At 38.7% G+C, this 288358-nt stretch overlaps 1 protein-coding gene and 1 pseudogene across 2 annotated transcripts; both read left to right on the top strand.

Annotated features, from left to right (window-relative positions):
- Window positions 1-102570: 102570 nt before the first annotated feature.
- On the top strand, window positions 102571-253292 carry Fam110b (family with sequence similarity 110 member B). Of its 2 annotated transcripts, XM_026408490.2 has the most exons (5): window positions 102571-102801; window positions 143372-143470; window positions 170790-170839; window positions 191610-191697; window positions 250375-253292. In XM_026408490.2, exon 5 carries the CDS (start codon window positions 250721-250723, stop codon window positions 251825-251827), a length of 1107 nt encoding a protein of 368 aa, XP_026264275.1. In that variant the 5' UTR covers window positions 102571-102801; window positions 143372-143470; window positions 170790-170839; window positions 191610-191697; window positions 250375-250720; the 3' UTR covers window positions 251828-253292. The 2 variants fall into 2 exon arrangements, with proteins under 2 accessions (XP_026264275.1, XP_026264276.1); XM_026408491.2 differs by lacking the exons at window positions 102571-102801; window positions 143372-143470; window positions 170790-170839 and adding an exon at window positions 186392-186584.
- LOC113196541 (U2 spliceosomal RNA) lies at window positions 161873-161970 on the top strand (annotated as a pseudogene).
- Window positions 253293-288358: the final 35066 nt, after the last annotated feature.

Genomic DNA, 288358 nt, shown 5'->3' with positions numbered 1-288358 from the left:
CCAAATGAGGATGCTATCTAAGAGGACACAAATTCTAGCCACTAAGAGTAAGTGCTCCCCCAAATAGCATTTGAAGGGTATGGGATTATTCAGACACAAACAAACTGAAAGATTTTTAAGCAAACTGCTTCTTTCAGTTGCACTGGTTGACAATAACAGCACAGGATGCTCACTGCAGGCCTGTTGGTTATGCTATACATTCCAGATAAGAACTGTGATAAGAAGGAAAGGGCTTTTGCTGAGACTATTTATCATTTTTGTGGCATCAGGGAGTCTAGGCTGTGTCAGGTTGGAATGACTCAGGTGACTGTGGTCTCATGCCTCATGTTTCCTTGGGCTAAAGAATTGTGTGACCTCAGTGTATGTGTGTGTGTGTGTGTGTGTGTGTGTGTGTGTGATTTTAAGTCCTTTTTCTAAGGGGTATAGGTCTGTTCCTACCCCAGACCTGAGCTCTTCCACTCTTTAAGAAGCCTAGTTTCTGTTATAGTTTGAGTATTGGTCTTTCTCCAAATTCTTATTTTGCAACCTAATAGCCAATAAGGAAGTGGAACCTTTAGGAAATGATTAAATCATGGGCTCCACCCTAATGAACATGATTAGGCTCCACCCTTATAAAAGAGGTATGGGAGAGCCCCTGTGCCTCTTTTGCCATGGCAGGACAGGCAGAAGTCTCCATCTCTGAAGTGGAGTGCAAGTTCTCACCAGATACTGAGTCTGCCAGCTCTTTGATCTAATGGCATCATATTTTCATATAACCTAAGCACATCCCCCTGTATACTTTAAATCTAGATTATTTTAAATACCTTGTACACTATAAACACTGTGTCCTTTATTTTTCAGTGGGTAATGACAGAAAAATGTGTGTACATGAGTAGTACAGACATGATTTTATTTTACTATTTTCCACCTCTGGTTGGTTGAACATCTCCTTACACTGTGAAAATACCAATTCTTAAGGTCAAAGGCTAATTAACTCATTTGCTCATCACACCCTATCCACACACAGTCTCAGAATAACAAACCAACACTACTATAAAAAATTCATAATTTTCCAAGGGCATCATTCTATCTGAACTTAAGGTGTATCCCACGAGGCATGTATATTCCAATTACTGTGTTGTTAAAAGACATTTCACATAGTTATGCTGTCAAATATACGTGTAGTTAAGTTCATTTGATTCATCTTACTTTTGACTTTTAAAAGTTGTACTTTACAATTTAATTTTCTTTTTAATTATGAAAAAGATTTGCAATGTTTTAGAAACAAATCTATAAAATAGGGCACATCCAAGGAAATCTAGCTTCTATCCCTAACTCCTCCGCTCTATTTCCTCCTTCTCACTTTACATAACCTTAAACTTTCAATATTGAACTTATTACTACATTTTAATATAAATGTGTAAATATATTTATTTCTCTAAAGAGAAATCTTAGATCCCTTTGGATGCTTTGTACACACATTCCTTCATCTTGTTTTTTCATTAAAAAATATATTTCCAAGGTTGATTTAAATCAGTATGTAGAGATATTCCTCATTCTATTTAAAAGATAAACAATGCTCTCTCATCTGATTATGCCACAGATGAGTCAATAAGATCTCCATTAGGTCAAAAGGTAAATACTTATATAATTCTGATATATATTGCCAAATTTTCTTCCATAGGCGTTGTAAAATTTCGCAAGCCTACTGGTTAAGTATGATATTTCCTATTTCCACACAATTTACCAGGAGATTATTTTAATCTTTAATAATTCTGAAATCTAATAAGTGAGAAAATCTGTTCCATTGCAGAATTTTTTTGAGATAATAGTGAAGATTTTTATTATCCAAACAAAAGATCATAACAGAAGAGACAAATAAATTAGCTGTTCTGACAATTTTAGACTTCAGGACTTCTCTATGGGAAGGTCAGCTCCTTCTAAAATTCTAGCCAAAACAGAAATAGCAAGTATCTGAGACAGTGTTCAAGACAAATGTACACAGTGAGAAGAAATAAAAATGTGGTTTCTGTCTCTAAATAAAATACAAAATAGAGCTGGAGACGTGGCTCAGTGGTCAAGTGCCCCTGAGTTCAAAAAAAAAAAAACAAGAAAAGAAAAATGCAGTTTCTAAGATAAGTGTTGCATAAAGATATGAGGCTCATTTTGGTGAAAAATGCTTTTCTTATTTGGAATATTTCCACCTCCTCCCTCCAAAAAGTTAAGCCCTGATCTGGACAAAGAAACTGAAATAATTGACACTAATTCTGCATAAGTTTCAAGTGTATAAATTAATTGCATTTACCATCTTCTTTACTCCAAAAAAATTTTAACAACCCAGGGCAAGGGTTATAGCTCAATGGTAGAGCATTTGCCTGGAATGTACAAGGCCCTGAGCTCAATCCCCAGAATGACGAGAGAGAGAGAGAGAGAGAGAGAGAGAGAGAGAGAGAGAGAGAGAGAGAGAGATATCAATATCAAATCAATAGACTTAATTTTCTCCCTTTAGGAAGTTTCAACCAAATTTGAGTTAAACTAATCTAACTTTAAAGTGCAAGAAAGGCTATGCAAGATTGCAAGATCAGTGTTTGTTCTCTAACATGTAAATAAGAAGCATCCCTCTAACAGCAATAGCCCAAGAGGTACCAAGAAGCATGAAGAACTGGCTATAGGACAAAGCAATTATTTAGGTTGACCAAAAAGCAAGGAGATCACTTTAGGCCTAAAATAGGAGGACCCTGCCCAGTCCGGTTGTTCATTGTACCCAGACCCTAAACAGTTCTTAGTTCCCCCTACCTAACTAGGCAGGAGCACAGCATCAGCAGAGTCAAGAAGGCCACAGTCACCCACACTTGTCAGCAGACACCTCTACACCATGATGTGTCAATGTTTATGCTAAAGGCAGTAAGAAGAAGCCTAGGTTTGGGAATAGCATCAACATTATTTACCTAATAAGCGATGATCAAAATCCTGGTAAATGATATGAAATAGGGTAATAATGTCCCCCAGACATCACTGCTGAGATTTTTTCCCATGTGCTAGGACTTGGACAAGGTAAGACTATAGAGAGGAACCAGAAGAAAAACAGCCTCTGGGCCTCTGCTTAGGGGAAGAGCAAGGGTGTTTCTTGGGTAGACTGGGCTGATGCAGGCCGCTTCTCATTCTTTGTGATTGCTTCACTCTGCAGCTGTAGTTTGGACTCAGAGGTCTCAGTCCAAAGAGAGCCAGCTGCATTCCTCAGGGCCCCAGGTGAGGCAGAACATCATGGAAGAATAGTGTGGCAGAGGGAAGCAGCTCACAGATGATCAGAAAGCACAGCCCATAGCAGTTTTAAGTTGCATTCCCTATTATAAATAATGTTTTGCATACAAAGGCATTTGCATCTTGCTTTTCCCTGAAAGCAGCAATTATACTTTAAGCCCATTGTGTCACTATCATTATTGTTATTGTCTTTTTCTCCCTTTCTAGAAATGTTTGGCTATTAAGGATATTCATATTTTCTTAATATGTTACAAATACTTTTCCAAGCATATTACATTTCTCTTTGTATTCCTTATCTTTCTATTGCTGTGGTTTTGTCTTGTTTTGGAAAGGGATCAATTGTCACAAAATACTAATTTTTAAAAATGTGATCAAATCATCAATGTTTTTCTCTTATCACTTCTGAAGTTTGAGTTATGCTTAGGAAAGTTTTCCTTACTACTCAGTTACAGAGAAATTTTTCTATATTTGTTTTTTAATTGAATGACATTATTTTTTACATGAAATCTCTGATGTATTTGTAATTTATCTGGAGTTCAATGTCATGAATAGATCTTTTTTTCTATAGTATAGCTTTTTAGTAATTCCAATGCCACAGATTAAAATTGCACCTATTACTCATTTATCTGAGACGCTGCCTTTGTTGTGTGATTAAAGTCATTCCTTACACAAATCTGTTACTAGATTTTTCTATTTTGTTTCATTGTTCCATTTCTATGAACCAGTAGCAAACCTCAATTATGAAGGCTAATTTATATACTATCTCAATATTTAGTAGGCAACAACTCAATGTATTGTTCCTCTACAGAATTTTCCAGTTATCCTTGTTTATTTTCTTATAAATAAGGGGGGGATAAAACCTGATGATATTTTTACACAGGTTATATTATATATATAACTCATTTTTAGAATAACTGGTATATTCATGATGTTGAACATTTCTACTCATAAACATAGTATGTCTTTCCACTTATTCAATTTTTTAATCTTTCAAGAGTGTTTTATAATTTTCCTGATAGAGAATTTTGAAATTACTTATTAAGTTATTATGGTATTTTTCTTTTTCTCTTTTTCAATTTAAACAGAGTCTTCTATTTCATTTGTATTTTCAAACTGGTTTTTGTTTGACATGAATAGAGGAAGCTTTTTGTAACATGCTACTTTACATAATTTTCTTGCAAAATTATCTTATTATTTAAAGTAACTATTTCTTTGAGGTTTATCAAATATATAATCATATTATCTGCAAGTAGAAACATTTGTACATTTTTAAATAGTATGCCTATGATTTCCCTAATTTCATTGAGTAATTCCCTTAATATAATTATATTTATATATAAAACATTTCTTCATATATATATATATGAATATATATATTCATATATATATATGAAGAAATATTTCTTCATATATATATATGAAGAAATATTTCTTTAACATAATACTAAATAAAAGACTCATCATTTTCCTGACTTTAACAAAAATTCTTCAATTTTTCATCATCAATTACAATGAAAAGAACTGTAATAACATTACTGGTTATATAAATGGATTGATCCACCTTTGCATTTCTGTAATCAACTTTACTTGGTCAGTTTCTTAATGTATATTGAATTGTATTAGCTGATATCTTAAGATTTTGACACAAATACTAATAGATTACTCTCTAAAGTCATATGGAATCTTTCAGAGTAAAAAAGCTCTTTAAATACTGTTTGTCTGTTATCAATAGGCTGTTTAGACTTCTGTCTTTACAAAATCAATTTTGGTAAGCCACATTTTTCTTTAAGATAATTATTGAGGGCTGGGTTATAACTAAGTGGTAGCTCACTGGCCTAGCATGTGGAAAGATATGGGTTCAATCATCCCCAGGAACAACAAAAAAACAAAAATTCCAAATATTATCAATTTTTAAATTTTTTTCATAAACTTTGCTTTGGCCAATGAAATATTGTAAATGTATCTCAGTTGAGACTTGAGAAGCTCCTATACATTGAGGTTGTCTCCCTTGTTGCTGTTGAAATGTATCTACCATGTAAATAATTTCACCTGCTAGAGAATCAAACCCAGAGGGGGAAAAAAAAAACAAGGTATACAACTTTCAGCCTGCCAACCCTGTGAATGAATGAAAATGTCTTAGATCAAACAGACTCCAACTAACTGCAAAGCCCAATGCAGATCAGCCATGCCAGCCCAAACCAGTCAAGTCACAGGGAAAGAAGTAATTGTTTTAAGCTGCTAAGGAGGGTGGATGTTATGAAGCATAAACTGACTGATTACAGAAAATAACATGAAACTGAATTACAATATTCTACTCTACTATTTAAATAGAGATGTCACTTGAACAAGACTGCCCCAGACAGCCCAGCAAGCACTTCCTGATTAGTATCTATAGCCATACCTGGTCTGGCAAATATTTCCCCTAATCCCCTTAAACCCCTTCCAATCCCTCATCCCCAGAAGTCAACAGAATTTTACCTGGAACAAAACTTCCTTTTTTTGGTGACTCAGACCTCTTTGGGCCACCAATCATGAGACTTCACAATGCTCACGTCCCTTCAGTCTTTGCAAGTTCTTAAGGACTGAATTTTGCTCTCTTAAAATTCAGATACTAAAGTAACCATTACCCATTACTTCAAAATGTGACTGTGTGTTGAGTCTTTAAAGACATAATTAATATAAAATTATATAATTAGAATGAGTCTTAATCCAATATATCTTTTAAGAAGAGGAGATTGGACATAGGCACACCCAGAAAAAAAGAACCTGCTAACCCCTTGATGTTCTCAGTCAAGGGGATTCTCCACAATTGTGAGAAAACAATATCTGATGTTCAAGCACCCAACTATGTTGCTGTGTGGTAGCCTGAGCCAACTATTAGAGAACTAAAAGTCTGCCTTGTGTTGAGGTCAGCACAAACCTGGACATGAATTCCACCCTCAGGGAGCTATATATGCAAGCAACTTCCTTTGTCTACATGTGTAAATAGAAATCACTTATTGAGAAAGATCCAATTACATAAAAGTCTTGTTCAATAAGGAAATGATTGATTGCATATATATATGCTTTTTTGGAAACTGATATTCAAAACACAATAGCAGTAGTAAAAAATACTAATAATAAGAGTAAACAAGCTGATAAAAATAAAACCTGGTTACTAAGAATACACTGTTAGTCCAACTTTGCACTGTAAGCTTTGTGAACATTTTTTTTTTAATTCTCAGAATTCAGTGAAGTGGTTTTCATTAGCCCCATTTTATAGATAGGGAAACTGATTCTCACAGAATAAATAATTTATCTATAGTAGCTCAGTAAGCAGCAAAAGCAGACTTTAACCAAGGGCCTAATTCTACAACATTTATTCTCTTTCCATGGTAGTATACATCTTTTTTCAAAAAAAAGTTTTTTTTCTTCAGTACATTTTTATCAGGAAGAAGAAATGTAAAATAGATTTCATTTAATACAACTGCTTAAATTGGAAATTACTTAAAAGTTTGCCCTAAGAGGAAGGTAGACCTGTAATCAGCATAAGACAAATCATCTTTATCTTTCACAGAAATAACTATAATCAAAGCTGTGCTCATATCTCAGTGATGCTGACCTGCTCTTCAAAGACTTGTATTTCAAATTTGAGCTTGGGCACAATTAGAAGACAAAATGGAAAAATGCTTGCATCTGCATTAGCCAGAATAATTCTCAGATTACCTGCTCTAAATAATTTTGTACTGCAAGAGCACAATCTGTTTTCCCCACATTAAAAAAAGAAAGTTTTAATTTAAAACTTTAAGAGAACGTAAGAATTACTTTCATTTCTTTTTTATTGGCGTGTTATAATTATACATGATGGTGGGACTCATTATAATTATGCATAATAGTAGATATAATATGTGTTTGCTATATTCATACAGGCACATAACATAATTTGGTCAATCTCATTGCCTAGAACCTTCTCCTGCTGTCTGCCCCTCCCTTCCTCTGATGTGCTCACTGTTCTCTACTGATCTCCCTCCTACTATTATAATTATTTTAATTAGCATGTTATAATTATATATATACAGAATTCATTGTGGTATATTGGTCCACGGACATAATATAATTTGGTACATTTCATTCCTCCGTTCTTCCCCATATTGTCTTGCCCTCCGTCCTCCCTCTTGAATCTACGTCCTTTATTCTACTAGCCTCCCTTCTAGTTTCATGAGCTCCCCACTTTTTTATTCCTCTTTCTCTCTCTCCTCTCTTTCCACACATGAGAGAAAACATTCAAACCTTGACTTTCTGAGTTATTTACCTTAGGAGACGTTCTTCAGTTCCATCCATTTACCAACAGATGACGTAATTTCATTCTTCTTTATTACTGGGTAACACTCCATTGTGTGTGTGTATACCACATCTTTTTTGTCTGTTCATCTATCCATGGGCACCTAAGCTGGTTCCCTAACTTGGATATTGTGAATTGTACTTCTATAAATATTGTATACACCGGTATCATTATCACATGCTGATTTCAGTTCTTTTGGATAAATACCAAAAAGGAATGGGAGAGCTGAGTCATATGGTGGGCCCATTCTTAGTCTTTTGAAGAATCTCCATACTGCTTTCCAAAGTGGTTCATCTAAACTATAATAACGTGAGAAATGGTCATGAATGGATTCCAGTTTTTAGAAACATTGAACAGTAATCTAAATATACTATTCATATCAGCATGTTTGAGAGAGAGAGAGTGCATTTGTTTTCCTTGAAATGTTTCTATATTTTCCTTACTTAATCTGAGAGGATTTGTTCTATTTAAGATATGGAACAGAGGTCAGAGTGATACGATGTAAGAGTCACAAGCCTAGACATCTGGGTGGGAACTAGAAGCTGAAGAAGGTAAAGGTAAGATTCTCCCCTCAGAGCCTCCTTCTGCCGCTTCTGCCGGCACCTGACTTAGCGCATTTAGACTAATTATGGACTTCTCCACAACTTTAAGATGACACATTTGTGTTGCATTAAGCTACTAAGTTTATGGTAATTTGTTACAGCAGCAACAGGAAATTAATACAGCTGCAGATTATCTGTAATACAACCTGCAAAACAATCTGCAATACAACCAGATTGGCAAAAATTCAATAGTCAACAGTACTTGTACTGCCTGGAGTAAATAGGGAAACTCACACACTGATAATAGAAGTTCAAAACCAGGCACTTAAGAAAACTTTAGTTAGCAAAGTGAAAATATCTATATACATTCTACCCAACAATTCTCTTCCAAAGAGAATTGTATGTATGTATTCTAGAGAAAATCTTACACAGGTGCACCACGAAAATATGCAGAATAAACTTTATAAAAGCACTGTTTTTAATAGCATGCATAGTAAGCATGCCTCCAAATACTCACTGAGAGTTGATTGTACAGAGCTAATGCTATGGATTCAAAGAGTGGATTGCCATGTCTGAAGAAAGGGAATGTACTCGAGCTATATGCTGATTCCAGATGTGTACCTAATACAGCAGCACATAGAAGACATGGGTGACAAGATTCCATCTAGAAGGATTCAAAACAGACAGGACTAAATTAATGGGTAGGAGTACAACCAATGGGCTAAAAGGCAAAGGAAAGCAATGAGAGGGTGAATGTGAAACAGGCAGAGCAAGGAGACACTTCAAAGTGCTATCATCAGCTATACTGTTGTCTATAACATCTGAATTTGTACAATTTCACTCTTGATAATAAGTAATACTCAGATATAGATATATGATAGCTAAAATCTGTCTTTAAGAGAAAAAATAAAATTGATAGGATTTATCTCTACAGATCTATTTGGTATCCTTTGAAGGATGCAGAGATACAGAATCTAAAATTCTTTACAACCATTACCAACTCCACCTAGAAAGCTATTGCTGTGTTATTGCAATAGTAGGTAACATTTGAAAAATTTTAAGACTTTATTACTAGAAATCACTAGTAATAAGTGTTCATTCTTCACCCTTTTCTTACAAGGTTATTATTAGGCACCCAAGGTTTGGGGTTAATTTTTTGTATCAGTATTTTTGATAATCTAAGAAAAAGTAAATTTGCCATTTTTTTTTATCTTGGGTTTTACATAAGGATTTAACAGTAGTGAGATTCACACTTAAGTGTCAGTTGTACCTACCCATTGCACTTGTTTCAGTTATAATTAAGTTTCTTTCCAAATGCATCACAGGGAAGAATAGCTTATGATTCCTTCACCTGGATTTGTACTATGAGGACATTAGAATCTAAGAAATATTTTTTTAAAAAATCTGATAGATTTGAAGTGGGGAGGCACCCTCTTACTTTTTTAAGAGAGAAAACTTAGTTCCAAAGACGTAGATGGATTCATCAAATAGCAATGTTGTTATGGATGGATGGGTCTGGAGTTTCCATGCTACCTAGAATCCCAGGTCCAGGGCAAGTCCAAGTTGTAGAGGTGACAGAAGATGTAGTCGTGGCTTGATGGAAGTTCCAGAGATAGGCTACACCTTGAATATGACCTTCACTCATGGATGGCCTGATGTCAAACATATTATCCATTCAGCTGAGATCAAAATGGAATGTAGTGAAAGGGGCCATTATTTACTAAGCTTTGCCCTAGATAAGTATTACAAGTTTTAAATTGACTAGCAAGCTTTTATTAAAGCATAAATAAAAAGTAGACAGATGGCACTGAAGCTTTCCTGAAAGGTTTCAAAAGACCATATTCTTTAGAAGAACTGAGACTTCCCCTGGAGCGAAGCAATAGGTTAGTAGGCTCCAGAGAGAATAAATAAAATGGTCTGATGTTCATTTCTCATTCTTAGTAAAATATTGATGGAGTACCACTGTCAAAATCTACTTGGCAAACAGCACAGTATACCTTAAATTGCAACCCTTTATATTTCTGGACATGAGCAACATGATCTTTCAAAATGTTCCAAAAAAAAATAAGTGTAGAAAAAACTGAAAGAATATTGAATCCTGGTTCATAATTTGACAATAAAGCAATCAATAGCACATTGAAAGAAATGTTGTGTATGTTACACGATCTAGCAAAGGCCAATGAGCCTTCTGACAATCCTTACATATGCACCATTTCTGCTCTCTTTCCATTTCCATTAATTTCAGAAATGTCTTTGTGTTTGTAGTTTTACAAACCATGATTAAATATTCTGAGCATTTTATTTCTAACATTCATAAGCTTGAGCTTTGCCAGTTTAAATCCAATAGCTATAGATAATCCAGTCATAATATGCATCTTTATCAAATATATAAAAAGTATTCATTTGGGATGTTAGTAAATAAAAAGATTTTATATTTATATTCAATGCAAAATATTTTACAGCAGTAGTATGGAAACACTCATGAACATGTTTTGTTTTTCGTTTTTCATATACAATACTCCTTTCAGAGCTAAGCTTTAGTTTATAATGTTCTTATTTCCAAAAGACATAGTAAAAGTCTGATAAAGCTTTCAGTAGGAAATTAAGGTTTCTGTTCTCTTTCAATTTCTTGTACTTTACCAATTACACTAATGAAGCATATAAACCCAGGAAGACAAATCCATCTAAGTTTAATAAAACATTTGAATTTGTTTTGTAAGTTTTAATTGTATTCATATTTTATAATAGTAAAATTTTTTCAATTCATAGAAATATTACAAAAACAATGTTACAGAGTTCCCACTACCTTCCACCCAGTTTCCCCTATTGGTAACCTACTAGTATGGCACATACATTATAATTCATAAGTCAATATTGCTACATTATTATTAACTAAAATCCACACACAATTCAGATTTTCTCCATTTTTACCTAATATTTGTTTTCAGTTCCAGGATCCTATCCAGGTCACCACACTGTATCTGTTGTGTCTCCTTAGTCTTTTCTTGGCTCTGATAGTTTCTCAAAGTTTCCTTGCTCTTAATGACCTTCACAGTTTAGAGAAGTACTGGTCAGAAATTTGGTGGGTTACTCTTCAAATGGCCTTTGTCTGAGGTTTTCCCCTTGACTAGACAGGGGTTATGTTTTGAGGAGGAAGATCACAGAGATAAATTCCATTTTTCCCACATTGCATTCCAGTGTAAACACCATCAGCATGATTCGTCCCTGGCGATGTTGAACTTGAACACGCGGCTGAAGCAGTGTTTGTCAGGCTACTCCCTACACAGTTATTGTAGTGTTTTCCCCTTTCCATACTGTGCTTTTAAAGGAAGTCACCAGGGGTGAGCTCAGTGGTAAAGCCTTTGTCTAGCAAGGGCTCTGGGTTCGATTTTTAACCCTGTAAAAAATAAAATAGAATATAAGAAAACTACCAGGTACGGCCCACATATTAAGCCTATGGACTAACACTCCACCTCCTTCAAGGCAAAGGATCTATATTGTCATTTTGAATTCTTCATGTGAGATTTGCTTATGGTCTCCCATCTATTTACTATTTTATGTAAACATGGACTAATATATATTTACTATGGATCATAGTCCAATATTACTTAACTTTATCGCTCAAATTCTCATTTTGATCAACAGGAGCTCTATCATTAGCACTTTATTATTTTCTGGTGCTATAGGTGTTCTTGGGTCATGTTGTTTATTTTCTGCCCAAATTCTTGAATCAGCCATTACTACAAGGAGTCCTATTATTCCAAAATTGTATTAGAAACCAAGATTTGAGAACTAGGTGTGCTTCTTACTTTGAGGGTATCATTGCATTCCAGTTGACAGGGCAAGAAATTATTTGTGTGCACTGATGTGTGAAGATACATGTATAGATCAGTGTTTCTATAATCAATCACGTGTATCTATATTAAGATAAACATGAATTCACACTGATTTCTCTAAATCCTACTCATTATACCGTGGATCATTCTATCCTCCTTTTACATAACGAGACTTTCCACTCCAACAATGAGAAATTCACTTCCGAGCATTTGTCATTCATTTATTTAATTGTTCACTTCCAGCAATGAACATCTGTAGCAGTATCAGAATTGTTCATCTATATCCCCACAGGAAACACCTTTATCAACTGCAGTATCATACTTACATATGGCTTCTTTTACCTTGAGTCTTACAGACTTATTTCTAAGGCTATTTAAGTCACTTGCCCCCTCCATGCATGTGCACTCACCATTGGCTTTATTTTTTAAAGAAAATGGAAGAGGGAAATAAATAACCAGTAAATATTGACACTTTGATGTTTCCACTTACCAATTAGAAAAATGAAACAGGAATTAAGAATTCCTCACACAGGTCACAGTTCTAATATTTTATGTGTAAAAAAGTCTTTGAGAACAAGAATTGGGCAGGACTGGAAGAGGACTATTTTCTTATACTTCAAAGAGAAATGTTGGAACACAAAAGTTCAGGATATTGATTTTATTTAAGCTGAACTCCCCAGCTGTCACTTTGTGTCAACAGACCAGCCACACAAAAGCAGGGCATGAGACAAGAGATTTTTTTTTTTTTTTTAATGCTTAGGGAGAAGGTGTTTTACAAGACTTCTGTGGACTCCCCAGGATAGACAGCACATCAGAGTAATTTATCTTTTGCATTCAATAAAGTTCACAATCAAATAGATACTTTTAACAAATAGATCTATTTTATCAAATAGATGCTTTGAATTATTGTAAAATCATAGCTTAAAGCTTCTGTAACTACCAAATTTGGGGAGATAATTTATTTGCAAATTTGAGTATCAAAGTAATCTAAAAATTTAAGCATGGTTTTGATTAGAAATAAAGATTCTTACTACTTAAAAGTAAAGACAGATAATGGTGGGCTAATTCTTACCATCTCTAATTAGTGGGTGCCTGCCTCGGGCTTTGTAGCTTTTATTTTAAATAGTACTTTCTCAAAATTAATTTTTTAAAAAAACTGTATGATGTCTAATGACCTGAAACCTATTTTAAGGAAAGATGAATAAATTAGTCATTTATGTCGCTGAATATACTTATCATGATTCTGAAGGAATGAATATGTTGAATATATTAATTATGTAATGTATGTTGTCCTAGCTCAAGGTAGAACACTAAAAAATAACAACAAAATTGAATTTTGAAGAGACCCTACTTTCCTCACTAAATGTTATATGATCAAGATTTTTTTTTTAACTATCTTGGAGTTTTTCCAGTTGGAGAATCTGTAAGACTTGAAAGCTGACTTCTTTATTGGAAGTTCTTTGGAAGTGCTACAATTGACTCCAGAAAAAAACCTTCTGCCTTCATCCCTAGTCTTCAAATTTCATTTACTTCTCTTTTTATGCGCAGAAGGAGCTAAAGAAACAAAACTGCTTTGCTACGTTTAACACTGAACAATTGGCAGTTCAAGAGGCTTTAAGCTATGATTTCACATCTATTTCTAATTCAGAAAATCATTGAACTAATTGATTTCTGTTGAAATTCAACACCTTATCTCATAGACACAGTGGCCTATCAACTACTCGAAAGTGATAAACTTAGTCCTTGTCTATATTTATTTTGTCAGATAATAAATATGGCTTTAAATATAGCTTTGGTGCTGAACTCTAGGTGATGGGGAGATGCTGCTAATCATCATCAGAATCATCAGAAAAGACTCTGATAACACCTGGATGATCAAAGGAGAAGGGTGCAGCAGTCAACTGTCAATGCCTGGCACCAGGAAAGAAAGAAGAGTGGCAAATATATGTGTATTTACCTTTTTCTACTATATAATACTGACTGTAAAACAATTAACCACTAAACATTAAAGAATCAAAATAATAAAACTATGTTATTTTATATAATAATCTTTTGTCTTCAGTGAAACTGGTTCCATATTTGTGCTCGGGCCATGGAGACTTTTCCTACTCCTGATGATAACCCAGGACTATCAAACATGTTAATGACATAATGCCACATATGATACAATTTTTCTAATTAATTCTTCTTGAAATCCACATTACTGGATTTTGAACTCCATGAGTCATCTCCTTTTTAAAAATAATTTTTATTTGTTCTTTTTAGTTATACATAGTGTATTTTAACATATTATATACATACATGGAGTACAACCCATTCCTATTAGGATCCCCTTCCTGTGGTTGTACACTATGTGGAGTTACACTGGTTGTGAACTCATATGTGAGCATAGGAAAGTTATGTCCAATTCATTCTACTGTCTTTTCCTATTCCCATCCTCCGCTCCCTTTCCGTCATTTCCCTTTGTCTAATCCAATGAACTTCTATTCTTCCCTCCCCAACCCCATTGTGTGTCAACATCCACCTATCAGAGAGAACATTTGGCCTTTGGTTTGGGGGGACTGGCTTATTTCACCTAGCATGAGAGTCTCTACTCATAAGTCATCTCTTAACTCCTTACAATGCCATAATTCAAAATTTTAAATGAATTTTGAATAAATTCAAAATTTAAAAATTTTGAATAAATTTAAAATAAATGCAGGGTTACACAGCACGGAACTCATCCCGTTTGTATGGAGACATGGCTTCCTGTGCTCCTAATAAGGAAATCCAAAGTCCTTTTGATGATCTCCTGTTCCTCAGTGTTCTGAACTGGACCACTTCTCCCACTGTCTGTCTGCCTCTCAACAATTGAACCCGTCATAACTCAAGCAGGGGCTTCTCAGATTAAGCCAAATCTTCTCAAGACTTTGTACATTTACTGCCACTGCCACCACCACTTCCTTACCTGAGGCATTAGTACAGCCCACTTAATCATACATTCAGTTCTGCTACAATGTCATTTCCTTGGGGAGGATTATGCTAAAGCAATCACCCCATCTTCCTCTATCCTCTTCCTCTCTTTTATTTTCCTCTAGGATTTATCACATATTCATATTATATTGCATTCTCATATATAGTCATCCCTCAGTATTCGTGAGGGATTATTTCCAGAATGCCCCTCAGATACTAAAAGCTGAGAATGTTCAATTTCTGTTCATAAAATGATGCAGTATTTGCATATAACCTACACAATCCCCTGTATGCTTTAATTCACCAGTAGATTACTTGTAATACACAATATGATATAAATATGACATAAATAGTTCTTATACCTTATTGTTAATGTAATGATGATGAGGGGGAAAGTCTGTACATTTCAGTAGAATTGCAATATTTTCTTAACATCTTCAATTTGTGGTGGTTTGAATCTACAGGTATAGAATTTGCACATATAAAGGGCTATTTTATCTCTCTACTACTAAAATAGAATAGGGCAAGAAATATATTTTTGTTGTTGTTGTTCACTGATGGAGTCCTACACCTAGAAAACTAAATAGCATGTAGTATTTGCTCAATTGATGGATAAACTGATTAATAAAACACCACTGCAAGTATTTTCCCTTAGTGTTGAAACCTTGAATCAGAATCTATTTATATTAAAATTTTCATTGAATTATTTCCTTAAATCTAAGATTCCAGCTTTACTTCCAATTGCTATCTTTATAATTGTACATGGACACTACCTCTGGATCCTACACACAGATCCTGCACAACCTGCACTCAGCCCCAATTCCCCGATACACAGCTGCAACAACCACCTGCATGGCCAACACCCTACTAGATCATCAAAGTTGGATGGTGACTCATGTGCAACTGCTTATATCAACTGGGTTTAGTGATTTCACTTAAATTATTTTGCAGCAAATCCCTCTTTACGCATACACACACAATATGGAATCCTAAATGTGTGTGTGTGTGTTATATGTTACAAAGAAATCACTTTGACTCAATCATATAAGAAAAGTCTCATCTTCCTTTCCCAAGGCAACATCTAAGGCACTTCTCCATGACCTTGAACTCTCAGTGTCCCCACTGGCCTCTCCCAGCAGTTATTTACTGAGCCTAGGTGTCTGCACACAATGTTCTGTTCACCTGCTGTTCACAGCAACAACTTGGGTAGTTCACACTTTTTATTCTTAAGGCTTAAATCATTGAACAGTTAATTCAAAGCCTGTTGTCAGGTTTGACAGGGACGCTGTGAACAATGTTTGACTGAACTGAGCATTTCACCTGCAGAATACTGAGCACTCCCCTTTTCTCCAACTGATATAGTACAGTGTGTGTGCCTCTTAATAAAAATATAATTATTTTCACTAAGAACTACATATGTTATAAATTTATTTGTGCTTGAAATAGAAATTCTTTAGATTTAATAAGCCCTCAGGATGCAACTGATTGCATTATATTAGCAATGTTTAAATATTCATGAAAATATTATCATACTGTTTGCAACTTTTTCTACTGAAATAGAATAATAATCATTAATAATCCATTTTCACCTTTTGAAAGTACATCAAACAGTAAGTTTGCAAAGTCAGAAAGTGCATGTTTAATTAAGAGCCCAAGAAAACCACTGCAATGTTGATCCAGCAGTAGAAAACATGCAGATCTAAATGGGCTGAAATTATGGTGGTTTCAGAAGTTAAAACCTGCATAATAGATAAGGGACATGTGGCATGTGGCATGAAGGGACTATAAGAAAGCATGAGAGGGAAGTAGCATCATTCCTTAACTGAAAATGTTTAAACTAATGTAATTTCACATGCCCATCTTCCAGGTCTTCCAACTAATTTAAAAAATAACACTTAATTTTAATCTCTAATTTTCAGGTAGATATCATGAAGGGAGAGAACCTGAGTGCTACGTCCAAAGTCCTCCCTCCTCCAAATTTTTCCCAACTCTTATCTCCTACTCATAATATAGAAATAGGCTACTCTTTGAATTTTATCCATTGTGCTCTGTCCTACTAACTTACGAGGTAGTTTTTAGATCTTCCACATGTACAACCATCTAATAAGGGAGCTACTACAACTCTTCCACAAGCCCAGGTTGTTGAACTCTGTCATGTCCACTTTGCTTCTTTGCCATACATCCAGTTTTCACTTAAGAGATTTGCTGAGCTGGAAATGGTATTAGATATGAGAGGTTCTAAGGTGCAGCCATAAGGTCTATCTAATCCATGGATTACAGGACAAATAATTCAGTTAATAGTAGTTGCTATGGCTGGGATCAGGGTCCACTTGATTCCAAATCTATGGAACTATCAGGAGATGGTGGAACTTTTAAGAGGTGAGGCCTCCTGAGAAGGCTTGGTATCAAGTGAGTGCCCTTGAAGAGAATATTAGGGCCTCAATTCCCTTTTACCTTTCTCTTTGCTTCCCAGCTAGTGAATGTGCTTCCTCTACCACATACTCCCACCATGATGTACTGCCTCACCACAGACCCAAAAGCAATAGGGATAACCGACCATGGACTGAAATCTCTAAACTGTGGACCAAAATAAACCTTTTCTCTTTATAAGTTGATTATCACAGGTGCTTTGATACAACAATGGAAAGCTATCACAGTAACTTATAAATCTCTTTACCACTTCATGAAGGAAAATAACTGCAGCAAAATAACCGGGGGGGGGGGGGGTGATGCGCAACTTGTGTACATTGATACAGCAGGAGTGGGAGCCGTTTATTGTAGGACAGGAAGGGTATTTATACATTCCACACAGCTTATCTTAATTAACATAAACTAGATACAGCAGTCAACCAATAAGGAATCTCTACACTTAATGGCTCGCTGGCATTACTTCACAAACCACTCCCTCTGGCAAAATGCCAGGCACCATCCTGACTTGTTTACAGACTCTAACACTTGCCAGGTGCCATCCTGACTTGTTTACAGACCCTAACATTTCCCCCTTTTGTTTAATTTAAATAATGACCATAGTGGTTTTTACACAAACACCATAAATAATCTGCTACAAGCAGAAGCGGTGGATACAAAATGCCACAATACCAAGCCAATTGATGGCTCCATGCAAGAAGCCCTTGGAAAAATTATACCAGCAATGACACCATTAACAAAGATACCGAGTTACAATTTGTTGTAGATTACAGTTTGTTGTCTCAGTCCAGGTAAAGCAGTGTCTCAATAGATTAACTCACAGTCCAGGTAAATCACAGTCCAGGTAAGTTCTGCAGGAAGCTAGCTTAAATCACAGTCCAGGTAAGTTCTGCAGGCAGCTAGCTTGATCCGAAGTCTCGTCCGGTTCTCAGCTGAATTCTCATCTGGTTTTTAGTAACACTGGAAATTCTTCCACCCTCGTTGTCACAGGTACTGGGATGAAGGCAGGAACTCCAGCAATGATGCTAAAGAAAATCCTGTAGTATTCCAGTAGGCGCTAAGAAAACAACCTTCTGAACAATTTAGTACATTATCTCAAGGTTTTTTTACATTTGAAATAAGACTTAATAGTGCCCACTACTCATTAGCTTCCAGGTGTCGGAGAACCATTGTAGTTACTGGCCTTGGAAATGATTAAACTTCAGGGACACGGGCCATCTTCTGCCTGCAGCGTCCTGGGCAGCCCCAGGGAGAGTCCGGGAGTGTTCCAGACTCAAACTGCCATTGGGCACAGGGAGCAAGAGTCTATAAGACTGTGCTTCTGGGTCAGGTCTGGATTTGGGCTCTCCAAGTGGTGTCCTGCTCCCTGAGAGGGGGGCGGGGAAGAGCCCGCTGCTGCTGCTTGGAAAGTCCTTGCTGCGCCATGACCGAATCGCGCATGTGGCTGCTGCCAAGTGGATTCATGCACCCTCTGGTAACGAAAAGTATTTAGTAATAGCCTTTTGCTGCAACGTTTTTCCTGATAATCCTTCCTCCTCTGAACTTTCTTTTTCTTTCTGACTAGAGTTCCTGGGCTTCCATCAACACATGCCCTAACTATTCTTGGTTCCACTGGGGTGTCTCCTTCCCTTAGTAATTTACTTAACACCCCTTTTACATTTTCGTCACAAAGACAATACAACATTTCAAGACAAAATAAGACACAAACATACTGTATCAATCTTCTCCATTTTCTCAAAATGGCCATTTTTCCTCTCGCCCTATCTGCCTAGGAACGAGCAGATTTGCTCCCGTCCTATCTAGGGACGGGCAGTTTTTTTTTTTTTTTTCATCACTTACCCCTGAGTGTCCCGGGGCTCCCCGTACGGGCCACCATCTGCCGCAGTCTGGCTGCAGCAAAATAACCTGGGGGTGACGCGCAACTTGTGTAGATTGATACAGCAGGAGTGGGAACCGTTTATTGTAGGACAGGAGGGGTATTTATACATTCCACACAGCTTATCTTAATTAACATAAACTAGATACAGCAGTCAACCAATAAGAAATCTGCACACTTAATGGCTCGATGGCGTCACTTCACAAACCACTCCCTCTGGCAAAATGCCAGGCGCCATCCAGACTTGTTTACAGACTCTAACATTTGCCAGGCACCATCCTGACTTGTTTACAGACCCTAACAAGTGAAGTCAGTCACTCTCCAACTGGTTTAATTGGGATACAAATGGCCTTTATTCTTCATGGAAGATGGATCAGACCTCAGACTCACCTCACACAGTTTTGTATTTAGGGTTATTTGCAGTTCAAATGATGGAATTTTTCATACAGGTTGAGACCTCTCATTAATGAGACAAGCATTACAACTAGGCTGTAGAGGGGGTTGTCAAGACAAAGATGGTATGCTACGGGAGCCCTAAAAAATCCAGCTTCTCAAAGAATATTTCCATCATCTCGCTTCCTTCTCTTCAGTCTTAGAGTATCTCAAGGATTGACAACCTACACATCAACCAGAATGCAAAGGCAACTTCAATATTGAAAATAAAAGGGCCAGGACTTTAAGGCCCTCTTCTCTCTTCAAACACCAGAAAATGACAAGAAATAGGAGGGACTATATAATAGAGGCTATCATTGAGGACACAAGTAAGCCTCTGTCACAAAAACAGAAATGCAAATGAAGAAAATTGTCACCTGCAGTGAAAACTTGAACCTTGAGCAGAACAATGATGAAGAAGTCACCCCAAGCAGATCTGGGAAAGGACCCTCATCTCCAAGGCAGTCAGCACCACAGGATCAGAGACTGGATGCAAATTTCCAACACATAGCCAATGAAACTGTAAAAGATGCTTGCCAATACTTTAACATGCAAATCAAAAATTGTCACCTCTGAGACTGGCAAAAAAAAAGTTTAATAATCAAGTACCCAGTGTGATGAAAATATGGAAGAAGGAACACCTGTTATAAGGATGATGAGTTGGCACAAAACTGCTACATTAGGTAATCTGGCAACAGCTACCCAAAATTAAAAGTGACCATATTGTCTGAGCTGGCAGTTACACAAGTAGGAATTTAGTCTAAGGGACATACTCAGACACATTTTCAAAAAAATGCATGTACGACATATTCCTTGTACCATGCATATTATTCATTCCACTATTATTTACTTGGCAACGGCAAGGTTCAGGGTAATGATTGTCAAAATGTAATTTCCAAAAAATGAAAAACATGACTTTCAAACAAACATAGTCTAAACATGTCACAGATTTTATTCAACTCATTCATTATTAAGACAAGCAGTAATAGAGTAAACCTGGCTCCAAAGAAACTTTGAGGAAAGCTGATTTATATGATCTTTTAAAAAGAGAATGTTAGTAGTGTTAAAACGATTGCTAAGGTATATATACACACTATTAAGTCCCACAGAGAAATAAACTGGAACCTTTGACATTATTCTTTCTACCAGGCAGAAATTATTTACATCTTAACTGGATACAAATCAATAAATTAGCACAAGTTCTTTTAGAGTCTGAGCCCCTAATTAATAGCAAATAGCAAAGTCAAACAATAATTAAATAATTTCTGGGTGGGTTTATTAAGTGATGTCCCAGTATGATATTGAAAAAATAGGCCATATGCTTTTGAAGTTATTCCCAAGTACATATAATTTCATTAGCATGGCCTATGTTCTTGGGATACAGTAATAATCAAAGCAAACAAGAACCCCACTTTACTGAAGCTGGCAATATTTGTAATAGAAGTGAAAAAGTAAAAGGTAAAGGGAATAGACAATATGTGTTCCCGTGTAGGGTATGGTTCTGTAAGAGATGGTGTGTATATTGACTGTGTTAAAATAACTAACCAGGAGTCCATTACACTGAGACAACGCCAGTGTCTTGGGATCCTGGGTCAGCAAACCAAAACCCAACATGGTGTGAACCAAAACAAAACTTGAACTTACCCAATCAGAAACCACCAACTAACCTCTAACTAGATCATTTACCATTCAGAAACCACCAACTAACCTCTCACAAAGGCATATCGTAATCCAGAAGGATCCATCCCAACAGTCACCTGTAAGTAGACAGTGGGAATCCAGCAATCAGCCATGTCTGGAAGGACTTGTTGACACTTCAGGTGATAATTGGCACCGCCGCTCTTCCCTCACTTTCACTTCCACGTCAAGCTGCTCACAAAACCTTGCCAACTCTCTCAGAAACACCTCTCTCCTCCAGGATTACCATCTTTTTATTGCCACTGCTCTAATCCCAGGCCTCATCATCTGTTACCGGGAACCAACACAAAATGATCTATTTATCCATCATCTGTTTCTTCCCTACATGTGAAGTTATTATCCAAAAAACCCAGCTGGCTCTTTACTACCTGAAAACTGAAATCCAAAATACTGCTGAAAATGTGACTATACATGAGCGTTTTAGATGCATTTTTACCACCCACCTCCATATACCCAAACTGAACTCAGTGCTTTTCTTCCTGGCCTTTGTAAGCACTAGTCCCTATTCCTAGAACACACCCCACCCCATTATTCATTTGTCAATCCTTATACATGATTTAATATCCATAACAAATATCACCTGCTCAGTGAGGCTCTTCCATATGCCCATAGTTAAATTAGTTGCTCCTTATACTGTTCCTTCCTGGTGTTCTGTCAATACTTGTTCAGGCAATTACCATGTTACAAACTTTGTCTTTTTCTTCTTTTGTTTATCATATGTGACTCTACAATGTGAGCTCCAGGGACAGAGGACTAGGCATAGAAGGCACTGCATACACCTGCTCAAATGAAATGAAATGTAAAGACAACTTTTTGGAAAGGTACTGATGGTCAAGGATACTGATGTTGAGGATGAATGTTAAAAAAAAAAAAAAGCCTAACTGAAAGACTATACTGTTATTGATTAAACAATGACTTAGAAAATGGGAGTTGTTGTACTGCCCAAGAAGTGGTCTTGGCACCTGATGTGGCACATTTATGAATAAAAGCAAGTCTCCAATACACAATGGTATAGTTCTAGACTGTACAGATGCCATGTGATCTGTACGTAGAATTTGGATATGGTATCTATAGATGCCCCTGTAATCTATGCGCAGAATTGCATTGCTATATCATTGCTTTCCTTTGTAATCACATGAATTTTCTTTGATGGCTTAAAAACATCATCTGTAAGAATAGGACAATGGCACAAAAAAAAGACAAATTCCTGAAAGTATTCTTTTACCAAAGGACCATATTTCAGAAGAGCCTTTGAAATACATTGCAAATTTCATGATATATGCATTTTTAGAAATCCAGGGCTTTCTCCAGCATGAAACAGGATCTAGAGAGCCAAAAATTAATCTCACTGCTCTAAAGTAAGATTTTTATAGGCTTGCAGGTAGCTTACTTAGGGACCCCAATGTCTCTTTCTACCCAATGAGCACTGTTTCTTTTCATTTCTTCTAGGTTTAAAAGAAAAGTGAGAAGAAAGTGATCTGCATGCTAACTGATCATAGTATTTATTTAAATCCACTAGGCCCAGTTAAGGATTACCTTGTCAAATTAAGGCTTCAGGTACTCTATTTATGTGATATCCCTGCCTGCTGGACAAACAAGTCATTTTGTGTTAAGACATTTTACTACTTATCAATATTTCCAAAAATGTCACACAATCTCATTTTCACAGTAAGTTTTTATGGTAAGAGTTAATACCCCCAGTGTAGCAACAGTCCCAGCCTTAGCCTGACTCAGCAGGAGAGCTCTGAAAGGGGGTAAAGATTTATATCCCACTCCCACCTATATCCCCAACATTGATTAGCAACAAACTGCCCATAGGGAGTGGGCTAATGTGGAGAACATACTCCTAGGCATTTGGCACTCTCTAGCATGGAGCAAATTGGGTCCAGGAGCCCAAGAACAGTTCTCCAAAGAGTTTTCCATAGATGGTAATCTTTAGAAGAAGAGGCACACAGAAGTTTAGAGGATGGGTGCAAAGAAATGGTAAAGGGATTCCAAAGAACTTGAGTGGAACATCAATAATAATCTGCTACAAATAAAATAAGTGGTTTTCCTAAGCAAATCTGAAATTAAATGTCTTTAAACTTAAAATATCAGCATTGTGTTGAGTCTCCCGTTGTCTATAAAACTCCTTTTTTTTCAAAACATATGTCCCCAAAACCTAATTGTCAATTACTATGTGCAGACCCTATTGACAAAAATACACCATCACCTATTAAACTCCAAAAGGTATAAAAACATTCCTTGCTGAATTGATTGCTAAAAAAATAATATTAATGGTTAACATATTTTGTTATGTCACTGGTGATGACTGTGGCTTTCCCCAACATGTCACAGGCTGGGACAGGAGGAGACACCAATGAATGCTGAAAGAGTGACTTAAATAGAATAGCTAAGGCAAGATGAATTCACAGGAAATGAAGCTTCATTAGCTCAGATGCTTCCATATGGAACTACTTGTTGGGTCAAGAGCTTTCCAGAAAACCATATGAAACCCTGGGAAATGTCTGTTTTGGATGCAAGAAATCTCAAGGGATTTTATGGATTCAAATCTTTGTTATGGAAAAAGAAACTCTGAGCTTAGCCTGGGAAGTTTGCGTTCTGGGAGACATGCCAAACTAAAAGCTGATGTTATTTGCAATAACCTAGTTAATCAACCATAAAAATCAAGGCTTTATCATTTTTTAGAGATAACCACACACTATAATTTTGAATAGTAAGACATTTTGTAAGAAAACCATGTGCTTTAGCTAGGGTATATGTTTGTTTAAAAGGCTACTAAATGTAAGAATCTCAGCCAAGGAATTTCCTTAAACATAAAGATCCAATATGTTGATGTCTTCAGACACCATTTGCCCATATATTTAAAAGATATAGTGACTTGACAGAAGAGTCCTGACTTGAACTTAGCCTTAGTAATTATAGAATCATTTTTAATTAGAAAAAAATTGACTTTCACTGACAAAAGTCAGAAATTCATTCATCACTTATGTGTAGCATGAAGTTGGATTTTGTATAAATAATCAGAATTCTGAAGCCAAAATACAGTAAGGTACATTCTTACTTGTATGACTCTGCTTGAGACTTTCTCTTAGATAACAAGAATTTTAACCTGCTTAACATACTATCAGGTATTCTAAGCTGATATTTTATAAAAGGCCTGGCAAAGTAGTTTTGAGGGTCTGTCGATCAAAGAGGGTGAAATTGAAGAGAGCAGCAGATCAGAAATGTCAATCCCAAGAGAAATGGTGAAGAAAGTATAGTTGAGCTTAAGGTCCTCTCTGTCACCCACTACAGCTCTCTCATTCTTGAAACACCTAATTCTTTCAAGTTGCTCAGGATCCTACAAATATGCCCAGAAGAATATCCTACATAGTGTAAAAGATAAATACAAGTGCCTGAGTCTTCAAGTTCTCTAAACATGCTCTAGGTATCCCTGGAGATCCCTGAGACACTATTAAGGGGTCACAAGGCGAAAACGGTTTTTACAATAAAATTAAAATATTATTGTCCTTTTCCCTTTTATCTTTACTTATTTGTAATAATAAACATATGTTCTTAAAATTTCTCAGTTTTACTTTAAAATATGGTAAATATGAATAAAGCCACATACTGCATAATGATATTTTGGTCAATAATGAAATATGACAAATCTATGTCATATTATGTCACATAGGCTAGGTGTGTAGTAGTCTATACCATCTAGGTTTGTCAGTGTACTGCATGATGTGCACACAACAAGGAGATCTCTTAATGGTGCAGTTTTCAGAATACATCTTTAAGAGACACATGCCTGCCAACAGAATTCACAAAAACAAGAGACCCCTGGAGTCTTCAGTGAATTTTAAGTCAAAGTGATCTAAGACAAAAATATTTGAGAACTTCTAGCATAATAGAAGTCCCCCGTTGAAAAAACTAACATGTTTTATAAGATGAAAGGATATTTTTAGATGAAATATAAGCTGATTTGAAGAGCTTAAAGACAAGGTAGAATCAGGCATCCCAGGAGGTAAGTAGGCATCAAAGCCAGTTATGATCTAAAGACCCCTGCTTAGTCCAGGAAACCTTGGGCTTCTGTTTTGAAGGACATACTGGAGGTAAATCTAGGGATGTACTGATGTGCAAAGTCTAATGGAACCTCTCATAAAAAACTGCTCTCCCAACTGCTATCCTCACTGACATGAGCATAAATATATGTACCACTTGGAATGAGCTAGTAAGAAATCTACCTATTTTGACTTTGTTGCAGAGTGGATGGGAGGAAAGTCCCTCAAGAATTCATAACCACAGCTGGGGATGTGGCTCAAGCGGTAGCATGCTTGCCTGACATGCACATAGCACTGGGTTCGATCCTCAGCACCACAAATAAAATAAAGATTTTGTGTCCACCAAAAACTCAAAAATAAATATTAAAAAATTCTCTCTCTCTCTCTCTAAAAAACAAAAGAATTCATAACCACAAATGAGTTCTCATGTCACAGTGAACTTATAACACCTGGATAGTGTGAAAAAATTATGTAGAGAATTTAATTTGAAGGTCTTTTGATGGTGGTACTTTTGGACAACTGGCAGACTAGAGACAAATTCTCTCTTGATAATATAATTTTAATACAATTCTTATAATGTTTAAATAACCATTGGGCAGAGGTTAAAATAACCACATAGAAACTCCAGAAATTTAATATAGATAGATAGATACATACATACATATATGTAATATGTAATATTGGTGTATATATGTAATATATGTAATATTGGTATATAATAGCATATTACCACATATACTATATTAATATGTAATATTATAGTTATTATATTATTGATAATCATATTATATATTACATATAAGTAAATAACATATTAATATAAAATTTTATATATAAAATATTAACAATGTTTTAGCAACAATAAATACTATATTAATATATAGTATTTTTGTATGTACTAATAATATGCATATATAATAAAGCTTAAAATTCAAACAAACTTTCCTGTAGACTCTGTCGCTATAGTAACAAATATTCTTGATGCTTTCTCTGACTCTGGAGCAAGAAAGGTCAGTTGAAGTCACTCATTCAACCATGACAGCTGGTGCAGAAGGAATTGAAGGTGGACTGATGATCTAGGAGCCTTTGACTCACTTCCACAGAGAAATTAGCAGAGCATTTTGATCTACAGAAGGGCAGCTGCAGGACATAGGTAAGAGGACAGACACTGCCAAGGCTCTCCTGCCCAAGGAGGTATCCTGAATGAGGAGGAAGAGAATTCTGCATCGGTTATACTGAAGATAGCTCAAATCTGAGGAAATCAACTGCCACATGTGCCCTATGTACTGTAGTTTACACCTGAAGATGAAGGGAAATTGGTCAAGAATAAAAAAGATTCTTGAGGAGCACATCTGTAAACTGAGGGCTACAGGCCAATAAGAAGTCTATCAAGAGTCAGTCCAAGAAGGAAATGAGTAAGCAGAAATTGACAGATTTCCTTTTTCTCTCCATACATTAGTTCATCAATAGTCGGTTACACCCTTAATAAGACTTTTGGAATTAAAAAGCATTCTGTGGTCTGTCTAAACAACAGATCCGAAACAGCTGAAAAGACATTTCATGAAGTATAAGACAGATCAGAAGATAATACCCAGATGCAGTACAAGAAGAGAGAAAAAAATTAAAAGTACTAAAGAGATTAAAGTTCATGGAGGATAAAGTAAAAAGGTCTATTGCATTCATAATTAGAGTTCCAGAAAAAAAATAATAGAACAGGAAAGAGAAAATATTTAAAGAAAGACTGGCTGAGAATTTTCCCAAATTATTGAAATATATCACCAATCTTTATTTTAGAAACTCAAGAACACACGTATACGCACCATTACCAAATTAAAGAACACTGAAAAAAAGAAAAGAAAAAAACAACTAAAAGCAATCAGAGAAAATAGGCAGTTGAACAATAAAAGGATGATTTATGTTTCATAAAAGGACAAATAGTTGATGATTTCACTTATATAAATGGTCTAAAATCATCAAATTATAGAAGCAGAAAACAGAATGGTAGTTGCTAGGGATGGGGTGGGGAGGTAGAAGGTTGCTGTTCAACAGATGTAAAATTCCAATAACATAAAACGGAATAATTTCTAGAGATCTGCTGTATAACATTGTGTTAACAATATTGTATTGAACCCTTAAAATGTATTAAGTATGTAGATTACAGATTAGGTATTCATGCATCAGTATTATTAATTTTAAATAGTAATTTGTCTTGAAAGGTGATTTCTCAATAGAAGTAGAAATTGAATAATATTTTAACCAACTTGTGAGAATATAACTCTCAAACTACAATTTTATATTCAACAGGAACTTTTTCAAGAGAAAAATCAAAATAAAGACATTTCAAAGAAACAAAACCTAGGAGAATTTACTGCTAATAGATTCGAAGAAAATTCTAAAAGAGAGCTTTCAAACAAAATAAAATATGCTCAGGTGGAAGGGCACCAGGGTATGAAAAGCAAAGATGCTGATAAATATGTAGAAAATACAAATATTTAGTGATCGTAAAGGACTAATAGTAAGTGTGGGGTTTAAAATCCAAATAGAATTAGAATTTTAGACAAAGTGAATAGAACACTGGAGAGGATAATTAGGGGTAGAATTATCTGGGAGGGAGTAAAGATACTGATTCCCCCCCCCAGAAATTGCTAAATATGTATATTAAAACTAGCTAGAACAGTAATTAATTAGTTAACATAAAGCATATGATTTCAAAACAGACATTGATTTTTTAAAAATTTTAAAAAAATTTAATCCAAAAGAAAACAAATAAAAGTGGAAATAGAATAGTGGCAAGGGCCTAGGAAAGGAAAGAAATAGGTAAGTATGGAAAAATAGAACGTGCAGGGACCTAAATATATGAGAAATCATCATAAAAAAGAGACTATTAAGCAAAAGCCAAAAATCAAGTAAAATATTATTTTTATGTCACATGTTGTTTATAGCAAGATGAAAAGAGGATTGGCGATGATAGCCCACAAGCCGTGTCTGGTCCTGCCTATTCAGATATGTTTCTCTGGATAAGACTGGTTTATGGCTTTTACAGTTTTATATGGTTAGGATAAGAAAAGAAGTATGTGTGACAGAAACCACATGTGACCTCCAAAGGTTAAAATATTTCGGATCTGGTTCTTCACAGACACAGTCTGCTGACCCCTGATCTAAAATATAAATCATAAGATCCAGAGAGGAGAGAGATTGGCAACAGATATGTTAGTTTTAGAACAAGCGATTCTCTATTAATATCCAAATTCTAGCTAGATAAATACTCACTTCTATAAATATCCTATTTGTCAACCTCTCTTGTAGTTAGGCTTTCTCAACAGGAAGTGAACTGAAGTGACTTAAACACCTTCCAGGTCAAATCTTTAAAACAAATGCATGCACCTCCCTTTCTGTTTTCCCTTGTTTTCATAAAAGAGGAAAGGTGGAGTTTGGGGTGGGATGTGCCATCTCCAATTATGTGCATGAGGGAATCACTTGAAAGCTAGCAAAACACTGAGATATAAGAAGCCTGGGTCCCTAGACAGCATGTGAAGACAGAAGGATCCTACAAATGCCGTCCTGCCCTCCCCCAGATCATCAGAGATGAGCAGAAATAGTCTTCTTTTTCATTTGAACCATTCTTAGGGATCTGTGTTACTGTAAATTAGCCTATATCCTAAGTAATGCATCAAGCAAATACTGAGAGAAAGCCAGGTAGCCATCATATCAGACAAAACAGATTCAGAGTGAGTAGAGATTGAAAAGGTCATGATAATAAAAGCTCCATTTCATTGGAAGGTATTAATAATTCTAAACTTGTATATACCTTAGTTCTACACTTAATGTATCTTCACAGAACTATAAGAAATGGACAAATCTATCATCTTAGGGGAATTTTTAACATCTCCCTCTGTAATAAATAGATAAAATAAACTATGAAGTGTTTAGAAAGAAAAATGAATATGAGTATATAGAGAACATTAAACCCAACAATTAAAGAAGTTACCTTCTTTTCAAACACCAAGAAAGTAGTTTTTGAAACTTGACCACATTTTAAGCCACAAAACTATTTTTTTTTCACAAAACTATTTTTAACAAATTTCATAAGATGGTAAAATACAGAATGTGTTCTCAGAGCGCAACGCACATTGGTTACGTCAATAACAAAATAAACCAAGTAGAGAAAACATGTTTACAAATTTTATAAAATTCTCAGAACAACTCAGAGATCAAAGAAAGAATAATGCAAATTATAAAATATTTATAAATGAGCAATAACTAAAACACTATGCAGCCAACTTGGGGGTGGGTGGTAAATGGACCTAACATCATCCAGACACTGGACTGTACTTACTTCATGTGTGTTTTCCTAACCCAAGGCCCCCCAGCTGGGGAGTAGCTTTAAATCCATTTACAGAGGAGAATCTTTTCACTCACAAAGCTTGAGTAACCTGCCCAGTCACTGGACCTCCAAAGGGCAAGCGTGGTGTTTGAAGCTAGAGTTGTTTTTAATACTTAAGCCATGATAAGTCTACTATAACCAAATATAAGCTAATGGAAATCTTTATCTTGAAGCCACAATCGGGTGGGCAAAGTGGTTTGGCTAATGTTATTAGCTCCACATCTGGCTTCAGAATTTCTGTTTTCCCACGAAGGAGTCTTTATCTTTAAAATCAAAGAACAAGGATTGTCCTCCCACAAAAAAAAGTCTCCTCTTACTGAAAGAATTTTCATAAATCCTATCTTGATTGGCTCATCCTGGAGGCATAGAGGAGGGCTTTACAAATCTGGATAAATCTCTCCCTACATGGTGCTGTTATGCACAAGCCTTGGCAGCAATTTCTTCATTTCAAGGCGAAGCAGTAGTGTACCTTGAATTCACTTGGCATTGCAAGGCATGAGACTACTGATGAATTATGTCCCCGGTGGATTTTTTAAAATAATGTCAGAATGAGATTTAATCTGAGAACTCCACCAGCTAGCTTATTTCCTTACACAAAGTACTGAACCAAATCTTTCTTTTCTGTCTCCCTTAGTTCTTTTCAGATGAGAATAAGCTCTCTAATCAGTTCTATAGCATTCTTGGATTTTAATAAAACCTTTAAAGCCTATGTGGTTTTGCATAGTAATAAATAGCTGCAATTTAGGTAAAAGAAAGCAAAGGTAGAAAGAGCTGCTGTTAGGAAAGGAGAGGAGGGAGTGGGTAGGCAGAACTTCCTTGAGGATCATCGTAAATTAAGTCTGTCTGACAGGAAGAGAACTCTCCCTGATATGCATTTTCCCCTAGGATCTTCACACAAGGGTATATAACATTTCTTGATAGTTTCTGACAATGAATATTGCTATTGTCTCAGTATATATCAAACAAATTTGGTGCACGGAAGTAACAGCTTATGGTAACATTTTATTCAAATGTTTATTCACCATCTCCAACTCATCATATTCTAAATTCACCAGCTCCCTAGTTCCGACTTTTTCCTCAAGGTATTTATTGCTCCTTCTTGTGTTATTTCTCTCTAGCCATGGCCTCTCCATCCCCATACTGAACTTTGGAGTCACCTCTAATTTTGCCTTTCAGGGGAACTATAGGGCTAAGGGAATTGACTCTGGAGTCAGATGTCCCCATTCTTAACTGGCAGTATGCCACTTGATCAAGCTGTTTTAACTCATGGGAACCTCAGTTCACTCATCTGTCACAGAGGGATTAAAAAGTGAGCTTCATGGAATTATTGTGAGGATTAAGTGAGATAAAGCACAAAGAATATCTAGCACAGGACCAGATACATATTAAGGGTTCAAAATTATTTAATTTCTGTGATAGTCAACTTGGGCTGTTATTACAAAATACTATCAACTGGGTGGATTAAACAATAGAAATTTTTTTTTTTTTTACTCAGTCTGGAGGATGAATTTCTAAGAACCAGGTGACAGCATGGTCAGGTTCTGGTGAGGGCCCTCTTCTGAGCTTTCAGATACCCTCCCTCTTGCTGTGTTCTCACATGGTGGGAGTGGATTATAAAAGAAGAGGTAAAAGGAGAGGAAGAGAGAGAGAGAACAACTCTGGTGTCTCTTCTTCTAAGGGCACCAATTCCACAATGAGGGTCCCACCCCTCATGACTTCCTATAAACCTGGTTATCCCCCAAAGGCCGCCACCTTATAGATATTGGAGGTTAGGGCTTCAATATATGAATTTGGAAGGAGTATGCTTCCGTCCACAGCATGTCCTTACTATGAAGGGAAGACTGGCTCTTGAAAAATAGGCCTACTTTTCTGTCCAAGCCACAGAGTGAAATAAATCAATCTGAAATTGTACCAATAAGCTGCCACAAAACAGAAGAAGCTATTTCAACAGAAACAATAAGAAGGACACATTTTGGCTTATATCCACTACTTTAAGAAGGCTGGCCTGGCTGAGAAGGGATATGATCGTGTTATCCAGAGTATAGTTCTCAAAGTAGGATCTGTTTTGGTGAGCAATCAGTGTAAAGAGCCAACTGATGAACCCTGAAAAAGCTCCAATAGCACAGTCTTTTCCTCTGTTCTGAAGAGAGGTCAATGTCTACTGTGCCTTCTTCCATGGTATTTTTAATTTTACCTTTAACTACAGGCTATTTTGGATGGGGGTGGAGTGCACTGGGGATTGAACCCAAGGGGCTCTTAACCACTGAGCCATATCCCTGCCGCAGTCCGGCTGCAGCAAAATAACCGGGGAGTGACGAACAACTTGTGTAGATCGATACAGCAGGAGTGGGAGCCGTTTATTGTAGGACAGGAGGGGTATATATACATTCCACACAGCTTATCTTAATTAACATAAACTAGATACAGCAGTCAACCAATAAGGAATCTCCACACTTAATGGCTCTCTGGCTACTTCACAAACCACTCCCTCTGGCAAAATGCCAGGCACCATCCAGACTTGTTTACAGACCCTAACATATCCCCTTTCTTTTTTTTATATATATATATATTATTTAGAAACAGAGTCTCACTAAGTTGCCGAAGCTGATTTTGAACTCATAATTTTCCTGCCTCAGCTTCTGGAGCCACTGGAATTCCATGTGTGTGCCACTGCACCAGGCCCACTTAGTGCCTACTATGTGAGTTATTAAAGGTTAATCACATTTGATATTCATAAGCTAAAATGAATGCATGTATTTGTTTAATAATGACTCGAGTCAGTATTCTACTAAAAAGTACCACCCAAATTTAGCAAATTGATCAAGTGAGTTAAATCATGAGTTCCTGCGATTTTTAAGAAAATCACTATGACTCAGAAACACATTTTCTATTTTTTGCCAGTTATTTACATAAAGAATATTTATTTTATATAATACCTCCGACCTAGCAAGTGCTAATAAGTAGTGATTATCACTGTTATTTAAATCTATGTAGTCAATCACTTGCCAGATCCTAGTTATTCTTCCACAGAAGTTTCCCCTCTCTATTTCTACCACTACCATCTTAACCAGTCTGGCATCTTTCCTCAGCTAGATGAGTCAATTCTTTCCTACCAACTTCAGTTCCCCTGACCTTTCTGTTAATCAACCCCACAGCTAATCTAAACTTCCTGAAACACTACTAGAGAGTAGAATACTTTAATTGCTTCTTACTTTATAAATTATCTGAATTAAACGGTATATTTATATGCCTGATTCTTACACTGTCCTTCATAATCTGTCCTTCCTGTACCGCCTTCCTTCATTTCCACAGTTTGCCATCATATGTTCTCCATTCCCAGTGAGCCAAACTCTTCACAGATTCACATGAGTCACTTAGGGGGAGATCCTCTGAGTTGGGAAACCTTGTCTTTTTGCTTCAACTATCCCAATCTTGCCAGTCATCAACAACTACATCTTCTATTCTAAAACTCCTTTCTAGACCATTCTAGTATTTATTAATTTTCCCCTCTCAAGACCTCAGAACACTTCAATACTTCCAATTCAGCACCTAATTAACTACTGTTTCATAAACTGCTTTGACCCAATCCATATACACTTCTTGTGTGTCTTTCATCTCCAAAAGGTGATTTCCCTAAGAATGGAAACTATGTTTTATTCACTTTCTGTATTTTCAGAATAGTCCTGGGCATGTAATAAGTTATCATGTCAAGTACAATTATTCTTATTAGGAATTTCAGCTGAATTATTAGGTTAGTATTATTTTAGTCAGCTTTTTTTTCTGCTATGACCAAAAATATCTGACAAGAATAATTAGAGGAGGAAAAGTTTATTTGGAGCTCACAGTTTTAGAGGTCTCAGTCCATAGATGGCCAACTCCATTTCTTTGGGCCATAGTGGAATAGTTGAGTGGGGGAAAGAACTGGGAACATGGCACCAGGATACAAAGAGAGGGAGGGAGAGATGGTGGAAGGGAAAGAGAGGGGGGAGGGAGAGATGGAGGGAGGAAGAGATGAAGGGAGGGAGAGAGACAGAGAGAGAGAGAGAAAGACTCCTCTCATCAGGGACATATCCAAAGGCACATCCCCAATGACCCACCTCCTCCAGCCATACCCTTCCTACCTACAGTTACTGCCCAGTTAAACCCAGTCAGGAGATTAATGCGCTGATTGGGCTAAGGTTCTCATAACCCAATCATTTCATTTCTAAACTTTCTTGCATTGTCTCAAACTTGATCTTTTGGGGGACACCTTATATCTAAACCATAATGAGTATACATAGCAATTCTATTACTTTCATTTTAAAGATAAGTATTCTGAGAATTGAAAACAAAGATATCTATCCAAGGTTGGAAAGAGAGCAAACAGGAAAATCAAGAGCTGGCGTAAAGAATGTTTGACTCCTGAGTCTTGATGATAGCAGGTTTTCAACACAAACTTGATTGTCACCAGCTCCTTAGTACCAATTGGTTCCAGTGCAATTTCAATAACTGACAAACCATCGGACACAAAGCAGAGTCTCAATCCTCAATAAACATTTGGTGGTTGATTGACTATAGATTATTGCCATATAATTCATCTAACAAACTTTTAATATTTCAAGAAATAATGAAGCACAGAAGCACTGAGAATCGTTTTCAGTTTATTTTCAAGAACATATAGATAGTTCTGCATATTTTTCACTTGCAGAAATAAATGAAGACTACCCAAAAGGAACAAACCAAAGCTGTTTTTTTTCAGGCCTTGTTATAGCTAAAGAGTCAGCCTCAATCACCTGTGTTTGGCAAAACTCGAAGGCAGGCAAAAGGAGTGGGGACACACTGTGTTTTGGAAAAGAGGAAGATTCAGGGTATGACCCACTAGAGACTGTTGGCCTGATGTAACTGGAGACAGCTACTTGAATACCTTCTGTGGTTGGCTTGGAGTGACATATTCGGCTTTTTTTTTATTGGTCCTGCATTGTTATGGGGATGACAGAGGCAAAAATTAGGGCAGCTGTCAGTCACTAAGCTGAACTTTCCAGGCCCATTGTTGCAGAGCTCCTGGTTTGACTGACTCAGACTGTGGGGCAGAGTACTGTTATCATACGGGTCCTGCTTGTTATTCATCCTTGTATTCAATCACTCATACTCAAGTATCAACTACATTTTTTACTAGTTTGTGTTTTTTGGTTATTCAGAATATTGCTTTTATTTTTGATTATTAAAAAATCTAATTAAGTATATATATCCAAAAATCATAAGTTTAATAAATTTCTTTCTTAAGAAATTCAATTTTTCAATTTTCTATAAAGGCTCCTCATGTTAAAAAATAAGGTTTTTTTTTTAAAAGTATGAAGAAGCAATTAAATCAAAAGAAGACTACAAGGATCACTTTTCCTATGTAAAACACTCCATGATATTCCAAAATCTTTTAAGAATAACAACCATAGATTAAGAATAAGTACCCTGGTCCAGTTCCAACCTGTAATGAATCCTCTCTCAAACCTGTACTCAATGATCTTAAATCTATGAAAATTTTGACATTTGTAAAACAATTTTGTTATTCCTGTCATTATTACTTTTCTACTAAGTTCTACAAAGTTCCATCAAGTTCCACCAAACTTATTTTACTTATTTACTACTTACTTATTTACTTACTTACTACTTATTTTCATGTAGTATTCAAAATATAAAATACAAAACCCTATAAGGTTTCATTTGTTTTCTGATAACTCTGTACCCCAGCTTATTTTAATTTTTGCCAACAAGTTTTGTCCAACCTTGGGATTTAGGGACTTTAATCTCTGAAATACTTAATTTTTTGATGTTCATTTTACTGAATCAAACTCATTTTCCACCTCTACTGTAAATTAAATGTATTACAATTCTCTTTATGCCGCTTCCATCAAATTAAGAGTTAAATTGGTTTTATTCAAAGTTTTATGTCGGGGTTGAAGAAAATACAATACTTCACTATTTAGAACAGTGCCTGTTATCTCTTACTTGGAAATTAAAAAAAAATCCCATTGAATATCCAAAAAATCAGCTGATTCTCATCAAAAGGATAAGCCATTTTGTCAGGAAAATAGCAGAATGAAAATCTTTTTGAAAGCTGCATTTCTTCAAAATAGAAATCAATAATCACATAACACTTTTGGCTTCTGAATACAACAAAGTTGACCTGATTTTCCAGAAGTTCTGATGTTGTCAAGGACCAGTCGTAAGCAAGTACACTGAAACCCCAAGCCCAAGCAGTAGGTAGAAAGAGAGACATGCAAACTACTAAATGAGAGATGGAATAGGGGGCAGGCAGGGCAAGCACTAATAACTAAGGCTTCCCGGAGGATCTCAGTCTCCAGCCAGTTCTTGATTTAGCAGAAACATTTAGGATCATAATTCATAATGCTAAGTATTTCAAATATATTCCTCACATCATAGGTGTGTGTGATAACTCATCTGAATGCATCTATTTCACTTGGTTTTAACTTCCAAGCTCTGAAAACAAAAACAAAACAACGAAGGACCTAATTCAGACCTAAATAGAGTAATAGAAGGGAAATTTTATTCAACCCAGCTGCCCATCAGAATATTATGCCTTAGGAAATAATTTGGCAGACTGTCTCCCAACAGTGCTTCCAGAACAATTTTCTTTCTCCCTTTTCTTCTTCGGCAGTAAAAAAAACTAAAAAGGTCCTATATACATGGTGTTAGAAAGGCAAGAATAAATTAAGTGATATTAGCATGCACACATGCATGCCTCCTGCAAGAGTATCAACTTCTTCATGGAGTTGATGGGTGAGGGGCATAGTTGCAGGTATAGGTTGAAATTCTCTCTGTTTGCTTTTTCTACTTATACCATAGACTAAGTCAAATGCATTTAGGGTCAGCCCTGGGAGAAACAGAAAAAACTTTGTGCCTCCTAGCCACCCTTTTGGGGAGAATTGGGGAATGCGTTCTCATTTCAGTCTCATTGCAATCATCTCTTTGTTCTTCATCTGCCCCACAGTAAACTCTGAGTTTCTCCAGGGCAGGGGCTGAATTTTTTGCAAGGGAATAAGAGACTGTCTCTGGGCAGGAATCTTCTGTCCTGTGCATCTGTATCACATTTTTTTTCTTAGAAAAGTCAAACTTTCAACTGGAAAGCATGTAGATTTTTGGCGTCTTGGATCCAGCCAAGTGGCTCCCACAGTCTCCCAGGGGTGTTTAGCTGTGTCCCTACTCAGCACAGCACAGTCCCCTGTATGATCTTCAAAGAACACTGTCTGATGCTTCCCGTTTATGAGCACTTGGGGAATAAGATCAGGACTCTTGACAGCTGCGTTCAGGCTGGGTTTTAATGATGAACTGGAGTAGAATCAGCCTGCCTACAGGATAGGACGCCAGGCCCCATCTGCTCAAGGCTGATTATGAGTAACTGATAGTGGGTGACCAGACTGAAGTCATGTTCTGATAATGAGATGGTTTGGAACAGCAAGCACCATTTTTTCCCCTAAGTATTAGAGATAAATGGTATCTCCTTGAATGCTCTGGTCTTCTTGTTAAGAGTCAGTTTACATTTTTCCAATTAAAGTGATTCATTCTTGATGGCCTTTGTGGCAATAAAAAAGGAAAACTTTGGTTAAAAGATCATATTGTTATGGTAAAGACATTTGGAAGTATAAACAAATAATTTCAGAAGCAATGATAAAAAGTTAACCACTTTTCTCTTTAACTTCAATGTCAATGTACCCATGATCAGGAAATGCAGTTAAAGAAGAAAAAATAAAGTAGGTGAGAAGAAAAGAGAGGTGGCGGAGGGGGGAATGAGAGAAGGAATGGAAGAAGGAAGGGATGGGGGATTGAGGGAGAAAGAACGGAGGGAAAGAAGAGAGGATGAAAGGGAGGGAGGGAAGGAGGCAAGAAGAGAAGAAGGGGAAAGAAAAAAAAGTAGATTTTGTATGTTTTCAGGTTTCGTTTTTGGTTTTGTTTTTCTCAACACTATAGCTGAATTATTAAAAGTCTTGCATGAAAACCTACATGAATTAAGATGTGCACATTATGCCACAGCAACCCAGATATGAGAGAACAATTGTTAAAGATAAATTCTGACACTGAAATAGAATGAGAATTAGGAATCTAGGTTTTCCCAATGGTCGATTAAATTTTCTCAGCCTTAAAAATAAAAAAAAAAAGAACAGAAAAGTCTAGAATCAATCAAAGCAGTCATTGATGGACATGTCTTTTAAAGATGTATCTATAAATTTAAACTTTTCTTCACATAATTTTACGCAAGTAGGGTTATTTTCCCCTAATATTTCTAAAAGCTGTTACTCTGAGCTTTGCCCCATGCAGTTCGTCAACTTAAGTTCATAACCAGGAAGGGAAGCCTCTCTCTGATGGGCAGTGTGGGATTTTCTGGGAGTGTGATTAGTATCTTTGTGTTAACACTTGATAAAAAAAATCACATTGAAGCTTGAATTTGGATCATCCATACAATTTATTTGACAATATTATTTCCTCCATTTTTTAATAATTTTTTTAAATCTGTTGTGATTATAGGGATACAGATGTGACTCAGTGGTAGGGCAATTGCCTCGCATGAGGAAGGGGTTAGGTTCAATCCCTAAGAAAGAAAGAAAGAAAGAAAGAAAGAAAGAAAGAAAGAAAGAAAGAAAGAAAGAAAGAGGAAGGTGAATCTCTGAATCTCTTCCCACTACAAGGATGTAGGGGAAATTAAATATCTCCAGCACAAGTTCCAGCTCATGGGCACCTGTTTTCTGATATATGTTTTTTATATATACTTGTGTTTTGAAAATATCAATAACCACCAGCTTCTCATAAATATGTTCACCATTGTCATTTCGTTGTCCTTGACAATTCATCCATAAAAGTGAAGTTTAAAGATTCAAGCTACAATTTGCTTAGAGACAATCTGTTAACAGATTCTCAACTAAAAACATCTAAATATGAATTTAGGTTTCTAAAGAGCAGGGACTGTCAAAAAGTCAGTTAAAGGCGTCTAAGATGTGAGCGAGGACAGCACTGAGGCAGAACCTCAATAAGTCAGAAACTTAGTGACAACACAGAGAGAAGAATAGGGGCACAACAGGGACCTGGCACCGGGTCTGTTCCTCTGAGCAGGAAGAGGTGGGAGAGGACAAACCTGTCAATGGCATTAAAAGCAACATGCCCACTCACACTTCCAAGAATATTTCTAGAGTAGAGAAAGCACACACAAGGCTTTTATTTGCTTCTAAAAATATAAGCACTTTAAGTTTTTTATTGAGATGTGAGTGGATCCAGTGAAGCCAAGAGTCAATCTGAATATTGATGCAGATGCAGAGCAATTCCCTAGACGAATCACATTAGTCAGCTGTGAAAATCACTGAAGTCTCTCAGAGCTCTAATAATGTCATGGGATAATCATGCTCAAACAAGTCAAAATCAAAATTAGCCTTGGTCACCCAATGTAGATGAGCAGGAAAGCCTGTGCTGCGATCAATGCTTGCTCAAAATTAAGTAAAATCAGAAATCTGGGCTCTGTGCCAGATTCTAAAATATCAAGAAGTCTATTTGCATGGGGTGCTGTTCTGGTTTGGATGTGGCTTGTCCCCAAGGATTCATGTGTTGGCGCCTTGATCCCCAGTGTGGTGATGTAAGAGGTAGTGGGACCTTTAAGGGTTGGGGCTAGTGGGGTCATTAGTCATTGGGGATGTGCCCTCATAAAGGATTGAGGTAGTTCTTGTGAGACCTTCAAGTGATCTTGAGAGTGTGTTATTCTAACAGTAAGCCCAACCCTTAAATTGTTCTCCATCTTCCTGTTTGGCAATGTGACCTATCCTTCTAGTTCCTACCTGGAGGCCCTCACCAGAGCCAAGCTCATGCTGGTGCCATGCCTTGTAACTTCCAGAACTGTGAGCTGATTAAACCTCTTTTCTTTATAAAGTGGCCTGCCTCAGGTATTTCATTATAGTAACACAAAATGGATGAACCTCACTCTGCCATTTCAGAGAAACTTGCCCATGTGACCGTACCAGTGGAAGTGGTACTGTGTTCAGAAATCCTTCCCTGATGACAGCTACTTTATACGGCTGAAGTGATCTATTGAACTACTCCAAGGTGTTCTCTAAAAGTTCCCTGTTCACTGTTTTTCCAACACTTTGTGGCACCCATCCATGGAGACTGGTTCTTTCATAACAAAAAACTAACTCTCCAGCCTTTTGGGATTTCTACATATATTTTTAAAGTAAAAATTGCAATAGTTTTCTGGCATACCCTGCTTACCATTTCAGTTTTGTTCTAGGCACTGTAAGCGTATGAACTCATATCTCATAATGTCTTTGAGGTAGGTAGTATCCACATTGTTCAAAGAAATTGAAATAAATGTGATAAGGTTGGGTAAATTTCTCCAGGTTACAGAGTTTGGACATGCTAAACTGCTTCACATCTTTCATACACAAGTCACAGAAGTCAATCAAATTCATTAATGTTCCTAGATTTTATATTTGATGGACCAAAATTAGCCATGGAGAGTTTACTTAAGTTCCCCATCCTTAACAATTTATTCTTGTAAGAGATGTGTATGTGTAGGAAATCTATATCTATTTATCCTCATGCCATGCAAAATAGACCTCAGAGTGTTAAGAGTCACTTAGAGACTAGTGATGTTCTGCCACAGTGGAGAGAAACCTGAGATCCAGGCTTTGGACCACCTGGCTTGTTTTTCATTGTGCAAGGCTAAGTATTTCCAGCACTAGTTTGCTCCAGGCCAAACAAAAATGTCACTATGTGACTATGTCCATGGGGTACATGGGCTATCATAAAATAAGTCATATTTTTAGTTTTTAATTCCTTTTTTTTTCTTTTTTACTTTTCTCCCCCCTTTAGCATATTGGTTCTTTTTACATGGTAGTGAAATTGTTATGTGTATGCATTTTGTATTAGTTTTCTAGTGCAGCAGGAATAAATCATCACAAACTTAAATAACATGACAGGAATGTATTGGCTCACAGTTTGCAGGTCAGACATCCACCTCAAGGGCTCCACTGGTTTTTGCAAAGCTGAAACCAAGGTGTCAGAAGGACTATGATGCTTTTCAGGAGCTCTAGGGGTGAATCAGCTTCCAGGTTTATTCAGGAGCAGCTGTAGCACAGGGGCCTGCTTTTCTTGCTGGCTATCAGCTGGGGTCCTTTGGGGCTTCTAGGTGCCTTCTGCACTCCCCAGTTTATAGCTCCCTTGCTCAGTCTTCAAGCCAGCAACAATAGCCATGGTGGGCAGAGCCTCTTTCACACTGGAGTCTTCCTGTGCGCCCTCCTGGCTCAGCAGTCTGACTTCTGTCTTCTCCTCTTAAACTCTCAGGGGATTACACCAGGCCCATCCGGATAATCCAGGATAATCTCCCTATGTTCAGGTTACCTGATTAGTAACCTCTCATCCATCTGAGAGTCCCTGTAGAGCAGTATCTAGATTAGCTTTTGATTGAATAAACAGAGGACCAGAATCCTGGGGGGCATCTAGGGAATTCTGCCAACCACACATGTCGACCCTCAAAAGATCAACAAAAAAAGATGTTTTCTTAGCCAGAAGTTAAGAAGTTTTACATTTTAATTCTGTTATTCCATATTCTGTATTTTCCATGTTACACATTAAAACTAGGAATTTTGATGGTTAAAATCCTGATAAAAATCTACTTTAAAAATATACCCGTGTTTTTTATACAACATTCTTTTTAATTTATAAATATACTGTGTGAATTGAATGATCTGAAATATATATGAAAGATTAGTTGAATTGGATATGATGATAAACTATTCATATCTGCATTATATTATTCTCAGAATTACGGACATCTGACAACTATTGACAATACCATTCTCTTTGGTGATATATTTTAAAATGGAAAACATAGGAGAATTTCTGAAAATGCTATACATTATTACTCTTGAAGGCTCCTTTTGCTGACCACCAATAAAGCTTCCTATAAAAATAATTTCAACATTATGACTAAAGTTTATATCAGATTATGCATGCATCATTAAGATATATTCATGCAGAGATAGTACGATAAGGAGGATATATATTAGAGATAAGCTAAGTTAAGTAAACTCTACACTTAGAGTTAGGTAATGCTAGTGGATAGTTCAAGGATTTGAGAATGTCATGTCTTCTGAAAGAGAAATCATGAGTCCCCCAAATCATTTTGATAATATAGGATATAAAGTAGTGTCAGTTCATACCCCTGACTAAGTGAATAAGTGAGATTTGGTGGCTGTGGGACATTCGCTGATTTGCTCTATGAAATAAACACCTTACAAAATGATCTAAAGAATTAATCTTTGTTTTCTCATCCAAGAAAGAAGGTTATGATTTGTTGTTGTCCAAGAGAGATCCCTTCTAACTTCCCATCCATAATCATGATGAACTATAATGTTCAATCTGAGTTCTCACCATCCCACCCAAGATATTCACAAATGTTTGTACAAAGCAAAAATGTAAACAGAGTGTTTCTGGGGAAATTTTTAAAATTTTGTCATGGATTTTTATCAGGAGCATGAGAGGCACAATTTACTTTCAGTGGCAGAATATTTCCAAAATTGCTGTGAATTCTCATGAAATTGGCCAATAGCCCTAAGTGGAAGACAGAGGCAGTGTGGTGAGGAAGAAAGGGCCCTGCATTTCACTGAAGGTGTGGTCTTCGGCAAAGCACCTAACTTCTTTTTTTTTAATATTTTTTTTTAGCTGTAGTTGGACACAATACCTTTATTTGATTGTATGTGGTACTGAGGATCGAACCTAGCGAACTTGCTAGGCGAGTGCGCTACCACTGAGCCACAACACCAGCCCAGCACCTAACTTCTTTGTGGAAAGCAAAAAAAGGGGAGGAAAAGCCCTCCTCTTTCCTATTCTATAAGACAGAGAGGGTTTCCTAATACAGGGCCATTTTATTTAAGTGATCAATCTGATTGAGCCGTTTTCAATGGCTGCATCTCATAGAAAGTGGATTGCAGACTAGCTGTGACATTGGCTCCTATTGTTTAAAAAAAAAAAGATATTCACAAATTGATGTTATTTATCTTCTACCAGCTGAGTGGCATTGTACGCCCAGATCATTAGAGAAAGACAATTGTCAATTGTTTAGAAATCTCTAGCAACCACTCCCATGCGTCCAACTGTGATTGTTCAAGTTCCCTCTCCTCTGACTTTTCCACTGCACTCACCAAAGGGCATTTCCTCTTGCTCTGTCAACAATAGAAATTGAAAACAGCTGCTCACCAAACCTTTGGCTAACAGGTTCTCTGTGTACATTGTGCTGTCAGGTCTTTAAAGTCACCTTCAAGACCTGATGAGGTCAGAGAGGAGCAGAAACTTTGTTAAGTTGAAAGGGACCTTAGTAATCATCATATCCCAAGACAAATATCCCCTCTGTAATTTCCATCCTTGGGCTGTCCTTGGTCACTGCATAGATATTTCCAGAACGAGGACAGACGATTCTCCAAGGCAACGTGTTTCCTGTTTAGATCATTTGGATTGTTAGAAAACTCATTCTATATTTAACTGGAATCTAGCTGAAGTTTATATATGACGTTACTTCGTCATCTAGAAGCAATAGATTTAACAGTTACAGAGCTCAGTTTATACCAACGGATAAGTGAATGAGTGAGACTTAGTGGCTTACATGAAGAGAGCTCACCTGTTCTCCCAAATAATTTATTCCAGTTCAGAGATGATCATTTCTTCACGTGAAATGGTTTACATTCCTCTTGCTATCCTTTTTTTTATTAACTTCTGCAGTCTTTCTAGACTGTGAATGCCTTTCTTTTAAAAAAAAATAATTCAAATAATGGAAAGCTTTATTCAATACTGAAAAAAAAAATTTCCTACAGATTCAGGCAAAGAGATGGCTGACTCTTACAAACAGAATATTCAGTAAAATAAGCAGGACACAAAACAGAACAGCATATTTACACTCCTAAAAATTCCCAAACTAAGTGTTTAGGCATCTTATGTAAATGATACAACGGTAAAGAGAAACCAGTTGACTCTTACAAAAGACACAATAGTATTTACCTCTTGGGGAAGAATGGAAGTTTGACCAGGGAAGGGAGTGGGGCTAGGCTACAGGACATGTTGGAATGTCAGCAGGATTCTATTTCTCCACCCTAGTGGGGAAGAAGACTGCTACCAAAAAGTGGTACTTGAATTTTTTTCTGCTCCATCTGTTGGTATACACCTCCCCATGCTAAATGACGTGTTTATACTCCTCCCTTGTGTGGCTTTAAACTTTATCAGTTGACTTCCCACTACAGAAAGTGAAGATTTAGCTCTCCTTCCTTAAAACATCTCCACCCACACTACAGACAAGTATATTCCTGTCCTCACAGTCCCCCAATGTAGTTGTGGCACAATTTGGGTTCTAAATATTTAGTATTTACATTATCAAGTTGAGGGATACAATTATCTCAGCTGAGTCATGAAGTATCCATGCCCCAAAGTTCTTTTTCTTTTCCTTAGAGTTGGTAATTACTTTTGTCTATTCATTTGCTTGGTTTTTAATACCTCACACACACACACACACACACACACACACACACACACACTCCCCGCAGTTGTATATTACCCTTCATGATTCATTTGGTATAGACTTTATTTACCTAACAATTGCTTTATGAAATTTTTCCAAGCCTGGAACTTGAGGATATTGTTGAAAGTGAAATAAGTCAGTAACAGAAATGTAAATACCATATGTTCTCACTTCCATGTGGAAGCTCAAGCAATTGATCTCATAGAGATAGAGAGGATCCCAGGATGAGGAAAAGAGGGAGGGAGGGAGGGGACACAGAGAGAGAGGATGATTAATGGGTTCAAGATGTAGTGGAATAGGAAGAATAACTTCTTTTTCTAATTTGTTCTTTTTGGATATACATGACAGTAGAGTGCAAGTGATATATTAAACATACATGGAGTATAACTTTTTCTAATTAGAATCCTATTCTTGTGGTTGTGCATAACGTGGAATTACTCTGGTCATTTATTCATATATGAACATAGGAGAGTTAAGTTCAATACATTCCACTGTCTTTCCTATTCCTATCCTCCTCCCTTCCATTCATTCCCCTTCGTCTAATCCAATGAACTTCTATTCTCCCCCCCATCCTTGATGTGAGTTAGTATCCACATATCAGAACATTTGGCCTTTGGTTTTGGGGGGACTGGCTTATTTCTCTTAGCATGATATTTTCTAGTTCCATCCATTTATAGGCAATTGCCAAAATTTCATTATTCTTTATAACTGAGTAAATATCCCATTCTGTGTGTGTGTGTGTGTGTGTGTGTGTGTGTGTGGTGTATATATATATGGACTATTGTGAATTGAGCTGCTATAAACATTGATGTAGCTGCATCACTATAGTATGCTGATTTTAACTCCTATGAGTAAAAACCAAGGAGTGAGATAGCTGGATCAAATGGTGGTTCTATTCCAAGTTTTCTAAGGAATCTCCATACTGCTTTCCAGAGTAGTTACACCATTTTACAGTCCCACCAGTAATGTAGGACTATACCTTTTTCCCCACCTTTTGGCCAACATTTATTGTTGCTTCTGTTCTTAATAATTGCCATTCTGACTGAAGTGAGATGGAATCTCAGTGTAGTTTAAATTTGCACTTCTTTAACTGCTAGAGATGTTGAACATTTTTTTCATATATTTTTTGACCATTGGTATTTCTTCTATGAAGTGCTTGTTCAGTTCCTTTGCTCATTTACTGATTGGGTGGTTGATGTTGTTTTTTAAATTATTTTTAGTGTTAAGGTTTTTGAGTTCTTTTGTATATTCTGGAGATTAATGCTCTATTTGAGGTGTAGGTGGTAAATATTTTCTCCCATTCTGTAGGCTCCCTTTTCACATTCTTGATTGTTTCCTTTGCTGTGAAGAAGCTTTTCAGTTGAATACAATCCCATTTATTGACTCAATTTTATTTCTTGCACTTTAGAAGTCTTATTGAGGAAGTCAGTTCCTAGGCCAACATTATAGAAATTTTTCTTCTAGTAGGTACAGACACCCTGCGACCTATGTCCTTGATCCTAGGTCCTTGATCCACTTTTATTTGAGTTTTGGGCAGGGTTATAGTGGTTCAATTTCATTTTACTAAATTTGGATGGATTTCCAGTTTTCTCAGCACCTGTTGTTGAAGAGGCTATCTTTTCTCTAATGTATGTTTATGGTGTCTTTGTCTAATATTAGATAGCTGTATTTATGTGGATATGTCTCTGTGTCTTCTATTCTGTTCCATTGGTCTTCATGTCTTTTTTTTGTGCCAATACCATGCTGTTTTTGTTACTATGGCTCTGTAGTATAGTTTAAAGTCTGATATTGTGATGCTTTCTTCTTCACTTTTTGTTGCTAAGAATTGCTTTGGCTATTCTGGGCCTCTTATTTTTTCAAATTAATTTCATGACTGCTTTTTATATTTCGATGAAGAACATCATTGGAAATTTTACTAGGAATTGCATTAAATCTGTGTTGTGCTTTTGGTAGTATGGTCATTTTGACAAAATTAATTCTGCCTATCTGAGAACATGGGAGATCTTTTTTCAATTTCATTCTTTAGTGTTCTGTAGTTTTCATAGTAGAGATCTTTCACCTATTTTGATAGATTGATTTCCAAGTGTTTTTATTTTTATTTTTATTTTTTTGAGGCTATTGTGAATGGGATAGTTTCCCTGATTTCTCTGTAGGCTGATTCATCATTGGTGTATAGGAATTTAATTGATTTATGGGTGTTGATTTTATAACCTGCTACCTTGTGAATGCATTTTTAGTTTTAGAAGCTTCCCTGTGGAGTAGTTTGGTGCCTTCTAAATATAAAATCATGTAATCAGTGAATAAGTATAGTTTGAACTCTTCTTATGTGTATCCCTTTAATTTCTTTCTTCTAATTGTTCTGTCTAGTGTTCCAAGGACTATGTTAAACAGGAATGGTAAGAGGGCATCCCTGTCTTATTCCAGTTTTCAGAGGGAATGCTTTCAATTTTTCTTCATTTAGAATGATGTTGGCCTTGGATTTAGCATAGATAGCTTTTACAATGTTGAGGTATTTTCCTACTATCCCTAGTTTTTCTACTGTTTTGAACATGAAGGAGACCTGTATTTTGTCAAATGATTTTTCTGCATCTACTGAGATGATCATATGATTCTTATTTTTAAGTCTATTGATGTGATGAATCATGTTTATTGATATGTTGAACCAACCTTACATCCCTGGAATGAACCCTACTTGATTGTGGTGCACCATCTTTTTAATATATTTTTGTATGAGATTTGCCAGAATTTTATTGAGAATTTTTGCATCTTTGTTCAACAGAGATATTGGTCTGAATTTTTCTTTCTTTGATGTGTCTTTTTCTTGTGATTAATTCTCATTCCTTTGTAACACATTCCTCTGTACCTCTCTGTACAGGGGTGCATGGAGAATAATTTATTTGAAATTTGGGGTATTGTAAAATGCCTTTACTGTGCCTTCTCACTTAATTGGTGGCTTTTGTGCATATAGAATTCTAATATTAGGAATCATTTCCACTCAGAATTTTGAAAGTATTTCTCCACTGTCTTCCAGTTTTGTTACTGAGAAATCTGATGTCAGTCTCATTCTTGGACTTTTATATGTATTCTTACCATTTTCTCTCCAAAAGATGTTGTGATCTCTTTTACCCTAGTACTATGAAATATAAAGATCTGTCCTATTATGCACCTATTTTCACCCATAGATTATGGATACACTGTGAGTTCTTCAGTCCTGAGACATTTTCTTGAATCCTTTCTTTAATATTTCCTCACTTCTGTTTTCATATTTTCTTTCTTCCTGAGATGCTGAAACTCTGGAATAATCACTTAATTTTTTTTTCTTTTTTCCCTCCATTTTTTTCTCCTTTGGTTTTTTGCTCTGCCTTCTGAGAGGCTTTTTTTCAAATTTATTTCACAATTGTTCTATCATAGTTTCTATTTCTGCATTTATACTTTTAAGTTTCAAAAGCACTTTTTTGGGGGTGGAGGAGGTACCAGGGATTGAACTCAGGATCACTCAACAACCGAGTCTCATCCCCAGCCCTATTTTGTATTTTATTTAGATATGAGGTCTCACAGAGTTGGTTAGTGCATCGCTTTTGCTGAAACTTGTTTTGACCTTGTGGTCCTCATGTCTCAACCTCCCAAGTGGAGCTGCTGAGATTACAGGCATACACCACCACACCACGCCTGGCTCAAAAGCATTTTTCTTACCACTTTGCACCCATTTGATTATGTAACTTTGCACCCATTATGATCATGAGATATATATATATATAGATATATAGATATAAATTTTTATTTTTAATTGATTCATAATTATTGTACATAGTTACAGGGTATAGTGTGGTAATATATAGCTGTACAATGTGTAATGATCAAATCAGGGTAATTAGTCCTTCTATTTATCACACATTTACCATTTCTTTGTGCTGGGAGTATGTGAACTCCATGTGGAGTGTTTATTTGGATTCCCTAATGTCCTTATTTACTTGTTATATTTTGCTTACTCCCCACTCTTGTTTTATCAATGGATTAGTTTCCTTTATCTCTCTGATATTAGTTTTCTTTTTTATTTGTAAAGTTACCTTCTTTCTATATTAGCTCTGCTTCCCCCAAATTGTTTTTCTTTTCCTTCTCTTATTTTGGTCTCTGTGTTTTGTATCCCATAATTTCTGGCTAAGCACCAAAAAGTTGATTGAAAGTTCAACAAAAGCACAAGGGACTTGTTAATTATGAGTGTCACTCTGGAGTGATCTGACTGAGCCAATCAGGGAACCTCAAATATTAGTATGTTTAGGTCTTTTTTCCATTGACAATTTATTTTGACAAGACAGGAATTTTAAAAAAAATCTCTCCCTCAAGGGAAGAAATCAGAGGTGGTGGTAACTGGTCCTTCATATTCTGTATTTACCCACTTTCTGTACATTTCTTGGTTTCAGCAGAAAACATCAGCACTCAGCTATCCCAGGAGTCCTGTTCAGGTAGAAGTCTATTGTTTAACCCTCTCCAGAGAAGAACCTCCAACCTTCCACCCAAACAGGTAGGGAATCTGGGAGTTACTAGCTTCTTAAAGGTGCTTTCCTGAAATCTTCTGCTCCATCTTTAGTCATATTCCAGAGGTCCCAGTGCTGCCAATCGTTATTCTGAGGAGTTTGTCTCTGTAAATCAGATGTTTCTCAACTAAGACTCAGGTCTCTCAGGTTTTTCAAATCAGTAATCATTTATCCTGCTTTCTAGCTTTATATTTTATAGCTGTCTTCTCTTCTAATTTTCCTTGTTTTGTGGGTTATGTGTGTGTGGGGGGGGGGGTGGATGGATGGAAGGATAGATAGATAAAACATGCCTAATTTGCCATTTTAATTGGAAAACACCCATATATTTTGTCATGTGAACTTCTCTCAAGGTTTTTTTCATAATTTGTGTTCCATGCTATTTCTTGAAATAAAAATGGGCATTGGTTATTTTAAACTTTAAATTGAATTTTTGCCCATTATCCACCTCTCCCATTGTGTGTGTGTGTGTGTGTGTGTGTGTGTGTGTGTATGTGTCTGTGTGTGTATGAGGTGGGGAGGGTGGAGAGAGATTCTGGGGGTTTTACCCAGGTCCTCAGCAAACTAGGCAAGTATTCCATCACTAAGTTTCATCCCCAGCCTTATCATTCCTCTCTTAAGTTTACATGGAAATTAACTGTATGATAGGAATGAAAATAATAAAAGGAGGAGGTACCATTTTAGGCAAATCAGATACTGTATCAGATCAAAGTAATATGTACCCCTGAGAGCTTTGAGCAGGTCTGGGAATCTGCTCAGTTGTATTCTTTGTCTTCATTTAAGTCATGAGTAGACAAAGTGCAGCTGTGGCCTGGCTTGCCCTGCTACCTGTTTTTGCAGTTTTCTTGAGCTTAGCCATGCTCATTTGTCTGCATGTTGTCCATGGCTACTTTGGCACCTCAAGGTCAAAGCTGAGTAGTTGTAACAGACCACATGACCAGCAACGCTTGAATTATTTACTCTCTGGCCCTTTACAGAAGAAGCTTGCCAACTCCTGCTATAGCTTACTGATAGAGCATATTAGACACGACAAGGCTAGATGTAAACCCAGGAGTGAAGCACCAACTCTCTGCAAGGATGATGTCGACTCATTGACCAGCACAATTAGACAGCTAACAATAAGTCTACTGAACCCATGATTTCTAGGTTATATGTATCTTTAGTGCATAAGCTAAAAACATGAAAATTAATGCTGATGTTAAATTAAATTATTTATTTTATGAGACAAGAAATTCCTATTCCTTGGTGCTCAAGGACCGATGACAACACTCAAACATAAAAGAATCTCCTAGAAGTTATTCATGTGCAAGATTCTTGAATCTTGTACATAGATTTTAGGGTATTCTAAGAATTCACAAAATGGGTTGTAGGGAACATCAGTTTTGCAGAAAGGAAAAAAAAGATTAATATTACAACAAATTTGTGAAATATTATTTACTACATTCTCCTTCCTGTTATTTTTTTAAAAAAAAAAGACAGAGAGAGAGAGAGAATTTTTTTAAATATTTATTTATGTTTTGGCAGACACAACATCTTTGTTTGTATGTGGTACTGAGGATCGAACCCGGGCCACATGCATGCCAGGTGAGTGGGCTACTGCTTGAGCCATATCCCCAGCCCCCTCCTGTTATCTTAACATATGAAAGATTCTAAGAATTCTTGCAAGAGAAGAATCTAAACAACATTATTTATGCAAATATTAGTCATTGGAAATCACCTCTGGGAATTCCTTCTAATGTTTAGATTTTACAATTCCATCTTATCTTCATTGTTATCATGAGAAAAATTGGCATTATCCTTGGTAATTGTTATTATCCTGGGTTCTCTGTCTAATACGCCAGTGTTTTACTGGAAGCTGTTCCAAAAGAAACCAAGAGTGAACAAAGACAGAGGCAGAAGACAAGGCAAATGGTGTTTCTTATTCATGGCCTCTCTCTCCCTTATTCTGAGCCCAGGGGAAAAGGATGAGGGGGAAATAAAAACAATAGCCCTTTAGCTGAACAAATAGGATCACCAACTGCTGCAAGCCACCATGGTGCTCTGAACCCAGCAACCAACAAGCAGATAACATGACAAGCCCTCAGCAGGCTTACTAGCCCGACTCAACAATACTGACTGCTGCATTTGTTCTGTAATCTGGTATAGAGGTGTGCTGAGGGCCATTGATAGAGGGTACTTCTCTGTCATCTCCTTCCTCTGCTACAAAGCTCACTCTGTCACACCTGTGTTCTGATCACCTCTCTCCCTACCTGTCACAGGAGATTCTAGTCACTGATAAAAACAAAATTTTTGAGTTCTACCTTTGTTCCACATATTTATCTCTGTCTCCCCAATTAATTTCACTACACATTATAAGTTAGGAAAGTGCGATTTTTACCTCTGTTTTCCAGATGATAAAACACATTCACTAATGTTCCATAAATTGCTTAATGTCACAGAAGTGCTTGTCATGAGCTAAAACTTTATCCCAGGTCCATTCAATTCTGCTACACCAAGTTATCCTAGGACCATATTTGTGCATATTGGGTCCTGGTTGCTTTTCTATTCATTCCTAGATAATTGTTCCTCACAGATTTCAATGGTATTTTATAATTATGCCTGCAAGTTTTTTTTTAGTAACTACTTCTTCCAAATATTTCTTTCTTTCTTTCTTTCTTTCCTTCTTTCTTTCTTTCCTTTTTTTTTTTTGTTTTTGAGCATCAGCAAGTTTTTCCTTATTTGTAAGAATGAAATTCAGAGAAAAGGTTCCCAATTCTCTGTAAAAAAGAAAATTTATCAATAAGGCAATCCAGATAGGTATAGAAGATATGAAAAAGCAACCAGCAGATGTCTCCTTGCTGAAGGCCCCAGAACTGCTTGTGATGGCTCCAAGCTATTCCTATTGTCTGTATTAAAAATGAATTAAAATAAAACATAAAGCTTTGTGAGATTAAATCAAAGAAGTAAGCCAGGCATGGTGGTGCATGCCTTTAATTCCAGTGGTTCAGAAGACTGAGACACGTGGATCACAAGTTCAAAGCCAGCCTCCACAAAAGTGAGTGATAAGCAACTTCATGAGATCTGTCTCTAAGTAAAATACAAAATAGGGCTGGGGATGTGGTTGAGTGCCCCTGAGTTCAATCCTCAGTACCCCCAACCTCCCCCCAAAAATCAAAACATTAAGTCAAAGAAATTAAAACTTCAATATTTATATTAGATAAGAAGAAAATTTAAAATAAAGAAACTGAGATCACATTTTAAGAAATTAGAATTAAATACAAAATAGAGACGGTAAGCAATTTAAAGATTAAAATAAGAATAAATAAATTAGAAAAAAATCAATGAACACAACAGTTGGTTTTTAAATATGCTCAACAAAAATGGTATCTCTAGATAGAATGATTTAAAAAAAAGGGGGAAACACAAATTAACAATATCAGGAATGGAGATGACACATGAACCATCCTACAGACATCAAGAGAATGATAAGGGGATACTGTGAACAGCCTTATACCAATATACGCAACAACATGTGGGCAAATTCTTTGAAAGACACCAATTGTCAAAACTGAATCAAGAAGAAACAGATAACCAGAATCATTCTTTTTAATTAAAGAAGTTGACTTTGTAATTATAAACTTTCTCACACAGACAGAAAACCTAAAAACCTATGTCCATAATGTTTTTTTCTGAAAAATTCTATTTAACATTTAAAGAAGAAATAAAAGCAACTCCCCACAACTGTTTTGTTTTGTTTGGAAAAATAGAGGAGGAAATATTCCCACCTCATTTTGTAAAACCATTATCACTCTGATTCTAAAACTGAAGGTAGAAAAAAATATTGAAAGTTGTCACCATAAAGAAATGCAAGCATTTGAAAAGGTGGATTTGTTTAACCTCATTCAAACATGACAGATGTACGCATGTATCATAACATCATATGCTACCCTGTAACACTCTGCAATTTGCATGTTTTTATGTAATAGCTCAAAAACAAATTTAAATTTAAAAGAATAGGGGCTAGGATGTAGTTCAGTGGCAGACTGCCTGGCATATACAAGACCCTAGAATGAATTCCCATTAACCAACACACACACACAAATAAAAAATAAATAGAATTATTAAAAGAAAATAATAAAAATATAAAATTTCAGTTAGACAAGAAGAATAAATTTAAGAGATCTATTCTACAACAAAATAATTATGGTCAATAATACCTTATATTCTTGAAAAATATTAAGAAAGTATATGTAAATTACTCTAACCTCCAAAATATGATAATGTGAGGGCTGGGGACATGGCTTAGTGGTAGAGCATTTTCCTAGCCCATATGAGATGCTAAGTTTGATCCACAATGAGGGGGAGGATAATATTTATGTTAATACATATGTTGGACACAGTAAACACACACAATTATATCTATCAAGTTTAACAAATAAGTTTTAAAAAAGAAAACTACAGACCAGTATTGTTTATACACATATACATAAAACCCTGTAACAAAGAATTAGAGAATTGAATTCTACAAAATATATAAAGATGACACATCATGACCAAGTGGTACTTATGCCAGGAGTGCAAGATTTGTTTAATATTTGAAAACCAGTTAATGGTATTCACCATATTAAAAAAATAAAAAGAAAAACTATAGAATCATCTCAAAGATAAAGCAAATGCAATTTAACTAAATTTAACACTTACTTAAGATAAAGCACTGAACAAATTAGAAATAGAAGGGACTTTCTTCAGCCTGGTAGAAGACATATAATTATTTTTAAAATTGTAGCTAAAATCATAGTGCTTACCTTGTATTTCTATTGAATGGCTCTGATCTATAGATCCAAAGTAGTCCCAAACAAAATTCCAGTAGGTTTCTTTACAGAAATTGAAAAGTTAATTCACACACACACACACACACACACACACACACACACATGCAGATGTGCACCCCCAAGTGCAAAGAGCATGGAATGGGAAAAACACATTAGAAATAGAATGACAAAATTATGGGATATATATTCCTGTATTTCTTTCTTTTTTTAAAATGACTTTCATTTTGATTTTTTAAATATTTTTATTTTGTTTATTTATTTTTATGTGGCTCTGAGGATCCAACCCAGGGTCTCACACGAGCGAGGTGAGAGCTCTACCGCTGAGCCACAACCCCATCCCTATACTCTGAGATTTCAAGAGTCATTGTACCATAATTATGAAGACAGTGTATTAGAATAAAAACAAACATACTTTGAAGGAAAAAATAGATTCCAGAAGTAAGACTATGCTTCCTAGTTTTTCAATAAGTGAAGCTGGAATAATTAATTATAGGTGCATATACAAAAGTAAAATAATATAAAAATGAACCTTCACCCAAATATAAAAACTAACTTGAAATGGACTGTAGACTAAAACTAAAGATGATCAATTATACTTCCAGAAGAAAAACACAAGAAAATATATTTATGAAATTAGGGTAGGAAAAGATTTTAAAATAGAGCACAAAAAAACATTAAACATATAATTTTTAAAATATGACAAATCACATTAATCAAAATAATAATTTCTGATTTTTAAAAAATATACTGATAAGAAAATGAAAAGGCAAACTGCAGACCAGAAGAACATTGCAACAATTCATGAATCTCGCTAGTAACCTATATCCAAAATATATAAGTAAATCTTATATTTCAGTAACATGAAAAAGTGGGCAAAAGATTTGAAAAATCCCTTCACACACCCACAGACACACACACACACACACACACACACACACACACACAAAAAAAAGTCATACTGATGTGCCAATAAACACATAAAAAACTTGTTCAACATACCTAGTCATCAGGGATGTATTTTAATGTGAACTTAATATATAATGAGATAGTATCACATACCTATTAGAATGCTTAAATGTAAAAGATTGACAATACTAGTTGTTGATAAAAATATGGAGCTACCAGGAGTGTTATACATTGCTATTAAGAATATAAAATATTGGGCTGGGGATGTGGCTCAAGCTGTAACGCACTGGCCTGGCATGCACGGGGCACTGGGTTCAATCCTCAGCTCCACATACAAATAAAATAAAGATGTTGTATCCACTGAAAACTGAAAAATAAATATTAAAAAATTTCTCTCTCTCTATCTCTTAAAAAAATATAAAATATTCACCTCACAGATTGTTTCTTTTGCTAAGAAGAAACTTTTTAGTTTGATTCCATCCCATTTATTGATTCTTGGTTTTAATTCTTGCACTATAGGAGTCTTATTAAGGAAGTTGGGCCTAACCCACATAATGAAGATTAGGGTCTACTTTTTCTTCTATTAGACACAGAGTCTCTAGTTTAATTTCTAGGTCCCTGATCCGCTCTGAGTTGCGTTTTGTGCATGGTGAGCAATAGGGGTTTAATTTCATTTTGTTGCATATGGATTTCCAGTTTTCCCAGTACCATTTGTTGAAGATGCTATCTTTTCTCCAGTGCATGTTTTTGGAACCTATGTCTAATATAAGATAATTGTAATTCTGTGGGTTAGTCTCTGTGCCCTCTATTCTGTATCATTGGTCTGCCAGTCTGTTTTGGTGCCAATACCATGCTGTTTTTGTTATTATTGATCTGTAGTATAGTTTAAGGTCTGGTATAGTGATGCCACCTGCTTCACTCTTCCTGCTAAGGATTGCTTTAGATATTCTGTGTCTCTTATTTTTCCAGATGAATTTCATGATTGCTTTTTCTATTTCTATAAGGAATGCCATTGGAATTTTGATTGGAATTGTATTAAATCTGTAGAGTGCTTTTGATAGTATGGTCATTTTGATAATATTAAATCTGCCTATCCAAGAGCAAGGTAGACCTTTCCATCTTCTAAGGTCTTCTCTCTTTAGGGTTCTGTAGTTTTAATTGTATAGGTCTTTCACCTCTTTCGTTAAGTTGATTCACAAGTATCTTATTTTTTTTTTTTTGAGGTTATTGTAAATGGGGTAGTTTTCTTCATTTCCTTCTCAGAGGACTTTTCACTGATATACAGAAATGCCTTTGATTTATGGGTGTTGATTTTATATCCTGCTACTTTGCTAAATTCATTTACTAGTTCTAGAAGTTTTCTGGTGGAGCTTTTTTGGGTCTTCTAGGTATAGAATCATATTGTCAGCAAATAGTGCTGATTTAAGTTCTCCTTTCCCTTACATATCCCTTTAATTTCTTTCCTCTGTCTAATTGCTCTGACCAGTGTTTCAAGAACTATGTTGAATAGAAGTGGTGAAAGAGGGCATCCCTATCTTGTTCTACATTTAGAGGGAATGCCTTTAATTTTTCTCCATTTAGAATGATGTTGGCCTGAGGCTTAGTGCAGAAAGCCTTTACAATGTTGAGATATGTTCCTGTTATCCCTAGTTTTTCTAGTGTAAAGGTGCTGTATTTTGTCAAATGCTTTTTCTACAACAGGTACACTTATACATTGCTGGTGGGACTGCAAATTGGCATAGCCAATATGGAAAACAGTATGGAGACTCCTTGGAAATTTGGGAACGGAACCATCATTTGACCCAGCTATCCCCCTCCTCAGTCTATACCCAAAAGACTTTAAAACAGCATACTACAAGGACACAGCCACATCAATGTTTATAACAGCACAATTCACAATAGCTAAACTGTGGAGCCAACCTAAATGCCCTTCAGTGAATGAATGGATAAAAAAAAATGTGGCATATATACACATGGAATTTTACTCAGCAATAAAAGAGAATAAAATCATGGCATTTGCCGGTAAATAGATAGAGTTGAAGAAGATAATGCTAAGTTAGCCAATCCCCAAAAAAAAACAAGTGCCAAATGTTTTCTCTGATATAAGGAGGCTGACTCATAGTAGGGTAGGCAGGGGGAGCATGGGAGAAATAGATGAATTCTAGATAGGGCAGAGGGGTGGGAAGGGAGGGGAGGGGATGGGGGATTAGCAAGATGGTGGAATGTGATAGACATCATTATCAAAAGTACATGAATGAAGACACGAATTGGTGTCAACACACTTTATATACAACCAGAGATATGAAAAATGGTGCTGTATACATGTAGTAAGAATTTTAATGCATTCTGCTGTCATTTATTTTTTTAAAACTCAATTAAAAGGCAAAAAAAGAATATAAAATAATACAACTACCTTGAAAAAAAATTGGGGAAATTATTCTTTAAGATTTCACCTGCAGGGGCTGGGGATGTGGCTCAAGCGGTGGCGTGCTCGCCTGGCATGCGTGCGGCCGGGGTTCGATCCTCAGCACCACATACCAACAAAGATGTTGTGTCCACCGAGAACTAAAAAATAAATATTAAAAAAAATTCTCTCTCTCTCTCTCTCTCTCTCTCTCTCTCTCTCTCTCTCTCTCTCTCACACACACACACACACACACACACCTCTCACTCTCTCTTTAAAAAAAAAAAGATTTCACCTGCAGTCACCATATGACCCAGCAATTCAATTCCAAGGTATTTGCCCCACCCCCAAAGTGACAAAATATATGTTCTTACAAAGAATTTTGCTAAAATGTAGTTTATAACTATTTATGTTTTGTTGCTGTTGTTTTTATTGTTTGTTGTTGTTGTATTTTAGTATCCAGCATTGAACCTAGGGGCACTTAGTCACTAAACCACATCTCCAGCTCTTTTTACATTTTATTCTCATTGAGTTGTTTAGTGCCTCACTAAATTGCTGAGCCTGGCTTTGAACTCACAATCCTCCCACTTCAACCTCACAAACTGCTGGGATGACAGACGTGCACCACCACACCTTGCATCAAATGCAGATAATTTTTAATAACCAAAATGCTTTTTCTATAACATCTGAATGGGTAAACAAATTATGGGATATTCATACATGGAATACACTCAACAATGGAAACAAACGAAGTTGATACATATAGCAATGTGGGTGAGGCTAAAGGTGTATACTGTATGAAATTCTAGAAAAAGAAAAAACAAAATATAATAACTGAAATCAGATCAGTTCAAACCTGAGATTTCAGGTATAGGAGAAGGTCGACTGAATATTGAGAAAAGGGAACATTTGAAGCTGATGAAAATATTCTATATCATAATAATGGTAGAGGTTATATGGTTGTATATATTTGTCAGAACTCATCAAAATGCAATTTGAAATGAATGTATTTATTTTATGTAAATGATACCTTAATAAGGTTGACTTCTTAAAAATATATGTGCAGAAATAGAAAAAAAAATCAAGAAATGCATATATGAGAGTTGTTATACTATATGGTAAGATTATGGATGATTTTTTTTCTTTTACTTCTTTTATTTTGGCTTATTGTATAATCTAGTTTTTCCAAAATAATTATATACATGTTAGTGAAAAAGATTGAAATAAAAGTGGCATCTGTTCATTAAATATGAAAAGCCATGTATGCATTGATGTTATCCCCTTTAACAATTTTCTCTTAGGGGAGCATGCACAGGCTCATTCAACTCCTTACCACCTTCAAAACCCAGCTTCCTCAGTAATATTTGGTAAGTTGAAGCAACTGTTAGACTAGCTTTGGTTATCATCCATAAATAGACTAACCTGCTTCTTGAGAACCATTTAGAACATTGTCTACCAAATTCTTGTTCTGGGCCTCACTATTGTCCTTCAAAGTCACCCAGTTTTAATAACTATCAGGGTATGTCAAAGAAAACCAGAATTGGACAGTAAAGGGTTAACAACAGGTTTTGCTCAGGAGCTACTGAAGTAGGAGAAAAAAGAGATCTCAGTATAGAATCGGGCCTAACTCTAAATGCAATGAGATGTAAGATTTATAGCCAAGGATTAGGGCAAAGATCAGTGGATGGAAAATTACTAAGACAAAAAATGTTAACAATTGGAAGGGAAGAGATTCCGGCTAAACAGACTCGACGGGATTCTTTCTGAAGGCAGGCAGGCCAGGGCAATCACATACCAGCTGCGGGTGGTGGGAGATGAGGAATCAGATATCAACATGGGGAATTATCACTAACTAAAGTAGCAGAATTCTTGGTCTTGAGGACAAAGTTCAATAATAGAGCCTAGCCAAAAAGAGCTTATAGTACACAATAGGATAACTATTGATAACCATAATGTAATGAAAATATGCACACATATAAATTAACACATATAAAATAATAATATGTATATAATATATGTGTGTATATATGTATGTAAATATATATATATGAAAGGATATATATAAAAAGGATTATATATATGTATATATATATATATATATATATGAAAGGATTTTGAATATTTTCTCCCTGAAGAAATGATAAATGTTTGAGGAGACCGATATGTTTTCCCTGCTAGGAATATTATGCAGTATCTACATGTATGAAATAATCCAATAATGCTTCATAGATACATGAAATTTATATTAGCTAAAAAAATTAAATTAAATTTTAAATTAAAATGTATGTGTTTTAACAGAACAAGTTACAGAGAATAAACAGAGGCTTAAGGGCATCTGACTAAAAGTTGGTTAAGGAGAGTCAGAGTCCAGGTGTGCCTCTCCTACCCTGTGAGACCCCAGGCTGGTAGCACCCCTGTAGGGAGTCATCCACCATGATGACAGATGAGACTCCCTTCTGCCAAGGCCTAGTGAGAGAAACCATCCTTCTTCAGATGATCCTGTTTCAAGATTCCTGGAAGGAACCCTAAACAGGGTGGGGAAAGCCTCTTTGTGCAGTTTTCTCCTTCTCCTCCTTTACCTCTTGAATTTTTTTAATTTTTTTTTTAATTTTTTTATTATTTATTTTCTTTTTTGGCTTTTTAACCCTGGGAGGAATTCCTTAATTGACCTAGAATGTAAGATGATACAAAAGTGTCACTTGATCCATTTCACCTCCTCCTTCCCCCAGCAAGCAGAGCAGGTTTATTTGCATGGCTGGCCTTGAGAAAGAAAGTATCTAGCACATCCTGCAAAGCTCATGAGGCTCCTTCCAGGCTTGAGTGACAGGCCTGAGAGATTGTGTGAGGGATACTGTGTGTATTCCCTGGCAGGGGAAGTACACTTCTAGCTCACTGGGAAGAAGGACAAGGAACAATTATGTCACAATGTGCAATAAAGCAGCTGGAAATGTTCCCTGCATGTCTTACCATCTTGCTTCCCAGAGCCCCTTCTAATGTTATTTTTTTCATCAGAGTCTTTTCAAGGAACCACACTGCAAAACATTACTGGAGACGCGACACATTTAGAGAATGTGACTGGGATCTTGCACCACGGTCCAGCCATGATTCTGCTCTTAGGATGATCAGGAAAGTACACAGTCCTGAGGCCCCTGAGCTGCTGGTGTAAACACAACTAAAAACTGTGACTAGTTCAGGGTGGCTGAAACTCTAGTGCAGATGTCAGAAGTTTGCCAGAGACGTGTTTAATGGGTGGGATGTAGATAAACTAATTTGGTATCTCCTCTGATATCATGCACGGCCTTCTCAACTCTAAGTACATGTCTCTGTGTAGAAGACAAGAAACTACATTAGACTCTACATCCAAAACAGTTGCTGAATAATTTGCAATTGCTTTAGTTATTTTGCAAGATAATAAATCTGAATTTAATTCTAATAGGACAATCTCAAAATGTTCCAAGTCAAGTTAGGACACTATCATCATGATCAATATTTGAAAAGAGGATCTGCAATTGATGAAATGGATCTTTGGTGGGAAAATGTACCCTTTGGTCCTGCAGTAGGTTTTCTCCATGAGTTTCAGGGCTGCACAGAGGAGTAAGTGAGGAGAGAGTGAGGAGTGATGTATCATGCCAAATTCAAAGCCAAAATTTTGGCAAGCACAAGCCCCCCCCCTTTACTTTTGTATTTTTTTGCTCCTGTTAAAGGAAGGCTTCTTAACACATTTCTGAGTCAGATTTGGGATATACAGGCACATTCAACTGAAACAGTTGCTGACTGGTGCTCTTTGAGAATTTGTTATGGGGTCTCTTGCCTTTCAGCTCAATGTTGCTTGTCTGTGTACAGGAAAATACAAACAGGTTAATGAGGTGTAAGCAATGAGATTGCCCTTTGTCAGCTCTTAATTAGGTGCAAGACTGAAGAATACATTCATTCATAGGAAAACTGTCATTCAGCCCACAATACAGGGCTTTAGAAATTGAGAAAAAAATGTTTTTGATTCAAGATCTTCAGTTACATGAAAATAAGAAATTTGTCTATTTTTAAAAGGAGAACAGAATATAATCATACAAATTTTGAAGTCTCCAAGTTTTAAGAAACGCTTTGTTGCTTGTTGACGTTTTCACAATATTGTAGTAAGTCAGGTTTACTCTGATAACTCCCAAGATAAATTACTATGTCACAATGTGCAAATAAAATAAAATTTAAAATTTATGTATAATTTTCCAGCTTTCTTATTTCAACCTGAACCTATTTATTTTAGGGTAGAAAATAGACTTCTCCAAAAATAATAATAATAATAATAAAATTGTGCTGCTTTTTAAATCTAATTCATGTATTTCTGAAATTACTGAAGAATACTTAAATCTGTTCATTAAACTAATGAGATAAATAAGTTTGATATGTTGACAACTTAAATGTGTAATTTTCATTTTCATCAAATTTATGAGTCTTCATTCTGAGTGTATAATAAGTAGCTATTCTGGGATTGATTGGCACTTATTATTGAGAAGGGTAAAGTGGGATATGGTTAAGAAATCTCACATCTATGATATAAATATGTTACCTCTGCCCAGAAAAAAAGGTGTTATCAATGACCTAAGTATTAATATCAGTACTCTGTATAGATATTACTTAAAAACACCTGTCCAGGCCTAAGATTCAGGACAATTAAATCATACTTATTGGTGGAACAGAACAATAATCTTGAATGTAGTATGTTCTCTCTAGTTTATTCTCTCCTACCTGTTGGGACAACACAATAATCAGCACCACTCTGGTCTCTACCAAAGTTCTGAATAATTGAGAAATAAGATAATGGAAAAGGTCAGATAAAGAATAAGGCACAAGTGTATAGTCACTATGGAAAACGATATGGAAGTTCCTAAAATAATTAAAATTTTAACTATTTTTGATTGCATAATACATGGAAGGTAAGAGATTTCATCTTGAATAATAAATCTAGTTTCTGTGAGTCTTCCTGGAACACTTTGTTGGTCAGAATCCTGAAGACATATGCATCGGATCCGATGGATTAGTAATGTTTATACCTCACTGTATATAATCCCAACACAAAAACAGAAGAGAGTTGTCTGTGGAAACCTAACAACAAAGGAAAACAAAACACATTTTCTAACACCTTCAAGCTAAGACTTGAACAATCACTTTTGAATGTGACATTTTAAAAGTACTGAAATCTGGGGGAAAAAAATATAACCAAAGCAATGTTTAGTCCCATTTAAATTTAAGAAAATTATTGAGGGAGAATGAAGAAGATACATTAGTGTGCAACTAAATTCAAATTGCTCTCCTAGATTCTCTGATCCTCTCTTTTCTCTTCCTTCTGTCATTGAAGTGAAATTTTTCATTTAGAGTCAAACATTAGTTTATAATATGTGCTGACGCTGTTTCTTCATGGTTTTCTTCTCCATTTCTCTTTCCTCTTTTTCCTTCTTTGAACATTTGGTTCCCCCTTTAACTACCTCACCCCAACTCTAAAGTACTTAGTTTCTAATTTACTGAGTCATCATACTTTTTCCTCAGTGTTCAGAAGATTCTTTCTTGTAAATATCCTGGTGGGGGTGTAGCTCAGTGTTACAGCACATGCATAGCGTGCATGAGGTCTTGGGTTGGAGCCCAGAATCAGATAACAAATAAGTAATTACTCTGGAGGGGCTTATCACGTTGCTCCAGTCATGGCCAGGAGAGAAAGACACTGGATATACTGCTGGACCAGATGGAGTCCTCTCTCTTCCATTCTCACCCACCTCGTGAACAGAAAGAGAACTGTCCCCATTCATCCTCCAGGAAATACTGTGTTGCTTAAGCTTATCTTGATAGAGATTCAAGGAAGTTGCTCTCACCTCAGCGTGGAAAGACAAACTCACCTATTTTACCAGTAAAATCTAATAGCTTCTGTGGAAGCTTCTCTGCCTTCAGAATCACCTTCTCACCAACAGACATACACACACACACACACACACACACACACACACACACTCATACATTCAGCCTTACATCCCTGGCTAAACTCCCAAGCCCATTTGGACTCCCAATTTTGGACTCAGGAGAGCCTCAGGGAGTGCACCAACCTTACATGTCAGTAATGCCTCCAGTAATGACTTCCTCACCCCCTCCATGGAAGTCAGACATAGGTGACCTTGAGAAGTTTTCCAAACAGAATTCTCATAGGCTAAACTGAAGCCTTCAAAATCTCATTTGAATCTAATCCATGAATTTTCAATTATAGAAGTGATCAGTTCTCTTACCTCAATTTGTGTCATGTTAAAAAAAATACTTTGGATGTCTTAATTAGATAGAAGAGCTAATAAATTAATTTTCCTGCTTATGAAGTGTATGTCAGTTTGCTTAGCTAGTCCAGCCATTGTCATTCACTAGAACTATCAGTGTGTTAAACAAATGCTCCTCTTCTGTTTTCCTTTCAAGAGTGGTAGAAGAGAAAAATCAGTTGAGAGGTCTTGAGTTACACTCAAATAACAGAAATAAGAGTTTCAAAGGATTTCTTAGCAAAAATGTTGATGTACTAGTTCTTAGCTGAGAAGAATCCACTTAGGAAAATATTTTTAGTGGTCTATGCAGCATCATTAAATTTAGAAGAAAACTCTTGGATAAAATTGAAGTATCATATTGCAATGCATAACTTCATTTATATGATTGCCATTGCACTGATTTTCCAATCAATATTTCTGCAAAAGGAAGAAAAAAGCTTGCCTGACTCATAATAAATTCTTAGGACTAAATCTCCATTTCCATATCCACATGGCATTTCCAAATCCACTCAAAAGTAGCAAATGACAAAGCAAAGTTGGACGTGAGACTTTCTATGACAAACTGAGCATGTCGTGGTAAGGTTAAAGTTTTAAATTCCTCTCCACACTTCTCACAAATCTTCGTTTGGATTGCTTTTAAAGATGATGCAATTTTTAAAGTGAATGCCAAGACTGCCAAGAGAGCCAAATGACATTTTTTAATCTAAGGAGGTATTTATATAGTTCAATGAAAATTGGGGCTTGAAAGATAGGCATGCATTCCAAGTCTCATGTTATATAACAGGGAAACTATCAGCATGCTCCACAGATGGCAACTTAAACTTACTCACTGAGCCCTCCCCAGGTGCAATGGTATGGATATGGTTTGAGTATCCCCCAAGGCTTCATGTATTGAAATATAACCCCCATTGTGAAGTCTTAAAGGGGTAAAAACTGATTCAATGATGGTGTTTAGAGGCAAGGTTTCGGGGAAGTGATTCTGATTAGATTAGGTCATCATGGAGTTCCCCTGATTGAATTCTGGTGGATTTATAAAAAGAAGGGGAGAGACCAGAACACACACACCTCCCCTGTCTCTTGAGATGAGATGTCCAGCTCCACCTCAGGACTCTGCTAACAAGAAGGTCATCACCAGATGTGGCCCTTTGCCCCTGAACCGGGACCATGAGCCAAAATAAACCTCTTTTCTTGTAACTTAAAAACCTCAGGCTTCTTTGTATAGCTCATTGTAATGCTGGAGCTTTCTTGGTTCCCTGACCTATAGCTAAAGTTCAGCTTGGGAAGGGTCCTTTACACATTCTGAATTTGAGAGTTGTCTCTAGAAAGCAGAAAAATGGTGAATGAGCTCCAAGTAGGCCAACTGGGTCTGGGCTGCACCATGTTCAGAATTCAGACATAGTTGTAAAATCTTCTCTAAATAGCTTATAACTCCACCACAATGCATTGTACACTATTGCTAGGTTAAATCTAAGGATAATAGTAGATGCAAGATGTACTTGTACATAGACTATTATTCTCATTAACAAAGTGATAAGCAAAGATTGTAGGCCATTACTGCTTGATGTCCATTCTCTAACAGTATATTCAATGGAATGATTGCCTAGTATTCTGATACAGTTATTTCAGTTAATGTAAAGACGGTGTGGTCATATGCGTGTGCTGGGCAAAGCTGTACAACTGCTCTGGTTAATAAGCTTCAAGGTTAGCACACTAATAAACCTTGTTCTGTTCAATCATATCAGCATCAAGGTCAGGGTTTTGAAAGGCCTTGCTCTTTAAAATCATAGACCTTGAGAACTTTGTGTTTAAGACCATATCAGTAGCTACAAGAACAGAATAAATGAGCTGTACACTGGGGTTTATCAGAAGGCCAAGCCTGATAACAGCACACTGCAATCTGGGAGTAATGGAATTCCTCTCCTTCCCTGATGGAGCCCTTCATTTTTCTTCTTGTTAGAACTAATCAAAACCTTGTCCATTTAATCAACATGATATACGTAAGAATTGCTCACACATGCTTGGAGAAACCACGCTGTGGTTTGAATATAGCTTATCCCCTAAAGTCATGCAAGAATTGAATCTCCAAAGTTATATGATAATGGTATTTTAAGAGGATAAAATTTAATGTGAATATGGTGCTTAGAAGTGGGGCCTTCATAAATTGGTTAGAATTAGATAAAGTCAATAGGGTGGAGTCCCCATGATTTAATTCTATAGGTAGAGGGGGAAAGACCAAAAGATAGACATACCCATTCCTTGTTTTTTGTTCTGTGCTGCCCTGCACCACCTCAGGACTCTTTTGTTAAGAAGACCACTATCAGATGAGGCCTGTGGATACTAACCTCCAGAACTATCAGTCAAAATAAGCCTCTTTTCTTTATAAAGTAGAGCACTTCAGGTATTTCCTTATGGTAATGAAAACAGACTAATGCAGTGTTTCCAAATGCAGTTCTTTCTTGGCCAGCAAATAGATTAAATTTAATTTTGTCTCTTATTTGGCTGTTGTATACTTATTAATACTTGTTCTATAAAGTGTATTGTATGGTCAGACTTTGATGTGCTTCTCTATACCAAGTAGACAAAAAACTTGGAGCGTGAAGACATCTTAATGATACCTGCTTGCTCTAAGCCAGTCTCTTAAGCCTCTCTGAACTATTACGCAAATATAAATAAAGGTTAATCATCACGGGATTGTTATTAGAACTAAGTGAATTTTTAAAAATACAGAAATATTGGGTAAATTTAAAAGTGCTTATAATTATAAGCTGATGTTACTATTATACTATATAAATGCATTCACTATTTTTCTTTAGATTCTGTGATAGAAAAATTAATACTACAAAAATAGACATTATAAAAAACACTTATGGATTTTAAAATATTACTTATGATTTTTGAAGTGGATTTTGTTTTTCAAGACTCAGACATTCATGAAATTGAGAAAAAATGAAATACACACACATCAATCACTTTCAACTATCAGTTTTAAAGCATTATTCACCATCTATGGTATTTACTCACATCATATTAGATTTTCAAGTAGACATACAGATGTATAAGATAACTCTTAATCTCAAAGAATATTCATTTTATTTAAAAAAACGAGGCCAATGTATATAAAATGGAGAATAATTTAATACCAAATGTCATGATTCAAACTAAAATCAATATGAATCCAAATAAACTATTGTAAATTATAATCAATATCTCTGGCATTATTTTAAAATAAGAGATTTCTGGCAAGAAAGAAAGAGACCTATTTTGTTAAAAAAATGGCTCTTGAATCAAACTGAAGGAGTTAAGATTCTGACTATTGCATACTAAGAAAATTACACTGAATAATTATTGTTGTCTTTATAAAAGCTTTTCTATAGCTTAAAAACACACTCTTTGAAGAAGAAAATTGTACTAATTTGATAAAGAACATTTTATGATTAAACAAGAAAAAAAATCCAAGACTTACCAGTGTTACATAAATATTTTTAAGTACACTACTTGGATAACACTGGATTTCAAGCCTTAAAAATCCTCTTAAAATGAAGATTTCTGATTCTAGAAACTTAGACCTGTTGAATCAGAACTATTGGGTGTAGTTTCTACATAAGTGAATATTTAGCAAGCACCCTGGAGACTCTTTTGCAGTTTCTTTAGGAAAACACACAGAAGCATAACTCCTAAGACTGAAAAGAATTGATAGAGGAGGTGACCTCTTATCACGTAAAAGAACAAACATTCTCAAATAGCTAACCAGCTAGGAAAATATTTTATTTAATAGATATACTTAAAAACTTTTCTCAACCTTTAGATAATATATGTGTGTATACATATAGACATATATATAATATTTAGAGAATATATATATATATACATATATATATATATATCTTAAACACACATGCAGCACTTAAAAATGTTGACATGTTAACATACAAGCAGCAGTGCTTATCTACACAAAACAAAGAGGACATTTGAGAAATATACTTAAGAAATAGAAATTTTCAATTGTACTTTTAAATAGAAAATTTATTAAATAAATTAAAGTATAGGGGATTAGAAAATACTACAAAATGAAACTTGGAGAATATAGCTTAACCTGAACTTAAGTTTAATAAATATACAGCCTTAAATTCTTACCTTAGAAAAGAAAAAAAGCCTGAAACTTGATGAGCTCATTGTTAAAGTTAAGATGATGGAGAAGAACAAAAATAATTGATCCAAAGAAAATGATTGTAATGATACGACAAAGTAAAAGCAGAAATTAAAGAAGAGACAATTAGATCATAGTGGGGCTTAACATAGCCCAAAACTGGCTTTCTGAAAAGGTTAATAAAGTGAGCAAAACTCTCTGCTGACACTGATCAAAAGAAAAAGAGATGATGCATTCACATACACAGGAACTCATAAAGGGAATATAAAACAAAATCAATGGAGACTTAAAAAGGAATCATAATATGGATAATTTTATACCAATTACATTTAAGCTTAAATAAACTAAGTAGAGTCTGGAAAAGGTCATTAAATTAGATTGGCTAGGGGCTGGGGATATAGCTCAGTTGGTAGAGTGCTTGCCTCACATGTACAAGGCCCTGGGTTCAATCCCCAATATCACAAAAAAAGAAAGACTGGCTAATGGGGAAATAATAAAACTAAACACTTCTATAATATTTCAAGAAATTGAGTCAGTACTTAACAATCTTCCCACAAAGAAAATGTCAAATTCAGTTCACTTATGAATTATTTTAATTTTATAGTGAATCTTCCAAAGAAGAGAAAAACAGTTAGCACTCTAAAGCTAGTTTTTATACCAAAATTACCTTAATGCCAAAATCATACAAGAATAGCAAATGAAAAGTAGCCATGAGTGTGGTGCACGCCTGTAATCCCAGCTACCCAGAAGACTGAGGCAGGAGGATAGCAAGTTCAAGGCCAGCCTGGGCAAATTTGTGAGATTATGTCTCAAAAATGGAGGGGGTTGGGGTGGCTGAGATTGTAGATCAGTGGTAGAGTGCTTATCTAGCACGTGTGAGGTCCTAGGTTAATTTCCACTACTACACACATACACACACAAAAAAAAAAAAAAATTAAGAGAGAGAGGAAGAAAAGGAGGAAAAAGGGAATGAAGGATGAAAGGAAATTATAAACCAATTCACTCATGTACATCAACTCAAAAATATTTAGCAAAATGATTCCAAGAGGTGCACAAAAATGTATAATTGACCATATCAACATGTTATAGTTCAGAAATTCATATCATTAGAAGGTGATTAAAAAAATCCCTCACATTAATAGATTAAGATAATAATCAAATAATATTCTCAAGACAATCAGAAAAGTCATTTGGTAAAATGCAAACCCTATTTATGACCAAAAGAAATTTTAAACTTACCAAAAGAGCGCAAATACCAGTAATCCATAAGTAATGTTATACTTCATGATGAAATGTCAACAATCCGAAGCAAGACACTGATGTCTTATATCACCATTAGCCATTTGTCTTCAAGAAAGATAATGATGTCTTACCTTCTAAAGACTCTAAAAATAGACTTGCAGGCATTGTGCAGGAGACTTCCAAATGTCACTGCTCTAGCAGCTGAGTGCCAGCCAGCCATTACATTGTGTACAGATTCGGAATGTTTCTCAGACCACAGCCTCCTAGGTGATAGCACAGTATCTTGTCCCCATCCCCTTCCTGACTGCCATAAAATGAAAAGCTTTGCTCTACCACGCCATCTCCCATGATGCACTGCCACAACACAAACCCAAAAACAATGGAGTCAGGCAACCATGAGTCTAAACCTCTGAAATCACAAGCCAAAAGAAATGGTTCATCTTTTAAGTTGTTTTTCTCGGGTATTTTGTTATAGCAACAAAAGCTGACTAATATTCTGTCGCTCGAAACCACAAACTGGTGGTTCAAAGTAACAGACATGTATTCTCCCATAGTTATAGAACACAGAAACCTGAAATTTGTTTCCCAGGGTAAAAGCTAAAGTGTCATCAGGGGGGTTTGTTTTCTCTAGAGACTCCAGGAAAGAATCTGTCCCTGACTCCTCCGACTTCTAGGGACTGCTAGCATTCCTTGACTTGCAGCCCCATCACTCCAATCTCTGTATCTGTAGTCACAGGAGCCTCCTCCTCTTCTGTGTTTTATCTCCCTCTGTCTCTCTCTCTTAGGAAGACACCTAATTAAGTTTCCACCAGGATAATTAGGATAATTTCCCCATGTTAAGATCTGTATTATGATTTGGAATGTGAGGTGTCTCCCAAAAGTTCCTGTATTATTCCAGGAATGGTCAGAGGTAAGATGAGTCCATCCTAGTTTGAATGGACTGACTGGGTGGTAATGGTAGGCAGGTGGGGCATGGCTGGAGGAGATGGGTCAATGAGGTCATGAGGTCATGTCCTGTAGGGTGCATCTTTCCTGTGGTCCCTTCCTTTCTCTCTCTCTCTCTCTCTCTCTCTCTCTCTCTCTCTCTCTCTCTCTCTCTTTGTGTGTCTGGGTGCCATGAATGGAGCAGATTTCCTCCACCACACCCTTCTGCCATGATATCATGCCTCATCTTGGGCCCAGAGCAATGGAGTCAGCTGGCCATGGACTGAACCTTGGGAACAAGGAACCAAAATAAACTTTTTCTCCTCTAAGTTGTTCTTATCAGGTATTTCAAAGTGAGAAAAAAAAAAGCTGACTAATATAATCCATAACTTAATCGCCCCTAAGAAGATTTTTTTTCCTTATAAGCTATCATTTACTGATTTCAGGGATAAGGACCTGATGCTGTTTAGTGGTCATTACTCATCCTCCTATACAAGGTGGCCAGAAACAGTCTCTAAGCTACCTGGCAAGGCTCCATTCAGTTTTACCAAGGAAAGTGGCTCAGTAACATTTTGCACTGATATAACAAAATATATGATGCTGGGTAATGTTTAGAGAAAAGAGGTATATGAAACTCACAGATCTGGAGGTTCAAGGGCATGGTGCTTGGCTCTGATAAGACCCTCTTGACAAATGGCATCACAATAGAAGAGTGTGCAAAAAAAGAGACCACATGGTCATGAGTCAGGATGCATAATAGATGAATGGATGCTGCCCATCTCACTCATAACCACTGCTCTTATAACATCTCAGGGCCAAGAATATGCTCCCACAGGAAAAGCTGTAGTTCCTCCTTAAAATCAGCTCCCACTAGGCTCCACCTCTTAACAGCCCCCCTTTTCAACATCCCCAAATGGAAACCCAGTTTCTAGCACATGAGGAAGCTTTAGGAGACAAGGTCAAATCATATCTAAACCATAGTGGAGAGCCACCTACAAGCAGGCAGCAACATTAGGTTCTCCTCTGTAGGCCAATAAATGATAATAGCTGTGGCAGCTATCATAGCAATAGGTAGTCACGGGTATGAAATTGCTGCTAGAAGATATAAAAAGATAGACATTTTAATTTAAGCACACATAGGCATGCTTAGAATTAATTGACACTGGTCCACTGAGTAGCACAAGAACTCAACATACTAATGGAACGTTGCCAGATGATGTTTAACTGAGTTAAGAAATGCTACAAAGATAGTCCACAAGGGCTGGGGTTGTGGCTCAGGGGTAGAGCCCTCGCTTAGCACATGTGAGGCCCTGGGTTCCATCCTCAGCACCACATAAAAATAAGTAGAATAAAGGTATTGTCCAACTACAACCAAAAAAAATAAATTTAAAAAAAAAAGATATTCCACAAAGGAGCCTAGATTTGTAGAAAATAATCCTTGTTTATTTTATCACAGTAAAAAAACAAAGAAAACATACCAGAATATCACTGTTTCAGCATGGCCTTTTGGGTTTCAAGGAACAGTCATCCATCCACTCAAGAATGGAGGATTGCGTTGGGTCCTTGTAAGAAGGAACACAATATGGCTGCAATTGAACACCAGTACCGCAGTCTGTCTGGGCACAATTCAGGAGCCACTTGTCAAAAGAAACTAACTTTATTTTTAGAACTACAAATGCCAAACAAAACAGATCCTCAGGAAAAAACCCTCAGAGCCCAACTGCCACCACCGGCTTCCACAAGCCTCTCACCCACACAAACCTCACCACCTCCCACAATCCTCCTGCTCTTGAGGCCGATTGGCTGGGTTGTGTGGGTGGAGCCAAAGAAGTCCCCCAATGAGCAGCTCCATGGAGGAGCCAATCAGCTAGATGTTGCTGGGGCCGCTGTGAGCCAATCATCAGCTGGCAGTCTGAAGGGCAGGGAAACAGCCCAATGAACATCACCGCAGAGGAGCCAATCAGCTAGATGTTGCTGGGGCTGCTGTGAGCCAATCATCAGCTGGCAGCTGGAAGTTTGCTGGGGCTCCTTTGGCTGTGGCTCTCAACACACCAGTCAGACCAAAACTATTCCTCTTCATTCCTCTCTCAGACCATGTGCATTTGCCTCTGCGCCTTTATGTGCAACATGCTTTTCTCCAAATATGCTCACTTTTTTTATAATTCTGTATGGATGGGACCCATGTTGGCTGGATTACCTGATTCATCTCTGTAGAGCCAACTGGAAATTTCCTTCAGAGCACCTTGCTTCAAAAGATTCAAAGTCTGGTTGCATCAACATTTTTTTTTTTTTTAAAAAGCCAGGCATGTAGTCAGGAGTTATGGTTTGGCTGACATTGGAGCATTTGTCAATTCCCACCCAAGGGCAGGGTGGGAAAAAATTAAACAGAGTCACATGGTAAATAGCAACAACAACAATAATAATAAAACTTTACCAACTGGGGACAAGGGACTGTATGAGGGGAGGACTCTCAGTCATGTGTTTATATGGGCGAACAGGCACCTTGACCTGTATCAATTACCATGTTCTGCCAGAAATCTGGAGCTTTAAATTCAAATAACTCCTCATAAAGCCAGCATACATGTAAAGGTTAAAAAACTTAGAAAGTAGAAAAATACCATCTGGTTGGTATATTATAAGCATTTACTGAGGAGTGGATTTTTTAATATAATTATGCTCAAAAATCTAATGTCACATTCACACTATATGACGATTCTCTCTTCATCTCTGCTTTTTCTAAATCTATAAGAAATTTACTAAAAGTTCACTTACCTTTAATTGTACCTTCCAACTTCTCCTTTTCCTCTCTCCCAATTGCCACTGATCTCACTAGCCAGGACGGTGAGGACAGGACAGTTTGTCTCTACAGAGATCAATGACCCAAAGAAAAGCCCTTTCCCAACCCCCCCACCCCTACCTAGCTATGACTTACTTTCTCCTTAATGGGTAGACTATTTTTAAATACCAAAGAAATCACAAAGAAGAGAAACCCACATCAACTTGAAAATCCCAAACCCCACCAGTCCCAAAGAGGTTGCTGACAATGTGACATTAGCTGACACTGGCTTTCATGGACTCACCATCACACAGTGAGCCCCACCATGAACTGAGGATGGTGCCTGCCACTGAGTTACCACAGCCCCTGGTCTTCAAGAACATCCCCCAGCAATTGAAACAGACGTGGACCAAATTATGACACAGCAATGTCTATGCAGAAACAGAAGTTAGCAGATATTGCAATGGTAGTTTAAAGGATCTGAGAACGTTGTCTCCTGCATTCAGGAGAAATTTTACCAAACTGAGATTATGTTTGATCTTTGAATAATTCTGCAGGCAACGAAGAGAGACAAAGTGCAATCCTGGAACAAAGAAAAGTATGTACCCACATGCAGAAAAACAGGGAGGTTTAGTGGTTTGGAACACTGTGGCTGGAATTTTTAGGATGTGTACGAAGGGAGGGGTAAAGAATGAGGAAAGAACTGTAGATGAGGGCCTGGGGGTAAAGGACCTGGATAAACAGCCAAAGAATCTGGATTTACCTCGTCATCCCTGGAAAATGCCAAAGTGTTCAAAAAAGGAGAGAGAGCACCACAGTTAGGTTTAGAAAGGCCCAGACAAGACTAGAATGGGGAGGGGTCCTAGGGAGAAATCACTTGGGAGTCTTCAAAACAACCACATGAAGAACTCATGCAGCTGGAATCAAGGCTTGGAAATGGATGTGGGAAGAGGAAGAGACTTGAGAGACATTTCAAGGCAGCACTGACTGGGGTTTTTCTTGCTGGGTGAGAAGAGAACAGAAACAACATCTCTTTGACCTGTGCTTCTATCATGATTGGGAAAGTGTGGATAATACCAGTGACTAAACTAGTCAAAAGAGAAAGATGGAGTGGACATAGGTTTAAAGAAGCTGGGTTGAGCACAGGAATGGGTGAAACTGATGGTGAACTTGGATGGGATGGGGTAACAGAACTCTATAAATAAAAAGCTACTGCATATACATTTCAAATAATTATATGCTATATGAATAATATCTCAGTAAAGTTATGTAACCCTATCTCTTATCATATGCATAAATCAACTCAAAATGGATGAAAGACTTAGACGTAAAACTCAAAACAATGAAACTACTAGAAGGAAACATATGGCAAACACTTTCACACCTTGGTATGTCTTAATAAGACCTCAAAATCAGCAACAAAAGCAAACCTAGACGCAAACTAAAAAGCTTTTGTACAACAAAGAAAACAAACAGAAGGGCAACCTGAAGAATGAGAGAAAACATCCCAAACTATTCACTTAATATAGGATTAGTATCCAAATTATAGAAGAAACTCAAACAACTCAATGGTAAAAATGATAATGGTAATCATAACAATAATAGTAATATTAAAAAATGCTTAAAAATGCTTAAGCACTAAGGTTGGAGCTCAGTGGTAGAGCGCATGTTTAATCCCCAGAACAACAACAAAAAAATCTGAATACACATTTCTCAAAAAAAGATATGTAAATATCTAACAAGTATATGAAAAATGGTCAACATTACTCATTAAGGAAATAAAAATTAATACCACAACAAAATACCGTCTCACCCACTAGAATAACTATCAAGAAAAAGACAAAGAATAATTAACGATGGTAAGAATGCAGAGAAAGGGAAGCTCTCTAAAACTATTGGTAGAAATGTACCTTAGTGTAGGAATTATGGAAAATGGTATGGAGGCTCCTCAAAAAATTAAAAAATGATCTACTATATGAATCATAACCACTGAGTATATGTCAGGAGGAAACAGAATCGTATACCAAACAGATATATGTAGTCCTGTGTTGTTTTAGCTATTACTCATAATAGCTAAAATATGGACTCAACCTAGATATCCAACCATCAATGAATGGATAAAGAAAATATGGTATATATGTACAACTAAATATTATTTATCATAAACTGAATGGAATACTATCATGTGAGGCAACATGGATGGAAATAGAGGAAATTACGTTAAGTGAAAGACAAATGCCACAGGTTCTCACTTATATGTAAAAGCTAAAGACATTGATCTGACAGAAGCAGAGAGAACAATACATGTTACCAGAGATTGTGAAAGGAGAGGAGACTGGAAATAGGGATCTGGGTTACACATACAAAAATAGAGTTGGATGGGAGGACTAATTTCTAATATTCTGTAGCCCAGAAACATGACTATAGTTAGCAATGCTTTATTGTATAATGTATCTACAAGAGAGTATTTTACATGCTCTTGACAGAAAGATATAATAAATGTTTGAGGTCCATAGATATGCAAATACCCTGGTTTGATCATTATATATAATATGCATGTAAAAAAATCTTCACACACTGGGGTTGTGGCTCAGTGGTAGAGCACTTGCCTAGCATGTGTGAGGCACTGGATTGGATTCTCAGCACCACATATAAATAAACAAATAAAATTAGGATCCATCAACAACTACAAAATATATATATTAAAAAATCACTCTGTTCCCCATCAATATGTAGAGTTATTACATGCATGTCAATTTAAAATTTTTGAAATATTAAAGTGTTTTTTTAAGGTCAAGAAGCAAAAAACCCACAAAAACAACAGACAAAAGAGAATAGAGAGACTTTCAAGGAGGAGATAATATCCTTTTTATCTTTCCTTACTTTCCTTCCTTCCATTTTTGCAAATCACTGCTCCTTTTCTGTCATCCCTTATTTTAATTTCATGTTTCCTGTTTTCTAATCATCAACAGAAAGAGCCTGTAACTCACTCTATTGGGACCCAAATTATGATGACTGATTGAGCATAAATTCACATGTGCTTGACTGTCTCATAAAGGTATGCTGTGAATGGAGTGAAGCTGTAATTTTCATTTCATTGAGCGTATGCAGAATGTCACAGAAATTTAATGCACTATAACAAAATGAAATGTTTTGCTTGCTTTATTATTCTATACTGAAGATTAAACCCAGAGGTGCTTTACCACTGAGATACATTCCCTGCTCTTCTTATTTTTTATTTTGAGATAGAGTCTCACTAAGTTGCCCAGGCTGGCCTCAAACTTGTGATCCTCCTGCCTCAGCTTTCCAAGTCACTGAGACTACAGGGATTACTGTGCCCAGTTTGTTTGCTTAATTAAAAAGAAATAATCTTGAACAACCCTATTAGGGAATTTTAACAGCAAAGCTTTTAATTTTATATACCAGAACCGTATATAAATACTAAAATATTGGCTGACAAAATTCTTCGTATTAGGATAAATCCATAATCTTGAATGTTTTTATACCAATGATAAAGTATTCATTCATTCACTGGTGTAAAAGAGACAGGTAAAGTTATATCAAAATAATTGAATATATTTATACATGCTAGAAAGTGATGATGGTAAATTTTCCACATAAAATAACCAAGTTATAGTTATCAAGAAAATAACAATGAAATAACTTTACTTTTTAAAAAGAGGAGGCATTAGGACTATATGTTTCTGTCTCCTTAAAATTCACCTCCATGATGGTTATAGCCTCCTATAAGAAAAGAAGGAGACTGGCTTGTTCGCAGGCTCTCTCTCTCTCTCTCTCTCTCTCTCTCTCTCTCTCTCTCTCTCTCTCTCACACACACACACACACACACACACACACTCAGTGAGAATACGGCAAGAAGACAGCTGTCTATACCAGGAAGATAGCCTTTACCATAAACTAAATTGGTTGATGCCCTTGATCTTGGACTTCTCAAATGTCCACTTTTAAAGGCACTTAGTATTTTTGCTATGAAATCCAAACTAAAACAGGACAGGAGGGAAAAACCCAGTTCCAAGGAACCCTGTTCAAATGCACATCAGACCATGATCAAGGTCAGGTCATGCTCTTTTTGGTTACTCTCCCAGGCCTTCTCTTCTCATTCAGAACAAAAACCAAGGGCTTTCCATGAAGTTCCTGATCCTGCGCTCCCTGGGCCATCCTCTCTTTACCTGCCTGACCTGGGCTTGCACTCTCTAGTACCCAAATAATATGCACTTTATAAAGGAAAAAAGTACATATAAACTGATTTTAATCCAACCTATGGTCCAGCATCTGTGTATGTACTAAATATCCATGAGAAGCTTTTATAAGCAGTGAGTAATACACAGACTCTATGATTATGTATTCCTGCATAAAATAACTTATAGAAAAAAATAATTTTATAAAACCTCCTGAATTCTTCAGCACATGAATATATGCTCTTTTTTTTCAAATAAATTCTTATGTTTTCCCATGCATTAAACTTCCTACATTGCTCGATTCACACATTGTTAAGTGTGAATGCAGAGAATATCTTTGTATACTTTTCATAGGTTTTACCAAATACATTCAAGGGGGTCCATAATATATGTTGTCAAATGTTTGAAAATATATAAAGACAAGACTTAGAGGAAGTGCAGTATAAATGACATTCTTAGAATAGTCCCCAGATGCCGTCAGTAAGATCATCTCTCAAATGTTTCCTCCAGTACTCTTATCATAGAGCTCTGTTATGATTAAATAAAAAAATAAATAATTGAAAACCCTTAGTATTCATAATCTTTGAAAAAAATAATTCCTCGGGAGATATCAGCACAAATGTGTGTGCACACACATGTGTGCACACATTTTAATGAGACCTTCCACTTCAGAGTCTAAAGAACATCTGGTTCATTTGGAAGCACATATCATAATCTCAAGAATGTGCAGTGACTAAAACCCAAGAGAATTAAATGAGTGGAAAGTGTATTCAGCATTATTGGAAATGTGTTTTACTGCAAAATAGTAAAGATTTATGACCGAGTCTTGAGGATTAGTAATATAGTTTTCTCACTTTCTTTTATAAATAAATCATATTAACAATAGCTTTGAAAACATCAGCAAGGCACAGTATAATTTTTAAGTCACAAAATAAATAGTGACTAGAAACATTACTAAGCCAATTAAAATTTACATTCAAAATTCCCTAGTAAATTTACCTATAATTATTTTAGAGTCTGTGAGGAAGGTTTCCATCTTGCTGACCTGAATTTAATTACTGATTAATGTATTTTATACACATCTGTTTAATATAAAAAAGTTTTTGTAGATTATTAATTATATGTCATATTCTCCCCATCTAGTTGAAGGCATATGAAAATAGAGAATTAGCAAAGAGCAAGACTTGCTGTATACAATTTCATGACCTGAATTTAACAGGGCATAAATATTTTTTTGTTGAGAAATTCATTCTTCAAGTATGAATTCTCTGAGCATAAATAGAAGAGATTTATAATGTTATAAAAAGAAAGCTAGCATCCAGCAACATGGTAATTAACTAAATGTTTATTATAGAAAGCAGATATTTTGACAAAATGTGATGTAAGAAATATTCCAGTATTTATAACAAATATTTTGTATGATTTCCTTTGTCATGAATTTAAAGAATATGTGATTCTCAGGGCCCCATGGGTGGTAGAATACACAGGAAGCCTCATCTATAGGTTCCTTTGCCTCTACTTCCAATGACTCCACTTAGAGAAGTACAATACAAGTCATTTCCAGAAATATGGTATAAATTGTAGACAATGTTCTTCAAATAATTCTAAGTTCAGATAAGAATACTTTCAACTAGATATGAAGTATCTAGATGTGAAGCTGGGAAGTACTGGGAAAAATTATACTGGGCCCCCAAATATAAATAATCCTGGAGGAAGTTACCTCTTCCATGATATTTCTCTCATCCTCCTAGCCCCAGATTATCACTGGCCTCCGCATTCAACATCTGTCATTGGAGGGCACTATACAGGGAACAGAATTCCAATGGAGAGAGCCCTTGGAGTTTATTTGGGGATGGTTTTCATAGGACTTCTTATGACCCAGAGCCTCCTAAATTCCTTTCCGTACCCTCTACTCACTTCCCTTCACCATTTGGCCTTTTGGAAGCAAGGCCAGTGTCATAGAGATGGTGGATTAAGTTAGTAGGATACCTTTATGGATATTGGGCTGACTGTCCATAGATTCACACCTTGGAGCTTCCATAACAGAAACGCTAATGAAAGTATATATGTGTCTCCAGACTTGCCAGTCTCATGGAAATAGAGACTACCTCATTTCTTAAAAGGCTAAGTTGCCAGCCTTCCCATTTAACAAGGAAGGGTCTGAGCACCCCTTAGTTCATTTCCTCCCAAATTTCAATTAATATCCTCAAACAATATACAAAAATTCTTAAAATCTTATACATACATACTCAACCAAGATTGACAGGTAACAGGACAGAGTCTAAGACAGAAATCTCACCATTTACTCCATTAACAGGACTCAAGTGAAAATCAGAATCATGGGGTCAGCCCCATTTAAACCAATACAGAAAGACTAGGAGAAGGAGTTAGAACTCTTGGATTTACTGCTACCATCTCTCCCTAAAAAACTCATTTTAAACTTCCATTTCTTTAACCCACCAGGGATTAAAACTTCCTGGAAAAATATAACCCACATCCTACAAGGCAAATAAACTTTAAGAAAAAAAAAATCTTCCAGGCAAGAGAAGAGAGAAAAGTACTTAAAGAAATGCATGCTAGGAGATCTCATCTTTTATGTACCAAATCTGGACCAGAAAGAACTACTATCTAAGCGTGGAGAATGCAGAAGGTAAAAGAAACCTCACCTCTCACTTCAGTTTAAAGGAAAGGCACTGAGTAAATACTGTATCGGCTAAGACTCTTTCTGTGGGAAAAGACAGAAACCTCAATCATCTTAAGCCAAACAGGGAAGTGGATTGGTACAATGAGTGTATACCATGAAAGGGCAGAGGTGAAGTCACCTCAGGGGCAAATGCATCCAAAGATCTCTCCTTCCTCTCTTCTTTCCTTCTTCGTTCCTCTTTCGTCCACTTTTCCTCCCACTCTTTCTGCCTATCCCCATTTGGCCCTGCCTTCTTTCCTTTCTACATGACAGTTTCACTCTAAATGCAGACAGACATCATCCATATAGCAATGGAACAAATCTTCCATCACCTGTACTCATATAGTAAGGCTTTAATTGCACAGAGTCTTCTCTACCAGCTCCATTTTTAACCTTAAAGAAGAACATAGAAATTTTGTTAGATCATTTTTAACTGTTGCCAATTGCATGACTCAACTTCCATTGGTGTAACAGAACCCTGAGATAATCAACTTGTAGTGAGAAAAGCTTCATTTTGGCTGACAGTTTTAGAGGTTCCAGTCCATGACCCACGGGCCTCATGGCTTTTGGGCCTGTGACAAGACAGCTCATCATGGCAGAAGCACAGAGCAGAACAAAACTATGCACTTCATGGCCAGGGAGCAAAAGAGAAAGAGAGAGGAAGAGACTGGGTCCCATTATCCTTCCAGGGCACACTGCTAACGATCCAAACACATTCCACCACGCCTTGTCTCTTAAAAAGATTTAACAACTGCCCAATAGTGCAGGGACTAAGCTTTTTTTTTTTTTATTGGTTGTTCAAAACCTTACACGGCTCTTGACATATCATATTTCAGACATTAGTTTCAAGTGAGTTATGAACTCCCATTTTTACCCCAAATACAGATTGCAGAATCACATCAGTTACACATTCACCTTTTTACATAATGCCCTATTAGTAACTGTTGTATTCTGCTACCTTTCCTATCCTCTACTATCCCCCCTCCCCTCCCCTCCCATCTTCTCTCTCTATCCCATCTACTGTAATTCATTTCTCTCCTTGTTTTTTCTTCCAATTCCCCTCACAACCTCTTTTATGTAGTTTTTTTAACAATGAGGGTCTCTTTCCATTTCCATGCAATTCCCCTTTTCTCTCTCTTTCCCTCCCATCTCGTGTCTCTGTTTAATATCAATCTTTTCTTCCTGCTCTTTCTCCCTGCTCTATTCTTAGTTGCTCTCATTATATCAAAGAAGACATTTGGTATTTGTTTTTTAGGGATTGGCTGGCTTCACTAAGCATAATCTGCTCTAGTGCCATCCATTTCCCTGCAAATTCCATGAATTTGTCATTTTTTAGAGCTGAGTAATACTCCATGGTGTATAACTGCCACATTTTTTTAATCCATTCATCCATTGAAGGGCATCTGGGTTGGTTCCACAGTCTAGCTATTGTGAATTGTGCTGCTATGAACATCGATGTGGCAGTATCCCTGTAGTACGCTCTCTTAAGGTCTTCAGGGAATAGACCAAGAAGGGCAATAACTGGGTCAAATGGTGGTTCCATTCCCAGCTTTCCCAGGAATCTCCATACTGCTTTCCAAATTGGCCGCACCAATTTGCAGTCCCACCAGCAATGTACAAGAGTACCCTTTTCCCCACATCCTCTCCAGCACTTGTTATTGTTTGACTTCCTGATGGCTGCCAATCTTACTGGAGTGAGATGGTATCTTAGGGTATTTTGATTTGCATTTCTCTGACTGCTAGAGATGGTGAGCATTTTTTCATGTATTTGTTGATTGATTGTATGTCCTCCTCTGAGAAGTGTCTGTTCAGGTCCTTGGCCCATTTGTTGATTGGGGTATTTATTGTCTTATTGTCTAATTTTTTGAGTTCTTTGTATACTCTGGATATTAAGGCTCTGTCTGAAGTGTGAGGAGTAAAAATTTGTTCCCATGATGTAGGCTCCCGATTTACTTCTCTTATTGTTTCTCTTGCTGTGAAAAAACTTTTTAGTTTAAGTAAGTCCCATTTGTTGATTCTTGCTGTTAACTCTTGTGCTATAGGCGTCCTGTTAAGGAATTTGGAGCCTGATCCCACAATATGTAGATCGGAGCCAACTTTTTCTTCTATCATAAGCAGAGTCTCTGATTTGATATCTAGGTCCTTGATCCATTTTGAGCTCACTTTTGTGCATGGTGAGAGGAGGGGATTCAGTTTCATTTTGTTGCATATGGATTCCCAGTTTTCCCAACACCATTTGTTGAAGATGCTATCCTTCCTCCATTGCATGCTTTTAGCCCCTTTATCAAATATAAGATAGTTGTAACTTTGTGGATTAGTCTCTGTATCCTCTATTCTGTACCATTGGTCCACCCGCCTGTTTTGGTACCAGTACCATGCTGTTTTTGCTACTATTGCTCTGTAGTATAGTTTGAAATCTGGTATTGCTATACCACCTGATTCACACTTCCTGCTCAGAATTGCTTTTGCTATTCTGGGTCTTTTATTTCTCCATATGAATTTCATGATTGCTTTATCTATTTCTACAAGCAATGCCATTGGGATTTTGATTGGCATTGCATTAAACCTATAGAGGACTTTTGGTAATATTGCCATTTTGATGATGTTAGTTCTGCCTATCCATGAACAGGGTATATCTTTCCATCTTCTAAGATCTTCTTCTACTTCTCTTTTTAGGGTTCTGTAGTTTTCATTGTATAAATCTTTCACCTCTTTTGTTAGGTTGATTCCCAAGTATTTTATTTTTTTTGAGGATATTGTGATGGAGTGTTTTTCCTCACTTCCGTTTCAGAAGTTTTGTCACTGATATACAGAAATGCCTTTGATTTGTGCGTGTTGATTTTATAACCTGCCACTTTGCCGAATTCATTTATTAGTTCTAGTAGTTTTTTTGTAGACCCTTTTGGGTCTTCTATGTATAGAATCATGTCATCTGCAAATAGTGATAATTTAAGTTCATCTTTTCCAATTTTTATGCCTTTAATTTCTTTCGTTTGTCTAATTGCTCTGGCCAGTGTTTCGAGAACTATATTGAATAGAAGTGGTGATAAAGGGCCGCCAGCGAAGAGGCAGCACATTCAATGCGTCCGTGGTAAGGGGATTTGAAGGGACTAAGCTTTTAACACAAAGGGCTTTGGAGGGCATCGTAAGTCCAAATTACAGCATAAGTCTAATTGTTTATTTTGATTTTTTTTTGCAACTATATAGTTATATTTACCAACTATGTTGATGGCATAATCAAAGTCACATTACATATTTAAAACGTACAATCTGATGAGGGTTTTTGCTGTTTTGCTTTGTTTTTGAGTTAGGATCTTGCTATGTTGCCCAGGCAGGTATTGAACTCCTGAGCTCAAAAGAACCTTTGGTCTCAACCTCCTGAGTGGCTGAGACTATAGGCATGTGTCCACATCCTGGGCTTGATGAATTCTAACATAGTTATATACCCTTGCAATAATCATAATAATCAAGATAATAAACATGTTCATTACTCAAAAAGGTTTCCCCAGGCCCCTCTGCAATTTATCACTCCCTATACCCCTTATCCAGGAAACCAGGAGCCTATTTACTATCATTATAGATTCACTTGCATGCTCTAGGATTTTGTATAAACACAATATTTTGGCTCAGCTTCTTTTACTCAAGATAGTGAGTTTGAGAATCATCAGGGTTATAGCCTACATCAATAGTCCATTACGTAAAACAAAAAATAGTCCATTCCTTTTTTATTTCTGGATTATATTCCATTGCACAGATATACCATCATTTGTTTATCTACTCAATGATTGATAGACATTTGGGTTGTCTTCCTTTTGCTGCTATTGTAATTAAAGTTGCTATATTTATGTACAGGCCTTGTGTGGACATATATGTTTCTTTCCTTAAGTAATTGCCTGAAAGTGGAATGGCTGGATTGTTTGGTGGGTATTTTTTAACCTTTTTAAGACACTTTCAAATTGTTTCCAAATGTTTTTACATTCCTGCCAAATTCATTTGAGAGTCCCACCACAATGTATGAAGGTCTATACATTGTTCCATATCTCTGCCAGTGCTTAGCATAATGAGTCTTTATATTTTAGTCATTCAGTTGGATGGGTTCTAGTATCTCATTCTTGTTTGCAATTGAATTTACCTCATGATGAATGACACTGGATATTTTTTAATGTGTATATTGTCCATTTTCAGTTGTACATTCAAGTATTTCTTAATTGGGTTGTTTTTCTTGGTATTAATTGCCAGAGTCTTTTCCATGTTTTGGTTTTAATTTCTTTTTCTAATACATATTTTGTAAATTTTGTCTCCCAGACAGTAGCTTAATGAGACAGTGGCATCTTATAGTGTGAAAGTCCTGAACCTCTCTTGTTTGACTAATTTTATCATTTAGAGTTCAATCTGTGAGGCAGAACCTTATGTGGGAATGTAACAGGATTAGATCTAATGCAATTATTGGAAATCTCTAATGTTGTGATCTTTGTGTTTAATGCTGGAGCATGAAGACCGCAGGGCAAGTGAACATGAAAGAAAGGTCTAGAGTGGGGAAGAGCAAAGACAAGCTGCAGCTCAGGAGAACCAAGGAGAATTTATCAATGAGGTGCCTGGACCCCACCAGGGCATACTGGGTCCTGTCAGTCCTCACTGCCTTCCCTTAATGAAGTGCTCGTCCTGCAGGGGAAGATGGCACCCTGAATCACAGATCAGCATAGAATGAAAGCTGCAGGAAGATTGGAGGTAACCTGGAGCAGCTTCAGGCCTAGGTGTTGCCCATGCTGATAAGTAACCAGCTGAAGAACAACAGAAATGAGTTACAAAAGGTTTCTGCCTCAACTCCTCATGTACAGATACAAATAACCTGCTTCTTTACTTCTGTTTGCCAAATCCTGCATGAAAAAAAAAAATCTCCTGGAAACCCACAGGGAAGGGAATTCTGGGAAACAGTTCATCCTGTGTAAGTTCACTCATTACATAACCACCCAGTTCACTTCTGTCAACTTGCCATGCATACACACCAACCATACATATTTGCCAAATGGAAAGAATAATAAACTCATGTTCACCAGATCTTCAACCACCACCAATAAGGGAGCTCTTTCCCCAAAAAGTGGATACAGAGAACTTTCTTTGTCTCAGGTTGATGTTCCTTCTTCCAATTTATACTTCCCCTTTAATCTTTTGTAACTTAAATATTTAAACACTGAGACATAAAGTAAACAATTGTAAACATATTTGATAGTGGGAGATTGGTAAAGAGAAGAAAGCAAAAGATACTGATTTATATATAAATGCACACATTCCTATAAATAATAAGGAATAACTTAAAACTATGACAGTACTCAGTTCTTGACCTAGTTATATGGTCATAGCTATCATCATAATTAAACTCTCCCACTCCTCATTTTATATTTCCCTTGCCCTCAGGGAGTACCTCAGCTGGTGGTAGTTTCTTACCTCTTAGGTAACAGGTTAGCAAACTTACAGTTTGGGAGTGTCTGGGCATTAGCCATCCTGCCTGAATTGGGTTTTCTTTATTTCCATTGACTTTAATCTCAGGATTTGAAAGTACTAAGAGCAGCCCCAAGGGATCTCCCGCATTCCAAACATATTGCTCTCTACCCCCACTGTGAGTACAAACTAATTGTCCCTTAAGGGTCTTGATCAATCATTCCAGCCAATGCACTATCTTCCTTTGTCTGTTGATTCACTGCTTAAGAATTCCAAGATGACCGTGTGACAGTCTCAATGTCCAGTCCAAAGGAATCATTGTTGTGGTCCTTGGCGGAAGCTTTACTCCCTTTCAAGTTAAGACCTCTAGATGCCAGATTCTATGGCTGCAGGAATAGGAAGCACCCTCCCTGCTCCCCTCCATTGGAGTCATAGGAAGACATTCCCAATTCCTGATTCCTCCTGTGTGAATCTGAATATAAAAGTATATTTGGTGGCAAATCAGAATTCAAAAAGGAAACTGAAATGGTAGCAAATTACAGCAGTAAGCACAATTAGTACACTCATAAAAAAAGAAAAGAATAAACTTACATTGACTTTCTGTTCTTCAAGCATGCTGAGTTGATTTCTGCATTTCAGCACTTGCAACTAGTTCTTCCCCTGCTTGGCTAGTTCCTGTGTCTTGGGATCTTAGTGAAAAAATCGCTTCATCCTTGGAGTGGCTTCTTGAGCACCCCATTTTAAACAGCATCATCTTACCTGTAGACATGCTGTCATATCACTATATCCTTGCCTTTGTTGTGTTTGTCAAAGTCCAGCAGGTTTTCATTTCATGGAGTTCAGTTGGAATATGGCAGATGTTTCCCTTAGCCTGGTTCCCATCTACCCTGCAAGACTCTCTGAGGGTGTCTGCCAACACAAAGCTCTTCATGTCTGGGCTCTGCCTCCACTCAGCATGGGCACTGCTGATTCCATCTTGAACTTCTTTCCTTCTTCTTTTTCAGGAAGTTGCCATCTCCAAGCTTTTTCTACAAACTAGAAAGCAAGCAACTGGTGGAAGTGAGGAGAACAAATAGGGAAATCATTGCCTGTTATCTGAAAGGTATAGACTCTTTTGTGTTCTGGGTGGCAGGAAGGGAGGGAGAAACTGTTGAATTTCAACCTTTATTCTGGCCAATAACTCTATTCCATTTCATCTGACCAAATAGCTTCAGGCTAACCATTGCAATTCTAATTCAACTCTTCTGATTTTTAAGTACTTTTGAAAATCATCTCTAAAAATTATCTCACTTTTGACATAAGTTGAAAGGCAGTTTTGGCCTTTTTATTCTATTTTCATAGCTATTTTAGAAACAGGTTAGTAGAGTCATTTAGGGTTATTATCTGGCAAACATTTTAACCACTTTGACTCAACTGTTCACAACCTTTGGATTTCTTTGAATGTACTGTTGGATACTTAAAGATAGCTTATGTGTTGCTTCTTGAAACACAAGACAATGACTTTATCTGTATCACTATTCAACTTCACCTTGCAGATTTGGTTTATAGTCCTGTTGAGGTCTCTAGAATATGTTTCTTTTGTTGTTTTGGCTTTGCTTTGTTTTTGTGGGTTTTTTTTTTTTTTGCTTAATTATATGCAATTTTATATTTCCTAAAAATGTAATAAGCTATGTTTATGGTTAAAAAGTTTGAAATCATTTAACCCCCTTTCTTTGTACATTTTAAACAAAATTTTAACTGACAATTAACTTATATGTTCATAAATATTTGCATGTATTAATTAAAATACAACATATACACCGTTATATACCTATATTTAAAGTATAACTTAATATACAAATTTTGTGTGTAATCTTGCCGAATTATTACAAACTGAATCCCAGTAGAGCCATTACCCATTGAAGAAACATCAAATTGCTAGTGTCTATTTAATTACTTGCCACCACGTTCCCCAGAAGTAACACCCATCCTAATTTCTAAAACCATCAACAAATTTCCCCTGTTATTAAACATTATATAAGTGGAATCCTATGGTATACACTCTTTTGAATTCAGTTTTCTTTGCTTAATGATACATTTGTGAGCTTCCCTTCTGTAGTGATATTTATTGGTTACTAATTTATTTTCACACTCTTTAGTATTCTGTTGTTTACTGTACCACAATTGATTTATCCACTCGTTGACTACCGGACATTGGTGAGTTCACAGTGTTTGGATATTATAAATATTGCTGCTATGAATATCCTCGGTCATGTCTTTTGATACTTACATGTATGTATTTCTTTTTCTCTGGGGTCTATTCCTAGCAGCAGAGTTGCTAGGTCTTGGAGCATGGGTATATTCAACTTTCTTAGACATAGACAGTTTGTGTACACTCCTACCTGCTGGGAATCAGCAGTCCAATCATCCCACAAATTAACAGATTTTGTTTGTTCGATTGATTTTTAAACTTTAGCTATTCCGATGTTTACATAGTGGGAAGTTAATTTGATTTCAATGTTTCCATTTCCCTGATTATTAGTGAGACTGACAGCATTTTCAAAATATGTTTGCTAGCTATCTGGATATATCCTCTTGTGTGATCTTTTCAAGTATTTGTGTCCATTTTTCTTTGTTATCTGACAATTTCATATATTGTACATGAATCTTTCTCATAAGTGTTGCAAATGTTTTCTCTTGTTCTGTTATTTATATTTTGACAAACAGAACTTCCTATCTCTAATTTTGTATATTTTATTCTTTTTTAAAAAAAATTTATGCTTTAATTATGATACCTTTATAGGAAGTCTTGGTATTCAGTAGCAAAATTTCTTCAATGGTTTTTACCATTTATCTATGGTAGTGGGGATTGAACCTGGGTGCTTTAACATTGATCTACATCCCAGCTCTTTTCTTTTATTTTGAGACAGGGTCTCACTTTGTCACCCAGACTGACCTCAAATTTGTGATCCTCCTACCTCAGGCTCCTGAGTAGTTGGGATAACAGGTGTGTGCTATTGTACTCTGGCTTCTTATTTTTTTAAGGTCATTCTGATTAAAATGGTTGAATTATTGTCTTTTTTGTTGTTGTTGTTCTGTTTCTTTAGTCAAACAAGTTATAAGCTACTAGTAGGCAGGATTGCCACTTTTTCCCTGAGAGAATTACCTCCAAATTGTGAAAATTTCACTTCTGTGTGATAACATCTCCCTTTCTCCATCTCTTTCTGTTAACTAGATTCAAATTCTTGCTGACACCATAATGGAATGAACAGCATTTCTGATGTACTTTGCCCTATACTCAATCACATCTGACAATTGGAAGAACTTAAATCTCTCAGTAGGCATGTAAGCCTATTTTAACATGAGAGAATCCTGTGGTCCCTGGCTCTTGATAGATACTCCTAATTATCTAGAACTCAGAACTCGCTGTTCTCAAACTTAGTCTTATAGGGCTATAGGACTCAAAAGAACACTGAAGTATTTTGCTTCTTAAATCCACAAAGTTCTTCTTTATGGCAAAATAGAAAGCTTTCTAAGTGATGTTGCTTTTTCATACCTAATCCTTTACAGAAATGCAGAAAAACCAATCAATCAGTCTTCTGTTTGCCCCACCTTGCAAACTCTCATAAACTTTAAGAGTTTTCTCTCTTCTCAGTTCTTTTGGGACCCATTTCCAATTCCCTTAAACTTGTTACCTTTAAAATGTGGCAATAAAAACCAGACAAAACAAAGTAAGGGAAAGTCTCTTTCTCAGACTTTGAAATTAGCCTTTCTTCCAAAATGTACATTTTCAGTATCATACTGATGTTTTTAAAAAATAAAAGGTCTCAAATTTATTTCATATTCAGCTTATGATCAGCTCAGTGAGGTTGGCTGTCATTTAATGAAATGGCCATTTCCAAAGGTGCTTTCATTTCCAGGGGCGTTTAAGCAGAAGCAGTATGACCATTTGCCCATGATTGCATCAGCACTTTAGGTATGAGGTTTTGCTAGACATCCTTTATGATCTAAATCCAATACCAAATGACCCCCAAAATGCTTCTCACCAACTTTCCCTTAGTCTGCATTTATACTGTATTTTCTATCATAAGCATATTTATCACTAAGGGTTGTCTTTTTCCTTATTCTATACCTCCACCTCTAATATCCAATTCATCTTCAAATTTTATTCCAAAAATAGAACCTGCATTTATTAAATGTTCCTTTATCTTCATCACTGCAACTTGGTGCAAGGCACCTCCATTTGCTTCCCTTGAACACTGTAAAGGTCACTGTGAAAGATCACCAACTGGTCTCCCAGCTTCTATTCTTACTGTCAACACACCCATCCATTTGTGAAACTTCAGCTAGACAGATTTTGCAGAAATATAAAGCAGTTATGTAACTTCTAGTGTTCCTCATTGCAGGTAGAATTAAATATGAATTTCTTGCTACGGGCTTTTCTCTTCTTCAGCCTCCTCTATCACTACTCTTTGACCTTCATCTCAACACACTTAGCTCACTCCTGCCCCAGGGCCTTTGCAAAAGTTATTCCCTCTGCTTGGAATTTGCCTGCTTCTTCTCTTTACAGCACTGGTTCTTTCTATTTTCTCTGGTCTCTGTTCAAATGCATCTGTACAATGTGATCTTTTCAACCACCTGATCTAATTAAATTTCAGACTTCATAGTCATTTGCTCTATACAGTATTACTACAACTTGGTGCAAGATATCTCCATTTACTTCCCTTGACCACTGTGAAGGGAAGTAGTCTTTGGTCAGTCACATTGTTATAAAATGATTGTCAGGCTTTGCTTGTTATTTTTATTATTATTATTAATCATTATCATCATCATTTGGTACTGAGGAATAAACACAGGGATCTTTACCACTGAGCCACATCCCTAGCTTTTTAATTTTTTTAATTTTGAAACAGAGTCTCACTAAGTTGCTAAAGGTCTCACTAAGTTGCCCAGGCTGACCTTGAACTTGTGAACCTGTGGTTCTCCTCCCTCAGTCTCCAATGTGGCTGGAATTATAGGACTGTGCCATGGCACCTGGCCTTTGCTTGTTATTTGATTAAGCACCAAAGGTGCTTCCTACTAATGCTGTCTTCCAAGAAGCCTTGTAAGTTTCCTGGAATTCTTCTTATATAAAATATTTTTAGGTTCTCTTTAATGAATTTGGAAGATTGTCTTATCACTGAAAAAGAAAGAAATCCAACTGAATGAAAAGGAACAGAAATGTGAAATATGCAGGCATATTTGTGGCTGTAGTTATTCCACAACTTGTACATTATGTGGTTAACCTCAACATGTGGAAAAATACAGTAAGTCCTTCATTGTGCAGGGTGTGGTTACAATATCATATAAACTGCATGGGTTTCCTTTCTTGCAAATATTCTATAATAAACAAACAATATATTGAGATTTTCTGCATAATAATTATATATATATAAATAATTTTTTCTTAAAGATGTGTATTCTGCTTTCTTTTCACTTTTACCAAAAAAAAAAAAAGGTTTCAAGTCCACAAACATGGGAAAAGGCCTTATATTTTATTGAAGTCATTTATTTATGGGAGTATCTGAAGTAAGTCAAACTTGTCCAGCAGGAAAGACAAAAAGAAAACATTCCAAGTTGTTACTGTAACAAAATTTTTAACAACAGTAAATTTAGAAAATTTTCTACTTCAGACAGCATAATTTCTCTTTTACTGGGGAAGGTGAACTAAATTTAATTTGTACAGATCATCCAGAATTTAGGCTACATACACTGACAAATATTGACAAAAATTGTTCCCAGAAATCATTAAAATCATTGGATTAATTTTTTTAACACTTTCAAAAAAATTTACAAAAGAGAACATTTCAGTAGTAGAGGTTCTGTGTGATTTCATCCAGGGAGGATATCTGAGGTGTGGCCAGTGGAATGGGACAATGTAGACTATGTGGTTTTTTATGTCAGCCCTGCAAAAACCAGAGAGAGTATAGAGAAGGATATTGTCAAAATTTTAAACTTCAGTGTCCCTCTTAGTTGAAATTCTTAGAGACATCTAGCAAATGTGTTACTACTTACGATGTCAAAATATATAGTGGTTCTTACCAATTTATTTAATAAGAAGAAAAATAAATAAAAGAGTAAGATTCAAATTATTTATTTAAAACACATGTGAACAGAATAGAATTAAAAGATAAAGCACAAATATATGACCAACATCTAAATGTCAACCATTCTTCACAGGCTAAACTATTTACAAATATACTAGCACCATTACCATGGTATGTTGTTTACAAGAGACTCACACCGCAAAATATGAAAACACTTTTTAAATAACATTTCAGTCTTCAACTAAGAGCATCATATAGGAAAGTAAAAAAATTAATTATTTCACACTAAATTAATGGCAGATTATGAGTTTTCATATTAATTAGATTTGCAGGGCAATTGCTCAGCTACATAGCAGTGTTGTTGAGATATTTAACCACATGAAACACATTAAAATCTCAATTTATTGTTATAGCATCAGAAAATATACACTTTCTAACTTAAGGCCTTTTTTTGATATTGAGACATAGGAAGATAAAGTATATACTTTATCAACATCTTACTTGGTTAAGTGTAAGGTAATAGGTAGGCTGTTTATGTAATAACCTTCCCTTACGTATAAAGCCCCATAGAAACTGCAACATTTCATATAGATTGTAGGCTGATGGGAAAAGGGTGTGTGTGTGTTCAGGTCACACTTCTTTAATTAGTTCAGAATATGAACTATAACTGTACATATAACTGCTTGGCTGCAGTTATAATAGCCCACAATGTATAAGGAAACGCATCTCAGGATCTGACAAACTCAATAGGTCTTCTGCCTCTGCCCTCTGTACTTGGGGCTTGCAACTCCATTTTGAAAGAACTAAAACTATGTGAGCAAGAACCACATGCTCTGGGGGTGAGGGGAGAGCACAGGAAGCTGAGTGAGCTGTCAGGTATAGCTAAAGAACGTCTCTGCCTCCAGGTGCCTAGCATTCTGAAAAGCCCTTCAGCAGTCTCCTCACCATGCTCACAGCCCTACCTGGGTGACTCACATCTTGTTTGGTTCAAGAACCACCGTCATCACAACTATTTTCTCAAATACAATTTTTGCATTTAGAGAAATAAGGCATTTCATTTATTGGAGGTCAAGAAGAATGTCTTGCTATTCATATCCTTAAATATGCAGCTTAATGAATCTTTCGGAATCATTCCAAGTAAGGGTAAAATCTGAAAATCCCTCATTCCCTTTCTTTTCTGGATTGTAATGTGTGTCCCAAGTGGGAGAGAAGTCCTGGTGGCTACTGGCAGCTGATGCATTTAGATTAGAGGCTACTCCAGGATGACAGCATATCTTGTGTACAGGACCAGGTTGCACAGGAAATGCTGAGATTCAAACCAGTGCCCAATGGGGGAGTCCAGATGCCTATAAAGTGACATGATAATTATAACACGATCAGAGCATGTATTATTTCACTGAGTATTTGACAAACCTTTATCAGCTCCTTGGATTTGCTAAATAGTATGGAATTTCAAATGAGGGCTTAGTTTTATCTCCTGTTCTCATGTTGCTTACAGTCTGGTGAGGTTAATAAGGAGCCTTCCAAGACCCATAGGTATTATTAACCTACTTAATTGCATTGGGTCACTTATTAGGGCACCGTGCAGTTTGAGTTATTATAAATAAGCCACGAAATCTAGTGTGACCTAGGAAGACCTTCTAAGAACAGCATGAGTAAGATGTTTACTGAGAGTTTGGGAATTCAGTCAATCCAAAATTCATAAGATGATTAGGCTTTATGATTATGAGAAAATTGTACCACTCTTTAAAACCTCCACTTATTACTTAGCATAAAGCTCTTTCATAACAACAAAAGAGGAAGTGAGATTGTTAGAGGAAGATGTACATATGATAACTGTTATAGTTACACATGTTATTTTTGAAGTCTGTGCTGATTGGGTTCATCTACACTTCCATCAGAGGCACCAAATTTTCAAGTTATGCAGTTTGTTTGTTTGTTTGTTTGTTTCCTAAAAGATTTCAACATAGTGTGATTTAGTCTTCCTACATATTCTCTATGCCAGAGTTCAGATAGGTGAGTGGAACATGAGCTGGGGAATAGAGACCCTCCCTCCCGGATAGCATTCTCTCTTTTCCTGACCTCCTCCCTCCATTCATTGCTTGGCCCCTTCCTCTCCAATGACTAGCTGGCTAGGAATTTGCAAATGTTGACATTCTAAAAAGATATCTACTTACAAGTTTGGGCTGTTAAACCAGCAGAAAATGAAGGATGTGTGTAATCTGTGAGTAAACAAAACAAGTCAGTATCATTGAACTACCCCTCAACAGATTGATTTGTGCCAATTTGGGGAATGGAAGAATGATCACAGATAAGGTTAAAAAAAAAAAAAAAGAGCACACTTGACTAGCTGTGTGATTACAGTTCAACTGGGAAAGCTATTGTACTAAGTGCAGATAAGATGTGAATGATGAGATGCATGAGTGAAAACACTGAAAATGAGAGATTTGGTGACAGAATGCAAGAGGGTGGCATGCGTGGGTGAATGAGCTAAAATTCACATCTGTACCAAGAGCATTCGACATTTTGTTAAAATTTCCCTGTAATTTGCAGGTGATTTCCACAAACGTCAGAAATACTTTGCTCATCTTTAACATTAATACCAGATGACTGAAAACCAGAAATTTCCTACCTGAAATTCCTCACCAAACATTTACAAGTCATATCATTCACGTTACACAGAGCGGAGGAAAATATACACATCAAACCCCAAGATATACAAGTCTGTGCACCTACTTTAAATGTATTGTAAATAGAGGGAAATGGCTATTATGTGTTGGTACCATCTGTGGCTCAGAGACCTAATATTCCCTCCTTGTCCTTTTCTCCTTGTTTTCTCTGCTTGTTATCTATTTTACTCATTAGCATCTCCGCTATACGAAGGTGGAAAGGAGGAGAAAAGTTTAAGTTAGTTCATTTATTTTCCTGGCCACTAATAATCACAACTGGTTTAATATTTGATTAGGAAGAGGTCTGAATGAAATTAGAAAATTCAGTTATTTATGTCACCTCTGCTTTTTGAGTCCAGAGCAAATGAGAACCAGTGAGCTCCGCTCCAAAGAAATGGATTATAGTCCTATTAAGTTCGCACTCTAATGTTCCAAGTTCACCTCACTGTGAATAGTTTAAAGACATTCCACGTATTTTGTACCATATTTCACACTGTCTACAAGATTATGGAAGGAATGTATGTTAAACTAATATTCCACATACGATATTAGCAAATTCTAACAGCATAATCTTTTCCAAATATTTTAAAATCTGAAAGTAGGTAGATGTCTTGACCCAAATAAAAATAAGAGCTCACATATTTATTTCATATAAGTGGATACAGCATCATGGTTCTCAAGTATAGATCAGTTTTATGTCTGGAAAGGACCTGAACAGCTTCAAATCCTCTCTGCATAATGAACATGCTGTACAGTGGCCCCTTCCTACTTACTGATTCCATATCTAGGCATGCAACCAACTGCAGATCAAAAATATTTGGAAAAAAAGATTGCATCTGTACTGATCATATACAGACTTTTTTTCCTTTCCATCATTCCCCAAACTGTATAATATAACAACTGTTTACATAGCATTTCCATTATATTGGGTATTATAAATATTCCAGAGATGATTTAAAGTCTACAGGAGGATGTGCATATGTTACACATCATTTTATATAAGGAACCGGAGATCTGAGGATTTGGGGATCTGTGGAGGGTCCTGGAACCAATCCAGGGACCAAATGATTAGTGTAGGTAACTATTTGGCAATCAAGAGTCCCACAGGAAATCTTTTTATTCTGTTCACTGTCAATAACAGAATAGGAAAATCGATTCAGTTCAGTTCAATTAAACAGACAGTATCTGTGTGTTCTTCAGAGTCTTGGCTTCTGTGTGTGTGTGTGGGGGGGGTTGTCCTTGTTATTCCCTGATATTGTTCAGCTCCAGCTCCCCCATCTCTGTGTTAGTGACACTGCTGCCTTCACATTCGCTCTCAGGGTAACAGTTTCCTGTACCTGTCAAAATCTAGGTTGATTCACCTTTCAGTTTTTGATTTTTCAATTTCTGTAGCACTTTTGTATATAGAGCCCTTTATTAGATTCCTTGTTTTGCACTAGTCCCTGACTCATGCATTTGGGAGTACTAATACTTCAGTTATTAACAAGTTGTAGTGATAAGCATTGGGGGCGTAGATGTGTTAGTCAGCCTTTTGTCACTGTAACTAAAATACACAACAAGAAGGAAAAGATTAATTTGGGTCATGGTGGGCCAACTTCATTGCTGTGGACCTAACGTGAGGCAGAACATCATGGCAGAAGAGTGTGGTGGAGGGAAGCTGCTCAACTCGTGGTGGTCAGGAAGCAGAGAGAGAAGAAAGGGCTACACAGAAAGTGCAGCCTTCCAGGTCTAGCTCCCCAGGGACCCACCTCCTCCAGGCATGTCCCACTTGCCACCCCGTTAGTCCATTCAAACTAGGAGGATGGATTGGGTTACAGCTCTCAAAATCCAATCATTTCACCTTTGAATATGCCTGCATTAACATAGGAGTTTGGGGTGGGGGAATACCCTGCATCCAAACCATAACACTAAGAGATAAACTGGTGGAGTGTTGTGAGCAAGATACACCATCAACATAGACCAGACACATCTGTGTCATTCCACCATGTCGGCCATTATTGAATAATAGTGAATTCACAAACTTCATCGATTCACTGAATACTGGATATTTGGTTCACTTGCTAGCCATGGCAGGAAATCACAGGTTCTTTTATTCCATTTTAGTCTTAATTACTAATATCTATGCCACTCAAATCATACACAATGCTTTACGTAATTATGTGTGTGTGTGTGTGTGTGTGTGTGTGTGTGTAATACATATTACAGAAAAGCTAAGAAAGGTTCACAGTAGCCAGAGAATTTCAAGAGGCCTCACTGAGTGCAGTCAGAGAACAAACAGAAATCCAAAAGGACACTTCAGGTGGTCAGATTATGAACCAGCTAAAGAACTTGTTCTGGGCACAGAATTTATTCTAGGCCAGGTCTAGTTGGCAGGCAGTTTTGAAGTGGGCTGCATCAAGCAGGGAGATGGAACTGAACTGAAACCCTGGGGAAAGAGTAAGGAGTTCACTCCCTATCCGCCTGGTGATACACTTACTGTATGATCTGATAAGATGAGGGACTGGTATGTGCCACAGTATGACTATCTTAGGTGCTCTTCCTTTTATGTGTTTCAGGTAAGGATTTGCATCATTCAGTGACCTGGTGTGTTTGATAAACCTGTGGGCCTGGTTTCTCTCATATGGGTTTGATATCTCCCTGCATCCATGTGCTTCTGATTCAATTCAGTAAGTTCAAAAGTAGTTGTTTTTTTATTAGTTGTTTTATTTATTATTTATTTATGAATATGTGCCTTATTATTGTGCTATGTAGCTGAGGTTTATTTTTGTCGATAAATTCTGTAACTCAGGGTCAGATACCATTCTATACAACATGGAAAACTAGAAACACAGCCTACTCTCCACAGTATAGTATCTGTTTTATGTGATTTATTTTTATTTTAGACTCTGTTGTAGTCTGTCATTTACACAAATACAGTAAAATACTGCATCCTAGCAATGTCAAATTGCTATAAAAGTTTCTAAACAGTCTTTCACTTTCTAAACTCATGTTGTCCTAAAGCATTCAAATAGTTCATAGGCCCTTCCAGTCCACAGATGGCTCCTGAGTTGCACTAGTCTAGCAGAGAGCTAGGGAAAACGGAAAACAAAACAAAACAGAAAAACAAATGAAACCAAACCCCCCAAATAAACAACTAGCCTCAAGATCAAAACTACAGGAGGAAGTTGGAGTGGAATTCCAGAGTCATGGGTCAATCAGTGGTATAGTCAGCCTCCCGTATCCGTGTGTTCTGCATTCTGGGATTCAACCAACCATAGATCAAAAACATTCAGGAAAAGAAATTATATCTCTACTTAACATGTATAAACTTTTTCTTATCATCATTCCTTATAGTACATTAGAACAACTATTTACATAGGATTTACATTATATTAAGTATTTTGAAAAAATGTGGAGATGACTTAAAATATATGGAAGGATGTACTTAAGTTATGTGCAAATACTATGCTGCTGTATATAAGGGACTTGAGCATCTGTGGAGTGTGGTATCTGTGAAGGGTCCTGGAACCAATCCCTGATGGACACTAGGGGATGACTGTATTTGGAGACATCACATGGACAGATGGAAACCGACTGGGGACAGAATGTCAACAGGCACCATAATTTGGCCAATGGCAGGCAAGCAGGTATTCTGTGAAGAAGAAATAAAGATGGCAGGCAAAGATTTCAGAAGGAGGAGGAAGAAGCACAGGCTCAAAAGCATGCCATATGGGCCCATGAAGAGAGGCTCCTAGCCCTGTATACTTTCTAGGGACACTTAGTTCAGTATGCTCTGATCAAAGCAGATACAGAAATAAATTATACTTTTTAGAAAAAACTATAATCACAATAAGTAGCATAAAGGGGTTGGAATAATTGTTTTGGATAATTTTCTGTTACAGAAAATACTGCCATCATTGATGATACCAACAACTACACAAGAGAACTTTTTGCCATGATAAAAATGTTTTTATCTTGGCCATCCAGAAGGACAGTTATTGGCTATTGAGCACTTTGAAAAGTAAGTATGTGAGAAAAATTTTAATTTATCAGCATTTAAAATTCAAAAAAATTACTGGGTGCTGTAGCATACACCTGCAATCCCGGCAGCTTGGGAGGCTGTCACAAGCAATTATCATTGGCACAGTCTGAGGCACAGTTAGATTCAATCAAACCTATTTTATTGATGCTCATCACACTTCAGACACACATCCTAATCCTAAGTCCTGAAACTACACCCAAGGGTCCCAGGTGCTCACCTGTGACTTGTCTTAAGTCCAGGTCGCTGGAAATCTATCCTGGCCAGGGGAGTCTTGTGTAGGGGGGACAACAGCAACAGAGATCTCAGTCTTTCTGTCCAGCTCCTGTTAGTCCCATCTCCCCCCAGAAGTATGGGTTTTAAGTCCTAGTTCAGTTATGCTTACAGCTGATAACTGGGTAAGGTCTGGGGTATATGCCCCAGGTGCAAACTCTTACATCACTAACTTAAGTCTAAGTTTTGCAGTTTATCTAAGTTCTGTAGTTCACATTACACTTATATCACATTACACATTACGATAGGCACACTGCTATAGTCATTTACTCATTCACTCAACACACACACTAATTAATAAGAATCAACAGTGACTAATCCTATAATATTTCTGGTATTCACATCAGAGGCTGAAGCAGGAAGATCACAAGCTCAAAGCCAGCCTCAGCAACTGAGAAAAAGCTTTAAGAAACTTGGCAAAACCCTGTCTCAAAAAATAAAAAGGTCTGGGATGTGGCTCAATGGTTAAGGCCTCCATGTTCAATAGCTGGTACAAAAAAGAATGTTTTTAAAAAACTAATTAAAAGAATTATTTTTTGGGGGGTGGGTGGGTGCTAGGAATTGAACCCAGGACGTCGTGGATGCTAGGCAAACACTCTACCATTGAAACACATCCCCAGAGAGAAGATGGGAGTGGAGGGGAAGGGAGGGGAGGAGGGATAGTAGAAGATAGGAAACGCAGCAGAATACAACATACACTAGTATGGCAGTATGTAAAAAAGTGGATGTGTAACCGATGTGAATCTGCAATATGTATACGGGGTAAAAATGGGAGTTCATAATCCGTTTGAATCAAGTGTGTGAAATATGATACGTCGGGGCTGGGGATGTGGCTCAAGTGGTAGCGTGCTCGCCTGGCATGCGTGCGGCCCGGGTTCGATCCTCAGCACCACATACAAACAAAGATGTTGTGTCCGCTGAAAACTAAAAAAAAAATAAATATTAAAAAATTCTCTCTCTCTCTCTCTCTCTCTCTCTCTTAAAATAAAATAAAAAATAAAATAAAATTGTCCAAGGACTCACTGATAGATTCTCTTTATTAAAAAAAAAATATGATATGTCCAGAGCTTTGTAATGTTTTGAACAACTAATAAAAAAAGGGAAAAAAATAAAAATGCAAAACTCAGTGATACAATAAAATATCTTATTTTGAAATTCTAAAAAAAAAAGAAATTTAAATGAAACTCAATGATTCTGAATGTCCTCAAAGTTTAATCCATTTTAAATTTAAATAGTCTCCCATGGGTAGTGATTATCTCCTTGGATGGATGTTGTGTGATTCATACGCAAGTTTTGTTTAGAGTAAAAGATATATAGGCTTTGGGGGTCTCTTGGACCAGCCTTTCAATCTTTTAATACTAACTCTGTGCCCCTGGATATTTTACTCAACTTCTCTGGGTCTGAATTTCTTGTTCATAAAATGAACATCATAATATTTATGTTCAGGGCCCTTGTGAAAACTTAAAATGAAGCATGTGAATTGCCTAGCGCAGACTAAGGATTTAATAAATGGCAGCTATTAGTAGTAAATGGTATAGATCAGTATTCATGAAGATAACTTAGTTATTTGGATTCCTCTGATCCTCAGCCTGACCGCTTGCAGTAAACTGTGAAACAAGCAACAGGAGATAACCCCCAGGGGCTGTTGCTAAGGGTGGAGTGGCCTCTGGGTCTAGCCACTGACAATGCTTCCCAGTTAGCAATTCTCTTTATCAGCCTTACTGTGAGCTGCTGTCTTTTTTCCTTCAGTGTGATTGCTTCTAGCAAATCCTCCTACTCCTATGCATTCCTCTCCTTACTGCTTTTTCTATAACCATGGAAGAACCGGAGGCTGTAAGGGAAAAAGACAAATGGAGATTGTTCAATCAATAACTTTAATTTTACATACAATTCTAAGTAAATGGAGCCCATCTGAGGACTGAGGGTTTCTTAAAGTCTTTTTTCTGTGGGAAGAAGAGCACAGATTGCCAGACCTTATTTACCTTAACCCTGACCAATTGCTGCAATCTCTTGAGACAAGTTTTTTTTGTTTTTGTTTTTTAAATATAAATGCCTATTCCTCCTCCCCCAGTCTGGAGACCTGACCCTGTTGGAGCACTCCAGGTGAGTCTGTACTGTTTGAAAATCACTAGGTTATGCCATGATTCCAGGGAGGTTGTTCTGGACAGACAGGGCTATATGACCTCTAGTTTACTTAGAGATCTTGTACCATGCTTGGGCAAGCAAACAGCTCAGACAATACAGGGATACAATCCATAAGCTTTGGGGGAAATCTGAATGTTTTGGCTGAAATTCCCCCTGGGGAATCAGAGCCAATCATTGGAGCAAGTGCCACTCAGAACTGGGCTCAGAACCAGAATGCATTTTTTCTTTCCTTTTCCTCTTAAGCTGCCCTGTCATGATTCCAGAGATGGTTCACTTCTTTGTATTCTCCTTTTGTGGAGCTCATATCTGTTTATGATGAATTATTATTCAGTTCATGAGCTTTTATACATTTGAAATTTCACTAGTGGTTGACACACTAGGTACTTACCCATTTGGAGAAAGACTCCTGAAAACTTTTATCTCCTATCTTTTCAATATCACATTTTCTCATAAGAAATAACTCCAGCAATTAGAGATTATAACTAATGTCCTTCAGCCCATTCCCACAGGAGGACTAGGGCCACTATTCACAGTGACCTGTGAGTAATGTCTAATTAACATACTGGTTAGTGTATGGATGATTGTTTGGGTACTAATCAACTACTATTATATACTTTTAGAGAAAAAAAAATCTCTGTGAGACAAAAGAATTCCAAGCATAGGCCAATGGCCCACTTCTGAACAATTCTTAGCACAAGAAAATTCCAATAGAAAACAATTTAATTTCAAGAGTGCCTTGAAGTTTTGTCTGTAAAAGAAAAACTATACAACGTCAGCAAACAAGGGGGATTATAACAGCAAGTTTTGTTGGAATAACTGACAGGACAGAATTTTACTGGGATGTTCTGGTTTAAGTATCTTACTGTTTTCTCTCTGGTTCTATAACTGCATTTTTATTGACTTTGGTTTGGAAGAGGGCAATATGGGGATATTAAACCCACGCTGAACAGTAATAATGACCTAAATGAGAACCTTAATCCTATTAAAAAGTAGGGCTTCTTGATATATACTTTATCAAGAAGTAACTTAGGTAATAAAAAGCTAGAACTCATTGGCTACATTAGTGACCCTCAAAGAATGGATCATTTTTAATTTTAAAAGTGAATATTTCGAAAGAAGTCTACCCCCAAACAGTATGAGGAAGAAATAAAATGTATTGGTGTACTTCTGCAGAAGTCAAAGAATTTTGATTGGTTTGGAAGATGGCTGCCTGGAGAGGGGTCACTGATGTCATCAAGACTTCTGCCTTTATCACACAAGGAGCCTTCTTTCTGGTTTGGCTTGGTTCTCTAGTAGGTTACCTGAGCAACAGAGGGCTTATAAGGCATGGTCTCAGGTACTGCCATATCAGTCAGGAAAAAGGACCACATTCTTCCTAATTAGATTATGTGTCCTCCCCTTTTCCCATCTCTGTATCCAGAGGATGTGATATAATTTAATTGGCAGGTCTGGGTCACATGCCACTGAATGGCAGGGAGATTTGTGTTTTGGTCTTACCCCATGGAGGAAGCAATTCCCAGCAGGAAGGAGTTGGGGCAAAGAAGTTTCTTTTAATAATCGACTTTGGAGGGAGTAAAGCTGGTTACATTTGCTATGGCAATGATGGAAAATAACTTCATTCCACTGTGACATGAACTTTGAACTTCTGGAGTAAATGGAGACCACAACATAATCTGGGATCACCAGGAATGTATTAGTATGACAAAGGGAAGTGCCATATAAAGCTCAGAATCACATCACTATTTAAAATGGCACTCTTGTAAATAACCAAAATTTAATACAGAGTTTTCTTTATTTGTTACTTCCTGAGTTTTATTTATCTGTTAATTTCTGAACTGGAATGAAACAACAGCCACTTGACTTAAGTACATACAGGTAGATGGCTTTTCTGAAAAAAATGAGATGAATGTCACCATATTTCACATATACTAAAGGTGAAAAAAATATCTTTTCTAAATATTATTGAGAAGAAATCATATTTGGTGGATCCTTACCTTGTTCAGATTCAATCATTTTGATGAACATGGAATTCATCTTTTAGAGTTCCCAGGAGCAAAAGCAAAACTAAGTGAGTCAGTTTAGCTTTCCCAAAACAACTCTGTCCCCCAGAGAAAACCAACCATGTTATTAAGCAAATAATAAAAACTAAATATTTTAAGCCAATAATACATTGAGATGAATATGATGCGCCCCTCCCCCCTCACATTGACTTAACTTTGAAACATCAGCTGGTCCACACTCCAGAGGCAGTACCTCAACTTTGAGATTTTTTAAAAATTCTTTATTATTTTCTCCAAATATTTACTTAATACTAAAACACCCATCTGAGTCTGTGAAAGATAGGAAAAAGATCAAGCGTCTCTGGACTAGCTGATGAAGTTATGACATCTGCAACCAGGCTCTAGTCGCCAGGAGTGACTGGTCTGAACTAGAGCGGCAAGCTCAGATCCAGGGGATCTTTCATCAGGGTAGGAGCTGGTGGGCAGGTGCTGGTTTGGCCAGGAGGATGGGATCGGGGATAGGGGAAGTAGGAGTCTGGATGGAAGTGGGCGGGGAGAAACAGGAACAGGAGTGGGGGTACAGGAGGGGGTGGGGACCAGGCAGGTGGGGTTGGGGCGGGACGGGGGCGGAGCGCCCTGGGGGCGTGCACGCTCGCTCAGGGACACGCGCTCTGGGCCACAGCAACTAGCTCCAAGTTCCCTCCCTCGCTCTCCAGCAAAGCCTGCCTGAGCCCTCCCACTCTGTGCAGAGCGAACGGTCGCTGCAGTCGCCAGACTAACCCTCCGCGGCCGCTAGTCCAGGGCCGGCTCCGGAGCCCGCTCCGCCCCGTTGCCCGGCGGCGGCGGCGGCGGCGGCTAGAATTCGGCGGCCCAGCAGCTCGCGCTCGGCCCGCCTTCCCTTGTGGGTCCCGACTCTCCCTCCTCATCTCTCTCGGGGTCCTGGAGCCGAGCTCGGCCCGCACCTCCCGGGGCCGGTAGCGCGGCCGAGGTAAGACTGGGCCGTGGGTGACTGCTGGGGGGACTGCCGGTCGGAGTCCGGGATTCGGGTCCCGCGGCCCCTGCCGCGCGGCGACTGCGGACAATGCCCCAGCCTCCGCGGCCGGGCGGCGCGCGCCAAGTGGGTGTGCGCCGGTGCCTCCGCGCCGTGCGTGGGGCGGTCTACCCCGACCTGGGGGCCTCCATGGTCCAGTGGACCCTGGTGTCGCTCCGGGCCGCCTGGAGAGGCGCTCCGCCACTGCCCGTATGGCGCCCCCTCTGCGCCGGGCTGCTCGTCCTGGGCTCGGTGAGGAGGCCGGGCACGGCGCCGGGGCCCGGCAGCGGCCGAGTGGAGTCTGGCGGCGCTGCGAAACCGAGGTGGGCTAGGAAAGCGCGCCCGCCTGCAGCTTGCTGCTGGGGGAGTGGTCCTCAGGGACGGGACCTCCCTCGACCCCCCCCCCCACTCCGTGCTTGGTGGCCCATTTTCGTGCCAAATAAATACTTTCAGAGTATCAGTACGTCCTGATCCCTGGCTGGGAGTTATTTCAAGAAATGCAGATCCCGAGGCTCTGAAAGTTTATTTTTGATTACCCTTCCTGTCCCTCCCGTGGTCTCAATTGTCTCTACTTTCTTTGAAAGCATGCAGGTTGGAAATTGAATTAAATTCTCCTAGGCTCACTCGTGCGCCCATAACCCAGCGGAGCACATAACTTGGCAACAAAGCCGCGTGCAGGCTGTGGGAAGCCCGGGTGCCCGCCTGCCCAGCCTGGGTGTCCCCCCCCCCTTTTGTTACAACAGGAGCCGCACACTGTAAACGGCAGTGACAGGTTACCCCCCCCCCCCCCAGCCCTCCAGACTGGCTGGTGAAGAAGGAAATGAGAGATAACTTTGCTGTGTGCTTAAATTACTCTGGAAAGTGGAAAGAAAACACCTGGTGCCCGGATTTTTAACCCTTTCAGGTTGTTGTTCCGATTCACAACAAAAATGAGCAGGCTTTCTTTCCTGCCTGAAATTCAGGCGAACTCTGGGTTTTCCTCACAGCCAAGTTCCGTCCTGTGCAAAATCTGGCACACATCTGTGACAACATTGCATGGCTGGCCTTGTGAGGACTGCTAACTGGTCTGTTTTTGCAAAGAGGAATATGATAGTAGAATCAGCATTTTTGCAGTATGAGTAGTATGACTTCCATTTTCTTCATTTCCCTTGTTGGTGTGGGGAGATATTTATTTAGCGTTTCCTTCCTACTTTACTCTTAGAGTCATTCCCCAGGAAGATATCTGGGGTGATTTTTTTGTTGTCCTCATTTTGTGACTTTGAGACCCCTGGCCATTCAAATGAGTTACTAAGCGTAGTTATTTTAACACAAAGGTGTTTAGGGTGAACCGGAATTCTTTAATGATCGATCGTATCTCATTGATTTATCTTATAGGTATTGGTATTGTGATAGATTGTATACCATAAAATCAGTCACTGAGTGAACAGAGAGGTGACGATGCTTTCTGAATGCTTTCTGAACCTGATAATCCGTCAAGGGCCTTCTCACAGTGCCTGGTACATAGTGCTAGTGTCAGCTTGTATTATTTTTGTTTTTAAAAATCATGGTCCATTTTAGGCGCGCAGTTAATTTTAGTTCAGTATTGAATTATTGTTTTGCTGAATATTGACAAGCTGCTCTGTGTATTCTTAATGCCTGGTGTGGGTTAATTTGGTGCCTCTTATGTATCCCACCATAGGGATAAGACAATAGTTCTGAACTCTGTCATATCCTGGTTCATTTCGTAATGAGAATTGCTTATGCTTAAAGGGTCTAATTGTCCAAGCAGAGGCCTAGACATTTGGGAAAACCTGGGGCTCTGAACCCTATCCCCAAGTCATCCTTTTTTTTTTTTCTCTCTAGCTTTAGAATAACATTTCCAATTCCTAATTGAAAGAACAGTGTTGGTGTAAGCAGTTAGGTAACTTACACTCTGTTAGAAGATGATAAAAGATAAATATGTTTACTATATAAACATCTACCATCGCATGTAATTTCTTATTTGTTCTTTAAAATCTTCAGAGCTGCATTTATATTATAGTCTAAATAGCTAAGAAAAATTAAAACTATTTACTTGCTGCTTGTCAATAACGGAGACAGTGTTTATAATTTAGATATTTTGTAAGATATCTTATTTTGAGCCCTGTCCCACCACTTGACTTTGAAGTGACATCTTATTCATTCCTAAATAACTTATGTAGCAAAACCAGTGCTTTGCATTAACTCTCAGGGTCCTGCAGAACCTAAGCTGCTGTAGGCACAGTGGTATGGCAGTAGGTGGTGCTGTGGATAATGCTGGTGGCCCCCATACAGGTAAGTGGAATTGGAGGGATTAATTGAGTAATTCCATTGCTTGTCTCTGCCTTTTACTACATAGATATCATCCTGTTTTCTTTAAATAAAATATTTTTTTAAAGTTTGCTTTTTGTATTTTCAGCTTTTTAAGATACTTCCTTGCCCTAGTTATTTCTTTCTGCAAGCCATAGTATTCTAGGTTTTAGAATAAATGTTGCTTGTTAAAATTAGACAACTGTACCCTTATTTTTATTTTGCCATCCTTGCTAACCTGAACTCACTCCCTACACACACTTAAACTTTTAACAGAGAGAGACTAATAAATTAATTTAAGAAAATAACTTCCTAGGGTTATTTCCTTTCCCCGCTCCCCTTCCTGATTTTTTCTTGGCTCCTGATGTGAGGCAATGGGAATTGATGTTCAGGATGAAGACTGTGAAACTTTGCAAAGTCATGACTCATCTGAAAAAAAAATATATTAATTCTACACAGTGCAAGACACTAAGGCTAGAAAATGGATATGTACACTCAGAAAAGGGGTTTTCTAGTTAATAATAAGTTACCCCCAAGGGCTGGGTCTGTCTGGGAACTGCACATCGCTGTAGGCAGTTAATGCATCTCCAGGCAGCTGACAATGGGTTTGTTCTCTTTACCCCGCCAAAGCCTAGCAGTTACTGTTATCTGCTTAAGTGACTCGTGTGAGTCACATAGCTCAGAAGTAGCAGGGTGTATTTGTCTCCGGAGCCCAAGGATCTCTCCACCGAACCATGAGGAATAGTTTCTGCCTTGTACACTCAGCTGCTGGAAGTATCTGCCGCCTTCTTTTGGGGTTTGGCATCAACAGTGTTCTGGGTAGCATTTGTTCATCAAAGGGTCCCAAGTAGGAGAAATGAAGCTGTTTTTATTTTCAGAGGAAACCTCGAAAGATTTTAGCCTACCTTGTTTAAAGGTTGTTTGTTTTTGGAGAGCTGAAGGAAGAATGGCCTAGTTTAGCTTCTTTCAACTGTGTGAAGGCCAATAAAAATGGCTTAGATATTGAAGTCAGGCATTACCTTGTGGCTTCAGGCTTTGTTGCTCAGGTGGTCTAGGAGCAGTCACAGCTCTCCTCCACCCAGTAACTAACTTTCCCTTGGGTCAGAGAAGGTTTATTCATTAGGTTCAGTGAATAAACCATACCACCGTGCCTTAAGTACATCAGAAGGGATTATGATTAAGCCTTCCATCAAATCTCCCTTCTATATTGTCTTTTAAATTTTTTTTTAATTTTACACTTTAGGCAGAGCCTAATTTTTCAAAAAATGCTGGCATTTTTTGAGTTGAAAACTTTTTAGAAATACTAAAGCAGTGATATTTGAAAATCGTTAAGAAGAGCAAACAAATTGTATCCAAAGTGTTTCTCCAAGAAGCTAAATGAAGCATTGATTCTGGACTTTGGGAGAGAAAGTAATGGGGTGATTTCTATTGACAATTTTGGAAATAGTTGTAGGAAATTTAGTTTTTCATTGTAGGTAAATGTCATCATCCAAATGAGCGGCTGCAGATGATTAAGATAAAGGCCAAGATTCTCCACTGCTCAATCATTTTTCTTCTCCTTTTTAGACAACCTGGGTTTGTTTCTGAATGATCCTTTTGTAATATAAAATTAATGAACCTGAATCATGCATATGAGGAAAAGGGACTAAGAGGGACTTTATGTTTTTTAACATTTTGGAGTTTGTCTCACAAGGAGAATCACCTGAGAACCTCCATTCAGAGACATGAGACTTGGTTTTGATTTTGGTCATTACTTTCTTGAAGGAAATCTTAGTAAGTGAAGCAGATTCCTTGCTTTTTCTGGACTGGTTGGTGATAAAAATAATGAACGTGAATGATTAAGCAATTTTAGACAGACACTAAAACTGGGATTTTGAACATTGTAAATACTTTAGAGACAAGTTCAAAGGTCAATACCTAAGTAAAAGGAAGGTGAATGTCATTTGGCAGACGGACTTCTGCAAGAATTAATTGAATTATGCAGGACGTTTTGTGCATCCAGCCAAGATCAATGGGCTTTGAAATTGCAGTTCCAGATAAGGACTTTGAAAGTCCAGATCACAAGCATGTGGGAATCTTTGAGTGCTTATGTTGTAATTCAAGGCATTTTTTCCCCCTCATAACCCCCTGGAAATTTGTTTCATCTTTTTAATTTTTTTTTTAAGGAGGAGTTACAGATATTCTTCAAAATGATCATTCTTGCCAGTGATTTCTTTTTGTCCTATTAACAGGAACTTAATATAAGAAAGTAATTATGCAAAAGAATGTGGTTTAGTCATTTCTTCTCTTACGATGGTTATATTAAAAAGAAATTGATGAAGGGCTTATTGTGTGTCAGGTACTTTGTATAAGTAGTAGCCAGGGAAAATATAGTCCTTACTTCTTTGGGGCTTTATAGTGTAAAGTGGGAATGTAGATAATTAATTATATGAATAAATAAAAAGCTAATTTAAAGCAGTAATAAGGGCAGACAAGAATGGGAGCCATTTTCCCCTTTGAGCTGGGTAGTCTGGGAAGGCTTAATGGAGGACTTTAGAGCTAAGAGTGAATTAAAAGGAAGGCAACATTTGGAAGGTCTCTGGGCATAAAATGTGGCTTATGCAAAGGCCCTGTGGCAGGCAGAATCTGTTTTTGTGAGGAACAAAAGATAGCAGCAAAGGAACCAGGTCAGCAGGGCCTTGCAGGCCATGGTGGAGTGGGGTGGAGATTTTCAGTTTATTCTAAATACAGTGGAAACCACTAGAAGATATGATTCAAGGAAGACCAGGTTTTAATTTACAGATTTGGAAACACACTGTGTGTGTGGAGAACAAATCTTTGGGGAATAGTGGCATCAGGGAGCCAGTTAGGAAGCTGTTGCATCGATCAGTGCCAGTTGGCCTGGAATAACGCAGAGGACATAGAAGGATCTCACTGAATGCAGGATTTTGAATTTCTCCTTACCTAACACACCATTGCTGTTAGGTGTGTCATCAATTTCCAGACCACAGAGAAGAAAACATACTGCCCAATTAACTGTGATGCATGACCCATTGTGATATGAGTCCTGATTTTAGGTAATAAAACTGAAAATTAGGTGTGTTTTGTAGTCGGTGATAGATGGCATATTCTGGACTTGAAGCCTGAGAGGTCTTGCTGATTTGTATTTTATTTCTGTTGTATTTGACTGATGATGAGTTGAATCCAGTGTTTGGAAGAACTGTAGGGAGGAAGCTCCGGTATTGTAGAATCACCTACCTGTGGATTGGAAGCTTGGTCATGGTCATGGGGATCCCAGGCCAAAAATGTAGTTGTAGGCCAGCAGATGACCAAGTAGGTTCCTTAAGGACAGAGAGATATGTCCTGCAGTTGAATCTGTCTGGGTGAACAGACCAGTTCTGGGTAAAGTTGAGCAAGTTATAGAGGCTTCTGAACTTCAGTTTGATGGTTTGCAAAATGGGGACGGCTGGACTGCCTATTTTCTAGAAACGTTAGGGGCTTAAGTGAGATGATACTTGCAAAATGTGGAGCACCGTATCCAGGTTGTTGCTGTTACCTCTTTCTGTCTCATACTCTCACCATGTAGGTCACATGTCAAAAGTTATTGTTTTAGACTTGGCTGTGACTGCCAAAGCTAGAGCTCCCCTTCCCCAGCTACTCTGTCCTGTCTTATTCTCAGCCCTCATCACTAACTGAAATGGACTAATTTGTTTTTATGTTGGCAGTACCTTTCCCAAGTTGAAAGGTGCCCTGGCATGTCTGCCGCTGTATCTGCAGGGTCTCCCTGGCCAGCTGCGTTGCATGGCTGAACAGATGGTTGCTGAGTGGCAGGTGATGCTGCCGATGCTGGTTACGAAGACTCAGCCTTCTAGGCTCCTGAACACAACTGGAAGGCCTACTCTCAGGCAGTGATCTTGTCTCAACTTTGTTTTTGAGCTATGATATGACTGACTTTCCAGTTGAGCTGTATGTATCTGAGGTCTAGCCAGGCAGGTTCTAAATAGTTCTTTTGAGGAAGGGGTTGGAGGAGAGGAAGCGGGAGTTTCCTGGGGGTAGTAGGACATGCTTATGTATTTTGGTGTGGCTTTCCAGAAAAAAGTCACTTGCTTGGTCTTGAAGCTGAATGTTACCTGAGGCTTTGCTAATGCCTGAGATGCTGTGTACAGGTACCTAACTCATATGAAAACCACAGGAGTACATGACAGAGAGACGCATCCTTTGTAAAAGAACCCAATGCTTGTTAAACTGCCCTGGACACCCCAGAAGTCAGAAGGACTACTTTCTCCCAGCACTGAAATTGGGGCTTGTGTTAGCCAGCTTCTCATCACCATGACCAAGATACCTGACAAGAGCAACTTAGTGGATTAAAAATTTATTTTGGCCCATAGCTTCAGAGATTTCAGCCATAGCTGCCCAACTCTGTTCCTGGGGGCTTGAGGTGATGTAGAACCTCATGGTAGGAGGGAATGGCAGAGCAATGCTGCTCAGCTCATGGCAGCCAGGAAGCAGACAGAAAAGAGCCAGGGACAACATATAGTCCCCAAGAAAATGCTCCCAGAGACCTACTTCCTCCAACCATTCCCCTACCTATCCACATTTTCTACCACCTTCTAGTATTCCGTTCAGCTCTCAGTGAATTAGGCCATTTATGAGGTTTAAGCCCTCATAATCCAGTCACTTTCCAGAAAGCCTTACCTCTCAATATTGCTGCTCTAGAGATCAAGCTTTCAGCATGATTCTTTGGGGACATTCCAGATCTAAAGCATAATGGACTGTAGCTAGTAGCCTGATAGACCCTCAACTGGTGCTCTTGACTGTGGATTATTTCCCTGGTTTCTGCTAAGATGTTACTTATGATACTGCATCTCATGGTGATGTCTGTTTGGTGCATTGATTTTGATGCTATCTGTATTTTTCAAGAAGAAATCCTGTTCATTTTAAAGAATGTGTATTGTTTTCTAGGCTTTTAATTTTTCCACAGTGTTACTTATTTCCTAGTCTTTGTGTGAAGTTTAGTAAATAAAATGCAAAAAAGTTATTGAACTTTTACATAGGTACTCCATAATCATAGATGTTTATCTACATTTATTCACTATACATGTGCAAACATATTAGTCAGTTTTGTTTCCCTGGCTGCTGGGGGCGGGGGCACAATTGACATTCTTGGTCAAAAATAGAGAGTTGGAAATTGAGCACTTGGCAGTAACAGGAAATAACAATGAATCCTGATAGCAGTTCTGTGTTTTGTCCACATAATTAGAACAGGTGAATTAGGAAGTTCACTGACTATAAATTGGGGATTTAAAAAAAAATCCTTTTATTTTCTCTGTTATGGTTTGGATATGAGGTGTTCCCTTCCAAAGCTCCTGTGTTAATGCAGGGATGTTTGAAGGTGACATGGTTAGATTATTAGAGCTGTAACCTAATAGTCCAACCTAATTTGCATGGACGGATGGGGTGGTAACTGTAGGCAGGTGGGGTGTGGCTGGAGTAGGTGGGTTGCTGGGGGATTGCTCTGGAAGGATCATCTTCGCTGTGGGCCAGTCCCCTTCCATCTCTCTGCTTCCTGACCCAACCATGAGTGGAGCAGCCTTCTTCCCATGTACCTGTCCACCATGATGTTCTGCTTTACCTTGGGCCCAGAGCTATGAAGTAGGCCAACCATGGACTGAAGTCTCTGAAACCATGAGCCAAAATAAACTTTACCTCCTTTAAGATGTTCTTGTTGGATACTTTGGTTATAGCGATGCAAAGCTGACTAACCCTCTACCCCTGGCCTGTGCTCTTTCAAATGATCATTAATTGGGATGTTGTGACTTTTCCGAATCAGATGTTTTTCTTCCTAATAGATTTTCTTCTTGTTTAGTGATGAGGATTGAAGGGAGGAAGTCATTGTGTTGCTTCTTAATAAGGCAGGCCATGGGTTCTCTTCACAGTTTCTGTTGGCAGCCACCATGAGCCAGATGTGCTTATTATAAAATGTGTTTATTATAAATATATATAAATAATATAAAATGGGCTTATTATAAAATAAACCATTTAAACCATTTTATAATATTATGGCCAAAGTGAACCCCATCTTTAAGAGGATAGACTGACTGAATTCTGTTCTTTAATCCAATGAAGAATTTATTTTCTTTTAGTTCTTGGTTGTATATTTATATTTTTTGTTCTTAGAAGGAGAGAGTATTACTGCTGTGTGGATGTGTGTATTTTTAGGTAGCTGAAATATTCTTTTAGGTAGAGAAGATTGGGAGATTAGTTCTAAATGAATTTTTTTTAGAAGTGTTGGGAATCTGCTGCATGACACAAAACAGTGTATGTGTGTATGTGTGTGTGTGTGTGTGTGTGTGTCTCCAGAGTTTAGTATTGAACATCACAGTGGCCACATTTTTCTAGTTGAAAGTGATTCTATCATCACAGCGTGTCATGTGTTTCAATTCATGTGGACTGATTTGCTTCTCTGATTTCTCTTACAGATATTTTTCCTTCCAGAACTTACCAGCACAGGGCTGAATAATATTGGTTGTCAATACCCTATTGGCATTTCCATAAGCCTTTTCCAGTATAATTTTGCTATAATGCAGCTTGCTGCTCAGAATCTTAGTGCTAAAGAAATTATATCATAGGCCCTTTTAGTTAAGCTTATTAACACACCATTAAATGTCTTTGAAATATGTAAGCATCTTCATCTTACTTTGGATTTTTAATTTTATCTCATAACATTGATATACATGCCTTGTGTTAGGACAGAACCAATGGGATATACACATTTAGAAAGGATTTATAATAAAGAGACATCTCACATGATCAAGGGAGCTGGGAACCCCCATGATCTGCTGTTGAAACCTAGGGACCCAGGATAGGCAATAGTGTAAGTTTCAGTCTAAGATCAGAAAAACAGATTTCTAAGCAGTTAGGGTGGAAGAAAGAAAGAATTCAACTATCTCCTACCTTTTGGTTCTGTTTAGGCCTGCACCTGTTCGATAACGTCCACCCACACTGGAGAGGGCATCTGCTTTATTCAACCACCAATTCGGTGCTAATATCCTCTAGAAACACTCACAGCCACAGCCAGAAATAGTGTTTAACCCAAATATCTGGGCACCCCATAGCGCATTCAAATTGACACATTGCATTAAGCTGTTTGCTAATCATTTATATAAAAGTACCATTTGTCTGTTTAAATGAACTGCCTCCCAGAGTGTTGAGGCCAGGCCCCCTTCTCCAAGTCCTGCTTCCCCATGAAGCCTTTCTGGGTGATGCTAGCAGCATCACGCTTGCTTTTCCATTCCTAGCCAACACTTCCTTCATCGATTCAACCTATTGCTGCCTTTATGGCATGTTCTTGGTTTTGCGTGTGTCTCTTCTGTGAGCCAGTAAGTTCATCGTGGAGGGAGATGGTCTCTGTGTCTTTCCATGACAGACTTTGTCTATAGGCAGAGGAGTAACGCCATTGATGCCTCACTCCTTCCCACTCCCCGTGTCTGCAGAACGCAAGGAGATGGCCTTCACGCCATGAGCAGCTCTTTCTCTGCAAGGACTAAGTGTCCCTTTTTAGTTTTTCCTCAACATAACTTGTGAGTCTAAACTCATAGTGGTTACTTTGTACAAGTCTCTGAATTTAGTTTTTATTCTTATTCAATCTCACATTTCAGTTGGGTGGGGGACTGCTTTGAAACTCTAAAATGTACATTTTCTGACATCACCAGAAGGTAGCTGTTTGACTTGGTGATAAACACTGTTTATTACCTTACATGGAGAATATCAGGAAGAAACTATTCTGTACTTTTTTTTTCAAACACACTTGGTTATTCACAACTGATTTTTCCCCTATTACCTCATATAAATAGTCATAATAAAAAGATCATGTCATTATTGAAGCAGAACTTACATAGTGCTTGCATTTCCCTGACAGTATTTCCCTGTTTCCAGCGCTTTACTTTTGTATTTGCACGAAGACTCCATTATCTTGTTGTTGAAATAGTTGATGGATCTGTGCTTATCAAATGAAATGGTAGTTTTGCTCTTTGAGACATTCAGCTTTAGGATGGAAGGAGCTGAGTAGTGGCATGGATGTAAAACTTCCTTGTTTTTGTAAGAGTTCACTTTTAGATTCACTTGTTTAGGGGTCTGGGCTTTCCTGTGGACCCCCCCCCCCAATCTATTCCTCTTAGGGTCTGGAGTTTCAGTCTGAAATTTACTTTGGGAGCAGTTAGGTACAGGGCCCAGGGGAACATTAGTCATGGGTGGCCATGTGACCAGGTGGAGTAGCCACAGCAAAGTCAAGTAGGCGGACTATAGGTCTTCATCAAACCCTGGGGAAGAGTCTACCTAGAAACCTGACCTCCTAAGGTGAGATTGCTGGGTCCAGGTGTACATTGAGCTAGCTAATCTTGTCAAGGACATTTCACTCTTAGGACATAAACTCTGTGTTTGGTTTGACTCCCTTCCCCCACCCAGAACCAGTGCTCACATTTCAGGCAGCTGATATGGTCTTTGGTGCTGTTGCTACACGCTGCCACCTCTTCCAGTCAGGGAATATTTGGAGGCCTGTTCTGTGCTGGGCGCCATACTGCTATCTGGCAGGGTGACATCAAGTCTTCACTTGTCCTGCACTGCTGGGCTGCATTCCTCTTCAACTTCAACCATCTCTTTGGTGTCAAGCTCCTTTGGTTCTGAACCCCAGGTTGCTGGCAGGTATAAAAGCATTGAAGTGACCCCCCACCCAGTGCTTCTGACCTGTGCATCCTCTGAACTATCTGGTTGCCTTGTAAAGAGATGGTGTTAGAGCCCTGTTAACATTGTTGAAATTGTCCATATGCCTTGGGAATGAGATCGCATGTGACCCAGTGTTGCCTACCACACATGTACCATGCAGCAATAATAGAGTTAAAATGTTTTGATTATTGGGGGGAAATGAGGTTTTATAGCATTTTCTTTTCACAGTTTTTTTTTTTTTTTTTGGCTGGGAGGGGTGGGTGTCTCTCCCTACCCTCTGCTGTGATCAGAATGTTGTGTCTTTCCAAAATTCATATGGTAAAACCTAATCTCGAAGATGTTATTAGGACATGGGGCCTTCGGGAGGTGATTAATGAAGGAGGCCAGAGAGAGATCCCTCCACCCTCCACCCTGTGAACACACAGGGAGAAGGTCCCAGCTGAACACAGGAAGTGGTCTCCTTTGAGACAGCAGGTCTGAAGATGCCTAGATCTTAGACTACCAGCCTCTAAAACTGTGAGAAATAGCTTTTCTGTTGCTCAAAAACTACCCTGTTTTTTTGGTGTTTTGTAACAGTGGCCTGAATGGATTAAGGTACCCCCTTTGGGGGAAGAATATAATAATACAAACAGAATGTTTTTAGAAAGGTCTTTCTGCAACATTTTGATATGCAAAGTTACAGTATTTTTTTTTTTCTGCCAAGGAGAGGGTAAATTCCCCAAACCAAAAATAGAAGATATAGTCACAAGCCAGACAACTTTTGTCTGTGCTCAGAGATTTGTAGTAGATTAGTTGCAGCTCGATGGTCTCATGAAGCCATGGTGTAGGAGACCTGGAAAGCTTGCCTTGGAAATGAATGAATTCTTCCCCACCTCTAACAGGAGGTGGGGCTAACAGGAGGCATGCATCCTGTGAATTGGAGGCCCCCACCCTGGAGGCAGAGGCCAGGCCCGTGTTCCTCAGATTGCATTTCTGCCAGCTCATGCTTAGCAGCTCATCAAAACCTGAGACCCCTTTGACGTCCCCTCTTCCTCAGTTTCCCCTTTGTTTGATCCTGAAAGTCTCCTGCCTGTTGCTCCTGTATTCCTGGTTCACCCTCCACCTTGGTTTTCTTTCCTTTCTCTCTGATCTCCCTGCTTCTACTCTACCTGCTTCTAGGATGAGCTGAGACAGCCTGTTACATTCCTCAGCTTCTGAAAGCCACCCTGACCATTGTCTCCAGAACAGAGCCCTTCCAGGTCCTTTCTGGCTGTCCTGGGTGGCCCCAGCCCTCTGTCTGGAAGTCTCCCTATGTTCACACCTGCTCTTCCTTTAGTTTGAAGTACTGTTTGCTGCTTCTCTGTTTTTCCCTCCCTGGGTCACCCTAAAACCCTTTATTTGCCTCTTCTCTAGTTATTCTTCCTGACCTTCTTTGGTCTGAGCGAAAAGAACAAAAGGATCTATCACATCTTCATGATGCTCAAGTAACTCGACCACAAAGCTATAAAGTACATCTCTGCCTGGCCACTAGGCTGGGACACTCGATGGATGGGGGTGTCAGTCCCCTTGGAGTCAGCAGAGTCTGGGTGTCTGTTTCAGTCTTCCGCCTCTCCGCTGCTCTGAGAGAAGTCTGTGTCTGGAGGTAGAGGTGAATAATCATTTCTCTCAAGTACTAAAGGAGTTTGCCAATGCAGTTGAGGAACCCACTGTTGATAATTCCCCGAGAGACTGTGAAGAATACTAGAGTTGCCCCAGTGAAAGTGAATGTCCTGATTGTTTAAAAGGGACCCAGAAATCCTGCAACCTGTGCTGTCCACTGTGGTGGTGGCAGAGCCCTGGAAATGAGACTGGCCTGATTAGAAATGCCCTGTAAATGTGAAAACACACTGGATTTTGAACATTTAGCTTGTAAAAAAGAATGTCAAATAGCTCATTTGATCATTTTTATATCGATTACATGTTGAAATGATAATATTTTGGGTTTATTGGGTTAAAGTAAGCATTTTGTTGACATTAATGTCAACTGTTTCTTCGTACTTTTCATACGGCTACAAGAACACTTGAGAACATGTATGGTTCACACATGTGGCTTGCATTGTATTTCCTTGGGACACTTCCATTCTAACTCTGTAATTCCTTGACTCTGTTTCATCTCCTTGGCAGCATTCTGAAACATACTGCTAAGCAGATGGCTGTGTACTGGTAAAAGAGAAAGTAGTAGTAACTCAAAGCAAGAATAGTTTCAGTAAGAATAAGTCATGCCAAGCTGATTTCATATTTTTTTTTCTTCTTTTCATAAGATTACTGGGCTTCAAGATCAGAACAGTTTGGTAGCTTTGGATTTGGATTTCTGTAGTACATCTGAAATGTTTCCTCTGATTAGCTTGAGGACAGTTTAAAGAACAGAGGGTAGTGGTTGGTAGTGTGATTGTATTCGTTGCTAGAGAAACTCACTTCTCAGAATATTGAGTATTGATTGTTGTGTCAGGAACAGCTTGGATGCTCCTGAGCTTCCCATGGAACTTGTGAAGGAACGTTAACCAGTCTCATTCCTGAGGAGGTGAAGTTTGGTCTAAAACAGGATTATGCCCCAGGAACCATACTCTGCTGAGTGGTCTGGAGTTCTCTCATTGAGCACATTTCTTGGGCCAGTGTGTGGCCAGGTACTATGTGAGGTGGTGAGAATAAAGATGAATAAGATATGGTCCTGAACCTCAAAATTTTGTCTAGGGAGAAAAAAAAAACACTTAAATAAACTCACACTCCTCTTTGTAGATAGCTCTGATAGAGGCATGTGTGCTACGGGCCACAGAAGGGTTGTCACTGCCAACTCTGCAGGTTTGCTGACAAGATTCCACTTGGTCCTCATTTCTAACTCTTTCCTCAAAGAATGGCTTTGTATTAATTGGCCTAAAACTAAAATCATCATCTTTAAGATTCATGTTCAATAATTATTATGTATAGCAAATTATATGAATTTTTTTTTAAATTACGGGAAAGCTTGTTAATATCTGCTTTGCTTTGAAAAATTTCCAAGACAGAATCATCCCGACCATCTATTTGGGGAAATTTACTGGGCTCCAATACTGGAGTGATCTTGAAAATATTATTTCTCCAAAGAACATTCTGACTTTGCCCACGAGGTACCTCTTTGGCCCCATCTCTATAGAAGTGAATAATTCTTTATTTTGGTTAGGTGTTTTCAACTTTAGGTAAAAGTTAGGAACCTACTGGCTGTTAATCTAAGGTCTGTTTGTTCTGGAAGATTCTTTCAAGGGTTTATGTAGCCCACAGCTTTGCTTCTATCAACTTTGATCTTTCAAGTACTCAGTAAGTGACTCTCAGCAACCTCTAGGGGGGAAACAGTTATCCCAGACCCTCTGAGAGTCCCATCCTGACTGAGCAACCCTTACATCATGGGCTCCTCCTTAGATAAAGGGTATCCCAGAGATGGCCACAGGACATCTCTCACTGTGTTTGGAGCAGATATTATGTGGCCCCTCATGTATTTTCCCCATGTGGCTGGGCTTTACTTGCCAACAAAGATTTAAATATCTATCAAAAATGTGCAAGACAAACAATTTGTTTAAAACTATAAATAGTAAACTTCAGGCAAAGTCCAGACACAAATGTAGCAGTGATTTTTCTTCTGTCTTGACCTCTGAATGCTTAAATTTTCTCTGTGCCCTGAAATTTTAATTTTCTGTTTTCTTCTGATTTTACTTGCTTATTTTCTCTTGAAGGCATTGCATGTATTTTTGTAAAAGAAGGCAGTGCTTAAAGTAGAATTAGAAGCTTTTGTAATGTTATTTTTGGTCTCAAGTTTGGTTCTGATCAAACTCTTTATACCAGGAGGTATAAGACACTTGCATATTAAATGTTTCAATCAAAGATGGTCTGTGTGTATGTGTGTGTATGTGTGTGTGTGTGTGTGTGTGTGTATGTGTGTAGAAAAGAAAAACATGACCTCAATATTTTTTGTATCATATATATATTCAAAATGAAAAGTTTTCAGTCCTATGGAAAAATATAATTTCACAGCACTGAATGTTCTCTTTTGGGTAGAAAAATATAAAATTGGACTTGGTGCTGATTCTGGAGGTGAACATGGCTTGCTTTGGGCTGGTTGGGGTGAGCAGTGTGTGGCAGCCATGGACCTGTTGGTTCCCGTGCTCATAGAGGGTTCCTGGAGGACATTTGGGATTATTCCATGTCTTAGAACAATCCTTCAGGATTGGTATTATTGATGGAGCATCCCTAACCCCAAAATCTGAAATGCTCTAAAATCTGAAATTTTTATAAATATATCCACTCAAAAAGTTTGAGATTTTTTTTCTTTTTGGAGCATTTGAATTTTCAGTTTCCAAACTAGAAATGCTCAACTGGTAAAGTCCATGCACATATTCTAAAATCTGAAAAAGTCTCTGAAATCTGAGACTTTTGGTCCCAAGCATTTTGGATATAGGATACGCAGTCTGTACTGTGGTCCCACAATAGTATCAGGGACTTTGGGGCAAGGAGGTGCGATGGAGTCTTCAGGTCATTTCAGGAGTGGCACCAGTGGTAGTGGACATGTGTTGGGTGGCGTCTTCCCTTTCCTGGGGTCAAAGGTCTCATTCATCTGGACATGGCTTAGTGGAGTGGGCATTCCAACAGACTCACCTTCGAAGCTGGTGCCTCCCTGTCTGGGATGGAGCTCAGATCCCTGGCTTACATTCTGCCTGAGCTGGCCCTTCTACCATCTCTCCCCATGAGTCTGGGAGGGGCTGACGAAGACCCCCAGGTGGGATTTTTTAACAGGTCTCCTCAGTTTAAAAGGTTGTGTTTGTAATTCGTGTTCTGTCTCTGGAATGGAGCCAGCTGGGCTTTACCTACCAATAAAGATTTCTCACCATCTGGAACTAGATGGTAAATAATTGACACCACAGAATCTTTACTCTAAGTGGTTCATTGGTGGAATATCATAGCAAGAAAGGTCAAACCAGAGTGTGAGTATGGTGAGGAAAGATTTGGAATGTGTCTCGGCTGACCTTAGGCTCCTACCAGGGGCTCATGGTGCCGGGCAGGTGCTGGACTGCACTTTCCATGAAAGGGCTCCCAGCCTGGCACATACTGGGGCTGAATCAATAGTTGTTTCCTGTATCAAAAAGGCCTTTGTAGGATAGAGATATCAGTGAATCATGTGTGTTCCCATTGCTGAGCCAACATCCATGAGGAAAAGTGGTAGGAGGTCAGATTTTGACCTCATGTAAGATTGTGGGTGTCCCAGACCAGATGGGCTGCCCTATTATAAAGGGGACTATATTGTTACCGGTGGGCTTAAGAATCCAGTGAAGCTGTCAGTCATCTTTCTTTCCTACATGCCCAGAGTCTGGTTTGTCCTGACACCTGCCAACCTCACCTATACCCTACCTTTGCTGTTCTATTTTTAGCACCACATTTTGTACTTGCACTTTGGGTTTATTTCATCATGCCTTAGAGCCTGCGAGTCTGCTCCACGGTAGACTTAACAAAATCTATTCAGGCTCCTCTCAAGGGCACAGTGTTAGAAAATAAGGTCACTTCTCCCTTTAACACTGAAATAAACTGATAAACGCTTGTAAGCAGAACACAGGAGGAGTGCAGTCCTCACCTTCCGTTCTGGAATATCTCTCTCTGAGCTGTGAATGTGACGGGGACATGGGCCTCCTGTGATCAGGGCTTGCCAGTGCATTAAAATCCTGACATCTGCCTGTGGGAAGAGTTATGGTTTTTCCTTCCATTCTCTCTGTCTTGGAAAAGGCCGAAGCCAAATGAGAACTGTCAGGGCTTCATTGGCATAACAGATCCGCTCTTTGTCCAGAGGCCCTTTCAGGTGACCTGCTTTAGTGGTCTTGTTGACCCACGCAGAACACTTGGGTTTCCATAGCTTCTGGGGTCTCCTGTCATGCATGAGGTTGGTGGAACATCCATGGGTGCTCCCTGGTGATGCTCAGGCACAGGTCACTTTAGGAACCTTGAACCATGTGCTTTATACACTGTAGATCAGCAGAGTCTCCCGCCAGGAGGGCTGTTCAAATACAGATTATCAGTCTGCCAGAATTTCTAATTCAGGAGGTCTAGGGAAGGTCTGGGGATTTTTATTTATCATGGGTTTCCTGGTAATGTTGAGCTGGCCTGACCTATATGTCTCTCACTTAAGTGGTGCATAGATCTGAGACTCCAGGTATGGTCAGCTGTGGGATTCTGAGCAGGAGGGAGGGTGGTGAAGGTGGATGTCTGTAGAGAAAAAGCTGCAAAGGGCAGAAAGGACCAGTGGAGTCCTCCAGAGGAGATGGTCTGCGATGACATAGGCTTTAACTTTCTCATTGAGAACCTCCAGTGCTGTCCTGAATTTTTTCTTTTTTTTTCTAATATTTATTTTTTAGTTTTCGGGGGACACGACATCTTTATATTATTTTTATGTGGTGCTGAGGATCGTACCCAGCGCCCCACGCATGCCAGGTGAGCGTGTTACTGCTTGAGCCACATCCCCAGCCCCTGAATTTTTCTTAAGTTTTAATATAACTCTTCTGTTTGGTAAGTGACATATATTTATGTTTTTCCCCAACCACTTTGTACTTGCTTGTAGTATTAGATTTCCATATTTAAAATATCAGTTCAGTTATGATTTGTATTTGGGGAATCATTTATTGAACATGTTAGACACTTGAACAAACCTATGATCTTCACTTTTTATTTTAGAAGAAACTATTTTTTTGTAGTGTATTTTGCCATAATAAAGTATTTTAAAATATAATGGTTGTAAAAATTTTTGTTTTTATTAACATCAAAACTTAAGTCCTTGTCATTCTACTTACTTCTTCCGTATCGATCCAAGATGGCAGGCCAGAGGGAGGCAGCATTCTGTGTCGCTCCGTGACCCAGGTCTCAATTAGTAGGAATACTGCTGTGCTGAGAGTGACAGAGGACCTCTCCACAGCTGATCCCACGCAGGAATCATGGTAGCCGTGCCACGCAGGCCCGGAGCCTCAGCTTTAGAAAAGGACTCATGACTACTCACCCATGCGAGTCTCAAGGGTACCTTAGCAGGACCACTGGCATCAGCACTGGTGCAGAATTCCCAGACACCACTCCCGTGAAGGATACTCAACCACTGCGCAAGCACAGGAACTCCAGCTGCCACTCCCATGTGGACCCCCATCTACCAACGTGGGACTCCCCCAGTCACCTCCATGTTGGGACTCGGCAGCTACTGCTCTAGTCCCCTACTCACAGTAGCCTGCCTGCACCTGGGGACATCACAGGCTCTGTGATGTCGTCAGAAAGCTGACCACTGCAACACAGAGCTCACCTCTGAACACATCACACAACACCATCGCCCAGCTGCCCCCACCCCCGACTGACACCCCACCCTGAAAGAGCAGCGTCTATCCTGTGTCACCATCTTTAGTGCGGCCAACTACCAGGAACACCAGATAGCCAGGTACCCCTAGTTTTCTAATTCCCCCCCCTCAATCCCCAGCAGTCGCCAACTCCGCAGAGTGACTGCCCAATTCAGAACAGCCCCCCCACCATGACAGGTACACAGCCACCCATGTGCAACACACAAGACTCCCCAGAGAACAGTTCCTGATTATGAAATAGAAAGAGGGTGAAGGACATGCACTTTAGAGACTCAGGTAGAGGGCAGGAACTCTGAGGTCTACAGGTGAGCTGAGGAGATAAGACCTGGCACCCACTGCACAGGAGCAGACCCCAAAAGAGATCCTTAAGGTGCAGTCTCCCGATGGGACTTGCGGGTGCCATACCCCACTTCCATGTTCCTTGCACCCAAGACCAACCCTCACCGCCTCATAACCCCCGACCATCCTGAGGGTGGAAATACTAAGAACAGACAACACCACCTATTGGATGAGAAGGGAAGCAGGAAAGATACTGATCTTTACCCAAAACAACCCTTGTTTCTTCCTTGAGATTTTTTTTTCTTTCTTCTCCCTCTTTCTTCTCCTGCCTTCACATCCCCAACATATGTGAAACCAAGTACTTTGCATGAATTAGGATATTGAGAACTGAGATGAATGAATAGTATATTACAGTTATATTGTATATTCTTTTGTTTCTTTTGTTTTTTATCTCCAATTTTTTTCTATTTTAACATTTTTATTTTTCTTAATATATATATATGTGTGTGTGTGTGTGTGTGTGTTTGTTTAATGTACTCTACTGTCTTCCCTCTTACTTGTCTACCCAAAATTACTACCCCTCTATTCTCCTGCTAGTAACCTTCTTCTTTAAATTTCTCTTTCACACTTCCTAAGATATAATAACACTATATCTTCATTTCATACCTCCTCACCATATCTTCCTATATCTCACCTCAGGTTCTTTGTCCACCATCAGAAACTGTAAACCCTTTTACAAATCTGATGATTATATTGTATATAATAATTGAATTCACCATTTCTGTACATTGTGACCAAACTGTAAAGGTCTTAATAACAACTGTTTGTTTTTAGGTGGTATTTTGTTTATATTGAGATCTGTTTACATTGTCCTTCCCCTCAAAGGTGAGGTATTAGAACCCTACAGGAGCACTATAGGGTCAAAATGGTAATGCTTCAGATCCATAGAGCTAGAAGGGAAGACACATGAGCAATATGAAAAGACAAGGGAAGAATGTGTCCCAACAAATCAAGATACCACATTATTAGAATCCATGGCCAGCACAGCAGATGAAATTACAGAGAAAGAGTTCAGGATGTACATAATCAAAATGTTCTGTGACTTAAAGGATGATATAAGGAAGCAAATACAGGCAGCAAATGATCATTTTGACAAAGAGCTACATAAGCAAATACAGGAAGCAAAAGATTACTTCAGTAGGAAGATAGAGGTTCTAAAGGAAAACCAAACAGAAATCCTTGAAATGAAAGAAACAATAAACCAAATTAAAAGCTCAATTGAAAGCATTACCAACAGATTAGACCACTTGGAAGACAGGACCTCAGACAATGAAGACAAAATATATAATCTTGAAAAGAATGTAGATCACACAGTGAAAATGGTAAGAAGCCATGAGCAGAACATTCAAGAAATATGGGATAGCATAAAAACACCATATTTAAGAAATTTATTGGGATAGAGGAAGGCATAGAGTTTCAAACCAAAGGAATGGACAATCTATTCAATGAAATAACATCAGAAAATTTTCCAAACATGAAGAAAAAAATTGGAAAAACAAATTCAAGAGGTTACAGGATGCCAAATGTTCAAAACCACAACAGATCCACACCAAGGAAAATTATAATGAAAATGCCTAACATGCATAATAAGGAGAGAATATTAAAAGCCGTGAGAGAAAGGAATCATATCACATATAGGGGAAAACTAATTAGGTTATGTGCAGATTTTTCAACCCAGACCCTGAAAGCTAGAACCTACTAGAACAACATATATCAAGCTCTGAAAGAAAATGGATGCCAACCAAGAATTTTGAATTCAGCAAAATTAAGCTTTAGATTTCATAATGATATAAAAACCTTCCATGATAAACAAAAGTTAAAAGAATTTACACCTAGAAAACCTGTACTACAGAACATCCTTGGCAAAATATTCTATGAAGAGGAAATGAAAATCAGCAGAGGGAGGCATTACACTAAATGAAAAGTGAATCAAAGGAAAAACCAAGTCAAGTTAAATAAGAAGTTAAATAACAAGTTATTCAACAAAAATGACTGGGAATACAAATCATGTCTCAATAATAACCCTGAATGTTAATGGCCTAAACTCACCAGTCAAAAGACATAGGCTAGCTGCTTGGATCAAAATAAATAAACAAACAAACAAACAAACAAACAAACCAATAATATGCTGCTTCCAAGAGACTCATAGGAAAAGACATATACAGACTTGAAGGTGAAAGATTGGGAAAAATCACACCAATCACAAAGACTGCAGAAGGAAGCAGGGGTTTCTATTATATGAAATAAAGTAGACTTTAAGCTAAAGTTAATCAAAAGGGACAAAGAAGGACATCTCATACTCTCAAGGGAACGACACACCAATAAGACCTAACAATTATAAATATATATACCCCAATCAATGGAGCATCTATCTTCATCAAATAAATTCTTCTCAAATTCAAGAGTCAAATTGACCACAAAACAATAATTCTGGGTGACTTTAACACACATCTTTCACCATTGGATAAATCTTCCAAACAAAAGTAGAACAAAGCAACTATACAACTCAGTAATACGATCAATAACTTAGACTTAATTGACATACATAGAATATTTTCTTCTAACACATGAATACACTTTCTAATCAGCAGAACATGGATCTTTCTCTAAAATAGACCATATATTATGCCACAAAGCAACTCTTAACAAATACAAAAAAGTAGAGATACTACCCTGTATTCTATCAGATCACAATGGAATGAAATTAGAACTCAATGATAAAATAAAAACTACTTCATCTGGAGACTAAATAATATGTTACTGAATGAACATTGGGTTGCAAAAGACATCAAAGAGGAGATTAAGAAATTCTTAAGAGGTAAATGAGAACACAGATACAACATATCGAAATCTCTGGGAATCTCTGAATGCAATACTAAGAGGAAAGTACATTGCATGGAGTTCATTTCTTAAAAGAAGAAAAAGTCAACAAATAAATAACCCAACACTACATCCCAAAACCCTAGAAAAAGAAGAACAAATCAACACTAAAAGCAGTAGAAGACTGGGAATAATTAAAATCAGAGATGAACAATGAGATTGAAACAAAAGAAACAATTGAAAAAAATTTGACAAAACAAAAAGTTGGTTCTTTGAAAAAATAAATAAAATTGACAGACCCTTAGCCATGTTAACAAAGAGAAGGAGAGAGAAAACTGGAATCACTGATGTGTTGAAAAAGGAAATATCACAACAGATATTACAGAAATACAGAAGCTAATTAGAAATTATTTTGAAAACTTGTATTCTAATAAAATAGAGAATATCGAAGGCATTGATAAATTTTTAGAGGCATATGAGTTGCTCAAATTGAATCAGGATGATATGCACAATTTAAACAGATCATTTTCAAGCAATGAAATAGAAGACACCTTTAGAAGCCTACCAACAAAGAAAAGCCCAAGACCAGATAGATATACAGCTAAGTTCTACAAGATTAATAAAGAAGAACTAATATATATACTCTAAAAATTATTTTATGAAATATAAAAAGAGGGAGGGCTTCCAAAGTCATCCTATGAGGCCAATATCACCCTGATTCCAAAACCAGGCAAAGACACGTCAAAGAAAGAGAATTTCAGACCAATATCGCTAATGAACATAGATGCAAAAATTCTCAATAGAATTCTGGAAAATCAAATGCAAAAATACGTCAAAGAGATAGTGTATCACGCTCAAGTGGGGTTCATCCCAGGGATGCAAGATTGGTTCAATATATGGAAATCCATAAACATAATTGATCACATCAATAGACTTAAAGAATCACACGATCAACTCAATTGATGCAGAAAAAGCATTCAACAAATACAGGACTCATACATGTTCAAAACACTAGAAAAACTAGGGATAACGGGAAGATCTCTCAACATCATAAAGGCCATCTATGCTAAACCCCAGCTAAACCCATATCATTCTAAATGGCGAAAAATTGAAAGCATTCCCTCTAAAAACTAGAACAAGACAGGGATGCCCTGCTTCACCACTTCTATTTAACATAGTTTTTGAAACACTGGCCAGAGCAATTAGACAGATGAAAGAAATTAAAGCGTATGGATAGGAAAAGAAGAACTCAAAATTAGCACTATTTGCTGACGATATGATTCTATACCTAGAAGAACCAAAAAATTTCACCAGAAAACTTCTAGAACTAGTAAATGAATTCAGCAAAGTAGCAAGAAAAATAATCAGCACCCATAAATCAAAAGCATTTCTGTATATCAGTGACAAATCCTCTGAAAGGGAAATGAGGAAAAACTACCCCATTGACATTAGCCTTAAAAAAAAAAAAACTTGGGGATCAACCTAACAAAAGAGGTGAAAGACCTGTACAACAAAAACTACAGAATGCCAAAGAAAGAAATTAAAGAAGACCTTAGAAGATGGAAAGATCTCCCTTGTTCTTGGATAGGCAAGAATTGATATTTTCAAAATGACCATACTACCAAAAGCACTATACAAATTTATTGTAATTCCAATCAAAATTCCAGTGACATTCCTCATAGAAATAGAAAAGGCAGTAATGAAATTCATCTGGAAACATAAGAGACCCAGAATAGCTAAAGCAATTCTTAGCAAGAAGAGTGAAGCAGGTGGCATCACTATACTGACTTCAAACTATATTACAGAGCAATAGTAACAAAAACAGCATGGTATTGGTACCAAAATAGTCTGGTAGACCAATGATACACAGTAGAGGACACAGAGACTAACCCATATAATTTCATTTATCTTATATCAGACAAAGGCGCCAAAAATACATTGGAGAAAAGATAGCCTCTTCAACAAATGGTTCTAGGAAAACTGGAAATCCATATGCAACAAAATGAAGCCCCTCTCTCTTGCCATGCACAAAACTCAACTAAGTGGATCAAAGACCTAGGAATTAAACCAGAGACACTGCACCTATTAGAAGAAAAGTAGGCCCAAATCTCCATCATATAGAATTAGGCCCCAGCTTCCTTAATAAGACTCCTATAGCATAAGAATTAAACTCAAGAATCAATAAATGAGATGGATTCAAACTAAATAACTTCTTCTCAGCAAAAGAAACAATCAGTGAGATTAATAGAGAGCCTACAAAATGGGAGCAAATTTTAACCACTTGCGTGCGCTTCAGATATAGCACTAATCTCTAGTGTATATAAAGAACTCGAAAAGCTAAACACCAAAAAATTAAATAGCCCAATCAATACAGGGGCCAAGGATCTGAACGGACACTTCTCAGAAGATGATATATAATCAGTCAACAAATATATGAAAAAATATTCAACATCTCTAGCAATTAGAGAAATGCAAACCAAAACTACTCTAAGATTTCATCTCCAGTCAGAATGGCAGCTATTAAGAACACAACAATAAGTGTTGGCAAGGATGTGGGGAGAAAGGCACACTCATAACATTGCTGGTGGGACTGCAAAATGGTGCAGCCAATATGGAAAGCAGTATGGAGATTCCTTGGAAAACCGGGAATGGAACCACCATTTGACCCAGCTATCCCTCTCCTCGGACTATACCCAAAGAACTTAAAAACAGCATACTACAGAGACACAGCCACATCAATGTTTACAGCAGCACAATTCACAGTAGATAAACTGTGGAAGCAACCTAAATGCCCTTCAGTAGGTGAATGGATAAAAAAATGTGACATATATACACAATGGAATATTACTAAGCAGTAAAAGAGAATAAAACTATGTCATTTGTAGGTAAATGGATGGAGTTGGAGAATATAATGCTAAGTGAAGTTAGCCAATTTCAAAAAACCAAATGCCAAATGTTTTCTCTGATATAAGGGGGCTGATTCATAGTGGGGTTGGGAGGGGGAGCTTGGGAGGATAAGAGAAACTCTAGATAGGGCAAAGGGGTGAGAGGGAAAGGGAGGTGGCATGGGGGTAGGAAAGATGGTGGAATTAATGGATATCATTACCTTAAGTACATGTATGAAGATATGAATGGTGTGAATATACTTTATATACAAACTGTGATATGAAAACTTGTGCCGTATATGTGTAATATAAATTGTAATGCATTCTGCTGCCATGTATAACAAATTATTATAAAAAATAAATTTTATCAAATAATATTCTTTTCTTAGAATTTTAACGTTTTTTGTTGATCAATTGATGTTTTTTGTTTTTGCATAGCTTACATGATTTTTGTTTTAAGGTATATTATATGGAAACATTGTAATAATTTTCTTATTTCTATAGAAATGGATATAGATAAGTATGATGTTGATTAAATTTGGAGGAATATAATGAAGATGATTTCTAAATTTAGCCTTAGGCCCTTAAGTAATAATGCCTTTCATGAACTAAAACATGATTTTTAGAAATTATAAGGATTTCAAGTGAAATCTAGTACAATATATATTCTATAATTTATAGAAGTCCTATTTGGAAACAAATTTAAATCCTTGAGTTTTGAATTGTTTCTTTTTATGTTGTTCCTTCTATTTTATAATTTGATTATATAGTTGACCCATTTAATCTGAATCTCTCTCAAAACAAAAACTAGCTGGAGTATCTTTTAATCAATTTTAGCCTTTGAGAAATTGGATGTCTCTCTTTGTAAGTGTGGCTGGAGGGAAATAGAACATGTGTTCTCTATGCTGCTTTGATGATTTGTTAAATCTATGATAAATAAAGAGTTTATTCTGGGCAAAAAGAAAACTAGGAATTTAATTAAAATCTGCATTACTTATTGTTCCATTAGAAATGACCCCCAAACTTAGCCATTCAAATGCTATCAGTTTCCTTATCTTTGTTTTCCTTATCTCATCTTTATGTGAGAATTCAGGGCATTTTCCCTGGAAACTGTCTTTCTGGAGGTTGCTGCCAAGGTGTTGCTAGGTTTGTGGTCATTGGGCATCTGGGCAGGCTGCGGCTCCACATCCAGGGTGACTCATTGAGTTGGCTGGAGAGTTGCTGCTGGTTATTGGATCAGGTGAGCTTGGTTCCTCCCCATCTTGAGCCTGGGGGTAGTGCTTGAATGGTCTCCATTACAGGCCACAGTCTTGATCAGGGATATCTTTCCTAATGTCCCAGGCCAGTTAAGCTATCTGATTCCACAGACTGAGCAAGTTTTTCCTGAAGTGCCTGGAAAGGCTTCAGGTATTGCCCTTAGCATTCAGTGCCACATGGGAGCTCAGAAGCCACCAGGGAGAGGGTTGAGCTCAGGGGAAGATGTTGCAGGAGGCAGCCTGCGCTCAGCCAAAGTTGAAGAAGGAGAGTGTCCAGAAAGGCTTTCCTGAAGACCAGAGCTTAGCTGAGTCAGATCCACCTCCCTTGTAAGGGAAGTTAGTGTTATCCAGGTGGATAGCAGGGCTGGGAGTAGGGATGAAGGAAAGACACTCAAGGGAGGAAATTCTTGGGGACAGGTCAAATCAAGGGACTGAGGCATGAAACAGCATGGCATAGCTGGAGAACTTGAACGTTTAGACTGGCAGTCAGGTGAAGCATTTGATTCATTTGGGCAAAGAAAAGAGGGACAGAGAAACCTAGTGTGGCATGTATTTTGGATTTTATCCTGGGAAGTCCTACTTTCAGCTGTGCATGTTGCCCTCCATGCATATTTTTCTCATTCCTTCAACAAAGATTTGAGCATCTTCCTGGTTTAAGACATCATACTGCTTTAATAGATCCTGTTAGATGGATGTTTCTGCATATCCTAGATGAGAGACGTTGAGGAAGTTTCTGTGACTTGCACAAGACCATGTGGTCATTGAATAGCAGGACTGAGTGTTGACCTACTTTCGTGTGGAAACCAGAAAGTACAATTAATGTGCAAGTGAGTGTTTCATAAGAATCACTGGAACACATATTTAAAGAAAAAATTTTAGGGCCCCACCTTAGACTTATTTACGGCTGACAGGCTCTTCCAGTGCTGTTTCCTATGGGCAAAGCTGAGAGCTTTGCATTTGGCTTGAACGTGGCATTAATCAATGAGGGTGGAGGAGTCGGGTTTTTCCGTGTGGGCTGAGGTACATGAAGACCAAAGGATGGAAAACTCTGAGGCCATTACAATTATTTTCTTTTTTTGTTGTGTGACGTTGGGGCTCAAACTCAGGGCTTGTGCAAGCACTCTACCACTGGGTTGTTCCCTCAGCCCCATATTCTCTTTAAAGAGATTCTTAGAGCATCCCAAAAATAAATTGTGAAGGAAGAGACCTATAAGCCTCAGTACCTTGGAAATCAATAATTTGGACTTTGATCTTTCATTTGATTTCATAGTTAGTATTTATTTTGATTTGGTATTTCATAGGTAAGCTGAAAGGTGCTAATGAGTTATTTAATAGTGGTACTGGAACCCAAAGCTGAAAGATAACTTGAATAAAAGAGCTCAGATAAGTAATAACGTCCTAGGGTTCCTTAGTACTGGAGAAATAACATCAAGAATAGAATTACTAAGAACTACTCAAAGAGTGTACTTTGTTTTTTCAAGGTTTCTTTGTATTTCATAATGTACTGTTCTAAACTCCTTACATATGATTTTCAAAATCATTTTATCTTGAACAACAAAATGTTCAACTTCTATGTTCATTTTATTGGCTATAGAAAATGAAGAAAATAATGTGCATGCTAGTCATTCTTATGTTTTTATTATGCCTAATAAATGTACTTAAAATTTTCATGTCTTTATTCTTTTTTATCTACTTGCTCTTTCAGTTATTGAGTACAGAGTGCTAAAAATCTCTACCTCTGCAGATTTGTCTGTTTCTCTTTAGTTCTGCTTTTTCGGTCATTTAGTCATTTAGTCAGAGGTCCTAAAATGATGTACACACATTTAGAACTCCTTTGTCTTTGTGAATAATTGCCTCTTCTGTTTTTATGTAATTTTCCTTCCTTATCTCTGGGACTCCTTCTTGTCTTAAAGTCTATCTAATATGATATTAGTATAGCCACACCAGATTTCTTAAGATGAGTGCACACACACACACACATACACAACCATTTTCTCTTTTGCTTACCTCATCCTTGTGTTAAAATGTGTCTTTTATGATAGCATATAAACTTTTAGTTAGGTGTTGTTATTTTACCCACTCTTGCCAAACTCTGTTTTAATTGAGGCATTTAGTACATTTACATTTAGTGTAATTGACGTAGATATTATTACATGTTGATATGGTTGACTTTCATATCTGTTGTTTTCTTATTTGTGTCTTATTTGTCTGGTCTGTTTGTTCCTTTCTTTCTGCCACATTTTGGACTGATTAAGTGTTTACTGATTGATCTAGGGATTATAATAAGATATGTAGATATTATATACAGATATAGAATCACCATTTAAATTGAATTTATACTGTCATACTTTGCATTCAATGTAAGAATCCCACAATTGTGTATTTCCATTTATTCTCCTCTTGTCCTTTATACTATAATTATATATATTCTGTATGTGTTAGAAATCTTACATTAATTCTTTACTTTATACCAGATAATTTCTGTGCTGTTTATTCCTTCTTATAGATCTGGGATTTTCTGCTTGGTATTATTTTCACTCATCCTGAAGAACTTCCTCTATCACTTCTAGGTTATCAGCTCCTCCACCCCACCCCCCTTTGGGTACTTTTAATATGTTGTTTTGTTCTGGCCTCCCTGATGAGAAGTTGGCTGTCATCATTTTCTTTATTCCCCTGTACATAAAGCCTTCTCTTTTTTCATTTTATTAAAAAAAAACTACTTGTGTTTTATTTTCAGAAGTTAGGCTCCAATAGGTGAGTTTTTTCTTTGTATTTATCTACTTGAAATTCTTTGAGCTTCTTAGTTAGTGGGTGGAAGTTTTTCAAATCTTATATATTCCATCCATATTTCTTCAAATATTTTAAATTCAAATCTAAATTCAAATAATTTTACTGTTATAGTTCTTCCCTTTCTGGGTAGTCATTCAAATTTTTATTGTTTGATGTTATGTTGCAAATCATTTGATACTTCATTTTTACCTGTCTTTAATTTGGAAAGTTAAGTTTACTGGTATCTCTCTCCCTGTAGTATCTGCTTAGCAAACCCATTCAGGGAATTTTTTATTTCAAATATTGTTACTTTTAGTCTTAGATTTTATTGAGTTTTATTTTAGTTTCCATTTCTACCCTAAAATATTTCATTTCTTCTCCCAGTAGATCCATATTTTCCAATAAATTCTCTAACATATTTGTTATGGTTGTTTTAAACTCCTTAATTACTAATCTCATTAACTGAGTCATCTGCAATTCTGTGCTTATTGAGTATGTTCACTCTTAATTATGGATCATATTTTACTGTTTATATGTTTTGTAATTATTTTTACTATGTTCCTGTATATAGTAGAGACTACACACACACACACACACACACACACACACACACACACACACACATACACACACTCTATATAATAATGTTTTGTTTCATCTCTCAACAGTACAAGCTCTTTCTTAATGGAGATTAGGATAAGGGGCTGCACATTCGGATTCCTAAGAGTTAAGCTAAGGCTCAAGTTGTACTTTTAATTATATTTACTTCACGTAATGAGGCTTTTAAAAATTATTTGTCAATATTTCAGCTGGAAGAGGGCTGAACTATAATTTTAGATCTTTTGATTGAACCATGATGAGATTATATGGGTCACATAATTTCTCTCAGATCTCTAACCTACCCACAGTTTGTGGCAGGTGGGATAGATCAGAAAGCTTATTAGTAAACGTAATATGCTTTGGTCTTTGTTGTTCTTTCAGATTGTAAGCCAGCCTTCCTGTTCATAACCATCCTGTAAGGGCTGTCTGTTGCCTCAAATGTGGGCTCCATCCTCTGGTACAGTCAGTCATCTGATGTGGTTTTCAGCTCTCTGAGGGAGGGCTTGTTTCTTGTTGTGGTCCTCAAGACTTCTTTGCTTGACCCCTAGGAAGGTACATTTTTATTTGTGCCAGTGAAATTACTTATAACAATGAGATTCGAGACCGTTCATCTGCTCCTTATTCTTATTGCATATGGAAGTCTCACGTGCATTTTTAAAGCATGCGCCCCCAATGTATGAAGTGGCAGTGAATTCTCTTCCCTTCCAAATTCTGGGTTGGGCTTCACTAGTGGAACACACTGGCTGATGATCAGTGCCCAATTGCATATGTGACATTCTTCTAATCTTTATTTTATCCAGGTCTAAAATCTGTGATATCTGTGCTCATTTAATGAGCCACTACTGGTGAAAGATCCTTGCCAACAGTATTGAATATCTAAAAGGGAATAAAAAGTAAAACCAGACATTCTTCTTTGGGCTTGTCTTGAAACACTGATTTTAGTTATGAAACCTCCCAATCACATGTAGCAGGTCAGAAAACATGAAAAAGATAAATATATATAATTGATTAGTATTACTACTATAAGTGGTTGCAATGTATTTGATTATTTACTGGTGGTAAGTAGATTATTTCATATTTAGAACAACCCTGAGTAGAAATGAGATTTTAGTTTGGGGTTGACTACAAAATGTATACCTTTGCACACTAAACTCTAAAAGCCACCTTGATCAGCAGTATTTTATTCAGTATCTACTGTGAGTGTTGATTGGAGAGTGGAGCATGATAAATATGAAAGAATTCAAAGACTCTGTTTGTGAAACATGTAATATAGTTGGGGAAGTAAGGCTTACACAAAACAGCTAAAGAATGCTACAAAGGATCATATGACAAATGCTAGAGTTTTATAGAGTGAGTTGTATTTTTTTAATCATGCAATTTAGTATAGGCTGAGCATCTCTAATCCAAAAAGTCTAAATGCTGCAAAATCTGAAACCTTTTGAGTGCCAAAATGGTGTCAAAAGTCTGATGCTTCAGTGTGTACAGACTTCATTTCATGCACAAGAATTATTCAAATTATATAAAATTATCTTCAGGCTATGTGTATAAGGTAATGTGAAACATAATGAAATTTGTGTTAAGAGTTTTTTCCCATACCGAGGAATCTCATTGGCTATATGCAGATATTCTCAAATCTGAAAAGAAAAATCTGAAATCTGAAACACTTCTGATGTCAATCATTTCAGATAAGGGGTTTTCATCCTTTGCCATCATTAAGATAGCAAAATTGTCTTTAATGTAATGAAGGCAGTAGTTTGAAATCTACTCAGTCTCTTTCTTGGCCATTTACTTGTATCAATGTTGACTTCCTTGAAGTCCTTAAAGACAGGGTATATACGGCAGATGTTAAATGTGGAACCTCAACTTTCAGTGAAACGCTACCCTTACCTATATTACAGATGCGCCTTGTAGCCCAGCTCACATACTTCTCTTGCTGGTTCTGCCATTGAGGGGTTCTGGGGTGCACCAGTGAGCAGCCTTCTAGGGTGCTATCGATGCTGTCAGACTATTGTTTTTATAAATGCAATCCTTTATATTTAGCCTGCCCATTCGCAGGGGCTTTGTTGGTGATATGTAGCTGGCTCTATCTTGAAGGTTCATTGCCCCCTGGACACACACTAAAGTAGGGAGGAAGCGTGGGGACATTGTGCTGAGTGAAATAAACCAGCCACAAAAGAACAAACACTACATGATGACACTTAGACCAAGTACTGAGTAGTCAGTGGTGACAGAAAGTAGAATAGTGGTGGCCAGAGCAGGGGGAAGAGGAAGGGAAGATTTGTTCACTGGGTACAGAGGTTTTTTTCAAGATGTGAAGAGGGTTCTGGAGATTGATGATGGTGATGTGAGTGTACTTAATGGCACTGAATGGCACACTTAAAAATGTTGAAGATGACAAATATTACGCAATGTGTATTTATCACACTTAAAAAATATGATAGATTTCGATGTCTCAAAATCTATGTCTAAGTTTTTAATAGGAAAAGAGAAGAGTCCAGCAGATTTTATTCCATTTTGCTCACATTGTGCAAATTCTGGTGTTGATGTTGGCGTAATTCTACACTTGCTTATTAATGTGATGAACAGCTTTTCTTAGGGAAAGCCAAGAGTAGAGATTCTCCTGCCTGCCATCGTTGCCACCTGTTCTGGAAAGCACTGAGGAGGTCTCCAGTTATTCTCCTAAAACACACAAACCAGGCTCAGGCTGTTAGTGCTTAGTCTCTTAAGAAACAGAAAATCAGTGTGGGAAAGCTGAGCCCTCCTGCACGAGGAGTACCGGAGCCTGTGTGTCTTTCAGACAGCTTGGGTGATCCCAGTTCCTGGCCCAGATGTTGAATTTATTGTGGAGATTAATTTTTGGGCAGTGCTTGGAACCCAACTCAGGCTACTGAGCTTCACCCCTGCCCCTGATCTTATAAGGGGGGGAGGGGAAGGGATACTTGCATTTCATCAGAATTCTCTCTTAAGTGGTATTTGACGGGATGGAAAGTTGCCAATTTATAATCATGGAAAACAGAAATTTGTTGACAGAATTTCTTGGCATGATATTCTATGGTTCCTTAAATATTATAAAACCTTTAATTTTTTTTCCAGTGACACAATGATTGATTTAATAAGTAGTCATTTAAAAATAATCACTTAAAGATCAGCCTTGAAAATACCATTGCCTTATGCCTTAGGCAATTGTGAGTTCCTTATTTCTGTGTTTTTTGAAAGGAATATTTCCTATAATTTAAGTTAAAAAGGAATTTTTGCATGTAAACATTTCATTAACTACAAAACACATGTTTTCTTCAATAGTTTCTGCTGGATAAAGAAGTACAGTGACTTTGAAAAACTGTGCTGACCATAAAGAAAATATCTGTTAGTGCATTTGGATGTTGGAAATCTCTAGGGTTATAAAATTTAAATATTTTTAAGGAATGTGGCTCCTTCTTTCTTCCCAGAATGGCATGGTCATCCCACAACTATTTCAAAGTCACTCTTGCTTACATTCTATATCAGGATCTAAGTGCCAGTTGATCCTGGCAGTTTGGCAGTGAACTTTATATAAACTCTAGGTTCTCTTTATGATTCTATTAACCTTTTCTAAATGAGTTATTATTTCCAGCTACTGACTCATAATCTTTGAAACCTTAAGGAATGACAAAATTATTAATTGAATCATCTCCAGCTAATAATATGCTAGTTTTAAAATCGCAGATTTGTGTAATAAGATGTGTGTTCTGAGTACCACTTTTAGGAGTGTTAAAAAATTAATGTTTGAGATATGTAACACTCTTTTTAAAAAATATGTTCTTTGCAAACAGGTGCATTTATTCTAATTTGCAGCCAAGTGCATTTATCCTAAAAAAAAAAAAAAATAAGTGAGACTGATAGTGTAGTAAGCACTTTACAGGCTTCCCCATCATGCTGTTTTTAGAAATTTCTGTCTTGGACTAAAGATTTCTTAGGCCATATGTGAGTTTGCTAAGTGCTGTTTAAAGAGAATCAGTGAACAAAAGTGATGGGCTACATCTGAGTAAATTTAATGAAACTTCTCAGTGTGCTTTTTCTTTTTTTATACAACCCAGAGGTTGTATTTACAGGGGTCTATGTCAGCTCAGTATAAATAAATTAATTATTAGGAGACTTACAGGGCTTCTTTTAAAGGTGCTTTTGCAGCATGTGGGGAACGTTACAGTGAGGTGATTATGGTCTTTTTAATTTGAACCTCAAGAACATGTCTTTCATTGTACAATCCTGCCTTTCTTGGAAAGAAGAGGAAATTTTCCAGATGGCTCTGAAATTAATGATCCATAATCAAAAGGGGGATAGAAGCGACTCCTCTGTGCATAGCATTTTTAGTTATGTTCTTTTGTCAGAATACCTTTCTCCAAACTAGGAATTATTTTCATTTGTTGATGAAAAAGCCAGTTGCCTGTTAGACTTGTCCAAGGCTTGTAAGTAGTAACAGAGGCCAGTATTGAGCCTCAACTCTGCTTTATTCAATACCACTGGGGAGCAGTCAGCTGGCATTCAGGGAGATAGTGTCCTGTGTGGATGGCTTTGCCAAGTCCTTCTAACACATTGACATCTAGTTGTCACAGAGACCCTTGGAGGTAAGGACTTTCAGTATCTTCAGGTTATAGACCAAGAGACTGGGCCTTCAAGAGGTTATGCAAGTTATTCAAGGTCACATAGTGCCATAGAAACAGGATTCAACCCAGAAGACTTCAGAATGCCCAAGAGTGTTCATCTGGTGACCATTTTGGCTCCTAGACTGTATCCCCACCACAGTTGCCTGGCGAGTACTTACCTTGTATCATCTGTAGCCTCAAGATAACAGTATTTGCAGGGGCTTACTCTGTACCTGTTGCACAACCAACATTGGTAAAAGTATGGCTAACTGTGCTGTCTTGGAATCCCTGACTCATTTATAAATTTCTATGAAGTGTCATATCCAGAACGAAATCCCAGGGATTGAGATAACCAGGCAGAGGCTCATGGGTTAGCAGGGTGATACAGCTGTACCTAATCTTTAGATGTGGGGGAATGTTTTCATGGAGATAAGGTGCCAGGTTATACAAAGGAGGAAGGGGTAAAAGTTTGGAATGCTTCTCAAAGATGGGATTGTCTGGAGGAAGGATGAATGGGCTGAGCTCACACCAGGACACCCAAGAGGTGTTTCAAACAGCAGATGGCATGTGTGCAGCATGAAGGCAAGAAAAATGCAGCCTGATAAGTGAGCTTTGCAATGGTTGTGAATAGCTGGGACACAGCACCGGAGGGGCAGTGGCTCATGAGGTTAGATCCATAGGCAACCTGGTCTGTCATCCAGGAGGTATTTTTACATCAATCCCGGAGGTGAAGAAGAGCCCTGGAAGAGTGTTAGGATTGTGGACAGGGGCAAGGAGGGCTGCCACGTGGAGGTTGAAAGCCTGGATGTTGGGAGGTGAGTTGTGAGGATGGTAATGATCCAGGAACCACATCAAAGGTTAAATATTAGTATCCTAACTAAATTTGTAGCTGCTGCCAGGTCTCTGTGCTTTATAAGGCTGTCCATCCAAATGTGAGATTGTCCAATTGCTGGAACACCATATTGCTTCTCTATAACGCCTACTGCTCAGAACCACGTGGCAGTCTACCTTCCACTCTGCGGCCCTTCCCTAGAGGATTTAAATATTTCTAGGTCCCCTAATATATGCACATGTTTCAGTTTGTCAAGATCTGGTAGTTCTCAGCACTCCTATCAGCTGGGAATGTCTAGTAGGTACAGATTCATGCATCCTCTTTGGTATTTAGTAATAGAGAAATGGTGACACTATAAAAGATTCAGGCACCTTTTGTTGGTGTTAGATGGGGGACTTGTGAGTTCATCCAGATCACACTAGAATATCACCATTACTCCCTAAATAAATCGATTAGATCAAATCATAGTACTGCTTATATAGATTTGACTGGAACTCCCCACTTCTGATAGTTCAGCCTACAATTTTACTGATAGTTACATGAGACAAACTCAAAACTTTTACATCTTTTTCACATATTAGTAATTTTTAACTTCTACCACAGATGGCAGGGCTTGTGTTTTCATATATGATGGACTTTGTGTAGGTAAGAACTTTCTTACTCAGTCTTGGTGTCTTTTTCCAACTAGTATCGTAACCACCATGTGGTAGCCCTGCAAAAATATTTGTTACGTGAACACAGTTGTATTATTTTTTGACTGAAATTTGACATGAATACTATAAAATCATTGCTGCAATTTAGCTATTTAGACAGGAAGCTGTTGTGCAACATTTTAACCATTTTCAACCTTGAATCACCTATAATTTTGATAAATTTGTCTATAGTCTTACATTATAAATAAGTGTGTCCTATGAACTCAAGGACAAAGCCTTATGGGTGCTAAGAGGTGTTTCCCACTTAAATGTTTATTTTTTGGGGAGGTGGGAGTTCCTGGGGATTGAATTTGGGGGCACTAGGCCACTGAGCCACATCCTCAGCCCCGTTTTGCATTTTATTTAGAGACAGGGTCTCCATGAGTTAATTGTTTAGCGCCTCACTTTTGCCAAGTCTGGCTTTGAACTCGCATCCTCCTGTCTCAGTCTCCCGATCCACTAGGATTACAGGCATGAGCCACCACTCCTGGCACACTTAGCGTATTTTTAAAAGTAGTGTTGGACTTGATTACTAATCTGGCTCACATTTCTTAAAGTATTCACACTTGTTTTCTTCCAACTCATTTCTTCGGCAGTCTTCTGTTTCCCATATGTTACCCTCCATAGATTATCAGTAGTTTTAGGAAGTTTATCCTCTTACATTGAAGAAACTAATCCTAAACTAAGTATTATTAGGCCACTTTTGGGAAATCTTTTATAAGGCTACAATCCATGGGAAGTAGCATTGTGGAATAGTTTCGTTTCGCAGTAAGCAGCATTATTTGTTGGTTCTTTTTTGGTGGTCTCTGGTTATTTAGCCACCACTGATTGCTGGAATCCTCATTGAATATTTGGATATGTTGAATACCATACACTGAAAGACTTCTAGGTCGTAATGATGAAGTTACAAAGTTTTCATGTTAGATTATGGAGGCACTGAGGTTAATTTTAAACCACATTTGTATATATAATTAAATTTACTGATTTTTTTCAATGTATAGCTCAATGAATTTTTTAAAAATATTTTATTAGTTGTTGATGGACCTTTATTTATTTATATGTGGTGCTGAGAATCGAACCCAGTACTCACACATGCTAGGCAAGTGCTCTACCACTGAGCCACAATCCCAGCCCCAGCTCAATGAATTTTCACAAGTATGTGCAGTTACATACCCTCTGCTACAACGTGAGCACGTCCTCTTTTAAGCCTGTTTCCAGTCATTCCCATCCCCACTCGGATCCTGACATTCCTTGATCTGCTTCAGTTGCTGCTATTTTGCTTTCCTTCTGATTTCATGTAAAAAAAAAATTAAAAAATTTAGTCCTTTGTATTTGGGTTCTTTCCCATAGGTAGTGCTCTTTAGATTCATTTATATTGTTGTATGTTTCAATAATTGTTCCCTTGTATTGCTGAGTAGTATTTCCCATAATTTGGTTATGCATTCAACAGTTGATGGACATTCGGGTTCTTGCAAGTTTGGGACTTTTTTTTTTTTTTAACAGGGCTGCTGTTAACATTTTCTTACAAGTCTATGTGTGGAACCTGTGTGTCTAAATTCTCTTGGGTTTATGCCTAGGAGTAGAACTGCTGGATCATATGGTAAACATGTGTTTTAGTAGATGAGTAACTGGCAAATGGTGTTTCAGTATGAGAATCCCTTGTAAATACTTAGAATTTTCAGAGTTTAAATTCATTCATTCTAGTTGTAATGGTATCTAAATGTAATGGTATGTAAATAAATCCTCATTAAGGATTTATTTTACTTTTTTTTTCCTGACTAATTATGTTGAAAATCTCATTCTGTGCTTGCGTGGTGTTTATTTTCCTTGTTAAAAATGTGTATCGAAATCTTGTTTCCCCCACCTTAACATGGTTGTTTGACACTGAGTTTTACTGTTATTAGTGACTTTATATAAAGACATATAAGGAAGCTATCATTGTTCCTTTGTGTCTGTGGGATATTGGTTTCAGGAATCCCCTTGGATACAAAAATCTGAGCATGCTCAAATCCCTTATATAAAATTGCACAGTATTTACATGGAACCTATGCACATCTTCTAATATATTTGAAATCATTTCTAAGTGACTTTTAATACTGGTATGCTGTAAATATTATGTAAGTAGTTTTTAATGCTGTCTTGGTTTAGATCTGTACACATTCAGTAAAGATGCAAATTTATTTCCTGAATATTTTTGATCTGCGGTTGGGTGCATCTACAAATGGGAAATCTGCACATGACTGAATTTAATTGCTTTCATAGTTTTAAGAAAGAGACCGTCCTTAATGGATATACTGTTTCTTGAGCTGTTTTTGCTTTGGTGGGCAGATGTAGAGGGGTTCTTCTGTCACCCACTGGCCTGTTTTAGTTTGTCTGACCTTGCTTCCTTACTTCTACTCCTTAATTCATTGGAATCTGTCAATTCATAGTCCCTGGGAAAACCACCTGTGGATTTATTAACTACAGCCTCTCTTGAACACACCCTCACACGTGCACACTCATCCCACACAAACTAGAGCCACTGGGAGGTCCTCCCCAGCCCTCCTCATTCAATGAATCTGCAGAGGGCAGTGCACCCTCTCTTGCTGTTTGGATCCCGCATACCAGCACTGTGCCGTATAAATAATGGAGTAGTCAAGTACCCATGATAGTAAACTCCTTACTGTGAAATCGAATGCCTTGAGTGAGTTCCAGTTTTACAGAATACAGGTCCTGTCTGATGTGATGGATCTAATACTAAGTCATTTTGAAATTCTTAGTTTAAAAACTGCTTTGAGAATAACTTCTTTTTGCTTCATACCTGTCTGTAAAATTTACTGAAAAATGGATTGTAGAAAACTTATTTTGATTTGACTGTAAATAAGAGAGGAAAATTATGTTTTTTAGAGTAACCATATCTATGTTAGACAGCCCAGGAGTATCCCAGATTTTATTGCAAATTTCTCATGGGCTTTAATCACTTATTAAGCTTTATCAGTGGAGTGAAAGATACAGTCTGCTCTTGAAAATTTTAAAAAGTGGTTAATATTGAAATAAAGTTGAGTTGACTCATATAATGATGTTTGTGCTAGGTAAAGTCATTTTTTTGTTGTTTTATGTTAAAATAGGTGAAAATTTAAGCTCTTAAGAAGTTATTTATGGAAATTAAAGATCAGCTATGACCTAATAGAGCACGGAATTTAATCGCTTTCATACTTTTTAGAAAGAGATAATCTTTAATGGATATTTGTTTCCTGAGTTGTTTTTCCTTTGGGGGGCAGGTGTAGAGGGGTTCAATAGAATCTAGGAAATCATGTGACAGTACTTCACCACTCTGGGGTTTCATTTCTTCATCTGTGAAATTAACCAGCTGGAGTATATCACCATAAGGTTCCTAAGTCTTAAGCATATTTACTTTGAATTATTTTTATTAGGAATGGTTTTAGTTTCACATGACAATCTTGAAGATAAATCCAAACTTGAATTTCTTCATTTGTAGTATTTTTCCCATTGCGATCATAATTGCATGATTTCTCTAGCTCTTCATTACTTTCCCTCTTAAAAAATGTGAGAAAGAAAAGGCAAAAATAATGATAAAGATTAAAAAGAATTTTTGATTCAAGTTTTGTTCAAAACGAAATACTGGTTGCAAAATATTACAGTATAAAAACATTTTCTTTGTTTTGGTGGGCCACAGTGAATTTAAATGGGCTTAAACATGCATTAAAATGCTGCTAGGGGCTGGGGTTGTAGCTCAGTGGCAGAGCACTTGCCTAGAGTGTGTGAGGCACTGGGTTCGATCCTCAATACTACATAAATAAATAAAATAAAGGCATGCTGTCCATCTACAATTATACAAAAATTTTTTTAAATGCCGCTAAAGTAGTATTAAAATTATATGATCCTTTTTTAGTTAGAATTTCTGAAATCCCATCCACTGTATTTCAGCAGGCAAATAAAGACTTAAATTGCATATCCAGAAGCAACCAAAAAAGACATGGAACTCGGTGTCTCTATTTCTGTCTTAATCTAATACTAGATATGATTCTGTGTTATTGTTGAGCATTGTTAGGCAATGGAACACAAAGTAAGGATGTGTTTTGAAAGTTTTATGGGTGAAGAGTGGGAAGTATTAGCCAGGCTTTCTCTCTTATTTCTCTAAAGCTATAAAAAATCTAGGTCAAGATTTCCATCCTTACTAATACACTTCAGACGTGCCATTCATTACACATGGCTCCAGAGCGGAGTTAATGATGTTTGGGAATCTGGCCTAGATCTGAATGAAGTGGTTCTTTGCCATCATCTGTCATAGTCCCAAGCATGTCCTTAAAAATATTTTTTCTATTGGTTACTCCTCTAACCGTGCAAAACATACAGTGAATCTCCATAAAGAAGATATCTATGGCAGCCAGAACATTTTCCTTCCCTGTCTGCTAGCTCCCACTTTCAAGTAAACAAAGATTCAGTCATTCGCGCTGATGGCATCCAACAAAAGCAGATGCCAGAGAGGAGAAGGCAGTGGAAATCTCCACCTCAATCTTTTTCTCTGAGTTGCCAGATGTCCAGATAACATCACTTTCATGATTCCGCCAAGTGTCTCCAAATACAGTTCACAGCAGTTACGCATCCAACAGACCTGGGGAAGGGACGTTCCTCAAGGTGCCTCTGTTTCTCATGTCCTTTTTAAAATGGAGCCATATTCTTTCTGGGCTCTTGACATGCTTGCTCAGTGTACATTTTTTTCCCCTTTCTGAATAAAAAATATTGTGTACTCAAAATTTGGGGTGGCGTAGTTTTCTAAATCTATCCTCCATGCAGGAAGAAAGCAGCCCCAGGACAAGCAGGATTGTGTTCCTGTTTGTGAGCTGAGGTCAGGACTGCATTTGGAGGGCAGAACAGCTCCAGTACTTGTCTCATAATATTTTCTTCTTTGGCAACATGAACCAAGTTCCTAAAGTACAAATCTCTGTTCCCTTCCTCAATTTTGCTGTGGTTTGTCAGGAGGCTTCATTTCCTGCCTGATTCTATGGGCTGGGAGGGCTGACAAGTTTGGTTGGGGCATGTTGGGATTGGAAGGATGCAGAGCCAGGGTCTTTGGGCTAAAGCAATCCACTGTCTCTCCTCTGGGCTGTTTTCCGTTCAGTACACAAAGAAAGCCTATCCCATAGTTGATTTTTGTTTTCTTCTGGAACCAATTTAAAGTTTACTAGACCAGCTAAATTAGAAAAGGGCTTTGAACCCAACTTTTCCCTCGTTGTATTAGGAAACCTACTGTTATTCCATGAAAATCGGTTTCCTTTTAATGCTACTTTTAAATCACTTTTATTCTTCAGCATAATTTTTAATCCATGTTGATTTCCTTTTAGAAATCCCTGATTTGGACATCCAGAGCACCATTCCTGTCTTTTCTGGGTCTTGAATTGGAAGCTACCAGGACTCTGTAAGACCTGAAAGTGATATAAAAGGTAATTCACTTTTTAAAAAGTTATCAAATTCATGCGTAAATATGATCAAGTAAACATAACGCTATGGTTTTTTTTGATAGTCTTCCCAATTTTTTTTTTTGCCTTTTCCATTTTGATTGATTTTTCCTTCCCTTTTTCTCCTTCTGTCTCCTGACCTCCTTCCCTCTGCTTTGCTCCCTTCTTTCCATTTTCATTAGGCACACATTTGTGAAGTCTGTGCCGGGCCACACACACTTGACCCTCCACACGCTGGCAGGCATGGGCAAGATTGGCAGAAATTGCCTCTGTGAACACAGCTGTCCTCATTCCTGTGCCTGCTGGGGGGACAGTGCTGCTGCCATTGGTGTGGTTGAGAGGCATGTCCTAGCACCTGCCCTGTTGCCCCCGCTATCCCTGTTGGCCCTCAGATATATACTTTCCCCCCAACTGAGTTTGCCTGGGTATTTGACTGCAGTGACTTTTTCTGAGAATTCTAAACCCTCTTTCGGTTTACATTTAAATTCCCTAATTTGGGATGTTAGAATCAAAATTACTGAAGGAATTAGTAAAGTAGCAACAGTGTACTGTTTCCCAACTAGTGAACACGGGACTGTGCCCACTGGACACTGGACGCTGGACGCGAAACCAGGTATGTTTTTTCCAAACACTAACATATGTTGCCACAAAATTAATTGTTGCAGATACAGAACAGAGAACATCACTATCTACTTGAAAGCCATTTCCCAGAGAAAGTATTGTTTATAGATTTATGTGTATATATATCTTAATTATTATTCTCTTCATGCATATATAGTATTAATAAACATGTTAGGTCTACAATGAATGTCTTTATCCTATGAATGACACATATTTGGGGTAAAGGTGATCTCACAGTTTTTGCTAAATATTCTGCTGTATTCTTGTTCTTGACCCTTGCTAGCTTAAATGGTAATTTTGGGGAGTTTTGGGCCACTGACTTGGGTTATTTTGATTGTGTATTGTTTTTTTTTTTTTTTTTTTTTTTTACAGCTGTCTTTTATCTGCTGTTTTACTTTCCAAGGTTTCAGTTACCTGTGGTCATCTGCATTTGGAAAATAGTAGATGGAAAATTCTAGAAGTAAACCATTTTAAATCATGTGCTATTCTGAGGGAGACTTGAACACATGAACTGTGTTACTGTAACAGTTGATTTCTGATAACTGAGAAGGCTGCTAAGGGACTGGCAGTGCATCTGTGATGGACAAAGGGATGGTTCACCTCTGGGAAGGGATGGTGGGTCAGTGCAAGATGTCACACTCCACTCAAAATGGTTTTCCAGTGATTAACAGAGAAGTGGTCAACAGTAGCCTCACCCTACATCACAGTGCCCACTCATTCACCTGGCTTCATTGTGTCATCTCATATCAGCCTAAGAGGGGGAGAATTGTGTACAATAAGAGAAAGAGAGAGAGGCCAACCATACATATGTAACTTTTATTAATACATTGCTATAACTGTTCTATTTTATTATTAGTGGTTGTAAAACTCTTGCTGTGTCTAATTTATAGGTTCAGACTTTATCACAGGTACGTGTGTATAGGAAAAAGCATGGCGTGAATAGCGTTCTCTACTCTCTTCAGGTTCAGAATTCCTCTGGGGGCCTGGGAACATCTTTCCTACAGATAAAGGGGGACTACTGTCCTCAGCTCACTGGAGGATGCTGACTTCCCCTTGCACTAATGCATTCCTTGTTCCAGGGCTCCCCAGAGAACCCGGACTTGGGGGTTGCCCAGTCACAGTGAGTACCCTCGTCCTGGGTGCTGGGCAGGAAGGGTGAGCTGCCCAGCTGTGGTGCTCTACTCCCGTGTGGCTCTGGAGTTGCTGGTTTCATTCCACGCAGGGCTTCTGTCTGTCCTTAGGTCAGCCGTGTAGGTCACCCAAGCCATTGCCAGCACAGTGGTTTCCTTCTGCAGCAAACTGCAGAAGAGTGCATTTGAACCTATTATACATGCAGGAAGTATGGTTTACTCTAATTAGGATCCCATTCCTGTGGTTGTACGTGATGTGGAGATTCCCTGTGGTGTATTCATATATGAACATAAGAAGGTCATGTCTGATTCATTCTGCTGTCTCTCCTATTCCTAATCCTGTCCCTGTCCCATTCCTACTCCCCCCATTCCCCTTTGTCTAATCCAATGAATGTCTACCCTGTCATCTCCCTTCTTCTTCTTCTTTCTTTTTTTAATTATTCATTTTTTAAAGAAACCTTTATTTTATTTATTTGTTTTTATGTGGTGCTGAGGCTCAAACCCAGTGCCTCGGACGTGCTGGGCGAGCGCTCTACCGCTGAGCCACAACCCCAACCTCGCACCTCTCTTCTTTCATTCAACCTCCATCTTTTCTCCCTTTTAGCCTTTATTAATCTCCTCATATGCCCTTATAATTGATCCCCTCATCACATGGTTTCCCCCAGCACACCCAGAAACAGTGTTGTCCTGATTTCAGAATTTCATATTTGTCTGGGTCCCTGCTATGTCCCCTCCTGAGGCAGCGTCTGCCTTCACCAGCTTAGCGACCACAGACCTACTATGGTCCAAGTACAGACTTGTCCTTAGTAACCAAGTGACAGATGACTGTTGAGTGGACATGTGAGCTCTTTATTCTGGGATACTCACACTTCAGCCAGTCAGAAGCATTGTCCTTTGGTTCATTTTTCCAGGGACCATTGAGCTGTGCCAGTTTTGTGGCAGGACTCTTGTTTTCCTGTGGTGAGTTTCTTCAGGGAAACCTGAGGGAGGGTGACCCAGCCAGATAGATCAGTTGACTGGTGGGTTGAGGACTGGCTCTGCCCAGACCAACCCTGACCCTTGGCCATCTGCAGTCGCAGCTCTTCTCCTAGATGGGACTGAGGAGCCATGGTTCTTACCATAGTGGACGAGAGTGTGGGCTCTGGTGTTGAGGAGGACCTGGGTTAGCGCCCAGGCTTTGTCATCACACATGTGGTCCTGGGAAGGCTGTTGGCTCTCTTTTCCCCCAGTCTTTCATCAGTCTAATCAGGATAATAACAGTGCTCATATCACAGGATTCTTGTGAGAACAAAGTGAGTGAGTTGCTCCATGGCCTGGCACGTGGGAAATGTTTACTCTAGTTTGAGAATTAGAATTGAGAATTTCTAATCTGAAAATCTAAAATGCTCCAAAACCTGAAACTTTTTGAGCACTGATGTGATGCCAACAAGTGAAAAAATTCTGTACCTGACCTTATGTCACGGGCACAAGCAGGCACACTAAAAATATTGTACAAGCTTACCTGCAGGCTATGTGTGTCAGGGGTATATGAAACATAAATGAATTTCATGTTTAGACTTGAGTCCCATCCCCAAGATATCTCATTATGTAAAGCAGACAGACCAAGAAACAAAACAAGAACCCCAAATCCAAAATACTTCTGGGCCCAAGTATTTCTGATAAGGGATACTCAACCTGTACATGTTCATGGTTTTATTACTATGATCTTCTACAGTACAGACGATAAAACCTACTTTGTAAATGTCACTCTGAGCAATGAATGAGTTGGTGTGTACAGGATATCTTGTATCATGCATAAAGTGCACACTATAGAAATGAGAGCTCTCTTTGATAATGGTAAAATAATAATAGCTTCATTAAAACACGTGTTCATAGGACAGATATTGTGACCCTAAATGCTGGCTAATATCTAAAAGTGTTAGAGAAGGATGGCTACACATTCAGTAATCTCATCATTAGTTTATTAAATTGTTATCTATTTTGTTTGCAAATGTTTATTTATAAAAGTTTTGGTTATGATTGACTTGGAGTGAATAGTCAAGTTACATACTCATAAAATCCTTTTATTCTTACAAATGCCCATATTTTAAATATAAAAGAAAACATATTCTTGGGTTTTTATGAAATTTTAAAACCAACTAAATAAATATAGATCTTGAATAACATTAGACTACATGATCCTACACATCTTTGGTTATACTATATATGTGTAATTATTTTGGTCTGATTAGATGATGTCTTTTGTTCTTCTTAAATGTGAAGTATACTAAAGTATACTAAAGTATCATCCCCATTATAAGGTTGTTCCAAAACTTATAAGAAGGGAAACTAACTGAAACCTAATGACATTCGTATCTACTATACCTAAATTAAATGAGGCTTATTTAAAAACGTTGGCATTCTTTCCTCTGTCTTTGAACCAGAAACACATTTGAGTCCTTGGCGTATTAGGGAATTTTCTCACCACTTGTTTCACACATTTGCTTTTTGTCATTTGAAGCAAATGACATTACATGTCTTAAAAATGTCTTTTAGGGCTGGAGATAGAGCTCAGAAGTAGAGTATGCTTAGCATACATGCAACCCTGGGTTCAATCCTCAGGACCACCAAGAAAAAAAATCTTTTAAAGAAAAGAGTATAAAATTGTATAATTCCCTTTGAGTCACCTTAGCAAGTGAATATGTCCAAGCCTTTCTGGTAGTGGAGACCTGTCTTGTTATCAGTGCCCTGCTTCTGGCATCAGGCTTGTGGAGTGCTGAGCAGATGGGAACTGAATTGAAATCACAGCAAGGGAATTGGGCAAGTGAAAACCCATTTGCTAGAATGCTGAGAACATGATGAGTTTTCAAATTTGCCTTTAGTATTACTGCGATAACAGTTTAAACCACAAAGAAAGACATTGCAGGCAAGCACCCTGTGTTGGTGAATGCAGTTAGCCTAGTTCTTTGTTGTATCCTGTTTAGGATTCTGATGGGCTGGAGTCCCTGCTTTCCTTCTGCCTTCTCTGCCTGCTCCCCTCCTTCCTTCTTTTGCCCCCTAAACCTCCCTCCTGCTTTCTTATAATTGAAACCTTAAACAAAGAACCCTGCTCTTGCAGTGCTTCAGTGGCATGAGCCTCTTCAGAGGAGGTCCTGATAAAATTCCACCTCGAAGCAGCATCCAGCTTGAGTCATGATGCCACTCCCCCACGTTTCTGCTATTGTTGTGGCTTGTATTCTGGAAGGCCCCTTACGTGTCCTGCAGGGGAGGCTGTCTTCAGCCACTCTGGGAGTCCAGGGTGGCACATCTCTGCTACAGACTTCAGTCCACTTCTCTGAGTGGTTTCATCAGTGCCTTTGCTACATCTTCTCTCAGCTAATTAGGGAAGAATTAATTCTGCCTCTATTAGCATCACTGAATTCTGGCAGAGAACAGTATTGTGGTTGAATTTCCGCAAGTCTGTTTGCATTGCACGGGAAAGGACTAGGCTTAGCCAGGGATTTTCTGGTCTGTTTGAAATCAAGATTTATAATCTTACTTGATAGTGCTCATTCCTCATGGTGGAAACCTAAAACTGAGCTTGCTAAGATGTGTTCTTTTTCCCCAACAGGAGACACCAGCCCCTATTTGTTATGATTTTATGAAATAAATTTTCACAACTTTAAAATGTGTACTTTATTACATGACTGCAGGCAGGTTATGGTTTGTTCTGAGATTCAGCCAGTAAGAACAATATGGCTAACTTCTGAAAATCTCTAGAAGTGCCAGGTAAAAGTTTCTGCAAACCAGGGAGTAGTTGAGTTGCTGCCGGGATTGCAGTAGATTAACCAAAAGGATGCTCACCCCAGCACACTCCCATAAGTTAACCTTTGATTTCAGTTCTCATTAAGTTTATCTACTTATTTGTTTTTTGGTATTGATCTGACATGAGTTTCATCAAAGAGCAGACTTTGTAAGCATGAATACATTTTAATGGGTAGTAGGACACAGTTCTTAAAATCCTTCAAATGCTGAGAATTTAAATTATTTTCTCTTCAAGTGCTAAGTGCACTACTTTTTTGAATTTCTGTAATACAAACATTGATTTTCAAGACTTGAGTTTCTCTGATTGATATCCAGTCTTACTTTCATTACTGTGATCCCCTCTTATCCACAGGAAACCTGTTCTAAGATGCCCAGTGGATGCCTGAAGTGGCAAATAGTAAGGAACCCTATATTTACTATGTTTTTTTCATATATATATATATATATATATATATATATATATATATATATATATATCTGTCTACCTCTGATGGAGTTTAATTTATAAACTGGGTACACTAAGAGATTTACAACAACAATAGAACAATTATACCAATACACTGTAATGAAAGTTTGCACTTTGGGGCCATTTTTAAGGAAAAAAGGGTTACTTGAATATAAGCGTTGTGATACCCTGACAGTCCATCCGATAACTGAGACAACTTCTAAATGATGAAAATGAGTGACAATAGGTGGGTAGTGTATACAACATGTATACGCTGGGCAAAAGGAAGATTCACTTCCCAGGTGGAATGGAGCGGGATGGCATGAGATTTCATTTCACTACTCTGAATGGCATGCAGTTTAAAACTTAGGGATAGCTTATTTCTAGAATTTTCCATTTATATTTTCAGACCATGGTTGATTATTGGTAATTGAAATTGTGTAAAGTAAAATCACAAATAAAGGAGGACTACTATATGATTATTGTTAACCTTATTTCACAATTTGGTTGAAGGAGAAAAACAGCTGATGATATGTTTTGATTTTTCAGGGTTTTGAGGCCATTGAATTTTTAATAGGCCTTTCATATATTAATGGCATGAAGATACAAGTATGTTAAATTTTTAAAAATATAGTCTATAATCTAGGCTGATTAACCTTCTACAAATCCTGCTGTGTATCATAAATGAAATCTTACATGGAATTCTTTTTTCAAAAACATACCTTCATTTTTTTTCCAGATGTTTGTACACAAATGTATAATTTTGATTGCCTTTTCCAAAAAGAAATGCTTTTATTTTACTGATTTAAAATGTTTTCAATTTAAGTTGCACACATAATGATCAAGTTCTGTTTTAACAAGGAGTATTCTTTGCAATCTGTTCAATTTTTTAGTGGTGTCTCCTTTCAGTGAGTACTGTCCTTGGCTAGATTTTCTGACTTGTTTCCTCAGTTAATTAGAATTGGAAAACAGAATTGTCGTCAGGGCCACCAGACCTCCCTGTCTTGAGTTTTCCCTCTGTCCCTCTACCCACTGCAGTATGCATTTCATCTCAGGCTGCTCTTCTTTCTTTGGAGCCTGTCAGCTGCGCAGATTGGCATCACCACAGCATGACTGAGGCGCGGACTGTCTGCGGTTGAAATGCAGGACGCGGCAGACCAAATGAATTCTAGATTGTTCTGCTGAGTAGCTTGCCCAATTTTTGTGTCTTAACCTTCAAAAGGTACTCCTTGGAGGATAATTGCACCTGTTGAAAAATCATGCCAGCTTTGTCTCCCTGAGTGATTGATTGCTGGTGACACCGAAATGCATTGTAGCATCTTCACTTAAATATTAAATCTTGGGTGTTAGTCACTTTGGATCAGGTAACAAAGCTGCCATCTTTTCTGGCCATCAGCCCTGGTACCATTGTCAATGACTGCTCTCTGCTCAGAGCTGCCATATTTTGCATATAGAGATGTTCCAGATTTAACACAAATGCCTTGATTTTACAGTAGAGAAAATTGAGATCATTTTGTAGTTGTCTTTTTTTTTTAACATCTTTATAAGAATGCAGCAAGGATAACTTTTCCTACATTTATTCCTTTAAAATTTTTTATTGATGTATTATGATTATACATAATAGTGAGATTTGTTGGTACCTATTCATACATGCATACTACATAACAAGATAATTTGGTTAATTTCATTCCCTAGTACCCTCCCTCCTCCCTCCTTCTGGTTCCCTTCCTCTATTTTACTGGTATTCTTAGTATAGGAATTCTTCATGCAATGAATGTAGCTATGAAAAGTAACAAATGCATCAAATCATATTAGAAGTGATCAGCCCTTATATTACCCATAATGGTAGGAAATAGATTTGCTTCATCCAGATGCACACAGAGCTTGGCTTTCAGGAGTTTCCTAAAGAGCCATGTGTTTGTGTTTGCCCATCCTGTGGCTCACATAACTGATATACTGGATATCTGCATCACCATGCTGAGAAGACATGGCTCTTATCTTTGAGAAGTTTATAGGTAATCTGCTGAAGTTACTATCTAATCTTATAGTTCTATAAATTTAGCATTCAACTGGGATAACTGGGATTTTTTTTTTTAATATTTATTTGAACAGAAAGTCCCTGAGGGTGTTGTTTTAGTCAGCTTTTTTGCTGCTGTGGTGAAGAAAACCTGACCAGAACAACTGTAGAGGAGGAAAATTTTATTTAAGGGCTCGTAGTTTCAGAGGTCTCAGTCCATAGACAGCCAGCTCCATTCCCCAGGGCTCCAGGTGAGGCAGAACATCATGGAGGAAGAGTGTGACAGAGGGAAGCAGCTCACATGGTGATCAGAAAGCAGAGAGAGAGCGAGTCTCCACTCTCCAGATGCAAAATATATACCCCATAGCAAGCTCCCAATGAACCACACCCCACCTGCCTCCAGTTATCATTCCCATCCGGGATTATTTCACTGATTAGGTTAAGGTTATTACGCAATAATTTCTTCTCTAAACCTTCTTGCATTGAGCTTTTGGGGGACATCACATCTAAACCATAACAGGAGCCTTGGAGAGCATGTCGGAACTGCCAGAGCCTTTGAAATGGCATTCCTGTGGGTTGTCCCGCGATCTTATGGGGGCAGTTCTGCTTGGTGATGGCTGCTTTGCTTGGGATGAGGTTGAGGTGACCTGGCTGGGCTGCCTCTCCTGGGCCATCCTCATTCTGAGAGCCTTCTTGTATTTGGGTTCTGCTAACAATGTAAAGAGCTATTTTAGATCAGCCTGAGTCTGACACAAACATAGAGTCCCATTGCCTAAGTGATATAATTTTCAGTGCACATTGGACGAGGCTGAGGCACCCTGAAGCACCCTCGGGTTATAGCCAGGGCCCAGAAAGTCTTTGTCTGTTCTCTTTTCCTTCCCTTTGAATTTCTCCTCACCGATGCAGAGATAGTCTTATCATTGTGGATCCACTGACTTTACATGATCTGGAAATTTTATTTCTTCTAACTTCTCTCACAAGTAAATATAATATTTATTTTGTAAATTATTTCTTTTAATAGCCAGGCTAGGTGCCAGACCTCTTTGGAGGGTTGAAAGTGCTGCACAGATTTCAGAGCTGTGTTTCTGGTTTGACCTCTGATGGTGGCTTGGGTCTCCAGAGGGAGGGCGTCTCCTCCTTTGAAGGTCACCTTGAAGGTCACCTCCTTGACATATTATATATACCCACTCCAGTTCTCCTTGGTTAAACCTGTCTGCCCTCTTTGTTTATTTTTGTGCAAAATATTTACCTTTTCCTACTTTGCACAAATAATTATGTTCCCAAACCAAATTTGTCTGCATTTTGTGACTATTTATTGGACACAGACAAGCAAAAATAGCTTGCTCTAAATACTCCATTTTGCTGATATGTGAAGTATAGTCATGAAAAGGGGATGGTGATGTGGCCCTGGGAACATTGGGCTTGTGTGCATGGCAGCAACTCTCTGAGAGGATGTTTTATGGCTCTTGGACCATTGTCATCTTGTCACTATCACAACCATAGAGACCAGGTGCTCCTGGATGGTGTCCTCCTAGATTTGTCCTGGAAGAAGAGGGAATCCAAAATCTACTATCAGTGACCATCCAACAAATTACAAAGACTGCCTACACTAGATGCTTTTAGTTGTAGGGAATATGCTTGCTTCCATGCAATTCCAGAAGCATGTTCTTCTTCCTTTACAAATGCTTATATTAGAAACTTTAAAACTAGCTTTTAACTTGAAAACCCAGAGACAATTAAGTGGAAAATGAATTACAAGAAGGCAGCACCAACATTTTTTTCTTTATTTAAAAACTCGTTTTTTTAATGAAGCTGAAAATGTCTACTTAGGTTACTTTTTCTTTATGTGCTACCCTTATTTCAACAACCTTGTCGGCATATATATGTTGGTTTATTGCACAAATAAATGTAGCAATGAATGCACCTGTGGGTTTTTTTCCCCCTTTGAAGTGCATTTAGAAGAGGAATATCTTAAATGCTCAGGCACAATAAGGTAACATAACCACATGAATGCAAGTTGAGAGGAAGTGTTCATTCCAATGAGAAATTTCACCACTCTGTTAATCTAAAATGTGAAGACATTTCCTATTTTCCCCCTAAAGTCCATATTTATCCAAATTTGAAACACCCTATCATGCTTATGTATCACCAGTGGGTGGTCCTTTCAATTAATTGGTGGTGGTGTTTCAGCCAACATGTTAGCAAATGTTCCCTGTCTCCCCCTCCCACATTTTAATTTGTCATTATTCTGTGGCTTCTGCCTGTTTGGGTAAGCCCCAGTCTGAGAAAATCAGAGCAGATGGGAGTCTTGTTGCCAGGTAGGGAAAACGATGAGGGCATCATTCTGGATGTTGAAATTCATTCACGATGGTAGCCACCAGCTGCCATCATTCTGACCTTGATGTTTTGTGCTATACTAGTTGGCACATGAAGATTTGGGGTGAGCAGCATTTCCAGCTGTTAACCAATTAGTATGTCAGGACTTTTCCTAAACTAGCATATGTGTCTCCATTCCCTTGGTTTTAACTATAGGACTTGATAATCCTACAGTGACCTGTCCAGTGGAAGGTTGACAGACAGCTAACTTTAGCAGCTCAGGAAGCAGTACTAAGAATTGAAATTGTTTTCTTTGTCTCACCTGGAGCCCCTGGGGAATGGAGCTGGCTGTATATGGACTGAGACCTCTGAAACTGAAGTCTTGTATGAAATTAGCAGGAGTCTAGCTTGACTTTTCAGTGGGATATGGTCTTATGTTATGTCAACTCCCCAAGCCTCGGTTTCCTATAATTTGCTAGGGAGAGGCTGGATTAAAATAGAGTATGGTTTCTTTGTTTCCATCAGATGTCATTTTTGATTTGACTTTTATAATCAGGCCCCTAAGTTAGAACAAATAATGCTGTTGGACTGAAAACTCCGGTTTCTTCTTTTCAGAGAATGCATACTGTATCTAATGGACTGTATTAATTGCATTTATGATAAAGAAATTCTAAAATCACAGATGTTAATTAATTTTAAAAATAGAACATATGAATGTTTTGAGATCCAGGGCTGGGAGTGCTTCTTCCTGATCTTTCTGGCTCAACCCAATAATAATGAGAATTGGGGGTGCAGTGTCAGCATCGTGCAGAGATGATATTGTGGCACCTGTTTGCCCTGTGGCTGCTCTTTGCACAGATTGTCTTATGAAGCGTATCTGTTTGTAATCCAGTCAAACCTCTCATTTACCTGTGTGGATTTTACTGTTGCCCAGTGAGATCATCCCATCTCATTTCCTAAGAGAGGAATTAGCTGGGCAATTGATTTTAAGAGGCAGTGTGCACCGTTTGGGTACAACCAGACAATGTGTACGCTGCTGTCTTGTGGGTACGCTGCACTTTTCTAGAATGCTAAGTGTGGGTCTGAGAGAAGCTTGAATTGTTGCATACATATATTTACTTTTTTCTTTTTCTTTTTTTTTTTTTAGAAAACATTTTTCCTGTGTCTGTTATTCTGTTTTGTATTAACCAAAAACTATTATCTGCATCAAAATCAATTAACAAATTTCTTGGAGATCCTTGTATAAGATTGGAATAGATAAAAAAAAAAAAAAAGCATCTGCCAGTTAACAGGCAGGGACTATTTCTGATTTCTAGCTGTCCCACTTCATGCTGTGGAAATGGGCCTGGTCCCCTCCAGCCCAGGAAACATTGCATCTTCATAGCACATTCTTCTCCTCTGGGGTACCAGGAACCTGGCGTTGTTTGCACTGCAGTGAATGAGATGATGTTCTGAGGTATGAGAGCAGTGCACCAGGGATTGGCTGATATTTAAAGGACATAAATGATAGCAGTGCACCCCACCAGGACAGGATGAAAGAGCCTCTGGACACTTACTCCCTCCTGGGACTGAAGTCGAGCTATGGCTGATTATGTACCATGGAGTTGTTTGCCCACTGGGTCTGTCTTCCCAAGAGGAGAGGCCGCCAATCAGCATCAGCAGGTGGCAGCTATACAGCAGCCAGCCCCTGCTTGGTGTGGGGAAGGCCACATCACTAGGGGAAGCACTCAGGGGTATAAGCTGTGTTTTTTGAATTAAGTATTACTCCAAGCATGCCTTTTTGCCTTTGACAGAAAGTTGTGGTCTCGTGACACTTTCCTGCAAATAAGGAGCTTTTTATTTTTTTCATTCTGGAGTAAATCACTGAGCAATTCTTTAATCCATTACAAGTCAGTTAATCTCTTTTGGCTTTAATTTATTTAACAATATTAATACCAAATCTAAAAATTTGCATAGTAATCACTATTACAAGGTCATGTTCTAGCTGTTTTCTATATATTATATCATTTCATCCAGCACACCAGTACTGAATCTTAGGGAGGGTAAACCAATATGCCCAATATCACACAGGTACTAAATTGTGACAGGACTTGGATCCGGTTGTCTTGGCTCTAGGATTCTCTTTCTTTACTGCTCTGCTATACTTCCTGTCTCTCTGAAAAATTAATATAATATTACCTGATTCTTTTGCATTTGTTTTGATTGGATGAATAGACATTTATCCTATTATGTGAGGTGCTTGAAATAATGAATGTCAGTACTGTTTCTCTAATACTTACATGTGTTTGGGGTCTTGCATAAAATTTCTTGTCTGTGTTTCTTAGGAATTACTTGTTTTGTTTGTTTGTTTGTTTTTCAGGCAAGGTAGTAGTCTTTTTCTTTTTTAATATTTTGTTTTTAGTTGTAGATGGACACAATACTTCATTTTTATGTGGTGCTGAGGATCGAACCCAGTGCCTCACCTGTGCCAGGCAAGTGCTCCACGACTTCCCACAGCAGCATGAGTTCATACCTAGACATCTGTGCTGCTCAGAGACGACACACGCCTTTATACGAGTGAATTGTGGAGTGAATTGTGGAGTCCTAGAGACGTCACTCACAAAGACTACCAGTGTCATGACACCTGAGAGATTGTGCAGTATTCACCATTCATAAACTTCTTGACTTCCTTATGTAGATAACTTCTGTTCATAGGCAGAAACATTAGTAGATTATACTTGTGAGGATAATTCATGCTTTATAAGCTCACCTCGGTGTACCAATGATATCTTTTAGTTAAAAATGTCTGAATGAAAAAAGTAATCCTAGGATATCATGCACCACACTTCTCTGTGTTAAAATGCCCATGTAAAAGCAACTACCATGTAAACAAAGAAGCTTTCAAAGTTGCAACAGAACAATCAAATAAATATCTGTACTGATTTCTAATGATAGGTAGACATTAGTTGGCCAGACATTATTCTCAACAAAATAATCAGCTTAGTAGTTTTACAAATCATAGACTTCCACAATAAAATAATAAAAGCCAATTTTAGATATTTCTGCCATCATTTACCTTCAAACCTTGCCCATCCTTCAGATTTTAGGGACTCAAGGGTACTGCTTAATCAAGTACTAGTTGTTAACAGTCAAGTGGGAAATTCTCATGAGACAAGGTAAAAATACTTTATGGATGAAGAGAAACGGAGCTCTTGAACTGTTTCATCAACTAATGTGTTCAGTATTAAATTGGGTATATATGTAGAATTTATGAGGTTTAGTTTTTGGAAATAATGGCTAGTTGGCTGAAAATTTTTAAAAACCTCTATTTAGGTAGTTTTGCTTAGTTAAAAGTCAAAGCTTAATAGCCGTGTTAGAGAGTCACTTTCTAAATTAGTGAAATGAATTGTAATGTGACTGTAAGATGATGTTTTGTGAATCTGTGCAATCAGGTTAATTTGTTTTTTTAATGTTAAAACTTTCTATTTTAGGTTTTCTTTTAAAATTTTTATTCTTTTTAGTTATACAAGACAGTAGAATGTATTTTGACATATCATACGTACATGAAGTATAACTTCCTGTTCTTGTGGTTACACATGATGGGGAGTTACACTGATTGTATATTCATATATGAACATAAGAAAGTTATGTCTGATTCCTACTACCGCCTTTCCCATTCCCATCTCCTCTCCCTTCCCTTCATTACTCCTTTTCTAATCCAATGAACTTCTTTTCTTCCCTCCCCACCCCATTGTGTGTCAGCATCTGCATATCAGAGAGAATATTCAGCCTTTGTTTTGGGGGGCTTGGCTTTCACTTAGCATGATAGTCTCCAGCTCCTTCCATTTTCTAGCAAAAGCCATAATTTCATTCTTCTTTATGGCTGAGTAATATTGTAGCGCGCATATGAACCACATTTTCTGTATCCATTCATCTGTTGAAGGGCAGGTAAGGTGGTTCCATAGCTTAGCTATTGTGAATTGAGCTGTTATAAACATTGATATGTTGTCACACTGATTAAGGGGCTGCAGAAGTACTGGACCTCATATGTGTGGTCTTGGATCCCAGTCTCTTAATGCTCAAAGCATTGCAGACTGTGTCAGCAGGAATCCAGGCCACACAGCTGGGAGTCCAGTTTCTCTAGTGTAGTAACCACACTCCCCTGCTGCTGCATCTTTGTCTCTTCAGTTAAACTAGTAGAACTGGAGCTGGAGTTGTGGCTCAGTGGTAGAGCGCTTGCCTAGCATGTGTGAGGCACTGGGTTTGATTCTCAGTACTGCATGTAAATAAATGAGCAAAATAAAGGCCCATCAATGTCAAAAAGTATTTTTAAAAAATAATAAAAAATAAACTAGTAGAACTGACCATTTAATCATCTTGAGGGCAGGAAATTTTGTGTAATTAGTGACTTTGCTGTCTCTAGATTGTGGTCCATAGTAGGTGTTCAGTGAATATTCCCAGTGTGAATGACCTGAGCTGTTGACTGATCTGGTTGCATGCTGTGTACTCAGGAGGGATAGCTCTTCCACATTTTCATGAATAGCCTTCCTGCATGTGATACCTTTTAATGAAACAAGCCTATTTTACCCTGTGCCTTGAAGCCGCTGAACCCTGAATTCTCACAGCTATGTCTATTTGTTGACTACAACTGTTTAAGTTTTATTGGTCAACTAGAATTCAAGGACTGGATTGGAGGTATAGCTCAATGAACACTTGCCTAGCATTTGAAAGGCATTGGGTTGCATCCCCAGTACTGCCACAAAGAAAATTAAGGACCATTAGTCATCTGTGAAAACGACTCTAGTTTTAGTCATAAACCATGGGATATTTTCATCTTATAAGCTATATTAAGATTGTAATACCTGAATACAGAGGTCAGGCATTCCTTCAAAGAGCATATCATAGTCTGTAAGGCTGCTATAGCAAAATACCTTAGACTAGTAAATGGTACACCACAGGAATTTATTGCTGACAGTTCTGGAAGCTGAGATGACAAAGATGGATGAACCACAGATTCTGGGACTGGTAAGGACTTGTTCCTCATAGTGGAACCTTCTGTGTGTCCTCACAAAGCAGAATGAGAAAGATAGCCCGGGCTTCTTTTATAAGGGCTCTAATGCCTTGTGGTTAGAGACTTAATCACTCCCCAAAGGCCCTATTTTCTAATACCATCAGATTTCCCCACCTAAGTTTTGGGAGCCATACAAATACCCAGATTACATCAGAGAAATTATCCTTTTTTCAGCTAAGAGCATTTTATTAACATAAGAAAAGTAAGGGCTAGGGTTGTGGCTCAATGGTAGAATGCTCACTTAGCATGTGGGAGGCCCTGGCTTCAATCCTTAGTACCACATAAAAATAAATAAAATAAAGGTATTGTGTCCAACTACAACTGAAAAATAAATATTAAAAAAAGAAAAGTAGTGGCCAAGGTAGCATATCAGATTAGGTATAATTGAATTCTCATATTTTTTGCAAATTCAAAACCAACCTTATTATAGTTAGTAAGATACGCTTGTAGACTTTGGAATAAAATCATAATAATTCACTCTTCTAAGACTTCTAGGTTGCCAGAAATCTTTTGTACATTTTGTGGATACTGTGAAAAGTGCCCATTTTACAGATGAGGTGTTATGGTTTGGATATGAAATGTCCCTCAAAAACTCCTGGGTTAACATGGGAGATGAGATGATCAGATTATGAGAGCCATAATCTAATCAATGGGTTGATATATTTGCTGGATTAATGATTTGAATGGAGTAACTGGGTGGTCACTCTAGGCAGGTAGGACCTGGCTAGAGGAGGGGGTCACTGGTGGTGTGCCCTGGAAGGATTTGTCTTCTCCACACCATGGGCCCGCCCCACCCCCTTCCTGATTACCAGGAGATGAGCAGCTTTCCTGCTATCCATTTCCACCATGATGTCTTTACCCATCTCAGGCCCAGAGCAGTGGAGTCAGCTGTTGACTGAATTTCTGAAACCATGAACACACAGGTACTTTTCTTCCTCTAAGTTGTTCCTGTCAGTTAGTTTGGTCACAGAAATGAAAACTTGGCTAACATACAAGGACATTGAGTCACAGAGTGGTTATAAAGAGCCAGATGTTAAACTGTCACATATACAACTCAAGACTCATGATTTCATGTACTACATCCTTTCCACTATGCTATGTAGATCCAGAATTCTCCTTACATACAGCATGGTCATCCATTAACACAATCTTGAGATGACCAGAAAAATCTTAGGACCATAAATGTACCTGAATATAAAATTTCCTTCTTGCCAGTTCAACTTTGGAAACTCACTTAGAGCAGGGATCTAAAGAAAGATATTTGCATGCATAACTTAATCCAGAAATGGCAGCATTTCTTAATCTTCATCTTGTATCACCTGCTCATTACTGACTTTTGTGAGAAGAGTGATTGATGTGACGTAAGGCATTAGTGGCCCAGTACTCTGTCTTCAGCCCTGAAGTAGACTGTGCCATTTTGCTGATGATGGTGATGGCTGTGGGGGGAGAGGGTCACCATTAACTATGAAATCATGGTCCAATTGTGCAGTATTTGGTGACTTTACAAATATTGGAAAGAACTTGCACATTGTACATAGGTTCTTAAGGTCTCGTGTCTCAAACTGAGGTACACGACAGATTTCTAGAGTTGTTGTTGACATCTGTCATGGTAACACACTTTCAAAGCAAAAAGTTTTGGGTGGGAAGAGTTATGAAGAGAAAATATCAGTAATGGTAGGTGCATTTCCAAACAATACTGAAATAATATCCTAAGAGTGAACCTCATTAAGCAGAAAATGGAAACTCAGTCTTTCGTTTGCAACAGTGAAGACTGTACAAGTATGAGATATTCTATAATTTTTAGAAACAGTGAAGTAGAATTTTAAGCCACTTCACAATTCTTAGGCTGGATGAGCTAGTGAAGGAGCCCCAGCTTATATGTAGAATAGATGTGGATACTAAGTACCTGAAGCTTTGGGTCTGTGGTTTGTGTTTGGTGAGGATGTGTGTAGTCAAAGTTTGGAGTTATGGGATTTTTTTTTTTCAGGAACTGTAGCTATACGTGAACTATGCCTGAAATCTGCCAATTTTGTCTCCTCTGGGAATTATGTGATGGTCTCTTCCTGTTCTTATATCCCTCATCAGCAACTTCCCTGAACGCCACTGGGCAGGGCTGTGGTTCTAGTCACTGATACTCAGTGGACAACCAGAGGCACTGTGGACTTCGTTGGACTGTGATTAATTGTCCTCTTTTCTCTTACCCGCTTCTCTTGTGTTCCACGTGTGTGTGTTTGTGTGTGAGTGCGTGTGTGTGTATACCTGCCATAGTACTTAATAACAATAGAAGAAGTCTATCTTTGTGCATATTATGCTTGTTTTGGTAAATGATTTAATTTATTATAAACATGAGGGTTTTTTCCTGGGCTCTTAAAAAGTACAGAAGAATATTGAGCTTTTAGGGTTTTTTAAAAAATATTTTCTTCTTGTAGAAATGAAATGAGTGCGCTTAGTGACCAATATGTGAATTATGGAAAAAAAACCCACAAGATTAATGTCAAAGTAGGACTTAATTTAAATATTAGCTTCTTTCACTGTCTTCCAACTTCTCCAGAAGTTATTAGCACGAAAGCTTCATTTTTCACATTCCTGGTGTTATGTGTGTGCTGAGGAAACTCGGTGCTAATTCTAAATACTTGCTTTATTATTCTCAAACCCTGCGGAAACTGTAGGGTTTGTCAGCATACTTCAGCATAGTAGAAGTCGGTCCTTGGCGCTATATCCTTCAGCTCACAGTACTTTGCAGTGCCCCCTCCCACCCCACAACATAATCCCTTTCAGAAGCATCTGCAAACGTTTTTAGGAAAATCATCGATTCATACTGTGAAGATAAAAATAGAAGCATTGACTGTTCCTTCAGCACAGGTTTTCCGGGGTTCCTTTGGTGTGCTGAATCTTCTTCTATTTATTTATTTATTTATTTATTTATTTATTTTTTTATGTCACTTATTTTTTTTTTTATTATTGGTCGTTCAAAACATTGCATAGTTCTTAATATATCATATTTCACAGTTTGATTCAAGTGGGTATCGCTTCTTGGCCTTTTGGCTAAGATCAAGTGTAGTATCTGTTCTTATCAGTTTAATATCTTCTTCTATTTAAAGGGAATATTACCATCGACCTCCCCATGGTAGTACTTGGAATTTCTGATTCTGGACACCTTCACCCCCACAGGGGAGTTTCCCTTTATTGGATAGGGACATCCAGGTTCCAACCCCTTCCTGTCTCTCCTTCTTACCAGGTCTCAAGGTGTCCTATCTGAAAATGTTATGTCATCTATCCCTGCCTTCCTTCCCTCTGCCCTCCCTCCAGTTTAAACTAAGAACATAAAATTTGTCATCTTAATTATTAATCTAAATTATTTCTAGTGTATATGTAGTTCTTGGTGCTGTTTTGTTTTTGTTTTATATTAGTCTTTTTTTTTTTTTTTTTTTTTTTTTGAGATGGGGTCTCTGTGTTTTCCAGTGGCTTCACCTCAAGTGATCCTCTTGCCCCAGCCTCACTATAGGTGGGACTAAAGGAACACACACTGCACCTAGCTTATGTTCTTACCTTTTAATTATTTTTGTGTTTATCTGCCACAATTTTGTATATGGTTATGAACCACTGAAGGGTTTGGGCCAAGATTGTCACTTTTTTCCGCATTGGATCAGTGCATTCATCACCTGGCTGTTACTTCCAAGCCTGATGTTTTTGCATTCCTGACTTTGACTAGAAAACAGCAGATGTTAAACATCTGATGCTGAGTTTATTTCTTTTAGGAATAATTTTCAGCTGTGGATTTGAAGACGGTTTGTGTGAGGAATCAATGTCTCAGCCTTTTAAAAAATAAATGCCTTAAAATAAGACACAGATGATTATGAGGAAAATTCTCACTGGGGGAAAAATCATTGTAAAAATAATAGAAATTAGGATTTTTTATTTCCTTTCAGCAAAACTAGTATGATTAATACTATATGTGTATGCCTATGCTTGTTTTTTCCTAAACCATAACATTGAACACTTTCTATTAATCATTCTGTCTTCTCAGACTATAGTTATTGTCAAGTGTGGTGATGCATGCCTGTAATCAGTGACTCTGGAGGCTGAGGCAGGAGGATAGAAAGTTCAAAGCCAGCCTCAGCAACTTAATGAAGCCCTGTCACAAAATAAAATACAAAAGGAACTAAGAGACTGGGGATGTGGCTCAGTGGTTAAGTGGCCCTTGGTTCAATCCCCAGTACCAAAAAAAAGAAAAGTGCAGTTATTGTCATTTCGCATTGCTTGGTCAAGAGTGAAAGTCTTGGTGCATTTGATTTATGTCCAGAATGCTCATGTGCTATACTCTGTGAGGAATTAGATTGGTTTTGATACAACTTTCTTTTTGGAAACTTTAGAAATTAAGTGAGTAAAATAGTGTCCTTTGCAAACATAGACAAAATTTCATGGTATCCAGATACGAAACTTACTAGTAACCGATTAAGAAACTGTCATTTGCTTTCCATATTTAAGCAGCTAATGGATAGAAATACTCCTTGACAGCTAGTTTTCTTCTTTAAAAAATGTAGTTTGATTGTTGGGCATGTACAAGTGTCAGAACTGCTCTTTATTAGGTCAGATATTTTATTATATTCTTGGATGGATGGATGGATGAAGATAAACACTTTCTGAATTAGCCTCTTCCTACCATTACATATAATTCCCATGCTACATTGAATCTTAAACGGTACACATACCACTAATATTGTACTGATTTAAATTGCTTGTTTCAATTCCTAATAGGATTGTTTTTCTCTATCTTTTAATAAAATGTGCCTAGAGAGCAGGGACTTGCTCACTTACCTGTATTTTGTAAATGCCTGCTATGGAATAGACAGGGAACAAGGATCCACAAATGGAATAATTGTAAGCTTGCGTACAGAAAAATTATATTCAGAACATTTATATTTTAGTTGGTAATATGTACTCGCAAAAAAGCAGTGGAGAAAAACCATCCTCTGATGCTTTTTCTTATAATAATCTGTGGATTTTTATTAGCATTCCAAACAATTTTTCTTCTATTACAAACGATCTTGTATCTACAGTGGATAATCAGTTAATTTTTTGATGAATAAAAGATAAACACTTTTCTGGATTCACCTCATGGAAACATGACTAAATTATGTTTTTAATATTCTTATCATTGATACTAACATTAATCAAATATCACAGAAGGGCAGATTCCCATTTTAATATCTCTGAGAAAAGTGATTTATACATTATGGTCTTTAAAATAGTGTATTAGGAAAAACTGAAACAAACCAGTCACTGTCATAACAGATTCCATTTTCTCCTTTTCCCCAGATTTTGTAGTTCTACAGGAAGGATGGACTTTTCCTCCATGGTCTCTTATGCATTTTTTTCTTTTCTGCCTGTTAGTTTAGTCGCGTGTTCACAGACAATGCTCTGCTTTTGGGATAATAGTATTGTTTTGAGAACAGAGGGTAGGCCTATAGGAAGCATGTCAGTTTTCTGTTACTGTGTAACAAAATTCCACAGCAACACCCAGTTCCCTGAGTTGGGACCTCATGTGGTTCAGCTGGGTCCTCCCTGGAGTCTAACACTCAAGGTGCCTGTGTTCTTGGGTGAGGCCCTGGGGAAGAATCTAAGCTCATTCCAGTTTTTGGCAGGGCCTCAGTCCCTGTTTCCTGGCTGTTGGCTAGGGACTGATTTTAATTTCTAGAAGCTTTTAGAAGGCATTTGCAATTTTATGCCACATGGATCATCTTGGGAATATTGTAGCCAGTAGGAATACCCCTTGTCAAATCCTTCAGGTGCGTTTAGTTTCTCTTCTGTGATGAGCCAGGGAAAATTCTGTTTTAAAGGGTCAGAGGATTAAGGTAGGCCCATCTAGATAATCTCTCTATCTGAAGTCCAGTGGGCTGTATAATATCTTAAAAATGACTATAAAATTAGAGTTCCTGATATTTACCATTGTGGGGAGGTGGGTGGTGATCCTGGGGCCATTTTTAGAATTCTCCCTCTGTTTAGTTAGGCTGCTCGGGAAATGCCAGATTGACCCCGATGCTTACATAGTCACATGTTGCTGAATGACAGGACTTTTCTGTGAACTGCATTGATGGGTGATTCTGTCGTGAGAGCATGACAGAGTGTGCCTACCCAAAGCCAAGTGGTACGGGTCAATCACATGATGTGGCCTCTTGATGGCAGTCAGGTGACACAGTCAGTAATCAGGAGATATATGAGGCTGCTGCTGGCATAACACTGCATATTGAAAAACTTTGTTTTTTTTTCAATAAGTAGTACACTCAAATAGTGATGAAAAGTGTAGTTAGTAAATACATAAACCACCAGCAGAGTCATTTGTTATCACGGTCAAGAATTACATACTGTACATGATTGTGTGCCAGCCTTTTTGATGACTGGCAGCATAGTATGTTATTCACATCGGCATCACACAAGCATGTGAGCAATAAAGCATTGACTTGACAAGGGCTTCAAGGTCACTGGTGGATAGGCATTTTTCAGGTCTATTTTCAGATATGTGTTCATGATTGATTAAAATGGCGCTATGTGGCACATGACCATAACACCATTACTTTGAGTTGATGAAGACTGGGTGTTGCAGATTTTTTTTTACTTCTTAAACTTTGTTTTTATGGCGAAGAGAAGCAGTTCTATCCTTCACACATGGAGATGTTATTACATTTTCAATGGTAGGGCTGAGAATTTGATGTTTGTGATTTTCATTTATTGTTCTGCATCCTTCATCCACTCACCCCCAGGTTAGTGGTGGCCCCATGAGGCCTGGAGTCAACTATGGAGTCTTGCAATTAACATAGAAACCAAATTGATCCAGGCTAAGGGCTTAACCTAGGTCAACAACTTGACAATGAGGGTCATGGAAGAGAAATGAACTTGACAAGCTGGGCCGCGGGGGAGCTACTCTGAGTTGATGATCAGAGGAGAGTGACTTGCCAAAATCATTGTTTTTGGCAGATTAACCTGGAAATTATGTGGATGCTGAGAGTGGAGAGGCCAGACACAGGAACTGTCAAGCAGTTCAGAAATGAATGTTCATTTGTCAGTGACAAGGGAGATTTAGAAACATATTCTGTTCCTGAATTATATTAATAGCAGTAGTTTTGTTGAAATGGAACGAGAAAGCATAAACAAGACACAAAAGAAAAACCAGGCTGTTTTTCAGGACCTGCCATAGCTAGGGTTGTCTGCTCATCTTTGGGTACTTTTGGGGGGACCACGTAAGTGTTCACCAGGTATGTTGTCAGGTAAATCATCAATTTATTATGGAACTTGCTTTTGCAACTGGGTTTATGAGTATTTAAGGGATTATACATTTGTGGTTTTTAAAATCACTGGAAAAAAGTTGTTAACCATAGGCACATAAGTTAAAATGCATCTCAAATAACATGTTTGATAAGGAGTCATATATCATGTTCATGGCTCTTGGTCTAGCATTCTCCTCCACCTCTTGCAAAGAAGCAGCATTCCTTTAAATGAGATGGATAGTGGATCTGTAACATTGATTCCTCCAGTGATAGATGTTCATTGTTTCTGAAATTCATACTTCTCTCTGTTGGAATTATAGACCTAATCACATACTTGTGGTTTTTCTTGGAGTCAGTATTCAAAGAAAGTTGGGCACACACTTCCTATTCCTTCAACTGTTCGACCAAAGAATTTTTAAAATAATAAAAAAAATCAACAAAAAAATTATCTGTAAGCCTGGGAAACAGAGAGTGAATACATCTGTTTTTACATAAGTCCTAAAATGCTAGTTTTCCAAATATGCCATGTGGAGTTCTCACCGCATAGTTGGGTAAAATTTTCCATGTTTGCAATGGAACTTGACGTGAAAATAAAACTGTATGTCTTTGTTACCATGGGAAGGATAACATTTAATTTCATCTTGTGTGACTAAACAAAGTTCTGATGCAATGTGGTTAACTGTAAATAAAGGGCATAAAAATTTGCAATTTAGCAGCAGAGATGCTGAAGTCCTGATGATTTTAAGGCAGCTGGTGTGGTAAATAATGCACTGGTTCAAGTTTACATGTATTCTTAGCTCACTCTGAGCCAGGCCCTGTTCTGGAGGAAAATAGAGAGTCAGTAGGTTCTGTCCTCCTGACACTTAGACATTAGTGAGATGAAATGGAAAACACAGAAGAAAAATACATAAAGCATTTAGTTTTTCAAATGGTAAAAAGTGTGATAGAGGAAAATAAAGCAGGGACAGGGATGGATGTCTGTATTACAGGGTGTGTGTGTGGGGGGGGGTGGCAGCTTTAGAGAGGCTGCAGGGCAGTGTTCTAGATGGCTCTTGTTTGGGGTGAGCGGGCCAGGCCTTCCAGCATGGTGAAGATGTGGGGCTATCACTCTGTGACTCGCTAACTTTCTGGTGGACCTCATGTCAGCAGCCAGAATAGAGATTCTGCTGCTGGCTTTCAAGAAGTAAGCTGCCACATTTAACAGGGTCTATGAGAAGCCACAGAGCCGGGGACTGTGAGCAGCTTCTGGGGTCTGAAAAGTGGGCCTTGGTCTCTCAGCCACAGGGATCTTGATTTTTTTTTTTCCAAGTGTACAGACTCCAGACCTTCAGAAAGGAAGGTGGCCCAGATGACACCTTGATCAGATGACCTAACTAAGCCATGCCTGGACCTCAGCCTATGGAGACTATGAAATAATAAATGGTGTTGGTTTAGGCTGCAGAGTTTGTTACATCACAGAAAACCAACACACTTGGGGCCAGGGAAGTATTCACTGGGATGGGATGTTTGGGTCAGGACAGGACAGGACAGGAAGGAGGTGAGTCCTGTAGCTTTCTGTGGAAAATGATCTTAGACAGAGGCAAAGTCCCTAGGGCAGAGGGTAGCTGGCATGTGTAGCCAGAGCAGCCAGGTGGGAGATGCTTATGTTTTAGGGAGTTGGGGTGGTATCATGCTGCTGATGGTTAGGTCAGAGTTTACTGGGAGCCACAGTGGAAAGGGCCATTGAGCCATTGGAGGTTTCTAATTTTGCTTAAAGGTGGTGGGAAGTCATTTGGGAGTGACATGGTTTGACCTCAGTTTTAATAGGCTATCCTGAGGTTGCTATGCTGAGAAGACTGTAGATCTGCTAGGGCCCTCAAGAGGGCACAGGCAAAGAGATCATAGTGATAGCATCTTGGACAAATGTCTAGCTGTATAGGTGGTGAGGAATGTTCAAGTTCCATAAATTCTTTGAAAACTGAGTGTATAGGATTTAATAACAACCTGTGTCTATGATGTGACAGAAAGAAGAAGGTAAGAGGCGGTTTCAGGGTTTCTGTCCAAAGCAACTGGTAGGAGAGGAATGTGGTAGTATTGGGAGGAGGAGGGCTCAGGAGCTCAGTTTGACATGCTGTTGACATCGCTTGGAGCCATTTTGTGGGCATTGGATGTACCAGTCTGGAGTTCAGGGAAAAGGATGGACTGGAGGTGTAAATGAGGGAGTTGGTATTATGTCCCAAGCCACACAGGTCCCTAAGGCTGCCCGTATAGATAGGCAAGAAGAGGGTTAAGACCAGAGCCTTGGTACCTCAGTAAAATATTTTAATTATTTTGTGTCAATATTTTTTTGATTTATTATAAGCTTTTGTTCAATATTTGACCTCACTTAAATTATTTTTTCTATTACTTTCTGGAACTTTAGCTCACTTGAACAATTTTTTTTCTGCTTTTGTTCAGTATATCTTGTTATATGTTGTAAATTGGGAGTTGAGGGCATGAAATCTCCTGATAGGAAAATACTAGGAGTAGTTGGCACCCACAAGACCAGATCCCGTTTTCTTCTAGGAAAGTTCTAGCCTAACTAGTTGTAGTTGGCACCTACATGACCAGATCCCATTTTCCTGAGAACAAATAGAGGTATGAATCTGAAGTTTCCTTTCATCACCAGTTGAACAAGAGCCAACACAAGTTTTATATATTGTGTCCCTTGGAAAGCTGAGGATGTAGCTGAGTGGTAGAGTGCTTGCATACCACGTGTGAGGCCTTGGGTTAGCTCTAGAGTACCTCAAAAAGAAAAGAAAAAGAATATAGTGTCCCTCAGAACCTATAGTAGAGTGGCTCCAGGACTTCCTGAAGATACCAAAATCCATCAACCATCAAATCCTTTGTACAAAATGACAAAAGTGTTTGCATATAGTCTACAAGCATCTCTAGATGTTCTATAATACCTAATACAATACAGATGCTGTGTAAGTAATTTTATATTGTATTGTTCAAGGAATGATGCCATGATGGGAAAAGTCTGTACATGTTGAAATTGAAAAAAATATATATATTTTTGATATGATTTTGGTTGAGTCCAGGGGTAGGGAACCCATGGGTACAGAGGACTGATTGTATTTCACCCTGGATCTCAACTTCATTAGTGAGAAATTGGTCAACCATCACTGTGGCTTTTCAGAAGGAGAGTTATAGAATTCCCATTATAGTTTGCTACATTTCCTCAGATACACACAACTAAACAAGTAGGCACAAAAGAGTAGGAGGGTAGACTACGATTTTAGCAGGTAGATCAAGATGGATGATGCAGAATAAAGGAGGAGGTGTGAATATGCTTTCTGGATCCCTGGTAATCTACACTGACTGAGAAGCCCTGGGACCAGTATATTTGTAGATGGATTTTCGATGGGAATAGGGAGACCCATGTCCTTCAAAAGCAAAAGGCTTCTACGTGTAGGTAGATGTATTTTTATAGAAGTAACCCCGTTAGTTCACCAGTTCTTTTGGGGGGCTAGTTATATATTTACTCATGTGTCTTAAACATTATTTCATAACATTTTTGCAGTCCTTTTTTCTGTCCATTTTTCTATGCAGCATTACCAGGTGGGCTATTTGATTTAGTATTGAATTACTATAGATGACAACTAATTCTTCAAGTGGTACCTTTTTTTTTTTTTTTTTTTTTTGGAAAGAATCAAACAGAAGGTGAGAGAAAATATTTGGGAACTCAGATAGTTATTTATACCCCTCTCTTATTCCAGAAAGGACTCCAAGCAGCAGCCTTTGAGATCTTGGGTTTCCAGGAGTTTGCCTACTGTAATGAGGTCAGCAGCCCAAGGCAGCCATACTGGCCTTGCCATCCAGGACTGTTAACAGCAGGGTCAGAGGGTAGCAGGGTGTCAGTGTATGCACTGACATACTAAAAACTGCAGTATTAAAAGTCCAGAGCAGCTACCTGCTGGACCTCCCGGGATGCAGCATTTGCTCAGATCTGAGTAGTCCATGTGTAGTGCTTGGGGTCTTGTTTGATGTCTCTCTGACCAAGTTTTATTTTTGCTTCAACACTTGTAATGAAGTATTAATTTCATTGTGAATTTATATAGCAAACCCAGAAATCCTTCATATTCATTTATATGTATTATAGAGAGCTGTCATCTTTCATTATAAATTTGTGAGGGTGGCTCTGTAATGTATTTAAAAATTGCAAGTACTGAAGATCATTTTATAGCATGATTGAAAAATACAAACTCCAATACATACCTCTGGCTTTTTAATTAGTAATATTAGGAAGACATATGGTCAAATGTGAGCAGATTACAGCGTGGATTCATAATCCCCCTCTCTTTTCCTGTGACTCTTATTTTAACTGACTTTATTTGAATAGGTTTGCTATATTTTAGGTGATGCAGTGTCTTTTTTTGCCTTTTTCTTTTCTCCTTCCCACTTGGGCTTATGCTCCTTCTTGATATTTAAATAGTTACCATTGCTGGTCCGATAATTACATTTTAATTAATGTTCCTTTAGCCTGTGAATACTCATTCTTTTGTGTCGTTTGAGAAGGACACATTGTGCTTTTTCTCTGCTCCCTGTACTGTTTTGTGTGTTTTTCCAAGCGTGGTATTTTCAGTGGTCTTTTGAAGTTGAGTGAATCAATTGTGCTCTTAAGTGACAGAGTGATTTTTTTTTTTTTCTTTTCAGGGTGCCTAGGACCTGTTAAGAATCAAACCTGGTCAAATGAATCACCTCTTGTAAGTAGCTCACTTTGTTTAGCCATCTCATATCACACGTGAAACGTACTCCAGCAGTGATCAGCATTAACACCTGTTAATGGGCACTGTACAAGAAAAGATGGTGTATGGGTCAGCTTTATGTCACTGGGACCAAAATGACTGACAAGAACAACTTACTTAGAGGCAGAACATCATCTTAGAAAGGCATGGCAGAGGAAGGCTGCTTAGCTTAGGGCAACTAGAAAAAAGAGAAATGGGAAGAAGCCAAGGACAAATTCCTTCCATGACCTACTTCCTCCAACCATGCCCCACCTGCCCACAGTTACCACCCATTGACCCATTAAAATTAGTAATCCATCAAGTGGATTAGTCCACTGATTTAGGCTACAGCTCTCAGAATCCAATCTTTTCATCTCTAAACATTCCTGCATTGTCTAACATGAACTTTTCAGGAGACACCTCATATCCAAATTGTAAGAGATAGACACCCTCAAATCTTACATTTTTTGATGAAAACTGGCAACTTCCAGAAACTCAGAAACTTTGACCACATCTACAATTATAATTTGCTTATTTTTGGTTCTTTTGGCTTTGAAGTTTCAATTTGCAGTATATATTGGAGACTAGATTCTATACATTATTTTAGTTATTCTAGATGAGGGGTTGCAGACTATTGCCTTTGGGGGACAAATCCAGCTCATTGTTTCATAAATAAAGTTTTATTGGCACATGACAAGATACTCATTCATGTGTCGATTATGACTGTTTTCACACTGTAGTGTCCTGCAAGACAGAAGATATTTACTCTTTGGTCTTTTACAGAAAAGTTTGCCAACTGCTAGTATAGAATATTTAACTTTTTAAGCTAGAAATTTTGTCATTAATTTTAGAATAATTGATACTTATAGCTTTTTTGTCAGGATGAGTCTGTCTAGAAGTTAGGTAATGGTTTAAAAAATTAAAATTTAGGTGTTGATTTGCTTTCTGGTACCATTGCAATTTCTACAATTTATTAAAGTGTTTAACTTACAAAACATAATGTGGAGGAATGTTAAATAAGAAGTATCAAAAAGAATACATGAAATTTTATGTGAACCTAAGTCTTCGGTTGCATTTTCTTAGAGCTAGATAACATTTAAAACGAAAACATTCATGAGGTCATAATTCACTTGTCTGCTGAGGCCTCCCTTATAAATTGCCCAGGGTGACCTGTTCACAGCCTAAAGCGAAGGTTGGATTTGCTTTGACTAAAGTTAGATGAGAGCTTACATTTTACTCAGGCTCATGTGTATGTGTTTGTGTGTGTGAACATTTTGTTTTTTGATGGGTTAATTAAATTTTCATCTAGATGCATAGTTTATTTGAACTGATGCTCTGTTCTCTGTGGGATTTTGGTGGTTAACGTGCATTCCAGTGTCATTATGACGGCCCACCCACCCGGGTCTTCCAGCCCCACTCCAGGTATCATTACAGGAGTGTTGTCATGCAGTCTGGAACCCTGATGTGTCCTCTCCTTTCTCTCCTCGTGGTCTTGGACTTTAGGGGCTAAGGTAGAACCCAAGGCTCAGAGTAAGGAAGCCTGCATTTTTAGCGGGAATGAGCGGCTTTTCTTTCCTAAAGCTGCTAAATGAGGGTGACAGAATCTAATTACTCCTTGATTTATTTACATCATGTGGTCAAGGGCAAGTTCATTGCCATGAGAACACACTTGGCTGATGTCCCTGCCATGTGGCCTAGCTGTGGGCAGTCTGGAGGGCTCTGCTCCTCTCTGTGGGCTCTGGTGGTGGGTCCCTGCTCCACTTGGCCAGAGTACTGGGTAGGTGAGCTCACAGGTCCCCTCAGGCAGCTTCTTCTCTGGGGCAGACTGCCGAGGGGGCTCTTGGTAGAGGGACCTGAGCGAAGCTAGATTCACACACCCCACACATACAGGGCATGTTTGGGCATCTAAGTGTAATATTTTTTTGGCAGAGCCACTCTAATTCCTGGACACTAGGAAATTAGTCTGTAGTTTATTTTCTTAAGCTATATGACTTAATGATTTTTCTCATTTTTTAATTTTATTTTTTCTTATTTTTAAAATTTTTCTTAAGGGTCCATACTCTCTAAAACAAACTGTTTTAAATCAGTATGCCCCCTTTCATGCCCCTCAAGCTCTTCCTGTTAAGACCCTGAAAAGGTCCTGTAGCTCAGAAACAGTGCTGTGGCTTCTTGGTTCAAAGCTGTTTCTTTGGGTTCACTGCCCACGTGCCCTCTGTTCTATTTACTATTTGGTGGCTGGAGAAGTTAGTGATCTCTCCATCACTTTCCTCCACCATAAAATGGTGAGAGTAGAGTCTGCTTCCTAGGACTGTTGCAGGGATTGAATGGTTAGTGCTCTTCCAACACCGGGCCAGCACTTTTTGAAAAGTGTTCCCTGGGGCTCCCTATTCCCGGGCCTTACCTGGGGCCTGTGTTGCATTTGCTCCTCTTTCACTCAGGGTTGGTGCCCACTGTCTGCTTTGAATTGTCCTATGTAATGTCCTTGGAAAAGTTTACCCACAGGGAAGCTGTTTTGTCACTGATGTGTTCTAGAATCCTCAGCAGGTGGCTTTTTTATTGTTTTAAAAATTCTCCAAGGGAAGACAACCCCTCAGTTGCAAGGGGCACAGCTCTTACCTCTCCTCTCCTTTTGAAGCTGTGAAGTAGCTATTGTGAAGCGTGGCGTCAAGTGTTTGTATTGATGAGGAAACTGGGTCTCAATGAAATTAAGCAATTTAAACTAAATTCATATAGCTACTAGGAAACACAACAGAGATTTAAATCCAAGGCTTTTTTTTTTTTGGTTGGTTATTTGTTTTGTTTTTTTGGGGGGGGGTACTAAGGATTGAATCCAGGGGTACTTAACCACTGAGTCACACCCCCAGCTCTTTTTATTTTTTGTTTTGAGACAAGGTCTCACTAAGTTTCTTAGTGCCTCGCCAAGTTATTGATGCAAGATTGGAACTTGTGATCCTCTTGCCCAGCCTCCGACGTCACTGGGATTACAGGTGTGCATCCCCATACCTGGCACCAATATTCTTTTAAAAGTGTTCTTTTAACCTCAAGAAACTTAGCTGTGAGTTAAGGAATGATATAGGAATCAACAAGAGAAATAGTGATGCAGAAATAAATAAACAAATAAATAAATAAATAAGCGAATAAGCAAGCAAGTAAATAAACAAATAAATAAATGGATAAGTGAGTGAGTGAATGAATGAATGAATAAGTGGGTGAGCGAATAAATAAATAAATTGACACAATACACATGTATTATTGCATATATTTTATTTGTATAAAATATACATTAATTCCTTCCTGAAAACTGCTTTATTACAAATATGAGACAAATAAAAGAAACTTGGCCATCTAGAAGCTAAGCAGTTAAAATATTAATTGAAAACAATAAAGAAACCTATCTTAGATGGATTTTAACAGTGATAAATTTTATAATATAGCCTACATATGAATAGGTAAAAGTATTCTCAGATCTTCATAAAGTAATCTTAATAAAAAGGCACATTATGACACTGTTTCATTGACTTTATCTGTCATAAATGCATGTGGGATTGAGAGTCATCATCTGTTTACAGATACATAGGATGCGAATAAAGGTTCAAAAGAACTTAAAATAATTTATTGAAATGATCAGATCAGGAATAAAACCTTTTGTAAGACTTTATAACCATACTATATTGGTAATTTTTAACAGAATAGAAGGTTTTTGAGGTAAAATTCACTGATATTAAGTATACAGTTGGGCTGGGGCTGAGGCTCAGTGGTAGGGCATTTGCCTCACACATGTGAGGCACTGGGTTCAATCCTCAGCACCACATAAAAACAAATAAATAAAGATAATGTGTCCATTTACAACTAAAAAATATTTTTTTAAATGTACAGTTAAACAAGTTCTGATAAATGTGGTCACTTAGCTAATAAATAACCTTTATATAGGATACAGAACATTTGGGCTAGGGGTGTAGCTCAGTGATGGAGCACTTGCCTAACACACGTGAGGCACTGGGTTTGGTCCTCAGCACCACATAAAAATAAAATAAATAAAATAAAGGTATTGTGTCTAGCTACGACTAAAAATTTTTTTTTAATTAAAAAAAAAAAAGATGTATTCTGCTGCCTTTCCTATCCTCTACAGCAGAATACAACAGACACTAGTATGGCAGAATGTAAAAACGTGGATGTGTAACCGATGTGATTCTGCAATCTGTATTTGGGGTAAAAATGGGAGTTCATAACCCACTTGAATCTAATGTATGAAATATGATATGTCAAGAGCTTTGTAATGTTTTGAACAACTGATAAAAAAAAGATGTAGAACATTTGCATCATCCCAGCAAATTCTGTCTTTGTGCTTTCCTGTTAATTCCCCCTTTTCCAGCTCTGGAAGGCATCATTGTCCTGATTTCATTCTTCCTGAATCAGTTGTTATGTTTTTAAAATTTATATGAGTGGAATCCTTTAGCAATGGCTCTTTGTGCTGGTTCCTTTTATTCAGTACCATGTCTTTGACTTTTGTCTTCCTCGTCATATCTGGAGATCATTCCCTTTCATTGATAGTAGTATTCCATTGTGTGCATACACCACAATTCATTTATCTCTTTTCCAGTTAGTGTTTGTATTGTGCATTTTGAATGAAGTTGCTGTAAATTATGCTGAATAAGTCTTTTCGGACATATATTTCCATATATCTTGAGTAATACCAGTGAGTGGAATCGCTGGGTCAGAGGGTAAATGTTTCAGTAACTTTATAGAAACTTCCAAGCTTTCTCTTAGCAGTGCTGGAGGGTTCCAGTTGTTCCATATCCTCTCCAACAATGAAAATTTCTTCATTTTCAGCGATTTGAGTGACTATGAAGTGTCATTGAAGTTTTGATTTTCATTTCTTTGATACCTGAGGATGCTAAGTGCCTTTTCATGTGCTTGCAGAACATTTATTTCTTCTTTGTGAAATGTGTTCAAGGTTTTTTTTGTTCTTTTTTGTGAAGTTGGATTGTTATCCTTTTGTTATGGATTTATAGGCATTTTTTTTTCCTGGCTAAATCTTTTTTCAGGTTTATGTATTAGATCTGTTGCCCCACAGTTACTGTCTTGCTTTTTCAATTGTCATTTGACAAGCAGACATTTTTAATTCTTTAAAGACCAATTTATTGATTATTTTATAGAGACCTTTTTGGGGATTTCAGAAAATGTCTACACTGCAGGGTTGCTCTTCTTATTCTAAGTGCTGCATAATTTTTGTTTTTGACTTTTATGTGTGTGAGCTATCTCAGATTGATATTTTTGCAAAGTAGGCGTCCAAGTCTACGGTTTTTTTCCAAATGGATATTCAGTTGTTCCATCTTCATTTGTTGAAAACGCTTTTCATGTTTTTTTTTTTTTAATTGTCTGAGTGTATTTGTCAAAATCAATGGTATGTATGTGGCACTGTTCCTAGACTCTCATCTGGTTTGGGTCTGTTGGGTCTTATTAACACTACAATGTTAGGATGACAGTGCCTTTGTGGAACAAGATTCACTGACCTTCTCGGGGAGGAGGATACTTTCTTATCAGTGTGACTGCAGATCACCATCCATCTGGCTTCCTCACAGTGGCTCACATTTCCACAAAGTGCACGACATCACTAATACATGATTCCACCATTGAATTTTACAGGTGGAATGTGTTATGCAGTTGGATGACTTCAGTTTGTTCAGATAAAAAAAAAAAAAAAAAAACTGGTGCAGTGCATTCCATTTCACTGCGATTTAGGTCAGAGAATTATGCTGAAAAGAAATATGTATGAAGGCATGAGTGAGCACAGTCTACAGAGCATCTCCAAACTAGTAAATCAAAAAGGAAGATAGATTAACTGAAATTCCAACTAATTTCACATGACTGAGGCCAACCCGTATTTTAAATAACAGTGCTTTGGTGTTGATTTTTTCTTCATTGCCAATAGAGTTTTTTCTTTTTTTTTTTTTCCTTTCCTATAAAATACATCCTCCCAAAAGGTACACAGCCTAGAGTATATTTCTGGAGAACAGAATTATTTTGCAAAAAGAACAAAGATGTAGAAGAAATTCTATATAAGTTTTATTACTGAAAATGAAGGCATTTTCAGAAGAAGGACAATGACGAATAAAAAAGATCATCCTGCTGTGTCCTGGGGAATGAGGATCTGTCCATCACTGCAGGCTCTGCCTCTGTGTCACCAAAGGCATCTCAGGGACTAGGGTGGAACATTCATTCTCTTTAACTAGTCCACCCATCAGGAATATGGGGAAGCCAGACCTGTAAGATTTTTCACCCCAAAGAAGCCAGGATCTACTCTGTCTTTTATGGATGAGCTGCACCCATTGTAGACAGAGTGAAATTAACTAATGCTTTGGTTTGGCTCTGGAAAGTCCACTAGAGACTCAAGTATTAAAACCTTGTTCCTAAGCTTGGTGGCCTTGGCAAATGGTAGAAACCTTTAGGAGTTGGGGCCTAGGGAGAGGTCTGGGGTCATTAGCCTTGAAATGGATAATGAGATCCCAACCTCTTCCTTTGTTTGTTCCTTTCCTGGCTGTCATAAGGTGATAAATTGGCCTCCAGTTCAGCTGCTTGTGCCACAAGATGCTGTGTCACCACAGACCCACGGCAGTGGAACCAATTGGTCACGCACTGAAATCTCCAAAACTGTGAGCCACATGAAGCTGACTAACACAGCCAGGAACACTGATATCCCCGGTGTCATCTCCTCAGTGTGACAGGATACTGAGTACCACCTTTGTAAAGTCTATCCTTGTTTGTGTTTTTAACAATAGACATAAGTCTGAATTCATGCTTACCCTTTGTGGGGAGGATACTGAAAACTAGAAAACCTTCTTTAGTCTGCAAATTTTGCAGAATGCCATCAAGATATTGGGTGGGGAGTTCCTGTCACTGCCCTCTGGACTCTTGTAGTTCTTTTCCACTAATCTGTTCGGATTCTGGGTCATTTATTTCTATTACAGAACATTTTTGGGACATTAATTTAAGAGACTTCTGTATAATTGAGTACAGCGATTGCTTGTGTAGGCTTGACTCAAACTTTATGATAAAAAACATTCATCATATTCCTTTCCATGTAAGAGGAATTTAAACTCTCCTCTTCATGAGAAGACCTGTCTGCAATGGAATTAAAATAGCTTCTCCCCGAATGGGAGCACTGACTTGGCAAAGATCAGGAGCAGTCATTCAAGAGGAATGCAATTGGATAATTGAAATTTAAATGAGCTTGTAATCTGACTTTGAAAATAAAGGAAAAGAGATACCTAAGAAGGTTTCTTCCAGGTGAAGAAGTATCCTTCCAGTCACTTCCAGTTTCAAGGCTAATATCATACACATGGTGAAAGTAATATAGCAATAAAACTTATCTTTCCATGTGCTTGTTCTCCCCGATACACTGATAGCTGTGCTTAGAAAAGGTGCCCTACATAGGGAAAACTCACGTCTTCAAAAACGACTTTCAAATATCACCAGAGATTTACAGTCTGTTCCAGCAATGTTTGGAGCAATTGCCTTTTTTTTTTATGTTGTGTCCATAAAGCATATATTATTAACCCAAGGAAGATCCCTAAATAAGTGACACAGATTTCCTTCTTTATTTAGAAACTATTCTGAGGTTCATACTTTCAAAGGATCCTTTCTCTTTGAATAACTTCTTCCTCATTCTCCAAGGACACGATATTATTCTTGTTAAAAACACCAAATGATAAATGTTACAGGTGATTCACGTTCCCAAAGTGAAAACATTCCTATGGTTATTGTCACTGCCTTTAATAGAATTATAAATAGAATTATAGGATAAGAATTGTTTCTTTGCTGTAGAAGAACACAGAATTGCCATATATATTATTACCTGTAAATAGAGAAAAAATAAAGATTCTAAATAAAGTCACAATTTTGAAAAAAAAAAGTTAAATTAAACTGGTGGGTGATTATTTTCAGAGGAAAAAAGGTGCCTAGGCTTTACAGGTAATTCTGTACTTACCTGATACAGATGGAGCAGAGCTCAATTTGCTTGAAGGCAGATTTCTGTTAAACAATTCCCATTTGCTCATTATTTCTATTGTGGAATTTTAAGAATTGATCTCTAGATATAATGAAATTAACCATAAAGCATATACATGTAAAAAGAGATAACTTTCTGATATTTGAAACCTGTTGAACCATAATGTATTAATGACACTGAGCTATGATTCACAAGATTTTTAAAACTGTGGAAGAAAGACTATATTCAGTATAGGTTGACACACTGAAAAATGATTCCTTTGCTTTACCTTACTTTAAATTCAGTTCCCACCATGCCAGTAACAAACCATAAAGCTTCAAAATGTGCCAAGATTCCAGGCCATCTTGAATCACATTAATGTTTCTAACTTTATATCCAAAGAAATTATTTTCTATTTTCTCTATCACTTAAACTTACTGGCTTCTTTCCAGACACTCAAATCTACAGATATTCCAAGTGTATTAGAATATCTTTAGATAAAAAGACAGGGTTGTCCAAATAACTAAAGGATGACATATCTGAGGCTTATTTAGCAATGAGCCCTTGCATCAGTGCCAACAGAGGCTTGTCTTAATGTCTGATAATAATTAGCAAATTGGCCGACAATTCTAAGCTGAGCTTTTGGTTTCCAACCTAGTGGTTTGACTGATGGCTGGGAATGGTTGGCCCATCAAAATCCTGTTTGCAAGAGCTGACACTTACATAGGGGTTAACAAAGCCAAGCTGCACTGTGTAGGCTGGCAGCAGGCCAGAGCAGGGCATGAGGCTGCAAGAATCTCTAGGCCTGAGACTTTGAAAGGCTACTTATTAAAAACTTGCCACCTGCAAGCTGGCGTTGTAGCTCTGTGGTAGAGCACATGCTTAGCATTCATGGAGCCCCAGTTTCCATACCTACCACCAGAAGGAGAAAAAAAAATGTCACCTACAGTTTTTATTTCTTTGTCTTGATTAGAAGTGAAGGAAAAAGTTATGAAGTTTTTATAAATAATCTATGCTCAATGTTAGTAATAACAGAGTAGAAAAATGAAACAGATTTGACAAACTAGCCATCATTACCATGCAGAGGTAAAAATCTATTCACCTTTTCTATGTATGTATTCACAGACATATATATGTATGTATTCACAGAGAATTTTAACAAAATTGGAGTCTAGTATACACATCATACACATCGATATATGACAGTCTCCTAATATTCATATTTCCATTGAGTAAGTATTTGTCTGTAATATCACTTAAATACTTTTAATGTTCACTTAATTTTATTTATGTATTATCATAATTATCAACTGATTATTGGTGAAGGTTAAAAATTTATTTCCTATACAAAGAAAACTATGGTAAAGACCTTTTTCTGGTTTTTGGTTTGTTTTTGCATGCAGCCTGAATTATTTCTCTAAGATGATTTTCCGAATGACTAGGGCTAAAAGTATGCACATCTGTAAAATTTTTAAGAAGTTTTTTCCCAGATTGGCCCAGGATTTAAAAAAAAAAAATTACACTTATGTTCCCTAACTTCTAAATATATGATTAAATTATTAGCAGAATAACTGTTCTTCTCTGGATTGTGCTAAGGGTTTGATTATTGTATATTTATAGTGCATACTTCTTTTTCTGAGAGGAGTCAATTTTTCTGACAATATTATTATTTGGCCTGAATGTTTCCCTTTTTCCAGTGGCCATGAGGAGAGCTTTGATGAGGTCTAGGAAGTGGTTGGCACCCCATAAGTGCTCTCTGTGTCTAATAACTCATTTAAGTCACATAAGTCATTAATTCACAGAATTCATGCTAGAGAGATGAGAAGATGGAAGCATAAGATGTTAAGCAGTTTACCCTAGGTTACCATCTAGAAAGAAGCTGGACTGGGATAAAAATGTAATTAGACAGAAGGAGAGAAGAATATTGTGATTCTATTCTAGCAATGTAATTTCTCCCAAGGAATATCATTGAATCTACAACCTGTGAAGTTTTGATATGACCCTTTTCAAGACAACCATCCTGTAGCCTCTGTTAACTTAGAACTTTCAAAAAAGACCTTAGATGAATTTCATAACAAATGATGCTCTTTAATTACATATTTGTTTTGATACAGGTCTAGTCATTCAACCTTCCTAGTGTTAAACATAATTATGCACACTTATGTCATGCATACTTGAAGTTTCCCATGAAGTTTTTTCTTAAAATAGCAGCATGTATTACTCATGCGAGATTATATGCTGTGATTGTGGGCAAGAAATACAGAAATGCGTTCAAGAGCTGGCGCTGATGCTATGGGGTTATTTAAAGGGAGAGGAACCTTCATGTAACTGAAATGTTTGGGGATTGCACTTTAGGATGCAGAGCTAAAATTTAGGGCATTTGCTCATGTATTCTATTTCATTATCCTGTGGTCAATATAGAAAGTCCAATACTAGGTTCTGTAGAGAAGACGAGATTTTCCATGAATTCAGTGCTTTCATGTCCTAGAAGATGTGTTATAGTTTAGATATAAGGTGTCCCTCAAAAGCTCACGTGTGAGATAGTACAAGCGTTTAGAGATGAAGTGATTGGGTTATGAGAGCATTAACATAATCAGTGAATTAATACCCTGTTAGGGATTAACTGAGTGGTAACTGAAGGCAAGTAGCGTGTGTCTCAAGGGAGAGGTGGGAATTGGGAATATGCCTTGGTGGTATGTTTTGTGACTGGTGAGTGGAGTCTCGCTCTGCTTCCTGATCATATTCTGAGTTGCTTTCTTCTACCATACTCTTCCACCATGATTTCACTTTGAGCCCTGAGGAATGTTAGCTGCCATCTGTGGACTAAGACCTCTGAAACCATGAGCTTCAAAGTAAACATTTTCCCCTCTAATTGTTCTTGTCAGTTCTTTTAGTCACAGCAGTGAAAAAGCTGACTAAACCAAAATGCCTCTTAACTTCCAAAAACCATGATAGGATTTGAGGACAGAGGGAAGCTAAAAGTTCAGTATAACTCCTACAACCTAATTCAGAACTCTTATTAGATAATAGTGTTTACTTATTATTATATGGCCTTGCCTTATTAGATTATTGTACCAATTGTGATTTTATTACATTAAAATTATTTCATAATCTCTATTATGCCATTGGGATGATTAATTTTATGTGTGTGTGTGTACAAACAAACATGATGTCAGTGAAAAGAGGAACCAAGTAGGCTCGAGGTATGCACATCTGTAAAAGTTTTAAGAATTGTACCAACTAACACAGCCTGACTATTCTTGGATGTAGTGCTGGAGGTTCTCAGACAGCCCAAGGTAGCCAGGGCTTCTGTACCTTCGTATGATTGCAACCACAGTTGTTTGGAGCAGGCCTCTTGAGGAACAGAGGCCTCCTGAACCTGCTAGCTTCTTCTTCAATTCACAGCCCCTCCCTGCCACCTCCTTCCCCACCCTCCCATCTCTCTTCTCCAGTTCTGTTAAAATGAAAAAAAGGCTAGTCTTTGAGAGGGCACTGTAAGATGCATAACTGGCTTCTAACCCCTACTCCCCAGTGCTGGTGTACTTGGGTAGCCCAACAGGGTGATTGTTCAAACATGATCATCCTTCCCAGCTGGTGGATTTCCAGGAAGCCCCAAGAACACACCCATGTGGTGCAGTGCACTGGTACACAAGGGCTTTCTGGGGACCTGCTTGGGCTGTGGGGTCCACCTCTGGTGAGCAGTGTGGGATACTAGGTACCTGTAAAAGGAATAGGGAGCCAAAGCCATGCATGGCGTTGGGGGCAGCTGGAGTAATTTCCAGCAGTCGGTCCAGTCTTTCACAGCCCAAGCATGTTACAGCTGGGCTGAGCACCCAGCATGGCAGGCTCTCCAAAAAGAAGAAAAGCTGCTGTTTGGGTGGTAAGAACGGAAAAGGAAGGGCTGGACACTTGCCCACTGATTGTCCTATTTCTGGTAGCCTGAGAGCCTTTCTCAGTCCAGGTATCTTTTCTCCTCCGTGGCTGGGGGTGTTCTGTGAGCTGGGGGAGCTGGTTCTTTGTCTGTCTGCCAAGCTCCAGTTCCTAGGATGGAAATGCTCTTCATTTGGGTCTCACCCCATGCTTGATGTAGGCTGGGACCCTGGCTCATCCTGGACTAGGGCTCAGCTGCTGGTCTCTCCTTCTGTCTCCTACAGAGCTGGGGGTGCAGAACAGGACTTGACCCCCCCCCAACATGGCATGTGGAGACACAGCACCCTGAGTGACTGGCTTGTGACTTGGCCTCCCTCTTGGTGCCAGGTGCTGTTCATCAGAGAAGAAACTACACTCGTAGCCCTCTCTCAACAAGATAAGGAGTTTGAACAATCTGAAACCAACTAACAGCCTGAATATTCTGGTTGCAAAGATAACTCTTGAGTCCTGTTTTTTTTTCCCCCCTTTCCTTTTGTGGGGGTGGATACCAGAAGCACTGAACTACTGAGCCAACCCCAGTCCTTTTTATATTTTATTTTGAGACACGGCTCCCTAAGTTGCTGAGGGTCTCACTAAGTTTCTGAGGCTGGTTTTGACCTTTTGATTTCCTGCCTCAGCCTCCTGAGGTCGTGGAATTACCCATGCTTACCTTGAGCGCTGGTTTTTAAAGTCATCATTTTTAGTATTTGAGCCCCAATTTTTTCTTCCTAAGGGAAGAAAACTAAGAGAATTCCTCATGGAAATTCTCCAGACCTAGCCACTTGCTTTTTCTGTCCGCATTCTCCCAGGTTGGGAGAATCCAAACAGAACTTGAGGAAATCCATGCATCAGGGCAGATGGTATCTGTGGAGAGGCTTCTTCTCGCCTTGTGCAGCAAGTATAAAATGTATATGTTCTCATCCTCTGGGCCAGGCAGAGGATGATAATGGGAGTCTATCACTAGGAAGAAGGAGATCTTGAAGGAATCAGTTGGATTAGAGACTGGACTTCCAAAGGAAGCCACCCTTTCCCTCCTCTTGCATATGCTGTTGGGTCACCTCCCTCCAACTTCATCCTCTGGTCCCAGTGGCCTCTCTGTGACCTTCATAACTTGACAGTCACTACCCACAGGCCAAAGGAAGCAGGAAAGCCCACTTTCAGCCTCAGTCCTTCCCTCTTCCCCACTCAAGTGCCTTCACGGCATCTGGCAGTGCACTGCAGTTTACCCACCCAGTCATTATTGGTTATTTTTGCTAATAATCATTTAATGAGCATCTCACCCTCCAGGAGTCAAAATGCTTTGCTTCCTCCTAGCAGTATTTTCAAGGTGCAGCACAAATCCTTGCCTCCAGTAGGTGCCCCTGACTGCTGTTGATGGAGTGAAGGAATGATTTTCAGCATCACGATAGCTGACTGAAGTTCAAAGACAGGATTCCCAAGATTGTGTGTGTGTGTGTGTGTGTGTGTGTGTGTGTGTGTGTGTAGGCTCTTCCAGCAGAGTGGCCATAAGAGAGCACCAGTGAACTGTTCCTTTTCAAACCAAACATTGAATCAGAATATATTGGAGGAAGAGATGTAAGGACAGTTGCTCCCTTCCCTCTGAAAGTGTCTGTTTAATGTCTTATATAAAACAAGCATGAAACAAATTAATCAAACAGCTTTTTAGTGCCTATTTTGAGCTAGCAGTCTGTTAAATGAAGAGGAAGGCAGAAGCTGTTAGATGTTTCCTAGATAAATGCCTGGAAGTGTTACTAGTCGGGATCCCCACAGCCTCCAGGGAGCCCTGCCTCAGGCCAAATCGTTGAACCTGGTACCTCTCGGAGTTTTCCCTCCTGATAGTGGTGATTGTGCTTTCATAATCCACACTCGGTGATGCTTCCTGTAGCCCAAGTGGCAGTTGCTTTCTCTGACAGACTTGTCTCCATCCTGTTGTCCTGAGTTGGTGTGTGTGTCTGCATTCCTATAGTTTTTCACTCTCAAATGTGTGGGCTGTGAATGTCTGTGCTTTCCCTTGAAGTTCATGGGTCATATCACTCTTTTCTCTGATTTAAATCCCAACGAGTTTTTGATACACAAAAATGGAAGGATGAACTGCCTCTAGGTCAATATTAATTTTCCACGGCTACCGACTTCTCTCTAGGAATATTTGGTTTCTTAGATACCAGTGTCTAGTAATTATGAAAAATAAATTGAACAGATTAACAGATTCACTTTGTATCAGCCCAGATGGACAGATAATTCTGTAGAACATAGAAGGAAAAAAAAATGACCTTGTGGGAAAACAAATAGATAAACAAATTGTATTACCAAAAGTTGCACTTGACGAGCTGACTTCTCTCCCTTTTTTACATAAATTTGTCATTTAGAGTTTCATCCAACTTCTCCTTACAAACATTTTCCATTTTATATTCCACACCAAACCTTTTTGAAGTGTATATAATTTAGTCTGTACTATAAATCATTAATGAAATGTAATTACATGTCTATCCTTTCCTGAATATATTTCTTTTTAAGATCTGTTCATGTAGAATCAAGAGAAATTAGTGACTATTACATATCCGAGCAGAAGCAGGGGAAGTGACTTGCCCGGCTACCATGACTACCAGGGATGGTCCTGTGTGGTACATCAAGCCTACCATTAGCTTGTCACCATTTATTACTTCTGAGTGGTGTTTCTGACCAAACTGGACAACTGAGAAGCATTCAAACATTTTGTCTGAGTATTGCAACACTGGAAAGGAAGTCAGACAATGTAGAGTTGTGAGAAGACCACTCTTATGAAAAATTGCCGAATTCAGAACTCAGTGCCCAAGGTCACATAGTGATCGAGTGAGTGGAGGATCTGGAACTTAAAACCCAAGAAGTCTGGTTATTAGAAAGCATGCTTTTCCCCTCTGCATCAAACTGCCCCTTATAGTATTTGGCTTCTAGAACTAGTTTTTCCATTAAATTGTACAGTGGAAAAATCCTTTTGTTGTTGGTGGTGGTCTTTTTCAGTGACTCCTGAGATCCATTTCCATCCTTTGTAGCTCCAAATTATTATTAGTCACTGTAGTCAAGATTATGATTTTTTGACACCTCGATTAGCATTTTTCCACTGTGGATGGAAATATGCATGCTATTTTAAACTATATTGAAGAGAGATTAATTACCACTTTACAACATTTAAGTCACACATTGCTAATCAGGATAAATAAGGTGAGACTTGGATTTTATGGCACTTTCACTATTATTTTCGTCATATTGATTTGGTGATTTATTCTTCAGTGCTGGAATCAGTTAGTTAAGCATAAGTGAGCAGGAAGTCCTGTACATTGATTTAACCACTCTGTTTCTCTAGATTGGGGGGAAAGTAATGCAATTTAAAAATTGCTTACAGTTTAGAAGGTGACACATTCATCCTGAAAATGACAGGAAATCAAGATGTTTTTGTCTGTGGGGTTTAATTATTAAAATTTAATTTGCTCCTATGCTTTGCTTCAGTAGCTCTGTGCTAGCAAACTAGCTATAATTAGATTAGCAGCCTGCTAAGCGCTGGTGACAGCCTGTGCCTCAGAGAGCATGTGCTGGATTCTGCATGTGCCTCATCCTCATTGGTGGTTGGTGTTGCTGCTCGCCCGTTCGATAGGTTTCCACAGTAATCTTTATGCTGCATTAGAAACATAGATACAGAGGTACTGTACTGTGTTCTTACAACCGCAAGGTGCTGGGCTGGTAACCTTAAAGAAGGAGTAAGGCACGGAAGAGCAGGCGTTCCCCTTTGTTGTAGAGCATCGGTGGTTAAGGACCTCCAGCTGCAGGAGGTCAGCCAGCAAGTCGCAGTTCATGGTAATTACTCTAAGTCTTTCTCTCTTATGAAAAACACAGCCATGCATGAAATGAGGCATGTTCGTCATGCCATGTATTTAATTTGATCTTGCTTTGTTGATACTGTGTGTACTCCTGCATTCCATACCAAAAAAAAAAAAAAAAAAAAAAACATTCTCCTGCAGAAGGCTTGCCTGGTAAACAGCCACCCTGTTCACAAAAGACTGTTGTTTTTACCTGGATTCAAGGGTGCATGTGCTTGGGAGTGATTCTTATTGGTCCTCTTCTGTTTTGGAAAGCCAGATGCTGCATGGATTCCGGTGTCTTTGTGGGTGGGTTTCAGGACTCAGTGGACTTTGTTTGCATTGAGTCCAGACTCTCCTGAACAATGAGTGATCAAGGAAAATTTAGTGAAACAATTTAATTAGGACAGGGCAGTGACGCTCCTGATTCGATGCTGGGTCTCAGCAGAAGTAATGTGCTATTGTTTCTTCAAAGATGCGTGCCGCCTTCATTTTGGATGGTTTTCTTTGTCTCACCTTTTGTAGTTTTCATGAAGCTTTTTTAATACAGGAAATGTTACCATAGCTCATTCTGCCAAAATATTTGTGGGTATGTATTCAGCTGTACCTGGAGGAGAAATTTTTGACTCCTGGCTTTGTTTAAGAGAGACGCTGTTTTTGGAGTTGACGTGTCATCTCATGGGAAGGTGGGGTCCTTGCCACTTACTTTGATGACAGTATTTTTTATTTCTATTAATGGTTACCTGGATTATTTTCCAAATTGAACAATAATCTTAAATTCTTTAATAAAGGTGGTGCATTCTGAAGGAAAAATATTTTAAGCCCGCAAAGCAGAGGTTCAAAAATACAAACAAATGCAACGTGAGTTGGTGCTTCTCAGTGTACCTCCTATTTTATGCCCCCAGGACCCCTGCTTCCGTTCAGTCTTCAAACTTCAAAATTAATGTCCTCCCCCTATCAGACTGTGGAGTCCACAGAAACTTGGGCACTGACTCACCAGTCACAGGGCTGGCGGGCTGCCACCATGCGTCTGCTCTCAGTGGAGAGTCCTCCTGGCTCCCGAAAGCCTTCAGGAATTATTTACAAGCTCCTGAAAAGCCAAGCATTGCCACTTACATATTTTGTGAAGATAACTGCTCTGATCTAGAGCTGTATCCTGGTTGAAGGGAGTCAGTTTATTCTTGGGCAGAGGAAGACTTGAGATCGATCACTCACTATGCCTCACCACTGCACTCCCTTTTCTGTCCTGGGGGTAAAAAAAATCAGCCAGAGTCTTGAAAACTCAGATGATAGTGTTAAGGGGGAAAACCAAGGAATATTATCAAAGTCTGCCATGGGCTGTCATGGAGTAAGGTGCATAATAAGAAAGTTTGGTGGCTGTTGGTGGCCATACAGGGTCTCGATGACTTGAACTGGTTAGGTGGCTTCTCAGGCACTTTGGTTGGTGAAATGAACAGGAGAACAGTCTTTCCACTTTGTATTCCATCCCCTGGACACAAACCAGGCCTCGTTCCCCTGACAGACTGAGCACACCCCGAGTGAGAACACAGGTTCTGCTGGAACAGCTTTTCTTGTCCTCAAAGTCCAGGCTCCTCCACTGTGTCACTGCATCATTCTTTGCCTAACAGTGTCCCTCCGGTGATTGTGGGAAAACACCTTTTCTGCCTTTTGACACTTGGGCTCGGTCCCTTGTTTTGGGAAAGATCAATTGATGCAATTCTGTAATATCCTTTCTCCTCCTTTTTCAGTTTCCCAAAGTACTTCCTAAATTGTCTGGGTCTTGGAGAGTTTCAAAGAAATAAGCTACTGTAAGAGTAGATTCTGTTGTCCTTTCCTTTAGCCATAGCTGAAACGTTGGGTGAACATGGCCTTCCTTTTGTGAGTGGAGCCACTCTGTCATTGAACTAGGTGGGAAACAGGTCTCACCGAGGTCCGTTCCCAAGGCTGTGCCTTAAGGAATTTTTGTGTCTGAGGGACTTCTTAAAAATTTACATATAAATTATGTAATTCACAGACATGCCTATATCCTGAACTATATGACATCCCAAAGGACCTTTAAATCTGATCCAAAGGAGCATTTTAATAATAGGACTGTTATTAATGATTTTGCAGAGTAACCAAAATAGGCACATTTATCTTCAATTGCATCACATCTTAGTTATTTTTTTTCTTACTGAATTAAGGGGAATCCTTACATATTCCTAAGACAAGAAAATAAAAATAAATTTTTTGACACTTTATAGTTTTGTTCTTTCCCCTTCTTCTAATTCCATAACCCATTACTGATGAGAAAATGACATTTCTCACGCAGCAAAAAGTAGATCTAATAGTCTGAACATAAACATTTAATATTTTTTTTAAAAATTTATGCCTTTTCTGTCATACAATACTTCTTTTTCTCCTAGGGGCTTCTAATCACAGCAGACCAGATAATCAGTTTAAAACAGAAACTCGTCCTATGTAGAATGTGATGTGCCACAAAGCAGTAGGTTCAAGAGGTTCTGAAAAATAATTGTAAAAAGATGAGCAGTGGACTGTACAAGCTGTTGGACATGGGTCCTAGTGGCTTCGTGGCTGGCTACTGGCTATGATCTGAGATAGATCTGTCATTAGCAATTGATGAGTATTTTAGTGTGGACCCTCCTAAAGTTGTCTGGATTAGAAAAATATTTAAAAGCATAGTAGGTCCCTCATCTGAATGTAGTCGTTTTATTCTTTCATTATTTTATTCTGTAATTATGGGGACCTGCTATGAGCGAGGCTACGAGTTTAGCTTTATTGAGAGAAGATAGAAGGCACACTCCTATCCTGCAAGAAGCACTTAGCAGGAAAGACAGCTAAATAATTAATAACAGGGGGAGGAGGAGCAGACATAGGCACCTGGTTCGGTGATAGCAAGGTATGATGAGCAGACGTTTAGAAAGAGAATGGGAGCTGGGGCAGGGTGGTGCACACCTGTAATCCCAGCAGCTCAGGAGGCTGAGACAGGAGGATCTCGAGTTCAAAGCCAGCCTCAGCAAAAGCAAGGCAGTAAGCAACTCAGTGAGACCCTGTCTCTAAATAAAATACAAAATAGGGATGGGGATGTGGCTCAGTGGCCAAGTGCCCCTCAGTTCAGTCCCCAGTCCCACCCCCCACAATAAAAAGAGGGTGGGGGTGAGTACCAGAGAAGCCTTCAGGAGAAGCGAGATGGGATTTCCTACCATATGACACCACACCCACTTCTGTTAATGTTCAACAGAGGCTGGATCTGTCACACACTTTGGAGTGTCACCATGTCATCTTATGTCAGATGTATAATAAATGCAAAGAACCATTTATTTTCTTCCCCTTACTGACTTTTCTCAGAATCCACATAAGATTGTTGTCTGGAGATGTTTTTATGTCTGATAGATTTACATGCCTGAGATTTGAAATTCTTAAAAAAAAAAAAAGGTACCAATAATTTAGAAATGCATCTTAGAGGAATAACAGAACATTTTCATGACTGCTGCCCTCCAGGTACTTTGATGATTACTTTTGGAACTGTTTGCTTTGCCAAGAATTAAGATTTTTCTCGTAGACGCCTGTAGACCCTTGAAAGTCAATTATTTCGATGAATGTGCTTATTAAATCCAAGCTGGACTTGGAGTGTAGCATTTTACCCCACCACCTCTGATTTTTGTATACATTTAGAAAATAATTCGTAGAAAGTTTTAGATAATTTCTTATCTATTGAGTTTGGGTATCTTTTAAATCTTGCCAAATTTGAGAGGGGGGGGTCCACATTAAGGGTCACTCATCTTCACTAGTTCTTACCACCAGTAAAATCTCTGCATGAGAAGAGTGTGTTTCCACTTCCATGAGACTTGCAGTCAGGGAACCTTCCTAAATCTCTCCTGCTTCACCCTCTCCTCCTTCTCCACACTTAACTCTGGAGCTTTGCTTTCCCAGGTCCTCACTCCGCCCTGCTCGCCCAGCTGGATGAGTTAGCAGGATTCCTCCCAGCCTGCCCCCCAGCCACTGGCTTCAGTTGTCAGCAGCTCTCTGAGCCTCCTGACCTCTGCAGACAGCACCCTCCTGTAGTCCTCCTGTCTCTGACGGCTCCTTCCCAGGCCCCTCCTTTGCTGCTGCCTTCTAAGAGCTAGCTTTCACCAGCTTCCTGTCCACACCACCTGTTTTCCACTGGTTTCTCATCCACGGCCACATGGTACCCACCATTCTCCTCCTCTCACTCCTTGACAGCCAGGCCGGTCTGCCTCAGGGCCCTGGCTGGTCCTCTTCCTGGAATGTGCTTCCCCCAAAGCCCATGGCCTATTCCCACACTGCCTTCAGGATTTTATGGGAAATGGAGCCACGTCGGTCAGTGGGACATTCTGAGGTCATATCTATTGTTTTTATTTTATTTTTTTCATTCTCTACTTTCTGGAATATAAATTCCATGAGATCAGAGATTTTTTTTTGCCTTAACCCCCCAGAGCTTTGAAAAATACCTGATCCACAGGAAATGGCTCAGTCAGTGTTCATTGAACGAACGAATGAAGGAAGGAACACATGATTTCTGACATCCCAGTGCTAGAGTACTCTTGTAGCAATCAAGGTCTCTGCCCTAGCCAAATGATTATTGGTGAGCTCCTCACCTGGAGGGCCTTAGTCTCCTGCGCTGTAGATGGAGGGCGAGTGCAGTTCAGTCCTAAGGCCCTCTGAAATGCTAACACTCTTATCAGTTCCAGAAATGAGGTAATGTCCTACAAAATGTTACTTATGGGACTTCTCACAACTGGTTGCTACATTTTTCTTTTTATATAATTGCTATCTATAGTTAAACAAAAGGAGCAATTGAAATGAGCCAATGCTTACGTTCTAGATGAAATATGTGAAAGCTAATGCGTTTGGGTTTACTGACATCTGCTACCTGTTTTTTTTTAAATGAATTAGCCAATTTTTAATGGGATTTTTATTTTCTGTTCTAAATGCATTTAATAGTCTGCCTATTTTTGTCAAATAAAAAAAGAACATTTATCTTCTTTGCCTGTGTTTTTAGTTATTTCCTGCTACAGAGAGCACTTGGAGAAAGGAAGTCTTCCTAGGACCTCTGCCTACCGCCCATGAAATACTCATTTCTGTTTTAGGTAAGTGTATTGCTTTGCTTTGATACATACTGAGCAGAAGGTATTGATTTCTTTCTGAAAACTCATGTCATTATTATATTAAGACAAAGACTCTGAGGTTTCAGATATTTTTCTATCTGGAAAAAAATAAAGATACCAAAACAAAACATACATACAGGAATCCCAAACTTTGAGGTCCCTGCCAGTAACAAAATAGTATGATGGATTTGCTTTTCCAAGGCTTTCTGTATATCTGTTAGTAGTTACAGTTTGTTCAATGCATTGTAGTATGTAGTATGCAATCCCCTTTTATGCGCGTGGATTTAAAGACACCTTTAAAAATGAACATGCTTACACCTAAATAGGTGCACTGTCTGTGGTGAGGGAATAAGATGGTGGGGTGCAGTCAGCAGCAGCAGCACTGTGAATTAGTAGGGGGAGAGGTGGAATGGGGAGGGCAGAACCTAGATACCAACCCAGTGGATGAGATAGACAGGGCAGGACAGGTGTACTGGGCTGGCCAGGCAGGGAGACCTGGAAATGGATAAGGTACTTTTCCCCATGGCCACCCATTCCTAGAATTCCTTTTCGGTCTCTAATCAATCAAGACATACCAGAAATATCCTCTCCAGGTCTCTTTCTATGGCCAGGCCCCCCCCTTTTTTTTATAGAGAAGCTGAAGAGGTGGATGAACAGTGTGGTCAAGGCACAGGTGGTTTCCCCCTCTTATGGAGGGATCAAGAGCTCAGTACCATCACATGAGGAGGTTGGGAAAGCTTAGGAAAATGGGAGCCAGCTCCTCCATGAGTGAGAAGTGGTAAAGAGCAATTCTCATGAGAAGAGTCTCAACCTGGATGACCACACTTGATGGACAGCCTTCCTCTGGCCGCCTTTCCAGCATCCATGAGCATCTGTGTGTAATGCACCCTTGCTTACAGTAGGCCATGCATTTTCTAATTTATTTTTATTGTGTTTTGCAGAATATGGCTTAGGTAGATGTTATTACTTTCCAGGAACTTCAGAATCTGGCAGAACTTAGGCTGCCGAATAAAAATCGCCCTATGCCAGGTGGAATTCTGCAGTCTGTGGAAAGGGAAGAATTAAAAAAAAAAAAAAAAAAAGCCAACAACACACCTCAGTACTATTCCTTAAAATCCATCACTCTTAACACCACCTTCCTTATCTCCTTATCCCAGACCTGGGTTCTGTTGTGAACACCCAGGGCTCCTATTGGTTGGGAGGAACTGTGTCTTCTATCTGTAGTCCTGGTAGAGCTGAAGTTATTGACTTGCACCTGAGCACAGGTGGATTTAATGGAGAGTACTTTCCAACAGGGCCTGAATTCTCACTCTGTATCACTCTAGGGATCCCACCCATCTCAGTAGGTACACAAAGGAGGGGTTTCTTATGACACAGGCCTACTAGTGCTAACCCTGGAAATTGGAGCAAACTAGGACTTGTGGCGTCCTTTTCGTGATTCCGTCACTCCCCCTTGTTTGGACATGACTGCATGGTGTACCTGCTCACCAGGGGGCTTCTGACAGCAGCTGAATTTGCAACCCTGGTGACCAGGAAAGAAGCTGAGTAGATCTGGAGGTAACCTCATCTCTGCCACTCACTAACCTTGCAGATGGATGGGACCTGGTTGCTGTGGTTTTGAAAGCCATTGTTTTCCATATACCAAATGAGAATACCAGCAAGCCTGTAGAGATGTTGGGAAGGTGTTTAGATATCGCCTGGTTCAGCATAGACCCAGAAGGAATGGAGTCCTATCCCCTCTCACTGTCTAGAGATGACAGTTACCTTTACGGGCTTCAGTAACCTTTGAGTTTTATTCATATTATTATTTAGCTAGATCCTGTGACAGGAAGGAATGTGACCCATGAGTGCAATGTCTGTACTGTAGACACTAAATCTTAGCCCTTCTAAGTCTCACATAATGTGAGATCAGAGTGTTCATAACAAGAGTATTCTTGTACATGATATGGAAACAGGTTTTCAAGTGTTCTATGGAATATTGTGAAAAGCATAGTTTTTCTCTCACCATATCCCGTTGTTTGTAATCTTTCAGGTTATTACTGAATTTAAATTTCATTAAAACTTTTGTTCTTTTTTGAGTTCCTAAATTACAGATAAGCAGCCTTATGTATGCATATGTATCAATAGCATCATTAGCATTTTTTACTACTCTCAATAGTGCATTTAAGATCATGTTGCTTTTAAAGTACAAGCTGGGTCTTTTTTTTAAATAAAAAAGTGGTCCCTTGTTTAAGGAAACTAAAAAGGAAAATGGAGACATGAAATAAAACGATCTTGTAGTGTTCCTTTTGTGAAATTCTTTTGAGTGTAATCATCTTAAAACATGACACCTCCTGAGCATGTGTCATTTTTAAATTAGAATATAAACAGAAAAATCTATGCTTCATTCACGTCATTGCCATTTCAGGAAATCAGCTCGAGGGTTCCCTTTGTTTATAGTTTCTTATTATCTCAATCAGACTTAACTAATAAGTTGGTTTCTCCCCTTAAAAGGAAACTTTTTCAAAATGTCTCTAAGGACAGGTTTTTGCTCTTCCAGGGTGCTAGAGGCCTGAAAAATTGCTGGGAGCCAAAACAATCCTTGCACTTTTTTTTTCTTTTTCATCTTAAATGGTCCTAACCAAAAATACGCTCTAGTTTTCCCCAAAATATCTTTTTTGTTTTTTCCAGTTCCATGTTTTCATCTTCCTTTTCCACAAGCACCTCTGGCTTTTGCCTCTTCCCAGGTGAGCCCTTCGCCAGGAGAATGACTCAGAGCTCAGGTTTCCCTGTACAGTCAGGTGGGGCTTCTCTGGGGCTGACTCAGCTGACCTTGAAGGAGGTCTGCTGAGGAACAAGGGAAAGTTGGAATGGTAAGGAAACCTGCCTGCAGTGCCGCTCACCCAGCCAGGCCTGCTCACTGGGCTTCAACAAGACGGGGAGACAAAAGCGTACACTGGGAAAAGTAGCTAGGACTTTAGAATTTTCATTGTCCTTGATCACAGAAATTATCTAGGCTTCTGTAACACTAGTCGAGGGATGGTGCCCTCTCTAAAAGAAAATGCTCCTCTTCTCAGAAAGAAAGCATAATTCCAAATTTGAGGCTTTAACACACATTTATTAAGTTTAAGAACTATTGATTACAGTTTTATCTTGTCATGTTACCAAAGAAGTTTTTGACATATGAGGATATTTTCATTTCATCAAGTGAAAGACAGATTGTATGCTACTATGTGTACCTAATTGTTGTTTTTAATTATGAATGGCTATTACCATGTGGCCATAGTAGTCACTGATTTTCTTACAAAGATTGACAGAAAGGATCGTCTGCAGCTGAGCCCCGGGTCTGTGGAGGACAGCTCTGTGAGCACTGTGCTAGAGGCAGCAGATGCCTCCTGGGCAGTCTGCTTGCCCTACAGAAAAGGTATTAGAACCTTCATTGTGTAGGGGAGGTATATGGGACAATTAGTCAGCTTTCCATCACTATAACAGGTTGCCTGAGATAATTTGATTATAGAGAAAACGTTTATTTTGGCTCATAGTTTTAGAGGATCTAGTCCATGATTGGGTAGACCCATTGTTTCAGACCTCTGATGAGGGAGTGTATGGTACAGAATATTTCTTACCTTGTGGCTAAGAAGCCAAAGAGAAGAGGAAGGAGCTGGGTTCTTGCAGTCCTCTTAAAGGGCACAACCTGAAGATCTATAGATATCTCACTAGGCCCCACCTCCAAAAGGTCCAGTCACCTCCCAGAAGCAGCACCCAAGGGACTGAGCCTTTGACACATAGATCTTTGGGGGACATTCAACATCCAAACTATAGCAGGGATCAAAGAGGATAAGCCTCAAACCAAAGGGTAACCATAGGATTAAACAAAAATCCTCCCACAGCTCTTCCATCAAAGAGACCTGCACACCAGTTGATTTCCTTACAGTGTGGATCCTAGATTCAGGGTGAAGGTTGACTGTGGGAAGCTGGGCAGCAGAGCAGGTAGAATCAGAAGGTTACCAGGAAACAGGGTAGGAGGGTGTTAGAAAAGTTGAAGTCTCCATTACTAAGGAAGGAGACCAAACGGTCAAGAAATGAGGGAAGGAGAACACAGGTCAGAGAGAGGAGGACAGGTATGGTGGTTGTGGTTGGGCCAAGAGGGAAACTAGAACTTGAAGGGCTTCCCTTCTTCTTTCCAACCCATACACGTCTGCTGCCCTCTCCGGGGGTGGACTGAGGGAGTGTTTCTGTGTCCCTGTAAGTTCAGAGAGGCGTGTTGCTCCTGGGACTGCATGACCAGTGAGTGTTGTAGGCTCCTTTCTATGCTGACCTCTCTCTTCCAGAGCATATGAAGTATATGAAGTGTTCAGTTCTGTTAGATTTTAATGAATCTGGATCTAAAGATGCAGCAGCAGTGAAAATACCCCTACTCTGCATTTCTTTTCTCCTCTTCAGCAAGGGAGGAGGAGAAAGGCCTGGTCTCTTGGTAGTTGCATGTGCTCACTCCAAGTTTCATACAGTACAGGTTTATCTTTGTCCTGAATACTTATCTCTTCAGTCCCTTAGGTCTAACTCTTTATAGGACATGGTTAAAACCAATCCCTTTATCCTCCTTGGTCAGAGAGCCTGGAGTTAGTGGGAGAATCTTCCTCTGGAAGGCAGTCTCACTGAGTGACTCTTCTTCGTATGGCTGTCTATTCTGGAAGCAGACCCAGCTGACCCTCCCTCTGAGCCATCCTGCATTGGGGTAACCACCTCTTCCTCTCTGACCAACCCCATCACTGACTTAGCCCTATGCCAGGCTTCTGCCTTGTGTTTTGCTCTGAATCCATCCAAAGACGGTGTCTTAGCTTATGAGAGCTTATGGACTGCTTCCATCCAGGTATCCTTTATCAGTTTCTTTTTTCGTCAAGTCCAAAAGTTCCTTTGAGGCACATCTCAAAAGTTACTCCTTCTGGTTAAAAAAAAAAAAAAATTGTAGCACAATACAAGAATTTTTATCATTAACCTTTTCATTCAGCAAATTCATAAAAAATTTTTATAATATAATGTATACATGTGTATTAGTCAGCTTTCCATCACTATACTGAAGTACCTCAGACAGACCTTTTATGAAGTAAAGAAGGTTTTATTGAGATCACAGTTTTACAGGTTCAAAGGTATGGCACCTGCATAAGCTCAGTTCTGATGAGGGCAGCAGAAGGCAGCACATCATGGTGGCAATGTGTGCAGGAACAGTAGTGTCTCAAATCAGAGCAGAAGGAAAGAGGTCAGGCAGGGCCCATAGTCACCTTTGAGGGCTTACTTCCAATCACCTAAGGACTTCTCTAAAGTCCCACTTCCTAAAGCTCCACAGCACCCCTTAATAGTGCCACCCTGGCACCAAGCCCTTCATATGGATGGACCTTTAGGGGCACCCAGCATCTAGACCGTATATTTCTAAGTGGTCTTGAAATTATTCTTGCTTTCTTTAACCATTTATATAATTTGTCTCAAATCATATGGTAAATTCATTTCAAATTCTTCTTGTGAAACAAAGAACCTAGGCTCTTCCATGCCAGAGAGCATGACCATGTAAGCAGAGACTTATCACAGGTTCTGCGTGGTGCCCTGCAAGAACAGGGCTTCAGTTTTAAATCCTAAAGATTTTGGATCCTTGTGCAGTATCAGCACTGCCCTGTCAACTGATCGAGCTTCCCGAAGAGGAATGAAGCAGTTTTACCAACCCAGGAAAAGGCTTTCTGGAGAATAAAAATTTCATTTCAACACTACAGAGGGGGAAGCTACTGTGCATTCTTAAATGTCCATAGTAGAGTCTTAATGGACATGTAAGAAACGCAGCAGGGAGATAACAGCACATCCTCTAGAAGTCACACAGACCCACTGGCAGCAAGAAGTGCCACAGGTAGAAATTACTTCAATTCCACTGCCCAGTAAGCCCACTGTGGATTTCCTTTTCAGTGTGTAGTCCACATATTCCGACATCTCATTCATTCAGAATCTACATAGTATCACAGCACCACAGACATACATGCAATCTACATTGCATGCACTAAGAGTCCCTTCTGGTGGTGAGTGCCTAGTGCTGTGCACTCTTCAGTCTGTAAGTACATAAAGCACACACATCACAATCGGATTTGTGTTGCAGTAAATGTCGTCTGCCCCTTTCTGGTAAAGACAAGTTGAGGGTAGGGATTTTATGTTTTAGCTCTGCATCTTTAAAATTCAGCACAGAATCTTAGCACACTAAAAAGGAATTAAAATTGTTTCTGGAATTTAAAGGAACCAATGCTTTAAATTTAAATCGTGTATGTTTCTCATCTACTTTTTTGGTTACTGCCTCCCTCATGCGCTGACAGCAGCATCTTCTGGTGCTAGTCGCAGCAGGATGTGGGGCAGACAGTCCAACTTCATGATTTCACCAAAAGAGGGAGACCCAGTTCATCAGAGGAGGAAGGAAGGAGAAAATTAAGTTGAAAATCACACAGGGAGAAAAATCAGAAAGAAAATAAAATGGATTATTTGAGGCTGTGTCTATTGATGGTATAGATCGGAGGGCTATTGTTAATAACAGTGTGTTGTATCTAGAAATTTTGCTAAATGAGTAGATTTGAGCTCTTCTTACCACAGGAGGGAAAAATGGATAACTATGTGAGATAATGGACATTTACTATCTATATGTATTTTATATTATCACATGGTATACCTTAAATATACCCAATAAAATTTATTTAAAAATAAATTAAAATGGTTATAAAACTTGGTTTTCAACTTTAAACTAGTCCAAATAAGGAGTAATGGAGGCATATTAGTCTCTCAGCAGGCTCTTTGAAGGGCTGGAGATCTAGTCTAGCGATTGATCACTTTCCTAGCATGTGCAAGGACCTAGGTTTGGTCCCCAGCACTGGGGTGGGGTGGGGCAGTGGGTTTCCTTGAATCCAGTCTCCTCAAGATTTAAAATGTGGTTTTGTTTACAGAACTCAGTTCACATACAATTGCTTGTCCTCTAAGGACTCAAAGTTCTCAACATTCAAAGACACTATTATTTGGGATTGGTCCCGTCACCTTCATTTTGCAATTTTGAGGGAGGCACCAAAGTCAGTAAAGAATGTGGAGTGCTGGCCCTCCTCACCTGGGCTTCCAGTTGTATGTGTGTTAATCCAGTCCACATCCTATGAGGAACTGTTCCCCAATGCTGAGTGCACTGGGGGTCAAAGAAAGATTAGGATACCTAGTAGCATGATGGAATTCTGGCTCAGGGGTACAGTGCTTGCACAGTGTGTATGAATGAGCTGCTGGGTTTCACCCCGAGCATTACAAAAAAACAGCAAATGGATACAAACAAAAGAACTAGTCACCCAGGAGGAAAAGACAGAGCAGAGCTGCATTCTCTCTCTCTCTCTCTCTCTCTCTCTCTCTCTCTCTCTAATGTTTTCTGACATTGGACATTGAATACAGGGACACTTTACCCCTGAGCCCTTTCTATTTTTTTTTTTTTTAAGGTAGGGTTTCATTAAATTTGCCGGGCTAGCCTTGAACTTGTGATTCTCCTGCCTCAACCTCCCATGACATTGGGATTACAGTTGTGCTAGTTTCATTTGTAGTTCAACATTTCATGCCAGGTTTTTAAGAGGAAAAGAAAAAAGTAACTCTTTTGTGGGGGACTGACAACCCTCTGTTTAATCAGTGGGAGAATCTTATAGATTGAATTGACCACTGGTGTGTGAACCCCAAAAATGCACATGTGGAACTCAGGCCTAAAAACGCTGCACGATCATTTCTATAAGGAATCCTTTCAGAATATATCTGGCACACTAATTTACCAAGCATTTTGAGACTATGTTCATGTCTTCCCCTGCAGATGTCTGTTTTTTCCTACCTTGAAGCTTCCGCAGGCCATGTCCCTGTTATATAAGGTGCTGCACTCTGCTTTTATGTGCAGCTCATCCCTGCTGCAGTCCTTGGGCACTGGCCGATGGCACACAGAGCATCACCCACTCTAGGGTGTTCCTCCTCTGTGTGCAGTGGTTGCTTTCTTAACCAAAGCTTCAGCCCCTCTCAGGCAGTTTGCAGGAGTGTTAGGCCAAAGCAGACTGCTTCATTTGGAGCCATTATTTTTAGGAGTCTTTGGTTACTAAGCATTTGATTAAGAGATGGTAAGTACGATAAAGAAAAACCTTATGAATGTGTCACTGTAAATCACTCATTAAGAAGCAGGAAATTAAGAGATCACTTGAAAACATTTTATGCCAAATCAATGGCATTTTAGGGTTTGTCATTGTACCTTCATAATGACACTTGACATTATACATGTTTGCAATGTGTCTTATTAGTTTTAAACAACAGCTGTGTTTCAGAGCATTTTTATGATTACTAGACATTTGCATCTTATCAGTATCTTATTTTTAAGGCTATTGAAACCTGGCTTTGAAGTGCTATCTGAAGTGTTCTTGTGCCTCAAACTAATAAGTCATCTCTTTATTGGCACTTGGCCCGTACATAAGTAGGACCACTGTGTTTCCTAGGATGTTCCACTGAAAGTGCTACTTCTTTTTTCTAAATTTACTGAAATATGTAAAGTACTTTACAAACTGCCACCTTTGGTTTCCAGTCTCTTGACTTATCAATGACATTTGATGATTTTCCCTGAAAAGACAGTAGAATGTTCATCAACTATCAGCTCCATAGAGTAATGATTTACAAGGTGTTGCACACATAGAGGATTGTAGAGCTTCACCGGAAGCTTCCCAGGGGTCATCATGCTAGACAGCCCTCCTCCACGGCATCATCTCCCTTCATCCTCACAACAGGTAGTTGGGATGTAACAAGTGATCATGAGGCAGGAGTCAAGATTCGAGCTTACCTTGTCTGCCTGTAGATAGGTCCTTCTGCCAAAGCATGCATGACAGTTTCAGGTACCAGATTTTGGAGAGAAACGGTATCTTTCTATTTAATTTGCTTCTTGAAAGAACATATTCTATAAGCAGATTAGATTTACTGGATTTCTCTGAGCAAAAAGGATAAGATAATAGAAGCCTAAGAAAAGTGACTTCTCAAAGTTGCATGGGTCATAACTGGAAAAGCCTGGCTTCCGACTGGTTCCCCTCTTCCTACATCACAGCTGCAAAACGAGACATCTCTTGGGACCAGCAACTCATTGGCTCTGAAGTATAATAAATAAATTAAACCCCATCAGAGATTTTCAAACTCTGAAATAGTAGGGGTCTCATAGTTGACAGGGATTGAGATTTGAGGCTCTTCTTTATCCAGAATCACCCTCCACCTGTGTATACAGCTTAAAAAAAAAAAAAAAGAGTTTGAAAATCAAGTTCTTATCATGTTCCATGCTCTAGTCTTTAGGGGCAGTGCCAGTTTCAAAAATCAATGAAACTAATATAAACATGAGCATATTGTCAATGAGGAAATATGATGTGGCTTCAAAATTAATTTGCAGCTTTCCAAAAATATAACAGTGGGTTGAGGCCAGGCAACTCTCTTAGAAATAAAACTTTTGGTTCGCTTTCAGACAGTGTCTCATTAAGTTGCTTAGGGACTCTCTTAATTGCTGAGTCTGCCCTCGAACTTTCCATCCTCCTTCTTCAACCCCCTGAGTTGCTGGGATTACAGGTGTGTATCACCGTGCCCGACATAAAACTTCTTAATACCTAGCCTAATTCCTTGTACCTACTTCAAGCCCTTGATTAGCTTAGGAGAGGCCCAGTAAATTTGATAGAATGGAATTAAGTCAAAAAATAAATTTTATTATTATGATATGTATTTTAAGTAATGCCCAGAATATCAAAATTTACTTACTTTTACACCTGTTCTAATACACTAAGATTATAAATATTTCACAGTTAATTTTAAAGGTGAATCATAACTTTAGTTTCTCCATTAAATCTCACTTTATTACATGCATGTGTATATCCATTGAGTCTGTATAAGACAGAGACTCTTCCCCAGTCCCTCCCTAGTTGTCTACATCGTTTTATTGGTTGGATGAATTTCCAGTTTCAAGTGATATTTAAAGTCATATATCTAGTTTAGAATTCCTGCAATAAAATTGCATTTCTAGACAGGATTCTCCATCTTCCCTAGATAAATTCTGAATTCTTCTTTCTTTCTGTACTACCTTGTCTGTGATCTCTTCATTCTTGGAAGAGATGGCGAACAGAGATGGTTTATGTTTCTTTTTATGGGATGCTATTAATATGAACACTTCCTATAATAAACCAAATTATATTCCCCTCATTCCCAACCTTCAGAAAGATTCATGATTCTCGATTGATGGGGCACACTAGAATTGGGGTGGGAGTTATCAGAAAACTAAACACTGCCTCAGAGTTATGCCTTTATTCTCACGTCAGAAGAATTCTTCGTGTGAGAGAAGCAGGATGGAACTGAAGTGATATTTTTGTCCCAAACCCATCAAGGACGGACTTTTTATTTCTAATACTAGCATTTTGATCAGAGAGTTTACAAGGTGAGTCCCATGCATATCGACTGGCTGCCTCATAAATGGGATCCCTTGTCAATCTGTGGCATTTTCACTTGTTACAACAGTTTTATTTCTCGTGTACGTAAATACTGCCTTTGACAGGATAAGAGACTAGTGCCATGAAGATTCCTTTAGCAGCGGTAAAAACTCTGCAGTAAAGCTTTGAAGTTTTAGGACGGCAATCAAATAGTCCAACAAAGGACAGGAGAAGCTAAAATAAAAACCTTCACAGGTGAGTGGTTTTGTTTCACATCAACTGTGGGGTCTTAATTCTGCCTATCACTCGTGCCTTCTTTGCATCGTCCACACGAAGCCAAGAAGGTTAGTGTAGGAGGATCATAAAGTATTTTGTCACCTGAAGGTCATCTGTGGCTAAGCTATAATTTCTACAGTTCCGAGAAAATTGGAGCTATCGATGTTTTGCTTTGGGTGTCTATAGGTAGGTGTTTAATGTTTTGAATTTGGTTGCTGCTGTCCTCAGTGTAGTCCTTAAAGCAGGGTGTCCTCATCCTCACCCATTTAATTTTGTGGCCTCATTTACTTGTAAGTGCCATCTTAGGGTTTTGCTTTGGCACAAAAAGCTGTAATAGAATATGAGCTCAAAGTCCTTACCTTCTACTACTCAAAGTGCTTTCCCTTGCCACTCTTTTCTTCTATTAACAGCCATATTTTACTATGTGATTATTTGATTCAGTATGACAAATAGATTTTTAAGACCAAAATAAGGATCAAAATCATTATGGCAATTGAAGATACTCCCTGAGGGGACAGAGGGAGTCTGTAAATATCCTAATTTTATAATGATATGATACAAGATTTTGAGAAATTGTTATAATGTAGAGGCATTGGTGATGTTTTACTTCTGAGTATTTACTATAAAAGTTTACATAGCACCTGTTTGTTTTTAGAGCATAAGGTTGTTCTTCAGAAGAAAGCATTTCAAGGGCTGAAGGTGTAGCTTGGGGTAGGACAGTAGCATATGTGAGGCCCTGGGTTCCATCACAGCACAACACACACACACACACACACACACACACACACACACAAAGTAGAAGTAGAAAAACAATCAAAATTATTTTTGTTTTAAAAACCTAACTATCACCATTATACCATCACTAAGAAAATTGTGCCATTCACACACATGTAATATGGTTTCTGCCCTTCTCACACATTATCAAGATTCAGTAGCAGACCTCCAGGTAACTAATTTTATTCTGAATAAAGCCTAATAAGCTTGTATCTGTATACGCTTCCCAGAGATCCTCTCAGCACCTCTTTTATCTCATTTATAAAGATTGACTGTGAGCTTTTCCCCACAAGGCCTAGTAGAGGACACCCATTTTTAGTGTTAATGATATTAACGATATTCATATAGCAGTTAACACTTACTGGGCGCTTGCTATGCGCTTCGTTGTCTTTAAGCATTTACCTAGATGTTCCCACTTAATCCTCACAAAATTCGCTCTGTATAGATGAGGACACCGCAGCACCCTCCAATGCTGTGGGATTGCCTTTTCCTGACATATGCAATGCACGGTCGGCGTGGCTGTTCCCTTGCCCCTCATCAAGGGACTGTCTACTAATTGGGCACTTTATTTGACCAGCTAATGTCTCTAGTGGGTGAATGTTAATGCTATTCCAAAAGGCGAACACCATAAGAGAAGGGCATTTTCACGCTCATCTCTCCATCAGGAATTATATTTCAAACAAAATAGAGTGAAAACATTTCTTGGAAAGCAGCATGCCCAGGGATGACTCCCCACTCCAGGATTTCCGAGTACCCCACTTCATGTTTCAAAGCATCCTTTGCATTTCTGTCCATCTGGCAAGGAGCATCTCGCTCACCCAAAAGTGAAGGGCTCCTTGTCATCATGTGGGCATTTACCACAACTCACCCTTCCCTTTGGGGCTGCAGAAGCCCCAGCTGGATGAGAGCCACTTACTGCAACACAGTTACACAAAGGGGATTGACAATGTCGAGCCTTTTGGCCCCACCCTTCCTCTGTCTCAAGATTCGTCATCAGAATTTTATGATCAGGTTGACTGTGATTCACAGCATGGATTAAATAAAATCCATGGATGACCTTGTCACCACCATGTCTCCATCAGGAAATGTTTCACATTTCTTGTGGTCATTGACTAAATGACAGGGGGAAGAAAATGTAACCTTAGGTAACTTTTATACATTAGTACCAAATGCCCCATCCAATACTCTTATAAAAATAAAGCTCTACCACAAATCATCATAGATACCCTAAACACTCGAAACGTGGAGATCTCTTCTTCCTGTGTGGTCTCTAGGTTATGTGGAATGTGTGAAATGATCTCTCCATGCCCAAGCAGCCTGTTACCATGGAAACAACTTACTAGTTTCTAAACCCTTCTGGCTAGTTCCAAGAGTATTAACTCTATACTAATTCTAAAGAAATAAAAATAAGCCTAGGATTAATATCTAGCTTTTCGATACTTATGATCCTTGAAAAATACATATCAAATTACAAGTTGACCTACGTGGATAGTGTTCATTTCATATTACTAATATTAATACTGACCTGAGCAGAATAACCACTGCTAGGAAACTCAGATTCTGTGGCTGCTCCTTGAGGCTTGCTTTTGCCTGTCACAGTTTGTGCTTGGCATTAGATTAATCTGGGGGAATATAATTTTGTCTGTCTGTACTTCATTGCTTATGTAATTTGTGTCTTTAAATGTCAGCATCCTTATGGAGTCACGCTGTATTTTTCATGCCTACCGTTCCTGCTCAGACAGGAGACATAATTGTTCACTTTTTCCCATTGACAGTAGCTTCCATATGCAGTATCTCTATTCCAGCTAATTTCTTAATTGGAAACTGGGAATAACAGTTCATAGTATATACAAAAATATTCAAGGTTAAATAGCAGTAAATTGTTATTACTGAAATACTTAAATGTAATTTTTTAAAAAATTATACTTAATACAGTTTAAAAAATTAAATGCTGAACTAATCGAAGTATTTAAATATATCTTTGAAACTGAGGGAAAGTCAGTTTGTTTCTTCAGTGTATTGGTACTTAATACATAATTCGGCTCTGATCTCTCTTGTACCTACTAGGCAGATTTAGTACTCTCATATACTACATTAATTTGCAGCATTTATTGTAATTTAGTATTCATGTTGTTCAGATTAATTTCTTGATGGTACTCTGTGACATTCTCATTTAATCATGGCATGTCCATGTTACCAGTCTGTAAGACAGCCATGATTCTAAATGGCAGACAGCATCTCCTGGTATACCATTGTTTGGACCTCTTGGTACCTCTCCTCCAGAAGCCATATTCTCTGCATGTGGCCAGAGCACAGGCGTCATTTAGTCACCTGAAGACTCTAAAGAGTATTTGGGGCTGTAGTGTTTGCCAACTTATGTTTCTAAAACTTAAAAGGTTCTGGGTCCCTGTATCTAAAACTTGAAAGTTTTAGAGTATAAATGCTGCTCTGAGTTGTCTTCCAGAGCCGACATCCTACTTCTCCTTTCCTTCAACAATGCTAACTTATTCACCAACACACTTTTCATACATAGATAAGAAAGTAGTTTCCATAAGTCTCATCTGTTAATGGAATTTATTCTATTTCTTCGTATGTGGTTCCTTTTATGTAGCATATGATATTACTTGTCAGTGGCTTTAATGAGGGTTCTGTGTTGTATGTGGTCCATTTTCATTTAAAAATTTGTATCACAGTGAACCTTGTTTTCTAAGTCTATTCAGTGATTTGTAAGTAGATCTTATGTTTGGATCAAAATACAAATCAAACACAATTTTTTGTAGATGCATTTAATAAATAAAGTCTTGAACATTTATTCTATGGCACGCTCTACTAAGCAAGTCCGATCATTCTCATAGATGGAGCATCCACTTATGTCTAATGATACTATCTTAACCTCATTTGAAGAATCAATTAATTGTTTTTAAACTCATGCCAATGGTTGTTATTTCCAGACGGCAGAGAAATCTTTGAACATCTTCTTAACCTTTGCATTAAATGGTAATTTCATTTTAATAAAAAAATAGCTCTTTGTTTTCTTTCATAATCATTGTAACCATAATGCTTATTTAATCAAAATAAGCCAAACTATATATTAATTAAAGCTGTATCAATTTTCTAATCCAGATAAACTGATTTTCTCCAGAGTATAATATTTTCCATTTTCCAAGAATCAGCTTCTTGATGCTGTACTACACTATGATTTAATCATGGTAGGTTGATGTCAACAGCCAGTAAGACAGACATTATTCAAAATAGCATATGGCATTTCCTGACTCACCTATTCTTTTCTTGTTTTTTTTTTTTTTTAAACCTCTTGGTACCTATTTCCTTGAAATTACAGGTCTATGCTTGTAGCCATTAGGCTTTTGTAACTGTCTTTAGTTGTAGTCTCAAGGCACAGACTTTGTTTACTCTCAAAGGGAGACAGGAAAGCAGTAAGTGCAGCTATAGCATTGGCCAGTTTATATTTCCAATATTTAAAAGGTGCTCAGGAATAGGGCGATAGCTCAGTGCTAAGAGCACTTGCTTAGCAGTCCTGAGACCCTGGGTTTGATCTTCAGCACTGCTAAGTAAATAAAGGTGGGAAAGAAGTGCAGAGGCCCTACTTGAACAAAGGAAATCTTCAGTGTGAATGCACTTTTAGTTCTTTCCCAGACCTCAACATCTTACTTTTCCTTTTATACAACAGTGCTGAATTTCATAACACTTCTTCATCAACACTTTTCAAGAATGTGTTTACATGAAAGCAGAGAGAAGTTGTTAAGAGACCCAGACTGTAAATAAATTTGCCACTGCGTCAGTGGAATTCAGAGTGAGTCATCCTGCCTCAGTTGCAAAAAGAGCAGTTCTGATTGACAGAACTTGGAAAAGAAGACTTATGATTCGGTTTGAGAGCCAAAAATTGGGAAATTACTAATCCATAGCATACCACTTTCTTGTGTAATTTGATTTTAACGCTGGAGGGCTTACCATTGTGTTTATATAATTGGATTTTCAGTAAAATTACATGTTCCTCAAGTCTGACTTTTTCTTCAAATTATATCTGTATCAGCAGATTAAGAATATATTTTTAAGCTAGGCCTACTTGTCCACCCCTATAATCCCAGAAAGTGAGGAGACTGAGGCTGGAGATTTGCAAGTTCTAGGCCAATCTTGGCAATGTATCAAGAACATGTCTGAAGCAGGGCGTGGTGGTGCACACCCGTAATACCAGCAGCTCTGAAGTCTGAGGCAGGAGGATCGTGAATTCAAAGCCAGCCTCAGCAAAAGCGAGGCACTAAGCAACTCAGTGAGATTCTGTTTCTAATAAAATATTTTTTTAAAAAAGGGCTGGGGATGTGGCTCAGTGGTTAAAAACTACTGGGTTCAATCCCTAGTACAAAAAACAAAAACCAAAGCATGTCTTAGAATAAAAAGAATAAAAAGAACTGGGGATGTAGCTTAATGAGAAAGCACCACTCCTGGGTTCAGTTCCCCAGTACAGCAAAGTGTGTGTGTGTGTGTGTGTGTGTACATATATACAAACATGTATACGTGTGTATTGTGCATATACATATAAATATATATGTATATATGAAAAACTACCATTGATTTGATGGTATGCTTCCTACCTGGAAGGGACTTTTATTTGGATCAGCATTACAAGCTGATTGCATTTACTGCAATAAATATACAGTACAGATAGGCATATGCAGTGAGCTCAGTGAATGTAATATAGAGAGAATTGCATGATTTTAATAGTCAAACATCCGTGTTCTTTCGCAGACACCAATCTTGATAATAAATTCCTAGATAGTAAACTTTAACCCCTTCCAGGAAATGCAAAGGTATAAAAATAAGTCCTAAGAGTTCTACATTTTCAGCACAAACTATTTTCACCCTTAGCTGTCCATAGGCTATATGTGAAGATGACTGTAAGGGTTCAAGGAAACTTCTTGTCCTTCAAAGTCCAGCTGTGGTATCACCACTTTTAGACAGTTTTATCTTGTCCCACCTCTCCCAGCCCCAAAATGTTGGTTTTGTGCCTTTCCTTAGAATTCTTCAGTGCTCTCTCCCTGAATCTTTCATTGTGCTGTAAAGCAATTGTCTGGCTGCCTTGCATGGCTAGTGCACGGTCTGACAGAAGCTGGAGCTGTCTGATTCTTTGACTCATTTCTGACTGCCATGAGATTCCTCCATGTGTGTTTGTTGAGTGAATGAAAAATGAGGAAGAGCACTTGTCTTTTTTTGCGTTGGACTGGAACCCAGGTCGCACTCATGCCAGGCAAGCTCTCTACCACTGAACCATACCCCCAGCCCCATCCAGAATGTTAGCTTTTGCTTCTCAATTTCATTCTTTTATTTTCTTGTGGCACTAGCCTTTCAAGGTTTACCTGCTAATTTAAGATAAAAATTGATTGGATAAGGTGTCTCTTGGTGTAGTGTGAGGTGAAATCATGGTAGGAAGGAACACTCTTGTTCTACTTGTTCTCCAAAAATTGCAACAAAATCTTTACAATCTGATGTGCCCCTGGTTTTAAAGAAGTTTAATGAAGAGAGTTGCAGAGCACCTGAGAGTAGGCAAGATTCCAAAACTAAGTAGAAAATCATCAAGTGAAACTACAAATAAAAAATGAAATATAAATATGTCTTTTTCCATATGAACCATTTTCTTCCTTACCCTTTTGGTACCTGAGGATGATGAAGGGAAAGACTGGGGTGTAGAGTGGAACTGGATTAAAGAATGGTTGTTGTAGATTTTTTTAAGTAAAGTAAAAGGAACTGCTTGGGATCTTCTGTGTTATAAGTCAGTATTTTCACTACTTTGAAATAATTGCTTTCTACAATTTTTCTACTAATAATTGATAGGTATTTTCAAAAAGTCATTATACTATTTTGCCCAAATATTATTTAAATATTTGAAATTGTTTTTATTTCTATGCAGATATAAGCAATCAGAATAAAATTACATCGTTTAAAGTAATATTCTGAAACGATTCTTAGATGACATGGCTCAGTGGTTTCTTAAAGGATAGAAAACCATCCTTATTTTTTAATTTGTTTTATTTTATTTATTTTTTAGCAGCCTTGGGGATTAAACCCAGGGATGCTCTACCACTGAGCTACATCCCATCCCTTTTTATTTTGACACAGAATCTTGCTAAATTGCCCAGGCTGCCCTTGAACTTGTGATTCTCCTGACTCCATCTCCCAAGTAACTAAGGTTGTGTGCTCCACCATGCCTGGCTAAAACAAAAAACAAAACAAAACAAAAAACAAACAAAACACTGTCAATGGAGAAAACCAAAAGCCTGTCTTCTGGGAATACAGGTTGAATTTTAGTTGATGTTTGTATCAGTCATATCATATTATTCACACATAATAAAAAAATCTTTTCCATTGACTGTTCTAGGAGGTGAGAGCTTGGATGGGTAACCTTTAAGTGCTCAGACCAGGAGTTGTTCCCAGAAAGTGGACTAGGTGACTTTGGGGACTTGGTAGTTTATATGACTTTTGTTATCTTACTAAAATTGCTTTGGGCTCCCTGTTACTTAAGTTGGGGAACAAGATTGGAACCAATGCCCCTGGGTTCCTTAATGGCTCTACTGCCTATTGATGAGATGGATGACCTTGGCAGGAAAGCTGATTGACTTACATCTCAGTTTCCCCATGGTTTTGTGTCTCAGCTGAGACAATGGATATAAAATATGTAGTATCTGCTGTAGTTTTGTTTGTCCATTTTTTATTGCATTTAAAAGGATGGCTGAATTATTTTTCAGAATTTTTTTTCATGTTTTCTATGTTCAGATGCCTTTTCCAACTCTGAACATTTTTATGCCTAGCTTGGAAATTTAATTATTTTTGCCTGCACAACCAAAATATTCTGTTGTAGCCCATTGACTTAGAAATGTCTAGTGGAGTTGAATTCCACCTAATCATTACTTTGCTTTACATGGTTCCAATCTGCATGAATTTCCATGACCATGCTTTAGTTCAATCAAATCAGTTCCCCAACACCACAGTTCAGATTTCAGTTACCATCATAAAACTGTAATTGCACAAAGTATGACCCTCTTGGTTAGGTCTACATTCTACAAATCAGTACATAAAGAGCAGGCACTCAACTGATCAATGGCTGATCACGGCACTTCTTTCCAAGTCTGTCAGTGATGGATCTGTTCTCATCATTCGGTTCACACACATTCATGAAGGAGTGTAGTTATTTTTCCTCATGTTCTCACAGCGATAACCCATGAATTGTTACAAACATGAATACTTTTTTTAGCAGACTCTGGGGAGGTTTACACTGTCAGGTTCTAGATCTTGTTTCTAGAGATTCTTGACATGTGGAAGAAACTTAACAAAGGTATACTAAGGAATGTGACTTTGACAACAAAGATGAAGATATCCCAGGACAAATGATGCCATCAGCAGGCTTCACGTTAAAGGAATCCTCAGAGTCAGATATTCGTGACATTGAAAGCAAAAAGGACTAAATGAAAGTTAATACAGATTTTGAAAGGACAGTTGGTCAAGTACAGAAATGATACCTTGTATTTATGCTTTATGATGGGAGAAGACAAGCACCATTTAAGCTACTCTTGATAAGTTTTTACAAAGAAATGAAAAATTCTCAATGATAGTATTTAGTGCTTATTCTGACAGTTCAAAATTTTAAAGGTTTGTGTGTGTGCAAGTTGGGGGTTGTTTTTGTTTTTTTTTGTTTGTTTGTGTTTTGGTACTAGGAATTGAACCTGGGGCACTTAACCGCTAAGTCACATCCCAAGCCCTTTTTTTATATTTTATTTAGAGACAGGGTCTCACTGAGTTGCTTAGGGCCTTGCCAAGTTGCTAAGCATGGCTTTGAATTAGGAATCCTCCTGACTTAGTCTAGCAAGGAGCTGGGATTACAGGTGTGTGCCATCACACCTGGCCAGAGTTTTAAAGTTTTGACAGAAGTTTTTCAAGGTTGAAGAACAATTATAAGTTTTACTATTAAGTACAAATTGCATGGCTTTAGTTTATACAGTTATTTTTATAGCCATAACCTTGCAAAATAGGGATTATCCGAAGTGAAAAAATAGCCATATCCTGTTGCTATTTGGATTTTGCATTACTGAAAAATTAATTCACACATTCTCTTTAATATTATTTGTATTTTCAAACAATTCCCATTGGTATCTGTGCATGATTGGTGCCAGGACTCCCTTGAACACCCAAACCGTCTGATGCTCCAGTTCTCAATATGAAATGGCATTGTATTTACATGTAGCCTACACATATTCTCCTGTACACTCTAAATCTAGATCCCTTAGAATACCTAATATAATGTAAATGCTGTGTGAATAGTTGTTATCTGTATTGTTGAGGGATTATTGGGGAGGGATTTAGTGGGGAGGAGTTGGTGGGGGAGAGTCTGTACCTGTTCAATACAAACACTATTTTTTCCCAACATCTTTGATCCACACATGGTTGGACCCATGGATATAGAACCTACAGATAAGAAAGGCTGTTTGTAATCATTGACAAAAGTTTGACTTATAGTATTTCTTTGATCTTCTAATACTTGTTACTTTTAATTTTCAAATATCCCCAAATTATGTATTCAGAGACTCATTTTGGTGGTACCTTTTAGTGGAATATTGTTAAAATGCAAAAGTTTATCTTGCTCTTCTCATTTTAAAAACCAAGATTTCACTAGTATGCCTCATAGGCAAATAGCCAATTTATTACATTATCCAGAGCAAATATTAGTGACAGTTTTACTCTCTTGGGGAAGTGAGAAATGTAATTTCCCTTGCTGGTTTAAGTAAACAAGTTGTGAGGGTTCATGGTGTATTTTGTAACATGCATGCAGAATGTTTTGATTTTTTTTTAAATTCCCAAATAATTAAAACTTGTATCATTCAGCCTTATAATGCATACCTATAATTTAAAACCTCAGAGTTGGTTGGTTTTGGAAGACATTAGTATAATGAATAATGCAAAGAGCCTCTGGATTATTTTCAATGCATCAGATCCTGTACCATGGTCTGTGTAAGAGAAAGGAGACTTGTTTATAGTTTGAGAGACTGGTGTCTGGAAGACTGGTCTCGGAGCCCCCCAGCGAGCCCAAAGTGGATACCACATCTTTATGCTGTGCTCTGTGGGGCCTCATACAACAACATGCTTGGTTACATAGAGTAATGAGAAGCCTTGTTTGAGGCAGTGTTTGTGCTTTTAAAGATTGATTTAATCACATTCAGGGAATGCATCTGATTTAAACATAGCTCGGAGTAAATCTGAGAGTGGGAACTTGGATTCTGCACTGTTTTTCCCAACTTTACTGAAGGAATTTCCTAAGCTGACACGGAGTGAGGCAAGTAGTTGACTTTATTCTTTGTCTACATGAAGTTGTATATATTTGTTCATATAACATGTTTTATCATATTCATCATCTTTATTGCCTCCAAATGAAAAAACCCTCAAAGTTCTTATTTCAAAATATGTTGGTCTGCTTCTGGGAGGAAGATTACTGTGAGGGATGAGTGAGCAGCAGGGAAATGCAAGTGAGAGTGAAGAAAGGAGTCAGGATTGTGGACTTCTGAAGCTTCTTTGCGAATTCTCAGATTCAGATTGTTAACTTCCTTCTACAATCAAGGTCAGTTTCAGGAACAGGAAAAACAGGCGAGCTAGGAGCTGAACCAGCACCCGTCCTGGACAGACCTTCAGAAGGGTTGTAGGTGCCCAGAAGGACAGCTGATGTCACTTCCTGACAGGCTTGAACCTCAGTCCTGACCTAAATAGGCACATGGAGCCTAGGCTCTGGTTTGAATCCCATGTGGAATTTTTTGGCATATTCAGGGCAATGGGAGTCTTAGAATCTTGCTGCTGCTGCCCCAGAGTCATAGAGCGGTCCGCTGTGGGTTTCCTGGCCTGGCATCCTCTGTTCCCAGCGCCTCCACTTGCCAGAAAACATGGAGCTCTAGAGGATTCCAGGAACAGGGTGCAGTCTGCTATATGCCTGTGGCTGTAGCTCCAGCTCTTCTCACCTCATCCAACAGTGATGATCCCCACCCTTCTGGGTCTGGCTTTTGATGGGTCCCAGCTTCACTCCAACGATTCCATCTGCCCAGAGTGCCTGTGCCTTCTCCCACTTCACCATTTAGTGAGCCACAGTTGTCTCTCCCACCCTTCCCAGGAACTTCATTATTCCTTTACCTAGGTTTGGGAAGTAACTCACCCTTAGTACCTTCTCTTTGTGGGGTGCCCACTGTGTACAAGTCACTTGCAAGAAAGACGTCAGCTCAACCAACAAGGCTGTTCAACCCTATTGCAGATTTTAAGAGGAGAGGAAACCATTACATGCTCAGCATGTAGCTAGTAGCAAATAGTGGAATCTGTATGGAAGCCCTTTTTCTCATTTACCTCTTTTATAGCATATCACATATTGCTTTATTTTCGCCTGCCTGCTTTATTTTACCTTCCCCACCAGACTGTGAAATCCTCTGTGACTTATCTCTTCCCTTCCACCCTGCCCCAAACATCTGGCCTCAGGCTTGTTCTACAGCCCTTGTTCCATAAATAAGTGTTTATGGGAGGAACAAATGAGTGAGGGAATCAAAGTTTGGACCGGTTACCAAGTAGCTTCAGAGGAAGAAAGAGGCAGCAAGACAGACTAAAATCCAATTTGGCAAATTTAACATAATACTTGCAGGAATAATTTTTTGCCATACAAATTTGGCCATCGTGAGAGTCTTTGTAAATAGGACTCATAAAAGACCCCAGGGCTTAATTTACTTAGTGGCCTTTCTTAGAGAAAGGCACAGTACCTATTTCTAATAATGTCACTGAAATATGACAATTTCAGTTTCAACAGTGTTAGTCCCACACAGGTACCTTTCTGGTTGTATATCAGGCCGTGTGCCAAGGCAATTTGGGAAGGAGGGCTTGTTGGCATTTGAAGTGGCTGGTTGCTGTGCTCCATTGCCACAATTGGAGGAAGATGGACAGGGAAATGAGGTCAGGGATTCTGTGCAGTGGCCAAGTGCCTGGGACACCCATGGGGAACCCAGAGGGCCAGCGGGCATTCCCAGTGCTATCAGAAATGCAGAAGGTTGTAATATCGCCAAAGCCATTGCCTCCTGTGGTTTTTGACCCTTAGACTAACTAACACACTGCTCACTGTTGGGCTACTAACGTGCTTTTCTGTACAACTGATTCATTAAGGGAATGAGTCAGGCCTGGAGAGGACAGTTGACTATGACTTACTCAGTTTGCTTTTATGTTTTTTCTTTTGCACGATTCTGGGGATGAAACCCAGGGTCTGGCACGTGCTACACAAGTCTCTTCCACTGAGCTACACCCTCAGTGCTCACTCTGCATTTTCAAAAGCTGCAGTGAGTGACTCAGGATAGGGCCAAATGGAAAATTTGGAACATCATGCCCTCTGTTTCCTGTGATGGTTCCCTCTGTCCCATTAGTATCTATAAAACAACACAGCAGACAGAATTCCCTAAAAAATTGAGCATAGATCCCCACAAATAGAAGTTTCCATTCCAAAGGAGTCATCTGTGATTTTGGAGCTAATGGGAATTCAATCTGCTGTCTCATTTTAGTATCTTTTAAAAAAGTATTTGGACTGTTCAAAATTATTTATATAAGAAACCCTCCAAGGTAGATGATTCTATTATCGTATTCATTTGTTTTGGCAGGGAAGGGGTATGGGGAAGAATATATTTACCAGTCTAACTTGCCCCAAACCGAGAAATATTAATAAATGGTATGATTAGAAAAAGGAGAAAGAAATCAATATTTATACAGAGAAGAACTTACTTTATGGCATTATTATGCATTTTAAATTGTAGAGAGAAAAAGGAAACCAGTTGGGATGATTAAAATTTAAATTTCTTCTTCAGAGAATCGATGACAGATTTAAATGGCTCGGATGGTATATGTGGTAGGATGATAGCTGAAAATATTAAGCAGTGTTACACTGATTTATGTATAATGAAAATTTAATTTGGTTTTAAGTAAAATATTTCAAGGATACTTTAGCTTGTTTTCTTTTTCCTACTTCTTTGTTTTGTTGTAAATTGACAATTTATAATTGTATAAACTTATGGGACACAAAGTAATGTGGTGATTTATTAATGCATTGTGGAATAATTAAATCAAGTTAACATACCCACTATTTCAGGTACTTGAATGGCTATTTGTGGTGAGATCATTTGAAATTTACAGTTATTATCAATTTTAAAATGTACAAGGTATTTTAATACTTGCTATATTCACTGTACTGTGCAAAAGAACAAATTTTTTTTTAAAATACATATTCTTCTAGTCTGAGATTTAGAGCCTTAACTAAGGATTCTTTTTATTCTGGAAAACTCATTTTAAAACTTGATATGATCATTTGTCTGGTATGCAGGAGACCCTGGATCAATCCCCAGTACAGCTAAACAAAACAAAAACCCACCTTGACTTCAATTGTCTTGGTGGCCCAAGTTTTGGTCTTCTTTTTTTTCTTTAAAATGCAGAACCATAGAGGCAGAAAATTACATGAAAGCAACCACTTTTTTTTTTTTTTGAGAAAATTTCTACAGAAAGTCAATTATATATTAGGCACATAACTTGTTATTTGAACAACAATGTTGAATTGTGCCAAACACTTTACACAGGTAAACAGTCATGTCATTACCCACTAATGTGAGTAGCCATAGCGGTGCTATAGGAGAATAGATTGCAGATTATAATAAGACAAGCTAAAACCTCCTAGGTTTTATTTTAGAACTCTGCTTTTCTAGAAACACCCTGATTCCATATGGCGCACCGGAAATCTAGAAAGTAGACATCAAAAATGTTCATGTTTAACATAGTGATTAATAGCCACAAATTATCAATAATTAGAGACATGAAACCACCTTTAAGGGAATTGGTCCTCGGTTGGATAAAAATCTGTGGGTTCTCAATCCCTTAAATGAATTGTCAGATTATCTTTATGTTATTTACACACATCCTCCTTATCCTTGATAAGTCATCTCTAGATTTCTTCTCATACCTAACACAGTGTAAATGCTGTGGAAATAAGTTGTTTTAACTGTATTGCTTAGAGAATAATAACAAGAAAAAAGTCAGTACATGTTCAATACAGATGCAGTTTTCTATCTGCAGTTTGTTGAACCCACAGATACTAAGGACTTAAATGGCCATATATTAACTACTTTTTATAAAGATTCCACCAGAAATACTGATTTCAACTGTTTCAGTCTTTAAATACACAATAAGTGAGTGAAATTACATAGGCTTCTCTTTTTGGGGTCTCCCAAATGTGTGCCCAGCCCCTCACTCTCTCACAACAGGAAGCAACTGAGGGGGAAGCAATTGATGAGGAAGCGCTGGGTTCTTTCACCCATTCACCCCATAGCTGGTCTGTGACTGGCATTATGCCAGGCACTTTGTGTGGTTCATTTAAGACACAAGTGTAGTAAACTCACTTGGGGATATTCATAGTTAGGCTTAGTTATACTTCAAACCAAACACCATTGGTTAAAAAATATAATCTTGTTTGGGTTCTTAGAACAATTTAAAATTATAACAACATCAGAGTTTAAAATTAGTATCTTCACATAAACAGCTTACTCGTTTTTTTACAAGTACATTCTAACTCATTTGGGGGGGGGGGGTAATTGTGAATTCAGCTTGTTATAAAGTGAGACTTCCAGTGTCTAAATTATCACAATCTGTATCTTCAGCATTTCTGTATAGCATTAGTAAAAAACTCCTGTTTGCAGCTAAACTCACCTGGGTGGTGATGTAACTTTTTCAGAGTGTGGAATGGTGCTATTGGTCCACTGGGCCAGGCCCCTGGGTTTTCCTAGTGAGTTTGAAGCCCTAACCTGTTCTCATGCCCCAACCTGATTGTGTCCTATTTCAGATGAAAGCTGGTTGCCATTAAACCTGTGAGCAATTTCCAGTAATGTGTCCCTAACAGCAATGCCAAGTGAAATAATATCTGCCTTCATGATTTTGATGGATCTTTAAAAGTCTTCTACAAAATCAATGTCTTAGCCCCTTTGAGCTGCTATAACAAAAAATACCATAGTCTTGAGTAGCTTCAACAACAGCAAATTTATTTCTCACAATTTATTGCTGGAGGGTGGGAAGTTGAACATCCAAGATGCCAGCAGGTTTGGCATCTAGTAAAAGCCCACTGCTTGATTCATACACGGACATATTTTTACTATCTCCTCACAATGTGAGAGAAGAACTCTGCTTCTTATAAGGGCACTAGTCTCATTCATGAGACTAGTGCTGCCCTCATGATCTAATCACCTTCCAAAGGTTTCATTTCTGATTACCATTGCTTTGGTGATGAGGTCTTAACCTGTGAATTTTAGGGGAACACTTTCAGACCATAGCATTAAAAAAAAAAAAAACCTGTTTGGGAGTGTTTCATTAATAAGTATCTACTGGCCACGGATCTTTAGTGGCATTCCATGGGTTTTCATATCTGTAATTGCTTTAGATTCAGGTCCTAACTAAGACTTCATAAAACAGAGAAACAGTGCAAATGCAAAGGAGAGTAAGTGACTCCTCATTGTTAGGTGAGGTTTAGAAAGCCACAGACTCGCTGATGGCCACTTGTCCTTTACTTTGGTAGAGTCCTCAAAACTGTGCTGCTGTTGGTTATCATCTGCACATTTAACATGTTTGATCTAGCCTGACCTCTGGGACTTTGATGAGCATGCTCTGGCCCTTAAGAAGAGAAAGACCCACTAATAACAAAAAGGCCAGTATTTATACAGGTAGACTGTATTTTCTAGTATTTCTCTGTGATGTGAGATGGAAGCAAAAGTTCTGATAGATTCCCTTTATTACTGTACCCTGTGTCCCAGGAAGAGATTTATTGATCTGAGATAATTACTTGTATAATACTATAAGTCTATTTGCTTTATACTAGATAGTCATTTATAATGGTAATGAGTAACAAATTAGTTATTTCCATAAATTCTCAGAATTCTTTAAAAGCTATAGTTAGATATAACACACAGAAATGTATATCAGCATTCTCAAGTGTGTTCATTCCAATCTTGTGGCCTCCATCACCCTAGCCAGCCTCGCAGAGCTTTCTGTTCTTGATAATGCTACTCCAAAGTTCATCTCTTTGGAACCCTGGGCATGGCCCAACGCTGGACTCAATCATCAAAACAAGATCTGCTTCTTAGTTACCTAAATAGGTTGTGGGGGGCCTTCGATATATAGTAGTCACCTCTTATGCACAGAGGATATATTCCAAGAACCACACTAGACATCTGAACCCCTGGATAGTAGCAAACCCTATACATAAGGTGTCTTTTCTTCTACATACATACCTATGATAAAGTTTAATTTATAAATAAGGCACAGTAAAAGATAACAGTAGCTAATATTAAAATAGAATAATTAGAAGACTATAAGGCGTCTATAATTGATATTAAAATAGAAGAATTATAAAATTATACTGTAATAAAAGTCACTTAAAACGTAGGAGTTGTTTATTTCTGCAGTTTTTCACTTAACAGTTTCAGACTGCTGTTGACCACAGTTAAGGGTATATTGCCATGGTTGCTGGAATGGAGGTGAGAGGCCAAACCACTAGGTGAAGTTGGATGTGTTCAGTAAGGGTGAACTATTATTAGTCCGAGCCAGGCACTATTCTTAAATGTTTGCCATGTGTTCATACGTTGAACTTCACCCTGACTTCACCTCCTAGGAAACGAGTTATATTTTTATCCGTGTTACAGATGAGCACACTGAGACACAGAGAATTTAAGTAACTGCTGAAGGATATGCAGCTTGTCATGGAGACGTGATATTTAAACCCAGCAGGTTCATCTCAGTTTCGTGCTGTGTTGCCTCTGATAATGGGCAGTGTGGGAGATGGACTGAAATCAGCCTGTAGAAAAGCCTGGTGTTTTGGGGCCACCTGCTCCTCTCTTATTGGCAAGTTGGTTGGTTTTATTGTTTGCTGATTTTTTTTTTTTGTAATTTGTAAGTGGATCACTATAAATTCTTGACAGATCTTGACAGATTGCTCAGAATCTGTGACTCATCCCATTTTCTAAAATACTCTTGCTTACCTGCCTGTGCCATCCTCATTCCCCACACTGCGCAGTCCTAAAGACTACTTTCCTGATTCATTTTCCATTTTCTTTAGAACAACAAAAAGGAATTTCCTTTGTATGTATTTTGTCTAAATAAAGAATGATATTAGTATACTATTTTGTTAGAAAATAAATTCTGTGACGAGTACATGTATCTTTATGCATAAACATACACATTAACTCAAAGCAGAGCTAGGGTCCCATCAAAATATGTAACAGCTTTGAGGGACTTGCCCATCTCTGACCCTTGTTTTTCAGGTCAGCACTGTGCGGCAGATCACTGGTGATGCATTTTTCAAATGTATTGGAAAGTGTATTGCACTGAACATAATTTAGATTGGGGAAAAAACTTTATTCCTGATAAAAAGTAGTGTTGACAGGCAGAATAGCATAGTAATTATGGGGTTTGAAAGTCCAAAAGGTCTGGATAAGAATCCTAGCTCATCCACTGAGCTGCACTTTTACTTCTTGCAGGTTGATTCACTTATTTGACAGAATTTGTTCATCAGGTACTATTGTAGGCCCTACAAATACAGAAAAGAAAAAAAAAAGCAGAGAAAGACTGTTCAAAGGAACTGACGTTCTACTATGGGAGATTGTAAATAAGTAGATGCATGATGATACTAGTGACTTCATCTTTCATTTCCCCAGAAATTATCTGTTTTCTCCACCACTGTCATGATTACAACCTCTTGAATCATTGCATTAGCCTGTTAACTGGCCTGTTGCTCGGCAGACCTCCTGTTCTCAATAAACCAGCCAGACAACTCTTCCTAACTCATATGTCGTACTCCTCTCTGGAATCATAACTGCACAGTAGAGTTCCAGGTTGCATGGAGCTGGACACAGTGCTTATAGAAATTATATGGTCAAGCTCATTATCTCTGTACCTCTTCTCCCAACACCACCACACCTCTGCACTTGTCTTTCTAAACATCTCTGTGATTACCCTTTTCCTCCTTCAAAACTGTGCTCAGATGCCCCCTTTCCCTGCTTGGCTTGTGGAGCAGCACTTAAATATGGAAGAAGCTGACTTACTTGTTCCACATACAAATGCACAACCCTGAAATGCAGACCAACTGCAGTCCACAATGTTTCTCAAGTTCCATTAGCCCATCAGTAGCCTATCAGTAGAAGGTGAAGGGGGTCGTCTTCTTCATTGACATTTAAATTTAGATGTCACGACAGTAAGTGAATCCAGAGATTATGAACAAATGAACCATTCACTTTTTAGATAGAGGTAAGAAGATAAGTTAATTACCTTATTTGTTCTTGTCCAGAGTATATTCCATTTCAGTCTAACAACTGTCAGTTCCAGAGGTTGGAGGAAGAACAAATGGTAGAACATTAGCAATGGTTTGTTAACTCAAAACCTTCTCGAGCTTCTCCTTAATGGGAGTTACTCGGCGTTTGGGGGCTGCTTCTGGGATTCCAGCCTAGGTATTCCCTCAAGACCTGAAGAAAAACAATGGAGAAGGCCAGGTAGTACGTCTCTCAGGACCTCTTGGGATGGCTCAAAGCAAAGAGTCTCTTTTGTGGCAGGTTTATTTTGTAGTATTTTTGTACAACTCTGTCCAGAATCCCTTAAGCAGGAGCCCTGGGTAGGGGGCAATCAATTGCAGGTAAACCAATTATGGAATCTAAGTCAAGTAGTGTATCTGAGTCTAATAAAGCAGGAGGCAAGCTGAGTTACCCTGAAGGGTTGATGGATTCAATGTGATACTCTCTTGGTGACTGCTGGATGTAGTTACAAGAACAAAGAGGACTTGGTTCAAGGGTACTCCCCGGGGGGATGATCTGGGAGTCAATATTCAGGAAAGAGAGAAAATGTAGAAAGGGGAAAGCTGAAGAGATCTCGGCACAGTTATTCTATAGACGCACAGAGCCCAGAGTAGGGGTGGCACATTTGGGGGCGGCCTTAACCTCTCAGCACTTCAGTTTCTTCCTTGACCAAATGGTGATCATGATTGATTGATTCCAGAGCCAGCTTGCCCGCTTCAACTTTTAGCTCTTCCTCTTGATAGAAAAGATAGAGAGAGCATTGTCATGGGAACATTTTTGAACATTCTTAACATTCTGGGACCTCAGTTTCTTCATTTGGAAAATGAGGGGTATTTGTAACCCCTACTTCATAGAATCATTGCAGGAATTATCATGTTAATATTTCTAAGAAGTCCTCTATTGTTCTGGTGCATAGTAAGCAATGTCCATTTTTTTTTAATAATCCTGTAGTATGTACCTAATGACTATGCATATTAATAAACATAGTCTATTTTATAACCAGAGAGCATCTTTGTAATTTCCTTATTTAATTCGCATTATAATTAATAGACTAGAGACTTAGGTTTTTTTATCCTCTTTCAGCAAATTAAGAGACAAAATATATTTTAGGTACTTAAAACTTAGGTTCAAATGCAGGACAGCGTTTTCAAAAAGCATCTATCTCTATAAATAATTACACACCATGGTGAAATATCTCACCCTCCAAAAATTATCAGAAAGATAGTTCTGGAGTAAGATCTTTGCATGTGGAAAAGATAGGTCCTCTGTGCACAAATGTCATTAGTGTTATATTTTAAGAGTAATTATCCGATTGTCATTAATCTCTTTATTGATAATAATACCATTTCTATAACCCCAAGGGACTTAATTCAGTCTTCCTCTTTCCTCTCTCCACCAACCTTCTTTGGTGACATCATTTTCACACATTTGATGAATGAGTGCATTCTGTCCTGGAAGTGCCTATCCCTGCTAGGCAGCCATATAGATTGATACAGCCAAAAAGCCAGCATCAGTCAAGTCTTGAGAGCTTCAACCAGTGATCCAGGCTGGATCACTCAGTAGCAGCAAAAATCATCTTACTTCCATTAAGAGAGAACCCTCACTCAACACCTTCAATATGTGATCATCCTCAATATGTCATCAAATTCCTCATTCCCATTCTTGGTTATCTGATCACCCTGACCTGCCTTCAGAGAGAATCCCAATAGGTCTTCTGAACCCAAATCTCCCCATCCCTGATGTTTCCACTCAGCTATTTTTAACCTACTGTCCTCAACCCTATGTAACCCTGGGTCCATGCAGTATTCAGAATGGAATTCAGTTCTATACAGAAGTCCTTTCCCCAATAGATCCTAAATAAAACCTGATCTATAGCTCTATTTGGGGGCAGGGGTGGGGGAAGGACTGCACGTATATCTGCCAGAGAGCTCTGCAGACATATTGACGATGGGTGTGGAAACCAGCTACATCCCAGAGTACTCAGATTGATTTCAAACACTTTTCCCATTTGACACTGGCCACCTTGTTTTTGCTTGAGATGGGGGAGACTAGCTGTCAGGTCAGGGTATTTATCAGAAAATTAGTAGTGGGAAATTTAGTTTCTTTGTGCTGGCTTTAATAGAAAGCTTTATCCATCATGGTTACTTGTAAGCAGGGGCTTCTTATGGGGACTGTAGCTGTGCTTATGACTGTGACCATGACCATGTCCATGATCGTGGTACTTCCAGAGAGGGTGCACTAAGGAGGATATTTACATTCCGCACACTCATCTATTCAGTTGCAAAGCAGCAGGGCTTGGTAGGAGTGTCAGTTGTGGATATCTTTCAGGTTAAAAACTCCCCAGATTTTCTTCTGAACCACAAAAGTACTGTTTCGAAACTGTCTCTTTTTAAAAGTGGATCCAACTTCAGATTCAGTGTGGTGCAACCTAGAGAAAACTGTTACCATTGCTGCACTAAAACAAATAACAATCATCATGATGATAAATGTAAAGAACCACTCAACCATATTTATGCTCCTAGCCCTCTGAGACCCATGGTCTCTCAGGTAGATTTTCATTTTAACCTTGCCTGCAGACATTATTCTTACCTATTACTTTAAACATTCATAATTAATATTGCTTCTGGACAATGAGGATAATGGTATCCTTTAGAAGCCAAAAAAATGACCACAATTTTAAGGGCTCCTTCCCTTGCCTGCTAACTCAGGGTGGCTGGAGTGAAATTTGGGATGAGGCCAGTCGAAGCTGGCAGCATTGCAAGAAAATATGAGTGTGTGTACTTAACTCTTCTTTCTTCTAACCTGTGTTCTCTTAATTGGAGGTGGGGGAAGTTTTAGCTTTTGTCACTGTGACCAAGATGCCTGAGCAACTTAAGAGAAAGAGAGATGTATTTTGGCTCAAGGCTTCAGAGGTTTCAGTTAATGCGGGCTGGTTCCCATTGCACCAGGCCAGAGGTGACGCAGAACATCATGGAGGAAGGGCATGGCGGAGGAGAATTGCTCAGCTCATTGCAGCTGGGGAGCAGAGAGAGGGCAGGAAAGGAAGGGGCTTGGGAAACAATAAACCCTTCCAGGGCCCAGCCTCAGTGACCTACTTCTTCCAACTGTGTCCCACCATGCAGTAGTCCATTCTGCTAACAGTGGATTAATCCACATTTGGTGGATTAGTCTACTGAAGAGATCAGAGCCCTCAAGATCCAGTCACTTCCTAAAGACCCACCTCTGAACACATGAAATTTGAGGAGGGGACATAAGAGATTCAAACTATTAACAGGGAATGTCTTATTTCCTGCTACTAAAATACATGCCTTAGTCAGGGTAATTAATTTTAAAACAACAGATATTTATTGTTCACAATTCTGGAGACTGAGAAGCCCAAGATAAGGGGGTCAGGAGATGTGATGACTGGTGAAGGCTTTCTGCTTCATGGGTGGCCCTTTGTAACTGTGTCCTTATGTGGCAGAGGGGCAAACATACTCTCTCAGCCTCTTTTCTAAGGGCATTAATCTCATCTTCTGAAGGTGAAGGCCTCTTGACCCAATCATCTCCTTAGGATCCCACTTGTTAATACTATTGTGTTGGTGTTAGGTTTCAACATGTGAATTTGGTAGGGGGTCAGGAGGGGGAACACAAAAACATTTAGACAATAGCAGAGGGGATAATGATATGCAAACTTCCTATTGTGACAAAAGCTCTGACATTCCAAATAATTCATTTCTCCTTGGCAAGATTCTTGGAAATTACTTTAAATATAGTCTTTATTTATTTATTTATTTATTTTTGGCCACGTAGTCTTCTTTGAAATTGTCACAGAACATATCCAGACCACACTGCTGTGGCTTGTCCCACTGCCCCATCTACAAGCACCTTCAGGGATACACTGCTTCCTAGGCTGGCCCCCAAAAGGAGGTTGGAATGGCTCTGGATGCTCCAGTCCTTTGGTACTACCTGTGCCTGGCATCCTGCCAAGAGCTTTGTGCACAGTCTGTCAGTTTGACTTCTTGGCAACCGGGAAAGGTGGGTTATCATCATCGTTCATTGATTACAAGGAAAATCAAAGACTAAGATTTGTGTAAATAACCTGCTTCGGGGACCCACAGCCAATAAGCAGCAGAGTCCAGAGTGAAGCCAAGGTCTGTCTGATTTCAAAGTCATAGTTTCCATCAATATTTGAGCTGTGACTGTTAAACAAATGAACAACACAGTCCACATCCCAAGCAGGAGTCCCTGACTCGGTGATACCAAGGGCACCTTCCACAAGGGCATGTGGTTTCTGACTAGAGTAAGTCTGGAGGTAAAGCACATGACCAGAGCGTATTTAAAGAAGATAGCCAAACAACATTTGCACATAAATATTTTATCATTAGCTCAGATTCCCTGTGTACAGAATGCTGCTTCCTTATTGAGATTGCTTTGGGAAATCAGCTTTATGTGTCACGTTTTCATCTTCCTGAGCTAGTTTTTCTAGTCTGAATTGTCCTGTAGACGATATAATAGTGAAGAGTAATGGGGGATGTAGGAATAAGCCAGTAACTCCACTGATACCCATTGCCTACCAGGAGAAATTCCAGGCAGAACACCTCAGGAAATGCCTCTGGTATTTCAACAGATGAACATCTTTCTCTGTAATTTATTTTTGTATTGGAACATGAGCTTGCAGATTGCTGGATCCCATCCCAGAAGTGGCTGCCCCTCCAGTGCAGATAAGGATAAGTGTTCCAGAGCTCCAAGGGTGGGACGATCAGCCGTATCGTTGCGGTTTTGATTTATTACCCAAGAGCTGTGTTACAAAGCAGCTTGAATTTTTAGTACATGCCTCTGGGATCCATGAAATTTCCAAGGTGAAGAAACAGAAAATGGCATAACTGGGCTAAATCTAAGATCCAAAGAACAAGTAATAGTTATTGAAAAAAACCCTTGGTAGGGGGTAGTGGAATCAGAATGCTGAGGCCCAGGTCCTCCCTGGCCAGACAGCACCCACATGAGATCGGAGCTTGTGGACTAGTAATATAGAAGGACCCCCAGGAGAAGTATAATTTCAGGGTTGCCCAACATGAAGCTGCTCCAGGGACATAGGAGTAACATACTTCTTCTTTCTAGTTAACTCTGCTCATTCAGTCATTTCAACATCCGTGAACATACAGGGGTGAATAACAGACACCTAAGGTCCTTGTGGAGCCTGCTTACCTTCTAGGCCAGGAGACAGACAGTAAACAGATGATTTCAGATGGTGGCAAGTTTATACAGAAAAGTCAGCGCTGCACTGCGGTAGGACAGGAGCCTGGGGCTGTCGGGAGGTGCCACCCGAGCAGAGGCCAGGATGAGGGAAGCCATCTCCTCTGCCGTTCTCTCTCCTCCACGTGGAGACACACTGGATGTATCTGAAGGTGTCTCCCTGATACAAAGACTGCCTTTGATGTAGTCTCATGTGGGTCTGAGTAGTCTCACAAGTTCATCAAAGTCAGGAAAAGTGTTTTGAGTGTCAGTATTAACTTCCCAGATTTCAAGTGTTGATCTGACAATGCTTCATTTATAAGGTTTGAAATCCAAAAAGTAGAATCTGTACTGCATTGCAAAGCCTGTGGTCATGTTTAACTTCTGTTTGTTATCCCCTTGAATTTTCTCACAAATGTACCGACCGGCAAGCAGAAATGATGCAAAATTTGCAGTCCTTGTAATTAGCTGACTTTTTCAATTAAACACTGACAGTGTGACACACCCATACATTCTACAGAGGGGACTACGTCCTTAACTCCTTTCTTGTAGAAAGCATCCATTTTCATAGTTGATGCCTCCTCTTCTATGTTTTGCCTCATTTTCTAATGTACCCAGCGTCTGTTTACCCCCCAAGTGGTCCAACCTTTCTGCCATATGCCTCTGAGTAATATTTCACATATACTCATACATAATTCTTCTTGTAGCTCTATTCCTGGGTCATTTCTGGGCCAGTTCTCTCAGCTGCTTAGCAGCTGCTCTTCTGAGTGGGTCCCCACTTTTCTTGGAGAGCAAATCTTTTTCTTTCCAGGTTTATATTCTCTCGTCTTACTGAGGCACGTCCTCTGTAAGCCTCCTTGATGAAAGCAGGAGGTGTATTTTTGAATGCCTGCCTGGCTACCAGCATCTTCATTCTGTTCTGGTGCTTGAAGGATTATCTGACATAAAACCGTATATTGAGAATATTTTCCCCTTCAAAAAGAAATTATTTCCCATAATTTTGAAGACATCAAGTGTTGCTCTTAAATACAGTTCCATTCTGATTCCAGTGTGTGCCCTGCATGTTTTCCTTTCTAGAAGCCTTTTAAAGATCTCTTTATCCCTGAAAAGGTGCCCTGAAATCGTCCAGTGACCTGCCTTACTATGGATATTTGTTTCTTTATTCCTTGGATTGATAATCTAGTTCTAGATACCTGGGACCTGGGTCTTTCTGTCTGACTAATATTTTACTGTTATCTCTTAAACACCTTTTTTCCCTTCAACATTTTTTTTCTCTTATCTACAAAAACTGAAAGATTTTATTTCTTGAATATTGGACCTACCAGATGGATCCTTTAATTTTCATCATCCGGTCTTTCTTGTTTTCTAACTTTTGTCATTTTATTCTACTTTCTGACAGACTTCCTTAATTTTTCTTCAACTCCTTCTATTGGGTCTTTTTATTTTAAGTATATTAAATTTCCAAAGCTATTTTTACCTTTTTATGTTTTTTTTTTTCAAGAGCATTTGGTTTTTATTTTAGAGCTGCAATAGGTTCAGTCATTTCTCTTAACAATTTTCCTAGGTCTTTTGATGTTCTCTTCAAATGTCCTTTGAATATCTGTATCTCCTTTTCCTGAAGGTCCTTTCTTCTGTTTGATTATCTGGGCCTCTGGCTTTCATGTTAGAGGCTCCACAGCCCATTAACACTTAAAAGAGAGTTTCTGAGCATCTGTCTCCTTGTATGGAGGTGGGAATGTTGGTGGTGGCATGCACAGTGCAAGATCATATGGCGAGCCAACTCTTTCAATTTGTTACCCCTAATATCAGTAGGTGCCCCCACCCCTGAACCATATCTTCCCAGGGCAAATCAGTCTCTTTAGAGGGACAAAAATTCCTTCCTGGAAGGTCCTGTGGCCTACTCCTGGCTTTGTGAGAACTGAACAGAGGGGTAGCTGAAGGTCCCCCTACTCTGCAGGTATCCTTTACTTGAGTTCTTCTTTCATTCTGCTCCTGCTACCTGAGAAATCTGGTTGCTAGCACAGGTGCCGTGGGTGTTTGTCCCACCGCCATGCCGGGTCCGGGTCTCTAGCCTCCTGCTGCAGAATCTGTACCACGCAAGCTCCATATTTTCAACCTCCCTTGCTCCCAGGTCCTGCCTCTTCAAGGTGTTGGTGCCAAGCAAGTGGACCCACTTTGCATTTGGCTCTTTCTCAGACTCTTAGTAGTCTGTGACTCCCACTGTCCTCTTAAGTTATTTACATCTCACTCATCCACTTCTTATCTCCCTTGATCTTTCTGCCCTATTTATTATTATATTCTCATTTTAACAGAGTTTTGGGAATGGAAAGGGACCAATAAATGAAGTCATGCTACCATGTATACCCAAAGTAACATTTGAGTCTTTTTAAAAATCACTTTGTGTGTATATGTGTATACATTCATGCATATGTAGATATACATGTATATTTATATATTTCATAGAATTCAATTGATAGCAATCAGGCTCTTTAGCTAATATTCTATATGAAGCTACAATCTTTGGAACCCTTTGTCAGAAAATGCTGCATGCTATTCACGAGCATGGGATGGTAAAGATCGTCTACACTGATAGTAATTATAAATTATTCAGTTCATCATGGCTTCTGCTTTATAAATAGCAATTGAGAAGGAATTTGTCAGTCGTGCCAGACTTGTTTGCGTAGCTGTCCTGATTATAGATTCTGAGATACGGTTTCTCGCAATGCAGACTTTCTTTGGAAGACAGAATAAAAGCAGATTTCTAAGTTAATGAAGACTGTTTGTGACAGAGATTCAATTTTGTTCTATTTATATAGAAAATGTGTTTTTCTGATTTTTTTTTTTTGGAATTGAGAAGAGGCTTACATGTGTGTAAGAAGAGAGGTTTTCTTAACTTTGTGTCTTCTTTCATATCTCTGCTCATCTGACTTACCTTGTCCTCCTTTCCTTATTTCAGTTTCTTATTGGGGAGAGTCCCTGGTTATCTAATAAGCCTGTAGAGGTGACAAAGAGGAAGACAAGGCTCCCCAGGAGCCTTTTCTTATTGTTCTCTGGGTTAAATAATTGGGATTGACCTTTATTCTCCCAATTAGAGGACATGGACACTGGAGAGTCTTGACTTCTGGATTCATTGGGGTTCACATTCACCCCACAGTAAACTGTTTCTCTGGATGGGTCTCCCAAAGCCTCTTGTTATAGGAATTTGTGAAACCTTCAGCTTCCTTAATAGCTTCCTTAACAGTAGACCGTGGCTCAGAGGCTCCATCCTTGAGCTGTACCATCTACTAGTAATATTTCAGTCTCAAAGCTGAACAGATTTAACAGGCCATTGGTGAACAGAGATGGGGATCCCATTTTACCCTGAACACATAGCTCTTTCCATTTTCATTATCTTTGTTTACACTTCTTAAACCCCACACCTGAGCATTGTGTGTGAAGGGAGGTAGAAGGTTAGGAAGATGCATCCTAAACTTGCCTGGTGTCTTTTTGAGATTTGTTATAAGAAATAGCAAAAATATTTTTTTTTTAAACTTTCTTTTTTCCTTTCATGGATCCGACTTCTGGGTTTAAATGGAGCTTAATCTTCTAATGTATACATTGTTTTAAAATGTTACCAATCACCTTACAAACGTCTGTATTAAAATAGGTATTTAAAATACAGAATTAATGAAGGAGATTTGGAAATGTCAAAAATGATACTGCTGACTTTTGTTCTTCTAAATACATTACAAAAATACTGGGGAATTTGAAAAAGAAAAAGTTATTCATTCCTTTTAAGTCTGGCAGATAAAGAAGTCTACTAAGAAGTCTGCCCAAAGTTATTTTTCTTTGATGCTGACTTTTAAAAAAATTTCTTATCAAAACACAACTTTTAAATAAAGCACTTCAGCTTGAAATAAGAAATCACAGAAATCTGTAATTATTCTACTTGGATTATATGGAATTATTATGAAAAATATTACTGAGAAGTTATTTCAAAGAATGCTACCAATGTATTAAATTTCTTTTTCTTTCTAATCTCATCTTCTCATATTTTTTCAGCTTTGTATCCTCATAGGCATGAGTAATTTCATATAATTGTGCCTTTGCCTTCAGCACTATTTAAGTAAGATATTTCAATCTATGCCATATTCTGAACTATAATAAAGGGAAAATTACTTTTCCTAACAAAAAGGTTTCATTTTAGAATTTTGGAGCATTTTAGGAAATACAGTCCCATCATTTTAATTTTGAGGCAAAGTTTTGGCCTCAGTGGCAAATTTACCATTTTTTTTCCTATGCACCACACTTTTGATGTTCTATAAATCCTTCATCGAGCCAGGCATGGTGATGCACGCCTGTAACCCCAGCGGCATGGGGGCTCAGGCAGGAAGATTGCAGGTTCAAAGCCAGCCTCCGCAATTTAGCAAGGCCCTAAGCAACTTAATGATATCCTGTGGATGTGACTCAGTAATAAAATTCCTCCTCTGAGTCTGATAACCAGTGAAGAAAGAAAGAAAGGGAGTGGGGGGCAATCCCTCATCAAACCTGAGGTCCTGAAAGTTTTCCTGTTATGTCCTAAAAATTCCATAATTTTATGTTTTACAATTGAATCTATCATCTTTTCTGAGTTAGTTCTTATATAATGTGTGAGATAGAAGGTTTGAGTTCCAGATTCTTGTTTTGGCCTATGGATATCCATTTCCCACAGTACCATTTTGTGGAGGCTTCCCCTGTTGAACTGCTTTTGCACCTGTATTAAAACAAGCTGGCAGTCCTTGTGTAGGGGCGATTTCTGGGTTCTCTGTTTTGTTCCATTGATCTGTTTGTCTATCTTCCACCATTTCACAGTCTCAATTACTATAGCTGTAAAGTCTTGAAATTCAATAGAGAGATTCCACTCATTTTTCCTTTTTAGAATTTAATTATTATAGTTCATTTGAAGCCTTTCTATATAAGTTTAGAATAATCATGTACATGTTTGCAAATAACTGAAGGGAAGTTTTACTTGATATAGTCTTCTTTCTCTTTTATTCACTTAGCCTGATTTTTTTTTCTACCAGCTTCTTTGTTTTCTATCTTGTCTGACATGACTGTATACATATAAAATTCTCAAGAGATCTATAAAAGTTTATATAAAAAAAAGTCCTTGAAGCACTTAAAAGTGATTCAGCAAAGTCATAGGATATAAGATCAAAGGCAATTGTATTTCCTTTTTTTTTTTTTATTTCTCCCTTTTGGTACCAGGTATTGAATCCGGGGTGCTTCACCACTGAGCCACATCCCCAGCCCATTTTTATTGTGAGACAAGGTCTCACTAAATTGCTTACAGCCTCAGTAAGTTGCTGAGGCTGGATTTGAACGTGCAGTTCTCCTGCCTCAGCCTTCGGAGCCATTGGGATTGCAGGCATGCACCATCTGGTTCCTCCATGTGCTTTTTATAAAGAAGAATTGGCCAGGGGAATATTCCCCCCACAATACCTTCAGGTCTTGCAATTAGAAACAAGTGTTGCTATAAAAATTCTGAGTACACCTTTAGTATGTTGGGCTCTGTGCTAAACCCTTGCTGCCTCTGTGTCTTGTAACCTTCACAGTCATTTTATGAAGGGGGTGCTACTATTCTTTCCATATAACAGATGGGAAAGTGGAAGCACATAGAGAATTTCCTTGTTCAAGGTCACAGAGCTAGAAGATTGGAATAGGATTCAAATGTGATCAATGTGAGCCCAACCTCTGCTCTGCTCTCAGAGGTCTGTGCCTCCCCACCTGACCGCTAGAGGGTCTTGAAATCTTCCTTGGTGTCACAGCAAATGCTCTAAGAAAAAACTGGTTTTTGGAAATTCATTTTAATCCATATATTATTTCATTGCCTAGTGCCCCCAAGGCACCATTTTGCATATTTTCCTTTTGTTATAAAATCCCACTTCTGACTGGAAAGCTGAACCCAAAGATTATATTAACTGGTCCAGTGAATAAGGGAACTTCAGATAGATACGTTTTAGAAAAAAAAAATAACGTTTTTAAAAAAGAACTTTGATTTAAAAAGCCCTTCCCATCAGTCAAGAGAAGGATGACTGTGGACGTATTTGTCTTTTGACCTGCAACAGACTTTGAAATGACACATCACTTTTCTTAGGTGTCAGGGGAAGTAGGTCACTTTGTACTGTTTATCATAATGTTTGAAAAAGCTGGCATTGAAAAATGAGAAGTTGAATATTGAATGGTTCTTTGTCCAAAGACTAGAAATGGACTACTGAAATAACTTTCTGAGATAGACAATAACTTGTTTATACATTCTTTTATCCATTGTCTCCCTAGGATAAATTTCATTTGGATGGCCAATTGTGGCTTCATAAAAGGAGAAATCGACTCTTTGTAGGCTCACTAACTTAATTTATTTAGATGTTTTTCTAGATGTAAACACAGGAAGGCTCAGCCTCCTTGCATTCTAGAAATAACACTCAGAATGCCTGAGTAAGTCAAATGGATGATTGTATAAAAGCCTCCATCTATCTTTAAAGCTATTATACTGAAGAGAAGAATCCAATACCTTCCCTCTAGTAGTCAATAAAGAAAGAAGAATGTCACAGAAGAGTTCGATCCCCTCTAAGCTAATGGAGGGAAATTACATGAACCCAGAACTTCCCCTTGGAGATGCAGGCATGGCGTCCAGTGGTCTCCGGTGGCATCACAGTTTGGAGCCAGTGGCCTCCTGTCTCAGGTGTACCAGGTCTGGACTGTAGGATTCAATGACTTGATTACTAACCTGCAGTTGCTGGCTAAATGTTTTCTAACAGATTTGTGATAGCATGATCTCAAAAGTAAGCTGATCCATTAGTTGCAAATATAACATGACATTTTAGCATCACTGATTATACAACTATCCAGCTCTTGATGACTGCCTCTGACCTCCAGGCATCACCATCCCCTTTGTTGCCCCTTCAGATCAACCCTTAGTCCAAGTAATGACTCCTACTGTAAAATAAGGTAGTTTCAGAATCTTTGCACCTGTTAAAATGCTGTGTGCATTCTGTAGATAGGTGGCATACCAGGGCATGAGATTCAGGTCCCTGGAGCATGTCAACAGTGGCACAGATCTGTGACTGCGAGGACAGTGAGGAAGGAAAGGCACACAGCTCTCCAAGGGTCTCTCTTGGTAACTGATAAAACCTCTTGCTGGTCCTTCCTTCCTTCCCCTCTCTCTCATCCACCCCACTTCCTTTAGACTTTCCTCTTCTTCACTATTTCTTCTTGGACTTCCAAAAACAGTTTGCCAGTTTTAAAATATATTCTATTACAGTTATTCTTTTCTTTTTCTTTTTCTTTTTTTCCTGGTACTGGGGATTGGACTCAGGGGTGCTTAACCACTGAGCAACATCCTCAGCTCTTTCTTATATTTTTATTTAGAGAAGAAGGTCTTGCCAAGTTGCTCAGGCTGGCTTTGAACGCAGGATCCTTCTGCCTTTGCCTCTCAAGCCTCTGGGATTATACGCATGCGCCACTGTGCCTGGCTGCGGTTATTCTTTTTATGCTTAACTCTTATCTCACTTTGTCTTTAAAATGTTCTGTGTCTTCAAGGTTTCCTCTGTCTTCATAGTCCTTTCTTCCTGCTTTTAAAATAGTTAATTCAGTTTAGGCAGTGAAAAAGATTTCAAAGAATCTTAGAATGTATTGGAAGGGAACTTGACGTTCTTCTGCCACATTTTCCCACTCATTACAGGAGTTCCTTCTAAAATTTCTTGGACAGACTGCAAGCCTAACTTTTCTGCAGGAACCTTTTTTTCTCAGAGGGGTTAAAAAAATTTAAAAAAAAATTAAAAAAAAAAAAGCTCACTTGTTTTTTTTTTTAACAAAGCACTTCCAATTCTAGATAGTTTTTAATTGTTTAAAAATTATTCTATTCATCCGTAAATGGCCTCTAAAGTCTTGCTGCTTATCTGATGGCATTTTCTCCAGTTCATTAAAAAGAACAATGTTTAGCCAGGCACAGTGGCCCACACCTGTAATCCCAGTGACTCCAGAGGCTGAGGCAAAAGGATCACAAATTGCAGACCAGTCTGGGCAACTTAGCAAGACCCTGTCTCAAAAGACTGATTAAGTGGTCCTATAAGCCAGACACTGTGCAGCAGGCTTTTTTAAAAGGGCTAAGAATTGTGGCTCAGTGGTGGAGGGCCTCAGGGTTCAATCTCCAGCATCAGGAAAAGAAAGAAAAAAGAGAGAAAAACAACAACGTTTTAATTTGCATTGTCCCCTGGGCTAAAATGATTCTTAGCATCATCTCATTGTACAGGTTAGAAACTTAAAGTTTAAAGAGATGATTATTCAATGTCACATGGTGGTAAATAGTAGAGCCAGGAGAGGAACTCATTGTCTGAACCCCAGACCTTTATGCATAAGCCTGCCCAGCCCCTTCTTATGGACATAGTCTGCATTTTCCCTTAGGATCCAACTACGGAACCTCACCACCTCTCTAATTCGTGCACTCTGTTCCCTGGAGTGTGTCTGAATGCCCAAATACTCCAGGAGGGCAGGGAATTAATGTCTGTTCCATTCTCATCAGAGTCTCCAGCCCCTGGCATAGTACCTGGCATGAATTGTCACCTTGTCAAATGACTGAGTCTCTTCCATAGGTATCATATTCTCCAATTTCATAGAGATAAACTTTAAATTCGCAGAAGCAATACTTTCTTCCTCTGTCTTGTAGCCTATCAAATGATCCTTTACCAGGTGATTTACTTTTGGCAGAGGAGACTTCTAGCAAATGCAAAGTTGCAGCCTCTAGTCACTCGTAGGTTTTGCCTCTGGCAATTTATAATCTGCACTGGAAGGTAGCCACCGCCTTGATGGCATCTCGGAATATCCCCACCGCCACACCACTGTCTCTTTTCTTCTTTGGGCCTCAGCCATGTGTTCCCTGCCCTGTGCCCACCTTGGTACTCCCAAGGGGTCAGGGTACGCACATGCCTCACCCCACAGCAGAGCTTCTCCTTAGCTTTCCTTTCCAGACACTTTCATTTATGAAGGTCTCCTCTGATGTCACAGGACAATAGGAAAAATCCCATCACACCTTGTGACACCTGTAACCCATTGTTCTCATCCTGGATTAAAATGTTCGGCTCCTGTTTTGCCCTGTTCAGTGCGTGAATGAGGTCTGTCTCACATCATGTACGTTTTTCTTTCCACGGTATTGTTCCCATCAGTGCGTGCATATGTCATTTCTTTGTTTTTAGTTATAGTTGGACACAATGCCTTTATTTTATTTTTTCATTTTTATGTGGTGCTGAAGATCGAACCCAGCACCATGCACGTGCCAGGTGAGCACTCTGCTGCTGCGGCCCCAGCTCCAGCCCCTGCATATGTCATTTCTCTCCTCTTGAAATAAACGACCCCTCTTGAATGCTTACCAGCTTCCAGCTACTCCTTCATCTCGGGAATGAGAAGTGAGGTTTCTGTGATTACCCACCACCTCTTGTTTCTTCCCATCCTCTCCCACACCAGTCACTCCAAAACTCTTCTTAACAGTCATTTCTACCTCAGCAAGTCCTAGCTCAACTTTTCTACTCGGTGTATAATGCTTGCCATGCCGCCTCTTGATTGGCTATTGCCATATATTATTCATTTTGTTCCCTGCTTGGCTTATAAAAGATGCTCAATAAACACTTCTGGAGTGAACAGATTCATTACTGGTCTTCTCCTGCCTTCTCCTATCTCTATCAACTTGGATAAGTGTGTCCCTTTCAGGGACGCTCCTCCGAGGGCAGAACTGTGGGAACTTGTCTTTTTTGTACTGAGTGGGTCTTTGTGGTCTGATAAGAGATGGGCTGAGGCTTGATAAAAAATAGTTCAATTTGGCCCAATCAGGTCATGACTGGATTGTTATTTTGCTTTTGCTCAGAAGACATTCCAATTTCCTTAGAAAAATATTAGAATGTTTGTTTTCTACTGACCAGGGTGTTGTGAGGTTTGAGAGCCCCATGGGAGAATCTCACTGAAGAGCTTTTATTGTCACTTCCTCATATGGGGATTATTGGGCCTGTTTTTGTATATTATGAATGCCTCTGCTCTCCCAGTTCTCAGGACATCCTCCTGCCTCTGCCTCCCCTCACTAGTTATCAATCCTCTGGCGAAGGAAGAACTGCTGACTGGCTGCTTCCCGCAGTGGGTGCACACACTGGCTCTACCCTGGCTGGGGGAGGTTTTGCTGTGAAAGAAGCCTGATAGCAGAGGGGTGGGGGCGGGTGAGGAGGGTGCCCACTGGCCACATCCTCTCCTCCCTTTCCTGCTGACTGATGTGCAAAGCTGAGCCCCCGCAGCTCAGTAACTTTGGACACACCACTTTCCAAGTGTCACTGCCCTATCTGTTAAATGAGACTGAAAATATATGGAGGGCGGGACTGGTAAATAGTGCCTGGAATTCAAAACTTGAGAATACCATGAGGCACTGTACATCAGCAGGCAAAATTAATCTCATTTTTTGTCATTGTTAAAACACAACAGAAAAACGCTTCACTTCTCAATCAACAACAGCAGCAAAATGTAAAAAGACGGAGGAACCAATAAACTATTCTAAAAGCCAGATTTCTGTTTCACTCTGGGGAGTCATTTTTTTCTTTAGTAAACCAGAATGAGAAGCTTAAAAGTTAATCAAGACAGAGGCAGATAGTGTCATTTTAATGTGGCAGCACGAGGAATGAATGGTGACAAGAGTGCATTCTGCTTTAATGCATACTGAATGCAGTGTTTTGGGATCCAGTTAAGGATGGGTTTGTCCTGCCAGCAACGTCTGCAGTTTTTTATTTTAAATATTCATCAGATTACTTTTAACGTAGGTTTTAGATAATCATAATCCTGAGGGAGCCGCCTAAGTGAGCTTGTGCTTTTATGTATTTATTTTTTTTCCTTTTGGCAGCAGGAGTAGAGAGGAATGAAGGAAGCCAAGCCATCTTGCTAATATAGTAAATGAGAGTTGGTTTTTTGTTTTGTTTTGTTTTCTTATTTATCTGGAGGCAGACACTACCCGAATGAATGTACATCAGGGGAGAATCCCTCCAGCAGGTTCTGAACTTCTGCATTTCACCAGTCCTGCTGTGCTAGGGCAGCAAGAGCCAGGTAACTGCCTTGCCATGTCCCAAGTTGGGGAGAAGGGTTATGAGTACTACTTGCTCATTCATAAGGACAGTGAGGGAAGTGCCTAGGAGGAGAGTCAGGATACAAAGCAGTCAGTCAGAAAAGCTCCCCAGTGGTTTTGGCTCTGGTGACTTTCTAAAGCTTGGAAGACTCAAAGAGGGCAGGGGTTTGCAGGGAAGGAGCAGAACGTGGAGCCAGGACAGCAGGATGGAGGAGCACACCTGTAGCTGCAGAACCCCTGGGGTCCCTTATATCCCCACACTCTCCTTCCCTCCCAAGGCCATACCTGCCTCCAGATTCAGCTAAACCAAAGGACACCCTGCTGCCTTCTGCTGTTTTCTATCCAGCTCAGAGGCAGAGCTGGAAGGGGCCTGGTAAGGTAGAATGAACTTATTAGTCATTCATGAGCTTCTTGTCACTTGGACCCCAAAATAGTATTTCAAGTGCAAATTGTGGCGAAGCCATTTCTTATACCATTCAAGGCTTGAAAATAATTTTATTGGTGTGTTAAGTGCTAAAGATATTAAAATAATGGGCTGCAAAAAAAGAGGTGCCTGTCATTTTCTATATACAATTTTGAAGATTATTATTTATTCCACAGTTCTGTCTGAATCCTTACAAATGAAAAAAAATTGAAACTGTTTGTCTGTTTGAGTGCACTTGAAGCTGAGAACTAGTTGTTCCAACATCTGCTGTACCAAGAGCTCTTCAGGAGATGGGGAATAATTCTAGGTGTTCCTTGACAAATGACATCAAATGTATTCGGTATTTTTTAAGTGAACCTACTGGTTCTGCTCCACAATTCTGCCTTGCATTAGTATTTCTTTGCACCTTATTTGTGTTTTAGGCACAGAGCAATTCTATTGTGTTTGTTAAGTTTTGAATAAACAATTCCCACATATTTGCCTGCAATTGTACCATCATCTCCAGCCAGAAAGCCGGGAATGTTTTGAGTATTGTGTCAAATTTATGAGCAATCTTAACTCCCCTTCCCAATTTTTTTTATCTGGCATTTATACTATAAAAGAGTGCACTAGGTATTCCACCAAGTAGTCATCATTTTAGTTCAGCTCTGGACATTGTAGTAAGTGCCTACTATGTGCACAGTTGAAGGTTTTATAGAAATAACGACAAAAACTTGGGATTGCTGCTCTCCGAATGCCCTATGCAGTAAGGTAGAATGCAACTACAGTCTTCCATTGCCTATACTGCTTTTTATATAGTCTTAAATGGTTGTCCTTTAAGTTCTGCCAACTTTGATAGATCTGCAGTTAGCCGTGAAAAGAAAGGAAATCCAAAATGTAAGGAACACAGTTTATAAACATATTATCCCCTCTACTTGTACATTTAAGCTATTAACAAGTGGCATGGTTATTTGATTTAACAAATGTATATAGAATTATTTTTCCTCCTTCACTTTCTGCAGGAAGCGGGTGCTAAACAGTGAATGGCCGAAAGAGTACATTTCAGAACTACAATACAATTAGTGGGGGTCCTTGAGACATATGACTTATACACATAGCATTTTAAAATGCATTCCCTGCCACTGGGGCTTAGACAACAATTCTCATAGTGTGTTCAGACCTCTGTCTCCTCATCTTTAAAGTGAGGCTATTAACCCCTGATTTATTAGTATAGTTTAGTCTCCAATTTCCTGTGGTTCACCCCAGGTTTTGTTATTGTCATTATTATTTTACTTTTTGGTGGCCCAAAAGTGGTATGCATTCAGAAGTGGTAGGCATTCAGTAGTCCTTTGTTTCTTCTTCTTTTTCTTACTGTTTTGCCCTTTTTATTTTTTTATTTGTTCTCATTGGTTATACATGACAGTAGGATGCATTTTGACACATTGCACACTTGTGGAGCACAACTTCTCCTTCCTCTGGCTGTACACAGTGCAGAGTCACACTGATAGTTCAATTGTACTTTGAATTTGGAATTATTATTTTTTCCTGGGCTAGCAATATGCAGGACAATCCTGTTTGGTGATGTTGGGCAGTGACATCAAGCTGCACCTCCCAGTCCAGCCACACAATCACCATGGGACACAAACTACACCCTAAAGGGCACTGTGTTGCTAAGCTAGGATGGCTCAGTAGGTCGGGTAGATTAATGATATTTTCAACTCATGATGGGTTTATCAGGACAGAATCCCATTATGAGAGGAAGAGCATCTGTATTAAAGGGATTGAATTTTAAAGCACGTGAAAGGCATTAGGTCAGTTCTGGGATACCATATGTACCCTAATAAGAAATGGTCATTATTAACAGATAATTTTTAAAGATCATTTTTGTAGAAATCTGTCTAATATACTTTCAGCAGATTTGGCTCACCCCCCTCCTTCCCCGCCAAAATGTTACTTTACATTTTCTCCCTTCAAGTTTAAATGTTTCATGATTTTGTTCTAGCACATATTTTAATATGTATTTCAGAGTAAATGTTATCCTTTGCCCAAAGGCTGTTCAATAGAAATTAAATTTTTTTTCAGAAATAAGTATTCGGATTATCTGTATTGCCACCGTAATCTTTCTTATTATATGTGATATAGTTGCCTCAGGATACAAGTTTACACAGTTTTAGGAAAAAGCAGTAATATGCAATACGCAGATACTTGAAATTGATGTTGGTGGAAGAACTAGATGTGGGCCCCATTTAGCCCTGGATTGTGGTCTGGTCTGTGTGCCATGCACCAGCACTCACCTCTGGTTTATGCCAGGACATCAGACCACCTCCTAGGCAGGAGGGTAAGAGAATGAGTGTGAACTCCCAGCACAGTGCTTAGGATCTCCAAGAATTGCTCCTAGAGTTTCTTATCATTAAGCTCATTTGAGTTATTGCTGCAGGTAGCAGCTATTCCCAGTCCACCCAACAAAGGTACCAGCCAAGTCTCAGACCCAGGATAACTAGGTAAATCCTGTGAATGGAATGAACTCATCTGTAGAAAAGGACAGTGGTCCCTTGAATTCCACATTCACAGTTTGGTCTTTGTCTTGTACATTATCACATCTGAACATAGAGCTACATAAAGTTCTGTTCAGGAGAGGAAAAAACTGGGGCAGTGAGATCATTTTGTGTTGGTTTGAATAATGCAGGTGGTCTGATTGGATTTTCATTAGGAATTCCAGTAGCCCTGCTTTTTTAATTACTTGTAGTAATCTTCACCATCATATTTCGAAATGACTTTTGGCAGCGGCTGCACACAGCTTCAATTTCTGTAATTCCAGGTAACTGGCAGGGCTCCCCCACATCGATACAGGTTGGTGGCCTTGTAACAATGCATTCCTTACCATAGACAAGGAAGAAAGTTGGCCCAGAAATGTGATTTTTGTGTGTGTGTTTGTTATTTTATTTTAATCATCATAAGTAGGAGGAAAGCTTTTAAGAGAACCCGTTACATTTTTTATAATGGATTTACTTACAGATGAAAGTAAAGCATGTGAACAGGCTTTCTGAATGACCTTGGAGAATGATGTTAACCTACAGAACCCATCAGGGATTGAGATCTGACCTCCTGTTTCTCTCCTACCAACTTGTGATTCGATTTCATTTTTAATAGTGGCTTTATTGTTTACTCTAACCCATTTCGCTCACATAACCGTTCACTTTGAAATTTGAAACCACATATTTTCTTTGGAACTCTTATAAATATGGGGTCACACCAGTGACCTTTTAGCCAGAAACTGCGCAGTCAACCCATTTTGGCAGGAATAGCCCTGGCTCTATCACTTGAGAGTAATGGAATCATTTGAAGACAAAAAGATCATTCAGTTATCGTAAAGCTTGAAATCTAATGATAGTGATTATCAGCGCCAAGTCGTGGACACCAGAGACAGCAGTTAATAAAAGCTCAAATTTACTGAACAACCCCCATGCTGAGGTCCACGTTGAGCATTTGCCATGTGTTCTCACAGAACTGGTGTACCAACCCTGTGAGCTATGGGAATCATGCTTATCAGTGCTGCATAAAGAAAGAAACCAAGGTACATGAGCTTGAGTAGCCTGCCCAGGGTCTTAAAGCTGCAAGTGACCAAGCCAGGGAGTCAGTGCAGTTGACCCTGGAGGCAGCTCAGGTGTTGCAGCCACAGGGCAGTCCTCAGAAGCCAAGATGCCAACTCCAAGTCAACAGGCCAGCAGGCAGAAAACTAGAGGCTATTGTGTGGACCCATTTTATTTCCTGGTCTAGATTCATTCAGGATTAAGTAGAAAGTGTATTTTTCCCCCATGACCTAAGAATTCTTCTCTCTGTCCCTGGGTAACATTTCAGGAAGGACTGCTTGGCTTTGCAGTTCTTAAATAATTTAGAATCCTCAGATCGGTTTCAGGTATGGAAGAGTTCTGCCCATGTCAAGATCAAAACTCCAGCCTCACATCCACGTTAAATTAGCTTCTCCCGCTCCCTGTGCATCCTGAGTCATCCTGGAAACCTCTGTGAAGGAGGGGACTTCGTCAACCTTGTTTGTCCCTCTTCTCTCTCTTCATCTTCTCTCCCACTCATTATTAGGTGTCTCTTCCAACTTCTCACAGGCAGGCCTTGTGTGGGTGTGATGTGCAGGGTTTAGGTAGAGTGTAAAGCAGAAAGTGACAATCTCCTGTCCTCGACTCTTGCTTCTGAGTCTGATGTTCCCTGGGTGTGGTGCATTTCAGGGCTGATTTCTCTTCAGAGCCTGTGGGTTCCCTGGAGGAAGGGAAAGTGTTCCTCTCCCCTAACGTAGGTAGTGAGCCTTCCCCTCAGGCAGGTCTTCAGAATGGCAGCCCCCTGCTGGCTTCCTTTGGGGAAGTTCCTGTGATGATGACTCAGGCCACTGGTCCACTGATACCAGAGGGCCCAAGAACCGCCCCCCCCCAGTCACACTTGGAAGTGCAGCTTCCACTGCCCACGTGTTGGCTGGATAGTCCAGGACATACTGTGCCTTCGAACTGTCAGACTCCAGAGATAAGCTGTTCTCCATACTCCTGAGCACCAAAAGATCTGTATCCATCTCCCTGACTGGTCCTGCCATTATAAACCCCCACCTGATGCTGTTCTAAGGCTTAATTGTTCTGGAAAGTAGGCTGTCTTTACCCACCTGATTTCATGCAAGAACTTTGTGGGTTGGGTAGCAAACTGGGCCAGGTCCCATGTTAGATATGCTCGATCCATACACACCCAATTATGTCCAAATAATTTTCCCACCATGATCAGAATACCTGTGCACGTTTTGTGCTGGTGTACCACTGTGCCTCGGAGCGCCATGTGGGGGCAGTCAGGGTAGACTGCTCTGTCCATATGCGTAAAACTTTAGAAGGTAAAAAAAAAAGTTGGCCTCCCTAGCACCTGTCTCTACACTCATCCCAACATTTGCTTCCCATCATCTGGAACGTGTGTCAAAGGTGGGGGGATGACTTGACCTTCTTGTGGAAAATTAAAATATCTGACTAAAATAATATAATGGAAACCTAAGGCTAGAGGAATGTTTAATAAACGTTGAAAGACCTACTCTAACCAACTGAAATAATAAGCTTAAAAAAAACAACTGGAATACTGTAATCAAAAGTTAGAATGTTATTAGGAAAAGTCTGTGGTTTGAAAAAATATACAGAGCGATTGTATTGCTGGCGAGATTATTTTATTTTACTTATAGCTAGGCGCTGATGGCTGATGACTGATGGCAACACTTAGGTCCTCCGATAGAAGATTCAGCCATCAGAATTACAGATGGCGAGGGACTCAGTAATGGAGATAAGAAAGACGACAACATATCATTCAGTAATTGGAAAAGTACAGGTCCTGAAAGGGTGGTAGTTTTGACTTGACATTTCCAGACAATTGACCTTCTGATTTCTTTTCTGCACAGTTTATAGTGTGCAAATTCATTTTTTTTTGTGATACACTCATCTTACTCCTCGATTTTCATGTTTTCTACTCTCCTTTACTTTTGCCTTCTTTACAAATTATTCTCACAGTATAAAATGGATTAATAAAGGTAATGGGCTGGAAAGGGGAAGAGGTTGAAAAGCCTGGCGTACCTTGTTAATTGAAATGGATAAATTAGGAAGTGGAATGGTATCTCTTCCTTCAACTCACAGAAATGATGCTCATTTTGCAAATGTATAAGCACAGTACTATTAACTATTCGTGATACATGTCAAAGGGGACACAATTCATGAAATCCTATTGGTTAGAGCCTCCCCAGCAGAGGGAAGGGCAGACGTGTGAATGACTGCAGCTGGTTTGGAGGGCTGTCCTGGTTTTGTTTGGTTTGTGCCTGGGGGGGGGGGGCGGGGGACAAAGAATTAGTGGGGAGAGGACCCTGGGTACTTCCCACAGTTTGCTTCATAAAAGTGAAACCAGAAGCCCAGACCATTCTCAGCATAGACCTCCTCACCCTCACATTCTGTCTTCAGGATCAGCAACTCATATTCCTCTTATAACCATCCATCTTCTCTTCATCCCAGAGACACCCTCTGGAAGGGGCTGATGTGAATGAAAAGTGTTTGCTTGCTCTAATTTAATCCCATCAAGAACCCTAAATAGGGAAGTACAGTTGTCTCTTGTTATCCACAGGGATTTGGTTCCGAGATGCCTCCAGGATACCAAAATCCATGATGTTCAAGTCCCTTATATAAAATGGTCCAGTATTTGCATAAACATAAGCACATCCTTCTGTATTCTTTAAATCATCTCCAGAGTAATTGTAATACATAATGTGAATACTGTGTAAATAGTTGTTATTCTGCATTGTTCAGGGAATACTGACAAATTTGCTCATTTTAGCACAGGTTCTCACTGCATGGCCCAGGAATGAGAGGCTTAGAGGGGCCAAGGAGGTGTAAAGTGGAGGAGGCCACATCAGGGATCACACTTCTGCATTTGACAGGTTTCAGAAAGAGAATCCTGGCATGTAGCAAATTCATATTTTATTTTGGAAAATTTTTGAAAAAAAAATTTTCAAATATTTCCCATCCACATTTGATTGAATCTTCAGACTTGGGATGACAGACCGGAAAGCTAAGTAGTACTTTGAGTCTTCCCATTTTCCAGATGGGGAGTGTGAGGCACAGAAAGATGAGGCAACTTGCCCGACGCTACTCACCCATTACTGGGTAGAGCCAGGATTCCAGTCTATGGACAGAGCCACACTGGGAGACACTCAGAGCCCTGTGGCTACCTCCCTCCTGTGAACAGCTTTGGCCCCCGCCTTCTGTAGTCACACTTGCTGTCCTCTCTTCCTGTCCCCACGCTAGGTGGGCATTTCAAAATGTGACCCTGTCTCTAATATCTAATATCACTAATACTTAACATTTAGTGCCTTCCATTAAAATTCAAGCCTCCTGCCCCTCTCTCCCCACAGCCATTTTCTCCCTCTTGTTCTCAGCACGTGCATTGGCCACGGAGTCTTTTAAGTTTTTTTGAATATATCATGAACTTAATTCAGGGCTGCCTTGATGGCTGATGCCCTTGCCTTCTGCCTTTGTTAGAGTTTGTACCCTCTGCACCACCCCTTCCATTTTCAAGTCCTTTACAATAATCCCATTACATTTATCATCTTCATTATTCAATTAATATTCACCAGGTGTATTTTCCAAAATTGTGACTTTTCTAATTCTTTTATGTACCATACACATAGTTGTTCAGTTAATAAGTTCTGATTGGTCAATTGATCACAGCCTGTATTCAGTAAGGAGTCTTACATTTTGAGTACATTTCTCTTATATCAATGAACTCAAAAGTTTACACTGTCGTGGAAACCAATCTGACTTCTGTTCTTAAATGTGAAAAGCTAAGGATGTAGATATGGGGAGTAAGCCCTAGTCATATTGGAATCTCATGCCTAAAGTTGTAAAGATAGACGTTACTGGCCAAATGATATTTATTATACGCTATACGTGTACAAATATGTAACAACAGATCCCACCATTATGTACGACTACAGTGCACCAATAAAAATATGCAAAGAGTCAAAAAGACAGAAATAATTGGGGAAAAGAAACTTGGGAGTACAAAATGTAACCAGAGATACTCTGACCAAAAAGACAATATGTATATGTAGATATGGGTAGACAGATATTTGTTTCAGAGCCCATTTTTATATGCATTTTAAAACTTTTGTGGTCTAACATGTGGGAAACTAAAGGAATCCGTTATTCTAGAATCTCATTAACTTCAAAGGTAAATTGCTTTTTTTTCTGTGTACCCCCAAAACCTTCCAGCTCACCAGATTTCAAGGCATTTGTTTTTATAGATAAGGAAATCAAGACGTTGGGTGACTTAGAGTTGAATTAGTCAGGCTTGCTCTTTAAAGCAGTCTCACCCTTTGCTCTGCCATAACACACAGGAGAAATGACCCATTTTCACATACTTAGAAACCTCCGTGGGTGTGCTCATTTCCCACGGTCCTTGCTCTAACTTCACTGGCTTTCTTTCCTACTTAAAAACTTAGAAACTAATTTTCTTTTCACTTACCAAAAGCACTATATAAAGGAGAAGTAACAAAACAGCAGACCAGTTTTGGCCCACAGTGTTTTTCAGTACTGAATTTTAAAACCAGGAGAGTTTATTCAGCACTCTGGATTTGCTTCCGAGCAACAGTGAGCCACGTTCCCATGACAGCCCTTAGCTGGGGTCCCCTTTACTCATGCCAGGCGCTCAAGTTCCCATCATCTGCCTGACCTTACGGGCATCAAGGATTACAGGCACTGCCTGGATTATAGGATCATCGGCTTTAACATTTTTCAAATAAATGTGCATGGAGGATCATTTTCTATCCCTGAACACCTCCAGGGTTGCAAATGTTTCCCAGTGTTTCACATTGGCTGAGGGTCCTGGTCTCTACCTACCTGCCTCTGTCAGCATTGAGCAAATCGGAAATTAGAATTCAAGCCACTTCAGTTTATAAAACTTCAGATGGCTCTTTTGGTAAATAGACTCCTAGCTCTTGTAAGAGACAAGAAGACTCTGCCCATTCCCTCTGTACTTGAGGCATTTCAGTTCTAATAGGGTGCTTGCCACTCCAGGCATGGGCTTCCTCTTTGTTCTCCTTGCTACTCCAAGGCAACAGTGTCTCTTGGGATCTGGTAAAACGTGCAGAATTTAGGATTTCACCCAAATCCATTGAATCAGACTTTGCATTTTCAGACCCCTGGGCCAGGCATGTTGAAGTTTAAGAAGTACCACTGGAAGGAGTAGTGAGAGATACCATTTCTCCTCCTCATCCTGTGCCTCTGTCCCAGGCTAGCCTTTGGTGGCATAAACTCTCCCCCGCCAAGACCAGGACTCATGTGACACCCTCCAGCCCCACCATCATCCCCAGGCCAGATGGCCCTGATCCACCAGGCCATTTTGTGTCTCTGCTTCACCAAGATTCTTCCCCCAATCTTTTTTATCCTTCAGTGACATTTCCAAGTGGATATTATTCATTGAGGTAGAATGTAGCCAGCGTGGTTTCTGAGTAGAAGTTTCTCCCTCCCTGGGGCTTGTGTTCTGTCTCCTGCACCAGAAGACAGAAATCAAACAGTGCTACATAGGGGACTGGTTCCGTGGTAGAGCATGTGTTTGGCATGCACTAGATCTGGGATTCTGTCTTGAGCACCATGGGAAGCAGGACTATATAGTTACTTTTGTTTATGGAATTTTATGAGCCCAGATCAAATTTTCTTTCCCCAAAACAACATGAAGCCCCTCTGACCCAGCAGTGGACTCAGCTGCTCCCATCAATACCCAGCCACATGGGGGTGGGTGGGGGGAGTACTGTGTAAGACAATCAGAGGTCATGTACTACATATGCTAAGGCATTCATTCATGGAGTTCATAAATACCCATTTGTGTACCCACTGGGTCATCCACATTTGACTGGCCTTCTCTAATATACCTGATCTGCACCAGGTCCTTTCTTTCTATAGAGTCTGTACTGCAAAACTCAGAATATTATTTTTCCAGGCTTACACATCTCTGTCCTGCCAACATTGTTCTCCCATGAAGAGTAAAAGAACAGAAGCTAAGGATTAGGCACATGTTAAGAGAAAGAGCAACTTAAGACCTTTATTCTTTTGAAGTAGATTTGGTTTGATGGCATTTAGAGTAGAAAACTTTATGTAACGGTTATTATTATGTGATAGCACCAAAAGTTTCTACAGATTTTTCTTTTGTATTTGAACCTTCCAAAAAGATGTTTTTCCATTGCAGTGTTAAAAATTATTAAGGAAATTGGGAGTGGCAGAGGAAGAAAAGAGAGGAGTGGGAACAAAAAGGAAATGAAGTGTGAAGTGGTTACAAATAAATTGCTATTTCAAACATGACCCTTTCACACTGGTTTTATGTCTAGTAATTGCTTCCTAAGCTTGGTGGCTGTGGGAGGACATGGAGGGAGCCATCCCAGGGGTATCAGTCTCATGAATAAAGAAAGTAATGTGAGAGAGAGACAAGGGGGTTTGGAAGGAATGCTTCTAGTAGACAGACTGGTATTCCTCAGCCTTGTGAGTTGAGAGTAATGATTTTTATTTAATGTTGCAAGGGGGTACTGAAACCCACCTTAACAGTTAGACAGACAGGCATGCAAGAAAGCCTGGCCTGTTGATGATGGGGGCTTGTGGTCCTAGTAGGATGGAATTAGAGAAGATGATGGTAAGAAAAGAACAGTCTGGCAAGAGCTTCAGTGCCTGTGGATGTTATTTTATAGCCACAAATCAATCATTATTCAAAGAGTGTTTCTACAAGAATAGCAAAGGCAGGAACCATAGAAAAACCCATTCACCAGTATTCCAATGTGCCATTTTGAAATTGGAAATAACTCCCATATCTCAGCTGCTTAAGGCCACGTGATTTTAGAATTTGAAAGGATTGTAATAATTTCATCCAACCAAAACATGCCTCAAGAGAAGGGACATAAGCTCTGTCTCCCACCACCCACTAAACCACATTGGCATATGCTAAAAGTTGACTTGGTCCTTGGCACAAAGCTGATGGGTCCCCATCTCTGGCCCTGCTTCACTCTGCCCCTAAAGCTTTCGGCACTGTCCCCTCTAAAGGCATTTTGGAAGCTCCAAAGGTAATCAGTGGTTACAGTACTATAGGGGCAGAAAACACACTGATCCCTCTCCTGCCCATCATAAGGGTCATGGCTGACAATACCCCCATACAAAAGCCAGGTTAACAAGAGAAAAACCTAACAAACTATTTGACCACAATTTTATGTGGCACTGGAGACTTGAAATTGAAGAAGCAAGGACTCAGGGTGAACTGTTGTATTTTATGCGTAGGTTAGATGAAGTGAAGCACGGGCAGCCACACAGAAACATGATTGGACAAAAAGGGTATGATGTAATAGTAACAGGCTAGGTAGGCCCAGCAAGGCCTGTCTGTTCAGTTATTTCCTGGCCTCTCTATGTAGCATCTCCCGTCTGGAATTAGGGTCTTAAGACCTATCATCAAGCAGGTAGCTCAAATAATTTCGTTATGACTACTGTTATTCAGGCAGAGTTATAGTAAGATTTTGAGATTTTATGGTTGCTTGAGGAAAAGGGGGTTCTGGGGTTCTGGTCTCTATAACCTGCCTTGGGAAGAATTCTAATTTTTAATGACTTGACTTGGAGAAGGATGAGGAGTGAGAAACAATACAGAAGGTCAGAGAGACTGTTACTTCTGAGGCCTTCATTAGGGTATCTTCTTCTGAGTCCCAACATGACATGCTGCCAAGCAGATGCATGGCCTGTGCTGCAGACAACCCTCTCCCAAGTGTCCTGGGTGTGATCTGCAGGGTTGCCTCCCAGCCCAGGCTTTGCTGCCTGCCTCTAGTCCCCTGGGCTCAAGGGTAGGGGATTAAGATTGTGTTTTCATCCCCAGGAGGACCCCAGAGTCACCTTCCCAGTGCAGTGGACTCAGGGTGGTAGATGAGACCCAGAAACTCTATAAAGGAATTTGGGTCCCTCTGGCAGTTTTATCCAAAATATACATTTCAAGGAAACAATCTCATTTAATCTTCATGGGAGGTGGTGGTTTTTTAAAATTAAATTGAGGTATCAAAATAGAACTGCACAATTAAAGGAAATCATTATGTAGGAATTGCCTTGGGGTTTCTCAAATATTGCATAGGAAAATATTTTTATTAGAACAAATCCCTTTGCAGATTACTAAAATTGTCTCCAATAAAACATGATGGATTCTATTTACAGATGGAGAGTTTCAGAAGATTATGGAGCTCGTCTTCATGTTCTTACTGAAAGGCAATTTTAGAGCAATATCACCTTATGTATTTTTTTAAAATCTAGTTCTTTGACATGTTAGTTGAATAGACTGCTTTCTTAATATTCCTACTTATAACCAAAGATGCTGATAAGGTCGTTAACTAGTTGCTTTGGGATGCCCAGTGATTGGCAAATGGTCTATGCCTGCGGCAATAGGAAATGAGAATTGTCCCAGGGGTCAATGTTACATTGTATTGTATATGTGAAATAGAAAGCTCATAAAGTTGTGTCAGCAGTATTAAAAAGTCTCAGATTGTAGTGAGTTTTTTTTGTCTGGTTTGATTTTCATTTTTGGTTTTGCTAATCAAGTTTTTCAGAAAGCCATGTATAAGCCCTGTGAATGCTTAAAGTATTGTATGAATTTTCTATACCTTAAACTAAATTATTTAGGAATGATTGGCATTTTAAGATTTCAAGTATTCTAGAGGATTTGGGAATACATGTGCCACAAAGAAATTTTTGACTTCTGCTCATTTAAGTGTGAGAAATTATGGAGCATTAATAATCATTCTCAAATTTTTTAATACCAGAAATTAAGCTTGGGTTTGACAAGATGAACTTCGTACACATTTTTGAGTTCAGGAAAATGTTTGTCAAATGTATTGATTGCCCAAGTAAGGTAACTGACACAGGTGGCCTTTTTCTTCAACTTTTTTTTTTTTAATTTCCTGCCAATTCCATTTCTCGCCCATCTTTTCAGTTTCTGACGAGTTAAAGAAGTGATTGTCTCAAGTGTTACAGATCAGTCACAAGTTTTGCTTCATTGCAAAAGAGATATATTATAAAGGACCCATATTGCAACCTAAAGCAGATAAGGAATTCTTAGGAAGCCAAAAGCATTTAATGAGCCGGGGAACAGAACCGGGCTTAGCTGAACCCTCCTCCCCTTCTCCATTCACTAGTATTTCCTGGGTTTTGCGCTAAGTAATGCCAACCGGGCGTGTTCAGGGGGCGGTCCTCACCAATGGGGAGGCAGCTCCAAGAGTTCGCGTGGGAAACCTCAGCCCTTTTTCTTTCTTGTAAACCCCCCGCATCTGGCCGCCCGTGCGCGTCGGCGCAGACTCGAATGCTGTCCATTTCATCCTCCGGGTGCGGTTAACCGGGAATTGCCTCCGTGGAGCCGGCTGATGGGGGGACCCTCGGGCTGGCGGGCCGGCGGGGGCGGAGGCGCTGCGGGGTTCTCTGTTGCTAGAGCCGTGATGTCACCCGCCCCTCCTAACCCGCGGTTGGTTGTTTTGTGTTTCAGCTCTGCCTGCAGTTGAGCACAAAGACCTGGAGGAGACTCCCACCGCCTTCAGGGAGAAGAAAGGAGGCAGCGACTCCGATTCAAAGGAACTTGTGGCTTGTGGCCTTTTTGTTGTGGTGGTGGTGCAGGGGCCTCCTGGAAGGGGAGAGAAAGTGCATTAAAGCCACATTGGCGGTTAATGAGCTGTGAGATGAGGCGCTGCTGTCGCTGCTGCTGCTGCTGCTGACACTGATTCCAGGATCCCTCCTCTGCTGCCCTTTGTGCTTCATGTACATGTGTCTATTCAGGCCGGCCGGAGGCGCCCAGAAGAGAATCCACCACGGCTGCCGGGGAAAGACCGCCCACCATGCCCACGGAGACGCTACAGACAGGTAGCATGGTGAAGCCGGTCAGTCCCGCCGGCACCTTCACGTCGGCGGTGCCCCTGCGCATCCTGAACAAAGGGCCAGACTACTTCCGCAGGCAGGCCGAACCCAACCCCAAGAGGCTGAGCGCCGTGGAGAGGTTGGAAGCCGACAAGGCCAAGTACGTCAAGAGCCAGGAGGTGATCAATGCCAAGCAGGAGCCCGTGAAGCCGGCCGTGCTGGCCAAGCCCCCTGTGTGCCCGGCAGCCAAGCGCGCGCTGGGCAGCCCCACGCTCAAGGTGTTCGGCAACCACGCCAAAACCGAGAGCGGGGTGCAGCGCGAGAACCTCAAGCTGGAGATCCTGAAGAACATCATCAACAGCTCCGAGGGCTCCAGCTCGGGCTCGGGACACAAGCACAGCTCCCGAAACTGGACGCCACACCGGTCCGATGCCACCACCGACCTGCACCGGCACTCGTTCGCCGAGTCCCTGAAGGTCTACCCCACGCCAGGCCGCGGCAGCCCCCAGGAGAGCGGTTCGCACGTGAGCAGGAGACTGCTGGAACAGTCGGCCGAGTCCTTCCTCCATGTCTCGCACAGCTCCTCGGACATCCGCAAGGTGACCAGCGTGAAGCCCCTCAAAGCCATCCCCTGCAGCAGCTCTGCCCCTCCTCTGCCTCCCAAGCCCAAGGTCGCCGCCATGAAGTCACCCGAAGCCGATCCCGTGGAACCAGCTTGTGGCGTCAGCCGAAGACCCTCCCTCCAGCGGTCTAAGTCAGACTTGAGTGACAGGTATTTCCGAGTGGACGCAGACGTGGAGAGGTTCTTCAACTACTGTGGACTGGACCCCGAAGAGCTGGAAAACCTCGGCATGGAAAACTTTGCCAGGGCTAATTCTGACATCATCTCCCTCAACTTCCGCAGCGCCAGCATGATCAGCTCAGACTGTGAACAGTCTCAGGACAGTAACAGTGACCTTAGAAATGATGACAGTGCCAATGACCGGGTGCCCTATGGCATTTCTGCCATCGAAAGAAACGCTAGGATCATCAAGTGGTTATATAGCATCAAACAAGCTAGAGAGTCGCAGAAGGTGTCCCACGTGTAAGAGACACTGTGCGTGGAAAGGAGGGAGGGGCGGGTCTGTCTGTGCATACGCAGTTGTGAAGGTCGTGAGGTCTCCTTGAAGTGTTGTGAGCTTCTCCACTCTTTGTGTTGCTTGTTGTGCAATGTTTTCAAGTTGCATGCCTGTCAACATGGCGACTGGCCTGGCTTCCTCCTCACCATCGCTGCAGAGCCTGCCTGGACACCCATCTGCCAAAAGTTTCAGGCCAGAATCTACTTAGGGCTTTGCTCTCTAGCAAAACTGTTTACACACACACATACGCGCACACACACACACACACACACACAAAAAAAAAATGGTATACGATTTCTTCAATATTTATGTGGTTCTTGTGTTTTTATATCCCGCGCTATTGTGTCTTAATTAAAAGTTTTATCAACTGGCTTTTAAGTTGAGAGCAGAATGTTTTTGAAATAAAAAGCCACTTTGCCTACATGTGAGACCATAACAGTGAGCAAATCAATGAGTTTTGCTACCAAACAGATAGTGACTGACTGAAAATAGAACCAGGCTGGGTTTTCTGTGGAATACAGTGGTTAGCCTGATGTTAGTCGTTTACATGTTGAAACTTCCGCTTGCCACTTAGTGGAGCGGTCAGTAGGTCATCAGTACTACTTTGTGATTCCGAGTCAGTGTGTCCATGTTAATGGTTCTGTGTAATACTGACCCCAAGGAAGACAATCAGATATGACCAAGGATGGTTAAATCTAGGAGTTTGGAGATTTGGGGATTTTGTTGATGTTGTTTAGATTGGAATACTTCAGAAATGTCTAGTATTGATCTTTCAACAGATATGACCACCCTAAAGCTGAATGCCTTTATTAAAAAATTGTTTTATGTTCTGGGTTTTTGTTGTTATTTTGGTTAAGAACTACTAATTCCATGCTGTTTCTCTTCCTCCCTTTGTTGCTGTTTTACTTGGGGGAGAGGAGAGGAACTTGTGTAGGTTGAGCTATCTGAAGACATGAACAAAAAAACGGAAATACCAGCCATATCAGTATAGAGCCTCCCATTCAAAAGTGAATACATTTGATGACTGAACCATATCTGAGCAATGTGATTCTGTTGTCTTGCAATATGTTATTCTCCCAGGCTGTGGATCTTTGTTACAGTTCTAGGAAACTGTCGAAACCCAATCCTCTGTAACTTTTCCACCCTATGGTCTCTAGTGCTGCCTCACCTGGTCCCCTTTTCCCCTAATAACCTGTCCTCCAGGTGGTATAGTTAGCTGTCAACCAGCTAACGGTTTGGTGTGGTAGCAGAGAGGTAACCTTGCGGTGGTCTGTCATTGCTCTGGTCATGCTCAGAAGTTCTCAGCTGCAGCACCCTAGACTTCATCAGCTACTGGGAAACTTTCTGGTGTAAATGCTGTAAGACTTTGTACATACTTCACTTGTTATGAAATCTTTAAGAAAAAGGAAAAAAAAGTTCCACTAATAAATAGCTCTCTGGTGCAGGCACTAATGGTGGTCGGTTGTTTCTTTGTTCTTTCTTTTTCTCCCTCTATGAATGACTGGGCCAGGAGGGCATTGTGGATAGATAGTCTTAAAGAAACATTCCATTAAATTGTTTTCACCATATCTCAACTATTCTGAACAGCAGCACCCTTCATTGTAGCTGTAGCAGCATGTTTTTGCAAAACAAAACAAAAAAAAAAAAGAAAGTTACATCAAGATCCCTGAATTATGCTGCTGCCTCTTTCCTTAATTCACACTTCTTTTATTTTTATCTTTTCTTTAAACATCAGGATTTTCACATCTTCCACAAGACTCTTCAGTTGTAAATATTCATGAGTTCTTACTGTGGAGGCATACCTTTAAAATGGCTAGCCCTGTTTTTGTTGGTACCAGCCCAACATCCACTATGCAGGTTCATGCATTTCTCCACTCATTCCCCTTTTAATATGTCACTTCTTGAGTGACTCCCTTTTCGGGCATCATGGTTGCCACTAGACTTCCATGACCAATAACACAGTCTCTCCCTTGAGGAATTTCAGTCCTCACATTTAGCACTCCTTTTAGTGGGTGTGCATGCTCATCTCTTATTATTTGAATTTCAAATTTTCAATGAGTATTTATTGGATCAAAGAATTTGAAGATAAACATTTCTTCCAAGGTTCCACACAACTTGCAAATATAAAAGAAAGCAAAATTTAAAATGTAATTTTCAGAAACAAATGGTAAGTATTTCCAATTAGTGTTGATTTAAAAAAAGCACTTTTGGTTTCTTGACTCATTGTACCGGTTTTGAATTCTCTCCGATTGTCTTTCCAGAAGAAACATTAAAATGTTTCTAAAGAATCCAGCTATGAATGTTGGTGATACAGTGCACTCAAGGTTATAGAATTTTTAAGTTTTCTTAAAAGAAAATTCTAACAATAAAAGTTTCCTTCCCTCACCATTTATCTAGAAATGTGGCCTTTTAAAAAACACTTGGCTTAGCATTTGCATATCTATCTCCTTTTAGAGCTACTGAAATACTAAAAATAGATGTTATTTTCCTAAGAAAACCATTTTGGGGGAGATGAGCACTTCTTACCTAATTTAATATCACTGCTTATGCTATTTTAATCCAGGATTGTATTTGAATCTTACTGTCTTTCAATAACAATGTGTGATCTGTATTCAGACAGGTCTATAAATCTTCCCACTATAATTCAGTCTAATCCTCTGTGGCCTTATTTGTACAATAGACAACTGTTAGGCTTTTAGTTCCTAAGAAAGATGAGAGCTCATTATTTTCTTTTTGTTCTTAAAGTTTCTATAAAGGACGGTTTCAAATGCTTAATATTAAATTCTAAGAATGAGACCTTTCCTAATTGTGAAGTGCTTATTCTTCTAGCTCATGAAAGTATTATAGTTCATGCACACATGTGCATAAGACTGTAGTATTGGTATAAATATAATTTCATCATATAGTCCACATTTTTTCCTATACAATGCAGCATTAAATGTGATTCCACTAAATGGCTCTGGATACTAGCTGCTGCTTTCTGAATTCTACGAAATCCTAACACCGTCTTTCCATATCTATCCCCTCTGCCATTGCCTTAATTCAGGCTTTCACCATCTCTTATTTGGACTGCTGTTGCTAGAACTTTCTAAGTGGAAGTCCCCCTTACTACCCTCCCAACCAGTCTCTTCCTCATCCCATCTCATGCCACAGATAACAAAATGAATTCTGGTCACAAAAAAAAAAAAAAAAAAAAAAAAAACCTCTGCTTGAATAAGTTGCTGATACGATAAATCCTTAACTTCTCAACAGAACAGAGAATGAATCACCCAGCCAAGCCCCAAGGCTCTGACCAAAGGGAAGTGTCCCAATAAGAACATATTACCATTGCATTTATGATCTATGATATCTTTAAAAAAAATCATCCCAAAAGCCAGAAACTTAAAACCATAATCATTGGTGATCCCAGTATGCAAAGATCAGGAACCCTGGCGTGGCTTAGCCAAGTGTCTCATGAGGCAGAGACCAGAGGCAGCGAGGCCTGCATCATGTTTTGTGGGCTGAAGGACACTCCCTCAAAGGTGGTTCACATGATGTTAACAAGACTCCTCCATTCCTCACAACATGTACCTCTCCCTAGGTGTTGCCTGGTAGTCCCTTTTAACATCTGGTTCTCCCAGAGAGAAGAGCCAAGGAGAAAGCCACAGTGCCTTATACAATCCAGCGTCTTGAGTCACATACCTCTGTCACATTCAGCTCATTAGAGTGGTTCACCAAATACAGCCCACACAGGGAAGGGAGCGAAGCCCCATATTTTAGAGAGGAGTATCAAAGAACTGGTGAACGTATTTTGAAACCTCTACTGCTGTTGAGGTTTAGTAGCTTATCATTCCGTGAGAAAATCTTTCTCCTCCTTCCTAGACCTCAAAGACACTTGCTCTTTCAAGACCACACAGCAATCATTCAGTCAAAATTTTTGGAGCTTCTATGTTGTCTTATCCTGTTAGCTTGTAATTTTTGTCACGGTCATGCCAACCTAAATGATGCCTTTGTATGAAATTTTAAAATGCATATCTTCCTCATAATATTTTATTCCCTGCAAGGGAAAAAAAATCCTGTTGTAATAAATATAAATCCCCTGAGTGATGTGAACCGCAGTCCTGGAATTGGACAACATGCAACAAGCAGCCCAGAGTATACAACAAATGCTTAAATGTTTAATAAATAAGTGTTTACTGATTTTAATTTTTTTTTTTTTTTGGTTTGGTGGTTGTTTACCTTGGGTTCAGTATCCCTTATCCAAAAATGCTTAGGACCAGAAATATTTCAAATTTGGGTGTTTTTTTTTTCTTTCAGATTTTGGAACATTTGCAAAGACTTTACTGGTTGAACATCCCTAATCAAAAACTATGACATCTGTAATATTCCATAGTCTGAAACTTTTGGAGCTTCATGTTGGTTTCAGATTTGGTAGCATTTCAGATTTTTTAATTAGAATGCTCAGCCTGAATGACATTTATGCCCTGAACTAAACTATAAATCTTACCACAAAGATCCCTAAGTAGTAGGGCTGTCCCCATTTTAGAAGTAAAGACACTAAGAAATTCAGTTCCATGGAGATTAAGCCCCTTAACCAGGATCTCAGAGGAAGTAAGTGTTGAAAGGAGACTTGAACTCATCTCTGCGATTCCAGCTCTGCCCTTCCCACAACCCTGTTCAAGATCAGGGGAGACAGAGTTTGTTCTTAAAAACACAAGGGTCCATAAATTCATCTTGATAATTTTATCTGCCACCAGGGTATGTAAGCATGTCTCAAACAGTCAAAATTTCAGCAACTTCATCCTTACTTAGATGGTAGCCCATAAATTTAGAAAAAGACTTCAACTGCTCCATTATGAGTAACATACAACCCACTGAGTTCAACGGAACAAGGCTGTTGGAATGGCATTCTTCCAGTTTTGAGTGTGCCATATTTTAAAGTGGCATCCTGTCTTTTTGGATCAAGGACATTTCGAAGTGTAAGCCATAGAGATAAATGTCTGGCCACAATTCAACCATCAGGAAACACATTTTTGACTATTTGATGAATCAGTATCACTCTGTTCTCTCTCATCCTTGAGGGTGTACTTAGTGTTCTGACCAGCAGATACATCAGGGAAGGATTAAAGAGGTTAAGGGTGCTCCAGTTAAAACAGAGTAGATTGTTACTCAGAAAAGAAGACCGATCTCGCCGCCATTTTGAAAATGTCACACCTGACTCATGGACTGAGTGGCCCATAAAATTACAGGGAGGTCTGCCTATTTCTTCAGTGGTCTGAAGACACTGCACCATGAAGTGGCAGCAGTTGTGTGCCTTTGCACATGTCACCTACACAAAGCTTTCTCTTCTGTGTTCAGGTCATTCCCTGCTTGCTTTGGCAAAAACCCAGTAGAAGGAAAAGCCAGAGCAAGATGCGTCTCAGAAACCCCTTCCTCTTAATATCTGAGACCCATCCGCCTCAAAGTTGGCCTCTGTTCCCTCACTCATGGAATAGGGAAAGCCTTCTTTGTAAGTGTTCTCTTTGCCTGGGGGTTTTGTGATGGCACAAACTAGTTTAGGAGCATTAGGATATCATGGGAAGAACATGAAAATTCTGGGTTTTTATTGTTGTGGCAAGTTGGGGGCAGATGAGATCTGAGGCCACTTAAGTGAATGGCATTTCATGCACTAGCCTCTAGGGAGTTAGTTGGGGAAGGAAATGAAGTCTCCAAAAGGATATTTCTTGAATGAAAAGGAGCTCCAGAGAGTTGAGTCTCATTAACTTTTCAGGTTGACAGAAGCTGACAGAATGGAACGTGGCCAGGACCACATCAAGCATAGACCTTTGAGGATAAAAAAAAAAATGATACAGTCTTTTACTAGATGAGCTTCCATTCAGCCCACAGTCCTGAAAACAGTTGCCACTAAGTCTTGAACGTTATGTGAAGCCCTTTGTCATAGTGTCTCCTTTTCTTCTCACAAGAACTTGAGAAGTGAATTGCAGTCCATCTTCCTGATGAGGAAGGGGGATCGAGTTACTTGCCAAACCACACATCCAATAAGAAGAAAAGGTGGAACACAAACACAAAGTTTCATAAAACATCCTAACACTCATTCTATATATAGAAAAATGAATTTTCATTATCTAGCATGGCTCTTTGCAGGAAGTTTGCATTGCAAATGTCTCTCGGAAGTGTAAAACACTATTGCACATATTAATTTGTAATCCTTCCACACAATGAGTCACTTAAAACTATTCATCCCGTATGACCAAGGCAAAAACCAAAGTTTCTGGGTCCTTCTGGAAAGGACATTAGTAATCCACTGTCCCTCTCCAGCTCATTGTACAGGATAAAACAAAACCAGAGAAGTGAGATTATATGATTCCACCCTCCAGGGTGTAGAGCAGGGGAACTAACAGTTGCAGCTGGAACAGAGGACATTCATGCTGCTCTGACCTCATGAAGGAGCTAGGATCAGGGAACCATGGAACAACACAAGGTTAAAATTTCCATCATGCAGAAATAGAAGCAACTTGGTCCTCATATACTGTATGACAGATGGTCATCCACTTACAGTGGTTGAAAACCCTTACCATAGTGTGAAAGTAATAAGCATCCAGTAGAAATCCTTCTTTGAATTTGCTCCTTTTCCCAGGCTAGCAACCTGTGATAGGATACTCTCTGCAGGGGGTAGGCAATGGCAGCCAGCTGTAGCTCCCACTCAGCAACACAATCACTAAAGGAAGCAATGGATGCTCTACAGCATGCTGCCAGGTTGAGCTAGGATACTTGGTAGATTAGTGTACTCAATGAACTTTTGAACTTCACATTTTTTTTCAACATATGATGGGCTTATCAGACATAACACCATCATAAGTCATAGAGCGTCTGCATATCTATGCAATGTTCCTTGTCTCAAAAATGAATCAGATTCTTAAACTTTGATTCAGAGTTTGCTTTTTTGCTGTTAAGACACAGTAACTATTTTTATTTAATCCCAGCAGATATGAAATATTTGATAAAGATGAAGAAATCTCTCCAAGGAAGTTTGGGCAATTTTGGAAACCATGACCACTAGTTTCGTGATCTTTTCATAACTCCACTTTCCATAGGTGATCTTCAAGAACCTTGGAACCATTTTCTAGGACTGATTCCCCTGCCTGGGAGACCGTGTGGCATCTACTCCCTAAGCCCTTCATTCTCTCTATTCTCGCTGTGCTGCTGGAATGTTGCCCTATAAAATATAAGAACCTCCAGATTCTTCTAGGCCTACTCCCCAGACTCCAGGATCCTGATGCTCATCCCTAATAGACCATTTCCCCGTAGATATTCATTGATCCTGTTACTGACATCATCCTATATGTCACTTAAGTTGTCATCTCAATGGGCTCTTCCTGCCACAAAAGAAAGCAGATTCCTTGTATTAGTCTCCAACCTCTGCTTATCTCCCTCTCTACAGTCTGAAGTTATATTATTCATTAAGTTATCCTCTATCTTGGTCACCTTCAACCTCTTTGCCTAGCTCAGTACCTGACATGGGGCTGATGAGCACATGTATCTTTGGTATGAATGAATGAATGAATGAATGAATCCAAACCAAACCCCTCACTAACTCCCACCTCACAGCAACAGAACCTCCAACAACTCCTCCTTCCTCCTCTCCTGTCTCTGTCGCATGGCAACTGGCCATGGCTTTTGATTGCCTACTTGGGAAATGAGCAAAACAGTGTGGTTAAGGTAATGGGAGTTCAGAATGTGGACCTCTCTGTACAAATAGATTTTTACCAGCAAGTATTTCTCATTCCTTGTGCAACTCCTTTAAAAGGAGGGCAATTCCCGTTTGTTGTGTACCTTAGCCCAAAGCAGAGGGAAACTGCTGAGAATGAGAGGGAGTACAAAAACTACTGCCGAGATCTTGATTTGAATCCCTTATATTGGTCCCAAAGACCAATGAGTAGCAGACCCCTTTTCTTTGCCAAAATGTAAAAATATATCCTTTATATGAAAACACATCCTCCAGATAGCACAACTGAATGCTAACCATTGAAGCCCTCCTGGCAGGCTGTCATCAAGGCTGATCTGGTTCAGAAACTACTCCCCATTTTGCCCTTTCAGTATGTGCACACTGACCTCTCCACCACGGGTTCACCCTTGTTCTTTGGAAATTCTGCTAACTGGGGGTAAAGCAAGCCATGCATGAATGCAATCGCTCCCTCAACGGAATAAAACTGCAGTGGTGGCTCATAATTGATAACATCTGGAAGTTCAATTAGATGGAGGGAAAATGGGAGGGAGACCTCTCATTACACTAGCTCCTAAAATGCTTAGGTTAGCATGTTTCACCTTCTTAGGGGTAAATAAGCTTGAAATTTTCTGGGATTTCTAGGCATGCATAACCTTTTCCAGTTGTTCTCTCCTTTTCATAATAGATGAGCTCTAGCAGTCAGGTGAGTTATTTGAGTGCATCACAAGCCCAGCCTGGCACACAGTGGCTTCAGATGTTTCAGTTATATTGCTTTTCTCTTTTGAGTTCTAGCCTATCTTTAAGGACATGAGGTACTGAGTGTTTTATTTTGGTGGAGAACACTGAACCGCTCACTTAGTAACTTCATGGGCGTGTGGCTATTTCACTAGAGGCTATTCTTATTTTCCCCCAGTCAGTTGACAGCTGCCCATGGATTAGGAATGTGAGACCAGTGTCTGTGGCTGCAGAAAAATTGCTCCATTTGCTTTGGACAAAGGCTTGATGTATTTTATCCATGTTTCAAATTTCTCAGAGCATCTCAGTATCCAAGCATCTGATGTAAAACCGACCCACTCCCTGAAGACCCCTTTGCTCTGAGTTTACAGAGTTGCTTCCATCTGCTGAGAATTCTTTGGTGTAAAGAAACTATGAATTGAGATCTGCATGGCATTTTGGATTCCCAAATGTTCTCAGCATTTAATTCACCACCTGATGCCTTTAAAATCCAGTTTAATAGTTGAAATGGATTTTTGTACTTTTTGCACTTAAATGGTTATAGGTGTGCACATGTTGGATTTTCTTAAGGAATTTATTCCAGACAAATGTGCTGAGGTTCACATTACACTATGGTTATTTCTAAAATTAAAATCATTATAATTTTTTTCAGGGGTGGTGTTGGGGGTCTGTTTAGTGGATCTGACCAGCAGTAGTAAGGATGATTTCAAGTTAAAAAGGAAATACAAAGCTTCTTGTTTCTTGACCGTTTATTTGCTCTTGACCCTCTTTTGCTGATGATTGGATTGCTTTTTCACACATTCAGGTTTAGAGGAAAAGAAAGAAAACAATGCCAAGCAAGTGCCTTGCCTGGTGAGAAGACGAGACAGCTGTTGCTCCCATGTGGCTCTGCTTTGCTTTCTCTTTCTGTCCACGTACACGTGCCCACTGGAAGGTCACCTCTCTGGAAACAGGCACTGTTTTTCCCAATACTCTACCACAAAGCTAGTGCATTGCTTGGTGTGTACTGGGTACAGAGAGAACCCAGGATCACTCTGAGATTCCTCATCTTGGGATAGAAATCAGGAAGTGTCTATGGGGTGGTCTCCCATCACAGACACCCCAAGCATGCCTGCAGTTTCTTCTCCGCATTAGACTTCTCTATTTCATTTCCCTTTCACGAGTATCAGGCATGGCTCCAGGTCCTGAAAATACAACAGTGAGCCCACTAGGAACGCTGGGTCCTTGCAAGAAAAGAGATAAAGTAGGGTAAATAAGTCAGATGTGTGGAATGTCTGGGGATGACTTGTGCTTAGGAAAAAACAAGAAAAAGACAGGGGAAAGAGATGGGAGGTGGCCTTACTCAGAACATCATTGAGTAAAGACTGAAGCAAGTGGGGGAGGAAGTATTTGAGAAAAGCCAGCCAGGCTCTGCACATGACATACGCCACAGGTATACCAGAAGGGCTGAAGAGGGAGGGCTGATCAAGTAGAGCCTGTTGCCTATTTAGCAATAAGAGTCTGAGGTCGGGGGAGACCCAGTGTTTCATAATCAAATGGGATCGAGGGAAAATCCAGGTTAAAAATGATTTTAAGCAGATTACCTGATATCATCATTGGAAATTTTAATCTCTGAGAGGTAATTTTAGTGCAAACCATTTCCTAACTATTTGAGTTGGAAACCACTTGAAGGGGAAATTTCAGGAACTCGTTTCTCTAAATCATAGAAATCAACTGAGGGCCTGGGGAGTGGGTAACTAATTGGGCCCACAGCATAAAAAAATATAGCAAAGAGATTTAAAGAGAACTGCTCTGTCATGTTTTCCTTACATATATTATCTGTTTAGTTAGGCTTACTATTAATTACCACTAGTTGCCCCTGTTAACTAGTCTTCTTTTTATTCTGATTTAATTAATAGCATTTATATAGCAGAAAAGTTAATATGGGATAATACATGATTTCAAACAGACACAGTCTTCATCATGTTTATCCAAAAGTAATAACTTGTATTATATATAATGTACACATACTATATGTGCATATATAATACACATAGAGTATATATATACATATAGATCATTATATGTATATTATGTACATATGTGTGTGTGTGTGAGTTTGTGTGTGTGTGTATGTGTGTCCTGAGTGGACTCTGAAAAGTTTGTCCCTCTACTAAGCTTAGAGCTCAGTTTTAGTGGCAAGTTGGAGAAAGCAGTAGCCACCAGCCCCATCTGAAGAATAAACACAACTAAAACAAAACAGTGGATACCAGTAAAGTCCTGCACTGGAGTCTCTCAGCTAGAGAAATCAGGAACCTCAATTGGAATCTACCAGAGAGCTGGGGAATTTCCTTAAGAACTACAAAGTCCCATTTCCCAACCCAGCTAGTGCCATCAGCTTGCTGCACCTGGGAAATACAGAGTCTCCCCAACCTTTTCACGCCCTCCCCTTCTGCCAAAAGGCTGCAGCAAAAGGCGTGAGACCCAACTTGATTTGAGGATTTGATTCCCAGCTCCTCCTCAGTAACTCACTTGAAATCCCTGAGCTTCCCTTTGGTCACCTGTGAAATGGAACTGCCATTGCTTGCTTCTCAGCTACGGGGATTAATCCTTTGGGGAGGGTTAATCTGTATACACAGTGGGGCTTAGTATCTTGTTCCTCCTTGCTGTCACAAGGGGCATTTCAAGAGGTCAGCAGAATACATTGTCATCATATAAAGGACCTGAGCTTCAGAGAGTAACTAGCCCTGGGAACACTTCTTTTATTCATTGAAGTAAGAATTACTACTGCAGGCCAGGCATGTCCTGGGTTTTGTAGAGCATCAGAAGTTAGGTTAATAGGGGAGAGAGATGGCACCACTCCAGTGACATCCCACCACCTGGAGCTCCCTGCCTTTCTTCTATTCAGTTCCAGCTCAAATCCTAGAAAACCCAATTGAACTACCTCCTGTCCAAGCCCTCCTGTCCCTGTGCACCCCCCACATAGTAACCTCCCTCCTATGTTTGCTCTTGACCATTATTCATTGTAAAGAACATTCCCAATAAATTGGACAGCCTGGTGGCATGTCTTCCATTGTTTTTTAATTGTTGCCAAAATTTACTGTTTAAATATTACATTATTCTGTTTAACTTTTCCCTCTGAGAAGGCAGTGGGAAAACCCACCCATCTAAATATTCCTACTGTGGCTTCATCTGGGGAACCCCACTTCCCCAGCTGCCTCATCGTTAAAGTTAATGACAATTTACTTTTGCAACATTTTCAGTTTGGGTTTTTTTTTTTAATTATAAAAATTAACTGTATTCTAAAAATTGTTTTGGTTCCAATGGGGTGTACAGGCGGGTAGACTTGTGCAGTTAATTAAAGACTCAGATAGACAATCCATGCTCTGAATTGTGAATTTCTGTCCCTTTCATCCTGGATGCCCCGTAGTCAAATACCATTTAAAGCAATTAAGGTTTCCATTGTGTTTCACTTTTACAGGAACAAGAATATTGTGAACTTAGAAAAAGGGTAAGGTTAAGAGGGATGGGAACCAAGGAAAAGAGAAGTTCCTTTGAATTTTTATACAATCAGCCCTCCTCTGTATCCACGGGTTCCTCATCTGGGAATCCAACAAAACTTGGATTGAAAATACTTTTATAAAAATTGCCTCTGTGTTGACATTTATTTCCTACCATTCTGGAAGGTGGGACATCCAAAATCAGGGTGCTGATAGGTTGCTTCTGGTGAGCGCTTCCTTCCTGACTTGGAGATGCCTGGATGTGTCTCTTATCACTTCCTCTTTTCATATGAACACTAATCCCCACATCAGAGCCCCACCCTCAAGTCCTCATTTAAACCTTCTCACTTCCTGCAGGCTCCACCTTCAAATGCCATCCCACTGGTGATGAGGGGTTTAAACAGAAGCATTTTGAGTGAATAAAAACACCTTGGTCCCATAGGCAGCTCCCTGGAAAACAGCCCAAGAGTGGAGATGGAGCGTCCTGAGTCATTTACATCATGTCTCCTACCCCAGGCCTAGAGAGGTGAAGGAGCTGTGAGATCCACCAGTAACAAATGGGATTAAAGAATGTTCTACAGACTGGGGTTGTGACTCAGCGTAGAGCACTCCCCCAGCACCTGCAAGGCCCTGGGTTCCATCCTCAGCACCACATAAAAATAAATAAGATAAAGGTATTGTGTCCAACTACAACTAAAAAATAAATATTAAAAAATAAAAGAATGCTCTAGATCCTAGTGGAAAGTGAACACTTTGGAAGATTGTGAAGGGTTGAGACCAATAGGGTTTTTAGGTTTTCTGTGTGAATGTCTCTCTCCAGATGTGCATGTTTGCATGGGAGGGGTGTGTGTGTGTGTATGCACACTTCTATAAAAGTCTTGCTCTAGATTTTAGGGATTTGAAAGTGTGAACAGAGGCAACAGGAGCCTGCCATGTTTTTTTTTTTTATTTTTTACTTTTGCCACTTCTTATTCATCATAAAGTGTGATAGAAAAGAAAATAGAAGATAGAAAGGAGACAAAGGGAAGGACACTTTGATGTAAAATCCTGGTGCTGAAGTTCCTCATACTTTCACTCCCAGAGACACTGTTCCTCCTAGACCTCTCACACTATAAGCCAGTCTTCTCCAAGGCTGTTTCTTTCAAATCTCTGGGAAACCTACAAATCTCCACTCACACTCTTAAAGTTATTGGAAATTCACTCACTTATAAAGATTGCCCTATGCACTGTTAATCATCCCAATAATACATGTCCTTGTAGAATAGACTGAGCAAAGGGAGATGCCAGACCTATAATTTAGGGTGATTTCCCAACATTATCAGATAACTGATCAGATAATGGAGAAGATATCGACCCCAAGAATTGCCACATCACCATAAACTTGTGACCACCAGACTGATGTCATCTCCACATACCTTTGCATGCCCAACCTTTCACAAAATTTCCTTTAAAAAGAAGAGTCTGAGATCCTAAAAGAGAGCATTTGCATTCTCCCTCGAGGAATACTTATTTTCCTAAATAAATTTCTGTTTTGGTCTCCATCTGATACAATTTGAAATTCCTTCCTGTGACATTTATCAAGGACCCCATCATCCTGAGTGAGGTTCTCCCCACCAGGACGTCCTTGAACCCTCTCAGGTGACAATCTGGTGCATTTTAAGCACACTGATTCATTTCTATCTGCAGACCTTGTAGATAAAATTGATATTTCTGTACTTAATACATGAGGTTGGCGGGCACAGTGGTGCATGCCTATCATCCCAGAGATTCAGGGAGCTGAGGCAGGAGGTTCACAAGTTTGAGGCCAGCCTCAGCAACTTAATGAGACTCTCAGTAATTTAGTGAAATCTTGTCTCAAAATAAAAAATAAATAAAATGGTTGGTGATGTAGCTCAGTGATAAAGCACCCCTGGGCTCAATCCCCAGTACCAAAACAAACAAACAAATGAAAACAACAACAACGAAAAACAAACAAACAAAACACAAGGTTGTATCCAAACCATGCAAGCAACCTATGACAGCTGTAGATTTCCTCTGTGGACATGGTGGGTGTCCTATATACCAAAGAGTTACATTCTTGCAAAAACAATGAAACTTTTCTCCAAAGAGAACATTGTGTACTTCACAAGTTGCTTCTTTTAAATGACAATAGTTTTTCCATTTGATAAAGGAGAGTGTATTCCTGACCAAGCCCAGGTAACACAGGGTGGGACACCCCTGCTTCTTGCTACAGAACACGGGGGAAAGTCTCTTCTATAGGCAAGATGACTGAGTGTGAACAGAGATATCTGTCCAGAAATTTTAGGGGCATTCATGGTAGAGAGGACAGGCTAAGGATACTTTCATAACTAACAGTCTGGCCAGTTCCAGTAACCATCCTAGCACAGATTTTTAATTTTGTTTTTGTCTTTTGATTGACAAGTGCTCAGGGTATGTGAGCCTCTGACAGCTATTCTTCTCTTTCAAAACAAATGCCTAAATGCTTTGTCAAGCAAAGATGTTGCTGATTGGGTCTGATGGCTCTGAGTGTGACAACATCCAGGGGTACCCAACAGAATGGATACAGCCAGCTACAGAGGATACCAGGCTCCTTGCCCGTGAGCTCTGTCTGCACAGCCAGTAAAAGGGAGGTACAAATAAGAAGCCTGCATACCAATGTCCTTTTCTCATCAAATATTTCTGTGCCATTTCTTATGAGGAAATTAGAAACTGCCTGTTGTCAACCACATTAATTTCAGATATTCCTCTTCAACCTCAGAAATCATGCTGTGGACACTGTTGGCTTTGTCTCTATAGTACCCACCGCCCTCCTCTTCTGGAAACAACACCCCTAATTTTCTTGAGGTACTGAGGCTACCCCCCACCACTTCCCCTCTTGCTGTCCAGCTCTCTCTGGCTCCACCACTGGCTGAGGGTGGCCCTGTGACTCAGACAGGGACCATTATAGTGACCCTCTTCCGGGGCCATATGCCTGATCAGTCCATTCTGAGAGGAGCTGGGGAGAAGGTTTAGTCAAACAAGTGGTGGGAAGTGATGCTGGAGCTCCCAGGGCCACCAGAGTGCAGCCATGCAGGATGAGGCCCACTGTCCACTCACAGTCATTTGTTCAACTTTCAGTTCTATAAGAAAAAAAAAAATCTTCCCCTCCCTTTTTCATTAGTCAATTTGAATTGTTTTTCTGTCGTTTTCAACAACAACAACAACAACAACAACAACAAAATACCCTACCTGAAGCCCTACCTGCAGTCAGAGTCTGTTAAAGACAATGGATAACTGGGCAGAACTAACCTATTTCTTAGATTCATGTCCTCCTTGGAACTTTGTTCAACAAAGACTTCATTGGTGGCTTCATCAGGGCTCAAGGAAACCTATCAACAGAAGTATTAAGAACCTTTTGGACAAAGACCACCCACTAAGCCACTCTCAGTCAAGGTCTCCCTCCACCAGGAGGCTAATTGCCCTCCATAAACCATGTGCGCTTTAAAACATAAGCTATTTTATTTTTACTATGCAAGTAAAGCATAGTAGTTACTTAAAAACTGGGGGAAAAACTGATGATTAAAAATAAAATAATGTGTTTTCTCCATAATTCTGTCTTATATGCACAGGTGAAGATGTTGCTCATTATTGTCCATCTTCCCATTGCACTATAGATTCACAATCAGGGCTCTGTCTCCTTTATTATCATAATTGCAAGTCCTAGCACTGCACCTGCCTCATAATGGGCATAAGAATCAATAAAAATATAGAGTGAATGAATGAATGAATGAAATAATGCACCATGATGCAATACTTCCAAAGTCCCCTTGAAAGTCTTATTTATAAGGCATTCAGAGATTGTTGAGACTACTCTCAGGTACAGGCAAAAACCTACTGATTCCTATGTGCCTGCTCAGGTACACTATGTTGGGCACACCTCATGCTAGATATAAGAAGTTCACGTTCTGAACAGCAGCTGGCTTTGAGGTCTGACCTGCAATTTTCTCATGGCTCACAGATTTACTAGTCTCTGAGCTTCAGTAAATATTAGAAGCAATTACATCATATACTAGGTTCTGTTCCCCAGAGATCTCCAACCTTGATTCTTTTACCCACCCAAGGAACCAAAGCTTGACTGAGTGGTGACTTCCATAGTCCTCATCCTGGGACCAAGAAGCATCCTGAGCGTGATCTTGAACTCAGTGAACTTGAGCCTTGTCCTGGTCTGGACCTCAAGAAGGACACATTGCACTCTGGATGGAGCATCTTCCAATAAAGCAATCTGATCCATTTTGAAATCCAGTTTAGAAATTAGGTCCAACAAAAGGAGAATAATATGAGGGATCAAATCTTGCTTTTAGGTTAGAATAAGACACAATTATACAGTGAATGATGCATTGATCATTCTCATGCAGTTTTTCCTGACTGTATCTTGGGAACCATCCTGAAAACAGAACTCCAGAATATTTTAAGAAATGACTCCTCTCTGTGAATGCATACATCATCCCCCACAGTAACTGCTCTGAGGGTAAGTAAGCTTCATTTAGATGGATGAACTTCAGCAAGCTTATTGAAAAATATATGTCCTTATAGTGATATCATACAGCTGCAGTCATTTCAGAAATATCCAGTCATCTTAGTTTGGGAATATGTAAAGTCCTATTTATAGCGGGTTGTTTCTCTCTTACTGTCTCATGGATTTATGGTCAACAAAACATCAGTAAAACATATCTAATGTGTTTGGGATTTATCTTGCCCCTTGCCTAATCAGTTTCAAGTGACAAAGAGAATACAAGGAACAATTTTAAAATATCTGCTTTTATGAGAAGTCTAACCATAATCACTAAAAATTAGGAACAAATACATTCTTCAACTTTTATATTTGTCAGCTTTTGAAAGTTATCACTTGAACCTAAATTCAAATTCTGGCTCTTGAAATTATTTTTTTTTTGAAACTAAAGCAGAGTTTAAACAATATGTTAGTTTTCTTTTGATATGGTATGAAATTACACCAAAAGCTATGTTAATAAACACTACATTAAAAAACATATATGATATGATATGATACTATGTATACTGGTAGCATTCTATATTAGGCCATATTATATTATTATAATAGTTGGTATGTTATGCTACATTCATGAAAATCATCAAATATACTCAGTCTCTAAATAAGAAATAAAATAACAATGGGAACCAGCATTGAATACCTGTGTATCCTTAGGATCTGAGGATCCCTTGGGCATGATCATTCTTGGCCCTTTCAGAGACCTTGAGAGAGAAGTAGAATGAATTATCAGTTAGGATATTTTTAGGGTAAAACTCATGGGTGAGGTCTAAACCCTCCACTGAGAAACACAAACATATTTTTCTGGCAGGGCCTGTCTGTGACGAGGGGTCAAAGTCATGCGATGTTTCCCCCTAGAAAGGCCAAGGTGATTGATGGTATCCCTCCATGAGGACAGAAATCTGGGCACAGTGGCCATCAGTTCTGTGAGGACACCTGACGGCAGAGGTAGGTGGTAGGAAGGGTGTTGGAGGGAAGCCCTACCCAATAGGCACACTGAATAAGAAGTGGGCAGTACTGATGGTCTCCCTGAGGGACATCACTGTCAGCATCTGCACCTGGGGTGGGGAGTACCTTGCATGGAAGCTCCTAGCCCCTAAGCATTCCAGCCTTCTTCTACAAGCCTCAGATTTAATACTATCCATGGCCATTAAAAAGCCTTCCCTGACACTCCAGTCTATAAGATCTATTTTGGCAGATGTGGCACATTTTTAAGGACTTGCTCTCCTGTTGATTGACTTATCTGTGCCCGTATTCAGTAAGCTCTCTGGAGAGAGAGACCTTGGGGTCTGGCCCCCTGCATACCCAGTGCTTCACCACAGTCCCTAAGACATAGCTTAGAGTTAATAATAAATATCTGCAGAAGGAATAAGCTACATAAGTTCCTAAGGCAAAGTCTCTGTCTTATTCACTGTTAAATTAATAGAATTTAGACAACTAATGAATGTGCAAGGAATGATGGGGTTAGAATCTCACATTTTGCCACCAACATGGTGATCATACATTCCGACAAGCATTATCAATGGTTGCTAAAATTCATGAACATATATTTGATGAGGAACAGGGATGTTCATACATCCTCAAAGAATCCTCTTCCACACTCAAATTGCTAGTTAATTATAAAGGGACAATCAGGAACCTTATCCTGGAGAAACCTGAGGAACGCTACTGTAACCCATAAACCCCATTGGGTAACACTACCAAGGTTGGGACAAGTCAACATCAAGTGTCTCCTGGGGTGAAGCACAAAAATGGGGCAAACCTAGTGGTGTAGGAACCCTATGATACAGGAAGGGCTCTGTTCCCGTATAACAAATGAGGAAGCAGAGTCAGCGAAATCAGATGACTTGCCCAAAATCATTGCTAGAAAGTGTCAGAGCTGAACTTCTAATCAGGACTTCCAGCTCCACCCTAAGTCTGCCTCCACTTCCTGCTGCTTCTCCCTGGGCCTCGAATTCACAAGAAAGAGCTCCACCCAGAGGAGGGAGGTCTAGTGGTGAGTGTAAAAAACTTCCAGACTCAATCTCCAGTCCTGCTTATGGGAGCACTGAGAGGGATCCTCACACCCCTGGTCCTCACCTGTAAGTGACAGATGTTGGAATAGATCTCTCTGAGCTTCCTGCTGCTTCCATGAGCCTTGAAAGTAAATCTGTCTTATCTAGACCTTGTTTCACAGACTTGGCAACTATTCATTTACAGTATGATCTGAAAATTCTCTATGTTTTGATTTACTTAAGAATCAGGATAACTACAATGTCTTAGACCTGAGACAAGAACCAAGAAAGGAAAAATCATACCCCATTAAGAAAACCTTCCCATAAAGTAAGACTCCCAGAGTTCCGTAACCTGCCACATCCCCAATAGGTCTTTCACTCACTCAATCCTTCATTTAATCTTTTCTTTAAACCATAATTTCCAAAGTCACATCTCTATTTTTTAAAAATCTTCATGATATAAAAATTCTTTAGCGATCTGAACCCTATGTCTTTACTGGCTGAACTAAACAATAAAAGAACACTGCCCAGATCCTGAAAAGAGTTTTTGTTTAAATGCCTTCATTCTGCGAATATTTAATGAACATCTACTATGTGCAAGGCATGTTCTGGAATGTTAATAAAGTTTTGTGTAGGACACGAATCAGGGAGGATAGAAGATGGGTAGGCTTTGTGCATGTGGAGATGGAGGTTAGGAGCTGTACAAGTAAGTGCAAGGGCTGGGGCTTGTATAAAGAGCCCCTAGTATACAGTCCCATTGCCTGTCAGAGTGTGTGAATTTCACCAGAGGGCCAACAGACAGGGAGGTGGCCAAGGGTTAAAGAATTTGAACTCTGCCATGCAGCTATTTAGGATTCCTTGAGTAATAAAACAAACATTTAGAAACTTTTATAGTGAGTTGACATGGCTGAGATATCCAAGCATATAATCAGAATTTGTCTCACTAAGCAGAGTGGAGATAAAAAGCAAACACACTGGTCTGGACATGAGCTGGCACCCTGGCTAGGCCTCAGCAAGCAGCAGCGTCTGCTGGGAGGACAGCTCAGGATATGCTGGGCTGGTCCAGGAAGTGTAGTCCTGAGCACTGCACAGGGATGAGACCACTGAGGCTTAGAAACTGCATGAAGGTGGCAGCGTAAGTATGGGGTCCAGGAACGGGATTCTTGATAACCCCTGAATTCCCCCATAGGCCCTTCTACCATGAGCTTGGAAGAGCCTAGGTGTGTTCTGAGGATCTCACCCCAGACAGCCAGCAGCACCAATAACAAGTTGCCCCAGAACTCTAAATATGGTTCAAATATTCAGGATCTGGTACAATAGTTTGAGGCTCTGACAGGTGATCAGGTGGTCTTATCCCCACTCAAATCCCCTTGCTCTCTGCATATCACTATGGGCCATTTTTAGGCCTCCTGGGAGATGATTATGTCCATGGTCTCTTGTCTACCAACAACAGCAACAGCAACAACAAAATAAACAACAAACAGGAAACAAGCTGATCATTTCCTCAAGGCTAGTTGTAACAGCTATATGTAAGGAACAGGAAGGAACCTGAATTTTGGTGGTTTATTCTCAATATGCTTTGAGAGCCAACCATGTTCCTGGAGCCTAACTCCTTCCCATCCCCCACTGCAAGTCTGTTCCCCTTGGCTACTTGAGATACCTGGTGACAATGATGATAGTGTTCATCTATTAAGTTTTATATCATGCCACAGTCTGAATTAAACACTTTCTATCCACTATCTGTTTATTTGCCATCAGAACTATCTGGCCCAAGTACCTTATTATTCCCTTCAATTTACAGGTGTAAAAGTAAAGGGCTCAGAGGATGTAAAAACCTATCAAGGATCACAGATTTAATAAATGGAAAACCAGCCATGAATGAATGAAATCATCCAGAATTCACCAAATGCCTGATTTCAAAGCCCAAACTCTTAACCCTACCTACCTTGTCTTTGATTTAGTACTTTGGGCTTACTTGTTTAGTGAGTGGGGGAAAACTGATAATTTTGTCTTAATTTAGCAGCTTACAATTGGAGAGCACATAGTAGGTAATTCTGGTAGAACAGATGATAGGTCAACAGATATCTACTTCCTCCATCTCAACTTGATTCCAAAAGTGTGAACTTCCCCATGCTATTGATGTGAATGTGGCCGTGTGTCTTTTTCAGCCAATAGAATGAGGGCAGCAGAGCTGATTCACTGGCTCCGATAGTAAGGCAGTGCATGTTTCTGCATGCTGCTCTGTGCGTCTGCAAGAGCCATGAAAAGAAACCTGGGCATCCAGTGATCTAAGGAAGATGAAATATGAATGGAGCAGACCTGGACCAATTTCATAGCTGAGAACCAAGCTCAGCAAAACCAACCTGGATCAGCCAACATCAACCTAACTAACAGACATTTGCATAGGAAATAAAAGCTTATTATATGTCCCTGGACCTTTTAAAATTGCAATTGTTTGCTTTGCAGAAATACTGGATTAGCAAAATGTTCAATACATAAATAATGAATCTGTTGCCATGGGAGCACAGAAAAAGGTACCTGACTTGGTAGGTGAGGAATCCTTGTAAAGAGCTCCCTTTTGAGTTTCCCATGAATGGATCCCCAATGCTTCAGCCACTGTATAGCACCTAACAATTAACATCAACTTGATGAATAAATATCAAAAAAATTAGATTAATGTGGAGCAATGTGTTTGAACTAGAAAATACTTTTTAATTTAAAGTATTCAATGTATTAATGCTAAAAACTAACAACTTGAAAGCATTAATGTCCCTCAAATTTTATAATAATTCAATTTCTCAAGTCTGAAACTACAGCCCTCCCTTTGTCCCTAGATAACCATTGATCTTATTGATTTTAGCCCATGCTAAAAATGCAGTCCTTCTTTTCTTTCTCTTTCAAAACGTGGATGTTCACTCGGTACAGCATACAGCTCTCCTTTGCTGCAGCAGCTCAAAGAAGAAGCGACAAAATTCCATGAGAGACAATTCGCCTAGGATTGCCATTAGGAAAGCAAGCCAGCGGTACCGGCAGACTTCCAAGAAAGAGTGTTCTCAAAAGACACTAGCTGGATTTTTGCAAATGCAAGAGGTTTAAATAAACATCTCTATTTTTGCATGCTTATCAAGACTAAACCTCTGAACCTGTCACATGCACAAAGATCTAAAGCAAGAGAATAAGACAGAAATAGCTCATGAATAAAAATTATATTTATCTGTAAATGTCCCCCTTGCTACTAGTAGCTTCCAACAGAAAAAGGACAGACAATATTTTGAATGTATCAGTCAAAACCTTCAGCATAGTGGATAATACATAGAACAAAGTACATTGTATGTGATATGCCCTTAACATACACAAATCTTAAAATGTAGTAGGTTTGTGTGTTGTTGAATACCTAGAGTATGGACTTTTTATTCTAAAGAATACATTTCTATTTGATTTCCATGAATATTTGTTGTAAACATATTCCTGGATTTTCGATTTGTCTGCTGCATAAGCAGGTGGCTAATAGTATAATAATATGAAACTTATTAAAACATCTGAATCCTGGGCCATTTGGTTTATCTTGAATAGCAAGTTAAGTATTAAAATATTTTAAATTAAAGTGCATAACTCTTGCCACTTTGATTAGATGCTTAAATTCTGTTCCCAGATTAACTAATGAAATCACAAATCATGGAAGTTCAGAAATAAGGATGACAGGGACTTTTAAAAAACTAATTTATTCTTAAAGATGAAAAAAGTAAAAGAAGTGTTATGCCAACCCCTTCTACCCTGATTATTTATATAACACACATTATAAAGAAATCTTGTTTTTCTCTATGCCTCTAAAAATGTACTAATTTCATTGTGTATTAAATAAATTTGCCTGTTGCTTCCAAAAATCTGGGTATGTACAAATTCTACGGGTCTTGCTTACTTTGATGAGTGGATATTCTCTTTCTGTTCTTCTTTTTTTTATTAATTCATTTCTTCCAATGGCTTCCCACTTTGTTTGACAAAGATACTGCAGATTAATGTCCTATTACCTTCAATGACTTTTCCTCGGGTGATGCTACACTCTACTTGCTCCCTTGGACAGGCTCAGTGTGAATCAGAAAACTCTTCCCCCTGCTTAAGGACTTGGCTCCTGATGTTTTGGGCCAGAATGTCCTCTTCTGCAGGCTCATGTCTGCTGAGGAATCCCTAATGTTAAAAGCACCATCAAGTGAGCAAGCCCCCCTTCCTTTGAGACCCTATTCTCCTCGGCTACCTTGTCTTATTTTCTCTGTCCAAAGCCAAACTTGGATGAATGGCTACATTCTCTGCTTTTGCTTTCTGTCCCTTGCACTTCCCAATGCAATAAAATCAACTTCTGATACTTTGAGATCACTGAATATACCCATGTCAGGGTACCAATGGCGCCCTCCTTGCCAGATGCAATGGGCATTTGTAGCCCCCTCATCTTCCTCCATTGGTAGCAGCATTTAGTATCCAAATATTTCTTGCTTCCTGGACCACCTTACTCCTTGCTTGCATTGGTTGGCTCCACATTCTCCTGCTTCCCTGGCCACTCCTTCTCAGAGTTCTTTGCCCTCTCCTACCAAACCTCCAGAAATGGTGGTGTGTTTCAAAGCTTCCTTTGGAGCTTATTTTTTTACTTTGTTTTGTATATTATCATTCAACCTTATCTATATGCTGATGTCTTACAGATTTGTATCTTCCCCTCTAACATCTCACCCAGCCTATAGACTTCAAAACCCCCTCTCTTTTTGTTATCTCAACTTGTTAAACGGAAAAACAAAAATGCGACACACTAACAATAGCAAATCTGGATTTAATATCCCAATATATTCCTCCACCCTTGCCCAACTCCCCAGTTTTCCTTATCTCAGTAGTTGGTATGGCCATTCACCTTGCAATTCAAGTCACATTTTAGAAATTTTCTGTCCCTTTATTTTCACTATCTCTACTTCAGATCACTAAATCAGCCTCATTAATTTTACTTTCAAACTGTTTAACACATCTGTTTATTTCCCTTGACCCCCACAGTTACCACCCTCCACAAGACCAGTGGCTCTCCAAGTAAGCCCTCTAGGCCAGCAGCATCCATGTTACCTGAAAAATTGATAAAAATACAAATTCTGAAAACCTCAGTAATTCTGGGGGCAGAGATCAATAATCTGTGTTTTAACAAAGACTCCTGGTGATTCTGATGAAGCCCAGGAGACTAATCTTTATTCATTCCTGAATCTTACTATCCTACGAATGAAAATCTTCTAATGGCTACAACTTGGGCTCTTTTTAAAAATCACAGCACATTACATTCCACATGTTCTGGTCCCTTCCGACCTCTCTGATAATATTTCACAGTTCATCGTCTATCCACCCCAGTGTTCCAGTCTCATAGGCCTTCGCTGGGCCTTGCAAATGTCAAACTTCTGTGACTTACATTGAATGTTCATGATTCCTGAAATTCTTTTTGCCAAATCCTCCCATATAAGACTACTTCTTGTCATTCAGCTTTCAGCTGAAATGTTAAGTTCACTAGGCATCTCCCCTGACCTCCATATCTGTACCCCATAACATTTTCTGTTGTATAATCCTGTTCTTTTGTTCTTAGCATTTATCACAACTTGAAATTATATTATTTATTGGTTTACTTGGTTGGTGTCTCTCCCAGTAGAATTTAAGCTTTCAGCAGAGGAAGGACTTTATCCGTCTCTTTCATTATTCTCTTGCCAGTGCCTGGAACAGCACCTGACACATATCTATTTGTTGCCTGAATGAAGACCTGGGGTTCTAGGCTAACTTACATCCATCTCTTTGATTTGTGAAAATGTGTAAATTCTCCCTCTGCCTCATATTTTAGCAGGCATTAAATGTTTTATTATGTTTATACTAAATGACTATCAGAAAAGGTGTTTTTTAAAAGGAGGAAGGAAAGATGAAGAAGAAGAAGAGAATAAAGGAGAGAATAAGAAATACAGAAAATAGAACAGGAGAAAGAGAAGGATCACATGTGATCATACAAGCCAGAAATAATCAGATTTCTTGTATTATTACATTTTATATAAAAACTTCCCTTCCTCACTCTTAAAAATGAAGTTATATTGAACTCTTAAAAATCCTAATTTCATGGATGTTTTATAACCATCTTTCCATTTGCATTCATTTCAGGTTCTTATTTGCAAACAACAGAAGTTGACTCTGGTTGAAATTAGCAGAAAAGAAATTTATTTGAAGGATGTGGAGGGCAGGAGAATCAAGGTTCAAGATTCTCAGCCCAAAATAGCACCCGAAAATGATACCCCAGAATTGGAAACTATGAATATAGCTATTGCCACTCATGTAACCCATCTCCAGAATGGATTTTTTTTGCATCACTAACTTTCAATTCCATACATGAGTGACAAGGCCTCTGTTATGTGCACACACCTCTGCTGCAAGCAACTATCTGACATTTTCAGCTTTTATACTTGAAGCTAAGTTGGGCCACATAAGATAAAGCATTTCACAAATGCAGTTCCTCAGATATGCTGCATGACCTAAAAGACAAATTTATACCACAGCTCACTATTTACACACACACACACACACACACACACACACACACACACACAGCAATTAAAATACAATACATAATTCAATTAACCCTCTTACAACTGAAAATATGCTCACTACTTCCCCCAGAATCAACCCAAATTGTCATTAGTTACTATAGCCATCATGGGCCATAATTCAAAATGATCTCCATTTCTTTCTTTAGGGCTGTCCTAATCCTGTCTTTTTACTCTGCAACCTGTGGTCTAATGGCTCCACTAATGGTTAATAACATGAATATGTACACATATATACATAGACCCATGTACATAAATACATACAAATGGATAAAGGGAGAAGAAAAAAGAATAAATATGCATGAAATGTAAGAAATAAAATGCAGTTACATGTCACTTCTCATTCCTCCACCATCCAGTCCTTTTATTTTCAAGTGGCATTTTGTGGAGTGAAGGGAACCTTTGTTTCTAAGGGCCGTGTTCTCTTGGTACTTCTTTATAGGTTTTGTGTAGTTTATCAGGAACCAGTATTTATCTCCTTTCTACCTCTATCGTTTTTCAGCAATATTATTTTGCCTAGTTTTTGCAATATTATTTTGACCACTCCAGGAAACAACATAACCCTATTTTCTTATCCGTTTGCCTAGAGAATAGAGTTGGAAATAGCCAGGTAACCCTCTTAACAGGACCAGTGACATAATATGTAAAACAAAAATGTAGGACCCTTGTTTAAAATGTACAAAGAATTTCAAGATGGCAAGAATGGAGCGTTAAACCAAGCTTAGAACCCTTCTAATCCTGGAGCCCTGTTGAGCTGGCTCTTAGTTTTGAATTCAATGTGACTGGTGAAAGTATTTTGCATCCTATAGATTTTATTGCTGAATGAATATATATATTCCATTCTCCAAGGTCATCTTCCAGTGTGCCATTCACACTCCCCTATCAAGAAGTCAGATCTGTTTCTTCCCCTTGAACCCTGAGAAAACATCTGTCATTGCTTTGAACAACATATGCTTCTTTCTATCTCCCCTTCTGCTCTGCAATCCTCACTTCACACACTCTGGGACCTCTGGGCTGTCAAGTAAGAAGTCCAGTTACCCTGAAATTGCTGTGTTGGAAAGATCATGTGAAGAGACTGCAGATGTTACTGCTTCTAGCTGTTCTGGTTGTCTCAGAAGAGGCATCTTGTGAATATAGAAGCCATGGGAGATGACCTAGCTTCAGCTATAAACTGACTACAATCTCATGAGAAAAAAACAAACTAGACCACTTGGTACACTCAAGTTTCTTATTCAAATAAATCACGACAGATAATAAATTATAATTACTGTTTTAAGCCGTTAAGTGTTGTTTTTTTCTAGAGCAATAGATAACCAAGTCAGGTTCCTTGAGCAATAACATCTCCAACTAGCAGAACCCAAGTCTTGGGTGTGGGAAACAGGAAGTTATGCAACAGGATCATTAAGTATAATAGTGAAAGATCCCATTTTCCCTTACATCCATTGGTTCCCAGACCATTTTAATTCTATTTATGGGGAAAAAAAGAACCATACACTAGGGATGGTTTCAGATGGAATACTGGATCCAATAAATTAGCACCATAAATTTGCAAATGTGGTTTTCTAGTTAAAGCTATAACTGAAATGTCAATACAGAGAGTGATCAAGTCGTTTATCATCCAAAACAGGACACTTTAAGAGAAAAAAAAAGGAGCATATCCAAAAATTACCCTAAAACAAGAGGCATAAATTAAGGCTATCCTAGGTAGACCAAGATTCTTAGTCATCCTATCAATACAATGCTTGAGGGTGATGGAATATATCATTAGACCATTGAGTCAGTCTCGTGAATACCAATCATCGTCTTACATCTATTGGTGTAGAGAAAGTTTATTGGCCAAAATAATAACAAATGGTGGGATACCATGTCAAAGAATCAAATATTCAGCAAATCTGTGATCCTTATTGGCACAATCAGGGCATAAAAAGCAACTTCAAATACATAGTAACTGTCAATATGCCACTGGGGACAAATTGCTACACTTCTAGGAGGAAAACACCAACCAACACTGACCAGACAGACTGGACCACTCAAGAGGTGGCCCTTTATTGAGTCTCACAGCAAACCACTGCCACTACTGTTTAGCAGCCAGATAACCATAGTGCTCAGTAAATGATGGCTTGTAATTACAATTTCAATATCTGTTAGGGTAAGCTCCTACCTTTCTTTTATGTAAACATTCTCCACCTACTGAGTATTTGTTATTTTAAATGAACTTTAGAATTCTTTTCCAATTTCCAAAAATCCCCTCAGGGATTCTGATTAAAATTCCATTATGTTTAGAAATTAGTTTGGGACTTAATAAGGGCTACAAGGGAAAGGTCCATACTTAGACATGCAAAGTAGTAAAGATCATCTTAGAACAATTCCCCACTGGCTTATTTCACATTCAACATATTTAAAGGCCGCAGAATAGGTCCCTGTGCAAGCATTTTGAAGTTGATGATTTTCAAATATCGCCTGGAATTAGAAGAAAAAAAAAAGCTAGTTTTCTTCAATGGCTTGTGGCATTTGCTCATAGAAATAATTCTAAAAAGAATATATTATAATAATCTATAGTTACATCAAAGAATTAGGTATTTCAATGTGTCAAACACATTCAAGCCTGGGAAATATAATCAAATCTATGGACTTTGGAGCATTCTAGAAAAAAAATCTTCAAAAGGTTCCCTTTGAAATATGCCTTATATTCTAAATGTGTTGCTTTTCTGCTGTGCCAGCTATATTGATATGGCCACACTTCCTTTTCTGATGGAAGAATTGATAAGCAACATTTTTCTGCTTAACAAAAGAAGTAAAATGTAAACAAAAGATTTTCACCTTTTTTTTTTGCAGAGTGGAAGGAAATGATATTTTTTTAAAAAAAATACAAAGTCCTTGAACATCAAAAATTAGGTAGTAATAATTACAGAGACATGAAGACTCAGTCTTTATTGCTTACTCTCTTAGGGCAGCTTAATAATTAGGTGAATTTATAGATCTTATTATTATATTATCATCTAGAATAGTTAATGTTAAAATTCATGGTTCTTGCTTTCCCATCTTAGAAATCACTGATGCTAAACTAAGCAATGAACAAATGCACTTAAATGTATTTGTATATATGGGATTTGCTATATCGGCCTTTATTGGTATAAAAAATTCTACCCAAAAAATTTACTGTGTAGGCCTTTATCCCTGTGAGTCCTTGAGCCTCTTGAGAAATAATCTTTCTTGAACTTCAACTATAAGGAGATAATAACCCAGAAGTAAAAGTTAACAAACAAGGTTTAAGATTATAGGGCTATATAAATATTAAAACCGAAACATCCAATTTAAAAACAAAATTCTCTAATATTTGTTGAACAGAAGATGTGTAGTGAAACACACTGTTCCCTTTCATTTAACATTTTATTGAGGTACATCATATATTCAGTAAGGTCCATATATCTTGCTTTATGAATTGTAATATTTGTGTACACCATGAATACCCTCTCCAGCTCAAGTGGCAAGCTATTTCCAGCAAGCCAGACAGCTTTCTCTAGCTCCTTCTAGCCAATATCCTCACAACCAAAGACCACCACTGTTCATTTCTATCACTATTGATTAGTTTTGCCTGCTGTTGAACTTCTGCTCAGTGAAACACTATATAAATATAGTACATGCATTTTTCTGATTAACTTATTTCACTAAACACTGTGAGATTCATCCATGTATTGCCTATAACACCATTTTATTTCTACAATTGAAGACAGTAAAAAAAAAGTGAGTTTAGAAAAAAATAAAGACACAGTTAAAATGTGATAGTTAAGCATTTGTCTAAGTTCTGGATCCCCAAGTGAAAAACATTTTATTATTTCCTTTCTGTGCACAGTTCTCACATTCCCAGAATGTTCCTACATAGACCCTCCTGAGTTTCAAACCAGACAGGTTGGATACTTAAGAGTAAGGAAGAGAGGCTACAGTACAGGTCCTCCTACAGGACTAGAACAATGAAACAAATTTGCAAAGGTTATAAAAATATCAATGTCATTGCTGGCTACAGTATGGGGAATGAGCCAACTAAACAGAATTAGTTGATTATAAATTGATACTCTATTTCTTGAGGACAATTTGTCAGACAAACTAAGACTTTAAGCATCTTTATACTCTAGTTCAGTAATCTCATGTCCAGGGATTTATTTCAAGAAATTAATAATGAAGACAATTATATACAAAAAAGTCTATTATCACATTTTTATAATAGCAAAAAAATAAAAAATCTGTAACTAGAGAATTGTTTAATGAATACTCTATAACCACATGATAGAATTTGATATATCAATTTTTAAATTATTTTTAAAAGAATACTTAATAGCATGAGAAAATCATATAAAATAATTGCAGGAGGAACAGATAAACAACTGACTGTAGCAGATGTCATAAACCCGTTCTCTGTCTGACTTGCATAAAAGTTCATCTTCTGGGGTCACTGATGATCTTTCTGCAGAACACAGTGTGATCCCCCGTGTTTGTGCTGATCAAATCCAGTAAACAGAAAGTGGCAACTTATCTGGTCCCACAGGGTCCCATGCAGGGTACCAATGAGCCAGGAGGTAAACTTTAAAAATATAGAGAGGCCTGCCACATTGCAAAATTTTGAGAGCTGTAATGGTTTGGATAAGCCATGATAAAGGTCAACATATTTTATCTCATATTATTGCCACTTGGATATGGAGGCAACGTGTACCACCCTTGGAACTACTGCTCCAATCCACTTATCAGATGACTTGGACATCTGCCAGTTGTAAGTGGGGTTCACATCAGGGAGATCTCTCCTCTAGATCTGTGACCTACTACTCCAGCCATACATCCCAGCAAACCCAACAGTGCTAAAGTATCTGTTGTGAGAGAGTCCCCAAATGAAGAGTTGCAGCCCTGGCGCTCTGAAGTAAGGCCCTCCCTTCTGCAGCAAAACACTAGGGGAATGGCAGCTTCTAGGGGTTGGCTACCGGGCCCTAAGAGAGACTGAGCATTGGTGATGGGATGTGAAATGACAGTGTGACCCCTGTGCCCATCATGGGCTGAGGTTAGTCACAAAAGCTGGGAGCATTCTTTTGTGTTATAGAAATAGTCCGATGGGGGTTCTTTTCAGAGGAGTCCAGAGACACAAGGGAGATACATAAATATACTGCCTCTTTTAGCTCATGCCTGCAACCTGAGGACAGAGGTAGGGCAGGAAAAAAACCTAAGGTTTGTCCTGGATTGGCTCAATATATTTGTGTGAACTGAAAATGAATGGCTGCTAACTTTGACAAATGGCAGCATTCACGTAACCCGCTTTATCAAAACATGTCATTTACGTTCAAGGAGTGATTTTTGTATACAGACTAGGTTCAAAGATAGGAGTGTAGCTCACACATTGCTGGTGGGACTGCACATTGGTGCAAGCACTTTGGAAAGCAGGATGGAGATGCCCTAGAAAACCTGGAATGGAACCAACACATTTGACCCAGTTATGCCACTCCTCGCTATATCCCAAAGGGCTTAAAATCAGCATACTCTACGTGACACAGACACAGCAATGTTTACAGCAGCTCAATTCATGATAGCTAAACTATGGAACCGACCTAGGTGCCCTTCAACAGATGAATGGATAAAGAAAATGTGGTAGATATACACAATGGAAATATTACTCAGCATTAAAAGAATGAAATTATGATATTTATCAGTAAAGGAATGGAACTGGAGACTATCATGCTAAGTGAAATAAACCAATCCCAAAACACCAAAGGCTGAAAGTTCTCTCTGATATGCAGATGCTGACTCACAATAGGCAGGAGTTGGGAGAAGGTTGGCCAGATTGAACAGGGTAGAGTGGGAAGAAGGGAGTGGGAGTGGGAATGACAAAGACAGTAGAATGAATCAGACATAATTCCTATGTTCATATATGAATAAATGACTAGTATAACTCCACATCATATACAGCCATAAAAATCAAGTTATACTCCAAGTACGTATGATATGTCTAAATACATTCTATTGTCATGTATAACTAAAAAGAACAAATGAAAAATTTAAAAAAGAAAAGATAAGAGTGTGGGCTAATCTCTCAAGATTGTATGCATCACAGGAAAATGATATCATTCTATGATTCAGGACGATAAAAGTATGTCTTTATTTGTTATAGTCAGTTTATTTGACTGGAATGAATGAATAAAACTTATGATTTAGCTAGTAAACTATCACTAAAATTCTCACATCAATTTTTTTTTTTTTTGGTACTAGGAATTGAACCTAGGGGCACTTAACCACTGAGCCACCTCCTCAGCCCTTCTAAATATTTGATTTAGTTAGAGACAAGGTCTCTAACTAAAGAGACCTTAGTGAGGTCTTAGGGCCTCACTAAGTTGCTGAGGTTGGTTTTAAACTCACAATCCTCCTGCCGCAGCCTCCCAAGCCATTGGGATAATAGGCATGTGCCACCGTGCCAGGTTTCAAGTCAATTTTTAATGAACTTCAATATATTATATGTGTGCATATTGGAATATATGGAATATATGTGTGTGTTTATTCTTGATAATTTTCTGTAATAGGATAGAGGTTAATATGTATAGTATAAGACACATAATTCACTGTTCATCTATGTATATCTAACATTGGATAAATAATACTACTTTTTCTGGTATATTTTAGTTCTTCCAGGGAGTATTTTGGGGACACGTTTGCTTTTGTCCTTAATCAGAGATGTTCTGACTTTAGGTACTCATGCGATTCAAGATAGTTTGTTTGCATTCAGTGACCAAAAGAAAAAGGTGACCTTGTGACTGGATTCTGCAGTGCTAGAGGCTGTTCTCAACATACATAATTTGAATTTTTCATTTACACAGCTGGTTCTGTTTGCTCGGAGGTATTATTACAAAAAAGGATTCAAGAAGCACATGTGTTACACCAAGCTCAAGGCTCTTTAAACATTTTATCTTTTAAATCTCGAACTACAGTTGGCTTCTTCAAAGTTCAGGTTTGTACTTACTCCTAGAATTAAAATTCTTTTTTTTAAAAAAAAGGAAGCCACAGAAGAAAATCACTGGGAATAAATTTTGTCTCCCAAAGTCTGCTAAATAATTTTAAGTGGAACTAAAGTAGTTGGTATAATTTCCCTAAGTAATTCTAAAAAGATACGTTAAATACACACGTAAAATAATTACATACTTGCTAGATTTCTATTTGTTTCAACAATAAATCATGTTGGTTCTAACTCTTATCCAGGCTCCTGATTCGACAAGTAAAACAAAAGGGCTCTTTGAGTTTTTTCCTGTCTTTTAATATTAAGAGCCTTATCTTTGAATTTTTAGCCTTATGTTCTTCTGGGAATGGCTCTTAAAAATAGTATCCATTATGAAGCTGTTAGAAGAAGAAATATTGTGATGGAACCATAAAAAGATAACACGGAATTCATCCTGTGGAGTAGTTCATATTAATCTCAAGACTAAAAGCCACTGAAAAGTGGGATGTTCTGAAGTAATAAATCACCTCTATGGATATATTTTAATCTTTATTCATTTTAGAAAAATGAGGTGCATTGTTTATAAAACTACTCTTTCTACCCCTGAAGCACAGTTGATTACCTACCCATGGAAACAACAGAACATAGAACTTCAGCAACTTCAGTAACGTGCATCAACATTAAATGTGGTAAAGGATTTTTTTCCCTTCTGACCCTAGTCATTCTTATTTGTCTACTTGTCACATCCTAGTTTGGTGGAAGGGGGAAAAGGAAGAAAAAGGAAGATGATCTGTGTCAGGGGAATGGCAGGACTAAGAACATGAAGGCAGAAGAGCATGGAGAACATACTTGCTTTGGTTTGATGGCCCAGGAGCTTGGAGTTGGCTGAGGTTTAGTTACTTCATTACAAGGGCATACTTACAAGTTGCTAAAACAGAGGCCACTTTGGGCCAAATATTACCACTCAAGTACAGAGGCTGATTTAGAACAAATTTACTTCAGTTTAACAAGAGAAAGGACTTTGCTTTGTAGGCAATAGAGGGAGGTTATTGAAAGAATATACTTTTAAATAGGCCTTTAGTATAAACAATGACTAGTTGAATAAGATTATTCTAATATCCATTTGCTCTTTTCTTCAACAAATATGCAACGTGTGCATCCTAAATGAGAGTGTCACAGGGAGATCTTTGCATGGTCTTCTCTCTAACTCCAATGAGACCACACAGGGTAAGTGTGAGAAGCAAGATAATGAGGGTAGTAAGGAACCATTTTCAGCCATCCAGAGGTAAAATTAAGCTAAGGTAGTGACTGTAGGAGGGAATGGAGTATCGCTGGGCTCAGTTTGAGATATAAACCCTTGGGAAATTGACAGAAATTGAAAAATAATTTCATGTGAAAGAGATAGAAGGACTTTTTTTTAAAAAAGTTCTCAATAATTTGGTAAATTGGAGATGCCATTAACATGAACAGCTGTACAATGGGTGCAGGTTCTAAGGAGATAAGATTGAGATAAAGTGTTTGGAGGTCTTATGAGATAAATAAGAGGGTCTAGAGTGAGAGCAGGAAATAATTGCTGTGTTATAGCTGTGTGTCCATCCAATTTATCCTCCAAAGAGGACATTGGCCAGAACACTGTTAAGAACAGCACCAGGACTACAACTATAAATGGTAGCTGTCTCAGGATGAGTGGTGACCCAAGCCGTAATCACCCATGTCATATCATAATTGTCTTTGTTAAGACAGTACAAAATAGTTAAGAGAGGACAGAGAAGGGAGGGGGCAGAGCATGCATGGCCATAGCCACCCATGAGATAATCCGTTCCACAGTGGGTCAGGAGACATTGTGTAAGGTTACATGCTAGTAAGCTTTCCAAAGATGGATAAGAGGCTCTAGGAAATCCTGAGTTAAATGAGCCATTTATTTTTTAAAATGTATTTTGTAGTTATTGTTTTGCCACTCACAAAAAAAGCATAGAGCAGAAGAAGAGAAAAATAGGTAAGTATAGTGCCTTTTTTCATTTTTGTACATTTTGTCAAGTGTACATTAGAGGTGGGTGAACCCTGGTCTGAGTTCTTGGCGCAGCATTGAGGGCACATAGATGGGACAGGTCCAATGTGGAAATGCCTGGACTGGACACACTTTTTTTATTATTATTGTTTTTAATTTTGGGTACTGGGGATTGAACCCAGGGGCACTCAACCACTGAGCCACATCCCCAACACTTTTTCGTATTTTACTTAGAGACAGGATCTCACTGAGTTGCTTAGCACCTGGCTTTTGCTGAGGCTGCCTTTGAACTCCCCATTCTCCTGCCTCAGCCTCTGGAGCCACTGGGATTACAGAAGTGTGCCACCATACCCGGCTGGACATACTTTTAATATGACAGGTATGACCTGCAGAGGAGGAACTGTGCTCATGAAATATTAAGGATCCATAAGAATATGCTCCTTCATGGGAATCACTCATCTCATCCCTGAGTCTCATTGGCCAGATATGTGTTAGAAGAGATGTTAAGAGATGTTAAGTGAGGGAGGTGCTGAAAGAAATAGCATGTCTAGAAAATATCGATTGAGACATAACAGATGTTAACTGAAGGTTCTTTTGATTTTAATCCTTTAAAAATGAAGTCTTTTTGGAAAGTCTTACCATGATACATTGGAATTGGGTCATACTAAATCACAACAGCTGATTGTTAAGTTTCAAAATTTTTAAAATTTATTGGTATACATGACCTTTACTAAAAATGACCTATTATTACATAATATTACCTTGTGGTATTATACTAAAATGTGTAAATATTTAAAGGTCAACAATTTATAAGGCCTTTAATTTATTTTACTGTACTACATGCTAGAGATGTTCTTTAGTTTTATTTGTTTCCCCATGGTAGAAATACTACTCAATGGTGGATCTTATACATCTCTTTCCAATTCCACAACCTATAATGTCAGGGGTGGTTGTTTGAAATAGCTATGGCAAATGTATTTACACCACAGATACAGGTAAACCTACCAAACCAGATCAATCTCCCTCCATCAACCCCAAGAGCTTGTCATATTTAAGTATTTAGGTGGATAGTAACTTTCACTTTTTGTTTTATAATTATAATACTATAATGATAATTTTTAAATGTTTCTATAGGATCCCCGTAAAAAAAAATAAACTCTCAAGATTGACGGCACTATATTAGCATTCACTGTCAAAAACAAATATTTCAAAACTACCAAACCAATTGCTTTAACTGAAAGCATTTTTTAAACTGGCATTTCTTTGAGAAATTTCCACTTTAGTCATCATACATCCAGACATCCAGATATAAAAAAAAAAATTCTAACAAGGAGACTACAATGCACTAGAGAATGTGAATTTTATTCCATATTTCTGGATTATAGGCAATAAAATTTCAATTTTCCAGGAACTGGTGTCTTTCTAAATTAATTGTACATTCACAGATGTACTTTGCTCTTCTTACATTCTGGGTTTTATTTTTGCACTTCTGTTTACTACCTATCACTTTGGTGATTCTTTTTCCTGATAAAAGCATGCTGACAGAGAGAGCTTATGTAAAACCTGAATTAGTTTGTTTCCAAACATAGTAGTTTTGCCATGACATGTTAATGTGCCAGAGCTAAATGAATTCATTATTCAATTTTCCTAACTAATGAATGTGGACCAGATTTGAATAGCAGCGGCCCTGGTAACATCACCCCCAGGAGAGTAAAACCAAGACCGGCTGCCTTGCTTCCCGTGGAATCTGAAGGAATTGCTAATCGGCTGTTTTGGGTTACAGCCTTACAGTGGTCTTTTTGTTGGTCAATTTTATATGTCAGTGCAGTTTTTGCTGAGTCTCCTTTATCAGACTGGATAATCTGGCAATGGCTGACACAGGTGGACTTGATTTTCTCTTCCTTCTACCTGTAGTTAGAGGTATAGAGAGAGTCGTGGGCCTAACAGGTCCATTTTAATCAATATATTTTAAAATTGGTTTTCATATATCAGTACTCAGAAGATCAAGAGCAAAGTGATTTATGTGATCTAGAATTATTTAAGAAGAAAATGTAATTGAATATAACATTAAATATACTTATTATTTATAGTTGTCAGTCTAGCCCATCTATGGAAACTAACAAGAAGACATGATTATAATGACTCTTCTAAGCTATCTTGCATCCTGTTAACCATGTGGGCAATTATTTAGTATTATTATTATTATTATTACTACTACTACTATTACTGCTATTGTGGTTACAGTAGTAGGGATCAAATCTAGGGCTTGAACATGCACAGGACTTTACCACTGAGCTACCTACCAGCCCCCATGTGGACACTTTTAAGAGGCCACCCATGTGAAGAGGTCCACATCTAAGTTCCCAGAAGATCTTATTCTACTCTAATTTAAACTCTAACTAAGGCTCGTAGCTCTGACTGTCTCAGCAGATTGTGCAAACTTTGGACCTCCTTTTACCCTGACGACAGGC

The sequence above is a fragment of the Urocitellus parryii genome, chromosome 7, assembly GCF_045843805.1.
Source record: "Urocitellus parryii isolate mUroPar1 chromosome 7, mUroPar1.hap1, whole genome shotgun sequence".
In the NCBI taxonomy this organism is placed as follows: domain Eukaryota; kingdom Metazoa; phylum Chordata; class Mammalia; order Rodentia; family Sciuridae; genus Urocitellus; species Urocitellus parryii.
The sequence above is the reverse complement of the archived record's forward strand: the minus strand, read 5'-3'. Positions and strand labels throughout refer to the sequence as shown.

Bases quoted from the DNA above. Each gene is read 5' to 3' on its own strand.
- Fam110b (XM_026408490.2), top strand. From the start codon at position 250,721: ATGCCCACGGAGACGCTACAGACAGGTAGCATGGTGAAGCCGGTCAGT.